Source organism: Pseudorasbora parva, chromosome 12 (assembly GCF_024679245.1).
Source record: "Pseudorasbora parva isolate DD20220531a chromosome 12, ASM2467924v1, whole genome shotgun sequence".
Lineage (NCBI taxonomy): Eukaryota > Metazoa > Chordata > Actinopteri > Cypriniformes > Gobionidae > Pseudorasbora > Pseudorasbora parva.
In genome coordinates this window covers 4831722-5100457 of record NC_090183.1, presented here as the reverse complement: position 1 = coordinate 5100457, position 268736 = coordinate 4831722, and the positions used below count along the sequence as shown (strand labels likewise).

General features: G+C 38.6%; 7 protein-coding genes and 1 long non-coding RNA gene across 14 annotated transcripts; 7 read left to right on the top strand and 1 right to left on the bottom strand.

The window, feature by feature from the left end:
- The first annotated feature begins 26156 nt into the window (after positions 1-26156).
- dlgap4b (discs, large (Drosophila) homolog-associated protein 4b) lies at positions 26157-169844 on the top strand. 5 transcript variants are annotated; one of them, XM_067458844.1, is made up of 14 exons: positions 26157-26394; positions 119583-119632; positions 125913-126404; positions 127478-128262; positions 130616-130842; positions 132446-132544; positions 134700-134847; positions 135250-135490; positions 153292-153695; positions 153781-153872; positions 154842-155344; positions 159991-160082; positions 160831-160986; positions 165546-169844. In XM_067458844.1, the coding sequence occupies exons 3-14, from the start codon at positions 125981-125983 to the stop codon at positions 165762-165764; spliced, it is 3390 nt and encodes a 1129-aa protein (XP_067314945.1). In that variant the 5' UTR covers positions 26157-26394; positions 119583-119632; positions 125913-125980; the 3' UTR covers positions 165765-169844. The 5 variants fall into 5 exon arrangements, with proteins under 5 accessions (XP_067314945.1, XP_067314944.1, XP_067314948.1 ...); XM_067458843.1 differs by having other exon boundaries at positions 127478-128274; XM_067458847.1 differs by having other exon boundaries at positions 127478-128274; positions 160831-161017; positions 165546-165742.
- Positions 169845-174991: 5147 nt separating this feature from the next.
- LOC137093871 (homeobox protein TGIF2) lies at positions 174992-183238 on the top strand. Its single transcript, XM_067458841.1, has 3 exons — positions 174992-175262; positions 177699-177961; positions 180152-183238. The coding sequence occupies exons 1-3, from the start codon at positions 175244-175246 to the stop codon at positions 181037-181039; spliced, it is 1170 nt and encodes a 389-aa protein (XP_067314942.1). The 5' UTR covers positions 174992-175243; the 3' UTR covers positions 181040-183238.
- A 295-nt stretch (positions 183239-183533) lies between these two features.
- Positions 183534-192004, bottom strand: myl9b (myosin, light chain 9b, regulatory). The gene is made up of 4 exons (XM_067458842.1): positions 191847-192004; positions 187461-187662; positions 187219-187380; positions 183534-184794 (listed from the first exon to the last, which is right to left on the bottom strand). Exons 2-4 carry the CDS (start codon positions 187642-187644, stop codon positions 184619-184621), a joined length of 522 nt encoding a protein of 173 aa, XP_067314943.1. The 5' UTR covers positions 187645-187662; positions 191847-192004; the 3' UTR covers positions 183534-184618.
- LOC137093424 (uncharacterized) lies at positions 190516-191104 on the top strand. Its single transcript, XR_010908446.1, has 3 exons — positions 190516-190603; positions 190720-190841; positions 191019-191104. It is a non-coding gene; the product is annotated as an uncharacterized lncRNA (long non-coding RNA).
- Positions 192005-193253: 1249 nt separating the features above from the next.
- zgc:123305 lies at positions 193254-215590 on the top strand. The gene is made up of 20 exons (XM_067458853.1): positions 193254-193361; positions 198956-199156; positions 200005-200100; positions 200191-200408; positions 202274-202381; positions 203222-203327; positions 203506-204214; positions 204288-204381; positions 205399-205592; positions 205822-205915; positions 206304-206373; positions 206442-206534; positions 206725-206798; positions 207236-207365; positions 209665-209813; positions 209905-209991; positions 211022-211174; positions 212971-213085; positions 213169-213272; positions 213388-215590. Exons 2-20 carry the CDS (start codon positions 198965-198967, stop codon positions 213536-213538), a joined length of 2937 nt encoding a protein of 978 aa, XP_067314954.1. The 5' UTR covers positions 193254-193361; positions 198956-198964; the 3' UTR covers positions 213539-215590.
- A 553-nt stretch (positions 215591-216143) lies between these two features.
- Positions 216144-222884, top strand: trim107 (tripartite motif containing 107). Of its 2 annotated transcripts, none has more exons than XM_067458240.1 (2): positions 216144-216360; positions 220958-222884. In XM_067458240.1, the coding sequence occupies exon 2, from the start codon at positions 220970-220972 to the stop codon at positions 222410-222412; it is 1443 nt and encodes a 480-aa protein (XP_067314341.1). In that variant the 5' UTR covers positions 216144-216360; positions 220958-220969; the 3' UTR covers positions 222413-222884. The 2 variants fall into 2 exon arrangements, with proteins under 2 accessions (XP_067314341.1, XP_067314340.1); XM_067458239.1 differs by lacking the exon at positions 216144-216360 and adding an exon at positions 216483-216656.
- Positions 222885-223365: 481 nt separating this feature from the next.
- tpra1 (transmembrane protein, adipocyte asscociated 1) lies at positions 223366-237024 on the top strand. The gene is made up of 11 exons (XM_067458840.1): positions 223366-223544; positions 224276-224453; positions 226283-226415; positions 228726-228812; positions 229422-229494; positions 229694-229773; positions 232213-232323; positions 232414-232474; positions 232571-232673; positions 234183-234263; positions 235975-237024. The coding sequence occupies exons 2-11, from the start codon at positions 224290-224292 to the stop codon at positions 236216-236218; spliced, it is 1137 nt and encodes a 378-aa protein (XP_067314941.1). The 5' UTR covers positions 223366-223544; positions 224276-224289; the 3' UTR covers positions 236219-237024.
- A 1662-nt stretch (positions 237025-238686) lies between these two features.
- On the top strand, positions 238687-265085 carry chchd6b (coiled-coil-helix-coiled-coil-helix domain containing 6b). 2 transcript variants are annotated; one of them, XM_067458838.1, is made up of 9 exons: positions 238687-238915; positions 239459-239552; positions 239636-239684; positions 241093-241219; positions 242548-242568; positions 243538-243621; positions 255418-255488; positions 257575-257710; positions 264876-265085. In XM_067458838.1, the coding sequence occupies exons 1-9, from the start codon at positions 238832-238834 to the stop codon at positions 264897-264899; spliced, it is 690 nt and encodes a 229-aa protein (XP_067314939.1). In that variant the 5' UTR covers positions 238687-238831; the 3' UTR covers positions 264900-265085. The 2 variants fall into 2 exon arrangements, with proteins under 2 accessions (XP_067314939.1, XP_067314940.1); XM_067458839.1 differs by lacking the exon at positions 242548-242568.
- The last annotated feature ends 3651 nt before the right edge of the window (positions 265086-268736 follow it).

Genomic DNA, 268736 nt, shown 5'->3' with positions numbered 1-268736 from the left:
ACAGCTCAGAAGTGTATTGAGAGCTGCTAGACGACACTCGCGGCAGATTAGATTTGGTGCCGTTAGGGTGCGTCTAGATTTCTAGGCTAGAAAAATTGTGATTTTACATATTTTTAAAGTCAGCATGAATCTTAAGTCACGCTAGTCTTTTCTTCCTTATATTGTGACATATATCTCGTCATCAGAGAAGAGAAGAGATGTCACTGCAAGAGGAGGCGACACTCTAAAAAATGTTGGGTTGTTTTTCTATCTGTCTATCTATCTATCTATCTATCTATCTATCTATCTATCTATCTATCTATCTATCTATCTATCTATCTATCTATCTATCTATCTATCTATCTATCTATCTATCTATCTATCTATCTATCTATCTATCTATCTATCTATCTATCTATCTATCTATCTATCTATCTATCTATCTATCTATCTATCTATCTGTCTGTCTGTCTGTCTGTCTATCTATCTATGTATCTATCTATCTATCTATTGTAGTACCATTGTCTTACACCGGATGGAGCCATATATCTTCACACTATGATGAGCAGCTCTCATTATGGAGCAGGACTCAAACATCCTCTCATATCCATTTGTATGAGAACTAAAGCTTAGGTCAGACAATAATTAATTAACGTGCAGTGTGTGAACACAGTGATACTTGTTGTGCATGTTGTGGGTGTTGAATTTGCAATGTGTGAAGGAAAAACATAAAAATCCAGGCAAGACCTGTTCTTTGACGAAAATATTTAATTAAATATTATAGTGTGTGGAGAGAAACAGCAATCTAGGAAAAGTAGAACACTGTGTTTTTGCCATGGATCTCCAAGTTCATACGAGTGTGTTGTGCGTATGACTCAGCCTAATTCAGACTCCCTGATGATTTCTGTGGCCCGTTTAGGCCAGCGTCAACTTATCAGAAGTTTGTGGAGGAAAAGCAGCACAGTGTCCTCCTTTGAATAAATATAGCTGCTTTAAGATCACATGTGGAACACTGCGGCGTAGTCCTGCCGAGGTGGAGTGTGGCGAATCTCCACCTGTCTGCTGGATGGAGAGGAGCTGAATTTGGGTCAGAGAGCTGTCGGAGAGCTCAAACACACACAAACACACACACAAGCCCTGGGTGATTCTTTAACACCGCACTGCAGATATATAGGCAGAAAGAGAGGTGACCTGTTTGCATCCTTCAGCGTGCAGGAGCCGTGTAGTGATGCTTATCATGATAAATGATACAGTCATCAGAGGACGAGATGGATCATTGTTATGGCAACGAGGCTGATAATGGAAATTATTAACGAAGCATTGAGCTGTTACCCTGTTTCCATTTTGGACTGCTGTATTCATCATATTCTAAGCAAGACATTGACACAATTCATGTCCAGAATGAGGAACTACATGATAATGTGTGTGTTGCTTGCCCATGCACAACAGACTGTTAAGCTGTTGGGGGTGGTTGCCAAGGTGTTGCTATGTGGTTGCTAGGGTGTTATGGGTGACTTCCATGGTTTTTAAGCAGTTGCTATGGTGATGGCTATAGTATTTGCCTACTATAGTGTTCCACATTACTATGTGTTTACTAGGGTATTGTGGGTGGTTGGCAGTGCGTTGCTGAGTGCTTGTTAGAGTGTTCTGGGGGATTTTTAGTGCGTTGCTATGTGGTTGCTAGGGGTTGATCATGGTTGGCAGAGTGTTGCTACAGTATGCTCTTAAAGGTGTTCAGGAGTCTGTAACCTCATGGGCAGTGATCCGCATCTGCACCTCCAGTGATCCAAGTTCGATTCCCAGCTCTAGGTCCTTTACCGATCCCATTTTGCTCTCTCCGCCCCTTGCTTTCCTATCCGATCTACAAACCTATCCAATAAAAGCATAAAAGGCCAAAAAATAACTTTAAAAAGGTATACTTTATGGTTTTAGCATGTTGTCATGCAGTTACAGGGATAGTTCAATTTAAAATGACAATTCTGTCATCCTTTACTCACCCTCAAGTTGTTTCAAATCTGTATGAATTTCTTTCTTCAGCTGAACACAAGAGAAAATATTTTGAAAAGGTTTTCTGAATGGTTTTAGCATGTTGATATGCAGTTAAGTGATTGTTAGTAGCTTACGGGTGGTTGGCAGGGCGTTGCTATGTGTTTGTTAAGTTGTTCTGAAGGGTTTTTTGTGTGTTGCTATGTGGTTGTAATGGGGTTGAAGGTGCGTGACAAGGTTTCTAGGGTATTCATGATAGTTGCTAGAGAATTCCTTGGTGGTTGCTACATTAATCTTAGTGTCTTAAAGAGATACTCCACCACTTTTTCATATTAAACTATGTTATTCCCTTAACTAAAACGAGTTGATACACACCTCTCTTGTCTCTGACGAGCTGATAGCATTTAGCTTAGCCCACTAAGCTCAGTTCATTCACTATGGTACCAAACAGAGATTAAGTTAGAAGCGACCAAACACCTCCACGTTTTCTCTATTTAAATACAGTTACAGGTGTGCAGAAGAGGACTGGCTTCTTTGTTTTAGATAGTTTGAGGATCGTTAGGTAGAGCTCACAGCGGGTGATCGGTCAGCTGTGCTGTGGGTCTATGCAGCTACAACTACATCAATGAGAAAGGATGAACCATTCGCAATACAATGGCTCCCTCTTCTGGTTGCGCAAAGAACTACACCAGGCCGCTCCGAGAGATGTCACGTGACGACCAGTAACCGATTAACTGCATTGCAGGCGAATATCACCGCGATAGCTTACAAAACACGCACAGATGGTGCTTAACTGGTATTATACAATGTTTAAACAAAGAATAATGCCAGAGTGGCAATCTATACATTGTTAGAAAGAAGCATCACGACACAAGGCCTAACCAGGCAGGAAAATCTGAACTTACATTTAGCAACACTAAACGGACAAAAAAACCCACCAATCTAACCTTAGCAATGGCAGTAAAAGAACAACAAAACTTATAGATTCTTACTTGTAAAGACGCACACAGCATAACGCAGTTGTATCAAGGCGGGTTGTAAGTCAGTGCGGTTAGTGTACACTACTGGCAAAATCTCGGAAAGACCGCTACCAACGTGCAGGTCCAGGTGAAGCAAGGCTTCTTCCAGTAGGAGAGAGAGAGTCCTCAGGCTCTAGGGCTTCTCTCAATTCTGTCAACAGGGAGATGTGAGGGAGGATGTTTCAGCCGGGACTTTTTACTGCGCCAAGTCGAAGTACTCTCAAAGTGCTATTCCGCCATACATTATAGTTCTCCTTTTAAATCCGCTAAAAAAAGCACCCCGTTTTATTTTGTGTCACCATACTAGGTTGTTCAACTATTGGTGTAACTGTATTAAAATAGGGGAAATGTGGAGGTGTTTGGTCGCTTCTAACTTGATCTCTGTTTGGTACCATATTGAATGAACTGGGCTTAGTGGGCTAAGCTACATGGTGTCAGATCGTCACCGCGCGTCAGAGAGATTACGTGAACGCACTGAGACGAGAGAGGTGTGTATCAACTAGTCTTAGTTAAGGGAATAACATAGTTTAATATGAAAAAGCGGTGAAGTATCCCTTTAAATCTGTGGGATTTTTTTACTATTGTCCACTATGTGAAAATTATAAATCTGATGATTTAGGAAAGTAATAGCTTTTAGTAAAATGCATGTGCAAATGTTTAAATATTCAAGGCTAGGGGTTTGTTCAAATCACTAACCTAATTATTATTAATGTTGACTATTGTAATAGCAAACACTGCTAAAATTGAACACAGTCGAGCGTTGTTAGCCTGTTTGCATTTAGCATTGCTTTATCATGTTTTCCAGCTCAGGTCCAGCATGAGGAATTACTCTGAGCCCAAACACTAAGTAGGTCATCCCGTCTGTGTGTACCAGCGCTGCTCAATGCCGAATTGGGAACTCTCTGATCTTTTGTTGTCTTGTAAAAAAACAGCTGAGGCTTAAGTTTCCTCCTCTCCTGTCTTCAGCTCGCACATTCTGTAAAGATTTCTTCTCCATATCCTGTAATTGATGTGGTGTTCTGTTCTTTCAGAGATGTTCAAACCTTTGCAAAACGTTCTGCTCCTGTTGTTATGACACTTTATGTTTTTGAAGAAAAGAGGCAGATCATTTATTTTTCTAACACAAGAATCTCTGATTATTTCTCATACTTTCAAGGAGGGAAATAAAACTAAACTCAAGTTAAAGTTCAGCACAGATGAATGCTATAGAAAGTTCTGAGGGATTCATGTTGGTTATAAATGCAAAACAAAACCAAAAAAGTAATAGTAGGAGTTCTTGAGATCACCATTACTGTTGGTTTGACCATTTCTTTTACTCCAGTAAAAAGACAGTTTGTTTTCCTCCTGTATGCTTCTTCAGTTTTGCCTGCGGTTGCCTTCTTGTTCATCAGGATGCATGTTTCGCTCTGAGTGCACGGTTGGGCATGGTGAACTTATTTGGCTTATGCAAAGCCTGTGCATATGATAATTGTCCTAATTTAAATATTTATACAACTTGATGTCTTCAGCTAAACCTGGGAAGAATAAGGAATGAAGGGAAATTTGAATTCCTTTGATTTTAGTGAAAAATGTGCAGGCAGGCTTAATTATGTCCCTCGGATTGCAGTGAACTTCATAAATAACCTGAATACATTTGCTTGTATTTACGCAGGGTGTGTTCAGACTACATTTAGTGTAGTGCATAGTGTTGTCCTAAAGACCTGCTGTCTGTGCAGGAAATACCCTCATCAGGGTGCTGGAATATGAAATAATGTTTCAAATTATCCTGGAGTGGGCAAGTTTGGTGTCAGTTTGGGACACAGCATTTGCACAGTAAAAAAACTTTTATTTAGTTAGTAAGTTACTTCATTAATTAGTGATTTGTTTAGTCATTTATTAATTCATTAGTTATTCATTTGTATTTATTTATTTGGTGTTTATCTTAAAGGGATAGTTCACCTTAAAATAAAAATGAATTAATAATTTGCTCACCCTGGTGTTGTATTAATTCTATACACAAAGGAGATTGCAGGCTAGACCTAAATTGTTATTTTTGTTTGTTTTTGCACACAAAAAGTATTCTTGTCACTTCATAAAATTAATGTTGAACTACTAGAGTCGTACACTGTCAGAAAAAGGTACATTTCTGTCACTGAGGGGATATCCTAAGGTACAAAACCGAAAAGGTAATAATATGTAAGGTACTAATACGCACTCCTAAAGTACTGCTATGTACCTTTTAAGATACTAATATGTACCATTTAGGGGTTAGTAAAATACAAAGATGTACCTTTTCACTTTTGTACCTTAGGGTACCGCCCCAGTGACAAAAATTTACCTTTTTTCTGAGTGTGTATGGACTATTTTAGCAATGTCTTTTCTACATTTCTGTACCTTAAAAGTGTTCATTAAATTGCTGTCCATGGAGGGATCAGAAGGCTCTCAGATTTCATCAAAAATATCTTCATTTGTGTTTCGATGATGAACGGAGGTCTTATGGGTTTGGAAAGACATGAGGGTGAGTAATTAATGACAGAATTTAGATTTTTGTGTGAACTATGCCTTTAAGACCATAAGCCAATGTCAGGAATACATCCAATGTCATTGTTTTTCACCAACCCCTATCTTAAACCTCCCGAACTTGGAATAGAACGTATCACAAGGGATCATTCTGTGATACATTTGCTTTTTTCAAGTTTGACTGATTTGGAAAAAAGAAAAAAAAAGAAAAGAAAAAAAAGTATATAGAAGAAACAAGGGCATACAGCATTAGAACAACACCAGGGTGTGTTAATGATGACTTAATTTTCATTTTAGGGTGAACCAACCCTTAAAAGAGACGTTTGCCAAAGGCACAGAATGAAAAGGTACCAAAGTTAACAAAGTTATTGAAAGAAAAAATGATCAAACACATATTTTTTCGCTGATTGTGGGAAATATACAACGATTGGGCATAACATTATGACCGGTGAAGTGAATAACACTGATTATCTTTTCATCATGGGTGAGATATATTATAGTGTCCTCAAAGTTGATGTGTTAGAAGCTGGAAAAATGGGCAAGTGTAAGGATTTAACCAAGTTTGACCAGGGCTAAATTGTGATGGCTAGAGGACTGGGTCAGAGCATCTCTAAAACTGCAGCTCTTGTAGGGTGTTCCCGGTCTGTAGTGGTCAGTATCTATCAAAAGTCAACAGGGTCATGGGCAGGCGCATGGGGAGTGAACACTAGCCTGTGTTGTCTGATCAAACAGACGAGCTACTGTAGCTCAAATTGCCCAAGAAGTTAATAACTTACCTGGGGAACACATAGCACCAGGATGCACTGTGGGAAGAAGGCAAGCCGGCGGAGGCAGTGTGATGCTTTGGGCAATGTTCTGCTGGGAAACCTTGGGTCCTGCCATCCATGTGGAGGCCCCACCTCACAACTTACAGAATTTAAAGGATCTGCTTTTAACATCTTGGTGTCAGATACCAAAGCACACCTTCAGGGGCTAGTGGAGTCCATGCCTCGACAGGAAGGTGGTCATAATGTTCTACCTGATCGGTGTACATTTTTAACTAAAATTTGCAAACCTTTGATGATCTCATGTAAATTAGATAATAAAATCCTTAGCTTGACCTTCTCAGTTTGACGATCCAAATTTTCTAAATGCATCTTCTTTTAGCCTACTGATCATTTGCTTAGAAAGAAAAACATGATTTCATTTTCAGAGTTTCGGACCCTGAATCCTTTATGCCTTATACTTTCACATGATTTGGGTAACAGGCTGTGCATCAGTTCGTAATGCATGTGTCAAGCGCCTCTAGGAGACTGCAAGAAGAAGAGCTGTGATTGGCTGCCTTCCCTCAGCTGAATTACTTTATGGGTGGTCACACTTGCACTGAGGGAAAGCCACCAATGACAACTCTTCTTCATGCACCCGTAGAAGACACAGTATGTGAAGTACGTGGTGCATAACAGATGACACACTTATCCCAGATGGCGTGCAGTGGACTGTCCTGCTAACTGATTGTTCGGTTAGTTAAACACATTCTTACTGTGGTTAAAAATACACTCCCATCTTTAACCCTCAAGTTCTTATAATCATAATAATATGCATGACTTGTTTGGATACGGATATGGCATAGTGAATTATGTAACATAGTTGCAATTTTCTGAAATCTGTTCTTTCAGAGTTTAACCTTGTCAAAATATGCCTTAATTCATTTTCAATGATGAATAGATGAGGAGAATATTTTTGGAGAAGGGTAAACTTGTTTTCACGCTTTGTGGATACAAATATAGCTGGTTAAACATGGAACTCAGCCAGTGGGATAATGTTTGCAGAGCCAAACGAGGAATTATCCCAAACCCGAGCCGGCATTGTTGGCCCTGTTATTAAATTGCAGTCAGATTTGCGGTTAGTGCTCATGTTATTTGGTATTTAGTAAATACTGATAAATATGGAGCTGCTTGCAATTGCATGCTGTTTTTATTTGCTAATGAATTGTATCGTCTAATATATGGACACTGTAATATAAGGTGCGGGTGGGATTGTCCTGTGATTCGGAGCAGAGTTCAAGGCGGGAAGGGAAGGGAAGGGAAGGGAAGGGAAGGGAATTGAAGGGAAGGGAAGGGAAGGGAAGGAAGGGAAGGGAAGGGAAGGGAAGGGAAGGGAAGGAAGGGAAGGGAAGGGAAAGGGAAGGGAAGGGAAGGGAAGGGAAGGGAAGGGAAGGGAAGGGAAGGGAAGGGACAGGAAGGGAAGGGAAGGGAAGGGAAGGGAAGGGAATTGAAGGGAAGGGAAGGGAAGGGAATTGAAGGGAAGGGAAGGGAAGGGAAGGGAAGGGAAGGGAAGGGAAGGGAAGGGAAGGGAAGGGAAGGGAAGGGAAGGGAAGGGAAGGGAAGGGAAGGGAAGGGAAGGGAAGGGAAGGGACAGGAAGGGAAGGGGAAGGAAGGGAAGGGAAGGGAAGGGAAGGGAAGGGAAGGGAAGGGAAGGGAAGGAAAGGGAAGGGGAAGGGAAGGAAGGAAAGGAAAGGAAAGGAAAGGAAAGGAAAGGAAAGGAAAGGAAAGGAAAGGAAAGGAAAGGAAAGGAAAGGAAAGAAGGAAAGGAAAGGGCTCTCCTGTCAACTGTGCTCTGGTGTGATGGCCTGATTTCACACGTGAAGGTTTCATTTTAAGTGGTGGGGTTAAAAACAAGCTGGGATGCCCTAGAGCCTGAGGACATTCTAGCATTCTCTCTCTCTCTCTCTCTCTCTCTCTCTCTCTCTCTCTCTCTCTCTCTCTCTCTCTCTCTCTCTCTCTCTCTCTCTCTCTCTCTCCTCTCTCTCTCTCTCTCTCTCTCTCTCTCTCTTTCTCTCTATATGTATATAACGAACAATCTATCTCCATCCATTGTCTTTGTATGTCCATCCATCCATCCTTCCATCCATCCATCCATCCATCCATCCATCCATCCATCCATCATCCATCATCCATCCATCCATCCACCATCCATCCATCCATCCATCCATCATTCTGTCTCTGTCCGTCCATCCATCCATCATTCGATCTCTGCCCGTCAATCCATCCATCCATCGTTCTGTCTCTATCTGTTCATCCATCAATAACTTTTTTTTGTCAAATTTTGTTCAAAAATCCTCCTTTGACTTGTTGAAGTCTTTCACTGATGTTCTATTTGCATAATTATGCAAATAGTTATGATTGGTCTTTTCTTTGTAACATTTATTCAAGCATCTACCTATTTGACCTTTTATACTGCAAAGACACGTTATTCTTGTGCACAGCAGAGAGCAAAGCGTCATGTGAGGTTTCTATAGTGCAGCATTTCACTTACACAGGACCAAAGCTTTCAAGCATTTACCTTGTTCTTTTGCTGCCTTAAGGCACTACACTGTAAAAAAAATATTTAAAAAATAAGTTACCTGGTTGCCATCAAATTTTGAGTTCATTGAAATTAAAAATTTGAGTTAGTACAATGAACATATTTGAGAATCGACAACCTTTAGTCATATATTTAAAAATATTTTGTAAGCATATTGGGTAATTGTGTGTTTTTTTATTTGTGATAATGCAGTACATTTTTTATGTGGTTCAGAAAAATTAATATTCTGAGTTTCTATTTATTAAACCAATTTCCTTCAATGTATCAACTAATTTTTTTTATTTCAATGAACTCAAAAGGCAACCAGGTTACTTACTTTTTTAAGTTAAACCAACAATATTTTTCACAGTGTAGTATTTTCATCTGAAAATGCAAATCTTTGTACTAAGTTCCACTGAGTGTTGTGTCAACCCGATCACACATAAATGCGTATAAATAGTACGAGTGTGCAATGTCGTGGAATGTATACGCCAAAACTCATTTTGGCGTGCATATGATACGCTGTTTTTCGCGTGCATATGATCCGCACTTTATGGCGTATATATGACACGCGCTTGGGTAGGTTTAGGGTAGCGGGGCGTATATATGACACGCGCTTGGGTAGGTTTAGGGTGGTGGGATGGGGGGTTCGTATGTATAATACGCCATAAAATGCGTATCATATGCACGCGAAAAAACAGCGTGCCATAGACACGCCAAAATGAGTTTTGGCGTATACATTCCACGACATTGCACACTCATACTATTTATACGCATTTTTGTGAGAATACCCTGGTTGTGTCTGATGCATTGCTCTCCCTCTGTCTTATCTTGTCTCATCCCATGCTTCCCATCATACACCACGTGTCGGTGTGTTCAGAGGAGCATGCGAGGTAAGACGTAACAATTAGTTAATGGAACATGAAGAGAACAAAACAGTTCTCATCTGCTCCAAAATCCTCCCATAATCTGCTTTTTAAAATGCCCCAGTTAATCCTGCAGTGGCTTGGCGGTGGACAACAACGCCATTCGACCCTCTCATTCAATTAAATGTGTAGAGTCAGAGAGGAAACAGACGGTCGTGCCATTTACAGGATTTACTGTAACCAGACAAGAGGGTCGGGAGTGACGCTTCCTCCAGCTCCTGTGCCGTTGTTCCTCGTGTGTGTGTGTGTGTGTGTGTGTGTGTGTGTGTGTGTGTGTGTGTGTGTGTGTGTGTGTGTGTGTGTGTGTGTGTGTGTGTGTGTGTGTGTGTGTGTGTGTGTGTGTGTGTGTGTGTGTGTGTGTGTGTGTGTTTGAGGGTCGGACAGACAGAGAGAGACTAAAGTCGGATGAGTGGAATGGAAAAATGACATGTGGCCATTTAGGCTAAATGCCAAAGTGTGATTTTTGAGCATTTGAAGCAGTATGTGTGTGTAAGCCATGTGTTGTGAGTGTGCCTTTCGCCTTGGGCTGAGCAAACTCTCCTTCTGTAGCTGATGTGGGTTTTAAATAGCAGCTCTGGAGGTTCAAACCAACATCACAGACTCTAGCAGAGAAACAGTCAGTGCTAGATACACACACACACACACACACACACACACACACACACACAGAGAGAGAGAGAGAGAGAGAGAGAGAGAGAGAGAGAGAGAGAGAGAGAGAGAGAGAGAGAGAGAGAGAGAGAGAGAGAGAGAGAGAGAGAGAGAGAGAGAGCGCACTGAGCACCTGACAAGGTGTCTGAGCCAGTGAGATATACAAGCTTTGTTTTTAAAACATAAGAATGTTGAACTTATGGAGTTTTGTATCTTATTTTAATGTTCAGGGTCACTATAAGTCTAAGCCCTCCCAAAAAGCTGTGCTTCATCTTTTTTCAGTAGAATTAAATATTTGCAATATATTTATACACTGACGTTAAAGTTTTTGGTGACAATTTAATATGGGAAAAACATGCTCACTAACAATTACGACTTGCCTTTAAAAAACTCCTAATTTACTTATTAATATTTAATAAGGTAGCTGTTAAGTTTATCTATTGAGTCAGATTAAGGGATGTAGAATATGATCATGCAGAATAAGGCATTAATAAGTGCTTTATAAGTACTAATAAACAGCCAATATGCATAAGCAATCAGCAAGAATTGAACCCTAAAATAAAGTGTGACCAGTGTTTTTTAAAGACAATAATACTTTTTTATTCAGCAAGAACATTCATAATGTTACAAATTATGATTTCGATTTCTGTTTTTGAACTTTTAATCCTGTGAACTTTCTGTTCATCAAAGAATCCTGCAACAAAGGTTTACACAAAGCAGCACAACTGTTTTCAACATTATCAGAAATGAGCAGCAAATCAGCATACTAGAATGATTTCTGAAGGATCACGTGACACTGAAGACTGGAGTAATTTGAGAACAGGAATAAATGTCATATATATTCAACATAAAACATCCATTTTATATTGTAATAATATTTCACAATATTGCTGTTTTTGATCAAATAAATGCAGCCTTGGTGCACAGAAGAGATGAAGAAATTTGCATAGCAGATTTCGCTAAATGCAAACTAAAATATACTACAACTCGCAGCGAAGGGGGTCAAAGGTTGCATAATGCAGATGACACTTGATATTTCATGAAGTAAAAGAAGAGAGAACTGAGCTGGCACACATTTCTGCTGACATTCCCTGTTGAAATGAGGGAAGAGAGTTGAGACGGATTCCTCCATCTTTATTTCCAACTGCATCGCTGTAATTAGATTCGGCTGCTACAAATACACACACACACACACACACACACACACACACACACACACACACACACACACACACACACACACACACACACACACACACACACACACACACACACACACACACACACACACTCACACACACACACACACACACACACACACACACACACACACACACACACACACCTTTTGCTGAGAATCAAATATACACTTCCTGTACACTGTAAGTAACAAGCAATTTCACTCATGTTTAATTCAAGTTAAAATGTAAGGTCATGTGCATCTGCTGACTTCCCTCGTGAAATCCTAGTGTCTGGACTGCATTAATCTAAAGACAGGATGTCATTTAACTATCACTCAAGCCAACTGAAACCAATAACATCTCCATTATGTTCCTAAAATCATCTCATAATGACTGCAAGCTCATTCACTGCAACCTAAATCCTTTTTTATGTTTCGTGCATGTCTCTGTAGAGCATGTGAAACGTGGCTTTGAGTATAGTTGTGGCATTGAGTTGTAAAAGTGCATGTTTGGAGGTGATAATGAATGAGAAAAGCACAGAGACCTTTGTAAGAGCGCCTCATGAAGAGGTGTGGATAGTGCAATTTATAGTCAGACCGTGAAACAAGGCGAGATCAACGATTCGGTCTGTCTCACAAGCAGCTGGTAAGAAAAGCAATGTAACTTTATGATTGTGATTTCACTGTACAAAATGAAACTGTGAAGTTGTGAGCATTCTTTTATGTGCAAAAGCAATTAGTGTGAATACTGGTATGTGCGCTTGCGCGCGTGTGCGTGTGTGTGTGTTAAACCTCACTTTTAGGACGTTCTTAAAGGTAAAAGTATGAAAACAATTTCATAAATAGAGCAATAAGCCATGAGAGAATGTGCATCAATGATTTAAAGGTAAAGCATTAACTCAACCATGTATTTTAAAATCACTGTAAAGAAGAGAATCAAATCATTTATTACGTTTATAAAACAGTGGCGGCATCAATATGAGACACTGGTGTTCAACTGAAGGGAAAGAGTAACAAAGCTAGATTTGGTTTACATGTCAAAGATGAGGCGTTTGGTTGGACCCATTGGTGGCTGGTAAAAAAAAAAGTTATACATTTGATGTTATTACACAAAAGTAAAGATTTAAAGCTTTCTAATATCCATTGCAGCATCAGCTGTTTTCTCTCAGTTTCTTAATCGGTTCATAATAATAAAGGATTCAGTCTCTCTAAACCCCGCCTTTCTGAGAGCTGCTCTGCTCTGATTGGTCAGATCATGGCCCGGTCTCTTGTAATCGGCTGGGAACCAAACGCTCATTATCATATCTGAATCTCAGCTCTTGATACACAGTTATACGAACAGTAATGACGTGTCAGTTTTACCGTATCAATCTCATCAGTGGATTTGCTTTGTCAGCAGAAAACAGCATCTTCTCCACATGAACAACACGAACCAAACTCTTCCAGTCTCAGCGACAGCTACAGTGTTTGAGGGCGGGGCAAAGTGGACGCTGTTTGCCATCAGCCAATGGACTGTCATTTTGCAAATTACTTACACAGGTTCAGCAGGAAGTGAGAGTGGATTTACTGACGACTCGTTTCAGTTCAAAATCACTTCTTTCTTTTAGGAGGCAATAACTCCATTTACCTGCACTTTGATCTATGATTGCAGAGCTTTTACATTCACAAACAGCTCTATTACACACTGCATGAAAGGTCAAATCTGAAAAAACACAATACTGACACTTTAAAACTTTTTATGCAAAAGCATTATGAATTGAGTTTACAAAACTGTGCGCATACGTTAAAGTTAAATCTTTTTAAAAATGCTCACTTAAAGGGATACTTCACCGCTTTTTCATATTAAACTATGTTATTCCTTTAACTAAGACGAGTTGATACACACCTCTCTCGTCTCAGTGCGTTCACTTAATCTCTCTGACGCGCGGTGACGATCTGACACCATGTAGCTTAGCCCACTAAGCCCAGTTCATTCAATATGGTACCAAACAGAGATCAAGTTAGAAGCGACCAAACACCTCCACATTTTCCCTATTTTAATACAGTTACACCAATAGTTGAACAACCTAGTATGGTGACATAAAATAAAACATGCCGCTTTTTTTTTTAAAGCGGATTAAAAAGGAGAACTATAATGTATGGCGGAATAGCACTTCTAAGAGTACTTCGACTCTGCGCAGTAAAAAGTCCCGGCTGAAACATCCTCCCTCTCGTCTCCCCCTCCCTCTCTATTTCTGTCAATAATACTCTCAGAAGTGTTATCCTGCCATACATTATAGTTCTCCTTTTTAATCCATTTAGAAAAGCGCCATGTTTTATTTTATGTCACCATACTAGGTTGTTCAACTATTGGTGTAACTGTATTAAAATAGGGAAAACGTGGAGGTGTTTGGTCGCTTCTAACTTGATCTCTGTTTGGTACCATAGTGAATGAACTGGGCTTAGTGGGCTAAGCTAAATGCTGTCAGATCGTCACCGCGCGTCAGAGAGATTAAGTGAACGCACTGAGACGAGAGAGGTATGTATCACCTCGTTTTAGTTAAGGGAATAATTGTTTAATATGAAAAAGCGGTTAGGATTAGGGTTAGCGTTAGCCTAACCCTAGCCCTTTAAGAAACCATCTGACTGACATTCAGTTTGTTTTGGTGCATGTGCCATTAAGAGGTGAGTTTTTCTGATATAGATCATAGCAAATTCATAAAAGACCATAATAATGGAAACACTCAGTCTGTGATTTTTCAGTTTTGTGTGCAATAATATGCATGAGATTTTAGATATGTTCCACCTGAGGAGAAGACTAGAAATCAATGCAGTTAACTTTATTTAAAAACACTCTAACTCAGTTGTACTGTGTGTCATGATTTAGACTGCCAGGTTTATGTTTTTTTGTTTAATGCACCTCAGTGGCATCATTAGATGTGAATGTTTCCCAGCCTGCATCAGTCTAGGTTTCTCAGTGATAATGTGAAATATTTAACAATGCTTGAATGCTCGAACAATGCCGGGCTGGCTCACCTTGAGTGATCTGACATGCGCGGCCCATTGAGAAACAGAAATAAACCTAAAAACAGAAATAAACCGTTTGCCTTTTGTTTTGCCGCTCATACGGTTTACAGTAGGCTATATGATATCGGGAGAGATAGGAGAATAAAACAAGCCCTGTAGCTCATCCCTGCAGACAAGAAAGGCGAGCAGAGTTGTAGCAGAATCACTATTAACTTTTCAATCTGACCGGATAAATGAAATATTCTGCATATGTTTTTTTTTCCTTCACAAAAGGATCTAGAATATTGCAGAAATGTCCCACTCAAGTCAAGTCGTATTTTGCTTTTTTAATGAATTTCCTGGATGCATGGTTGCCTTATTGAAGGGGTGCTTCATTAATACAGCATTTAAAACAGCCATGCTGCACCCTCTCTGTCTCTGTGTAATCTTCATGGGGTTATGTCTGTCTTTTCTCCTAAAAACATAAACCTAAAAGTAGTTTGTTTGAGCTCATTTTAGCTGTTGTCGCTAAACAGATTTGGGCTGAATTTAGTGAAGGGCAGCTGTTCCCATCTGAGCATGGATGTTCTCATGTGTCTCACAACCATCTGCCGATCTGACGCATGCACGTCACATAAGCTCTTCATGTGGTTTTGACATCTCCGTTCATCTCTCTCTATTTGAGGTGCTATAAATACATTTTAAAGAGTAAACAAAGACAGAATATCTGTCGTTTTGTGAGTAGCGGAGCAGTTTATTTACTTAATTAATTTTTTTGAGATTAATTACTTGATGGTTAGATCGCCACAAAACACATGAGATAGTATAAGTAACATTTTATATAGCATTTTTAACACTGCAGCAAACCTGACCAATTGCAACACAATAAAATACATGGCATTCAAATATAAAATGTAAAATAATACTATAAAACACGGAGTGACCAATTGCAACAACGAAGTACCGACGAATAGGAATCTCGCTAGCGAGAGCCAATCTACTTCGAGTGTAACTGAACGAGCCAATGCACATTGGCATGCAATGATTGCGAAATCACTACAAGTGTGTGTTAACATAACGAGTCAAGCTCTTCGAGTGGATCTCTCCTCGTTTGATGTTGGAGTGACGGCATTGCAGCGGTTTCAAATTCTCTCTTCTCTTTCTATTTTGTTTTATTGAGCAAAAACAAAAGGCTGTTCTCACAACTGGTTCGGTGCGTTGTTTAGAGCACTAAAAAGCCGTTTCATGGCTGGTAAGAGATCGCGTTCTATGAGAAAGAGTACGGCAGGCTGTACACATTCCCTGTCTGTGTCGCCGTGACTATCCCCTGTGTGCTTCAGCACCCCAGAGAGCATTTTCCCTAAAAGAGCTACACAGATAGAGCTTGGGTCTTTTTAAAGATGACAATCCACCTGTGTGTTTCTGGCTGCGGTTGTTCCCTGTCCTCACTGACGGCCACGAGCAATGTTTCACATGTCTGGGCAGCATGCTGAGACTGCGTTCGTGGCTGGTTCAACCCAGCACTCGCTCGCCGCTCTATGTGCGCTGTCCCCTGGCCTATTTCCTATTGTAGCGCCCTCCCTGGTGGCCAACAGGAGAGGTCTACTTTGGTGTAATGGCTGGGGTAACCTGAGGTGGGTGGGGCTTCTTCGGGGAACCAACACCTAGGGCTCCTCCCCCTCTAGCGCACTGCAAGCTGTGCAGCTTCTGGGTGGAATTGCTGGTCCTTCTTATGGGGGAACCTAGCATTTCATTCAGGGCTCCAGCTGAGGATCAGATGTCAATCGCTGCATTGGAAAGAGGGCTGTTGTGCTCTGGGAATGAAGATGATGCTGAGCCCACTGTAATGGTGTGTGCTTTGCTGAATCAGATTCAGAGTCAAAAGCCATGCTTTCCTGGGATCAATCCCAAAAGTGCATGTAAAACTTGTCAGTATGGAACTACTTTGGATATGGAATGGCAAAGGGGCCAGAACTGCACAAGTTTTTGCTCCCTCACTACCCTCCTCGGTGGGGTGGCTGTACGCAGACCACCTCCGCCCTGCACTCTTAATGCATGAGGGTAGTTCTGAGTCGGGGTTGAGCTGCGCATGTTGACTCGGCCAGACGATGTCCACCTCTGTGCTCTAGAAACGCCCCCTGGCTTGTCTTGCTGAGATGTGAGTGGTCGTCAAAGTATGCTTCACGATGCTCCCATCTCACAAGGTGGCCATTTCGGCGACACTGTTGAGAACTGAGCCCAGCAGTTCTTAGCAGTCGGTAGCAGGCTGGGCCGCCCCTCAGTCTGCTTGTCGCCAAGGGCATCGCCCCTGCAAAAAAAAAAAAAAAAAAAAAGCCTCAGCACAGTCTGCTCTACTGTGTTCGCAGCAGGGAGACTACGCCACCTGTCTCTACTGCTGCTTAAGCGGTCGATGAAACATCACCTCTGAGACAGGTGACCTGGAGATGGGCAGGGCAGCTTTTCCCCGGAGGAGGGCCGGGTGGAGAATGTTTGAGTCTAAATTCTTTTCTGCCGCTGGTCAAAAACAGTAGTACCCAAATTCTCAAATTAAAATAAAGAGCAGTTCCTCTATCTCTGGGTCCTTAGGGGGCTTGGAGAGTTGTGGCCAGTCAAACGCTGGACCACACTCATCCTCCTCCTCTTTCGCCAGCAGGCAGCAGCGGATGACGCAGGGACGCACCATAGCCTCCTTGCGGACCCTCTGCCCTCCGTGGAATCAGGTATGTGTTGCACAGCACATTCACAACCCACTTCGGTCGACGAATTGTGCCAGGGGTTCAGGCTGGGTGACGCCCACGTGGTACTGAGACCCCGGCCTGGCTACGTGCCCAAGGTTCCCACCACTCCCTTCAGGGATCAGGTGGTCTGCCCCCTGGAGGAGGCAGACCCAGCCCTAGCTTTTGCTCTGTTCCCCCCACTCTGTGGACCTACATGGACAGATCTCAAAGCTTCACAATCTCAGATCAGCTCTTTGTCTGTCACAGAGGCCAGCAGAAGGGAAAGGCTGTCTCTAAGCAGAAGATGGCCCACTGGATAGTGGATGCCATCACCTTGGCTTACCAAACACAAGGTGTGCCCTGTCCGCTCAGAGATGAAACTCTGTGACTCCTCCACCGCCCTCGGTGCCGGGCGTGGCGGAGTGTCCGGCATCAGGCCTCTTGCTGCTGAATCCTTGAGAACTGGTATTTGGCTTGGGCCATGTGAGCGACCCTGTGGGGATCCCACATATTTTTCCACAGTTGCTTATCCCGGATGCCCGTGTCTTTCCCCTGGGAGAGCCCTCCCTTATTAGGGATGGAGGGCTAAGGTTCAGCTCTGTCTCCACATAACTCCTCTCGGTATGATGTGGTTCCGCAGCGGCCCCCCCATTAGGGCACGCTTTCCCAGTGTTATCCAATAGTCACTGAGCGGGCCATACAGAACAGCAGTGATGGACTTCTCTGTGTGGGCCGGTCTCAGGTGAGGGAGTTCAGGAGGCTCACAAAGGGCACTGGAAGGGGGCACAAGCCATGGTGGTTTGGTAGGGCTTCCTATTCGTCGGTACTCCGACGTGGCGACGAGAGTGACCGACTGAATGTCAACGCCTCGGTTACTTATGTAACCCTCGTTCCCTGAAGGAGGGAATGGAGACGCCATGTCCCGTCGCCATGTCCTCTGTACCCTGCTGGGGTGCCAATTCACCTACTTGGCTCCTCAGCAAAAGACTAATTTGATGCAAGCACCTGTGCCCCATTTATACCCGTGCTGCGTGGCATGAGCAGGTGCAATCATTGCATGCCAATGTGCATTGGCTCGTTTAGTTACACTCGAAGTAGATTGGCTCTCGCTAGCGAGATTCCTATTCGTTGGTACTCCAATGTGGCGTCTCCGTTCCCTCCTTCAGGGAACGAGGGTTACATACGTAACCGAGACGTTCTGAGTAATTCTCAAATTATTTAATTAGATGAGCTGCGCTTTGTTGATGAATGTGAATAAATGCAGCTGTTTGGAAACTGTAAACGGTTGGGCTAATGAAGTACTTGGCAGAAAAAGCGTTTCTTACTAAAAACACTATTATTAATTGAATGCATTTATTTACTGAACATTGGTATCTTTTATCATATTTCTATTGCTGTATTTCATTAAAGCAATAAGTCACAAGAGGCTGTGCATTAGAGGAATTTTACTACAGTTAAATCTAAGACTGACCATTCTTGTTTTTCATGTAATATTGCAGAGTTTATTTTAAATAATTTGCACATCATTATTGTGCCTCGTAATATTGAATCAGATTAACTTCCCCTCACTCTGTGAAGTTGAAAAAATAATGAGAGAATGCTCATTTTTGAGTGAACTTTCCCTTTAAGAAGTGATATTTAGACATTTGTGTCTATTAATTTAGCAGATAATTTTATCCAAAGTGACTTTTGAGGCAGCTGAGAAATGAAAAACATTACAAGCAATTTGTCATAAGAGCTGACAATAATCTGCATAATAAAGATATATATATATATATCACAAAAGGTTTTTTAGCACACCACGATGACTAGGAACATGAAAGTGTGCTATCTTGTTTCACAGGAATGTAAATATGAGGAACACAAAGAGCAAATTCCCTTACTCATTAATCACAATGAGAAAAACCAAAGAATATAGTTCTGATGTTCAGCAAAAGATTGTTGAGCTTCACCAAAAAGAAAGTGGCTGTAATAAAAATAACTAAAGAATTGGAAATCCCTTTTTCCACCATCGTAGGCAACACTTTGGGGTTTCGTCGGTTGGTTTTGGGGACAAGGTACTAAATCTTATATAGTTCCAAATGGCTTCTAAATATCTGTCCACTGTAGTGGACGCCATGCATGAAAGGGTTAATCCTTGTACAATAAAAGTTCTTGCTATATAAACATCTTTCTGACCTCAGATCTTTAAACATATAATCTGAACATTTCCATCAGTCTAATAATCTCCATCATCAGTCACCAAAAAAGAGATGAATAGTTTATTGCTGTTACGTAAATTCATTAATATATGAAAAGTTTACTCTGTTTCAGGTCACTTCAGGATAATCCAGACTAGAGTAGAAGTTTGAGAGTTTGGTTCAGGACACAGCTTAAATATGTTTGATGTGGAATCAAATGGAAAGGTTTGGATTGAATCTCGCTTCATCCCATCAGCTTCTGCACAGAGAAGGCAGTCAAAAGGATAAGTATGCAAAAATGTTCCGTTTGTCAGACATTTAATCCAAAGCAACTATCTGTAGACTCTAGTGACTGATTCCTATTGGCAGCTCGAGGATAAAAGATTTTTTTAATACGAGTGTGTTCAACCTCACAAACCTCTCAGTAAACTGCAAATGTCCTAGATTGGATCATTTGTATACATTTTTTTTTAAGTATTTCATTTGAAATGGAAATCATATTAGTGACTTCTCTATATCATCAAATGACACAATATGTAAGATTTTTGGATTAAAATATCCACTTGTGCACTTACATTATCCCAAATATGTTTAAATCCAGAGAAATAAGCAATTTTATCCAGGACACTGTCCGTGTTCGTCGCCTATCAATGACATCATACCCGTGTTACCCTTGATTTGCAGTTTTATTTTGTAGAAACCATGAACACATTAGAGAAGTTTTAATATTTTTTAGACAGCTGTTTGGATACATTCATCTAAAGAAAACGAATCACTGTGATACAGCTTAACACAGTTAGTCTTATTGTTTAAATCTGGTTTTCTTGATGTACCGCGAGTACCATGTTCTACCATGTCTAATATCGATCTAGCTCACTGTGGTGTATTCAAGTGTCACATAGCATGAAGTGAACGCAAGGTGTAGCATTATAACATAACTTTCAACACACTCAAATAATGTATATTATATACAGTGATGCCAGTTACTCTAATCTGACTTCTTTTTTTTTCTTAGTAACGAGTAATCTAAGACGTTACTATTTCCAAACAATCAGATTAAAATAATTTATCCAAGTCACTTTGAGTTACTATTTTAGTCATTTTCCTCAGTAAAAAATAAAACATATATTTTTGTTTTCTTTTTGGGTCTCAGGGAGAGTATTTTTTCAGGAAATATTTTTTATTTTCAATTTAAAATGTCAGGAGATACATTGTTGACGTTACTATTAAAAATTAACTTCCAATAAAGAAAGTGTTGGCAAAAACGGTTGTCATTTCTATGTTGAGGCGGCAGGGTTGTTGTCAGCAACTGCTGAATGTAACTAATAAAGTAACTTGTAATCTAATTTAGTTACTTTTAAAAAGTAATCTGTAAAGTAACTAAGTTACTTTTTAAAGGAGTAATTAGTAATCAGATTACTTTTTCAAAGTAAATGTGGCAACACTGATTATATGACAAAAATAGCGCTGCATACCACACAAACACATGAGTGGAAGAAGCGCAAACGTCGTCTACGGAAAAATAAAAGTGCTACGAAATCACGGTGTCATCAAGCTACGCCTTTGTTTTTAATAAGAGACCTCTACCAGTGAACAATTACATATACACTCACCTAAAGGATTATTAGGAACACCATACTAATACTGTGTTTGTCCCCCTTTCGCCTTCAGAACTGCCTTAATTCTACGTGGCATTGATTCAACAAGGTGCTGAAAGCATTCTTTAGAAATGTTGGCCCATATTGATAGGATAGCATCTTACAGTTGATGGAGATTTGTGGGATGCACATCCAGGGCTCGAAGCTCCCGTTCAACCACATCCCAAAGATGCTCTATTGGGTTGAGCTCTGGTGACTGTGGGGGGCATTTTAGTACAGTGAACTCATTGGCATGTTCAAGAAACCAATTTGAAATGATTCAAGCTTTGTGACATGGTGCATTATCCTGCTGGAAGTAGCCATCAGAGGATGGGTACATGGTGGTCATAAAGGGATGGACATGGTAAGAAACAATGCTCAGGTAGGTCGTGGCATTTAAACAATGCCCAATTAGCACTATAGGGCCTAAAGTGTGCCAAGAAAACATCCCCCCACACCATTACACCAACACCACCCTCTGCCCTCTGTTCTCATCCTGTTTACGCTAAATTCTTACTCTACCATCTGTGTCACATGCCTGTCCTGTCTTGTGTGCACATGTGGGTTTTGTCAGTATCCATTGTGCTTCTGTCATTGTCTGATCCCTTCCCCCTTGTTATCTAATTAGTGTTTGATTTCTCCCACCTGTGTTCCCTTGTTCCCTGCCTCATTTGTTCCCTTTTATAAGCTCCTGGTGTTTGTCAGTCTTTGTTGGATCGTTGTACTGTTCCCCCGTGACTTCTGTTCGTATGTTTTTGAGTTTTTTACAATAAACACCCGGGAAAATTCTAACTCATTATTACAAGCAAGCCGAATCTCACAAAAATGCGTATAAATAGTACGAGTTTGCAATCTCGTGGAATGTATACGCCAAAATGAGTTTTGGCGTGCGTATGGTACGCGGTTTTTCGCGTGCATATGAGACGCACTTTATGGCGTATTATACATACGAACCCCCCACCCCACCACCCTAAACCTACCCAAGAGCGTGTCATATGCACGCCATAAAGTGCGTCTCATATGCACGCAAAAAAACGCGTACGATACGCACGCCAAAACTCATTTTGGTGTATACATTCCACGAGATTGCAAACTCGTACTTTTTATACGCATGGCCATGAGATCGTGTTGTACAAGCTTACCGTTGTGGATCGGGCTACACCCGAGATGGAGATGGTTATGTACTTACTCAAAAAAGATTTTGGATAATTTTTAGCCAAAAAAAGTTATGGACTGCAGCTTTAACAAACCACATTAACATTATTAGCACATTAAGTTACTCAAACATAATCGTTTTTCAAGTTACAGCGTAAAGTTACTGAACAATAGGAGCTAAGATAACATGAATCTTAATAATGGAAAGAAATTGTACAATCTTTTTTTTTCTTTTTTCTTTTTTTATACTTTTTTTATTGAAACAAAGAACACAGTTATCATGGATGTTACAATATCATTACATACAATATTTCCAACATCTTCATATACAATATCACCCTTTCTTCATTGGTTTACATACATAATCCATTTTTCCCAGAGCTTGTTACATTTTTCAGATTTGAGTCTTAATATAAATGTAAGTCTCTACTGTATATTTCTTTTACTATCCCTAACCACTGATCCTTTTTTGGAGGGTCAACCTGCAACCATTTACAGGTTATTGCTTTCTTAAAGCTTACTAATAATATTTTAATTAAATGATGTTTCTTAAAAAACTAAGTTCGGGAGAAGCACGTTCAAATGATCTACCTAATCATGATGTCATTCCAACCAGCTGTCAACAATCAGTAATCAACATGTCTACCAATCAGCTCAAGTGGAAGATCACATAAATACCCAGTCAACTCACCAACGTTCCTTGACAAAGTTTGCAGCATCCCTCCACCACCCCTTCTACCTCACACGCACCTGGTTAACTTTCCTAACCAGAAATACGGGGGGAGTACTCTGGGTTCGGGCCAAATACCGAGCTCGGAGCCCTCTCCTCGGACAGCACGCCAAATACGCATACCATTTATTCTATCTGAATTATTTGTAAGTGTGAACTCGTGAAGTATTTATCCTTGTCTAACACATTTTCTGGTATTTTGCCTAAATATAATGTAATGAACGAATAATCAATCTCTACTCCAATAATTTTCCCAATCTCTGACATTACTTCTTGCCAAAAGAATTTTATCTTTGGGCAGTTCCGGAAAATATGGTAATGATTAGCCATCAGGGTTTCACACTGCCTCCAGAAATTGTACATTCTGCATTATATTGGTTTATATGCCTGCTTTAACCCAGTTCTCTCTTCATCCAAATACATCAAGCTTCACTTCATCGAATCACTTCAAATGAGTCAAACACTTCACTCAGCTCCTCAGATCACGGCTGACATATTATTCCCAACATCTTCTCCCAGAAGACATCAGTGTATGTGTCACCGACCTGCGTGCTTCTACACAGGTAAATAAAGATGAGACTGAGCGTTTCTGATTCCACACCCGAGGAAGGGAATATCCAGAGCTAACAGTATTTTAACATCAGCCTGTCAGGAGTTTAATTCAGGCTTGATACAAACATTAAAATGCTTCTGTCCTTCTCCTTCTGTCATTGGTCTGTAACTGTGAGTCTCATGTAGTCTAAATTTTGAATATCAGCATAAATGTTAATACACATTACACATTATTCTGTCCCAGATCAACCCACTTAAACAGGAATACACTGTCTGATTGATGAAAACGGACTGTTTTTCTGTGCCGTTTAGTGGCAAGTTTATAAGGCAAAATAAGAGTTATTTCTCTTTCACATTAAGCTAATACTTGACCTTTCAAGTATAGGCTACTGACATTTTTATGCTAGAAAATACATTCTTACATGGAATATTTCAGAATGTTTTACCCAAATGTATTTGTGATTTTCTATCTCATGTCAAGTTGAAATGTTTTATATAAGGATTTAAATTTTATGGATTGTGATATTGACCTTGTGTTTGCCATTTAAATAGCCTTGATGCTAACATGGCTTTAAAAACTAATGATATAACAAACAATCAACTACTGTAGTTTGTTTGTTTACCTGTCATTATGGAGGAGTTGTTTATGTAAAATATATTATACCACAATAATATGTAGCTCAAAATGCTTTACAATTAAAAGCATTACAATGTACACCAAAAACTTCACATGAAAACAAATAAAAGACCGTAACAAATAAACCTACTTTAATTTTTTATAAGGATAATAAGATAAAATAGTAGTCTATACTTTAAAAAGCCATAAAAGATGGACATTAAAACTAGGTTACACTTTATTTTACAGTGTCCTTGTTCCATATGTTACTTGTACTTACCATATTAATAACTGCACTGTAAAAAAAATAGTGTTGGTTTAACTTAGAAAGGAGGTATTAAAATTTCAAGTTTATTGAAATAAAAAATTGAGTTGATACAATGAAGGAAATTGGTTTAATAAATAGAAACCACGTGTGATAAATCATGAAAATAGCACAATTTGGCATGTTTCACTGCGTCATCCCAAATAAAACACACACAATTACCCAATATGCTTACAAAATCTTTTAATAATATTTGTATAAATGATGCATAATTACATGCAACTAAACATAAACCAAACCCTAATCATACCCTAACCTTATAGTAATTATTATTACTCAATACTTAAATATATATTTACACTGTAAAAATGACACCTTAGTGTGTAACCAGATAACCAAATAAAGTGTCACACTTTATTTTAATGTGACATGTTTACATTGTACTTAGCCTACTCAAATAAGTACTGTGTAATATTAATTAACTATTACTAATGTACTTACTATAGAGTTATTTTAGGGTGTTTGGAAGCATGCATTTCTATCAAATTTAGATGTATAAAGAGACATTTTTTTCAAAATATCTTTTGCATTTCACTGAAGAATGAAAGTCATACAGTACTGGGCAAAAGTCTTAAGCATGTTAGTATTTTCACACACACAAATTGTTTTTTTTTAAAGTCAGTTATTAATATATTTTACATGTGTCAGTAGGTAATACAAGTTTACATTTTCAACAAAAAAAAAAATTCTTCCATTAATTGTAATAATCCATTCCAGTGAGACTTTTGTATGCAGAAGGAGTCTGACACCAGCGGTTTGATCCACACGGAGATCTGATCTCACCATCATCGAGTCTGTCTGTGATTACATGAAGACACTGAGACAAAATCCACAAGGACTGCGAAGTTCACGACACTTGAAAAAACCCACCTGCAAAGCTCCTAAAAAACTATGAGCAAGTGTACCGGGACAAAAGCTGTTTAAAACGCAAAGGGTGGTCACACCAGACACTCATTTGATTTAGTTATTAGGACTTCCTTGATAAACAAAATCTATTTATGACATTATTTTTTAAATCATTCTCACTTTACAGCATTTTTACACTAAAGTCACTAAAACTGTTCATAGTGGAGCTTTGCAGGAGGGTTTCTTCAAGCGTCTTTGAGATGTTTTTGCAGTTGTTGTGAATTTTGTCTCCGTTTTTTCAGTGTCTTCATGTAATCCCATACAGACTCGATGATGGTGAGATCAGATTTCCGCGTGGATCAAAGCGCTGTTGTCAGACAAAAGTCTCACTGGAACGGATTATTACAATTAATGGAAAAATAAACGTTTGAAAGTGTAAACTGATATTACGTTCTGACACAATATTGCGAAATATATAAATAACTGCCGTAAAAACATTTTTTTGGTGCCTAATACTTTTGCACAGTACTGTACATGTTAAAAAACATCATGGGTGTGACTATTCCTTTACAAGTATATGCTATTATTGGCAAGATTTTAAAGATAAGTAATTACAGTAAAGGAAAATGAACACACATGTGACACGTGTAACGTGTGTTATTTACTTGCTAAACGTTTCTGAACTGAATGAATGGGTGTCGCTGTCCGTGGTGCTGACTCTCTCTCTCTCTCTCTCTCTCTCTCTCTCTCTCTCTCTCTCTCTCTCTCTCTCTCTCTCTCTCTCTCTCTCTCTCTCTCTCTCTCTCTCTCTCTCTCTCACACACACACACACACACACACACACACTTCACTCGCTCCTCTCAGTGTTAGTGTTGCTCCCCTCGCGGATGAATCTCGCAGTGATGGAGATCCGAGCGGCTCGTTTTCGCGTTCGCCGGAGATAAAGTGATTTTAAGGAGGAATGCAGCGTGTTTCCTCTGACAATCACGCGCGCGCGCGCCAGACCTGAGCTCACATTGAGACGAAGAGCGGCGCGGGGGAAGTTTAATGTTTCTGAAAAAAGCGACGGAAGACAGTCACCCGAACATCACAGGTAAAACCCCTCGATCTGCTGAACCTTCAGATACGAGAACGCCACAACCTGTCGTGGCATTTGCTTTACACGCTCTTTGAGTTGAGCTATGTGCCAGTGTGTGTGTGTTTTGCGGTTGTTTTGTAAGTGTACCCGTGTGTGTGTTCTGTCTGATGAGCCGGAAGACAGCGCGAGGGGCTTGGGCTGTGTCTCAAAACCAAGTCAGCTGACTATCTAGACTACCTGGCCCGTTTTGAGTCGAAAAACGCTCATATATAAATGCTATGTGGTGCGTTGATTATGTTTTGAGAAACAGCCACGAAGCTGTTAGGTGATGCATTTGAGCTAATAAGAGCTGAATGAAGGGAAATTATTTCCGTATAATGACCACTGTCTGTCTAATCTCACTGGCCTATGTATGGGTTGAAACACAGCCTGGTGGTGATAACAGAATTAATGATAATTGTTGGTTTTGCTCTAGTTTTGAATCACTTTTCTAGTGTTCAGTTGAACTTTATTAAATGGCGAGATCAAGAGAGAAAGCTAGCGGCCACTTTAAGTGCTGTTGTGTATCTGATTGTGAATCACAGATGATTGTCATTTTTAATTATATATTCTGGTTTGAGGCTGAAGTGGGTTCAGATGGTCTTCTGACCTCTAGATTTACATTTGTCAGTGTTTATGTTGCTGTATGAATTGAAATATGTGCAGTTTTCCACAATGAAATGCAGTTTTTCACGAACAGGATGGCAAAATGGGGATTGATTCAGTCAGAAAAGCAGTTTGATCATCTCAGAAGATCAATAGAATAATTATTTGTGCTGTATGTCTTTTAAATAAGCCCTTTCAATTGCCTTTTTGTTCAAACTGAACTCTCCACTAAGCTGTGTGACATACTGTATCATCCGATGTGAACGAAGCTGTTTAAGATGGTTTCATTTGATCGTCTGTTTCCAAGTCACATTTTTAGTCTTGTCATGCAGGCCCCTTTAAGATAATGGATGAATAGAGCAGATTTAAGCAGTTCAGCTCTTGTTTTGTTTGTGCTTCCAGCTCCATCATTCTTGTTCTACATTGATCTGATTCTGACCTCTAAACTTTCTGCAAAATGCTGTTTTTTGTCATTCTACTCACGACTTTCACATCAGAAAGTTTGTACATGACTTTTATAACTCTATAAATGGATCACTGTTGTGCATAATGAACGTCTGTCCTTTTAACAGCTTCAAAAATGCAACGAATCTGCTCAGATTGTTGTTTAAGCTCTCATTTGTTCCGAGTTTTATCTGTGACAGCGACTGTCATCTGCGATGGCGCTCTATAACAGGCTGATGGCTTGGCAAATGCTGGATTCTTCTCTGGCCACATTTGCATGCACTGTTTTAGACACTCAAAGAAGACCTAGATATCTTGGCTTTAGCTGCATCTCTCAGTGCATTGTATACTGCACTGCATCATTTTTCAGCTTGTGCTGTTTTATAGTAACATTATGGTGTTTTTATTTCAATTATTCTGGCATAATATTTCAACTATATTACATTGGTAACACTTTACACTAAGGTTTGATTTGATAACATAAGTTAACTAAATTAATTAATATGTAGTTCTACAGCATTTATTATTTTTGATGCTAATCTCAAACATTTATATGGTCAAAAGTTGTATCTGTTAATGCACTGTGAACTAACATGATCGATTAACAAAGGTTAATAAATGCTATGTTAGTGAATGCATTAACTAAATGAGTGTTTATTGTAAAGTGTTCCCATTATATTATTTGCTAAATAGGTTTCTTTTACACAAACATTTGCAAATACATATTCACCTCAGAGTTCCCTTTTATTCAGTCCAGACATGGGGGAATGAAATTACATTTCTCAACAGGTCCTGGCAATAATTCAACACTATACTGGCATGACAATGATATATAGATTATTCATTTTGCATGCAACATCAGCAAAGCAATCTAGTGCAAAGACAATAATCCAACAGAATACACAGTAATATATGGTACACAGTATATACAACACATGCTGTAGGGCACATTAGAAGTGCATGTTTAGGGGCCATTTACACAGAGCACACTTTTCCATTCCACTGCTCTTCTTTTCCATTGTTTTTCAATGTAAACACGAACTAGACGGACATGTTTAACCATTGCGCTTGCGTCTTTTGCACTAGGTGCATCCCAATTCATGTACTTATGCACTAGTTTATGCTGTTTTTAGTATAAATAGTGTCAAAAAAAGTCAAAATATAAAAACTGCAGTTAAAATAGTGGAGTGTTGGACACTTTATGGGAATTGATCTGAAATCGCTCCCCTGTTCCCTTAAATAGGGCACTATTTGAGGGACATCCATTTGTAGTGGTTGTCCAAAACCACAATATCAAATGTATGTACTGATGTACGCTCAACAGCTAGAGAATACCCATAATGCAAATGTGAGAGGTGCGTTGAATGAATTCCAGCCTAAGATGGCTGCAGGTCATCCATTTGCCAAACCGCTGGTCCGATGTGGTTACAGCGTAATATCATTCAGGTATAAATTCCTTTTTAATTGATTATTAAATTGTTTAATTTAGGTTTATACATGCTATTTTCATGATAGAGTTAAAGATAAATCTTTTAATTTCTACCAGAGTTGCCAGTTTGCTAAATTACAAATATTTAGGGAATAGTGAATGGGTATAGGGGGCGATTTCAAACACAGCCATGCACTCAACTGTTGGAGCTTTAATTACGTATTGGAGGGGGAGGGGCATCATACTCCGATGATGAATGATAAAATAATACAAAGAATCTCTGCCCTTAGTCTACAAACTTGAAGGGTTGGTTTAGTTCACTCAATAATGGAAATTATCCCATCATTTACTCACCCTCAAGTCATCCCAGGTGTATATCATTTTCTGCTTTCAGCCAAACACAATTGGAGTTATATTAAAAAATATCCCAGCTTTTCCAAGCTTTAAATTGGGAGTGAATGGTAACTTAGATACCATTCAAAAGCGCATCCATCCATCATAAAAGTAATCCATACAGCTTTAGGTATATGGGATGTTTGTTTTGTTTTGTTTTGGGGTTTTTTCAATCTTAACAGGGGTTTACCAACCCCTCTTATGATTGTATAATCTATGTTTCTTATTCTTTTCTCTTTTTTGTGTAATTTCACTGACCGTAGCTGAGTATCCTGATGCGATCAATAAAAATAAAAAGTGTAATGCTATGACTGCATTGCTGTCTACCATCTTAACTGAAGTGGAGCCGCATAAGTGACAGATTTAGAGCGCTCTAGCAAATGTGTGTCATACAAATAGCATCTCATGTGAAGTGAAGGGGAAAGAGCTATGGGGATATGAAGATATTATATGAAGTACGAAGATGATGCAACACTCTAAACTGTGCAAAGACTGGTTAATATATGTTCAATATATGATTCGAATTTAGTTTTCATTATTAAATTAAATGCATTCTGAAGGATGCATGCAATGCTGCTAGATTGTGCTCAAAAGAAGATTTTTAGAAGGCAATATAATCATTATGGTCATATTTTACAATAAGTTTCTGTAGATTAGAATTAATTAATTCAATGGCTAAATTTAAATAATAACAAGCAATACTTTTACAACAATTAGTCATCTTGATTTTTCTTCATTTTGTTATGTTACAGCCTCAATGGATCCAAAATGGACCTCAGAATTCTAGAAACAAAACCCCATAATGTCAACTTGAAAAGAAAAAAAAAATGTTTTGAAATCTTTGCAAATGTATTCAAATTTAAAATGTACATTAAAGTATTCACAGCCTTTGCCATGACACTATAAATTGAGCTCAGGTGCATCTTGTTTCCACTGATCATCCTTGAGAGGTTTCTACAACTTGATTTGAGTCCACCTTCAGTTGATTGAAGATGATTTGGAGAGGCACACACCAAATAGTGCTTGTCAGAGGACAAACCAAGTCATGAAGTCTAAGGAGTTGTCTGTAGACCTCCGAGACACAGATCTGGGCAGGGGTACAGAAAATGTTTTGCTGCATTGAAGGTCCCAATGAGCACAGTGGCCTCTGTCATCCGTAAATGGAAGAAGGTTGGAACCCAGAGCGGACCGTCCAGCCGGCCAAAATGAGCGATCGGGGGAGAAGGGCCTTAGTCAGCGAGGTGTCCAACAAACCCAGTGGTCACACTGACAGAGCTCCAGCGTTTCTCTGTGGACAGAGGAGAACCTTCCAGAAGAGCAACCATCTCTGCAACACTCCACCAATCAAGCCCCTATGGTAGAGTGGCCAGACAGAAGCCACTCCTCAGTGAAAGGCCACCTAGAGTTCGCCAAAAGGCACCTGAAGCCCTCTCAGACAATGAGAAGCAAAATTCTCTGGTCTGATGAAACAAATATTGAACTCTGGCCTGGATGGCAAGCATCATGTCCAGAGGAAACCAGGCACCACTCATCACCTGGCCAATACCATCCCTACAGGGAAGCATGGGGGTGGCAGCATCATGCTGTGGGGATGTTTTTCAGTGGCAGGAACTGGGAGACTAGTCAGGATTGAGGGAAAGATGAATGCAGCAATGTACAGAGACATCCTTGATGAAAACCTGCTTCAGACCCTAATGACCCTAAGCACAGCCAAGATAAAAAGGAGTGGCTATGGGACAATTCAGTGAGTGGCTCAGCCAGAGTCCAGACTTGAACCCGACTGAAAATCTCTGAAGAGATTTGAAAATGGCTGTGCACCGACCCATCCAACCCGATGGTTTGAGAGGTCCTGCAAAGAAGAATGAGAGAAATTGCCCAAAAATTGGTGTGCCAAGCTTGTAGCATCATACTCAAAAAGACTTCATGATGCCTATTGCATTAAATTGAAATCAAAACATTTAACGGTATTTTAATAATAATTATGTTACCAATGTAGGTGCATCGCTAGGTTTTTGAACAGAGCCGAGGTGTAACTTGACACTAAATGCTCAGATACATCTCTTATGGACTTGTTAATAAGTTTTGCATTATATTGATGATGGGCGCACAAACTTCAACTCTGGCTTTCATTAAAAACCTCCAAACAATCTTATCAATGGGAAGCCCTCAAACAGCAGTGAAGTCTCTATCTTATCTAAGTCTGCCATTGTGAACACACAGACAGGCTTCTCTTGAATGGTCCGAAGTCAGTGCATCGCGGCGAGTCAATAAGGGAGCGAGGGCCAACAGCCACAGCAAAGGCCATGAATGGACTGCTAATCATAGCCAGATCAATAGCCTTTTCAATAGCGCTTACTCATATTTAAACAGGGCTCAGGCTGAGAGCTCATTCTGTGTGCTGAAATGTGACACAATGTTCGTGTCTCGCAGTACCAGCTGTGTCTTTATGCCGCCAAATTAACATTCAGTTTAGCAGCACTATTTCAGTAAGCATGTGTGTGTATGTGTGGTGTTTTTTTCATGGCCTGAATAAGCCCCACCTCACTGCTCTAGCGGCCTCAATATGCTCTTGTGCTAAAAAGAAAAATGAGAAGCCGAACTGGAAGCGACTGATGTCTTGTCTTGAGGCCATGAACGCTGGAGAGTCAAAGCGTGTCGCCAAAGAATGCTCTCTAATCACAGAGCAATCAGCTGTGAGCTTCACTACAAATGCACAATTACTTATTGCATTGCTAATTTTACCAAAGTAAATTTATACATATTGCCACAAGATTGTTTTTAAATAGAAACAAAATGTGTTTTTACATGTACATTGTTGGAGCAGAGAACAATGCTGTAACAGAAGTTAAAAGTCATGCACATTAAATCTCTAAATAAAATAATTTAGTTATACTTCATTTTTTAAGGTGTCCGTTTTACAGTGTAATTATACATTTAAGTACTGACTGAGTAATAATAATTAACTACATGCACTTACTATAGGGTTAGTTGCAATTAAGTTGGTTGTAATTATGCACAATTATTTATAGTTATTATTATAGCAACTACATGTAACGTGTAAAAAGGACACTGTAAAATAAAGTGTTATTAATAATTGTATTACAGGATGGCGATGATAAAGTGGGAGTCATAGAAATGTGGCATAGGTCAGATGAATGTGCGCCAGTGTTTTTCCAGTGTTTATGAGACTATTGATCTGGTTCTGTTGTAATGTTACACATAGATCCGATTTGAACTCCAGCTCCATTCCACAATATTTTATAGGCATCACAGACATAGCTGCACTCATATCATGAGGGCTGTTCACAAAATAACAGCTACATAAGTCATTATTGCATTATTTTAAAGGCGCTGAACTTTGCACATTATTATAATAATAAATAATTCGAACACATACACATCAGCAGTGGCATTCGGTGCCTATCCGCAGCGATTAAGGAAGTTGTTTAAAATCCTGCAGTGCCACGGAGCGCCATTTCAAGGTTTTATATTAAATTTATATTATATTTTCCTCAAATCGTCAATGTACTGATTTCACCCTGTGCTACAAGATACCCATCATGCAGCTCTTCTGTCAGAAGTCGATTCAAATTTAAGCTTGCGCATATATAATGTATATATGTTCCGGTGTGCTATATATATACTCGAGCTTTGTGACATGGTGCATTATCTAGCTGGAAGTAGCCATCAGAGGATGGGGACATGGTGGTCATAAAGGGATGGACATGGTCAGAAACAATGCTCAGGTAGGCCGTGGCATTTAAACGATGCCCAGTTGGGGCCTAAAGTGTGCCAAGAAAACATCCCCCACACCATTACACCACCACCACCAGCCTGCACAGTGATAACAAGGCATGATGGATCCATGTTCTCATTCTGTTTATGCCAAATTCTGACTCTACCATCTGAATGTCTCAAGAGAAATCAAGACTCCTCAGACCAGACAACATTTTTCCAGTCTTCAACTGTCCAATTTTATGCTGTAATGGTTATAACGAGTGGTTATTTCAGTCAAAGTTGCTCTTCTATCAGCTTGAATCAGTCGGCCCATTCTCCTCTGACCTCTAGCATCAACAAGGCATTTTCACCCAGGACTGCCGCATACTGGATGTTTTTCCCTTTTCACACCATTCTTTGTAAACCCTAAAAATGGTTGTGCGTGAAAATCCCAGTAACTGAGCAGATTGTGAAACACTCAGACCGACCCGTCTGACACCAACAACCATGCCACGCTCAAAATTGCTTAAATCACCTTTCTTTCCCATTCTGACATTCAGTTTGGAGTTCAGGAGATTGTCTTGATCAGGACCACACCCCTAAATGCATTGAAGCAATTGATTGGTTGATTAGATCATTGCATTAAAAAGAAATTGAACAGGTGTTCCTAATCCTTTAGGTGAGAATATATATATATATATATTCTTAAATATATATTTTTTATATATAAATATAATTCTTAAAGTGTTTTTGAGAAGTCTTATGCTCAAAAAGGCTGCATTTTATTTGCATAAAAACATAGTAAAAACAGTAATATTGTGAAATATTATTGCAATGTGGAAGAACTATTTTCTATATGAATATATGTTAAAATATAATTTATTCCGCTGATCAGCGCTGAAAACATTCTAATATGCTGATTTGTTGCTCAATAAACATTTCTGATTGTTATCAATGTTGAAAAAAGTTATTTTGGACTAAACAAATAAAATAAAATAAAAAAGTATACATTTTTTTGAACTAGCTATATCTATTTATATATTTTAAATTGATCAAACTTTTAACTAATATTTCTGCTCTTAACAAATTGTACATTTTGTAAAGAGTGTTCCAGTCTGTGTTTGAGCTGAAGGCAGTGAAGGAGCTCAGTAGGCTTTTCAGCAGCGCCGCGGTGACGTCAGTAAATCAGCTTTGTGTTTTTGTTTTCAAGCCCATGTCGTTAAATCCATCAGCAGAAAAGACTTTCACTACGTTAATTCGGAAATGTCACTGTTCTCTCTGGTGTGTCACTCAGACCCCGGAGAAAACGCTCTCCTCAAGCTATTTTAGATTTCAAATGACCTTCTAAATCCCAGCAGTGATTTTTATATAAAATAAATCACAGCTCTGATGTTTCTAACCTACATACACGAGGACAAATAGGCCTAATTGCCCATGAAAGACTGCTGTGTGTAAAAGTGAAGGACGTGTCATTGTGACTAACACTATCTGGACAGAAGTGGCCCGCTGATAAAGCAGAGCGTCGCTGCTGGCCTCTACATTATTCATGCACTTCCTTGTATTGAATATCTGCAGGAATGAAGAAGAGATGTTCTGTAGATCGACTTCCTGATTTCCCGGTGTTGCATCAAATGGGAGGAGAGAGAGATGCAAAAAACTCTCTATTCTGTTATTCTTTATGACACAAGTTTCCTTACAGACCCCTGCTACGCTGTGTGAGAGAGATTGTAGATAGAAGAACAAAGAGCACTTTTGCATGGTGAAATTTGCTTAAAGGCAACAGTAAAGTAAAAAAGACTTTTATCACAATTATAATTGTGTCAGTCCTGAAATGACTTTCATTTTCAACTTCATTTAGGCCAGAAATATGGAATTTTAATACCTCCTTGTTGTATGCTCCTATTGTATCATGCATCGCTCAGAAATTGAATTATGGAACTAATGGACCATTTCATGTCGTTTTCAGAGCTTAGGAAAACACAGCACATGTCCTGTTATAGTGTGCCGCTGTGTTTGAAGAACTCGAAGTACATACTGTATCCGACACATGGTGAAATATGGTGATTCTGACCTTTCTATACGGCCCATATTTCGAGGAGGAATTTATACTAGACAGACAGAAAGAAGGACATAAGCAGGAAAGAGAAAACTGACAAAAAAGACAGAAAAGAGAAAATAACATGCTCTATTCATTTAGCTGCGGTACCCTTTTGGGCTGTCGGCTGTATTGTCAAAAGTGTGAATAATTGAAGCTGTGAAAATGTCAAGCAGGCTGTCCTGAAAGCCCAGAGCTGTTTGTCTTTCTCAAATTAGCACTGAATGAAAAATCACACTTTTGAAGGAGGTAGAAGGAAAGGCTTGGTCTGGTAAAAACATTATTTAGTTGCAAGCTTAAAAAGTGTTTCTGAGCGCTGCTCCAGCACGCTCACATTTCTTCACTAGCTCAGTTTATTTTTATGTTCATCTTTACTGTTATTTTTATCAGCCCGATAAAAAAAGTTGGTTGATATATTAAAGCAGAGGAATAATGGACTATTTCCTTTGGCTGAGACAGATCTCACAGAGTTCAATTGCTTGAAATATGATATTTCATATGACACTTCATCAAAGGAAAATACAGCGAAGTGCAAAGTGCCACACAAGTCTGTCATATAGGCTACATACAATTATGTTTATAATATAATTGTGTGCTTGGGACATGACTTTTAATGGTGAGACTTTTGTATTTGCAATCAGGCTCTCAAAATGATATAATTTGAATTTAGATTTATCAGCCAATATATTGGTTATTGTCTTTCAAATATAAAGAATTATCGGTTATCTTATTGGCCAAAAAGTTATAAATGGAGTTATGTGGACTGTAAAGTCCACAAAATTCACTAAAATTACATTCTCTGTTGATCGTGCCGTATACAATCATTTAAAATCGTATTATTTACATTTATGTAAATTTTAATTGCTAGACGGCTGGGTCAGAGCATCTCCAAAACTGCAGCTCTTGTGGGGTGTCTCCGGTCTGCAGTGGTCAGTATCTGTCAAAAGAGCTCCAAGAGGAACAGTGGAGAACCGGCCACAGGGTCATGGCTAAGGATCATTGATGCACGTGAAGAGCGAAAGGCTGGCCATGTGGTCTGATCAAACAGACGAGCTACTGGAGCTCAGATTGATCAAGAAGTTAATGCGTCGCTTACCTGGGGAACACATGGCACCAGGATGCACTATGGGAAGATGGCAAGCTGGCGGAGGCAGTGTGATGCTTGAACAAACACGTCCTAACCATGGAGGCCCCAACTTCACAACTTACAGGACTCAATTGATCTGCTGCTAACATCTTAGTGCCAGATACTATTGCACACCTTCAGGTGGAGTGCATGCCTTGACGGGTCAGGGCTGCTTTGGCTGCAATAGAGGGAACAACACAATATTAGGTTATAATGTTATGCCTGATCTAGGTATATACAGTTAACATTTTTCTTCACTAAAATATTGATAATGTTGTTTTTGTATGTTTATTAAACACATACAATTACAAAAAAATTAAACAATTACACAACACGACAATTACAATTACAAAAAAAGCCATTATCAGATTATTTTTGCAATCACATTTAGCATAAATTACACGCTTTACTTTTAAATACTAAAATGAATATTAAGTTAAACACCAAATTGCATTAATAAAATAAAAACTTAAGCTGCAACTAAATTTGTAAACTAAAATGAAGTACTTCTCTGAGCAAATCCATATTTCTGACAGTCCGTCTGTACTGGGAAATACTTCCATGTCATAAAATTGCACCCTGTTGCATACTTTTTGTGATTGCATTTACATTACTTGTAGTTCACACTTTTTACAACTTCGGCAACTTTGGCATCACATTTCTTTCCACATTTCCTCAATATAGCTGTGGGTAATATTAGCCCAAAAAGCCTGCATGGATGTATAATTCAATAATCCACTGAAATATTGTACCATCTGGATACCTTTGGCATATTATTTTCAGTGTACTGTGATCTGAGATGCACTAATCCTGGTCTCACATACTATAATGGTATGCTAATTGGGATGCAGCCTAACTACTTCAGGCGTTTAATTAAACTCAACAGCGAATTGGCTGAATCAAATATCCTGCTCTCCTGCTGAAAATCTTCATAAGTGCTATTTATTCTGTACCTTTTCAGATGAAGTGATATTACCTCCAGTATGTCAGGAGATTTTGTTGGAAAGCTACAACTGCCAAGTGTGTGTGTGTGTGTGTGTGTGTGTGTGTGTGTGTGTGTGTGTGTGTGTGTGTGTGTGTGTGTGTGTGTGTGTGTGTGTGTGTGTGTGTGTGTGTGTGTGTGTGTGTGTGTGTGTGTGTGTGTGTGTGTGTGTGTGTGTGTGTGTGTGTGTGAAGAGAAGAGGGTGAAATATGAGGACATTACCCATGTCCCCACTTTTCAAAATGCAAAAATTAGTTTTTTTGAGAAAGTAAAAATACAGAATGTTTCCTGTGATGGGTAGGTTTAGGGGCAGGGGCAGTGTAAGGGGATAAAAAATACGGTTTGTACGGTATAAAAACCATTACACCTTTGAAATGTCCCCACATTTCACAAAAACAAACATGATGGGTAGGTTTAAAAATAATGACCAAACATATCTTTATTAAATACACAATGCTGTTGCAGATGAAATATAATGTAGATAGCATTAAATAAATATATTTTCATCTTAGCTAACGTCGGACTGGCACATCCACGTTTGTCGTTTTTGAAAACTTTCTTAGAATTTTATAGTTGTAATCAAATTCTCATTCAACGTGCAATGGGTTGTGGGTAATATTAGCCGTTAGTGTGTGCACAGATCTGCACTTCGGATTCTAAAAGGAAAAAGTAGAACATTCGGATATCTTGGGGATAATAATTTCACCATACAGCTATTTAGGACACACTCATTCTAATTTGAAATGCTATTTTGGATTGATAGTATGCAGCAAATCATTCATGTCCGGAACATGTGCAGAAGTTTTAGTCTGTTCAGAAGCACTGTATGAAAACGGCTACAAGTGATGAATGTGCCACAAGCCCCGGAGCTATGAATTAATGTTTTAGAAGCTCACCTCCCTAAAGCAAGAAAGACACAGTATGAAACTAAAGAGACTCAGGACGTGACAAGGAAAGCCGAATGAGAGAGGAAGAGATGTATTTTTAGCGGTTTGACCGTGACCACGGCTCACATCTGCCACAGAGAAGACAGTTAAAATGGGTTTGTCCTTCTGAAGAAGTCGTAAGATCTGTACGATCATGTCATTTGTATTGGGGAAAAAAACACGGCAAACATAAAATCATCCCAGCTGACTACAGAATGGACTGAGCCGCATGAATCATCTCTGGTGAACAGTGCTGATGACCATTTTACCTCCATAATGTGACATCATTGAAAATACTCATAGAACAAGACTTGATTTTATCCATCAGGAATTGATTTGACTGTTAAAAGACAAGTCAAGCCAGCTTTATTTCAGATTTGTTTCAAAGCAGCGACAAACAGGAAAATAATGCGGGTGCAAACAGTGTTCAATTCTGCTGCTCAAGTCAGTTCAGTGCCGATGCAGTTCAGATCAATGAATCATTTATGTAATGAGTTCAGTTCAGCTATACAGAAGACAATAGTGAGTCAGTTCAATGTTGATTCGAGTGTCTTTGTATGAGAGGTGATTGAAAGTCTGATGACATTAAATGAAAAGGACATTTCAGAACATGTTATTACGTTTTGATTACAGCCGTTTCCTGATTTTATTAAAGGTGCCCTAGAATGAAAAATTGAATTACCATGGCATAGTTGAATAACAAGAGTTCAGTACATGGACATCACACACAGTGAGTCTCAAAGACCATTTTTTCTTCCTTCATGTAAATCTTGTTTGTGTAAAACACCGCGGAAAAACTGACGATTCTCAACATGACACCAACTGTGACGCAATCCCTGGGATCATTAATATGTACGTCCCCAACATTTGCATATGTTCATTGTCAGGCGGAACTGCAACCGAATCATCGGGAGTTCTGCAGGTAAACAAGCGTCACGCGAGGATAGCGAAAACGTGTTTTATACCGCAACAAATTAATTCAAGATCGTTCGTTTGCTCTGCCCATTTTAAGTAAGCTTCGCTCAGCGTCTTAAATTGAAGAAAGAGGCAATTCCAACTACATTCCTGCAAGCAGTAAGTAGCGGTTTTGTCCACTTTTTGACTGTTTAAACAATTTCTGATTAAATTGAACATTTCTTAGAGAGACAGCATTGTCTAGATAACGCAAGATGCTATAGTAACAATAGGAAACTCCAAGAACCAAACAAAGCTAAATAATGTGTCTAATGACAAAGGGTAATATTATTTTGTATTACAAAATACAACCGTAGATACGTTTGTCATGTTAGTTTAGTTGCTTACAGATCGCTCACTCGATCCTTCTAGTTAACGTCACCTTCTCCACCATATAAGTTAAAATTATATTAATTTGGCAAGACTTCTGTTCATTTTGTAAAAAGAAAAATACATTTATATTTTTGAGAACGGAAGTATGATGTTTTTGCATGCTTATATTTTAGAGTTCATCACAGTCACTGCGTAATGTTAGCCTACATTGGGTCTAACGTTATATAAACATGCAATTTCGTTGACAAAAACAGACAAGTATAAAATATAAAACTTGGAACAAAAAGCACTGGTTTTGGTTTTGTAGGAGGGAAAGAAGAGTGTTTGTGTTTGCGGTTGCCAGATTTCAGTCATTTAAATCCCCCAATCAGAACTTTTCTGTGAAAAGAACACGTATACTATCCGGTGTTTGACCTTAAACGTGCAATCTGGCCACATGCACGCGAGCTCTCCCTCACGCGCGGATGATCTGAAAACACCAATAAACAAGTAAGCTGCTTTTGATCAATCTTCATTCGAGATGCTCTGCTTAAAGTGTCATTCAGTCGGTCTGTGTTCTGTCAGGACGGTCAGGACTCACGAGCCGCTTCGCTGAACAACTGAATTTGTGTGAGCTGTTAAAATAAGCCAATCAGAGCAGAGCTCAGCATTAATATTCATGACCCTTCCAAATAAGGCAAAAACAAAGCATTACATCCTAGAGACAATTTCTAGGGTTGTAAATTAAATTGATCTGGATAATCTTTGCCCTTAAAAAGCCACAATATTTAACATATTGTTTCAACTTATTCTAGAGCACCTTTAAGAAAGCAAAAATGGTCGCTTTTATTTCAACTTTAATTACACAAATTGTCCTTTTATTAAATTACTTTTAATCCGCGGTCCAAAAGAAAGTGATTGAATCACTTTGTTCAGAGATATTCCCAGACATTTTGAAACATCTTTTTTCATTTTCATGTCTTAATTGTCTGTCTTCCTAATCCTTTTCATTTCATTCTGTGCTTGTCTTTTAACTTTACACTTAACCGTTCGTCACCTGTGAACCGTCACGATCGGCTGATTGGCACATTTGCTTTGTTTATTCTTCTCTTTTAATTATGCGGCAGCTCCACTTTTGGCCAGATGTACAATGCTTAATCAAGAGCAATGCATGGCATTTGTCAATTATAATGCAAATCAACGGATTTAAATCAAATCAAAGACATGCTACAGTGTTTGAAACGGGATTCGAAATGAGCAATTTCTTCCCAAAGAGGTTTTTCTTTTCCGTGCACATATCACCATGAGCAGCTTTCTTTTCATATTCAAATTTAATTAGTTTTTGTGTGAGACCTTGTGCCATTTTAATGAGCCTTTAATCTCAAGGCGAGGTTTTTGGTGTGTTTGTTTCTCTATGTGCTCTATAGAGTGTATGTGAACTGATTTATTGATAGTCCTTCACATTGGTGACGTCCTTCTTCACAGCGTTCATATAGATCTAATAAATTTACCACTTTCTGCCCTCTACCAGGATATTGCTGTCAATATAAATAGTCCGTTTTGCATTCCTGTATAGTTGCTCACTCTTCGTCGTCATGCATGGATGGATAGAGGGAGAAATGAACAGAATGAAAGAAACAGACAACAGAAGGCAGAGTTAGAGAGGTCAGAACAGCCAGGCTTTGGTTATACAAGAGTATCAGATAGATGAACAGATGAAAAGTGAGTCGAAAAGAGGATATATATACATGTCTGCTTAAGTGTTTTTATATTTGGACTGTGAAAAGATTTGAATAATTAATCAGCTCAAAAAAAATAGTCGTTTACAAACTGAATATCGTTAATATATACCTGAGCTAGTCGTTTCAAAACGTCTCATTGTGAATCGATCCTGAATCACTGTGAATCAAATATGACTGAAAGAGACTGGGGTTGAATCCGAAGTCGCCCCCTATACTTGAGGGGACAGCCATTTGTAGTGGTGGACGTAATCGAGTGCACTCATTCAATCCCTCATTGCACTGCGACAATGCGCAACTGATGTACACACAACGGCTGTCCGAATTCACTCACTCGTTTTCACTCTCTCCTTCAAGTGAACTGTATTAGTGGACTAACATAGGTAATATTTAATGAGGGTTTGGGGGCGATTTTGGATTCAGCGGCTTGATTTGTTGAGTATCACTGTATCGATTCAGTCCGATTTGTGAACAAATCATTTTGGCTGGTTTTGTGAGCCAGTTCAACTGATTTATTAAAATGATCTGACACAAAAGAATGAGTTGTTCACAAAATAAAAATCGCTAATGTAGCTGTTCTGATTATGAATCAAACAATAAATCCTGACTCACTGTGAACAACAAAAGTTGTTGACTAGAGTACCGCTTGGAATGATTCAGTCTGATTTGTGAACAAATCATTTAGGCTGGTTTTGTGAACGAGACTAATTGATTAATTGAAAATATCAGACTCAGATGAATGAGATGTTGACAAACTGAAAATCACTAATATAGCTGTGCTGCTCATTATGAATCAGACAATTGATTCTGACTCACCGTGAGTCATGTCTGATAGACAGTGAGGTGTTGACTTGAGTAATGCTAGGACTTATTCAGTCTGATTTGTGAACAAATCATTAAGGCTGGTTTTGTGAACCAGTTCAATTAATCCTTTGAAAATATCAGACTCAAAAGAATGAGTCTTCACGATCTGAATAGTACTAATGTAGCCATGCTGCTCATTACGAATTGGACAGTCATTTCTGAAAGACATTGAGATGTTAAGAAGAGTTTGGACTAATTCAGTCTGATTTGAGAGCAAATCATTCAGGTTGGTTTTGAGAATCAGTTCAATTGATTCTTTGAGATGATCTGATTCAAAAGAATGAGTTGTTCATGAATATAGCTGTGCTGCTCATTAAAGGGGTACTTCACCGCTGAAATGATGAATGTGTACATAAATTGGGTCATTTATGTAGTAGAAATGTGATTTTTTTTTTTTTTAGGTGGTGACTTCTAGACTGAGAAATGCCAGAACATTTATTTTTAGTTCATGTGGATGAAATACATCAACTCCCAGAATGCACTTGCTTTGCTGTCCTCTGTGACAAAACCTTACCATTGTTTTGAGTTGTATAGAAATAAAATCATTTTGTTCAGTTAGAGAACAGACACTACAATTAACTGAACACGTCTGCTCAATACAGTGTGAGCTTAACGAGAGTCACAGCACAAACGCATATAAAATCATTTGAATATATTACATGTTGCTTATACAAAACTTAATGCTAATCGCTGAAGCAACCCTTTAAGAATCAGACAATTGAGTCAAATATTACTGAAAGATTTATTGACTAGAAAACTGTATGGACCAAGTCAGTCTGATTTAAATGAGTCATTCAGGCTGGGATTGTGAACTTGTTTATGAACTTAACTAATATATGTGTGCTGCATGTAATTAAGCTACTGGTTGTTAGTTATTTTTAGTTCTTGTCTAGTTTAGTACATTCAAAGTACAATGAATTCTTTTTGGGATCATGGAAGATTTGATAGCTCATGAAATGAGCCTTTTAAAATGTGCATGAACTGCCAGGGTCCATTGATTTGCGTCTGCTGGGTTTTTGTTTACTTCAGGTCGGTGTGTGTCTCCGTATTGAGAGTCGCACAGGACGTTTCACTTGTAATTGACTAACCGCATGCTGTGCTTTAAAATCATCTCGTTTCAGCCGGTCTGTGCACTGGCGAGTCTAGGACACGGTGTCTAATTCCAGAGAGACTCATCGCTCCTTTGGGAGCATATTAAAAGCAGTACATTAAAGTTTGATGACTTCCATTCACTTCTCTGGCCGTGCAACTCGACAAATCAGGCCAATTACGCTGAGATTGGGGACAGCTTCAACTGGGTGGCTTTGGCTTTTTTTTCATGTGCTGCAACATCAAGGCTATTCCTGATTCTCAAGCACAAATTAAATCTGTGTACCGTCAATTAAAACTGTGGCAGTATTTTAAGGCAAGACTCTACAGGCAAAAACCTTTTCATAACATGTTGTTTCAGATTAGTGGAAAGAATACATCCAAAATACACACTGTTTATTTAATTGCATCTGTATTTCTACCAGAAAGACTCCAGATGAAGTATGATAACTTAGCAAGTTTATTATTAGCAGACCAGCAAGTATTGTAATTAGGAAGATTCAATGTTACGTCACGTATAGACATGGAGGATGGAGGTAATGCTGGCGTCAGTGTCTGCGAACTCAGATGTGTGTAATTCCTGATCTTTAACTCTGAGAATTAGGCTTGATTGGATTGGTCTGAATGTGATAAGTGACGTAACATTGAATCTTCCTGGCAGAACTTGCGCATGAGCTTCATTTAAATTACAATACATATCCTTATCATTTGTTTTATTGCTATATCTACTGCATATTCTAGTGGTTTAATAGAGAGATTTGTTCAGATATCATTTGCTGATATATATAATTTTATATGAATGCTGAGGGTATCTTCTGATTTATGGAGTGACAAAAATAGATATCAAAAATCCCCTCCATGAAAACCCCCGGGAAATGTATGCAAATTAGTGCAAAAATCGTAATCATTAATTTAATCATTCAACTGGGGAAGAATGGTGATATTTTGTGGTGTCTTGCCTTAAATAGATCTACAAGTCCATGCAAAAATCTGCAGTAGAATCGGTTTAAAGGGTTTTGGCTTCTCTTACCCGAGTTATTCATGAGTCAAAGTCTACATTTTCCTTCTGTGCTGTCATTTATGTCACTTTGGGTGAAAAAGCATCTGCTAAAATAACCTCTTTGCCTTGCTAATTCATTTAATTAGTGAGGTTTGCTATAAGTCAAAGATTCCTGCATCCTATACTGTGATGCCGTTCTCTGTGACTCTGACCTTGATAAGAGATGAAGATGAAACACTGTTCAAGGTTTCTTATCAAGCTGTGCAGAACAGCTGGTGTCTCACTTTAAAGACCTGAGTACAAAATCTGTTCTGTTCAGTCTGATCAAAGGGACGCAGGTGATTTGCATTTTTGTGCTGTGTAACACTATCATAAAAGTTTGGGGTCGGAAGGGTTTTTGAAATGTTTTTGAGAGAAGTCTCTTCTGCTCACCAAGGCTGCATTTATTTGATCAGAAATACGGTAAACTGAGATATATATATTTTACGATTTAAAATAGCTGTTTTAGATGTTAATATACACTGAAACAAAAAGGAAAACAGACATTGTCCAATTTACGTAATCTTATTATTTGCGATCTACGCAACAAAATTGTGTTTCTCTTCTTAACGTGATTTCTTTCCTTTCGATTAATGCACTCTAAAAATGTTGGGTTAAAAACAACCCAAGTTGGGTTGAAAATGGACAAACCCAGAAATTGGGTTGTTTGAACCCAGTGAATGGATCCATTCAAACAACCCAATTTCTGGGTTTGTCCATTTTCAACCCAGCTTGGGTTGTTTTTAACCCAGCATTTTTTAGAGTGTAAGTGTTATTTTATGTTTTTTTTGGGCAAAATTAGATCAGGGGGATACTTTATATTGTTTAATAGTGTTTCATGTTTAATTATGTTGGAATAATTATAACCATTTAAATAATACTGGGTTACCATAGTGGAGAAGAGCGGAGCGATTGCTTAGGCTGAGACAGCTCATGTCATTAAAGAGCATTTCATAACACTTGACATATGTGCTATTGCTGACTAACTAATAAACTAGTGAAAGCTAGTTACAGTCTTAATAATCAGTCACCTGACCACAAAAATATACAAAAACAGAATGAGCTTGTGGTTTGAATAAAGAGGCAGGGTCTTAAGCCCCCCTGTGCACACCACTGTTGTTAGGAAGCCATTTTAAAATCATTTTGAGATTATGCAATTAATTTACTTAACATTACTTAATTTCATGATGTTAAAGTTATGTGAACAAATCATGTTTGTTTAGCTTAATTGATTCACGTGGGACCAATGCACTTGATTAAATCATGTAAATCCAACACACTTTTTTTTTCAGTGTAGTATAAAATGTACCTTATTCCTGTGATCAAAGCTGAATTTCCATCATCATTACAGTGTCATGTGATACTTCAGAAATCATTCTAATATGATGATTTGCTCAAGAAACACGTCTGATTATCAATGTTAAAAACAGTTGCGCTGCTTCATATTTTTGTGGAAATCATACATTTTTCCTGATTCTTTGATGAATAGAAAGTTCAAAAGAACAGCATTTATTTGAAATAGAATCTGTTGTAACACATTTGGTCTGTTGATGCATCCTAAATGAATAAAAGTATGAATTTTATTACAAACCCTTACTAAACTTTGTTCTGAATTTCCCCATGATGGTGAATTATCCATTTGTTTTATTTTTAGTTTGTTGTGCTTTCTTTTTCAGTGTCTGTTCCTGTTTGTGTGTGTGTATTCATTATTTCAGTCAGTGTGTTTGTGTCCTAATTTTGCAGACTTATTAAAGAAGTTCTGCGTCTCTGTCAATCTCTGAATGTTAAGAAAAGCCCATGGGAGAAACGAGCAGTTCAGAAGTTCAGGTGCCATCATGAATCGACTTTAACGTCAGCGGCGAGCAGATGCAAGCGCTGGTGTTCGTGGCCAAACGTGCGTGAGCTCTCAGACCATGGCTTTCTTTTTCTGGTTTTCTTTCCAGCAGCGGACAAAGAAATATGTTAGTGGTTTGAGGTACGAGCAATTCGAACATTTTTGCATTCATTATTTATTATCTTCAAGTATTTTATGTAGTATTTTCTTTTATTATTTCATTTAACTGTATTTTCTTTTATATTTGATATTATTTGCTTTTATTATTTGAATTTTATTTCATTTAATTATTTTATTTTTTATTTCTAGTACCATATTTTCCAGAATTTTTATTAGCAACTTATTATTAAGATTTGTTGTTTAATGCATTGCAAGTTCATGTTGAGACGGACAGGAATAACACGACTCTCCTGCTGTCCAGCTCAGATGATCCGTCTGTGAAACCATCAGGCACATTATTCCATATTCATGTGTCTGGAATCTCATGGGTCAATGTATTCATGTCTGTGTGTGCTGCTGTAATGATTATCTGACTCTTGTTGAGTATTTATGGAGAGGAATCAGCTAAACGGTCACGCATGTGTCTGAACGGTTCAAGAGCTGCTACTTTGTGTTGAACTCTTGATATTTAGAGTACCAGATATGCTCATTTGCTTGGAGTTTGTCCACAGTTGGATGAGTAAAAGTCCTAATAAACATTTAATGGTACTACATTTGGCACCATAACCAGTAATCGTCACCAATGACTTTCTTGTATTATTTCTATTATTATAACTGCAAGGACAGTTCAGCGCAGTTAAACACTAAAGACATCAGCAAACAAAGATTTTAGCTCCATTGTAAGCATAAAACGTTGACTTGCGTTTATATGCTTCGTGAAAAAGGTGTACTTTTGTTGAAATGGTTATGCTAATTCATGCTCTCTCATGATAAATTGCTTGTGGTTTCCTTATTCGTAAGTCACTTTGGATTAAAGCGTCTGTTAAATTAATAAATGCAAATGGGTTACAACATCATAATGTGACACATGCAGTTTCCAGCACACAAATTATGAGAGCTGTCAGACCTGCCGAGTGCTTTCAATGCTCACGCCACTCTACGAACAGAAAATAATGCATGCTGAGCTGGAGAAGGGTTGCGTTGAGTGAATCTTAAGGCATTCATTAGGAAATAGTTAATGAGCAAACAAAACTTTTCAAATGTATTTTAAATCTGGTGTTAAATTGCTTGTGTAATTTAAATGTGTATACGGATTGGTTGACAAACGTTGTCAACATTTTATTTTGTCTATAAGTACCATATTTTCCAAAATTCCAAAGAAACGTATATAACGTACTTAGCATTTAACATGCAAAACACGCACAAGTTTATTATTGTGGATTTCGCATACGCCGGTAATTTCAGTTTCACTTTAAATACATTTGTTTAAGGTGCACTATGCAACTTTCCGTCCACTGGAGGGCGCCTATTCTGAACAAAGGCGTAGTTTGATGACGCCAAGTGTGAGCGCAGGATCTTGGGACATGTGGTCTTCACCTCACAGCCGGTGGAAAATAGGACTCGGGCAGAAATCATGTTCATGGATGCGGTTATTAATGTTACTGTAGTGTAAAGCAGAGCAGGACCGAGTGTTGTGGAGCTGAGCACGGCCGCTGGAGCGATTGTTATACAAACACACGGCTCGCGAGTACCGGGACTTTTATTATGACAGGACGGGACACAGTCGCCGGGGGGCGCGCACTTCCGCTTTTTCCAGTCATGATTATAAGGTAAAGCAGCTCTGTTTTAGCCTGACAAGCCTGACCCACATCAAGATGTTTGGTCTGGAAACTCACCATTGACAGCTCAATCCGAGGGGCGGATAAATGGTTGTCTTTCAAAACTCCCTCTGCACGCGATAGGATAGCGCTACAACCAACCAGAGCAACGAAGGTGAAGCAGAGCTTATTGATAGATTAAACATTCGCCTTATCCGGTCAGCAAAATTCAGAACACATCTTCCCTTCTTAAGAATAGGAAGAATAGACGCCGCCGTTCGCCATATTCTGTGTTTACTAGAAGCACGCAAACGCAACTCGGCCGTCGTCATTATGGCCCCGCCCACCGACTCTATACACGATGTGATTGGCCCGGCAAGAGTTTGCCGTTTACAGCTCAGAAGTGTATTGAGAGTTGCTAGACGACACTCGCGGGCAGATTAGATTTGCTGCCGCTAGGGTGCGTCTAGATTTCTAGGCTAGCTCTGTTTATCATATTAGATACATTTAAGTGTGTTTAAAATTATGTTATGACGTTACTCTGTGTGTTCGCTCGGCGCTGCTAAGAGAAAAGCGCTTCTGCAGAATAAAACCGAGGGTAACGCAGATATGACACAATTGACAGGCGACTCCCTCAAACGCTATGCTCACACGTCCCGGTCCTTAGTTAAAATAGCAATTTTCTCACAATTTACAAATAGTTGGAAATATTTGGGATATTGTAAGAACTCAACTGAACAATATATATATATATATATATATATATATATATAAACATTTTTTAATGTTGCTTTTTGACCTAGCGTGACATCAAGTGTATTGTCTTTATTCTGGCAGGTCACATTAGTCAAGTTCGCATCAGCTGACTGTCAGCTGATCACGTCTACCTATCACATTATGCATATATAAGCTCTTTCAGCATCAGCTGCTATCGCGTTTCTCCAGAGCTAATTACTCTCCGTCATCCCCAGCTCCTCTACTCGTCAGTCAGGATTTGCCACTTCGACTATAGTGATCTAGACAGAATTATTGTTATGTGCGACTTGGAAAACACAGTAACTCAATATATTTATTATATTGCTTTTTAATGGAGACTGAGACATTGATGTCTTCTCAGACAGATAATGACACCAATAGCACAAACACACAGACGAGTAAATCCCTAGAGTGTAAATGAGTGAGTGGGTGAAGCATCGATTCATTCATGTGGAGTGAATCAGAGTGAACTGTGTTTCACAGAGGAACAGGGCCAGCACACCAAACTCCAGTTTGATCTTGTTTGCCTGCAGGGGGACACGCTCGTGTGTAAAACCCTTAATGACTGTCGAAGAGCATCTGGTGTGGGATATTTCTGAATCACTCTGTATGTGTGTGTGAGAGAGGGCAAAAGAGAGCCGTGATGAGGAGGAGGTGAGTTGATTTGTGCAGTTGAGAGATTTCATGAAAACCAAATTGACTATTTGCTGTCCTCTTTAGGGGTCTGAGCGCGGTTTGCGTGATTTTTGGCCCATATGTGAACACTCCAAACAATCCCTTTAAAACGCATCGTATAGCGTTTAATGTGTCAAAACATAGAAGGTTTTAATAAACAGTTGCTTTTGTCTTAAGTGAATATAAATATCTGGAAGAAATCGTGTTTGTGTATAATTATATTGGATCCGTGGCTGTGCATTACTGTAGTTCTTAAAGTGACAGCAGCCTAATATAAGAATCAGTATACTGAATGTTTTTATTCATACAGTGAAGAATATTCTGTTTTATTTACACATACAATGTACATGAATGAGATCAACCATCAAACACTGAACTGTACTAGATCCAAAAATCAACAGTATGAACACAAAGAAGTCTGAGACCACATTTCTACTTAAGTGGACCAAAAAGAATCTGAGACCTCTTTTAGGGACGGGGAAATGTTTAATGTAAAGAGAACTGGGTTCTTTTTCACACGGTTCACCTCTTGGTCCACCCTAAAGGAGTCTGAATTCTTTTAAATATAACTCAAGTGTGAAAACACCCTGAAGAGTTCAAGTGTGAAAATACCCTTAGAGGGTTAGTTCACCCAAAAATAAAAATTAGCCCATGATTCCCCCCCACACATGATAGGTGTGCATGACATTCATCTTTCAGAAAAATAAATCTGGAGTTATATTAAAAATGTCCTGACTCTTCCAAGCATTATAATGGCAGTGACTTGTTGGTTCGTTTTTCGAAGTCAATAAAAATGTGCATCTATCCATCAAATAACTGCTACACACGGATCCAGGAAGTTTAAAAAAAAGGCCTTCTGACCGTTGACGCATGCATATTGATGAACGCAGAAGCACTAGAGGATCATTCACCGGTCATGAATTAGAAGTCTAAAACGAGAATTTTTAAAGAGAAATGGCAGAGGATTCCTATATAAGAGAAGAGGGGCTTGAGTTTGTTGCCTAGCCCAATCCGTAAGAGGCTTCAAAGCTTGCGATGCTCCTATACATCACGTCTGGGGTTACTCTTTTAGTCGATTTGTGTACTCTTGACTGCCGTAATTTTAGTCTATAAAATTTTAAATATGGATATTTTTCTTACACAAACCCATCAATTCGCTTCAAAAGGTCTTTATTAACCCCCCGGAGCCATGAGGAGCAGTTATATGATGGAAGAAGATCTTGGTTGAACATTTAAGAATCACATCAGAATCAATGAGTTATTAATCAAACTGAATCTGATTTTTTAAAGAAATACTTTTGCTCAGCAAAAACACATTAAAATGATCCAACGTGACAGAAAAGACTTGTTATAAAATATATATTAATTTTAAAATAAATGCTTTTATTGTTATTTACATTGATCTTGAGCACTAAATCCTCATTTTAGAAGAATGATTTCTGAATGATTTCTAATGATGCTGAAAATACAGCTTTGATCACAGGAATAAATTACATTTTAACATATATTCACATAAAAAACAGTTATTTTACATTGTAATAATATTTCACAAAATTACTCTTTTATCGTATTTTTGAGACAATGATGAATTTTTCACTATAAGACCAGGAACATGTATTAAAGACATGTTCAGACTTGCACTTTGATTTGAGTGCAGACGCTGATATTGGACCATTTGTAGTCTTTTCCGAGCAAGGAAGCTTAAAATAGGCCCAAGTGTAGAGCTTGACCTAATTGTTGTTGCTGCAGCTGTGACTTGAAAGCGAGAGAGAGACAGACAAGAGGACAAGAGCAGTCAGGCTGAAAGGGGGAGAAAGACTGCCGCGAGACCAAGAGGGAAATATAAAGGGCACGAAAGAAAGACGGGTGTTCAATAGGACCCTGATGGCCATTGAATGAACTGTAAGTCAATGATTAAACTGCCCTGGTACCTGCCGCAGAAAAACACCTGACTTGATGTGAACTTGCTCTCTGGGGACAGAGCGGCATATTTGGAAGGTTAATTCTTTAATGTGTCTGAGGTGCAATACAGAAACTAGTGACACTACTGTTTTCCCCTGTTTCGCAGTTTAAACATGATCTCAGCTTCTTCATGAGAATGTTCATGCTGCTTATTTTCAAATCAAAATAAATGGTGTCCAATGTGGGGGCTGCTGGGCTCCAAAAGGCACTTCAAATTATTATAAGTAGCTCATATGATGTGTGCAATATTCCAAGTCACACGATGCCCAAATTAAGTTGCTTTCTGTTGAAGTTTTTCAATTGTGAAAACATTTTCACATCTCATTCTTCATATTCAGACTCTGCACTTAGAAATCATTTAGAAGACATGCAAAAAACCAATGCCGCATTGAAGTTCTTTGAATGAACGCATACTTAAATTTGACTCAAAATGACTTTCTGTGTGTGAAAAGTATTTGCATATTTGCAAATATATGACAAAAAATATCACTTGTGAGTCTTGATTTGATGTTTTGCCTCAATCACCCAAAAAGTTAGCCTGGATGCCAGCCGAACTCAGCCCCGTCCACAACATTTGAGCTCGGGCAGTTCGGTCTGGCCTCGCTCCATAGAGGAGTGATTATCTCTGAACAGAAACTGTTCGGACCAATGAAATCATCAGGGCGGGCTTTAGACGATGATGGACAGATGATCAACAGTAACGTAATCATCCACGTCATCAAAGGGGCTTGGATTGAATATGTTCAAATCCTAAACAGAGAGCTTGTTTGTATATGCATTCACCATCACAATTTCTCTCAGAAATGATGATCATGTTGGGTGAGTACTCTGTGTATCATTAAATTATTTTATTTTTTTACAACACCGGCAAAGATCGTGTATTCCAGCCTGATAACAGTGCAGACAGGGTTGCCAAGTTTTTACAACAAAACCCGCCAATTACACTGTAAAAAATGATTTTATGGCACAGTAAATACAACAGGAAAAAATATGCATATTTTGCTTAGAATAATCTTGTAAAAGTGAGAAGTATACCCTGACCACGAATTAAGGATTTGTTCTCTCGGTTTACTCAGTCGTGTCCACATTGTAACTACTAAGTTAATTTGTTCAACTTAACAAAAGCTAACGTTATACTGCTAACGTTCTAGGAAGTTAAACACTCAAGTCATTATAACACTCAAACTGTTGAAATATACAGAATTAGGTGATGACAGCACAACCATTGCATAACTGCACATTTACTGAATAAAATAAATCTAAAAATCGACTACATAATGCTGTTTATTGCTTACCTGTCGAGACCATGGTCGAGACTTGCGTGCAGTGCAGATCGGAGAAGCCCTCAGCGGTCGCGGTTCTTTCCACGCATGCGCAGCTTCCTTGCTTCAAGACGACGTAAATTTTACTTGATTTTTTTTAAATAGCTTCATGTACTTTATTAATTTGTGTAAATATGCCAGAAAGTCACAAGTGAAATGTGCTTGTCTGTTGGATGTCTCATATTTGCAAGTAAAAATTGAGTACATGTTTAGATTTTACTTAAAACTCTAGAGTTTTCACTTTTACAAGATTATTCTTAGCAAAATATGCATAATTTTTCCTGTTTTATTTACTTTGCCATAAAATCATTTTTTACAGTGTAGAAAACAACCGTGTTCACAGTGCAGTTGAACTATGTTGACATTTGACAATGCGTTGCTTCATTGCTCTGATTGGTTGTAGGTCTATCCAATTGATGTCTTTCCTGGTTGGGTTGAAACACGCCCCATAATCACAGCCCAATGGAGCAGTATCAGACTCATATTCTGACTAGAATTGAGTATGACCACGTCAGGCTAGCCCAAAACAGCTCCAGGAAAAAATGGCGCTTGGGGGGTAAAATGTGTGTTATTTTTGGCAAGGTTGTCTTCTAAAATTTGCATTCCTGGGTCTATATATCACATAATTGAGGTCGCTTCAATTCGTGGACATGGAAAACAACCTGCGGGGAAAACTGCAGACTTGGCAACACAGTGCAGTTTAGTTCTGTTGACATTTGACAACTAACGTTATGCGTTGCTTCGTTGCTCTGATTGGTTGTAGCTCTATCCAATTGATGTCTTTCCTGGTTGGGTTGAAACACGCCCCATAATCACAGCCCAATGGAGCAGTTTCAGACTCATATTCTGACTAGAATTGAGTATGACCACGTCAGGCTACCAAGAAGTATAATTTTAGTATTATTTAATATTTTAAGTTAGCTTTTAGTTTTAGTTTTTAGTCATTTTGTTGTGAGCTTTTGTCATTTTATTAGTTATATAGTTTTGTATATTATGTAAATTTTATTTTAATTTGAGTATTTTTGTTAATTTAACTTAGTCATTTCAGTTAGCTGTCAATGCAACATTTCACATTTTTAAGTCTTTCATCTAAAATTGTATTTTCTTCTTCTTCTTCTTCTTCTTCTTCTTCTTCTTCTTCTTCTTCTTCTTCTTATTGTTATTATTATTATTTTATATTATTTTATATATATAATTTTATTTTTATTATTTTTTTATTTTTTTTTATTTTTTTCAGTTATCTGAAAATGGGTTTCATTTTAGTTGACAATAAGAACACTGTACTCAAGTCAAACTTAAACCATGCATAATATTACATTAAATTACAGCCGGTGTTTACTGTCATTTTACAAATTTTATTATATATAAAATCCAGAACAGGATTCTTTCCATCACAGTAAACAAAAACCATATAAAGATAAGCCATATAAGCTATATAAGACATGTTGAGACTGAAATGCATCACTTTTGGTGATGAACAGAAGAAACTCTGTTGATAAACTGCTGTAAAGTGTCACATTTCTGAGTTGAACCAGCAGCTGCTGTGATGATGACTGCAGCAGCGTGTCACTGTCGTTAAAAACTCCCTTCCCTTCCGGATCTTGCCGTCATCTCCTGAATCAGTTCAGACACGTTTAAGGGGATGTTTCCTACGGGTCTTAAAGGGGCAGGTTTAACAGCTTTTCCTTTTAATCCTGATTTAATCCTGACTTTAGGCTCAATAAATCTCCTCAGACATAAATCGTTTTATAGACTTACAGAACAACTTAGTTATGCTTTACTTTACTGTACTCACAGATGTTATTGCAGGTCAACTAGATTAAACTATCATTCCAGATTATACATAGCAGATGATGTACCTGCAGTGATACACTTGTTTTTCTGCCAGATAATTTCATTGTATAGTCATATATGATAAAAAGGATATTGTCCCCTTAAGTATCTTCACTGTATTTTGTTAATAGTTTGTAGTGGAGCAGACTATGCTGTTTTAAATGTATATGCTTTTAATTTGTGAACATGTGGTTGCAGTGTAGACTGGGTAAACCCTTGCTGATCTCCCGGCGATTTGATTTCACCCGGCAACTCAGTCTGGAACCTGTACATTCATTTCTTCTGCTTTTTACACTTTTGCGGGAACCAATCACAGACTGGCTTATGCAGCTGGCGCGCTATTGGCAGGTTTAACATGATGACAGATAGAGAAGCGATGGGTCGTTGCCCGTTAATCACGCCTCTTGTGGTCTGATTGGTTGAAGGACTATCCAATTGCGTACAGAGTCATTTGAATTATTCTCGTTGATCACGCCTCTTGTGCAGTAGAAAATACAGAGCAGACTCCCCAGTCTGCTATGTATTTCCAATTTTCAATCTTAAATTGAGCTTGGTCTGGTGATAGCCAGACAAGTTACAATGTTCAACCAGTGCAAATACGATGTTACAAATATTAATTTTAGACCTTAATGGAATGATGTAACTAGGATTTTGCAATCCTGCACAGTGATTATTATGAGCTCTGTCATGTCTTGCAGTGTCTTTTGTAACTGTCCTTTTATGTCTGTTTATCATTAAAAAGCCTCCCAGAGGAGGATTTTGTTGCTCTTTACATAGCTCGTGAGACTCGTCTCAGATGTTTTGCCTGAGGAGAAATAAAAAATAGACCCAAATGAGTCAGTAGTTGTCATACAGTAAAATCAATGTGAATAGCAGCTCCAATCATTTGTTGAGAAATGGTCAAGTTCATTTTGACATCTCTGACTCGATGGCTTGGAAGTTCTGAGCGCAGTTTGAGACATTGTTGAGCTCTCTTCTGAAATTATGAGACAGGTGTGAGATAATTGGGGTTATGTTTGAAACAAGGCATTCTGAGCTTTATTGCTCGGAAGTTCGATCCGGTTTAGCTCCACGTAGGCCTATGTTATTTATCATTACATGCGCGAGTCGGTGGGCGAGGCTACAGAATTAGGCATTCGTCTTGAGGCGGCGCTGACGTCACAGAGACGCACATTCCCATATCGATCATTTCTTAGCCAGCTTTCTTTGACTAATAAAGTAGTTTTCAGCTCTGAAACTTACAGGATATTCTTATAAGACCATTACCTTTATACCAAAAGCTAAAGGGAAAGTTGATTTCTTGATTCATGACCCCTTTAAGTAGCTTTTGTTAGTAGTTTGTAGTGGAGCAAACTGCTGTTTTAGCTTGACAAACTAGATTCACAGTTGCTTCCCTGATACAGACACACACACACACACACACACACACACACACACACACACACACACACACACACACACGCGCGCGTGATGATAACCCAGATCTCTTCCCTTCACTGATCCAGACCTGAAGGGGGGGCCGGGGTGGGGTCATGTCGCCAGACTTGTTAATTATCCTTGTGCTCTGAGAGATCAGAGAATGTCAAAGGTCCTGCTTAGACTGATGAAAGCTGCAGACGGTTATATGAGGTATTTTGTGCAAAACAAATGTACACGGCCCTCCACTAATATTGGCACCCTAAGTAGATATGAGCAAAGGATCTTTCATTAAAAAAATTAATTGAAGTAAAACTATTGAAAGTGGGGGGCACCCCTAGACATTCCTATGAGTAAAATATCTCTAAATGATATTCCTTTACATATTTCAAACTGTATTAGCTCACCAGGGTGACTAGGAATGTGAAATTGTCCAGCCATGACATCTAAATTTAAATATAACATGAATACTAAATATGATGAACACAAAGGGCAAATTCCCATACTCATTCATCAGAATGAGTAAAACCAAACCATATAGTTCTGATGTGCAGCAAAAGATTGTTGAGCTTCACCAAATAGAAAGTGGCTGTAATATGGGGGCATTTCCACCATCAGGGCAAAAATTATAAAGTTCCAATCCACTAATGATGTTACGAATCTGCCTACAAGAGGACGTGTGTCTATATCGTCATAATGAAGAGTGGACAAAGACTCTCCAAATATCACAGGTTGAGAATTGCAGAGATTAGTTAAGTCTTGGGTTCAGAAAGTTTTTTTAAAAAATTATTGAACAACCCGTACATCACCACAAGTTGTTTGGGAGGGTTTCAAGAAACATCCTCCTTGCTCATCCAAAAACAAACTCCACTCCAACATATTCAGTTCAGACACGACTGGAGCTTCAACCGGGATCAGCTTCTATGGTCAGATTAAACTAAAAAAGGAGCTTTTTGGCAGCAAACACACCAGATGGCTTTGGTGCAAACAGGGATAATAAGTACCCCATGCCCACGGTTAAAAATACTGCTGGACCTTAAATGTTGTGGGCCTATTTTTTTTTTTTTTTTTTGCTTTTTTGCTTTTTTTTTTTTTTTTTGCTGGAGGTCCGGGACATCTTGTTTAGATCCATGACATCATGGATTCTAGCAAATACCATCAGATAAAAAATCAAAACCTGAAGGCCTGTGCTAGAAATTTTATAATGGGGCCCATTATTATGAGCACAAAATGAAGCTTCTGCCATGGCCGTCCCAGTCCTCTGACCTGAACCCTATGGAAAATGAGTGTCTGAACTGAAGAGAAGAAGCACCAATATGGAGCTGGGAATCTGAAGGATCTGGAGAGCTTCAGTATGGAGGAATGGTCTCTGATCTCATCTCAGGTGTTCTCCAAACTCATCAGACATTAAAGAAGAAGACTCAGAGCTGTCATCGGGAAGAGGACGTTGCAATAATTGGGTGCCTATAATTTTGGCCAACGTGAACTAGAGAAGAACATTTATTTCAAATGTGAGTTTTCACCTGCTTTTAGTAGTTTTATTTAAAAAAAACTTTATTTACAAAAAAAATTAATTTTTTTGAATGAAAGATCAAAAGGATAAACAATGCAGATTTATTTTCACACCCACCTTGGCTCATATTTTACCAAGGGTGCCAATATTAGTATTTATGCTTTTGCATGCAATTCTGTATACCACAATGTGCTTGATTTGAGCTTCCATTTCCAGTCACAATTTAACTTTTGATTTCCTTCTTGATTAATAATTTGACCTGACTGCAAAAGTTAAGACATTTAAAAATAATAATTGGATTTAATTTTCTTTCCAAAATGATAAGTGGACGCCACTTGCTGAATAAAAGATTATGATGTCATGCTTTATGGTTCAGATACATTGTTAAAGCAAAATGTATTTCAGCAAAGACACTAGCACAGCCTTATATTGCATAAAACACATATTGCATATATAATATACACTCAACCAAAGGATTATTAGGAACACCATACTAATACTGTGTTTGACCCCCTTTCGCCTTCAGAACTACTTTAATTCTACGTGGCATTGATTCAACAAGGTGCTGAAAGCATTCTTTAGAAATGTTGGCCCATATTGATAGGATAGCATCTTGCAGTTGATGGAGATTTGTGGGATGCACATCCAGGGCACGAAGCTCCCGTTCCACCACATCCCAAAGATGCTCTATTGGGTTGAGATCTGGTGACATTTTAGTACAGTCAACTCATTGTCATGTTAAAGAAACCAATTAGAAATGATTTGAGCTTTGTGACATGGTGCATTATCCTGCTGGAAGTAGCCATCAGAGGATGGGGACATGGTGGTCATAAAGGGATGGACATGGTCAGAAACAATGCTCAGGTAGGCCGTGGCATTTAAACGATGCCCAACTGGCACTAAAGGGCCTAAAGTGTGCCAAGAAAACATCCCCCCACACCATTACACCACCACCACCAGCCTGCACAGTGATAACAAGGAATGAAGGATCCATGTTCTCATTCTATTTACGCCAAACTCTGACTCTACCATCTGAATGTCTCAACAGAAATCTAGACTCATCAGACCAGGCAACATTTTTCCAGTCTTCAACTGTCCAATTTTGGTGAGCTTGTGCAAATTGTAGCCTCTTTTTCCTATTTGTAGTGTATATGAGTGGTACCCGGTGGGGTCTTCTGCTGCTGTAGCCCATCCGCTTCAAGGTTGTGCGTGTTGTGGCTTCACAAATGCTTTGCTGCACACCTCAGTTGTAACGAGTGGTTATTTCAGTCAAAGTTGCTCTTCTATCAGCTTGAATCAGTCGGCCCATTCTCCTCTGACCTCTAGCATCAACAAGGCATTTTCGCCCACAGGACTGCCGCATACTGGATGTTTTTCCCTTTTCACACCATTTTTTGTAAACCCTAGAAATTTTTGTAAACCCTAGAAATGGTTGTGCATGAAAATCCCAGTAACTGAGCAGATTGTGAAATACTCAGACTGGCTCGTCTGGCACCAACAACCATGCCACGCTCAAAATTGCTTAAATCACCTTTCTTTCCCATTCTGACATGCAGTCTGGAGTTCAGGAGATTGTCTTGACCAGGACCACACCCCTAAATGCATTGAAGCAACTGTCATGTGATTGGTTGATTAGATAATTGTATTAATGAGAAATTCAACAGGTGTTTCTAATAATCCTTTAGGTGAGTGTAATTGACTAGCTATGATGCATATACTAGTTATTTTACAAAACATTTAATCTCCATTATGTCCAGATGGAAATGAAAATAATCAGGATGTCATTTTGTTAATAACATGAGATTTACAGAAATGATTTATGGATTTGTGGAGTCATGACCACTGTTTATTTACAGTCTGGCTTCACAATGTTTGTGACGCTTGTTAAATGAATGACTGTGCTGAAGGGTTAATTGCACACCACAGCACATGACTCATGAGTTGAAAGCACTCGCGAGCTGGAGAAAGGAGTGTTTATGAATGACACGGGCCACAGCTGTAATACAGGGGAGCTTTTCACCCTAATGCTTTTCACTTGGTCACTTGAATGTTTTTCAGTCTTATCCTCTTTTTGTGTTTTTCTTGTCTTTCTCACAAGCTCTTTTTTGTTGTCTTATTACTTCCCCAAACCTAAAAATACAGGTCTGGTTGGTGAAATCCATATCTTTCCCCACTGCTTTCCACTTCAGGCCCTGCCATCAAACTCTGCACTCCGCCTCCTCGTCCCAAACTTTCTTCGATTATGCCTCACCCCTTACAATGTCAGACCCTACCTATCCCATTGATGACCAGCCCACAGGCTCCGCCCTCATCAGACTACAAACAATCCTTTACATGTCAGGCCACACCCCTTATGAGCACAGTCTCCACCCTTTTTCAATCAGCCTAACTCCTGCATCTTATATCTGACATCTGTTCATTATTTTTTTAAATAACAAATACTGAGAATATGTAAATGGAAATATGTTCAGTCAGTTCTAATGATATTAATAAAAGGTCTTTTATGTGGTTTAATTGGAGGGAGACTGCTCAAACTGATAAAGCTAATGGAGGGCTTGGATTAATGCAAATGTTGTTGGAAATTACTTGGGCAATAAAATGGAACAGAAGTTTCATGTCTTGTCTAAATGTGATGGCAGCTTGGCAGGAGGAGATTATAACAGGACGGCTTTGTTCTGCCAATAATAAAGAGACAGACAGACGAGAAGAGCAGGAGAGAGAGAACGGTTGAGGGAGTATGTGTGAGAGGAAGACAGCTGTATTACAGTAATCTAAAAAAGATTATGGAGCAGAGACAGAAGGGAAGTAAGCCAACCCATCTCAGTACCATCACTTCCTGTGTGTGTGTGTGTGTGTGTGTGTGTGTGTGTGTGTGTGTGTGTGTGTGTGTGTGTGTGTGTGTGTGTGTGTGTGTGCGTGCGCGTGTGTGTGTGTGTGTGTGTGTGTGTGTGTGTGTGTGTGTGTGTGTGTGTGTGTATGTGTGTGCGTGTGTGTGCGTGTGTGTGCACGTGTGTGCGCGTGTGTGCGCGTGTGTGCGCGTGTGTGCGTGCGTGTGTGTGTGTGTGTGAGCCTGTTTATGTGGTTTATGAGGACACAAATTTGTATAACTACATGGGTATTACACTGGTATTACACTATAAATGTGGTTTATGAGGACATATCAAATATCCTCATAATTCAAATGGCCTTAAAAACATACTAAATTATGTTTTTTTGAGAAAGTAACAACCCAACGTACAATAACGTTTGGGTTGGACATTTAAATAATTGTATCTATGTAATTATGATATATTTATTCATTAATATATTATAGTATATTTCTTGTTTTTGTTTTTTTACATGATAGTAATGAGTATTTAGTTGGTTTTAAAATAAGCTTCTTATATTGTTAAACAAAATATAATTTCCCATTTCTGTCTTTTGATTTTAGGGTGTAAAATGTCTGGCATATGTTCTCGCCAGGTTTCTGGAGGTTCACCCATACTGTCTCTCTCCTTCACTTGCATCACAGGCTCATGGTCTTCATCCCTTTCACTCTGTCACCATCTCTGATCTTTAGTCACACTTACCCCCCCCCCCCCACCACCACCCACCCCCACCACCCTCCGCCCAACAAACACACACACACACACTCACTCTCTCTCCCTGTCTCTCTCTCTCTCCCACAGCTTGAGCTTCATTCTGTCTCCATGACGATGGCCAGAGGCTTCTCTGCTCATTTCAAGGTCACCCCTGTGAGAGACAGACACATGCGTTTCCATGTTGGTTTGCTGTACAATTGGGACTGAACGTAGAGTGTAAACAGTTTTGTCATGACAACTCTGAGAGTGTTTGGCATGGTAATAGATATGACAATGCTGATATGTTTAGCCTTGGCGGAATAGATCTGCTATGCTCTTGCTGTTGGTTGTTGTTGCTGCTGCTGCAAAGCAAGTAAAGGACTTGTTGCTGCCAATCAATACATGACACACTGCTGTGAGCAAGTAAGGCATGCTGCTGCTGTACAGTAGAGCATATATGAATTATCTGTAGCAGATCCATACAGGTGGAGCTGGGGATGGGGGAGGGTTTCTGAGAGTCTGTTAAAGGCTACTGAGTGAGTCATTATGGATTGTTTGGATTATTCAAATTAATTTGACATTTGACAATTAAGTTTAAAGGGGTACTTCAGCGCTGGGGAGATTAATCTTTATTAAACCTGTAGTCTAAAGGCTGTAGTCTTTAGCCTTTGGTCAAAAATTCCTTCGATGATGCAAATATCGTCAATTTGCGTCATCCGTGGGATTTTTCCAGAAATAAAATGCATAAATCTCTTGTCTCAGGGGGATATGAGATTGATACACAATCATTTGAATATAACCCAGGGTATCTACTGATAAAAAGCCATATGCTAATCGCTGAAGTAACCTTTTAAAGGAAGATGCTTAAATCATTTATCAGGTTTTCTGAGTTTATTCAAAAGTATCTTGAACTTCATATAAACACGCCAGCGTATTTTATTTAATTTTTAAATGCTAGCATGTTTCATCATATTGGCCCCCATAATATGTTGTTGTATGAATATCTGAACATGCAATATATCAAAAGAAAGATCAGACCCTCTGCTTTTGATATAGCTTAAAGGGTTCACCCAAACATTTTAATTCTGTCATTCACCCTCATGTTCGACACCCATAAGACCTCCGTTCATCTTCAGAACACAAATGAAGATATTTTTGTTGAAATCCGATGGCTCAGAAAGGCCTTCATTGACACCAATGTCATTTCCTCTCTCAAGACCAATAAAGGCACTAAAGACGTCGTTACAAAGCCCATCTCACTACAGCGGCTCTACAATCATTTTATGAAGTAACAAGAATAGTTTTTGTGAGAAAAAAAAAATGAAATAACAAATGATGGTGATGGGCCGATTTCAAAACAAAGTTTCGACCCTTTATGAATCAGTGTATCGAGACATGATTCAGATCACCAAAGTCACGTGATTTCAGCAGTTTGGTAGCCTGGAAATCTAGACGCACCTTAGCGGCACCAAATCTAATCTGCCCGCGAGGGTCGTCTAGCAACTCTCAATACACTTCTGAGCTGTAAACGCCAAACTCTGGTTGGGCCAATCACATCGTGTATAGAGTCGGTGGGCGGGGCTTAACATATGAGGGCCAAGTTGTGCTTGCGTGCTTCTAGTAAACACAGAAACTGGCGAACGGCGTTCTTTCGAATCAGCTTTGACCGCAACTCTGGAAGACTTGGAGTTAAGCTTTTCTCTGAGAAAAGAACAAAGAACGGCACTGAAGTCATTCTTAAGAAGGGAAGATGTGTTCTGAGTTTTGCCGACCAGATACGGCGAAAGTTTAATCTGTCAACGAGCTCTGCTTCACCTTCGTTGCTCTGGTTGGTTGTAGCGCTATCCTATCGCGTGCAGAGGGAGTTTAAAAGACGACCGTTTATCCCGGTCAAGGCCTTTCTGAGCCATCGGATTTCAACAAAAATATCTTCATTTGTGTTCTGAAGACGAACGGAGGTCTGACGGGTGTCGAACGACATGAGGGTGAGTTCCTGTGAGTTCCTCATTTTTGGGAGAACTAACCCTTTAATGTACTCCTTTTTTCAACATTTGACTGTTTTTATTTTAAAAAGCAAAATTTTGAGGAAAAAGCTAAGAAAATAAAAAATCTGTAAAGTCAAGTCAACTTTATTTATATGCCACTTTTACATTGACGATTGTTTCAAAGCAGCTTTGCCTCACAGTTGTTGTCAAAGAATACATCCACATCTGCTTCAGAACGATGATGAAAAACACAGATGGAGTAGATCAAACCCAGTTTTGATTTATGTGCTGTTTAACATGTGCATCTGTTTACTTATGATATCTCATGTTTCTGCTTCTTTTTTTCTGTGTTTTGATCAGGAGATTCTGTACACTTTCAAAAGATGTGTAATAGTGTCCCCTACTGTATTACTGTGAAATCCCTGAAAGCCTAATATTCCTGCCAAAAAAAATGACTTTTTCATCTTTTACTCACCCCTATGTCATTCAGACCCTGCAGTGATTTATAACTTTCTTCTGTAGCACAAAAAAAAAGATATTAGGTAGAATTTCCAGGCTGCTATTTCCCATACAATGGACATAGATGGTGATTTATACTATATAAAAGTTTAATAGCTGTTTCTGAGTGCAAATAGTTTCAGAGTTATCCTGAGTCATATGTTGATTTGTGTAAGAAACAGTCTGAAATTGAAGCTGTTATTCTCTGAAAATCTTCCAATGTAGTTGTAACATCATTAGATTCATCATCATATGCCACATGACAGATCATGATGTGACGATTTTAAAGACAAAACCACAAATAAGATTTGAGAGCTGCAGATTTCCAAAGCTCTCATATGATTTCAGAGGATTTAACTCTGAGTCATATGAATTTCCTTTATGATGCTTTTTGTCCTTTTGGAGTTTGTCAGTTTGAATCAACATCCACATAAATTCTGTCAGAAGCTCAAACTTTCTGCATCATCTCATGTGTGTCAGATAAAGAAGTACAAGATCTGAACGACAATGACGTAAGTGTAAGTGTAAATGATGACACAATTTACTTATTTGGGCGAATTATTCCTTTATGGATGGATTAAAAACAAAAACACTAGATTCAAAAAGCTTTACATTTTTAAAGTGTAGTTGATGCATAATTTGTCCATTTTATTATTCAATAGCATCCAAAACCTTAGATTAAAATCTATATGAAATGTAGTTATTTTAAATTCAACATTTGTATGCCCTTTTGCCTGGTGCATTTTAAATTATTGTGAAGTGCGAAAAATTACTTTATAAGAGTACAAATATTCCATGTCGTCTCTCTATTTAATATAGGCTTATAAAATCTGCATGCAGAATAATTAAAGAAGAAAGAAAGAAATGCTGCTTTAGATGAACATGCCACACCGCAGGACACGTTGACACCCGCATGCTTTTCATTTTAACTACCCACATACACATTTACACATACTTTTTTTTTAAAAGCTAGAATAAAAGAAAGTAAATCAATATGATGGATAATAACATAACATATATAAAGTAAGGTTGGCAGCACGAACAAACGTTCAAGCTGTTATCATGACTACAGCATCTCTTTTACTGAAATGACCTTAGTTTGCTAAATGACCGTGTGACTGCAGTTACCTGCCATTTAGCAAACACTTTTCATCCAGTGTGACTTTCAAAGTATTAATTACATGCCCGACTCTCCTTTCTCTCGCATAGCCAGACTTTTGACTTTCCAGGTTCATACTGCAGATTATTCAGGTCGAGAACTGCCCACATGGTGCTGTTTTGTTAGGGTCATGAACTGAATTTGCTTCTCTGGGCAACTATATTTAACAACTATTACAAAGACAGATAGATAGATAATGTTGTAAGATATTCCAATAATTAGTCAGTTAAATGTTCATTTTAACCAAAAAGTTCAACCAATAACAGGTGAAGTTTTTAAACATATGTTACTGTAATCTTCATACTGGTAAAATTGGGTAGTTGTTTCTCCATTTCATGACATTAAACAGTGACTAAATTTGCATGTGCACCAATAATGTAATTTTCTCCAATAATCAGAGTACGGATTTAATCGCAGTGAGATTTTTAAAGTGCCACATTATGTTTTTTCGCTGTAATATCGCTGTTTGTGAATGTAATCGTTCTACAAAGTTGAAGAAAGTCGAAAGTGCATGAAAAATAAAGTTATAGTTAAAGTTATTAAATAGAAAGGATTGACTCTAAAATGCCTAAATGAGTCGTTTGTATTTCAGATCCCACTGTATGATGGTTCTACATCACTAGAAAATACATTTGCATAATGCTCACCATGTTGTACGTTGTCCACCCGCGAACAACTTGACCCGCCCTCAAACATTACTTTACTGACGACTGCTTCTCAAATCAAAGAGTTTACTGAAAGATTCGCCAAACATTTGCTTTTGAAAGATGGGTCAGTGGGTCAGAATCTGCACATGAATACATCATCAGTGTCCGTCACAAACATGCACACTTCAGTCAGGGTGAACTAGATGTAAAAATATGTAAATCCTTGTCATTAATTACTCACCCTCATATTGTTCCAAACCCTGTTCATCTTCAGAACAGAAATTAAGATATTTTTATTGATGAGCTCTCTGACCTCTCCATAGACAGCTTAGAAAGGTAGTAAAGACATCGCTAAAATAGTCCATGTGACTCCAGTGGTTCAACCTTAATTTTATGATGTGACGAGAATAATTTTTTGCGCAAAAAACAAAGAAAAATAAAAACTTTTTTCAACAATCTCTTCTTGTCTGTGTCAGTCTTTTACGTAGTTTACATTGGCCAGCTCCTGCGTCAGCATCACACGCATGTGAACAGCTTCAGCCAATGGTAAGCCACTGTATTTATTACGTCAAAAGCGTAGAAGACACAGATGAGAAGAGATTGTAGAATAAAGTCTTGGGGGAATGCACACAAAATGTATTCTTGTCGCTTCGTAACATTAAGGTTGAGCCACTGGAGTTACAGACCATTTTAACTATGTTTTTTATGGAGGGGTTAAAAAGCTCTCAGATTTCATCAAAATATCTTAATTAGTGTTCCGAAGATGAACGAAGGTCTTATGGGTTTGGAAAGACATAAAGGTGAGTAATTATTGACAGAATTCTCATTGTTGGGTGAACTATCCCTTTAATTGCATCAATTTGATATAAATGTTTATATGAGGTAAAGCTTAATCGCAATATTGTCTAAATCACATTATGAGGGTGCACGTAACTGTAGTCGTTGATTAGAAAAGCTTTTGTAAACATGAAACTCTTTTCAGTGAACTCTTTTCAAACGAAACATCTTATGATGTTGGACACGTACCTGAGGACACATCAGCGAGCTAAAAGAAGCTCAAACAGGACAAATGGGACCTGAATGAGATCATAAAACTAGAGCAGAAAGTAGAGCAAAAAGTAGAGCTATGCCACGACAAAGCCGAGCGCAGAATTCCCCTGGCTGAGCGCTTTTCCACTGCAGTGACTTCACGAGAACGCTGACCATCAGCCTCGGCTGGAAACATGCAGTGTGTTGTGTGAGGTATTGCACGGGAGTCTTTGTTTCCATCAGCTCGTTGAGCCATATTTGCTGTCGAGCTTTGCTTGTTATAGAGAAATGATGCAAATATAAAAGATGAAAATAACAAATGCAAACAAATAAAAATAATTGCTTGAATGTCTGGATTGATGCACCTGTCTGGAAAAAAAGTTAAATTATTTTGTACAAAATCAAAGCAAAATAGTTGGATTAAAATAAGAAAAAGAAAACATGATTTTTAACAGTGATATGTAACTGTTTGTGACAGTATGAGTTGCTTTATTGGTCAATAGAAACAACGGACGGACGGACGGACGGACGGACGGACGGACGGACGGACGGACGGACGGACGGACGGACGGACGGACGGATAGATAGATAGATAGATAGATAGATAGATAGATAGATAGATAGATAGATAGATAGATAGATAGATAGATAGATAGATAGATAGATAGATAGATAGATGGATAGATAGATAGATAAAGAGATGATAGATAGATAGATAGATAGATAGATAGATAGATAGATAGATAGATAGATAGATAGATAGATAGATAAAGAGATAAAGAGATAGATAGATGGATAGATAGATAGATAGATAGATAGATAGATAGATAGATAGATAGATAGATAGATAGATAGATAGATAGATAGATAGATAGATAGATAGATAGATAGATAGATAGATAAATGTTGTTAAAATGTGTGTTTTGTGTCAGAATGTATGTTTGGTCTGTGTGTTTCCACCCACTGCCAGTTCAACCAATAACCACCTAAAAAGCTCTACGAGGGTTCTTTCTTGTCATCATGTAACCTTTTTAGCATAAATGTTATTTGGAGTATACTCAATTCCAAAGAAGTTTTTTATGCTAAAAAAAGGTTCTATAATGACAAGAAAGAACCCTTTTGACATTTGAAAAGGGTTCTATACAGAAACTTTTAGGGGTTCCAAATACGTAGCGCCGATAGAACCTTTTCTTCTAAGAGCGTAGTTCTCACTCTCGGGTTAGCAGACCATAGATGTAGTCTGTCAAATGGTCTGCTGGGATGTTTTGCAGTGTTATTGCTCTGTTCTTTAGTGAACCTCACTAATTACTGCATGCTGTCATTTATGCCAAATGCTCATCAAAGCACAGGCGGTTTTAGTAATCCTTCTGTAAGTTTGTTTGAATGATATGACATGCAATTACAGCATCATTTCAAAACATCCTAGTGATCATTAATGTTTTAATTATGCAAATGCATTAACTGATAATGTTCTCTATCAACCTATAAGCATAAAGCACATAAACATTCTCCGGCCTAATGGAGCAGCTGTCTGCGTTTGCCGTCAGTCTTTAAACAGGTTGGTATTTGCAGTCTTTCAGTTGTCAGACGATACCAATCTGAAGTCTGCGGTCCTAATTAAATTGTTTCATCTCAGTGGCGTTTCTGATCAAATGCCTGTCAAACGATGATTCATGTTTTGGTCAATTAAACAACCACATGATCCGTGAATTCACTCAGTCGAGTAATACATGCGAGGAGATATAAGCTGATTGGGGAGCACGATTTCTAAAATTGCATTTCTTGATTCATGCAGTCCAGAAGGGATATTATGCTCAAAAATATTTGTTATCGGACATAATTTAATAAAATATTGAAGACTATATGGGTCAGTTATGTGACAGTTTTTTTCTGCATCTGTTTATTTATTCAAAAATAAATGCAATCGATACAAACAATTAATTATATACTCTATAATTTATGTACTATTATTATTGTTTATATACTATTTTCATTTTATTTTAGCTAATTAAGTGATAGTGGTAGTAGAATATTAAAATATTAAAACTAGGGTAAGTAAAACATTTTAATGCTTAAATATTAAACTGAATACCTTTTTTCAGCAATGAAGCATTACATTTCTCATCATCTATTTCAAATAAATGCTGTTATGGCTTTAAACTTCTTACTCATCAAAGAATCCCTTTTTTATGGGGGGGGGGGGGGTTCCACAAAAATAAGAAGAAGCATAATCAAAAAACAAAACAAAAAAAAACATAAAACTACTCATTTAAGAATGTTGATTATATATAAAAACAATATATTACAAGTTATTTGTGAAATAAATAAATTATATATATATATATATATATATATATATATATATATATATATATATATATATATATATATATATATATATATATATACATATATATATATATATATATACATATATATATATATATATATATATATATATATATATATATATATATATATATATTTATTCAAATATTTAAAGGGATAGTTCACCAAAAATGAAAATGTAATGTTTATCTGCTTACCCCCAGGGCATCCAAGATCTAGTTGTGTTTGTTTCTTCAGTAGAACACAAATGAAGATTTTTAGCTCAAACCGTTGTCGTATAATGCATGTCAATGGGGTGTATTTCTGTGAGAGCCACTATGAGAGTAAAAACACATAGACATATGAATCCATATTAAATCCTGTGGCTCGTGACGACACATTGATGTCTTAAGACATGAAACGATCGTTTTCTGTGAGAAACCGAATAGTATTTGTTCATTTTTAACTCATATCAGACGAATCTCATCTAGTATTCTCAACGACATTACTTCCGTCAAGTGAGGTCAAAAACCCGGCATGATTATACGTATATTTTCATAGATGCCTCATTTGACCGATCCGTGCCTTCCATGCAGTCACTAATGAGAAATATATATATATATATATATATATATATATATATATATATATATATATATATATATATATATATATATATATATGAATATGATCGCGCCAGGTTTTTGACCTTCTTCAACTGAAGTAATGGTACCTCATTGACATGCATTATATGAGCAACGGTTGGAGTTAAAAATCTTCATTTGTGTTATACTGCAGAAACAAAGCACCTACATCTTGGATGCCCTGGGGGTAAGCAGATAAACATTAAATTTACATTTGTGGATGAACTTTCCCTTTAAGTATTTTGAGAGCAGGAGGACTTTCCTGAGGTGCTTCAAGAGAGTGGGCGGAGCTAAGAAAACATCAACACTGATAGGTGGAATTTTCAGTACAGTATCGTGGCTAATGTTAGCCTGACGTGGTCATACTCAATTCTAGTCAGAATATGAGTCTGAAACTGCTCCATTGGGCTGTGATTATGGGGCGTGTTTCAACCCAACCAGGAAAGACATCAGTTGGATAGACCTACAACCAATCAGAGCAAGGGAGCGATGCATAACGTCAAATGTCAAACTCGACTCGACTCAACTGCACTGTGTTGCCAATTCTGCGTTTATTTTCCACGGGTTGTTTTCCACGTCTGCGGCTTGAAGCAAGCTATTATGTGATATATAGACCCATGAGTGTGAATTTTAGCAGACGACCTTGTCAAAATAACACACATTTTACCCCCCAAACGCCTTTTTTTCCGGAGAACCCCCCCTGAGAAGCTATTGTTTAGGGCTAGTAGTTGACAGGTTTTGTTGTAAAAACTTGCCAACCCTGTCTGCATGTGTGCTGGAATGAACGATCTTTGCTGGGGTTGTAAAAAAAAAAGATTTTAAGGATACACAGTTACTTACCAACACAATCATAATTTCTGACAGAAAAAGTGAATGCATATATACAAACAAGCTCTCCATTTAGGATTTGAACATATTTAACCCAAGCCCCTTTGATGACGTGGATAAATACGTTACTGTTGATCATCTGTCCGTCATCGTCTAAAGCCTGCCCTGATGATTTCATTGGTCCGAACAGTTTCTGTTCAGGCATAATCACTCCTCTATGGATCGAGGCCAGACCGAACCGCCCAAGCTCAAATGTTGTGGACGGGGCTGAGTTCGGCTGCTATCCAGGCTAGGTTGAAATAATGCAGGCTAACAGTTTCAACAGAAACAAATACCATTGATTAACAACCTCATATAGCTCACAGTAGGGCTGTCTTTTAGTTATCATTAAAAATCAATTTCTTCTATGGAGAAACTGAATGGAGTTTTTACTTCTGGACTGTTGCACTCTATATTCCTGACCTCAGTGTCACCTGTCTCTCAGGATTACAAAAATTGTAACTAAGGTCAAAACTTAACTTAATAAGTGCTTCACCGGCACAAGTGGGAATTATGTCGACCGGATCAGCGTCGAGGCTGATTGAACCCGAATGGCCTCGGGAATGAGACACAGAGACTCTGAGGTCGGAGGTTGTTATCGTTTGTCCTTGCACAGGTTCGTTTCCCAGGCGGGAGCTGGATTTGAGATGAAGCGAGTTAGGCGGCGTGTGAAATAAATTGAATTCAGTGGAGCACAACTAGCTGCAAGATCTTTGTGTTCCTGTGCTAACGTGTGAGATTCCACCAAAATGAATCGTGTTCAGCAGGACTTGATTCCTCATTGATCTTGTATCGATCTAGTGCGGCAAGCTTCTCAGAAAAATGTCTTTAAAGAGTTTGCTCAAAACAGTCTGTCTCGACTTGGCTAAATAATTTGTGGATGGACAGACGGTGCTGTTGATATTGACAGGCGTGAGTATTTCAGACCGAGCGTTTGTCCTTCAGTCAGAGGCGTATTGATCGACTCGGCCTTCAACATCTCAAACGAACAAGCTAATGAAACGTTGACCTTTTCAGGGGAAAGGTCAGGCAAACAATGTGTGATGCTCAGACAGTCCTTTAAACAGCTCAGAGATATATTTAAACATTCAAAAACTGTTTATGTTTTCATTTTTGAATATTTCTGTCAGTGTTTGTGGTATTTGTTCGAAAAACAGATAAAGACTTTTAACTAAAAACCAGTTTTAACAAATACAATCACAGCTAGAATAAGGAATTCTTTAAATCTTAATTTAGGATCTTTTATTAGCAAATATTGAAATGCTATTGTTTAGCAAGCATATCACTTAATTCAATTAAAATTTTACATTTTTTTAGTTCATGTAAATATCTTATTTTAGTTTAGTTGTAGCTAATTAAGTGATTAAATATTACAACCTTTAAGTAATTTTAAGTAATTTTTTTAGTAATTATTTAGAAATTATACGTTTTTTTCATCAGGAATACGTTGAATTGGTCATACAGTAAGTGCCATTTAAGACATATATGATGTTACAAAATATTTCTATTTTAAATAAATGCAGACACAGTTTCAACAAAAATCTTAGTTTTTGAATTGAATTAACAAGAATTGACAATAATGTAAAATGTGTACCTTGAATGCAATGTAAGTCGCTTTGGATAAAAGCGTCTGCCAAATGCATAAATGTAAATGTAAATGTATTAAGCAGCAAAACTGTTTTCAACACTGATAATAATCATAAATGTTTCTCGGGCATCAAATCATAATGTTAGAATGATTTGTAAAGGATCATGTGACACTGAAGACTGGAGTAATGATGCTGAAAATTCTGCTTTGATCACAGGAATAAATTACATTTTAACATTCACATAGAAAATAGTTATTTAAAATTAGAATAACATTTCACAATATTACTGTATGTTATTCTTACCCACCCCAATCTTTAAAAACAGTTTTAAAGATGTAATAAAATGTAAATGTCACGTTTGGTCTGTGGTTGAGTTGGTTTTTCACTGTTTTCTGGTTTCTCATTGTTTGATTACGACCTGCACCTGTTTTTCGTTTCCTCGGTTATGTATACCTTTGTATTTATATCCCTCAGTTTGTCCGCTCTCGTCTGTTTTATTGAGGTTGTTCTGTTCATGTTCATGAGTATTTTGATTTTGGTATTAAAAAACAACTGCTGCACTTAAATCTTGCTTTTTCATTCCCGCGCCAACCCCGGACTGACAGTACAATAGTGATGTATTATTTCTCATAAACATTATTCGCCTGAAGCCACTTAGTAAATCTGCAGCACATGACCGACATGACCGACACTGGCATCGACTCCATTCAAACACACAACAGTGTGTCCAGTGTGTTTACGCAGCATTACATTAACATGCTTTAATCTGCTGGGGGCTTATTGTGAGACAAATCCATCCAAAGCTTAAAATCAGCCTTTTATTTCACTCTCTCGCTCTCCCATGTATATGTCTTCAAGGAAGACTCAAATGCATAATATGACAGATTTATTACAGAGCGTGTTTGCATGCATATATGTGCATTTATTCTTGTTTAAACCAGCAATTATTCAATAGGCCACATTGATGTACAAGTCCACTTACTGCCTGCCAGTCAGGATTTCAAATATCATCCACACTGTCACGCAGGACGACGGTAGCGTTGGAGAAACCCGCAGGCAGGGTACATGGCGGAGCGATCTCTCTGACAGAGAAGGAAAAACACCAAGTGTACTTGAGCAAGTAGGACGCTTCAATCAGGCCAGTTTGTACTATTTCTTTACAAACATGTATGACTGAATGACTTCATTTTAAGACAAAAGCACAACCAGGTGGAACTTATGGTTCAGCTCAATTAATTTATTGCTGTCTTATCAGCATATGGTTTCTCTGAAGTTTACTGTATTAATACACATATTGTGTCCAGAAAATGTAAAAATCTAGTTTTCCTATAGCAGTTTACAACAAGGTTTAATTTGTTACACTGTAAACCCTAATAAAAGATGGCATAACTCATTGAAATGGCATCCATTACAGCCCGAAATGGAAAGGTTAAGCAACGTGAACAGTTAGGCCCATTGGTGGAAATGCAGCTTTTGGTTGCAACACAATTCAATGGAACTTGTGACCATAATTTTGGGGAACGCACACCAGACTGAGCAGAACAACACATTTGTAGCCAATCAGCAGTAGGGGGTGTGTCCACTCATAATGAGGGAGGAGAGAGAATGAGCCAATCAGCAGTAGAGGGTGTGCCCACTTATAATACACTCTAGAAAATATTCTATCGGAGCTAGGTATTTGGAACCCCTAAAATGTTCTATTAGGACCATTTTTAAGTGACAAAAGGGTTCTTTCTTGTCATTATAGAACCTTTTTAGCATGAAAGGTTCTATAATGATAAGAAAGAACCTTTTGTCACTTAAAAATGGTTCTATATAGAAGAACGCTGCAAAAAATGTAAAGTAAATTGTCTATTGTTTTTTTATTGTCTTGTTTAGGGGGAAAATAACTCAAATTAAAGAGAGTATTTTCTTAAAATAAGCAAAATAATCTGCCAATGGGGTAAGTAAAATAAAGTTGTTTTAACATTATTTTACTTACCCCACTGGCAGATTATTTTGCTTTTTTTAAAAGCAAAAACTCTCTTTATTTTGAGAATTTTTTCCCCAAAACAAGACAATTACTTTTGCTTGTCTAGTAAATACTTCTTGTCTTAAGAATGTTTAGCTGTTTGGACTAGAAACAAGACAAAAATTCTAGTAAGAAAAGCATTTTTGCAGTGAACCTTTTATGGGTTCCAAATACATAGCGCTGATGGAACCTTTTCTTCTATATAAGAAGAAAATGAGCCTATCAGCAGCAGAGGATGTGTCTGCTTATGATGGGAGAGGAGAGAGACAGGCTTGTTCGACTTAATGCAGTTATGTGCAGACCGATCGCTGGCTGACTTGAAGCAGTGCATGCTGGTTAGAAATTTTGTTCGACTTGAGGCAGCGATGATGCCACGTGACTGTGCTGTATGTCAACAAAGTGCCGCAAGAATGATTTGAGAGCAGTTCACTCTGCGCAGCTTCTCCAGAGCAGCTATTAGTACAGCATGCTTTATCACAGCTAAAGTCAAATAAATGCAATATTTCTCAAATACACAGATGGTTCAGAAGACATTTTCATTCAATACTTTATTTACTGCTTAACACAGCATCTGTTTGTATAAGAATTAAGTTCAACACATAAACCTATGTAAACCTATGCATGCAATGCATGTAGGTGATTTTGAATTGATATTTCATGTCGATATACAATGGTTACACACTTAAAACTGATCGTAGTGTTTATATCTTTGTAAGACTGGCCAATCTAGAAAGCAATGGCCAGGGAAACTAACTTTACTGCACTCTGAGAGCCCCATCGCGGTCGGGAGCATTTTAGTTTTGTTATGGCTTGTTTCCGTTGTGTTATGGCTTGTTTCTGTTGTGTTATGGCTTGTTTCCGTTGTGTTATGGCTTGTTTCTGTTGTGTTATGGCTTGTTTCTGTTGTGTTATGGCTTGTTTCTGTTGTGTTATGGCTTGTTTCCGTTGTGTTATGGCTTGTTTCTGTTGTGTTGTGTTATGGCTAGTTTCTGTTGTGTTATGGCTTGTTTCTGTTGTGTTGTGTTATGGCTTGTTTCTGTTGTGTTATGGCTTGTTTCCGTTGTGTTATGGCTTGTTTCCGTTGTGTTGTGGCTTGTTTCTGTTGTGTTGTGGCTTGTTTCTGTTGTGTTGTGGCTTGTTTCCATTGTGTTGTGGCTTGTTTCTGTTGTGTTGTGGCTTGTTTCCGTTGTGTTGTGGCTTGTTTCTGTTGTGTTGTGGCTTGTTTTAGTTGTGTTGTGGCTTGTTTCTGTTGTGTTGTGGTGATTTCGTTGTGTTGTGGCTGTTTTCCGTTGTGTTGTGGCTTGTTTCTGTTGTGTTGTGGCTTGTTTCCGTTGTGTTGTGGCTTGTTTCTGTTGTGTTGTGGCTTGTTTTAGTTGTGTTGTGGCTTGTTTCTGTTGTGTTGTGGTGATTTCGTTGTGTTGTGGCTGTTTTCTGTTGTGTTGTGGCTTGTTTCTGTTGTGTTGTGGCTTGTTTCCATTGTGTTGTGGTGATTCTGTTGTGTTGTGGCTTGTTTCTGTTGTGTTGTGGCTTGTTTCCATTGTGTTGTGGTGATTCTGTTGTGTTGTGGCTTGTTTCTGTTGTGTTTTGGCTTGTTTCTGTTGTGTTGTGGCTTGTTTCCATTGTGTTGTGCCGATTTTGTTGTGTTGTGGCTTGTTTCCGTTGTGTTGTGGCTTGTTTCCGTTGTGTTATGGCTTGTTTCCGTTGTGTTGTGCCGATTTTGTTGTGTTGTGGCTTGTTTCCGTTGTGTTGTGGCTTGTTGTGTTGTGGCTTGTTTCTGTTGTGTTGTGGCTTGTTTCCATTGTGTTGTGCCGATTTTGTTGTGTTGTGGCTTGTTTCCGTTGTGTTGTGGCTTGTTTCTGTTGTGTTCTGGCTTGTTTCCGTTGTGTTGTGGCTTGTTTCTGTTGTGTTGTGGCTTGTGTCTGTTGTGTTATGGCTTGTTTCCATTGTGTTGTGGCTTGTGTCTGTTGTGTTATGGCTTGTTTCCGTTGTGTTGTGGCTTGTTTCCATTGTGTCGTGGCGGTTATTTTAAAAAAAAAACTTATTTGTGAGCATTAGTGGAATAGAGGGTTTTAGAATAAACACGAAACACACGTGATTCGCTGTCATGCGGTGAATCAGGCAAATCGGGGATCAGCTGTGTCGTCGTCAGAACATGTGCAGCCTGGCACAGCCACTCTTGAGAATCTGCACCGGCTTATCGAATCGCTCGAATCGCTCTTGCGGCACCTTGTTGACATACGTCACAGTCACATGCCGTCGGCGCTGCCTCAAGTTGGACAAAATTTCTAACCGGCAGGCACTGCTTCAAGTCAGCCACTGATCGGTCTGCACATTGCTTTATGAAGTCAAACAAGCCTATTGAATCAATCAGCAGTAAGGGATGTGTCCACTCATAACGCGGGAGGAGAGATGTTTCTTTGTTTCTGCTCAATAATGAGTAATATTGGTATTTTTCTGTTTTACCGAACCAATATATGCTGCTGTTGTTGTCGAATCACAGCTGATTCTTTCATACTTGCAGTAGTGCCAGCTGTTGCCTGTGTTACATAGTGTGTTCATTATGTTGGGGGCGGGGCAGGGAGGGGAGGGGTGTGTTTGTTGGGGTGTCGATTTCAAATCAACAGTGTTTCTCAGAAACCGCTTACTAATGCTAACAAAGTGCTACTAATTTCCCTTACGTTCTCACTCCTTTTATGTAATCATAATTGAAATACAAGCTTAACCACACAAAACAGATATCTGAGATCTTGAAGACCCTGGACTCTTCCTGTGTTCAGGGTCTGTGCTGTTGGATCATGATAAAACATCAGCCTTCAGTCTCAGTCCAGCTGTTGAGGAGAGATAAGACGTGGCATCGGCTCTATCCGTTGAGCTGCAGTTTGTATCAGAGAGAGAGAGATGAATGTCCTGAAAGAGATCCACTACGGTTAACTTTACAGATGACATGAAAACAGCATTTGTAACACATTTAACTTCTGTTATGTGACACATTTCTGATTGGAAAAGAATAGGAAGATAGCATATTTCATCCATAGGAATTGATAAGAATCCTGGTTTGGGGATTTATTTATTTATTTATTTATTTATTTATTTATTTATTTATTTATTTATTTATTTATTTATTTATTTATTTATTTATTTATTTGTTTGTTTGTTTGTTTGTTTGTTTGTTTGTTTGTTTTTTATTTCTTTTTTATTTTATTTTTTATTTATAAGCTTTTTAACTTTTTATAATTTTTTTATAATTTTATAATTTTATAATTTATTTATTTATTTATTTGTTTGTTTGTTTGTTTGTTTGTTATTTCTTTTTTTATTTTATTTTTTTTATTTATAAGCTTTTTAACTTTTTATAATTTTTTGTTTCACACACACGCACACACACACACACACACACACACACACACACACACACACACACACATACACACACACACACACACCACACACACACATATATATATATATATATATATATATATATATATATATATATATATATATATATATATATATATATATATATATATATTTATATATATATATATATTATATTATATTATATTATATTATATTATATTATATTATATTATATTATATTATATTATATTATTAGTTATAGTAACTTTATATATATCAATATTTTTTTTAATAAGTTTTGTTTAATTTCAGCTTCATTTCAATTGCAGGAATAAAATTGTTTTAGTTGTAGTTAACCCTGTTGTTCTGAAAACAGAATATTTGAATAATTCAGAATGAATCAGGTTAATATCAACAAATGTTTTTCTGTTTTAAAAAGTTTCTGAAACTTTTTTTTGCTGAGTACATCTATCTGATATTTGAAAACATTCTTGCAGTCTTGTAATCAATTATATATTCTTTAAACACGTTTATTCTGCTATTTTGTTATATATTTGTAGTTTATATATAGCTGTAGTTCGCAGTCTGTTTAATACTGGCAACTTGTAATGAGGTTGATTTATAATCACTGGAATATGATTCTGCAGATGCAAACACAATTCTTCCATTATAGCCATTAGCATAGAAGCCTTGAAGTGTTTTGCCCTGCAAACAGACCTTTAGCTGGTAAACATCTCATTGATAAATATGCATGCTCTGCTCAGAGGTGTGTGGATGAGAGGGAATCATACGCAGATTTCCTATGTCCAGCTGTTTACAGGCTTAAATTAGTTCACTTTTTGCTGTCTAGGTTGTCAGTTTGCTAAATATTGAGTTCAGCCTTTTCTGCCATCAATACAGTGCCTCTTATAAACCCGAAAGGTTGATTTATTGGAAAACGTGTGTAGAATTTGTGATCCAAATTTCCATGTACAAAAGTACTGAATACAAAATATTTATACCTCTGAAAACAAGATGAATATATACGGTTAGTGGATATCTAGCTTCCTAAACTTTTTAAACACACTGTAGCCATCTGGAAACTTGGAAAAAAGCAAAAAAGACTTTGTCAATATCTGACACCTGCCAGAAATAACGTATGCATGACATAGTTGTCATATTATAGTCAAATTAAACTCAACCTGCAGTTAGATCCGTGCCTGCCGGAGGGAGTGAATTCATTTGACTTAAGCTTCCGCTGCTGTGATGTTTACGTGTCAACACTGCGCCAGTCATTTAGAGGACGCGGATGTCACAAATACAGCACGCTAAGCCTTATTAAATCATTCCCTGCCAACACACACACACACACACACACTGAAGAAAATAAACCAGTCAATACACTGGCAGGCCAAACTCTCAATTACAGACAAATAATATAAATGCTCCTCTTATGTTTGTCTCGTCCTCTCTCGGCTGACGTAAATATACACATTCAAATGATCTCTTTATCATATATAGAATTGTCAAAAAACAAAAAATATTTTTTTTTCTTGTTTAGAGCAGAAAACACAGGCAAAAGGGTAATCCAAAAAACGTGCAGAAAATAAAAATACAAGACAAAACACAGAAAACCGGACGTGGTCTCAATTCTAGTCAGAATATGAGTCTGATACTGCTCCATTGGCTGTGATTATGGGGCGTGTTTCAACCCAACCAGGAAAGACATCAATTGGATAGAGCTACAACCAATTAGAGCAACGAAGCAACGCATAACATTAAATCCACTTGTCCCTGCAACACTTCTGTCACGCAGCGCTCCACTTTATTCCTATGGGTGACGTCAAGCAACTTTAACGCGTCCGCATAGCAATCCGGGAAGGCATCGCTGCATCTGAACCAATTTGAACGCACAAATGACGGGAAGTGTCACAACATCACGCTTCAGTCGTGACGCAAAAGTGGATCTCCACGGTCAGTTGTCAAATGTCAACAGAACTCAACTGCACTGTGTTGCCAAGTCTGCGATTTTCCCGCGGGTTGTTTTCCATGTCCACGAGTTGAAGCGACCTCAATTATGTGATATATAGACCCAGGAATGCAAATTTTAGCAGGCAATAATAACACACGTTTTACACCCCAAATGCCATTTTTTTCCAGAGAGCAAATGGCATGTGTAATACAGTTCGTAGATGGGAAGGAAGGAGGCGGGAACCGGCGAACGTTCAACAAACATTTATTCAAAATAAATAAACAAAATGAAAGTAAAGTAAAACCGCGGGCAGCCCCTCACGGACGACTGCCCACAAACACATAAACAAAACTAAACATAAATTCCAGGCCTGGTCCTCTCTCGTCTTCCGCTGTCCTTGCTCCTCCTTTTATGCTCCCGTCACATGGCCGCGAGACGAGACCGGTGTGCCACGCAGCTGGCCCTCATGAACATTAATCACCGGCCCGCTCTCGCGGTCCCTCGCCCCGCTGCTTGCCACACCACATACCCCCATCGCCCCTCGCAGGTCGGGGGGCACTCCCGAGACGGCGCTCTACCCCCCCCCCCCCTCTCCCGGGGGGGGGGGGGGGTGATCACGGCGGCCGCGGCACCTGGGGGTACGGACAGAGAGGCGAGAGAAATGTAGACGGGAGCACGAGGAGCCCGCGGACGAGAGAGGGGAGAGAGGGAAAAAAGAAAGAAAGAGGAAAAAAAAAATCTGGTCCGGTTCCCAGACACACTGCCGTTCGGCCCTCCACCCGCCGAGAGGCTCTTCCTCGCGGTGCTGTGCGATGGCACTGGACGCCTGGTGGGCAGCTCGATCCTCCTCCGCCCCCTGGCGGCCGGCGGTGACTCCTCCTTCTGAGGGACCCGGCAGCGAGCCCCGCGCTCCCTGCTCCTCCCCTCTCAGGCGGATGGCAGCAGGCTCCGGCTCACGGCAAGCGCGGCGACTCCTCCGCTCCCTCTCGGACGGCAGCCACCCCACCTCGACCCAGGGGCACGGCAGCGAGGTCTCTGTCCCACCTTCCTCGCTCCAGCACCATCGCCTCGGGCAGCCCTCGCGGTCTTTCATCATCCGCGCTGCCCGAACTCCTCAGCACCGCGATCCCTCTCAGCAGCGAGGGCTCTCCGACAGCGCGTCCCTCCTTCCTCCCGGGCCTCGGCACCAACGTAATACAGTTCGTAGATGGGAAGGAAGGAGGCGGGATCCGGCGAACGTTCAACAAACATTTATTCAAAATAAATAAACAAAATGAAAGTAAAACCGCGGGCAGCCCCTCACGGACGACTGCCCGCAAACACACAAAATAAAACGTGGGCAGCCCCTCACGGACGACTGCCCACAAACACATAAACAAAACTAAACATAAATTCCAGGCCTGGTCCTCTCTCGTCTTCCGCTGTCCTTGCTCCTCCTTATATGCTCCCGTCACATAGCCGCGAGACGAGACCGGTGTGCCACGCAGCTGGCCCTCGTGAACATTAATCACCGGCCCGCTCTCGCGGTCCCTCGCCCCGCTGCTTGCCACACCACAGTATGATATATAAGATGACCTATGTAAGTCTGGAACGGGGGCGTTAAATGTATTAAATCATTTTAATTTCATTATTCTTCCATAATGAATTAATTAAATTGACAGCCCCAGTTAATTTACTAAATAACCATAACGTAATGCTTGAATATTACAGTCAATTTCATCACCTTTCTAGTTTTATTTGTATCATCATAACCTCACACACAAAAAAATGTATTCCTTCATATTATACCGCATAAGTTAAAACTGCAAAACAACAACACTGTGACACTAATGTTACTTATTTTCCTAATACTCATTCCTCTCACATATTACTAATGTAAAGCAGTCCAGCCCATTGAAAACTGCATGGAAATATCTACTACAGTATAAACTGAGCAACCCTTATATTGCTTATTAGACAAACGTCCATGTGTCGACATTTCTGCAAAGCAATATTATTTAGCAACTTGCAAGTTTCGCTGCACTTTCAAAGTCGAATGTCCAGAGCTAAAAGCATGTTCAGCTTTATGAGAAACAGATGAATGAATGATGTTTTATTACATTGCTTGTTGTACCAGGTGAGCTACTGAGCAAGTTTACTCTGTCAGAAAAGCCATACATATGGAGTTGGTTATGTAAAGCAAATGTCAAAATGTGATCATAATTGTGTGTGTAAAGGAATAAAATGTAGATAGAGGCATGTTTTTTCAACCATCATACAGCGCAAACAGCTCTAGTACAGAGAGATTTATAATGGAGGGTGTTTTGCTGAGTGCATGTGAGTCTCAAAAGCTTCAGCTGAATCTCCTTTCACATCTGTCATAATGGTGCAGCTGGGACAAACTCCTGCGGGGAAACACACAGTCTTCTTTTATCCACCTTTAAGCAGGAGTATGTGCATCCGGATCGAGTATAAAGCTGCTGTGTGTGTTTTAACCTCAGAGGGATGTGGTTTTGTCTGTCCCATTTGACCTGGCAGTAATTCTACAGTACAAAGCCCCCAAAACACTCTTTTAGCCCTCTGGATGGTACATAAATGTGCTCAGCTGAATGTGCACTAGCTCTTCTCATTCTTTGTAAGAGAGCAAAAATACAGTGCAGATGATGTTTGGTGAATTTAACAAATGAAAAGAAAAAAAACTGATTACTGAAAGATGAATCTCACAAGATCATGTCAAATTCACCCCAATTTCAAATGGAATATAAGGACCTTAAGTTTTGCATTGTAGGTTTATAAAATGGAGCAATTCTATGAGTTGTTTTGGCCTTAATTATGTAACTAAATCAAAAACGTAATTGTTTTGTAATCTGTAATGTCTGTGATGTTTAGATCTGCATGCACACTTAATCAACATGATGATGAGCAACATGATGTTTTTGAGTAAATGATGCAGCTCTACAGAGTGTTAACAAGTAGAAGAGCTCTTCCTGTTTTGTACTGCTTCCCAAACATCCTGTCATTCCCGTTAAAACAGGAAGTGTTACTGTCTGTTATATGTCATAGAGAGAGAAAATACCAGCCTACACAAACACTGCTCAGATGGTGAGTTGAGATTCTTACTGAAATCTGTTTCCATTTTGATTTATAGCTTTGTTCTGGCTCGTCTCATTTTTGGACATGTATTTCTTTGAATAAGGTCAGATGACTTGATGCTTTAGATTCCTGAAAGCCAGATACTGCATATTTAATTTATTTATATATCAGTTATCACATGAAGCTTTATTTGTTTCAGAATGGATGCTCATTTGTAGCATGCTAGTCAAGGTGTTTAAATTCAATTTATAACAAATATAAGACGAAAAACTTGCCTTGTGTTGCCTTGTCAACTAACTGAAATAAGTTTAAACAAATAAATAATATAGATAATAACTCAAATAAAACTAAATTTTAAATAAACCTAAATAGAAATATGACAAAATTACTAAAAATGAAGCTCAAACTAAAATGAAAACTGAAAATTGGAAATAAAGGAACATTTTAAAAATAATAATAAAAACATATAATAGTATATAATTAATACCAAAATAACACTGGTTGTAGTGTGATGAAGACAGTAGATGTTTTGTGTGAACTGGAGAGGGAATTTTGAGTGAATGTTGCAGGAGGGTTATATATAAAAATGCTGCCGTATATTCTAGGAATCCTGCAATCAAGGCTTTCAGTGGAACCGCTCCCTTAATGACTGTCTTTCCATTTCCTTATCTAAATTTTAAAATCAGTATTGAAGAATTAAACAATCAGTGAGAGCGATAAAGGCCTTTAACCTGAATGATCAACAGGACTGTCGATACTTGACTTTGATTTCTTGTTTGTGGCTCGTGCTTCTTTTTGTCATCAGGGTTTTTGTATTGATGAGCTCTAATTGCTGGAAAACCTCGTCTCGTTTAATTAACTTAGCACATCAAACAGGAAACGGCTTGTTGAATCAAAGACAGACAGAGATGATTGTGACTAGGGTGTTCGTGATTGTTCAATTGTCATTGATTGTAATAATGCAAAAGATTTACTGGTCCTAAAAATAGAACGCATTTTCTACGTATATGCAAAATATAATTCATTATTTCTTTTTAGTTTGGGAGGGTATATATATTCTGATATATTTTTGTGAGACATATAACATTTAAATAGTCTGGTTCGGTATTTGCTGTAAACTAATTCTGTAGCCCACTATCAGAGGCCACCTGCCTGGATCTGCTACGGGATTTATGTATATGTCTATTTATGCAGCAGCTGCAGCATATCTTACATGCTCACAGCAGCATGTCTGTGCATCTATTAGCAGGAGCAATAATCCGCAGCAGCAGCAATAATGGACAGTAGTAGTATCAACAATCGTCAGCAGCAGCAATAATCGACAGTAGTAGTATCAATAATCATCATCAGCAGCAATAATCGACAGTAGTAGTATCAATAATCAGCAGCAGCAGCAATCATCGACAGTAGTAGTATCAATAATCATCATCAGCAGCAATAATCGACAGTAGTAGTATCAATAATCATCATCCACAGCAATAATCGACAGTAGTAGTATCAATAATCATCATCCACAGCAATAATCGACAGTAGTAGTATCAATAATCATCATCCACAGCAATAATCGACAGCAGTAGTATCAATAATCATCATCCACAGCAATAATCGACAGTAGTAGTATCAATAATCATCATCCACAGCAATAATCGACAGTAGTAGTATCAATAATCATCATCAGCAGCAATAATCGACAGTAGTAGTATCAATAATCAGCAGCAATAATCGACAGTAGTAGTATCAATAATCAGCAGCAGCAGCAATAATCAACAGTAGTAGTATCAATAATCAGCAGCAGCAACAATAATCGACAGTAGTAGTATCAATAATCAGCAGCAGCAGCAGCAGCAATAATCGACAGTAGTAGTATCAATAATCAGCAGCAGCAGCAATAATCGACAGTAGTAGTATCAATAATCATCATCAGCAGCAATAATCGACAGTAGTAGTATCAATAATTAGCAGCAGCAGCAGCAGCAATAATCGACAGTAGTAGTATCAATAATCAGCAGCAGCAGCAGCAGCAATAATCGACAGTAGTAGTATCAATAATCAGCAGCAGCAACAATAATCAACAGTAGTAGTATCAATAATCAGCAGCAGCAGCAGCAATAATCGACAGTAGTAGTATCAATAATCATCATCAGCAGCAATAATCGACAGTAGTAGTATCAATAATCATCATCAGCAGCAATAATCGACAGTAGTAGTATCAATAATTAGCAGCAGCAGCAATAATCGACAGTAGTAGTATCAATAATTAGCAGGAGCAGCAATAATCGACAGTAGTAGTATCAATAAACATCAGCAGCAGCAATAATTGACAGTAGTAGTATCAATAATCATAATCAGCAGCAATAATCGACAGTAGTAGTATCAATAATCAGCAGCAATAATCGACAGTAGTAGTATCAATAATCAGCAGCAGCAGCAGCAGCAATAATCAACAGTAGTAGTATCAATAATCAGCAGCAGCAACAATAATCGACAGTAGTAGTATCAATAATCAGCAGCAATAATCGACAGTAGTAGTATCAATAATCATCATCAGCAGCAATAATCGACAGTAGTAGTATCAATAATCAGCAGCAATAATCGACAGTAGTAGTATCAATAATCAGCAGCAGCAGCAGCAGCAATAATCAACAGTAGTAGTATCAATAATCAGCAGCAGCAACAATAATCGACAGTAGTAGTATCAATAATCAGCAGCAGCAGCAGCAATAATCGACAGTAGTAGTATCAATAATCAGCAGCAGCAGCAATAATCGACAGTAGTAGTATCAATAATCATCATCAGCAGCAATAATCGACAGTAGTAGTATCAATAATTAGCAGCAGCAGCAGCAGCAGCAATAATCGACAGTAGTAGTATCAATAATCAGCAGCAGCAGCAGCAGCAGCAATAATCGACAGTAGTAGTATCAATAATCAGCAGCAGCAACAATAATCGACAGTAGTAGTATCAATAATCAGCAGCAGCACCAGCAATAATCGACAGTAGTAGTATCAATAATCATCATCAGCAGCAATAATCGACAGTAGTAGTATCAATAATCATCATCAGCAGCAATAATCGACAGTAGTAGTATCAATAATTAGCAGCAGCAGCAATAATCGACAGTAGTAGTATCAATAATTAGCAGCAGCAGCAATAATCGACAGTAGTAGTATCAATAAACATCAGCAGCAGCAATAATTGACAGTAGTAGTATCAATAATCATAATCAGCAACAATAATCAACAGTAGTAGTATCAATAATTAGCAGCAGCAGCAATCATCGACAGTAGTAGTATCAATAATCATCATCAGCAGCAATAATCGACAGTAGTAGTATCAATAAACATCAGCAGCAGCAATAATCGACAGTAGTAGTATCAATAATCATCATCAGCAGCAATTATCGCCTGTAGTAGTATCAATAATCATCAGCAGCAGCAATAATCGACAGTAGTAGTATCAATAATCATCAGCAGCAGCAATAATCGACAGTAGTAGTATCAATAATCATCAGCAGCAGCAATAATCGACAGTAGTAGTATCAATAATTAGCAGCAGCAGCAATAATCGACAGTAGTAGTATCAATAATCAGCAGCAGCAGCAGTGTAGCAGATGTAGTCCTCAGAGACCAATTATATTAGCATGGCCATATATAATTATAGTATGCTAAAGCTAATCAGTTAACATTGAATTAACATTTTTACCATATTTAAATAACCAGTATTAGACTTATGTTCAATTTTGATATTCAATTCTTAAACATTGAGTCCAATCAAGATTCCCATGTATTCTGATGTTTGGAGCTTTATGGTGTCTGCTTTACCGGCAGGAACATTAGGGGTGTCGAAATTGATCATTTCTTCGATGCATCTCAATGCAGACGAGGACAATTTGGTATCATTTCAGTAATAGACCATAACCGGTTATAATGTGCCAATTCTTTTCTGACATCATTTGTCACGTATGTGCTTTGTCGCGGTAGCATACAATGGCAGAGGGAGGCGAGACGCGTGTGAGAATCATTAAAATGCTCCAACTATTTTAAAAGCTGACATCTTGGGCACATTTAGGCTTTACTGAACAACCTGGAGAACACACTTGCTGTGTGTCAATCAAAGCTATGATTTATCAAAACGATTGCATTTAGCCTACACTTGGGCACATAAATGTATCTCGGCAAAACGGATATTAATATGATCTTCACATTCTGCACTATATGCAGATTTAATCAGGGCACGTCACCAAAACAACAGGTATGAGCTGCATTTTATTGATCATCAGCTCATTTCACAGATACATTTAGACTTTAGTTTTGACTGTAAAGAGACCCAGACCACCTCCTGAAGTGGCTTTTAGTATTTACTTTTGTGTTTATGTTCTAAATGCTCCTGTTGTCTTCTGTGCCCAGACTTGATTTTTGTTTGATGTTTGATACATTTAGGAAGCTTGTTTTCTTTGAGCAGGTAAAATTAAAGGTTCAGTTCATATAACTGATTGCTTGTGTTTATTGACAAAATTGTATACATGAGGATGCAGTGCACCATCAATGCATCGTTGAATCAAATTCAACCGAATTGATGGCATGATAATCTTAATCGAACCAAACCGTTAGACCAGTGTAGGTTCACACCCTTAAAGGCCCGCTGAAGTGCCTTGAAACGCGCCACATTATTCAATGTGTTGACGTGATTTCCCCTGAAACGGCTCCAGCTGTTAGCAGCTCCTCCCCTTTTTTGAAAAAGCCAATAGCGTTTTGTTAAAAATATCACAGTTTGACTAGAGCGGACCTTTCTGTTTGGTAAAGCCGGTTCCCTCTAACCGTTTATTATCCTAATCTCCTCCATATCGCTTTAAAATGCAGCATTCTGTTCAAAATTCAAGGGGGTCCGATATATTTGTTGTCTGCGCTAACTCGCGCATATGATCCGTGCTGCGCTCTCGTGTCTCTAGTCAACGGCTCTGGTCTAGACTGTGTGTGCGCTGCTGCGGTGCGTGAAACTAACGTGAAAACAGACTTCATTCGCCTCAACTGAAAGCATATTTACACTGAATGGTTTCCTATCACATATATAGTGTGCTATGTGCCTTTCACCATGTAGAAATTAGTAAATGTGTTAACAACTGACCGATTTCAGCCACAGCGTCTTCAACAGCGTAGGGGGCGGGCTTTAGATTCTAGAGAGCATTTGATTGGACAGAAGGTGACAAAAAGGTGAAGTCTGTGATGATGTCATCAAAATCTGTAATTTGTTTTAAAGGAAGTGAGAGACTGTAAGTTTTGAATGCTTATATCTCCTGAATGTGAATTTTGTCATAGGTTTGGAACACACCAGCTTATTCATAACTGTAAGTCTGATATTGTCATACTAAAAACAAAAAAACTTCACTTTTGATTTCAGTGGGCCTTAAAGGGACATGTTTTGGGGTCTTTAGAGACCCAGGCAGGTGTCAAATGAAAGTAGAATTGGTACAATTAACTGTTGACCTTTTAACTCTGACTGAACAGATGAACATGACTGAACATGAAACATCTGAGCAGTGCAGCTGTCCAATTATTTCTGATTTCATATGACAGATTTCACCAAGTATGACATATTGCTGGATCAATATTCCTATCAACCAATCATATTTTAGGGACAAGTTTATGTGAAGTTTAGGCCAGGGTTACAACCAGGGATAGGTGCTTCTACATCAGTGTTATTCATCTAATGTCATCATGGGATTTCAGGGATATGTTGACCCAGGAACATATCTTACTTGGCATTACAATATGCATTGTACAATACAGAACCATAAAACATAGAATGCACCACTTTTTTAAATAAGTTTATTCAAAAGTGACAGTACAGATTTTTATAAAATATTTTATATTTTATAAAATATTATAAGTTATTATAAGCAGCTTATTAATATTTTATTTATTTATTTATTAAATATATTTATTTATTAATATTATAAGCAGCTTATTAATTAATTTATTAAATAATATGTTTCAAATTAATGCTTTAATTTGATTCAATAGGATTCATATGTTGCCACAGAAATATGAAGCGACTCAACTGTTTTCATCATTAATAACAATCTGAGCAGCAAATCATCATATTAGAATGATTTCTGAAGGATCATGTGACACTGAAGACTGGAGGAATGATGCTGAAAATACAGCTTTGATCACAGGAATAAATTACATATTAAAATATATATTTAAAACAGCTATTTTAAACTGTAATACTATTTCACAGTATTACTGTTTTTACTGTATTTCCATCAAATAAATGCAGCCTTCTTTAACAACATTAAACAAACAATCGTACAAATTTTGCAATACACAGTCCGGTACACAATCAGTGACAGAGCATAAAACATGTACAGATTATATACAGCGAGTCAAGAGCGATTGACAATGCAGTCAGTTGAAGCCAAACCAGTATAGGTGAGATTCCCTGACCCAAACTGACCCTCCACCAAACCCAAAATCTTCCTCCAGGCGTGTAGACTTTCTGACATGCTGGATGAGTAAAGTGTTCAGATATTCACAATGTGTTTGCAAAAACTCAACACCATGAATTTCGCAATGATGCACTAATCACACTGTCACAGTCTTTGACATTCAGTATCACTAACAAAACGTCAGATAGTCTCTCTCAGATAACTTTCATGTATTCAAATGTTTTTGCTTAAAGGTCCCATGGCATGAAATTTTTATTTTATGAGGTTTTTCAACATTAATATGAGTTACCCTAGCCTGAATATTGTCCCCAAGTGGCTAGAAATGTTGATCTGTGTAAAGCGAGTTCTGGCTGTCTTTCTCTGCCTTTGAGAAAACGAGAGCCCAGACGAGCTGATCTTGAATTCTTCTGTTATGACTTCACACCAGGAAAGGTTTCCTCCCCTTCCTCTGCTCTGCCCACTCAGAGAATTAGTAGAGAATGGATTCAGTTTATCAGTCGAGGCTTTACCATATGGATTCGACAGCACCGCCACAAACAGTGAGTAACAGTGTTCATTAATGCCTGATCTGGGATCGGGGATTTCTGATGTCTAGCTAATCATTCAAGTTCACACAGACTTTCTTTCTAAATCGTTTAATACTGTCAGTCTGGCCATCTTGATTCATCCGTGAATCAATCCAGTGACCAGAGATCAACTTCACGTCTGTTATTTAAATGATTAAACTACTGAGAGCGATCAAAGAACACTCTTTATAATGTTCGGATCTGTCCATCAGATGTGTATCTGCAGTGCACACTTGCCCAAACTGAATGAATGACGCTGCTCATTATGCTCAACAGAAGCTCTTACTGTATTCATGTCGATGTTGTGTTTACTGTTAGCTGTGGTGAAAGCATTTTATGAGAAAAATAACTTTGCAAAGTTCACTCGTGTTTATTCAGAGCTCTCAGATACAAAAATAAATAAACTTGCGCTCTCAACAACTCGATACAATAACACTTCCTCAGCAATCGTCCCCAGCTCCGTCTCGCTCTCTCTCGACTGCAGTGAGTGCTGCTGCTGCTGCTCACCCCTGACTTAACCACGCCCCCTCCGCACGTAATCTCATTAAAAAATGACAAATGTCAGCCAATCACAGCAGTGGGCGTTTTCACTGAAGTCTCACAGCAGACACGCCCCTTGAAACAGAGTATTTAAGCCAGAGGAGACACCCCTCGCTGCAGCCTGTGGCACGATGACGTTGCTGGATCAGATCCAATACGTACTGGATGGTGGATCGTTATGGCAATGTCATTCATACAGATCTCTGAGGTAATTTATAATGCGTATGCGCTAGTCATAATGTATGATCATTATTGTATATAGATGATGTTCTAAACTGTGTAGTTGTAGTACTGATAAATAGTATTAAGTAATTATTGATTAATAAATCATCTTTTCATAAATGTGATGCTTAAATTATCCTAGTTTCGCTGTACATGCATGCAAAACAGTTAATTTTTATATATTCTGATCGTACTTGCTGTTGAGTGGAAGGAAAAATGAGTCAAGTAATTGTCTCTGTTATTTTAATCCTCAATGCAACACGATCTGTAAAGAACTTTAAAATACCAGCCTACACATTCAAGGAAAAATGCAAAACGCGTGTCCTGATGGCGTGAGCATGTTCGTTATTTTTGCGCGAGCGGTTTGAGTATTTATCTATCCAGCAAAACTCTCTTGTGCATTCAATGTCCCCAAAACTCTTCTGCGTATGCGTATATGACGTCATCGAATTGTGAATGAAACCACCGCGCATGCGCGTCCAGTACGCGTTGGATCTGATCCAGTACGTCATCGTGATACAGGCTGCAGCGAGGACTTCTTGAGCCAAAGGGCTAATATCAGTATAGAAAAAATGCCTTTTATTTCTAAATTTTGACATTTTTTGATGTAAAAACCATACTAACAATACAATTACACCTCATGAAACATTATAAAATAATACAAAATTCATGCCATGGGACCTTTAAAATAGTCACAAATGAAAGACATAACATATCATTCTTCCTTGAGTTGATTTAGTGAAATCATGCTTTAATTATTTTAATTAGATTGCTTTACTATATTTTACATTAAACATCTGGAAACAGCATATTGTTTCTCTGATAAAAATACATTTTCATCCAGGTTGGCTTGGAGCTGAAGTCACGCTAGTCTTTTCTATCCTATTGTGATATCCGAGTGAAACACTTGTAGGGCGGGGCTTGATTTAGTCTGTGGGGAATTGATTGGATGGTTGTGGTTTGCTATTGGTGGATCTCATGTGAGTGACAGGTTGCCCCGCCCTCGTCATCAGAGAAAAGAAGAGATGTCACTGCAAGAGGAGGGGAAGATATTCTGATTCAAGATAAGGAGGCACAGAAATGTGCATGGATAAACCATTTGGAATAAACTGCAATATTCCATTAAAAAATAGATTTCATGGTGACTTTAACTAGGTTTTTCTGGAAACGTCTAAACATGGCTACTGTAAACATGATTTGCGTGTGTGTGAGTACAGTCATGACAGAATGGGTTTGCTGGTGTCTCTCTGCTCTCCTCCCCTCCGCTCCGATGACCTTTAGCTCTCAGTGTCAGAGTGAGTCAGTCGGAGCGCATCACATCACATCAGCCGGGCCCACAGAGACACCAACTGCACATCCGAACACCATTAAACTCTGACTGCCTCTCAACCTGCCCTAAGTGACCTGTCAATCAGTCAGCGCTGCCAAAGCACTCGCTTGACCTTTATCACGGCCCAGTCCAACGGCAGCCAGGAAACCACAGTTAATTAGATGACACACAGGTTCTTCAGTCATCGTGAACTTCAGAGATTCGTTCTAATGAAAGCGCTCAGCCATAAGTTACGTGGCATTTAAGATTAACAATGGGTGGTTTATTTTTATGGCTTAAAGTTATTTGTGTTACATGTTCATCTCTCTCTGAGTCTTCAATTTACAAGATTTCAAATGTCATTTATAGCAAAGACTGAATTGGACACATGCTAAAAGTCCCATTGAGAATTTCACAGAGATTTGACCCAGTTGACCAGTTGGAAAAGATGAAAATTGAAGTGCAGAGAGAATTACTGTAATTTATTTATTTTTAAATAATAAAAATCATTATGATGGTGATAATAACTAAAAAAAATAAATGCATAGTAGAAATAATATTACATTTAAATTAAATTAATTAAAAACAATTTATTTATTAATTAATTTAAAAGTATTTAAAAAGTATCTTTAAGTATATAAATTTTTTAAATAAACATATAACAGTGAAGTACTATAGTGAATAGAACAAATATTAATTGAGTCTTTATATGAATATATAGCATCTGTAGCATCTTAAAGATTAAAACAAACCTTTTCATAGTCTCATAGCTCAGTTTTGAGCTTTGTTTCATATGTGAAGCTGTTTGTGAAGCTGTTTTTTGTACTGATGTCGGACTTATTCATTTAAATAATCTGATATCTTAATTTGTCTGTCAATCAAAAGACAAAAATGATCAAATAAGTCAAAGCACCTTTTATTTGTAAACTATTAAATTCGGTGTAAAAAATAGACATTACTGCATGGTTATTTTTTCATTGAATTACCGTAATATAGACCTCACGTAGTATGAAGGAAAACTGTTGAACGTTGTAAAAGTCAGTCTAGAGTTAAACAGCAGAACTGAAGTGAATGAGACAAATGATGTGCTGCTCACATCTGTCACGGGCTGGTTCAGCTTAAAGCGAGCGGTTTGTAGAAATAACAGCATTATCCTCACCACACGCCCCTGAACATCTTATTTGTTGTCTGTTTATTGCTGTAATATGACTAATGGAGAGGTTTTATTGCTCAGATTTTCCCCCGACATTCGCGGCCCATCAAACTTTGGGCGTGTATAATAACAGTTAACTGTGAGAAAAGCGTAGCTCTATATTTTAATGGTTGTGACAGTGGCTTTAGGGTCTAACGTGTTGAATTCGCTGCTGTCGCTTTCTTGGTATGTTTGATGGACTGAGAAGCACCAGCGAGACGCTCTCTCTCCATCCGTCACTGCGGTTATCTGCGTGGCAGACGGACTGGTACTTTGTCATGTTAATGTACCAGTCCTGTCTACAGACGCTCCTGTGCAGCAGAGACCCACAATATTCATAGCTCCCTCTCATCATTCACAAGAAGACTCAGGAATTCATGTTAATTCACACACAGTTCATGATGTTGATATGAATGCCTTGCACCCTTTTATAAAGTTTTTGGGTACTAGAATGTTCAAAACACATCTTTTTTTTCCCTCATATTCTCATTGTTGCAGCTCCTCTCTTCCCATTCTGTCAGTAACGCTCTGTTTAGTTCCTGTCTCTATGAAGCCACTCCTTCTGCGAAGCACAATGTGCTCTGATTGGTTGGCTGGAGCAGTGTGTTGTGATTGGTCAAGGGCTTCGAGAGTGTTTGGGAAATGTCCCGCCCCTAATTATAACTGAAAATTTCAACACACTACTAACTAACTCAACCAGGCCCCGCCCCTTTATTCTGCGTATTCATTTTTGAAATGAGGAATATTGAGATGTGTTCGTTCCCAGAAGAAAACTCAAGACTATAATGGAGGCGTTTCAGGGAGTTCAGAAACAGCGACTCTGATGAAGAGAATAACTCCCGCTGGAGATATTTTTCATGCTCAAACAGCAACATTACACACTAGAGAGAGATGAACATGGAAAAAAGGATAATTGGTCCTCTTTTAAAAAAAAAAAGGTTTCAAAAATGGGGAACCAAAAATTCTGCATTCGATTTTACTCTTTTGGTCTAGAAGTTAATAAATGCTCAGTAAACACAGCAGGTGTCATGATGATCACAGACTTTCATTTAACTGAGCTGTAAAAACCACCGCACTCACAGATCATTTCATTTCAGATGTGGCTGAAGGTGATGAGTGAACTGTCCATCCATTTCCATTAGTTTAACACATCCAGGCTGATTTGTGGCACTGCGCTCTCACTTGACTTTTCACCATTATCTTGCCGTTCCCTCACACTTGCCACATTCTACAGGATCTCAATAAAAAAACAATGGTCTGAAGTGGAGCAAAAGAGACCCAGTCTCCGTCTGAAATGTTATATTTGTTTAGCTTTTTGTGTTTTTGTGTTAGAATTATTCCTATTCTGGGGCGGCAGTGGCTCAGTGGTTCATGTATGTTGTCTACAAACCGGAAGGTTGGTGGTTTGATCCCCGATTCCACCTGACCAAGTGTCGAGGTGTCCATGAGCAAGACAGCTGACCCCAGCTGCTCCCGACGAGCTGGATGGCGCCTTACATGGCAGAGACCGCTGTCGGTGTATGAATGGGTGAATGTAAGGCAAGATGTAAAGTGCTTTGGATGGCCATAGGGTCTGTTGAAAGCGCTATATAAATGCAGTCCATTTACCATTTTTTATGCATTTGTTTATAACTGGAAACAGATGTTGATTTGACCACCCTCTGAAAAACTGCCTCCCTGTTGGTGAATACATCCCTGGTGTATGCATGGACTCACTTTAGTCCAATCAATTTTTACAAGCACTACAGATTCAAATGAGAAGAACAAACAACAATCAACTGCTGTGGCTTTTATTTGCATAAAATGTATTTAATAACAGCCTGCACCAGCGTAAACCCTGTTTTGGTGTTAAAAAACTACTGTCAAGATTTACCAAAGGTTGGACAGGGTTATTTCTGCAGCTGACCTTAACGCATGTGCATTTGTAGGAGTTTCCCTTTTAGACACAAAAATCTAGTATTTAAATGAATCACGCAAGGTGATTTACTAAGGTTTGCACTAGTCAATTTACTGGTGTTTGCGACATTATTTACCACCCAACAAAGCATGTCTCAATTTAAACTAGACGCTAATGTGTGCTTCTCGTGGTAGACGTTGGTCATTATGGAATAGTGATGTCCGGTTCGCGAACGAATCGTTCTTTTTAACCGGATCTTTATAGTGAACCGGTCGAACCAGTTCACCAAATCGAACTGAATCGTTCTAAACGGTTCGCGTCTCAAATCAGGGCTGATCCCACAAGTTACTGTAGTTATTAACTTTCTGACATGAGTGACAGCCTCTCAATCTAGAAATAAAACTAATATCTTGAAGCAGATGTTGTAACACCAATCGTTAGCTGAAGTGAGACATGTTTTGCTGAGAGATCTGATGATGAACTCACGAGCAGCTGATACTGAGCATGCGCCTGTAACCGAACGTAGTGGTTGTCGGATCCTCGGATCAGCAGTACAGAATCGAAAACCGTTTCTGTCGGACACGTTCGATACTGAGAACCGATGAGCTGCGCATGCGTGTTATTTGTTCAGAGGAACGAAATACAGGTTAAGTGTATAAAACTAATCACGTTTGGAAACATCATAACAAAGTTGTCTCATCACTGTATTATTTTAAAGTTTAGAAACTTGGGTTGTAAAACGGTCAAATTAAACATTTATTTGTTTTATCAATGATGCATGATATTTTCAGGAACAGCTTTTATCTTATTTAATTTCTAAGTCGATACACATTTTAAAATATAATCAAAACAGTAGGTTTTATATAGACTATTCAGCTTGCACCCTATTCACCACTATTCAGCACCCTATTCTCTTCACACACACACACACACACACACACACACACACACTGATACAGCGATTCTCGAGTCAGATCGACCGGGTTGCAACGGATCATCAGTACAGAATCGAGAACCGTTTCTATCAGACACGTTCGATCTTTCGGACATGTTCGATTCTGAGAACCGGTGAGCTGAGATACTGAGCATGCGTGATAGCGTCGTAACCGAACTGTTTCTCTCGGACTGGGACAGCTGATGCTGATAATTCATGAGCACGGGTGAACTGAGGATTTGTGTAGGCTAAGTATTATGTCAATGTAATGTTTAAAACATCAGTGTTTGCACGACAATGACAGTGACAGTCTCTCAAACTAGAAATAAAACTAATATCTTGAAGTAGATGTTGTAACAATCGATTCAGTTCGATTTGGTGAACTGTATTGAATGCTGTTGCAAAACATAAATGAAATAATGTTTCCAAGATGATGATGATGTCAATAATAATTGTTACTATACTAAGTTTTGATTACAAATACTTTATGTGGATGTGTTTGAATGTATTTTCATCCGCCCGGATGATAGAAATTACGTCATTGCATAAAGACGTAAAAAAAACGGTGATCCGTTTTTTTTTAACCGGATCATTGAAACGAACTTTCCGAAAGAACCGGTTCGCGGAAAAGAACCGAACTTCCCATCACTATTATGGAAGGGATGTGCACGGTGTCAGTAGCTCACGTGCATAACTTTCCACTCCCTTCAGTGCTTTTATGGGATTGTGCTCTCATGCTAATTTGCCCTGTTTAGTAAATCTGGTCCCAAATTTGATCAAATGCAATTGAATATTAGAAACACTAGGGTCGAAAGAACTTCAACCAGCTTTGGTCCAGTCCAGATATGGAGCACTGTCTGATGATTGACGACAGCTTAATATATCCCTGTGTCGTATCAGTCAGCATGTCACATGGTGTTCCTGCTTAACAGGTAGATTGCCGTGCTAGCAAACCAAAGCTGAAGTCATGGTTTGATTCCCAGAGAATGTACGTATATTAATACAATGCTTTGGATTAAAGCGCCTGCCAAGTGCACAAATGTAAATGTCCCACTGGCACAGCTTCTATCCTCATTAAGCGTGTGAGTCAGCTGTCAGCATGTGTAGGTTAAACTCCAGCAGCAGTTGGTTGGACATGTGGTCTGCTCTCTCCAGAGCTCAGTATTTAAACCCACTGTGAAGTCCACAAGCTGAAGCCCGTCATGCCTCTCATGATTCCACAACATGCTCAAGCATGCATCGCTTATTAATCTCACTAAAGATGCTGGCATTGTTGTCTCTGGAGTGTTTATACTCGAACCCGTAGATGAATAACGACCCCTCTTGAGCTTACAAACAACAAAATTCAATTTTGAAGTTATCAGATACATATCAGGTTTTAGAACCACATTTGAAAGTTGCTAGAATTGGATAAAAATCAGTCATGTGTGTTTGTGTTATTCATGCAACAAAAATTAAATGGGAGCTATTATGCCATTTTACAGTCTTGATGTTGTTTTTGGGCTCTATTGAGTCAGCTTTTCATGCTTGATGTTCATTATTTTTCTCGTATTCTCCATTGTTGCAGCTCCTCTCTTCCCAGTCTGTCAGTAACGCTCTGTTTAGTAGTGATGTGTCGTTCATGAACGATTCGTTCATTTTGAACGAATCTTTAATATGACTCGGGACTACCGAGTTGTCTCAGAGAGTGTTTCGTTCATTTTGAAAAAAAAATTCCTGTTAGTCCCATAGAGTATGCTGTCAGTAATGGAAGCAGAAAAGATTAGTTCTTTTGAGTCTCGAGTTTGAGTCTTTCGTTCTTGCTGTCAGTCCCATGCTGTGTGTGTGTGTGTATATATATATATATATATATATATATATATATACACACACACAGTTGATTCAAAATTAGTCTAATTGAATTTGTGATGTTAGACTTGAATAGTCAATATATTTCCCATATTTGTATATGTCTGATATTAACTGAGAATAATATAAAAAATAAAATAAATAACTACTTTTTTTTTTACTAAAAAGGTTGTGAACTAGTGTTCAAACACGAGACTCGATCAAAAGAACCAATCTTTTCTGTTTCCGTTATTGACAGCATAGACTCTATGGGACCAACAGGAAGAACGAAAGACTCAAACCCGAAAGACTCGTAAGAACTAATCATTTTTGTTTCCGGACCTGTGTCACGCACGGTCCGGGCGGCCCAGCCCCCAGATCTGATCAGAGTCAGACACAGACGAGTCGACAGCTAACGTCTCGAGGAGCTCGAAGACACGAGAGAACAAACGTGATAAATATGAAGTTGCAAGAGAAAGAATGTCACGGATCAGGAGGTGAGCTGAACTAACAGAGTTAGACTACAATAGCCTGACCCAACAACTAATCAATTAATTAAACATTTCAGTTTCTTATAATTTGGCTTTGGTTGCAGTACCCTATAGTTTGTTTTTTTGTAGTTCTAAAATGTAATCAACATTTTCATAAGTACTAGATGTGTTGGGCTATTTAACATTTTGGTGAAATGAATGAAATGACTCGAAATGACTCGAAAAAAGATTCGTTCATTTTGCTGAACGAGACTCAAAGATCTGAGTCAGTAAAATGATCCGAACTTCCCACTACTACTATGAAGCCCCTCCTTCTGAAAAGTACATTTTTCTCTGATTGGTCGGCTGAAGCAGTGTGTTGTGATTGGTCAAGTGCTTCGAGAGTGTTTGGGAAATGTCCAGGCCCTTACTATAAGCGCAAGTTTCAACAAACTACTAACTGACTCAACCAGGCCCTGCCTCTTTATTCTGCATATTAATTATTTAAATTAGGAATATTGTGACGTGTATGAGAAGAAGCATCATAGGACCTCTTTAATTTGTGCCAAAAACTGATTGCTTAGCAGAGTAAATGCACTGATGTTTAAGCTAAAATGTAAAAAAATATGAAAAATTGGATTTGGAGTAGTTAAAATAGGGGAAATGCTTTTTGCTTAATTCTCCTCTATTTTGTTACATTTTTTCGTATGCCAAAGCATCCTATTATTGTCTGATGTTCTCTAGAAAAGATGTTGCATCGATTGACAGTGCAGAAATAGTGATATTTTTAACTGGCACAGGTTGAATTTCGGCACACTAGATTGCAGTATTATACCGTATATCTGATACGGACTCAATCACACTGACTCCATTTTGGTTCGTGCCTCACGGGACGCCACAGAACGCAGCTGTGACTCCAGAGATGTGGGACAGAGGCAGCTTTTGATGATACATCTCTCACTATTATAGAAACACCCTGAGACTCGATGCACAATAAAGACTAGAGGAGTGCAGAATGATGCATCGCCTGCGCTCACCTTACCGTTCCCCGGAGAGAATATATTAAGAAAGAGGAAGTGGAAAGGGGAAAGAGAAGCTCATTTTGATTTTTACTGAGATAATGTAATGGAAATCTGAAACAATTCCTGCTAGACTTTACTGATAGTAAAGGCACATGAAAGTCAAAGCTAAACATACTGTATATACAGTATGTATGCGTGTGTGTGTGTGTGTGTGTGTGTGTGTGTGTGTGTGTGTGTGTGTGTGTGTGTGTGTGTGTGTGTGTGTGTGTGTGTGTGTGTGTGTGTGTGTGTGTGTGTGTGTGTGTGTGTGTGTGTGTGTGTGTGTGTGTGTGTGTCTTTGTGTGTGTGTGTGTGTCTTTGTGTGTGTGTGTGTGTGTGCGTGTGTGTCTTTGTGTGTGTGTGTGTGTGTGCGTGTGCGTGCTTGTTTTTGTGGCATATGAGGACACAAATGTGTATAATGACATGCGTATGACACAGGTATTACAGAAGAGGGTGAAATATGAGGACATTACCCATGTACCCACTTTTCAAAATGCCTATAAATCACACAGAAGGAGTTTTTTTGAGAAAGTAAAAATGCAGAATGTTTCCTGTGATGGGTAGGTTTAGGGGCAGGGGCAGTGTAGGGGATAGAAAATATGGTTTGTACGGTATAAAAACCATTATGCCTATGGAATGTCACCACATTTCACAAAAAACAAATGTGTGTGTGTTTGTGTACATGTTTATGCATAGATTACATTTTAAAGAGCTTTGTTTGTAATAAAGCCTTATTGCCTTACCTGGCAATAAGCATGCAATAAGGAATATTGCATTCCCTGAATTCTCACAGCCATTTTTTGCCACAATTCCTAATAGGTCCAGGAACAAGTGCACTGAATGGACGGGCTCTGCTCTCTTTGGGAAAGTAGGGCATGCGAGAGCCTGGGGACGCGCTGGATTAATGCACTAATTCCATTCATGCACTATTCAAAACGGCAAAGGTGCTTTCATCAGTAATCTGCTGAGCAGAGCACTGGCCCAAAACTCACTCACATTACGCCGTATCATCACAATCCATCTGCAGCACACTTCATGCTCACGGCCTCTAATATGAGCCACTTCTCACGACTCTTCAGGGTTGAAGATGGTGAAGGTCTTTATGTGGGCTTACTGCAGATCTCAGACACTCAAGGTTCAGTGGTGTTATGCCTGCTAGAGACTGTGTGATTTCAGCAATCTTATAAGATGATTACAAATCACACTCTATACGACATGGATCTAATAAACTTGTGGACGACATGTATGTAGACTGTATGATGATGACACCTATTGAGTCATAGGCTACGGCGTAAGTTCATATAGAAGAATAAAACATCATCAGCATGCGCTAGTGGTAAACAAATGGAGCAAAATGAACCGCACTTGTGGTGGAAAAAAAGAGGAGAATATGGACGAAGTCGTGGCTAGGGAAAAGAGGCCATCTTGGCATGTCTATTTTGGAAATGGAGCTTGAGGTGAGTAGTTTAAGTTTTAGGGCCATTAGTCGCGTTGATCAATATGCAATTTAATGTTGTATTTTTATTGGCTAGTCAGTAGATGTATGTTGTAGCAGCAAGCACACTGTAGCTGCGTTTCCATTACAGATTTGTGCAAAACTTAATCTTAACAGTTTCCATTAAAGGGTTAGTTCCCCCAAAAAGGAAATGCATGTCATTAATGGCTCACCCTAATGTAATTCGATGTTCCCTTTCTGGACATGGACAGTATAGTGTGGATACACTTGCATTCGCTCTCAGACTCAGACTAAATCTAAAATATCTTAAACTGTGTCTGAAGATGAACAGAGGTCTTACGGGTGTGGAACGACATTAGGGTGAGGAGTTAATGACATACATTTCATTTTTGGGTGAACTAACCCTAAAAACAAGTGAAGCATTTTATATTATTACATTTACATTTATGCATTTGGCAGATGCTTTTATCCAAAGCGACTTACCTTGCATTCAAGTTACTCAAGTTATTAACAATAGAAGAGATTCGGTCTATGAAAAAAGGCATAATATCTTATGCATTGTTGGTTCTCAAGTAAATACATATTATTTATTTTAGTGGGGGGGGTACATATATACGTGTATGTATGTATGTATGTAACTTTATAATTATAAATGCTATTGTCACACACCTTCACTGGACCACAGTGTGTGGAACAAGAAATTTCCTGTGCCATGTATAGAATCTGTTATTATGAAAGCCTTATCGGCTCTTCACATACAGTCGTCCTGTGAACAGACCTCAACAGAGCTGAGTCACACAGCGAGAAGGAGCCGCTGATCTTGGGCTTTATTCTGCTTAGTCATTGCTGCTGTTAAACATGACAGACTAACTTCCTTCCTCCTGATGACATGTAACAAGAGATGTTTTTTCCTATCTTTCTCTGCCCACAATCCTTTCCAACATTACTGATTTATGACACCGTTTATAAGCTAAAGGGAACCCAGCGACTAACAACTACAGGCAATTTGGCTGATTAAGAGCTGGCAGAGATGGATGGAAGAGAGCCAAAAACAATAGTTTAATGAAATATTGACACTGCTACTGAGAAGCATTGATCTTTGTTTGATACATTACTTTGTTCAAAACGCTTAACTGGTATTTACTGGTAATTAAAATAATTACTTTGAATTCATTCTAGATTGTTTTCATTCAGGATAATGGAAATATTTGGACATTTGTGCAAATCAAAGTACAATCAAGTACAAAAATAAAATAAATTTACGTGAATTTTCTCATTCATGAACTCCAATGGGTCTATTTAGAAAAATGCCATTGACGTGTTCTGAGGAGTATGAGTGAGACCCATAAATGAGGAGCAGCAGAGGGTTTAAAGCGAGCAGACAGACACTCAGGCGCTGTATTTCATTTTTCATTCTGATTCTGTGGGGTATTGCATGTTCAGACGTGCTCCTGAACAATGATGTCCTCTGGGTTATGCTGTAATATCTTTGGACATGAGGACAATATCACAAAACAAAATGCTTCATGAAGCCGCCTCTACAGTTCTGCTCTGGATAATAGACTGATAAATAAGCCTCCAAAATGAAATGGTGTTTGTGAAATCATGAGCACATTAGCATATGTCATGTATCCATATAAACACATACTTAACACATACGCTGTGTGAAGTCTTAAAGGTGCAGTAGCATAACAGCAAGTTGAATTGTTAAAGGGATAGTTCACCCAAAAATGAAAAGTCATCATTTACTCACACTCAAGTTGTTCCAAACCTGTGTGTGATCTTTCTTCTTTTTAACGCAAAAGAAATAGCCTAGATGCCAGCTGAACGTAGCCCCGTCCACACTATTTGATGGCGGGAAGTTCGGTCTTGTTCATATATGCATTCACCTTTACTATTTCTCTCAAAAATGATGATTGTTTTGGTAAATACACTCTAAAAAATACTGGGTTAAAAACAACCCAAGTTGGGTTGAAAATGCACCGACCCAACAATTGGGTTGTTTTAACCCAATGGTTGAGTTGTTCTTACCCAGCAATTGGGTTGTCTTAAGCAACATTTAACCCAACCACTGGGTTAAAACAACTCAACCACTGGGTTAAAACAACTCAACCATTGGGTTAAAACAACCCAATTGTTGGGTTGGTGCATTTTCAACCCAACTTGGGTTGTTTTTAACCCAGCATTTTTTAGAGTGTACTTTACGGTAAATACTTGCATCCTTAAATTCTTTTTGCAACACCGGCGAAGATCGTTTAGACTCATCTTCTTCTACTTCTTCTGTTGACAACTATGCGTTGCTCAACACGTCAGTTACTCCGTTGCTCTGATTGGTTGTAGGTCTATCTAAGTGAGTGCAGAGGCATTTTCAGCCCATAATCACAGCTAAATGGAGCAATATCTGCTAGAACCTGAGGAGGACAACGTCAGACTACAAAAGATGTGTAGTGTTATGTTGGTAACCAAACAGTTCACGGTAGCCATTGACTTCTATAGTATTTTTTTCCTACTATGGAAGTCAATGGCTGCTTTTGAATGTCAAAACAGCTCCGTTTCGGTGGTTGACTGTAATCTGAGGAGACGAAGAGCGCTTTTGTTTGGGTTCATTTATCTTCCTTCCCCTTCCATTCAGTTTTCACATTTGCTCACATGCAACTATCCATCTTCTCAGAAGCATGAATCCAGGGTGTCTGGCTCACAGTCCACGTTATGTGTGGCAAAATAATTTCTTCTATTGTGGCTTGATTCATGGGGTGTTGTAGTGTAGGTTTGAAAAGCAGTGACAATATTACCTTTACATCTTCAGTTGCGTGGCAGGTGATATTTCCACTTACAAGCAATTGCATGGCAAATCTCTTCATCACTGTTTTGTGTGTTGGTTTGACCAGTTTATATTGTGTACACAGCTTTACTATAGGCCAAGACAATTATTACACAAAAGAAATCTGTGTTACTGATGTATAGCACTGGGAGTTCAGACAGGAACCAGTTCAAAATAACAATTCACAGACATTTGAATATTTGTAAGGCAATTTTATAGAGAAAATGTGTTGAGTTGAATGCTCCAGGGCCCTCATTTAGCAACAGTGTGTAGAAAAGGATCCATATTTCATCGTAAGACTGAAATTTTGAATGTGTGTAAGTACAAGAAAATCAATATTTATCAAATGTACCTACACAGTTATTACACACATGAGTAAGCAATCGTTGTTGATAAATCCCACATGTGCGACCATGCTCGTTCACGTTCACGGCATTCGGAAACGCCTCCAATTAACCATATTTGGTGACTACACATCCCTTTAAAAATCACGTGATTGTTTTGTTTTTTCTCACCGCAATTATGGCAAAAAAAAAGAGGAACTTCACAAACACAAAATGAGACACGCAATGATGTTTAACAACAACAAATTTGCATCACAAATGATTTGCATGTTAACAGAATGAAACACTATTTACATCAATTTGCTGGTTAATGGTACTTTATGGCGATGCAGTCTATGGCTCCAATTCTATTTGGAAATCTGGCGATAGCATGCAAGCCCCATTTTATTTTGGCTTGTTGAGGATTTCAGTAAAGGAACTGTAGGTTGGGTCCAAAGAAATAACTGCATCTAATTTTGTCACAGCTTTCTTTTTTAGGGTTTGAAACCAATTATGCATTGGGTTTACAATGACTATATATATATATAAAATACTCTTAAATGTGTACCATGGTAAAACATGGTTCTCGTGGTATATCAAGAAAATGACTATATAAAACCCACTGCTTTAATTATACACTTTAATATATGATGTGTTTTATTGCACAGATGAGCAACTGTTTGGACACATTTATCGACAGAAAACACATCACTGTTATACAGCTCACCACAGTGAGTCTTATTGTTTAAATCTGGTTTTCCGCGATATTCTTCCATGTCTAATATCGATCTAGATCACTGTGGTGTGAACAAGAGTCTCATAGCTGCAGAGTGAACACATTATAAGTAGCATTATAAAATAACTTTCAACATGCTCAAATAATGTGTCTAATATGATAAAACAGTGCTGCGTTACCCCATACGCGCATGAGCGAGAGAAGCGGAAGCGCTCTTCTACGGCATAATAAGACCTCTGAAAGAATCCAAAATAATCAATGATATTTTGATATTTTTCTTTGAACAAAGACATTTGTTTTATTGTGTTTCACCCCCCTCTCTCTTATCAGTGGGGCTGTTTGGGATTCCTAAAGACAAAGAGATGTTGAGGGCCTGTAGGCCAAATGGTGCCACACCTGTAGTACAGTGGGGGAAGTCTGGTCTGACTGGTCAGTTTGAATGTCTCAGGGTTTCAGTCACATGGTCAAGGGATGTATAAAAGAAGATTAAAACTGTTGCTCGAGGGTCTTCTTCCTCTGACGGTCTCTCTTTTTCTCTGGGGGTCTCTTTCCTCTGACGCTGTCTTTTTCTCTGGCTGTCTCTTCTAGGGCCTTCTTTGGCTCTTCTCTTTTTCTCTCTTTTTCTATCTCTCTCTATCTCTCCCTATCTCTCCCTATTTCTCAGGTAACATTCTATACACGCTGGGTACGATTAATGGTATAAGTTTTATCATCTCATTCATCTATTTTGTAACTATTTTAAGTGTAACCATAACCGGATTTTGTCATTAAATTCTTTCAATTATAAATGATTTGCTAACTAGTTTTGGTTTGGTATTGACTTTGAAGTGCTCCCTATTGCAATACAATATAGTCACATTAAAGCAACGCTCTCCCACATATTTTGCTATTGTAACTGCGCTTATTTCCGTCGTTGGTATAAGTTGCAGTGGGTGGTTATAGACAAGAAATGTACAGTTTTCTACCATCACGATGATAACGTTTCTTTAGTCGTTCGGCAACCCTGCAGTCAGAACCACTGTAGGCGATCCACCCTTACACCTCCACAAAATCACAGCGTCATCAAGCTACACCTTTGGTTTGAGTAAGCGACCTCTAGTGGTGAAAAAGATATATTGTGCCTTTAACAACTGTTTACACATCAGTTTTAAATAAATGCTGTTCTTTTGAAATCATATTCATCAAAGAATACTGAAAAATAATAATTTATCAGTTTTCTCAAATATCTGATGCAGCACAACTGATAAGTAAATCATCATATTAGAATGATTTCTGAAGGATCATGTGACACTGAAGACTGGATTAATGATGCTGAAAATTCAGCTTTGATCACAGGAATAAATTACATTTTAACATACATTCTCGTAGAAAACAGTTATTTTAAATTGTAGTAATATTTCACAATATTACTGATTTTACTGTACTTTTGAAAGAACCTTAAACAATCATTTGAATGCGAGTGAAGCTTCCCAACACTACCCTCATGCAAACTAAATTAAAAATAACCTTGCATATTAAAAAGGGGTGATGAATTGAGGAATCAACTTTCCCTTGAGCTTTTGATATATTAAAGGTCATGGTAATATAAAAATATCCTGTAAGTTTCAAAGCTGAAAACTTCCTTGTTAGTCAAAGAAAAGATTTTATAGACGTCAGGCTCAGCAAACGGTCCTGTGCTTCTACTGACGTCAGTGCGTGACGAAACACCGCCTCTACCGCGCGTCTAATCCAGTCGCCCCGCCCACCGACTCATGGAGGGCTCGTGCAGCTGGTCAATAACAATAAACACGCCGAAGAAGATTAAGATATTACACTATTCCTGGTTGTGGAAGAACACAGTCGCTGCATAAGCTTCCTTCTGATCCTAATATTAGGAATGAGTGGTTGAACTTTATTTTTAATGAAGTTCCAGCTCATGTGGGGAAGACATGTTCACTTCAGTTCACTGCGGGATCATTTCTAAACAAATCTCCGGTCGATGCTGGATCCGACAGGAATGGTGGAACACACCGATGTGATTAAAACGCGTTTTTATATGCAATAGTATTGCATTGTTATAGATAGGGTTGGGCATCGAGAACCGGTTCCAACTTGGAACCGTTTAAAAAATAACGATTCCATTGGAATCGTTTAGAAAATTTGTTTTCGGTTCCGATCATCGGCTCCAAATGCGCAAGTTTTGGTTACCATGGCCACCTGATTTCCGGTGCTTGTGCGCCCGCTTGTTCTTTTAGCCATGGAAGCCCGGTAAACGGCGCTCTGAAGTATGGATTTATTTCACTTTTAAAAAGCCTGGGTCGGCACAGTGCAACTAGTGTTGTCAAAAATATCGATACTGAAATATCTGAAAAGACGATAGCCTGCTCAGTTTCTACAGTATCGATCCCCTGCGCCCTCCTCTCCTCTCTGACCGACAGCGAGTTGACGCACAGCCGCATATTCTCACTCAGCCCGGTTAACCCTCTGAACACGACGGACGCGCGTTCTGCTGGACTTTTCCTTACGACAGCGCGTAAGTGTTAGTGTGTGTGATCGGTCTGAATTTCGCGCGGGATTGCACATAATTCTACGAATCCCTCAGATTTCAAGCTCACATCTGAAGCGCACACACACACATACCGTAATAAAGCCACCTCTAACATACAAGTGCAAATATTTGCTTCTTTTTCCATCTTATTATTGGTCAAATACAATCAACCAAATTCTCAGTGCACATTTTGAAGAGTATTAATGTAAACAGTCGTAAACAATTCAGGAAGAAATGAAGAATGAGTAACAGGAACAGTGTTCAGGATCCATGAGTGAGGCAGTTCTTAAAGGGACAGCAGTCATTTGTTATTCAAAGCCAAACTACAAAAAGACAAACGATCACACTGCTCTTGACTGATCAACGTGTGTAACTTTAATGGTTTTATATGAAACTATTTAATTTTTTGCAAAAAACATTATCCAATGTTATATGGAGCCAGAATGGTGACTTTAAAATTTGGCATCACAAATTAAAATTGTCATTGAAAACAAAAGCAGAACCGAAAAAGGAAACATTGGCATTGAAACATTTGCATTGAAAACAGTTGTATTGGCATTGAAACAAGTATTGGCACTGAAAAAATAAAATTATTAAAATATTACAATCGTATTCTTTTATTGAATTGGGATTTATTTGTATTTTTCAATGACAATCTTCAGATTTTTTCTTCATGTCACTCTTTTTCAGTGACAGTTTTTTTTTACAATGTCAGTTTTTTTTCAATGCCACTGATTTTCAGTTTCAACTTTCTGTCACTGTTTTGGCGTGGAGAGGGGCGGGGTCTGAGGGGAGGGGTAAGTAGAGCGTAGTTTGCATATCATTGCATATAGGTATACTGAACCCGTCACCAGCTCTGAAGCTGCATGACTAATGTCCAGTTTACCGGGAACTTCCAAGCCGCAAGTCTGTTTTTTTTTTATCTGCCATTTACATGTTTATTCACGTGCAACCTGGCCGGTTTGCTTAACTTTTAACGGCCGTTATGCTGTCCCCCCAAACTGACTTGAAAAAAAACTGACATTGTAAAAAAAAACTGTCACTGAAAAAGAGTGACATGAAGAAAAAATCTGAAGATTGTCATTGAAAAATACAAATAAATCCCAATTCAATAAAAGAATACGATTGTAATATTTTAATAATTTTATTTTTTCAGTGCCAATACTTGTTTCAATGCCAATACAACTGTTTTCAATGCAAATGTTTCAATGCCAATGTTTCCTTTTTCGGTTCTGCTTTTGTTTTCAATGACAATTTTAATTTGTGATGCCAAATTTTAAAGTCACCATTCTGGCTCCATAATGTTATTTTAAATTTAATTAGCCACTTTGCATTTTTTAATTCAGTTTCTTACCTGAATGTTAGACCTACCTGAAAAAATAAAGCAGTCTCTTTCATTTATATATTTTATTCTATTTTATTTATTTGTGCTATTTTTTGTAATATATTTATATGTTCTTATTTAATTACTGTTTAGTCGTCTTTTTTAATTCAATTTACCATTCGAAATCAAGCTTTCTTGTGCTGTGTGTAAGCTATTGCAACAAAATTACCCCGTTGTAAAAAATACATTGAGTTAGCAAATATTTGTGAGAGAATTTTAATAGTAATTGATCAATGTTTATATAGGAGAAAAAGCTTAAATACTTTATCATATAAAGTGATCTCTTCAGAAGAACTTTTTGATTGCCTAGACTTTCAAAAGACAGACAAAAAAATAATTATATAAAAAAATGTCTAATTGACGGTATATGCAGCGTTTTTCCCCCCTGTGGTATTGAAAATAGCATTGAATATCGATGTGACGTTTTGACTCCACCCCTCAAAGAATCGGAATCGAGAATCGAAAAGAAACAGAATCGAAAGTAAGAATCGGAATCGGAATCAGAATCGTTCAAATCAAAACGATGCCCAACCCTAGTTATAGATCGTTTTGTTTATGTCTATAAGGAACATAACTTTAGCACGCTGGACTCAGGCACGTATGGGCCAGGGCTCGCAAAGAATCTCATTATATTCCTTTCTTGATCTGCTATTCTCTCTCTTGCTGACATCTGAAGGGCGGCCAGCGGACGTCGAACGTTTATGTGTGTGCGCGGTTCGCGCTTATATCGTCCGATCTCGAGGGCTATGTGTTATAAACAAATAATAGTCCAATCATTTGAGGGTGGATGAGAAATAAAACATTGTATTTGTTTGATAAAGACGTTTATGAGCCCTGTGGTCGAGATAATCTTTCTGGTTGCCGCTTCTCCCTCAATCTCTCCTCTCCCTCATTTGAACTAAACTGACAGCGGAGCTGAAGCTCATTAAATATGCAAATCTTATCCAATCCTAGCCGTGGGCGTTTACTTCCAAGTCCTCCAGTGCGTCACGCCCATCAAAACCCAGAGTTCAGGAGAGAGCCTCAAAACCAGTGTAGAAAATAGCCTATAACTTATTAGTTATGATGTTTTTGAATGTAAAAACCACATGAACGTCATTAGTTGACCTCAGACAACAGTATAAAAAAATAAAAAAAGCAAGTTCATGACACCTTTAAGATTGATTGTTTATACAGTCACGTTGTTGGTTAAGTGACTGCCAATATCCGCAGTGTGGAGATTGATATTTAATTATGAGTATTTACGATTCAGGCTGATATATGAGCCGCTGTAGCTTGTGGTGAGTCCCACTGTGACAGACACCACTATAAATGTCATAACTGTGTCCCTGTGCACTTTATGGCATCTACCTTACTATGATAATTGAACCTAGTTGAGGGTTTAATTATAATTTTGAAGCAATAATTGTGTTTACCCTAATAGCAGAAGCTAGAAGGCGACGGTGCTAGTTTATGCCATGAGAAGGTGATGAGAAGAACAACGGCTCTTGGGATCTGGAGTCCCTTAGGATACTGGGAGAAATTAGATTGACCGCAAGGATGACAGATATCTCTTTTGCCAGCCACATATAAAATAAAGGCCTTTAAACTGCATTAAATCAGTTCAGATCCAGTGGGACGATAGCAGGGCTGCCCAGCATCACTGAACACACACACACACACACACACACACACAGATCTCTGTAGGGCCTGAAAACGCAGCACTCTGTTTATATGGCATGCTAATGTTTCAGGACATTAATCTCTGCGGTCTGAGCTCAGAGCTGGTTACAGTGCAGCCTATATGACATATGCTGTAGGACGCTGTCAGTTCATGCAGTTATTAGTTTGAGTGATGTCCTTTGTTCAGGTCTTCATCATTGCTATAGTTGTGTTTCATTGTGTTGTTAGCATGACTGCCAGCAACTTGTACATGGGAAATGAAGAGATTCTGAGTGTCATTTGACTCATGCCCCCTTTGAGACTCAAATAACTTTAAGAAAACACATCTTTTTTAGTTTTCTCATTCTGTTGTGTTAAATATTGAAAAGTTACACTATTTTAAAGGGAAAAAAACAGATGCACAAAAATAAATTTACAGTGAATGGTATGAAAGATATTATCTAACAATCAACTTTTTCCTTTGCAATAGTGCATACTGTACTGAGTATAGCACACATTTCTCCATGGGATATGAATGAAATGAAATGGCATGCCATATTGCATTCTTTAACACATAAAGTCCCCCTTTAATTATTAACCTCTACAAATTATTTTTGTCTTTTAGCATGAATATTTTAGTCTTACTGTTATCTATAAGCTAATGTGGAAACTGTGGCTTTACCAAACTCAGAGCTGTGATATAAACTATATATCATTGGCTGTTTTAAAAAAAGGGAAAGAGCTGTTCGATACATTTACATGTCTTCCTGTTTCAGGGGAAATTACTTCAACACATTGAATAATGCTGTGTGTTTTAAGGCACTTCAGTGGGCCTTTGAAGGGGTCATGAATTGAGAAATCAACTTTCCCTTGAGCTTTTGATATATAAAAGGTCATGATAATATAAGAATATCCTGTAAGTTTCAGAGCTGAAAATTTCTTTGTTAGTAAAAGAAAAGCTTGTATTGGCACCAGGCCCAGAAAACAATCGATCTCAGAATATGCCACACCTTCACATAATCGTGTGGTGAAACACCACCTCTACAGAAAAATAACTACATCTAATTCAGTAGCCCTGCCCACTAACTTGTCTAATTCAGTATCCCCACCCATTGACTCGTGTAATTCAGTAGCCCCGCCCACCGACTCATGTAATTCAGTAGCCCCGCCCACCGACTAGTGTAATTCAGTAGCCCCGCCCACCAACTAGTGTAATTCAGTAGCCCCGCCCACCGACTAGTGTAATTCAGTAGCCCCGCCCACCAACTAGTGTAATTCAGTAGCCCCGCCCACCGACTAGTGTAATTCAGTAGCTCCACCCACCAACTTGTATAATTCAGTAGCCCCACCCACCGACTAGTGTAATTCAGTAGCCCCACCCACCGACTAGTGTAATTCAGTAGCTCCACCCACCAACTTGTATAATTCAGTAGCCCCACCCACCGAATCAGTCTGAATCAGTCTCAATCTGGATTTGACAAAAACACATTATATATTGCATATGTAATATATCATTGAAGCTTGTTTACGCCACAGAATAACAAATAAAAAAGGTAATTGTGACTTTTTATCTCACAATTCTGACTTTTTTCTCAGAATTGTGTGAAATAACCTGCAAGTGTGAGAAAAATAATCTGAATTGTGAGATAAAAAGTCGGAATTATCATTTTAAAAAAAAAATTCCTTGATGGAAATACCATCAAAGTTTTGTGAAAATTATTATTATTTTTTTTAATTAACCAAGTGCAAATAGCACGCTTTGTTGGCCCGGTTAGCCCGCCCAACAATGCCTGGTTGTACCAAACAAAATAATAAAAAAAACTCTTGTAAATCAACATCTTCACCAACATTTTTGTTAAATCACATTTTCAATTAGCCTGACAAGCCAGACATCAAGATGGTTGGTCTGGAAACTCACCATTGACGGCTCAATCCGAGGGATGGGATAAACGGTTGTCTTTCAAACTCCCTCTGCACGCGATAGGATAGTCGCAGTCAAAGCTGATTCGAAAAACTGCCGTTCGCTAGTTTATGTGTTTCCTAGAAGCACGCAAGCGCATCTCGGCCGTCATTAAGCCCCGCCCACCGACTCTATACACGATGTGATTGGCCTGACCAGAGTTTGGCGTTTACAGCTCAGAAGTATATTGAGAGTTGCTAGACGATATTCACGGCAGATTGGATTTGCTGCCGCTAGGGTGCGTTTAGATTTCTAGGCTAATTTTAAATCACATTTGCAATTTTTATCAAAAAAAAAATCCCTCTCAAATATCTGTGAGTAATCCATACATCGTTTGACATCCTGAAATACCGTGACACTTCTGACTCAACCGAGAGTGTGAGTCTGGGGTGAGACTGCCTGTTTGAAGCCACTGTTTTTTGTTCGTTTTTTAGTGCATTATTTGTGTGTTTCAGACACAGTGACCGCTGTGGTGCTCATGAGGATGATGCAGCTTTGAGTCCAGGTTGTGTTTTCCAATCAAAAAGGCCAAAAATACATTTGAAAATAAAACAAAAGGCTTTAATGTGGATGAACGCAAAGCTTACTGAAGGATTTGAAATCATTTTTATGCTCCTTTTTTAATAAAGAGCCATCTGGCTTGGAATTAGACATAATGTTGTTATAAAACAGTTTTACTCCAATACTAGTTTTACATTAATAGTCTCTGTCAGTAGGCTCATTTTTCTCTTCTGACTTTTGTCTTCCAGCTTAACCCAGAGTCAGTCTTATCTGAGCTTGTACTGATCATATTTAATCCCTTTAGATAAAGCATGAGAGGCAACAAACATTTCAGCTCTTTTTTCATCTCTCTTTCATTCGTTTTTTCTTATATGCCAGAACTAATATTAATCTAAACCCTCCTGTCGACGGTATATTCAGTCTTCTGCGACAGATTGACATGGATTCGAAACGAGATTACGGCAGAATCTTTTCAGAGTAAATAGATCTTTTCCTCTTTTTGTTCATAATGCCGTTTATTATCCTTCCGAGGGGAATTTGAGAATAAACTCTTGAACCGCTGATGTAATTTTGCAACTATTTCCGTTTCGAGAGACCTTTGACATCCGGCATAAAATCTAGTGTGCACTATAGTTGATTCCAGCCAAGAAACAACCACTTAGACAGAAACAGACCATCTGACTGACATGTAGTCACATATACTGCCATTCAAAAGTTTGGGGTCGGTAAGGGGTGTCTATTTACGCCAAGTGCAAATAGCGTGCCTGGTTGGCAAGTGCTTTTACACTTGCTCCGCCCAACAATGCCTGGTTGGTCCACACAAGATTAAAAAATGCACGTATGTTTTAATGTCTTCAGTGGCACAATTAGTAGCGCGTAAGGCTCATGGATTGGTTTTGACGCGGTCAACGCGGGTTCAAATCCATCCTTTACCGAGCTCGCTCTTCTCTCCTTTCCCATCACATATCAGATCGGAAAGGCATTTACTCTTAATAAAAAAACGAATCAAATCAATCAAATTAATGCAGCCTTTGTGAACAGAAGAGTCTTCTTTCAACAAAAAAAAATCTTACGGACCCCAAACATACAGATTATTCAAAAATATTTGATAACAAAATAATAGGCCTGCATGCAAACTGATAAATCTGTGTAGAAGTCAATGTTTCTTTCTTAAGCTTTGGGGGTGAGGGAGATGAAATAAGACTGGATGGGCAGAGCTGGGCAGGGTTGTGTTATTTGATCTTGTTTTGTAGGCATCGAGGGCAGGATTTTTAATGCAGTGTAGACCAGGAGCGACTCGACTGATATCTCTGCGGGCACAGGAGGCCAAATTACAGAGCAGAACAAACACTTTCTGGCTGGAGGGGGAATGCGAGTCGGGCTGCAGCTTTTTGATTTAGTCCTGATATAACTAAAGTCCTCACCAGGAGATAAGAGCCGAAGAGGTTCGGATTCTCAATATTATGCAGGTCATGAAGTGACTGCAAGGGACAGTTGTGGATAAAGGAGGTTGGAGGATCATTAAGGATCATCTAGGCTTTTTTGTCTGGGAATTGAGAGATGGCATGATACCTAAAAGAGTTTTGAGTTTGCATGTTTGATTGAATGTGATGTGAAGAAAGGAACATTCTGTCATCATTTACTCATGTCGGTTCATATTACATATTTACAGAAGAATCACTGCAAAATTTAATTTATTCCCCAGTCTTGGTTTCCAGTACAAACATCTAAACATTCTTATATCAAGAAATGTTCACTGGAGAAACAAAAATTGCATAACATTAGAAGTCATGTTTTCTAATTAAAAAATGTTAGCAAAATTAAGTGTTTAATCTTAAAGCAAGAAAAATATCTGACTTTGTGGTTAGAAAAATAAATGTGTTTTGCTTTCAATTAGGTTTATTTTTCTGACCCCATTGGCAGATATTTTCTCCTTGATTTAGATATTTTTAATAAAACAAAACTTAATGTGACTCAACCTTAATGTAATGAAGGGATGAAAATACTTTTCTTTTTTTTTGTTGAAGACTGACTTTATTGTATAAGTCTTCTACGCAGTTTACGTTAGCCAGTCATCATCACACGCATGTGTGGTGCTCACGTGAACAGATTCGGCCAATGGTGAGCCGGCATTCTGGCGTAACTAGGAACCGCTGGACTGTATTTATTACATCATCAGCAATGCAGCTTAGACTGACACAGACGTGAAGAAATGATTGAATAAAGTCATTATTTTAGTTTGTTTTTGGCTTACAAAATTATTCTCGTCGCTTCATAAAATTAAGGTTGAACCACTGGAGTCGCATGGACTATTGTAACAATGTCTTTTACTGCCTTTCTAGGCCTTGAAAGTGTTCTAGAGTTTAAAGGGTTAGTTCACCCAAAAATGAAATTGATGTCATTAACATCTCACCCTAATGTCGTTCCACACCCGTAAGACCTCCGTTCATCTTCAGAACACAGTTTTAAGTTATTTTATATTTAGTCCGAGAGCTTTCTGTCATGAATCATGAATCAACACCGTTTGAATCTTTATTTGAGGATTGAACACAAACGCGGAAGAGAAGACAATGCTGAATAAAGTCGTAGTTATTTTTTATTTTGGACCAAAATGTATTTTCGATGCTTCAAGAGATTCTAATTAACTAACTGATGTCACATATGGACTACTTTGATGATGTTTTTATTCCCTTTCTGGTCCTTCTGGAAAGGGACATTATACTGTGCATAGGTTTTCAATAAAGAGACAGAAACTCTCGTAATAAATATAAGATATCTTAAAGCTACACTGTGTGATATTTTCCCCCATCTAGCGGTGTAAAGGTATATAACAATCCAGTGAATATTAGTTTCTGTTCCTCTCAATTCCGATTTCGTTTTAACTCCTACGGTGGCCGATTTAGTCCAAGATTAACATGGCTTCCAGTTCGACCTCGTTCATGACTGCCATCGAGTGTTAAAACGTGAAAAGCGAAGCTTGAATTTACGGGTATGTCCCTCTTTGGCTAATGTACTTTCAAGATGGAGGAGCAACATGGTGACCAGCATTCGAACCCCTCACCCGTATGTGTTTTCATTGGCATATTATAAACTTATGAGAATACTTTATTACTTGAAAGAAGTAAATATACATTAATGAGCACATATATTTTTGAAAGAAATAAGTGTTTTTAGCTAAGAATAAATTAAAAAAGTTACACAGTGTAGCTTTAAACTGTGTTCTGAAGATGAACGGAGGTCTTACGGGTGTGGAACAACATTAGGATGAGTCATTAATGACAAAAATTAGGGGTTAACTAACCCTTTAAACCGAGAGAAGCTTGGTTCTGCCGATATAAGCAGGTTTAGAGATGGTGATTTGCTGATAGTTCATATTAATTCAAACAAAAAGGTGGTTTTATTCCCTGCAGAGCAGTTGAATTGGGCCGTATCTGGCATTGGAAAATTTCAGTGGGGGTCAGAGTTCAAAACTCAAATCTTTTAAGTCCAGGACAGGTGTGGGAGGAGGTCAGGAAGGGAAGCAGCAGAAAGCTGAAGTGTTTTCATGTCAGCGAGTCTCAGAGATGTTGTGTGGGTCACAGCAGGGATTTTTAAACTTGATTTTGAAAAGAAATCCACTTATAATTGATCAAAGTTGAAGATGATCGCAAAATGCTCAAGATTAGTTAGAGACGTGCTGTATATACTACATTTATTCTGCTCAAAGAAAGAAATTAAAGTGTTATCTCGAAAAACTCACACCAATTAGAGCCGCTCCAAACCGCTGAAGGGTCAGTGAGTCTGGCATCTCATTAAACATCTGAAGTCACTTCCCTGAAAGGGTGGACTGTTTGCAGTTTATTTTGAGTTCAGTAAAGCGCTGACAAATTGGAGCTTGCTCTCTTTGTAAAACACTCAATTGAAGCCCAACTGGTTTTCAAGTGGCTCAGTATCTGTTCTCGCATTTCTCTTGCCGCTCTCAGACGAACAGGGCATCGCGGTTGTGCTTTAATAAATCAAGACTTAGACATTTTAACGCAACGTGACAACGTTTGTGAAATATTCAAATGCAGTACTACAGTACATGCAAATAAAGTGTGATGCTTTCTTTTTTTTTTTTTTTTTTTTTTTTTTTATGCTAAAGTGTGATGCTTTCAAAGATTCATTCTGTGGCTGAAAGCTCAGCGACACCAGAGCACTTGATGGTTACATAGAATTTTAATGCAAAAGTAAATATTAAAGAGAGCCTATTATGCTTTTTGCCAAGATCCGTTAATCTTTCTTTAGTTTGTAATGTTGCTGTTTGAGCCTGAAAGAGCTCTTCAAAAGTTCAAAAGTCCCTCCAGTGGAAGTTATTTTCTGTATTAGAGTCACTATTTCTGAACTCCCTGAAACGCCTCCACTGTAGTCTTGAGTTCTCTTCTGGGAACGAACACATCTCAATATTCCTCATTTAAATAATTAATTTGCATAATAAATTGACAGGGCCTGTTTGAGTTGGTTAGTAGCGTGTTGAAACTCACAGTTATGGTTAGGGTTGAGGTTATGGTAATTTCCCAAACATCCTCGAAACGCTTGACCAATCACAACACACTGCTCCAGCCGACCAATCAGAGCACATTGTGCTTTTCAGGAGGGGCTTCATAAAGACAGGAACTAAACAGAGCGTTATGCTGCGTCCCAATTCGCCTATTTATACTACATCCTAAAAGTATGTACTCTTTTTGTGAAGAAAAGGTATACTTTTGAGTGTGTAGCAGAAAAGTATGAAAGCTTCGGGACATACTACTTCGCCTTCTTTAACAGACTTAGTTACGTGCATCCCATCACCAATTAACTGGCCTGTAAGGCATCATCAGATTCGTCACAGTTCAAATCCTCCACATTCAGTTTAATCTCCTGCCGTATCGGAGAGAAATGTAGCCGCACGTTGATCTGCCATTTGTGTGTCTTTAATGCAGAGACTCTTCTCATGTGTTTGCAGTTTAAATATAATGATGCATTTAAAAGTTAATGGCCAAACGTCTCATTACAAAAGTTCACAATGCTGCTGCAGGTGAAATATAATGTGGACAACACTGAATAAATATATTTTTGTCAGGTTAAATATTGATAGTTGGACACTCAAACCCCTTTATCTAAACTTCTCTACTTAACCGTCGGACTTGCACATCCGCCATGTTTGTAGTTTTTTAACACTTTATCCGCGTTTGTAGTTCTAATCGAATCCTCGTACAACTCGCAGTGGGTTGTGGGCAATATCAGCCGTTAGAGTGTGCATCGATCCATACTTTGAATTCGGACCGGAAATAGTAAACCATCCGGGAATCTTTGGAATACTCTTTTCAGCATACTACGATTTGGGACATACTAATTCTATTTTCGAATACTATTTAGGATGGATAGTATGCGAATTGGGACGGAGGGTTAGAGACTAGTCTCAGCTTCAGACGTCACACCCACATACCGTTGGCTGGTTGACTGAAGCATATGGCACACATATTTGGGAATACTTCAGGAGTTTCAAAGTCATCCTCTGATTGGTTGAATTCTACAGGATGTCCACGAGACATGTGTTGCGTTCTTTAATGGGCAAGCATGAAAACCTGTTCTAGTAAAACCCCAAAACAAAAAAGGGCATAATATGGCGACTTTAAAAGGGATGCAATATTAAAATAGAAATGGTATATTTTTCTTGCTGCCAGCGTACAGCATGGCCTTGAAACATCAGAGCAAAGAGAGATCGCTCAGAGACTGTGATGTTCTCCATGGGGCTTCATTTTTTAGACGTGTCCTTCTGTAATGTGAACATGAGATCATCCATCATGCCACAGATAGACGCAGGACACTTCAAGGGTTTAGTGAGCGATGTTTTCAGCCCAACTGTAAACTAGAATCTTAAAACATTACTTCCTTTAGGGGGCATCCTCAACTGGAAAAGTGGCTCATTAAAATGTAAATGTTTTATTTTAAAAATGCAAAGGTTTTTCCTTTAGTACCAGGAAATTTCCTCTGAGAAGTGTTAGTCTTTAGGATGAGGCTCACAAGAAAGTTTAACAGGAACTAGAAAGATGAAATCATTGAGCTTTTTAACCCTGCTCATCTCAATGAAGTTAATAATCAAACAAAGCACATGAGAGAATAAAAATAGAAAAAAAAACCCAGCAATTATCAAAAGCTAGAACTGTGTGTATGATATCTTGCCTGAGATTATCTTATCGTCACATTGACCCTGGAATCATTTTTGCATCTGTGGCATAATTAAGTCTGTGAGATGATTGATTGGATTAATTAGGGATGTTGTAAGACCGGCTGCGATCACACAGACACTCACACACTGGTTTTCATGTTTTATGAGGACTTTCCATAGACAAAAAGATTTTTATACTGTACAAATGCTATTATCCTTCCTTACATTAATCCTACCCCTAAACCTACCCATCACACAAAACATTTTTAAGATAACATAACTTAGTATGATTTATGCAACATAAGCTGTTTTCCTCATGAGGACCAAAAAAAAATCCCCACAAAGACAAGAACAAAAATAAGTAACACACTCACACATACACACTCACACACACGTTTGCTTCGCTATGGGGACTCGCCATAGATTTGAATGGTTTGTATACTGTACAAACTTACTCATCAAATAAAACTTAATTCTGTAGGATTGATAAGATTGTTTTCTCATGGGGACCAGAGAGAGAGAGAGAGAGAGAGAGAGAGAGAGAGAGAGAGAGAGAGAGAGAGAGAGAGAGAGAGAGAGAGAGAGAGAGAGAGAGAGAGAGAGAGAGAGAGAGAGAGAGAGAGAGAGAGAGAGAGAGAGAGAGAGAGAGAGAGAGAGAGAGAGAGAGAGAGATGTTTCCCTTATAATTGCATACTTTTGTGCTTTGCTCTCTATAAACATACTGGACGATATTTTGAAAAAATATCACAATTGCATGATACAAAGTCTAAAATCCAAGTTGCAAGATATAAACTCGCATTTACCTTTTTTTCGCAAACACTTTTATTCAGTGGTGGTTGAAAGTTTATATACTGTTATGTAAATATACATTAAAAGATATCATTTATTCCTGTGATCAAAGCTGTATTTTCAGCATCAATACTCAGTCTTCAGTGTCACATGATCCTTCAGAAATCATTCTTTGATGATTTGCTACTCAGGAAACATTTTATTATTATTAATGTTAAAAAATGTATCTTGATATTTTGTGAAAACAAGCATTTATAACATTATAAATGTCTTTACTGTCAAAACAACTCAATTGTACGCATCCTTGCTAAATAAAAAATAATACAAAAATCGTACTGACACCAAAATTTTGAACAGTATTGTACATATTTATGTAAAACACACCAAATGTGAAGGTATAGCATTCGTTTCCATTTCATTCGACATGTTTTCCCTCACTTTTCACTGGTGTAGTAGATTTCTCATCTGTTGTTGTGTAGCACAGTGGTTCGCTGCAGTGAGAGTGTGTGATTTTCATGTATATTAATAGTGTTTTGTACTAATCCCATGAATATGGATGGTGTCGGTGTTCTGCAGGGAGAGAGTAATCTTCAGCACGCAGGCATCTACATATTACTCAGACGCAACATTTTAGGTCATGAAACTTCATCCTGTGAAACTTTAAAGGCATTGTAATGTCGTATTAAATATGCATGAAGGTGAGCTCATAGATGAACAGGTAAAGACTGATGACAGCGATTCTGTTCTTGTTACACAACCATAAAACATCCAACGTCCCATGACAGCACCACTGTTGTTTTTAGAACAGTTCATTCCTTTCTAAACGAGAGATCAGTCTCATGAATATAATACTGATCTGTATTTATTTTGCATATGCTAATGACTTGTGTATTTTTTTTTCCAACAGAAAATTTCACCTGCTGGATTTAGCGCACAGAATTAGGATGACCTACAAATGTAAGTACGTTTTTAATAACTCATTAACTTTTAGTAAATCATTTCATAACAAAATACCGTAGTATTACCATCTGATACATCGCCATTGGTAAAAGTGAACTGTAAGGTGCTTCGGATAAAAGGTTTGGCTTGTCCTTTGCGTTGTGTCCTTAGCTGGTGTCATACACTCCATTGCACACCGTTTGCATTAAAATTGTAAATTTTGACTTTAAAATTCAGATTCTGCTTATTAATCTCTACAGCGAGCACATTATGCAAACATGGCCTCTTTGAAAGAGCTCATTATTATCTCAATGAAATAATTGCTTTGACCTTGTATCATATTACATCGTTAAGCACTTGAGAAATAAATGATCTTTTTGCTCAGTAAGATTTGTTATTTTTTTGTGATTCTGGTTTGTAAAAGGTAACCTTTTTTATGTGTTGGGCAGTAGGGCATATGAATAAATACTGTGTTTTTTAATACTGTAAAAACTGTTGCTTAATTGCTTAGGATCTTGTAGTGTACTAGAAGTATATTAAGCTGAACTACTTTAAAATATGATTATTTTGTAGGAAACATACACTAACACACACACATGCAGCGATATGCCTCATGCTCACATGCTGTAATTAAAGGATTCCATGCTGGTTTTGACATTTTGTTCCAACATTAAAAGAGGAAAAAAGTGGGGACCGAAGAATTTACGGAAGCCTGGTCACAACTGATTAATAAAAAGGAAAAGGAGCCTGTCTTATGAGGAGACCAGCACACATTTTCTTGTCCAAATGCGGGAAATGCTTCACTTGAAGTAGATAATGAGCTAATAACACATCTGACCGTCTCTGACACCATCTTCTTAGCAGGCGCGATGCGATTAGTGATAAAATCTCTCTGTGTTAATGAGTTTTTGTCTTAACCGGCCGCGATCGAGACAAGAACCAGAACAGGTTATTGGTCACTCCGTTTCTAATTTCAGTGATGGTGCTCTGGCCACCTAATTACTTCAGCTTGAAATATAAATGTATATATGAAACATCAGCATAACAAAGCATTATCTATCTATCTATCTATCTATCTATCTATCTATCTATCTATCTATCTATCTATCTATCTATCTATCTATCTATCTATCTATCGATCTATCTATCTATCTATCTATCTATCTATCTATCTATCTATCTATCTATCTATCTATCTATCTATCTATCTATCTATCTATCTATCTATCTATCTGTCTGTCTGTCTGTCTGTCTGTCTGTCTGTCTGTCTGTCTACACTGATCCTAATATGATAGTCCCCATCTTGCTGCCAAAACAGTCCTGACCCGTCGAGGCATGGACTCCACTAGACCCCTGAAGGTGTGCTGTGGTATCTGGCACCAAGATGTTAGCAACAGGTCCTTTTAAGTCCTGTAAGTTGTGAGGTGGGCCCTCCAAGGATCGGACTTGTTTGTTCAGCATGTCCCACAGATACTCGATTGGATTGAGATCCGGGGAATTCGGAGGCCAAGTCAACACCTCAAACTCGTTGTTGTGCTCCTCAAACCATTCCTGAACCATTTCTGCTTTGTGTCAGGAGCATTATCCTGCTGGAAGAGCCACAGCCACCAGAGAATACCGTTTCCATGAAAGGCTGAACATGTTCTGCAGCAATGCTTAGGTAGGTGGTACGTGTCAAAGGAACATCCACATGGATGGAGGACCCAAGGTTTCCCAGCAGAACATTGCCCAAAGCATCAAACTTTACCCTCCATAGTGCATCCTGGTGCCATGTGTATTCCCCAGATAAATGACGCACACGTGATTCATGTCATTCACGTGATGTAAAAGAAAATGCGATTCATCAGACCACCTTCTTCCATTGCTCCGTGGTCCAGTTCTGATGCTCTGTGTCAGAATGCACTTTCGGCGGTGACCGGTCACCATGGGCTCCCTGACTGGTCAGCGGCTATGCCGCCCCATAACACAACAAACTGCGATGCACTGTGTATTCTGACACTTTCTATCAGAACCAGCATTAACTTCTTGATCAATCTGAGCTCCAGTAGCTCGTCTGTTTGATCCGACCACATGGACCAGCCTTCACTCCCCACGTGCATCAGTGAGCCTTGGCCGCCCATGACCCTGTCACCGGTTCTCCACTGTTCCTTCCTTGGAGCTCTTTTGATAGATACTGACCACTGCAGACCGGGAACAGCCCACAAGAGCTGCAGTTTTTGGAGATGCTCTGACCCAGTCCTCTAGCCATCACAATTTATCCCTTGTCAAATTCGCTCAAATCCTTATGCTTGGCCATTTTTCCTGCTTGTAACACATCAACTTTGAGGAAAAAATGTTAACTTGCTGCCTAATATCTCCAACCCACTAACAGGTGCTGTGATGAAGAGATAACCTGTGTTATTCACTTCACCTGGCCATAATGTTATGCCTGATCGTTGTACCTGTCTGTCTGTCTTTGTGTCAGATGATTTTTCTGTATGATGATCCAGTTTTTATTTTCTGGGTAGATGGAGTCTTGGGGAAAGAGAGTGATAGAAAGTGAGAAAGAGGTGTGAGAGAAATTGTGTGTGTGGGGTGGTGAGGGGAACAGATGGTTTCCTCAGTCTGACTGAGATGTTTTTCTGGCAAATTGATGCTTTGAGATGGTGTGTGTGTGTGTGTGTGTGTGTGTGTGTGTGTGTGTGTGTGTGTGTGTGTGTGTGTGTGTGTGTGTGTGTGTGTGTGTGTGTGTGTGTGTGTGTGTGTGTGTGTGTGTGTGTGTGTGCGTGTGCGTGTGCTGATTAAACATGTTGTGACTTCAAACATGGTGAAGAAAAGTGAAAAGTGTCCTGCATCAGTGCAGTAGACTCAGTCATATAGCCATTTGATTTATTATTTTGTTATATAATTAAATTAACATTGGAATATGACTTAAGTGTCCAAAAATGTTTAGAATGGGTAGACTGGATCAATGTATTTGTCTTTAGATGTGGAACCATTTGACTTCATCTCCAGAGTCTTCCTTGAGGAGAGTTTTGGTTTGATTTCAGGTGGTCCAGCACCATGATTTGTCTCTTGGCACCCCCTGCTGTCAGAATGAGTGAGCAGACTGTTTTTCAGACCCCTTGAAGGATAGAGACCTGCTGTTGCATATTTAATAAAACTGTGTGTGTGTGTGTGTGTGTGTGTGTGTGTGTGTGTGTGTGTGTGTGTGTGTGTGTGTGTGTGTGTGTGTGTGTGTGTGTGTGTGTGTGTGTGTGTGTGTGTGTGTGTGTGTGTGTGTGTGTGTGTGTCAGAGCCCACCTGTGCTTAACACACCTCACACTCCACAGCAGATGGTGATGCTTGACCAACAAGTCTGAAAAATATGGCCTGTACACTAGAGTTAAACATTCACACTAACAATCTGTGCAGACTGTGTTTTAATTCTCCAAAGAACAGAGGTGTGTGTTTGATGGCAGCATCAGAGTAATTCATGTTTATTAGAGTCTGAGCAGATCCTCAGGCTAAAGAAAATACATTACAACAAAACAGAACAACACACACGGCATGTGCAACACAACACCAGAAACGCATACAGACAAATTAATCTTGTGAGATAAACCCTGGAGAATTGGACTGAGATGGTTATGACAAAAATATAAGCAGATATATTTTTAAAGAAGGCTCATAACTGTAAAATAAATATTATGTGTGTGGGAAATAACATTTTGAGGACATGCAGTCCTGATTTTAGGTGGCGCTGTAAGACATCTAAATTGTTGAACTGTGTTGGTATTGTCATCTCAATCAGCGGCAATTTTTGTCATTTTCTAAACTTTTCAAAAGTACTTGGAGCCTGATAATTGATGCATATGGCTATATTAGAAGAATAACTAATATCTGCATTAAAGTCACCATGAAATCAAAATGGACTATTCTTATTTTTTTATGGAATATTGCAGAATTTGTCATAAAGGCTTTATCCGTGCAGATCATTATTGTTTTAAATTCATGCGCCTCATAATCTTGTATCAGAATATCTTCACCTCCTCTTGCAGCGACATCTCTTCTCTGATGACGAGGGCGGGGCAACCTGTCACTCACATGAGATCCACCAATAGCAAACCACAACCATCCAATCAATTCCTCACAGACTAAATCAAGCCCCGCCCTACATTTGTTCTTGTTCCATAAGCATTTCACTCAGATATCACAATAGGATAGAAAAGACTAGCACAATTTTAGTTTCATGGTGACTTTAAGTAGCCTACATTTATATATTTTTGCATGTTTAACAAGATTAAGAACATGTTTTTGCTGTGTAAGTGTGTGTGTTTGGCAGAAAACGGCATGTTAAGCTCTTTTATTATTGTCGTCTTCTGAGATTCAATGACCTTTTCTCTGCTGTTCCTTCACTTGCCTTCATCTGTGGCTCCTGTGGTTGTTTTGCTCACAGGAAACATGTTGCTTTGTGTGTGTGTCCCGCTGATGGGCGGCTCTGCTTCAACTGTCACGTCTGTCCACTTAACTCTTTGTTTTTCTGTCTCTCACTCGTGTCTCCTGCCGTCTGTGCCGTTTGCCGTCTCTGGCTGCTCTTTCACATCTAGATACTGAGGCAGGATTTTGATCCCTGTAAAGCTTAAAGCTGGTCTCCTGAAGGCAGGTTTTGCAGGAGTGATGCTGCGGCGCAGACGGTCTGGGCAATCAAGCGCTTCAATCCGATTTACCTCCATGAAGCCCGTCTGTGAGCACAATCCTGGCATGTGATGAGAGAGATGGGTTTTTGGAAAGATTTTGTCACGTTATACCACAATCATTGTCAAAAGGAAGAATAAAACTGTACAGGAAGGAGCGACTAAATGAAGTGTGTGTGTGTGTGTGTGTGTGTGTGTGTGTGTGTGTGTGTGTGTGTGTGTGTGTGTGTGTGTGTGTGTGTGTGTGTGTGTGTGTGTGTGTGTGTGTGTGTGTGTGTGTGTGTGTGTGTGTGTGTGTGTGTGTGTGTGTGTGAGCCTGTTTATGTGGTTTATGAGGACACAAATTTGTATAACTACATGGGTATTACACTATAAATGTGGTTTATGAGGACATATCAAATGTCCTCATAATACAAATGGCCTTAAAAACATAAGTAAAGTAAAATATGCAAAATGTTTCCTGTGATGGGTAGGTTTAATGGGCAGGGTTAGTGTAAGGGGATAGAAAATACGGTTTGTACAGTATAAAAACCATTACGCCTATGGAGAGTCCCTGTAAACCACATAGACCAACGTGTGTGTGTGTGTGTGTGTGTGTGTGTGTGTGTGTGTGTGTGTGTGTGTGTGTGTGTGTGTGTGTGTGTGTGTGTGTGTGTGTGTGTGTGTGTGTGTGTGTGTGTGTGTGTGTGTGTGTGCATGTTTTTGTGAAATATCAGGACACAAATGTGTATATTGACATGGCTATGACACAGGTATTACAAGGAGAGGGTGAAATATAAGGACATTACCCATAAATCATACAGAATACGTTTTCTGAGAAAGTACAAAGGCAGAATGTTTCCTGTGATGGGTAGGTTTAGGGGCAGGGGTAGTGTAGGGGGATAGAAAATACGGTTTGTACGGTATAAAAACCATTACGCCTATGGTGTGTCCCTACATTTCAGTGTGTGTGTGAAACTATTTAAGGACCAGGTTGAGTTTTAGACCCTCAATCGGAGTGAGGACAAAGATAATTAAGTGAGGACATTTTGGCTTGTCCTCACTTTCTGAGACCCCTTTAAAAGTCTATTTGAGGGATAAGACTTGATTTTAGGAATAAGGTTATAAGTATGGGTGGGTTCGGGTTAGGCTTAGATGTGATGGGTATGGTTAGGGTAAGAAGCAAGAGATAGGACAGTCGTAGTCTTGTGTAGCCAGCCCTTTAGTCTGACGGCAGAAGGTGTGGACTCCATAGCACCTGTCATTGGCCAAGGACCGCCCAGAGGCCGTCTTACTGACATGTATAGCAACCAATCACAGTTCGTTTTTTTCTGCGTCATGTTTAGGGCCGTGAAAATGTACGTAGATGGTCTCTGTGAAACAAGAGGGGGCGTTTCTAAAGCATCGAGAAACTGCTGGCGAATACGTAGCACCGCCCCTCGATATAACTTATGCGCGTACAAGTGATGCAACAGCCAATGGCAAGGTTTCCGAATTTTGGCATGAATTTAACTAAAATTATAGTTAAAAAAACACTTGGTGTAGGATTTACTTTGAAATCATTTTCACTCAGAATATACTAGTACATTTTACAAATATTTAAATTTTTAAAAAAAATGTTTACAGTGTATATTGTAATACTTTTCTTGTCTGCTTTTCTCCAGGGTTTCTGTTTCTTCCCGGTGGGCTCATGCTCCTCATCTAGGGTGGGGGGGCGTCGCCCCATTCTGCCATGAAAGGCTACACCCCCCAGCGCACCCGTCACCTGTCCAACTGCGAGCCGCCCCGTTCTCCCAGTCACCTGGACCCTCTGTACCCCCCATCTGCATCCTCCACCCTGTCTCACAGCCCGTTCTTCGTACCAGCAGCCATGGACCACTACGGCACCTTGGATCCGCACCACTTCTCCCCGTCGCCCGGTCCAGGAGGTCTTCCACCCGACTGCCTGATGCCCCTCAACAACCAGCTGTCCTCCAGCAGCACCTTCCCCCGGATCCATTACAACTCGCACTTTGATCAGGGAGAGTTCGGCCACTCGGCAGCCGACAGTATAGGGGGAATCAGCACAGGGACGCTGGGGACATCTATGTCCATGGGAATGGGTCTCGGAGTGGGACGGACCGCCATGATCACCAGCGGATCCGCAACTATATCAGGTAAGAAAATTGATTGTCTTCTGCCTTTAGGACTTTCAGAATTGTCTTCTACTAGACTTCTTTCAAAAGCTTTTCATTAAAGGGGTGATGAATTGAGAAATCGACTTTCCCTTGAGTTTTTGATATATTAAAAGTCATGGTAATATAAGAATATTCTGTAAGTTTCAGAGCTGAAAACGTCCTTGTTAGTCAAAGAAAATCTTTTATAGACACCAGGCTCAGAAAACGATCGTGTCCGCATCTATACATCATCGCGAGACGAAACACCTCCTCTACAGAATAATAAGCACATGTAATTCAGTAGCCCCGCCCACCGACTCATGGAGCTGTTCAGATCCTGCTAGCCAGCAGCAATAAACATGCCGAAGAATATAGCAAGATATTGCGCTATTCCTGGTTGTGGAAGAACACAGTCACTGCATAAACAGAACATACCTTTAGCACGCTGGACTCAGACATGTATGGGCCAGGGCTCGCAAAGCTTCCAAAATGAAAGCCCATCAGCATGCCGATGAATCTCATAATATTCCTTTCTTGTTCTGCACTTCTCTCTCTTGACTTGACGGTTTCGCGCTTATATCAAACAATTGTGCGGGTTATGTAATACAAAATTAATAGTAGGTGGATAAGAAATAAATAATAGTGTTTGCTTGATAAAGACGTACTTGAATCCTCCCGGTTTGCCGCTTTCAAAACAACCCCTCCCTCATGTGAACTGAACTGACAGAGAAGCAGAAGCTCATTAAATATGCAAATCGTATCCAATCCTAGCCGTGGGCGTTTACTTCCAAGTCTCCAGTGCGTCACGCCCATCAAAATCCAGCGTTCAGGAGAGACCCTCAAAACCAGTGTAGAAAATAGCCTATTACTTATTAGTTATGATGTTTTTGAATGTAAAAACCACACGAACGTCATTAGTTGACCTCAGACAACAGTATAAAAAATGTTTCAAAGCCAATTCATGACACCTTTAAGACTTTTCACAACATACATGGTTACATTGATTACAATTAGAGTGAATGAGATTCAGAGTTCTTTCTGATTATCGACTCTCTTGCTCTTTTGGCATTTAGGGGCAGGAAAAATGAACCGGTTGCCACCGAACCTCCTGGACCAGTTCGAGAAACAGCTGCCAGGGCAACCGGACGGCTTTAGCACGTTACAGTTTCAGCGCAGCACCGCCGTGACAACGACGAAACAGCAACAACAGCAGCGCACGGACAGTCCGGGGAAAATACGTTATTTAGTTCACTCCGTCCAGAAACTTTTTGCTAAATCTCAGTCGCTGGAAAACTCCGCCATCAAGGGTAACATGAACGGACGCAACAGCAGATCGTCAGGCAGCGATGACAAACATCATCGGAGTAAAAGTAAAGACCGGGCGAAGAGTGAAGGAACGGCCAAACGGAGGCCACGATCTAATATGTCCGGATACTGGAGTTCCGACGACTTGGACAGTGATGTAAGCAACTATAGAAACCCCATGGCCATGATGACTTTAGGCCGGCAAGGGGTGGGATCCGGACCGGGGCCGGATGGCCAAGTGGCATCCAGGTACTTCATGCAGGGCTATAGCACCATCAGTGAGCACACGCTGAAATCTTCAAAGAGTAACAGTGACCTGAAGCACCAGGGGCTCCCGGCACTCCCGGGACCTGGTGGTGGTGGTGGCGGTGGAGTCGGAGGAGGGAGAGGGCCGATTTTTGATGGGAACTTTAGTAAAGGGGGACCCTGGTCCACGCTTACATTAGGACCCACCAGGCAAATGTGCTCAGCACAGAAGGGCTCGGCCACGCTGGATCGCACACTGCTGAAGTCAAAGTCCGTCCAGCAGGATCTGGGCTGCCACTTCCTTCAGGTGCGAGGGAGGGTGAGTGCATGAATTATACACAGTTATTGTGTTGCTGTGGTGGTAGTAAACCTCAGTGGACAAGGGGCTAATAGAGTGTCCTTAGATAAGGTGTGTCAAACTCCAAGTATTCTGCAGTTTTAATGCAAATGCGTAAAGGGTTAGTTCACCCAAAATTAAGATATTTTTGTTGAAATCCGATGGCTCAGACAGGCTTTTATTGACACTAATGTCATTTCCTCTCTCAAGACTCATAAAGGCACTAAAGACGTCGGTACAAAGCCCATCGCACTACAGCGGCTCAATCATTGCACAATCATTTTATGAAGCGACGAGAATAGTTTTTGTGGGCAAAAAAACACACGAAATAACAACTTATATAGTGATGGGTCGATTTCAAAACAACGTTTCAAACTGTTATGAATCAGCGTATCGATTCATGATTCGGATCCTGAATCAATACACCATATAAGCCGTTATTTAGTTGTTGTTTTTTTGCGCAAAAAAAACTATTCTCGTGGCTTTATAAAATGATTGTAGAGCCGCTGTAGTGAGATGGGCTTTGTAACGACATCTTTAGTGCCTTTATGGGTCTTGAGAGAGGAAATGACATTGGTGTCAATGAAGGCCTTTCTGAGCCATCGGATTTTAACATAAATATCTCATTTGTGTACCGAAGATGAACGGAGGTCTTACAGGTGTCGAATGACATGATGAGGGTAAGTATGTACTGACAGAATTTTCATTTTTGGGTGAACTAACCCTTTAAATGCCCTGATATGCTCATGGCAAAGTTTGTTTGCTTAGGAGTAACCGTCTCAAAGAAGAGAACATCTCGATGCTGGAAGCAGCATTAAGATGAATGTGTAAATATATGCTGTGTGCTTTCCTCTCAACTAAACAGTCACCTCACACAATAAAAACTACAGCGGTGAGAAAACAGCAGGGAAGAAAGCATCTGATCTTAGCAATGTGGATATGTTTGCACCAGCTCTGCAGTTCAGCACTCCAGCCACGTCATGTTTATTTATATACCACTTCATACAATAGATTGCTTTGAAGTATTCAGCTTTACTGTATTAAACATGAAAAAAACAGTGTCAGTGTTGCTCAGAATTGGAAGCACAACTTCAATTTCTACTATAAAGCAGCTCTCCAGTGCGTTCATGTTTTTATTCGTGCTTGTCCAACCTCAACGGACTGAACAGAAGAAATGAACCGAAGAAGATTTGCACATCAAAGAAGTTGTTGAAGCCTGAGAGCCACACCTACCTGTAATGTCATCACTTGGGACGAATTGTAGTTCAAACATGTTAACCAGGCAGAGCGAACTGGGCTGCATTTCTCAAAAGTACCGTGAACTGAGGCTCTGTTTACAACTGGTATTAAGATGTGTTTTGGATGATCGGATGCACATAAATACAGGAGTATACAGGTTCTAAAACGTTTTGAGCTTGTCCATTTCGACCACTTTCAGAGTTAGTCAAAAACTTTCATGGTGTAAACGTCACGTTACGTAGTCATGTGGTAAAATGTGTTCGAACAGCCACAAAAGACACCTACTCTCCACCTGATAACCTAATACATTAACATTATAGGAAGCGCGCTAGCCAGACAGGATTTAAACTTTGTTGGCTGGAGACCTAAGTTTGGTTTGAAGACAAAAAACTTACTAAGCACAATGTACTCTCACCATTCCTGATGTCTAACACACCCAGCGTTCGGCTGGTCTTGCGGATGTTAGAGTAGAAATGAAAGCTAATGCTCTCTGTATGTTTTCCTTGTCATCTAGGTGCACGTTCATATGTAAATTGTGCAAGCTTACTTTGCCCATTATATCAAAAGTTCTGAAAAAACACATTTACCCATCCATATCCCTCCCCTCGAAGAAATCAGGACAGAAATGGTTGAAAGTGGACAAGAGGGACAGATTAAAACACCAGGTGTAAACAGGGATATGTCTCCCTGGTCTACTGTGTACTAAGCCGATCGGCCAAAACTCATCTTAATATCAGGTGTAAACAGGTAATGGTTTGGCAATGGTTCTATGAATACTTTGGCTTATGAAATACTTTGTTGTAGCCTGATTTTGTTCGAAATGGCATCACATTAGTTTGTTCTTCAGTTTTGCTCATGTTTCTGCTTTTAATGCTACTGACAGATAATGACCAACAGCTATGAACACATTTGTTGGGTTTTGTCGTCTCAGTGTATTACCCGTTTGTGCTTTTTGCTGTTGGTCGGCATTTGCCATGGACATCTAGAAGACAAATAGATGCCTTGTCCATAAATCAAATGGACCCTGAAGTATCTGTATGAGTGTGCAGTGTTTGTCTGATGTCTTTTTCTGGTGTTTGTTCAGATGCCCTCGACCGGTGAGTGGACGGGGACTCTGGGCAGAAGTGGGCCCATGGGTGAGATCCCCTGTAGACGGATGCGTAGCGGCAGTTACGTGAAAGCTATGGCTGACCTTGAGGATAGCGACGACTCCGATGTGAGTCCCAAACCCTCACCAAAAAGCACAGCACGGAGGCAGAGCTACTTACGCGCAACACAGCAATCACTAAGTGACCAGTTCCCCTCAAGAAAGTAAGTGAACATGTTTAACACAGATATAATTTTTCAGTTTTTACACTGTATGCAAAACCCCTGTGACCCGTTTCTGTGCTGAAGGCAGGAGATATAATTGGGTACACAAACACAGAAACACACACCGGTTTTCTGTCAAGACACCATAGACCGTGTCTGAGGTGTGAGCTGCATTATTTCATGCCTTCTGTATCCGGATGAGTTTAACTGTGTTTATTTCTCTCTCGAACACACTCAGAATCCAGCTGTGCTTGTTCATGTGCTAGATTAAGCACAGCTAGTCTCTCTCCCTCTCCATATGCTGTACTTCTCCACAACCTTTCTGCTGTTCACATGTGAAAAAAAGAAAGAAAGAATAAGAAAAAACAGCAATGTTGCTATTTTGTAGAGTTTGTGGACATTAAGTCTGCATTGCAACATAAATCAAATGTGTTTTTCCCCCAATGTCCACAGGTATCTGGTTCAGATCAGATCATGTTGTATACCGGTACATGTTTATTGCAAAAACGCATGTAGTCTCAAATTGGATGTTTTGTAAGAATTGTAAAGTATTTAGTATATTGGTTGCACTGCCTTTCATTTATGCTGATTTAAATGAATAAGTGCATTTGTGCAGAATGAATATTATTGCTTTAGTACAATGAACTCAGTGTTATTTTAGCAAAATATGTAACTAAATATATATGTAGTATTTACTGATATTTAAATTAACTTTTTACACACACACACACACACACACATACATAAATATATATATATAGTTGTCCTTTTAATTTTTGTTCTAAAAATTTTTATTATTTTTATGAGCTTTTATAATTGTTTATATTTCTATTTAGCTTTAATTTAAGAACACTTTTATACTTTTAGTGAGCAATAATAAACCACTGAAACATTCCACAAATAGGCTTAATTTTCATTATAAATTTTACACTATTTCTTTAGGATTTGTGAGGTTTTTAAGTATGACTGGGACATGTTTTTCATGAGATTAAATATGACGAAATACCTTTACCAATACCTTATATAGGTATAGGACCCCTTTTACCTTCCTCTCCTAACCCTGATTTAGGCTGTGTTTGCAATGATATACTAGCTTATTTCTTACTGACTAGTAAGCAGTACACACTGTATTCTGATTGATATGTTTAATAACAGTAAATAAATCATTAAATAAAACAATGCTAATAATGTTTCAAACATGCTGCATGTTGTCACATAACCTCACCGAGATGCATGAGAGAATTATCATGTTAATTAAATCTGGTTTAAAAAATATCTTTTCAATCAAATAATGATTCAAAAATCACTGCTGGTCTGGTTCATTAGTCATTGCATTTTGAGCAATTAACATTCAATGCATACAGAAAATGTGCATATAGCTCACAGAATTTCTTGTGCTGAAATAGTTTGATGCTAGTATGCTGTTCTGAACATAGCCTTTGTCTCTCTGTGTGTTTTCACCATTTATAAGATGCTTTAGTCAAAATGACATGGTTTGAAGCCCCGCCTCTTCTATTTTAAGCACCTCCCACTTTCTGTACTATATAAAGCTCCTCCCCGTTCCCCACTCCCATCTTACCCTGCAACCCTGCCTTCTCTCCAGCCGTCTGCTGGACTACTCCATGCTGCAGGGGGATCTGGAGGCTATCTGGTCCCCCCTCCACAGCATTACCACCCTGCAGCAGATCGGACGCTCTGTCAGGTCAGTGCAGTGACTGACCAACTGCTGACCGCACAAAGGAGTCGTCGCACCAGCGCTGCTTTCCTGAACTCCTCTCAAATTAGGAGTGCTGACTGAAAATTGGTTTACTATTGGCCAACTCATTCTTGAAACAGTTCTCCTACTCTGAGATGTTTAGTCTCTGAGGTTGCTTTCTCCGTATAGCCCATTTGTGGACAAGTGAGATTTAATGTTGGGGTTTTGGTGATTTGGATAGAGAGAAAGCATCCTCTGTGTTTGTAAGCTCTGCTAATGCTCATCCTAACTGCTATAAAAGTTCTGATTGGACGTTGAATGGAAACGCTACTTTGCTGATTGGTCATTAGCATTTGTGCAGCAATTTTAAGGTCTCCTGTGGTCACCAGACTAATGACACCAATCAGCCTAGATGGATTGGATGGATGGATGGATGGATGGATGGATGGATGGATGGATGGTTGATTGGCTGGTGTAAGGATGGATGAATAGATGGATGAACAGATGAATAGATAAATTTTTTAACAGAAAACTGGTACGATATTACATTTCCTAATAAATAATTGTTTCTTCAGAAGTGTTGTTACAGCTTCATCATTTCCATTTGCTTTTCGTGTAGTAGATCAGGGGTTTTCAAACTTTTGGATGCCATGGGCCCCGCAAATACGATGGTCCTCATGCAAGGGACCCCAATTCTTACATTTAAAAGTTTCTTGTATAAAAATGCAATATTAATATTTTTTTTTCACAGTATACTGTGGAGAAAACAATATTGCAAATATATTTTGGAAGATATTTAGTGGTCTATTTAGTGTTTTTTCTACTCATTGTAGTTTTGTACTATCAGATACATTTATTTAATTTATTTGTTTGCTTATTTTAATGACTTTGTTTTCTATCAGGTTTTTATTTATTTTTTAAAGGTGCCCTAGAATGATTTGAAACAATATTTTAAATTGTTCTCTTATATCTAAATAGAGGTTAAGTGGATTATTTAAGGTCAAAAATTGTCCAGATCCAGATAAATTGACTAAGCCTTGTCAAATGACTATCGTTTTTACTTAGATGGTGGAGAAGGTGACATTAACTACAAGGATCGACAGATCGATCTGTAAGCAACTAAACAGTAGTAGTAAACATAGTTAGCTTCTGAGTTATGTGTTGATGATGAAATATAGGCTAATTTAGATTTCAGTCCGTCAAAAGGGATCGACATACATATCCTGTTGTATTTTATGACAACACTGACAGGAAATAATATTAACCTTTGTCATTTGACAAACTGTTATGTGTGCTACTTGTAGTTTCTCATACTAGCATCATTCGTTAGATCTAGACAACACAGGGGATATTATCGTAATGTTGTCTTACTAAGAAACTTTAAATTTAATCAGAAAGGGGTTTGACAGTCAAGAAGTGGATAAAATCACTACATACTGTTTGCAGGAATATGGTTGGAATTGCTTATTTCTTTAGTTTTAGATGGTGAGCAAATCCTGCTATATTGCCCCGGGTTAGAAAAACTGTCCGTGGTGAAATGGGCCGAGCAAACAAACCACTTTGAATTAAATTGTTGCGGCATCCGATTGTAAATAAACATCAAACATGACTGTTGCCTTTTTTTATATGTGAGAAGGCTATGAAAAGTCCTCACGTCCCCTGCACAGCCTGGAACATGACATTTGTGTCCGTGATCTGCCGTTTTCTCTATCCTCGCGTGACGCTTGTTTATCTGCTGAACTCCCGACGGCTGCGCAGTGCCGCCTGACAATGAACATGACATGCAAATGTTAGGGGCGTACATAAGGATCCCAGCGATTGCGTCACATGTGGTGTTATGTTTTTCCTGTTTTCCCGTGGTGTTTTTCACAAACAAGATTTGCATATGAAGGAGGAGGCAATGGTGTTTGAGACTCACTGTATGTGATGATCTCTCATGTACTGAACTCTTATTATTTCACTATGGCAAGGTTAATTCAGTTTTTCATTCTAGGGCATCTTTAAATTTCTTTTCTTTTTTTTCAAGGCTCCCATTAGCACCCCCTTGTGGCCCGAGTTTGAAAACCACTGCAGTAGACTATAGAGTGCTCTCATCTGACCGTTCTCTCATCTCCTGCCTGTTCTCTTCTCTCCGTGACCCCTCTCCCCTTCCTGTCCTCAGCTGTCTTCCTTCTCTGCGGGAGTTCTCTGGGAATCGCAGTCTGGATAACTTGGACTGCATCGGAGGCAGTTCTCCCTTCCCAAACTGGGATGACGATGACTTCAGTCAGGGCTGCAGCACGCTCGGACGCGGCAGCTGCATCAGTCAGGTCAGACGCCCACATGACCTTTGAGTTAATTACGAGGGCAACAGAGGTGACTGAAGATGAGAATCTGACTGAGCAGAAAATCATATGAAGCATCATAATTACATAGCCTATATTATAGAGATTAATACTCAATAAAAAGCAATTTGCACTGAAAATAATGAGTCGTTCTGTTAAATAACTTCATTAATTGGCTGATTTATCTGTGTGTCACTTGTGACCTTTGAGATTATCACCGCAAATGATAAGATGCCTTGCATACATGAATCAGCTAAATGACTAATTAGTAATTGAACAGATAAAAAAGGCTCTATCTCATGAGATTTTCCATTGCATGCACACACCAATCACACCGTGCACCCATCACTGTTCTTTTTCGATCATCACCTGCCACTCTCTCACCAGATGCGAGACATGGAGTTGAGCCGGCATTACGGAGATGACTTGGAAGACATGCATCCTCACACACGGTGCAACGAGCCTCCCGATATGCCCATGCCCACATGCTTCCGGTCACGCAGCCATAGTTATCTTCGTGCCATTCAGGCGGGCTGTTCTCAAGACGACGACGACACGGCATCAATGGATTCTGATTCACCGCCGCCCACCACCACGACAACCGTGCGCACCTACAGCAACAGCACCGGTGAGTTGGCACCGCAGACATCAGATCAGCATCAGCTACAGTCTGAAATAAATAAAGATACTAAAACACCTCTGGATTGTTTCTGTTACAAAAAGAAGAAACTGGATTTCAAGAATTCATGCGTTTGTAATTAAAGGGCACTTCAGCGCTGGGAAGATGAATCTGTATTTAAACTGGGTCATTAATGTAGTAGAAATGTGAAAAATTTTTAGAATTTGGTGCTATACTTTCTATACTGAGAAAAGACAGAAAATGTATTTTTGTCTCATGGGGATGAAAGACAACAATTCCCAGAATGCTTCACTGCCCTATGAGGCCACTCCCAAAGCCACCGCTACTGAATCACTGACTACTTTCCCACCACTGCGTTCATCTTCATAAAATCAGTTCAGTTAGAGAACAGACACTACAATTAAAAACTGAACGTGTCTGTTCAATATAATGTGATTTAGCCGCTGAGGGAGTGTCACAGCACAAACACTGCAGGAGTCAGATTACATAAATGAGCTGACTGAGCTGAATGAGCTCTTGTGAATGGAGCTGAGGTAAACGTGACTGCGCTCGCCGCAGTAGTGTGTTCAGTCTGGCGCGGTTTCAGTTCATGCCTTTGGAAGCTTAACTTTTAATAGGATTTCATTTGAGTAGTTAAAACACTTACATTGCTCAGCATAGCTCCGTTTACATGAATGCCTGCAGCTGCGAGCTGAGCTGTGAGTGCGATCCCACTCCCCATGCGCGGGTTAAAAACATGCGGAAATGGCTCCCTCTGCTGGCTGTAGTGTTTAGCCTTTGACCAAAATTTTTAAAGATGAAGCAAATTGACGATATTTGCGTCGTCTGAGTCATTTTTACAGAAATAAAATGCATAAGTCTCTCATCTCAGGGGGATATAAGGGGTGGGACCACGATCATTTGAATATACTCCAGGGTTTCTACTGATAGAAAGCCATATGCTAATCACTAAAGTAAGCCTTTAAAGAGATACCCATGTGAAAAAGACATACTATTAAATGTATTAAAAATGCATTATAGTACATTATTGTATTGTACTAAAAATATACTCAAGTATATTTTTAAAGGAAGTGTATGTAAGATTGTGGCCAAAACTGGTACTGCAGGTGTCTCCCCTCTCCCCCTTACTCGAGGTTGACAGATAAGCTGCAGGATCCTGTAGGAACGTTTGTAGCTGCAGCTGTGTTAACTAGAGCAGATCTGGCAAGCCGGATGCCCAAACACTACTGACTTCATGATTGGTCAATAGGTGGAGGGCGGAGCTTCAGGCCAAAACACAACATGTCAACATCAACATCAGTTGAGGGTTGCAACAACAACTTTTAAATGACAGTATCCTGGCCGGACTAGTGTTGTCAGTGATATAAGTATTTGAAATTAACATGATTTCTTAATGTCTAGTGACATATCAGGGCCATTTTATGATTAATTGAAATACATTTCTTACATACAGTTCACCCAAAAATGAAAATTCTTCCTTCATCTGAAGGAAGCTTATGCAGCGACTGTGTTCTTCCACAACCAGGAATAGCGCAGTGTCTTGCTATAATCTTCAACTTGTTTATTGCTGCTGCTTGCTTGATCCCATGAGTCGGTGGACGGGGCTACTGAACTACTGTACACCATAGACCGTAAAAAAATATGGACGACTCGACATCATCCGTTTCCGCTTGCCATATTTGAAGCTTTCAGGAGGCCTTGCACGGCGCGGACATCTTGGGACCGAGTCTGCGCAGTAGCGATTTCGGGACCGGAGTTGCGCAGTAGAGCGCAGGAAGTAGAGCAGGAAGTACAGCAGCGATATCAAAAGCCCGCCCACACTCTCGCAGATGCAGAACAATTAATTATGTTGGTGTGAAATAAACAGTTATGGAAATGTAGAAATTAAAGCTAAAGCTCTAATCTGCTCCCAAAAATTTCGAAAAAAGTCCGTTAGTGCCTCAGTGACACCTTCACTCAGAGAAGCCGTCAGTCTCAGCTGTCAATCATGAAGTCACACCCCCCGTTTTTATAGCATCAAATAACTAACTCAAAGTAAACTTATTTTTAAAACGAACACCTGAAATGAAATCATCGTGATGATAACTGCCTTCAGTGACATAAACTAACTTTGGGGAAACATTTTTGAAGTGTAATTTTATTATTTAGTTTGCCTCGCGTCCATTAGAAAACACAGAGGGGCGGCTATACTGGGACCGGTCACCGGGGGGCGATCGAGGCGCGAAAGCTTCAGTAAATGAGAGGGAGACTGCAGGCTTGCTGTACACGCGCTTATTAATCTGTAGAGGCGGTGTTTCGTCGTGCACTGACGTCAGTAGAAGCACAGGACCGTTTTCTGGGCCTGGTGTCTATAAAAGCTTTTATTTGACTAACATGGACGTTTTTAGCTCTGAAACTTAGAAGATAATCTTATATTACCATGACCTTTTATATATCAAAAGCTCAAGGGAAAGTTGATTTCTCAATTCATCACCCCTTTAATATTGAACATGCAACATTTGTTTTCCCCATATTTTAAATAAAAATAAAGGATGAGTCATATTGTTGATCAAATAACAAAAAAATGTAATCTTAAAATTAACCTTAACTTCTATTTACACTCAAACCATAATACACTAAACATTTGCTGGGATAAAGGAAGCATTGAACACACACACACACACACATACATTTTGTGTTAACCTGCACCAACAGAGGCTCATGCCTGTCCCATTAGACGTATATTTGATAGTTTGTCATTATGGAACCTGCCAATAAATAGCCTATTTTATGCTTTTCAAACAAATGAATCATTAAAACAATTATGAAACGCCAAAAGTTATATGACAACTAGCCCCTGCCTTCCCTGTGTCACTGTCATGGACTTGGGCATCACAATATCCCTTTAGATTTTCTTTAAATAAATGCATGTATGAAGGTGATGGTACTATTTATTTATTTATATAGGCTTTTTTATATAGGTTTTTGTTTTTATATAGGTTTTATTTTTATATATGTTTTATATAGGCCTATATTTTTTATATAGGTTTTTTTTATATAGGCTACTATATTCTTTGTAAGTAGCTGCATAACAGAGAGAGAGAGAGAGAGAGAGAGAGAGAGAGAGAGAGAGAGAGAGAGAGAGAGAGAGAGAGAGAGAGAGAGAGAGAGAGAGAGAGAGAGAGAGAGAGAGAGACCCGCCCGCTCTTCATTTCATTCACTACTATCATCGGAAGGAGGCGGGATCTAGTATTTCCGTCACACAATTAAGAGGCGAGCTCTATCAGTCTGTTGTCCAATCACGTACACGCAAAACATTGATTGACTGCTTGTTTGCCCAATGGTGATTCCCGACGCGGTGTTTCCTTCAACAATACTCCGCTGCATGTCACGAAGGCGTTTCCACACGGCTCTTTCTTTCCGCGACGTGGACGCTTTTATGATGATGATGATGATGGTGCGTTAATGTAAATCTCTTTATATGCGCGAAACAGCGACGAGTTGAGCATTGTTTCCAGCGCGAGAGCAGGTGAGAACCAGACGCTTCTGTTCATATGATGCGGAACGACATTCACACGTGTGTATTTGCATTAGAATTGTGTTATTCTTTAAAATGGCAAATTATTTTACGTATTTTCCAATTATATTCCACATCCAGTAGTTATATTGCTCCGTGGGATTGATACTAATGATGATGATGATAATAATAATGTTATTGTTAATTAAATTGATAATATTTTATTGTGTGAATTTATAATTATGTATGTGTTATTATACAGACTGCTTTTATTATAGTGCTTGTTTGTTTTTACCTTTATTTGGAAGTACAGTTTATCAATGACACACTCATTCTCTCTCATACACACCCTTATAAATGCTGTGCACTGCTCCCATAGCAGTTGTCATGAGTTTCCAAGGAGAAGTATCATCTGTAATGGGACTTAAGAGAGCTGATGATGACTCCTGTAGAGCTGTTGAACTTGACTGCCCTGTCAGACAGGAGCATTTACTGTGTTTATCATCACAGCAATGAAGAGGTTTTACATTACACACATTGCTCTAGTTAAAGGTGTCTCTTTGTATTTAATTGATGTGCATCGCTCTGAAACGGGTTCATTCATCTGCAGCTCTGATTACAGGCTTTGGAGAAAATATGCATTGTAGAGATCAGTCAGATGGAGGGGCTAATGTTATTTTACACAAACGGTATGCCCTTATATTCCTCTCAGATGTTTTCTGTGAAGAGTTACGGGCATCTATAAGAGCCTCATTCTTATAAGCGCTCTTGATGTCTGGCTATTGTATAAAGTGCACTTCCGGAAATACAACAAAAGACATTCAGAGTGAGTTTTATTAGTCCAGTGGGTTGGATAAATAGTTGGCCAACTCCCAGGATGTTTATGCTGAAACAATGAAACAATGCACCTAGTTTATTCACATTGACCGACTTAAGTAAAGCATGTTTCTCCTGCATCTTTCATGGCATGGAGCTTAACAGCATTAATCGTAGTTTAATCGTGATCAAGATTTCTGCTTCTCCATTTTCTTCCATTATCTTGCTTTAATTGGTATATTGGAATTCCACTATTTTAACTTTTGAGAGAAACTTCTACCAGCTTTTACCAGTTCTCAATGTATAAAAAGTTATATATATAAACCCTGTGTATGAATCGACATTCTTGATTTGTGCTTAAATGAAAGTGCAATAATTCTGTTGAAATTCTTGAATTCCCCTATGAGAAAAAAAAAATATTAATACATTTTGAGTAAAAAAATCATGATTATCAGTAGTGCAGCCATAATAGTTGATAAACAATAGATAGAAAAAGTGACTCCCATGGGCCTCCTTACATTTAGCTTCCAAGGTTTTTTCCTGCACTTACAGGAACGTTTTTCATGGATCTGCTCAATTATTTAAACTTTTCTCCATCTAAGCTCTTGAGCTGGAGAGCCTTATGCAGCATCAATGCCATATTTTCTTTATGGTTTCTATGATTTCTGTAGAGGCAGTTCTGGTGGCAATCTTTGTGTTAAAGTCAACATGAAATCAGAAGTAGCCTTTTTGTTGACTTTAAGCACACAAAACTGCTTGATCTGATTGTTTTCAACTTCTAAACGATGGATAGTACAGGATGGATATTACAAAGAAAGATCTCTGTTGGTTTCACTCCTCTCATGGCAATCTCCAGTCTTTGTTTATGTGACTGCTGTTGCTATAGTTCTTCACTTTGGGGTTTTACAGCATTGAAACATCAACAGTGTTTAGAAGTAGCTGACGCAGCCTCCAGTGACTGATGCGGCTTCCTCGGAAAGTGTTTTAAGAAACGTTGGGAGGACAATAAGCACATTTTAAGGAGTAGTTCAGCACAAGGTTAAAATTTATTATTTACTCATCATCCTCATGTCAATGTCAACCGATATACTGCTATTTTTTAAGGCTCACAAAAGGGGGAAGTATCTTCACACAGCTTTAGTCCATGCAATGGCTGTCAAATGCCAAATCGTTTAAAAAAACAACTTTAATGTCGCTGTTTTAGTATGAAAAAGGTCTGCAAGTTAATAGCCCCTTTCTCACAGCAATACCAGTAAATTACTGTAAAATTGCTATAATGACTTTACCGGTAAATACACAAATATGATGTTCACACAAGCAACAGCCTTCTGGCTTTTCCCGGTAAGAGACTGCACACACATCAGCAAGAAAATACCGGTAAAGTATGTGATGTCAGTCATTGGAAATTATCTATAAACACTGTGTCGTTGTCTTCATCCGCCCACATGACGTCTGAAAAAAAAAATTTGTTTTATAAATTGTTTTTCTTATTTAAATAGAAAAACGATTTAAAACCTTACTTTAAACAGTGCGAAGTAATCACGTCAACTTCATAAGTCTTTATGATTGGCAGATGTCACTGTGTTTTTTATTTTTATTTAAAGGGGGGTGAAACACTCAGTTTCAGTCAATCTCATGTCAATCTTGAGTACCTATAGAGTAGTATTGCATCCTTCATATCTCTGAAAAGTCTTTACTTTTATCATATTTATAAAAGAAATATGGGCTGTCTGTTCCGAGTCTTTCTGGAAAAAAGCGAGCGCCTGGAGGCGTATCGTGTGGGCGGTAGTGTTGTCAAAAATATCGATATTTCGATATATATCGATACTGGAATATCTGAAACGATACGATTCTCAGTTTTTACAGTATCGATACCAGCTGCGCTCTCCTCTCCGACCGAAAGCGAGCTGACACACACCGGCATATTCTCACTCAGCCCGGTTAACCTCTGAGCACGGCGAACGCGCGTTCTGCTGGACTTTTTCCTCATGACAGTGTGTTAGTGTTAGTGTGTGATCGGTCTGAATTTTGCGCGGGATTGTACATAAATTAATTCTACTAATCCCCACAGATTTCACGCTCACATCTGAAGCGCACACACACACACAGCCTACCGTAATAAAGCCGCCTCTGACATGATACAAGTGCAAACATTTACACTCAAAGAACTATCAGTGCACAAATGGAAGAGTATTAACGTAAACACTGTCGCAAACAGTTCAGGAAGAAATGAAGAATGAGTAACAGGAACAGTGTTTATGATCCATGAGTCTTAAAGGGACCGCAGTCATTTGTTATTCAAACTACAAAAAGACAAACGATCAACTGCTCTTGACTGATCAACTTGTGTAACTTTAATAGTTTCATCTGTACACTATTGAATTTTTTACAAAGAACATTATCCAATGTTGTTTTAAATGTAATTAATATGCATTTTTTTATTCAGTTTCTTATCTAAATGTTAGACCTACCTGAAAAAATAAAGCAGTCTATTTAATTTGTATCTTCTATTCTATTGCATTTATTTGTGCTATTGTTTGTAATCTGTTTATTTGTTCTTATTTTATTACTGTATACTCATCTTTTTAAATTCAATTTACCATTCGAAATCAAGCTTTCTTGTGCTGTGTGTAAGCTATTGCAACACAATTATGTTACCCCATTGTAAAAAATACATTGAGATAATTTTAATAGTAATTGATCAATTGATTAATAATTGTTCAAATCAAAATGATGCCCAACCCTAAGGAACATGCTGGCCACATGAATTTTTAGTAAAAAATAACAATGAATAATAACAAGTTCTGTTGTCATATTAAGCATCTTATCTTTTTTTTTTTACTGTATCGATTTAGTATCGATATATCGATATTTTAGGCTGGTATCGTATCGAAGTCATAATTTTGGTATCGTGAGAACACTAGTGGGTGGAGCTAAAGAATGACAACCGCGCAAAGCGGTGACGTCCTCAAGCGTGGAGAAACCCTTGCTATCGATCTCAGCTAATACAGATAATGATCCAGAATCATTCGGAGGCTGAAATAAATTGAACAGGAGAAACAGCAACAGCAGGACGTCCGTCTCTGTGGTATGGACTGTATTTAGTGGCCTGTCAACATTTGTGTGTGTTTACTCGCAGTTTATGAGGACATGATTCGGTTTATGGACCATTATATGCGACTAAACCTTAGCAGTAGCAAGCAAAACGGTTTTGCACGTCAGACTAGTGTAACGTTATACATAGAACAACAATGGAGTCCGTTAGCGCATTTGAATGACGAAACACGTGATCGTGTCGTTTACTGATGTTTACTCACGCGACGATAAGCAACAGCACAGACATTTGAAGCAGTTTTACTCACCGGCTGCTTCCAAAGCAGGACCGAACCTTTATCGCTGGGACTGCTCCGTCAAAAACACACTTCTTTGGTATGATTTGAAGTCCTGACAGCAGTGACCGTGGAAATCCACTTTTAGATGCGACTGAAGCGATGTTGTGAAGCTTCCCGTCATTTCTGCGTTCAAATCGTTTCAAATGCAGCGCTGCCTTCCCGGAATGCTGTGCTGAAGCGTTGAAGCCGCTTGATGTCTTGATGGCTTGATGTAAAGTGGAGCGCGGCGCGACCATAGGGCGCGTCAGAAGTGTTCACGGATGACTGGATCTGCACCTTGAAAGAGTGTTTATTGGGCGTGCATTTCCTCTCTCGCTCGAAGAGCCCGTACGGCCCATACAAGGACCTTCCGCTCTGTTCACGTCAACCCGAGCCATACTCGAAAAAAACTCTCAGAAACTTGTGAGAGACCAGAAGGAGTATTTTTAACACAGAAATACTCCATCAAACGTCCAACTTTAGTTTTTGAAACTTTGTCTATGTTTAGGATGGGAATCCAAGTCTCACAAAGTTCACAAAGTGCGTCATACAGTAATGTACTGTAATGCTCCATTCTCCTACTGGTAAATTGCTGGAACCAGTTTAGGCCTAGTGAGTGTTCTAGTAGTATTTCTTAGGTTTTTGGAGTTGTTTCTTAGCTGAAGAACAGACACATAGATGAACTGTCAGCATAACATGCTCTCAGCCAAAGAAAAGCCTGTAATTAGGGCTTTTATTAGTTATACAACCTTCATCACACCTAGAATTACTGAACCAACAAACACACCCATGTCCTAGAACATACAACGGAAAATGAAGTGTGGTTTGTGATTTCTCTTTGCAGAAGGTTTGGGATCACCATCTGATCCTTCTTGCTTAAATTTTTGGTAACCCAAAGGAGTTTATCACTGTCAAAACGCTTTCTGAAAGATCAGACTGTGTGCCACTGCACTGGAGGAGAGAACCCAAGAGTTTTAGAGCACAGAAAGCTGGGCAGATCCTGATGATATTAACCCAGTCCAAAATCTTGGGCCTGGATTATTGGAATAAATGTTTTTCAAGCCATGCTTCAATTTATTTATTGAAATGTTCAGCAAAAAGTACCACATTCTGATTCTACACCGATGGCGAACAGATCAGTGTAGACATTGAAGACATATAATGCTTTTCATTTGCATTTATATATTTATGCTTCTCATTTGCATGTCTATCTTTCACTGATTTGTTTCCTCATGTTATCAGATGGATGTGTGTGTAGCTCCTGCTTTTCCCCTGAGCCTGAGGCTTATCATATATATGATGATAGCAAAGGTGTGTGTGACGCTCTGTATTCCTCATTCCTGTTACAGAAAGATACAGTGTGTGTTATTTGTGCAGATGTGAGACTGCTGATGTTTTGTGACAGCAGGATGGTGCTGCTCACTTTTCAACATTTAATCTGTCTGATCTTCACAAACACTTGAGGTGTGTGTTTGTGTAGATGAAAAAAGGATCTTGAAAACAGGTTCAAGAAAGCATTATAGCAAGTAAAACTTGTTATGAAATAAATAGTGTTTAATCCAGTCTGAGACACTTGTGATCAGTTGAGCTTAATAATACATTTAATCCATGCACATCTACTATAGATCTACAGTTTGGCACGTGAACTATGTATCTTGCTAAAAAATTACAATGGACCGAATTCCCGCTCCAATATGTCCTGATTGTCTGTTATTGTGTCATACAGCATTATACTGTAAAACATTATAGCCTCATTAAGCTGTTTAATCTTATTTATTCTCTTTAACTCCAATGGTCGTGACAAATTTTGGATTTTGATTCTAGTATTTCTAGTATAGTATTTAGAATAATATTAAACTTAAAATTGGCTATTTGAGTTGAAACAAAGTTCAAACGTTTTTAAGGATGAACTTTCGTTTAAGTTTAACCACCTACATTTATATGCACCCTCATCATCAGGCAATATTGTGATTACACTTTACCTTAAGTTATTTATATATATATATACAATACTTAAATTGATGTGATTAAGCTCATAATCGTTAGCCTGGATGCCAGCCGAACTTAGCCCCACCCACAAATTTTTTAGGTCGAGCAGTTCATATTCTGACTAGAACTGAGTATGACTACGTCAGGCTACATAATCGTAGTAACCACAATTATAGTCAAATATGTGGCGTGTGCCAATATTAACTGCAATAAACAGGCATGTAAACTCTTTATTGCCTCTTTTTCACTATGACCAAAGTGCACATGTGTTTGGGATGAACATGGATGATGTTTTCATGCACAGCTGTACAGAAGGCATCACATTTGGCTGCTACAGAACTGAGATTGTTGCGTAACAAAAATATAATGCAGTGTATTGATCAAAATCATCGAAAAGAAAACCATTTAGGCATGTCAGAAAAAGTCCATTGCGTCAATAGAAATGTGTTTTGCTTTCAATGCAAGTAGATTAAAACAGTGGCCAGTACCACAACGAATCTATGCGAGTTGATCATTTGTGCAGTGCATGTGATGTGAAAAGGCGGTAAAATAACTACAAATCTTAGCAAATAATGAAAATTGCATGTAAATGGGAGTTAAGAGGTTTGCTCGTGTCATGTTAAAAATCTTTCTGCAATTTAAGTCTCAACCTCATTAAAAATAATCACATTATTGGTGCACATGTAAACAGACAGTCAAATAGCGTCTGAGTTTCATCATGCATTTTGCCTAATAACAAATCCAGTTTTGTTCTGGGTTTGCAGCCACCTATCAATAATTTCTGTCCGTCATGGGAAGGTTTACATATTTTGCACATTTCCCACACTGAAGGCCAAATCCACATAATGAGCTAATCCTTGCAGATTCCAGCGGCGTTGGTCACAGCGTCGCTCTGATTCAGGGCTTATATTCCACCTTGAGTTTCATTCCACATGAGTAAGCAACTATACAACAATGACCCTGTTTGTCATTTGTGCATTTTTACTTCTCTTGCTCTGTTCTACATAAAGCTTCTTATTGCTGTCTTACAGGATTTGTGTTTTTGTTTGCTGTGTGATTGTTCAGGATGTTCCAAATTAAGAAAAGGAAAATGTTTTTCTGCAAATAATGACCGAAATTGGAGAGCTTTTTTTGTGGAACAGATGCCATAATGCATTACAGATGAAAATGTTTTGCACAGTATATTCAAAAGAAAATAAGTGACAGAGATTCAGAAGTGCTACTGACTGACAACAACGTTAAATATTTCTCTGTGGCATTGAACATTATTATTAATGCCTAAGATGCTTCATTTAGAAGTGGTTGCTCATATTGGAAAGGTCAAGAGCCGATCCCTACCAACGTATTTTCATAAGTTTTGGTTTGTCCTCTTGTAAATAGCATGAAAACCTTGACATAACATAACCAAACCACATGACTGTCCCAAACGTGACCTTTCCAACAATAGGCTTAGTCTAGACCTGACACCTGACTGATAGGAATTCTGTTTTACATGTATGTCACAGACATAACAAGAGTGTGTGTGTGTGTGTGTGTGTGTGTGTGTGTGTGTGTGTGTGTGTGTGTGTGTGTGTGTGTGTGTGTGTGTGTGTGTGTGTGTGTGAGTGAGTGAGATGATGTCACCGTCATGTTTTGTCTTCTGGTACTATGCAACCGTAAGAAGCACCTTATGAATCACATACTGATACTAGTGTTGTCAGATTCAGACTGCGTTCAGAATTTGCGTATTTACAAGATTACAAATATGAGACGTTCACGTCTTCAGACACATTTCATAACTCTCAAATGGGTAATGTGTAGCTTTGGTGATGACAGCATAACGCTTCATCTCTCTGTATATGCCTGTATGCGCTCGCCAAATATTAAAGATGTGCATCAGGTTATTGCTATGATAGAAGTATATTGTAGAGGCTGCTCCTAATTCAAAACGTTAATTGAACCTGTTAACTGGCATTTTTGAACATTGATCTTAACCTAAATAGTTGTAATTTATAAATGCTTTAAATTAGACACCTAAAGGTTTCTTTTTAAAGACACTCATCAGATTTTTTGCAGAAGTGAAAACACTTCAAAAAGTCAAAGTGAGAAAAAAAGAAACAGTTATAGAAGTTTACATTTACTGTAAAGCAAATGTACAGAACTAAAATACATTTTTATTTTATACAAAACATATATCTCTTGAAAATCAAAGCCATGTGGAAAATTAGTTACGAATTGTAAAGTTGATATCAAAAATTGAGCCGCTAAAAATGTTTAAAGGACTTTTTTATTATTATTATTATTAATTTTCATGGTAAAGCAATGTCCAGTTTTAGAGGATGCATTTTGAGTGTGATAATTACTAAAATATGTGATAGGAAAAAGGGCAAAAATGCTATACTGACAATTAACAGGTTAACAATCTCACAAAGAAATGTCATGTTTCACCCCCAAAACCAAAAAGAGAGTGAAAATGAAAAAAACAAGAAAATGAGGGGGAAATAATATGATTATGAAATATTGAATTGAACAAATAAAATAAAAAATCATAAATTTCCCCCTATAATTCTTTATTAATGCACTCCGATGTTATACTTTTGAACTCTTTTGTATTTGTCATTATTGTCAATTTTCATTGTGCCATATTCTAATTATTGGAATATAGTATTTTAACTTCATGCAAATCATAATTTCTATACTTTCAAAATGCAATTTATTTCTTGTAAAAAAATGTTTGTACCTGTGAAATATGATCTGAGAAAGCTTAAGTATCATATAGAGTAGACCATTGGTGCCAAATGAAGGGAAATTCAGTTTTCATGAGATTCACCAAGATATTTTGACCCGTTGAAGCTCCTGCCATATTGACTGCTTTTTTGTGATGTTAATGGTCAACTTTTAAAACTTTAATTTCAACTTCCATAAGAGGAATTAGTAATGGCTAATGGGATCATTCTTTACCATGGTAATTAGTGCATATCCGGATTTAAAACTGACATCATCCATCCAAAGTTTAAAAGTATTTCTACTTAGTGCACTTAAGAAAAGTGGTGCTTTGCTTTTAGAACTAGGTCTTGAGTTGAGTTTCACACAATGTAACAGTCATTAAGTTGAGTTGTTTAGTGAGTTATTAACATTCCCTCGTGACTCAGTTAATGTCTAGTTTCATTCTCAACGCACTTCATTTGTGCAAGCCTCTGCTCTTCAGAAAACTGAGTTTTCTTGCCTAATGAATGATTCATGCAGAAGCTTAGAGACTCTTTCCACAGGCGATCTGATGCTGACAGACATTACTGCAGCTGCTCCAAACAGTCCTGCAAAATTAAACCAGCTACATGTGATGCTGATTTCATAATGGCAGCTTAACTGTTGAATGCATTTCTGAACTTAATTTAGTCAATCTGTGAAGGCATTGAAGAGAAATTATAAGAGATTATTGAAATCATGGACACGCTAGCCTAGAAATCTAGACGCACCCTAGCGGCAGCAAATCTAATCTGCCCGCGAGTGTCATCTAACAACTCTCAATACACTTCTGAGCTGTAAACGCCAAACTCTGGTCGGGCCAATCACATCGTGTATAGAGTCGGTGGGCGGGGCTTAATATAATGACGGCTGAGTTGCGTTTGCGTGCTTCTAGTAAACACAGAAACTGGCGAACGGCGGTCTTTCGAATCAGCTTTGACCACGACTTGGAGGAAGAGTTTGGTTCGTGTTGTTCATGTGGAGAAGACGCTGTTTTCTGCTGACAAAGCAAATCCACTGATGAGATTGATACGGTAAAACTGACGTCATTATTACTGTTCGTATCACTGTGCATCAAGAGCTGAGATTCAGATATGATAATGAGCATTTGGTTTCTGACACGTGCTGTAAGCAGGCAACCAATCACAGCAGACTGGCCTATATGACCAATCAAAGCAGAACAGCTCTAGAAAAGGAGTGTTTTATCTTACATTTTATTTTTATATTTTTACATTAAAAAAATGTATCCTTTATTGAACCGAACCAGACATTTTTGCTCAATTTTGGAAGCGCAATTATTTAACACGATTATTGGTGGGCGATATGAATACATTTTGAATATCAGTGAAATTTCACAATTATCCATACTTCAAATTATAAAACAGGATGAAAGTAAAAAATTAAATAAACTGTATTTTAAGTTTTTCAGGATGATGTACTAGCAGTGGTATTCAGGTAAGTAATAGCCTACAACAGAAAGGTAATAATCATATAAAAAATAGCACTGCATACTTCTTACTGTACAGTACACATTAAATATAGATTAATCTTTATTAAAGATTAACTACTTAAGTTATTCAGTCAAGATCAGTGAGTAATTTTGTCAATTGTTGTTTATTAAAGGTGTCATCAATTGAGAAATCAACTTTCCTTTGAGCTGTTGATATATTATAGGTCATGGTAATATAAGATTATTCTCTAAATTTTAGAGCTGAAAACTTAATTGTTAGTCAAAGAAATGCTTTTATAGACACCAGGCCCAGAAAACGATCGTGTGCTTGATCCGGTCGTCATCCTGTGGCAAAACACCACCTCTACAGAATAATCAGCACATCTATTTCAGTAGCCCCGCCCACCGACTCATCTATTTCAGTAGCCCCGCCCACCGACTCATCTATTTCAGTAGCCCCGCCCACCGACTCATCTATTTCAGTAGCTCCGCCCACCGACTCATCTATTTCAGTAGCCCCGCCCACCGACTTCCTTCGGATCATAATATTAGGAATGTGTGATGCTTCATTTATTTTTAATAAAGTTCCAGCTCATGTGGGGAAGACATTCGTGTGTTCACTTCATTTCACTGCGGAATCGTTTGTGAACAAGTCTCAGGTGCTGGATTTGCTGACATATTGAAATTAAAACACAATGCTGTGCCTTCTATATTGGATCCGACAGGAATGGTGCAACACACTTATGTGAGTAAAACATTTGTATATGTAATAGTAGTCCCAGGGCTGTGTTATCCAGACAGGCTATCAGAACGGTGAAACTCAAATAGTGAAATAATATTCCTTTATTTATGTGTGTGTTTGTGTGTGTGTGTGTGTGGTTCACGCTTATATCCTCCGATCGGCCGGGCCAAGTAATGCAAAAATAATATTCAAATCAGTCACAGGTGGATGACAAATAAATCATTGGATTTGTTTGATAAAGACATTTACGAGCCATGTGATTGAGAGAATCATTCTGGTTGCTGCTTTCAAAACAATCTCTCATGTGAACTCACAGGGGAGCGGAAGCTCATTAAATATGCAAATCGTATGCAATCCTTGATGTGGGCGTTTACGTCTCCAGTGCAGCACGCACATCAACACCCAGCGTTCAGGAGAGATCCTAAAAAACAGTGTAGAAAAAGCCTATTACTTATTAGTTGTGATGGTTTTTTTTTCATTTAAAAAACACACAAACTTCATTAGTTGACCTCAGACAACAGTTTAAAAAAATAAAAAACAGTTCATGATACCTTTAATGACAGACTGCATAAGATTTATTAGGCTGCTGTCACTTCAAGACCTGCATGGATCCAATATAACGTTACACATGCATATTCTTTCTCAGCTATGTATGTTTATTTAAGCCATAAGTTAACCCACAGTATTTATGTGAATACTCTCCAAAAAGGCTTTTTGATATTCTTTTGTGTACACGTTTATGTGTGTATTCCATGTTTTTGTTTTGTATTTTCGCATTTGTTTATCCACGTTTGGAACGCGAGCACAGAAAGCATTTTTTCTTTTCTTTTTTTTCAGCTTAATTCGCTTTTAATAACACTGTTTAATATCAAATACGTTACGCAGCAGGTCAATAATCGTTTTACCTTGATTATATTGTTTTCATAATCATTAGTGATTATTCGCACAGTGATTATTTTTCTTTATCGCATTAAAGCACTAAATTAACAAGATGACTAGTCAACCCAACTTCCCTTCATACATTCACAAACTGATACATGAATGCACACGTGTAGATCAGCCTTTGTCCGTATGTTTGCGCTGGGCTTACGACCCGTCATGAGTGCTCATTTGACATGTATAGCTGCACTAAATGTGTTTGGTTTTTGTTCTATAGTTGTATGTATAATGTAGGAATGTTTTTTGTGAATATTATACTGGATCCGTCTCTTTGTCTAGCAACGTGTTTGGTTGTGATTAAGGCATAACTTGGGAGTCTTGGGAACCTTTACAGATTTTTCCCAGCATGTAGGTTTTGCCTAATGTTGGAGTATGAAACACACATACAGCTCTGACACCCAGATTTACAACACACACACAGGATTCCTGTGGGCTTGTTATGTTTGCCATCGTTTCCATCTGCCAACTCCACCCCAGTGAACTCATACTGAGACATACACACACACACACACACACACACACACACACACACACAGGGTTTATATTGGGCATCCAGCCACTTTATTTCTCTCTAAGCCCCTAAAACGTGACCAAACAATAAATTAAGTGAACATATAAAGTCCAACACTCATACAGTGACCCCAAAAAGTATTTGTACATTTAAATGTCTGACTATCATTGCATTAGATTGAGTGTTTGCACTAGAATGCTGCAGGATATTTCCTCTTAACTAACATTGACTACTTCTCTTCATGTTAGTCTCAATGTCTTTAAATCAGCTGGTGTGTTGGTGATTTTTAGTGTATGTAAACTACAAACAAACCCAACTACTGACTGTCCAGCACTATCTATTATATATTTTGATTTGTGTTGTGTATCTTTTACAATTCATTTAAAAAAAAAAATCTAATGCAGTGACATTTTTGTGCGTCTATGGAGTCCAAAAGCATTTTGGGGGCCACTGCAGGGCTGGAAAAACAACTGTGTTGTTGGAAAAAATGTCTCAGGCTGTGTTTGACGTCAGAGCAGACTGCCATCATAAACACACGGACACATTTACACACTGAGGATGAGACCAAAATACTTTTTAGTGCTGTTATTAACAGTATAGAATTATTATTGTTAGAAAAAAGCCAGAAGTTATGTTCACCAAGGTTGCATTTCAAAAATACTGTAAAAACTATTATTATAATATTATTAACTTTTTAAAAGCTGTGTTCTATGTGAATATAAACTCACCTAAAGGATTATTAGGAACACCATACTAATACTGTGTTTGACCCCCTTTCGCCTTCAGAACTGCTTTAATTCTACGTGGCATTGATTCAACAAGGTGCTGAAAGCATTCTTTAGAAATGTTGGCCCATATTGATAGGATAGCATCTTACAGTTGATGGAGATTTGTGGGATGCACATCCAGGGCACGAAGCTCCCGTTCAACCACATCCCAAAGATGCTCTATTGGGTTGAGATCTGGTGACTGTGGCGGCTATTTTAGTACAGTGAACTCATTCTCATGTTCAAGAAACCAAAATGATTCAAGCTTTGTGACATGGTGCATTTTCCTGGAAGTAGCCATCAGAGGATGTGTCTCAACGGAAATCTAGACTCTCTTCAGACAAGGCAACATTTCTCCAGTCTTCAACGGTCCAATTTTGCTGAGCTTGTGCAAATTGTCGCCTCTTTTTCCTATTTGTAGTGGAGATGAGTGGTACCCGGTGGGGTCTTCTGCTGTTGTAGCCCATCCGCCTCAAGGTTGTGCGTGTTGAGGCTTCACAAATGCTTTGCTGCACACCTCGGTTGTAACGAGTGGTTATTTCAGTCAAAGTTGCTCTTCTATCAGCTTGAATCAGTCGGCCCATTCTCCTCTGACCTCTAGCATCAACAAGGCATTTACGCCCACAGGACTGCCGCATACTGGATGTTTTTCCCTTTTCACACCATTCTTTGTAAACCCTAGAAATGATTGTGCGTGAAAATCCCAGTAACTGAGCAGATTGTGAAACACTCAGACATATATATATAAAAAATTGCATATCTGAAGGATCTGAAGTTTTGTTTTTAAGATGCAGCATTGCTTGTAGTTAAAAAAAAATCTAGGTGTGTTGTAAAATTTTATATAAAGAAATTCAGAGCATGCTAAACTTGAATGGTGACATGTCAAGTGGCATACCATTAAACGCATCACTCTAAATGGTCTCTCTCTCTCTCTCTCTCTCTCTCTCTCTCTCTCTCTCTCTCTGTGTCTCTGTGTGTCTGAAGTCTCCACATGTATGACCAGCTGTAAGAAGGTGGCTCCGCCTCCCGTTCCTCCTCGAACCACCTCTAAACCGTTCATCTCCGTCACCGTGCAGAGCAGCACTGAATCCGCACAGGACTCTTACCCTGACCACCACGACCGCAAGAGCGAGGTCAACAGCCAATCAGGACGCAGCAACTCCTCCGACAGTCTCGACAGCACACGGGCCAACAGTCTGGCCAAAGGGTCGCGACCCCAGTTTCCTGTAGCGGCGCCCCGGGAGCCCCAGATCCCAGCGGCTGTGGTGATCTCTCCCAACCATCTCCGCGAGTCCCATAATGAGCAGGTGAAGGGGGAAGCACTCACTGCAGACGAACCCCCCATAGACCCCGTGCCCCGACGGAAGCTTTCCTCCATCGGAATTCAAGTGAGTTTATTGAACTGAATATGTCATATGCTTACATTTGAGCAAATTTGAGCTTGATCAATTTATATGCCACCTCTGTTTGCAGGTCGACTGTATTCAGGAAATCCAGGCTAAAGTAGAGACGCCACCATTGGCCAGATTCCAGTCTATCGGAGTTCAAGTGGAGGACGGCTGGACGTAAGTTTGTTTCGCTTCCTGTTCCTCTTACTGTATGATAAAACCTTTGAAACTCTTGCTCACTCTTTCAGCGGCCTTAGTTCTGGAAGTATTTTTTAAAATCATTTTCTATGTCCTTTTGACAAGGTTCTTTAAAAAAAATGTTTTTGAAAGTCAGAAAAAGACTATATTTATGAGGGAGTCAATGCAAACACACATATACATATCAGATTTCTTTTGAATTTTTAAAAAAACATTGTTCTTATAGCAAGGATGCATTAAATTGATCAAACGTGACTGTAAAGACATTTATGTGAAACAATATTTCTATTTCAAATGAATGCTGTTCTATTAATCAAAGGATCCTGAAAAAAGGATTCCACAAATCATCATATTAGAATGATTTCTGAAGGATCATGTGACACTGAAGACTAGAGGAATGATGCTGAAAATTCAGCTTTGATCATAGGAATAAATTTGATTTTAACATATATTCACGTAGAAAACAGCTATTTTAATCAGTAATAATATTTTACATAATCACAATATTTAAATCTTACCTACCCCAAACTTTTGAACTTTTTTTAACTATATATATATATATATATAAAATTGCATTTCAAATAATTAAAATATATATATATATAATATATATATATTAAGTAATTGTAAATATTTATGTTGGTCAAATTTGAAAGCAGTTTATTTACATTTTTAATTTTATATTCATTTATTAATGATTCCATTTTTTAAGTGGCACTCTAAAATGCATAAATCTACTTAAAATGTGTCTTTAAGCATTGTCTCATTGTTTCTGATGTCAAGCACAGATCTGCGTACAGCTCTTGTCAACATCATTGGCCTAGTTTCTACTGTCCACTTCAGCGTTAAACAGAATCTAATGGGAGTCTGTGTAGTTCAATATGTCTGTGTAATTGATAAGGTTTTTTGAGTGACCTCGTTTAGCTCATAATTGTGTTTGTTTGTTAGTTTCAGCCGCTCCAGTAGTATGGCCTCTCGGCAAGAGACTGACTCCGACACGCAAGATCTCTCGCTCACATCTCTGACGTTCCCATCCAACTCCAAACACACCGAGAAGAAAGTCATGGTCAACAGCGCCAGCCAATCGGTGGACTCGCCCCCCCAGCTGTCCCTCGACAACGGTAACCATGAGAATGATGTCGTGGTCACGACCAGCGGCCCCTCCCGACAGATTCTGACTAATCGCTCGACCACGCAGAGCAGCTCCTCGTCCTTTTCAGAGAGTTTGGACCCGGCGCTCGACCCGTCCTCGCTGCCTCCACCCGACCCCTGGCTGGAGAGCGGGAACGGAACGGGGAATGGAGGCTCCGCCCCACCACTGACATCCACGACGACATGCCGACGGGACGGTCATTGGTTCCTGAAGCTCCTGCAGGCTGAGACGGGCCGGATGGAGGGCTGGTGTGGTCAGATGGAGAAAGAAACCAAAGAGCACCAGCTCTCCGAGGAAGGTGAGATTTATTTGGCGTGTTCTTGTTGACTGGAGATAGTAGGGCGTCTCATTTGTTGCCACTAAGTGCCCTCGTGTGCTCAAATCTAAAGGTATCAAGCTGATGTCTCACATATGTGTGTGTTACGTTTACAAGACGTTTCATCTGAGGATTTTATTCTTAAATGAGGAAGTGCACTTATCGAGATGATTCGGGGCTGTGCGATATTGAAAAAAAAATGTGATTTACAATACCTTGTTAAAGCTACACTGTGTAACTTTTTTATTTTATTCTTAGCTAAAAACACTTAGTTCTTTCAAAAATATATGTGCTCATTAATGTATATTTACTTCTTTCAAGTAATAAAGTATTCTCTTAAGTTTATAATATGCCATTGGAAATACATACGGGTGAGGGGTTCGAATGCCGGTCGCCATCTTGCCCCTCCATCTTGAAAGTACATTAGCCAAAGAGGGACATACCTGTAAATTCAACCTTCGCCTTTCACGTTTTATCACTCGATGGCACAGTGTCGAATGTGAAAAGGAGGATTGCCATCTTAATCTTGGACAAAATCGGCCACCGTAGGAGTTAAAACGAAATCAGAATTGAGAGGAACAGAAACTATTATTCACTTAGCCTAGAAATCTAGACGCACCCTAGCGGCAGCAAATCTAATCTGCCCGCGAGTGTCGTCTAGCAACTCTCAATACACTTTTGAGCTGTAAACGCCAAACTCTGGTCGGGCCAATCACATCGTGTATAGAGTCAGTGGGCGGGGCTTAACATAATGACGACGGCCGAGTTGCGTTTGCGTGCTTCTAGTAAACACAGAAACTGGCGAACGGCGGCGGCCTTTCGTATCAGCTTTGACCGCGACTCTGGAAGACTTGGAGTTAAGCTTTTCTCTGAGAAAAGAACAAAGAACGGCACTGAAGTCATTCTTAAGAAGGGAAGATGTGTTCGAGTTTTGCCGACTGGATACGGCAAATGTTTAATCTATCAATCGTCTATGCTATCAACTAGCTCTGCTTCACCTTCGTTGCTCTGGTTGGTTGTAGCGTTATCCTATCGCGTGCAGAGGGAGTTTGAAAGACAACCGTTTATCCCGCCCCTCGGATTGAGCTGTCAATGGTGAGTTTCCAGACCAAACATCTTGATGTGGGTCTGGCTTGTCAGGCTATTATTCACTGGATGGTCAAATACCTTTTCACCGCTAAATGGGGGAAAATATCACACAGTGTAGCTTTAAAGGTGCACTATGCAGCTTTCCGTCCACTGGAGGGCGCCTATTCAAAACAAATCGTAGTTTGATGACGCAAAGTGTGAGCGCAGCATCTTGGGAGATTTTGTCTTCTCATCACAGCCAGTGAAAAATAGGACTCGGGCAGAAATCACGTTCATGCATGCGGTTATTAACGTTACTGTAGTCTAAAGCAGAGCAGCACCGAGTGTTATGGACCTGAGCACAGCTGCTGGAGCGATTGTTAAACAAATACCCGCCTCGCGAATACCGGGACTTTTATTATGACGGGACGGGACACAGTCGCCGTTCGCCTGCACAGATCCGCTCTTCCGGTTATGATTTTGAGGTAATGTAGCTCTGTTTATCATATTAGATACATTTAAGTGTGTTCAAAACGATGTTATGACTTTACTCCGTGCGTTCAGTTGTTCACACTGCTAAGAGTAAAGCGCTCCTGCCAAATAAAAGCTGAAACCGAGGGTAGCGCAGATATGACGCAATTGACAGGCGACTCCCTCAAATGCAATGCTGAAACGTCCCTGTCCTTAGTTAAAATAGCAATTTTCTCACAGTTTACAAATAGTTGGAAACTTCTGGGATATTGTAGGTACTCAACTGAACAAAATATATAACACCGGCCTAGTGGTTTTTGGATATTTTACTGCAAAAATACTACATAGTGCACCTTTAAATAATGCGATAAAATCTATTTAAAAAATGTTTTATTGAAAACTGAAAATGACACCATTAGTGTTTCCCATTCTCTCGGGGAAAAGAAAGCATCGCTTCAACTTCTGAAAGTGACCAGCAGTGTTTTAGCAAAAAATGATGCTAAAAAAATGTGTGTGTGTATTTGGTAGTTTGAGTGTGTGACAAGACACGAAACAGAACTGAAGGGATCATATGATTTCAGAGAGGCGCCTTGTGCACACGTTCTGGTGTGTGTTTCAGACAGCACAAGACTGCAAGAAGTTGTTTTTTTCACGTTATTGTGTTTAATAACTCTTTTTAACATCAAGCCAGTCACATAAGTAACAGTCGTGTGCCCTGTCGATTCTCTGCTATATGCCGTCCTAAAACATACACTTTTCACAATGTTAAAGTAGCCTATTAAAATCATTCAGATATTGCGTGTCGTTGCTATATGCATATCGCGATATATACATTTGCGAAATTTCGATATATTATGCAGCCCTATGATTAACACAGATTAGTGTCAATACACACATAACACACACTAGCCCAGACGTCTCCATGTATTCCCATCCATTGACTTTTAGGTTTTATACTGAGGTAATTCTTTTTTGTATTTAGAAAATTTTTAGATGTTAATTAAGACCCTATATAGTCTGTTGTAAAGTCTTGTTATTGTTAAATAATAATTATAATAATATTATAATATTAAATAGTTTTTAGTCATTTAAAAGAACACTGCAACGTTTTGGGAATTTAGCTTATTCACCGTATCCCCTAGAGTTAGATAAGACCATACACACCATTCTCATCCTTGTGCGTGCCATAACTCTGTCTGACACACACACACACCGCTAGCCTAGCTTAGCACAAAGACTGGAGGTAAACGGCTCCATCTAGCCTACTGCTTAATAAGTGACAAAATAACGCCAACATTTACCTATTTACATCTTGTGATGTGTAGAGTTACATTGTGTACTTAGATCAATGGAAAAGGAAATGTTGACGAAGTAGTTTGTCCCAAAGCTTGCCTACTCTTATACTACACACTCGAAAGTATGTACTTTTCCTTCACAAAAAGAGTACATGCATTTAGGGCGTAGTATAGGGGAGCGCGGGGCACAAACCAACACAGGGTTAGTTGTAACGCACATGGTTTAAAATATTCCACACATGCCAGGATGAAGAAATTAGTGCATTTACTAGTTGCCATATCAACATTATTTATAGAAAAATTTCCACCAAAATTAAAATAAAATTGGAAGATCTGAATGAACATTTATTTAACCATAGCAAAAGTTTATTTTTCATCTCTGTTATTTGTTTTTATTTAAAATAAGACAAATCTGATATTATATGACAATAATATACAAATGTGTACCTTAAATGCAATGTAAGTCGCTTTGGATAAAAGCGTCTGCCAAATGTGTAAATGTTAAATGTCACAATGCGTTACAATGAAGCCCAATTAGAAATATGGTATTATATTATATTATTTTAAGAGACCAAAAGAAAAGGGTGAATATAAACTGAGAGTCAATGTTCAGAAATTAGTGATTATTATAGTTTTTTTAAGTATGCTGTATAGCTGTATGTAGCGATAGGTTTATCAAACTCAAAAATGTTATATTTTTAATGATTTAAAAAATGCCATTATTTTCTTTTAAAAAGTTTATAACTGTATTTTATTACAAAATATTTTAGTTTGTCTTGGATATATGTTTTTATTATATTAGGTAACATTTTATGTTACACATTTCACACAACATGGCATGTTGTCACATTTCACTTTCATTCTTTTGGGGTAAATCAAGAAAAAAAAGTATACACTGTATTAATGAAATAAAACCTTATAATTGTACTAAACATGTAAAATTAATGTGGGAAAAAATAAATACTCTGAATCCCAACCCCAAGATTTACACAAACTGAGAAGTCAAAAAGCGTTAGGTTGTGCCCCGCTCTCCCCCAAGGAAGCAAATTGGGAATTTGGGACGCAGCAATATTTTTACCAGTCACTTGTCGCCACCTACTGGTGTAATGCTGTAATTAATATTTGAAGCATCAAGGTTTCAAAAGGTGATACTTTTTGATTGATTCGGTAGACATCAGTGTTTTTGTCAAAAAAACAAAACAAAACAAAAACATTATCAAAGGTTTAATAGTCACAGGCAAATCATTGTCATTTAAGAATAAGATCGTGTGGGTGTTTGAAATCGAGATAAATACTAATGTCAGTATTATTTATATACTATTAACCACTGCTCCGTTAATTATTTAGACCTTTTAAGGTGGCACACAAGCTTTGCTTATGAAGAGCCTCGTTAATTAGGTTAATTAAATGTGTTTTGGGTGGCTCTAGTGTTTCTACCGTTCGTTTTTCACAGTCTTTTATTGATACGCCTGTTTAAGTTCAATAGATTTCCTCAGGTCTTTCTCTCAATACTTACAGATCTCTCTCTCTCTCTCTCTCTCTCTCTCTCGCTCTCTCTCTCGCTCTCTCGCTCTCTCTCGCTCTCTCGCTCTCTCGCTCTCGCTCTCTCGCTCTCTCTCTCGCTCTCTCGCTCTCTCGCTCTCTCGCTCTCTCGCTCTCTCGCTCTCTCGCTCTCTCGCTCTCTCGCTCTCTCGCTCTCTCTCTCTCTCTCTCTCTCTCTCTCTCTCTCTCTCTCTCTCTCTCTCTCTCTCTCTCTCTCTCTCTCTCTCTCTCTCTCTCTGTGTGTGTGTGTAGTGTTGGGGAAGGTCCGTAGCGCAGTGGGCAGCGCTCAGCTCCTCATGTCCCAGAAGTTCCAGCAGTTCAGAGGCCTGTGTGAACAAAACCTGGTAGGCCAATCACAGTAGTTCAAACACAAATGACTTTAGTCAAGATAGATGGCATGTTTAATTGCTGTGGAACATGCAGTGTAAAGGCCCGTTTACACAAGGACAATAATTATAACCATAAAGATATATTTCTAATAATCATTCTAAATATAAAACATTAGCAGTGTCCGTGTCCACACCACGGCTATAACCATAACGGCACAGGGAAATTATATTGTTGAAATCACTTTTTTATAGATATCATTACAATTTTTGGTGTGAACAGGCCTTTATTTTACCATCATTTTAGTTTTTACCAGTTTCATTTTAATTTTAGTTCAAGTTGTATGTTTTTGACTTTTTGTTTTATTTCAAGAAATGAAAGTCTTTGAAAAATGAAAAATGAATTTTTTTTATGGTTATAGTTAACAATAATATCCCTGAATATTGAGCAGAATAAGTCTGTGTGCGTATTATTAATAAAACTGCTCTTTTTGTATCTTGGCAATTAATATATATATATATTTTTTAGATTGATCTGTTTTTGTTCATTAACTTAAATACAACCTCTGTTCTAGCTAAAGTTTAGCATTAGTGATCAAACACAATCAATGGTAAGAGAGCCACACACACACAGTAAATCACATGATCAACATGACCTCATATCTTGAGATGTTTCGCCCTCTTGTGGACATCTGAAAAAATGCTTGAATTATTTCATATTCAATATAAAACTTTTTTTGTTGATCTTGTTTTGCTCTCTGTTCAGAATGTGAACGCAAACCCGAGACCCACGGCTCAAGATCTGGCCGGGTTTTGGGATCTTCTGCAGCTCTCGATAGAAGACATCAGCCTCAAGTTTGACGAACTTTATCATCTCAAATCAAACGACTGGAAGCTAAACGGAGACTCACCTGAGAAGCAGGTACAATCACAACTAATGAAACCATCAGCAGGTATAGAAATAAGTGTGGGTGTTTGATTGTCATTTGAAAACTGTCAATGTCGGTATTCTCACTATTCTAGTATGTGTAATTTTGTTTGCATTAGCTTTTTGTATTTTCCTTTTTATTTTCATTTTAGTTAAAGCTTTAGTGATTGTGTTATGCTTCTGTCATATATATAGACAGGTCCTTCTAAAAAAAATGCATATGTGATAAAAGTTTTCCATACTTTCATATATTTTTTGATTCATTGCACACCAACTGAAATATTTCAGGTCTTTTATTGTTTTAATACTGATGATTTTGGCATACAGCTCATGAAAACCCAAAATTCCTGTCTCAAAAAAATAGCATATTTCATCCGACCAATAAAAGAAAAGTGTTTTAATAAAAAAAAAAAGTCAACCTTCAAATAATTATGTCCAGTTATGCACTCAATACTTGGTCGGGAATCCTTTTGCAGAAATGACTGCTTCAGTGCGGCGTGGCATGGAGGCGATCAGCCTGTGGCACTGCTGAGGTGTTATGGAGGCCCAGGATGCGTCGATAGCGGTCTTAAGCTCATCCAGAGTGTTGGGTCTTGCGTCTCTCAACTTTCTCTTCACAATATCCCACAGATTCTCTATGGGGTTCAGGTCAGGAGAGTTGGCAGGCCAATTGAGCACAGTAATACCATGGTCAGTAAACCATTTACCAGTGGTTTTGGCACTGTGAGCAGGTGCCAGGTCATGCTGAAAAACCAAATCTTCATCTCCATAAAGCTTTTCAGCAGATGGAAGCATGAAGTGCTCCAAAATCTCCTGATAGCGAGCTGCATTGACCCTGCCCTTAATAAAACACAGTGGACCAACACCAGCAGCTGACATGGCACCCCAGACCATCACTGACTGTGGGTACTTGACACTGGACTTCAGGCATTTTGGCATTTCCTTCTCCCCAGTCTTCCTCCAGACTCTGGCACCTTGATTTCCGAATGAAATGCAAAATTTGCTTTCATCCGAAAAAAGTACTTTGGACCACTGAGCAACAGTCCAGTGCTGCTTCTCTATAGCCCAAAAGTGTCGTGACCTGGGGAATGTGCACCTGTAGCCCATTTGCACCTGTAACACGGCGGCTCTGGATGTTTCTACTCCAGACTCAGTCCACTGCTTCCGCAGGTCCCCCAAGGTCTGGAATCGGTCCTTCTCCACAATCTTCCTCAGGGTCCAGTCACCTCTTCTCGTTGTGCAGCGTTTTTGCCACACTTTTTCCTTCCCACAGACTTCCCACTGAGGTGCCTTGATACAGCACTCTGGGAACAGCCTATATGTTCAGAAATTTCTTTCTGTGTCTTACCCTCTCGCTTGAGGGTGTCAATGATGGACAGCAGTCAGGTCGGCAGTCTTACCCTTGATTGCGGTTTTGAGTAATGAACCAGGCTGGGAGTTTTTAAAAGCCTCAGGAATCTTTTGCAGGTGTTTAGAGTTAATTAGTTGATTCAGATGATTAGGTTAATAGCTCCTTTAGAGAACCTTTTCATGATATGCTAATTTTTTGAGATTTTGAATTTTGGGTTTTCATGAGCTGTATGCCAAAATCATCAGTATTAAAACAATAAAAGACCTGAAATATTTCAGTTGGTGTGCAATGAATCTAAAATATATGAAAGTTTAATTTTTATCATTACATTATGGAAAAGAATGAACTTTATCACATATGCTTATTTTTTGAGAAGGACCTGTATATATATACACACACACACCTAAAGGACTATTAGGAACACCTGTTCAATTTCTCATTAATGCAATTATCTAATCAGCCAATCACATGGCAGTTGCTTCAATGCATTTAGGGGTGTGGTCCTGGTCAAGACAATCTCCTGAACTCCAAACTGAATGTCAGAATGGGAAAGGAAGGTGATTTAAGCAATTTTGAGCGTGGCAAAACCATTTCTAGGGTTTACAAAGAATGGTGTGAAAAGGGAAAAACATCCAGTATGTGGCAGTCCTGTGGACGAAAATGCCTTGTTGATGCTAGAGGTCAGAGGAGAATGGGCCGACTGATTCAAGCTGATAGAAGAGCAACTTTGACTGAAATAACCACTCGTTACAAACGAGGTGTGCAGCAAAGCATTTGTGAAGCCTCAACACTCACAACCTTGAGGCGGATGGGCTACAACAGCAGAAGACCCCACCGGGTACCACTCATCTACACTACAAATAGGAAAAAGAGGCGACAATTTGCAAGAGCTCACCAAAATTACAGTTAAAGACTGGAAAAATGTTGCCTGGTCTGATGAGTCTAGATTTCTGTTGAGACATTCAGATGGTAGAGTCAGAATTTGGCATAAACCGAATGAGAACATGGACCCATCATGCCTTGTTACCACTGTGCAGGCTGGTGGTGGTGGTGTAATGGTGTGGGGGATGTTTTCTTGGCACACTTTAGGCCTCTTAGTGCTAATTGGGCATCGTTTAAATGCCACGGCCTACCTGAGCATTGTTTCTGACCATGTCCATCCCTTTATGACCACCATGTACCCATCCTCTGATGGCTAGTTCCAGCTAGATAATGCACCATGGCACAAAGCTTGAATCATTTCAAATTGGTTTCCTGAACATGACAATGAGTTCACTGTACTAAAATGTACTACTATGCTGTACAGTCACCAGATCTCAACCCAATAGAGCATCTTTGGGATGTGGTCGAACGGGAGCTTCGTGCCCTGGATGTGCATCCCACAAATCTCCATCAACTGTAAGATGCTATCCTATCAATATGGGCCAACATTTCTAAAGAATGCTTTCAGCAGCTTGTTGAATCAATGCCACGTAGAATTAAGGCAGTTCTGAAGGCGAAAGGGGGTCAAACACAGTATTAGTATGGTGTTCCTAATAATCCTTTATGTGTGTGTGTGTGTGTGTGTGTGTGTGTGTGTGTGTGTGTGTGTGTGTGTGTGTGTGTGTGTGTGTGTGTGTGTGTGTGTGTGTATATATAATATTAGCTTTAATTTACGCTACTGGTTATAAGCTACCAATGATTAAGATATTTTTAATGTTTGCAGAAAGTATCTTCTGCTCGACAAGACTGCAATTATTTGATCAAAAAATATAGTAAAACAATTTAAAATAGCTGTTTTCTATGTGAATATGTTAATTTTATTCATGTGATCAAAGCTGAATTTACTCCAGTCTTCAGTATCACATGATCCTTCAGAAATCATTCTAATATGAGGATTTGCTGCTCAAGAAACATTTCTAATTATTATCAGTGATGAAAACAGCTTATATTGCTGCTAAATATAAACAATGAAACTTTTTTTTTTTCAAGATTCTTTGATGGATAGAAAGTTCAAAAATATTTTGTAATGTTATAAATGTCCTGACTGCGTCATTTCTGAATTTAAGTCTTTCGTAGTGTACTGTTTATTTGTTTTAGTTTTAGTAATTTAGTACTTTAGCTTAGTTTTTTTTAATCTGATATGTATATTTTATTGCAGCTGTTATTTTCAATTAACGGAAGAAGAAAAATACAGTACAGGGCAAAAGTTTGGACACATTACTATTGGTAATGTTTTTAAAAAGAAGTTTCTTCTGCTCATCAACCCTGCATTTATATGATCTATTTATTTGAATTATTTTTAATATTGTGATATATTATTACAATCTAAATATTTGGTTTGCAATTTATTATACTTTAAATCGTCATTTATTTCTGTAATGCAAAGCTGAATTTTCCGGATCGTTCCTCCAGTCTTCAGTGATCATGATCCTTCAGAAATCATTCTCATATGAGGATTCATTATGAGTGTTGGAAACAGTTCTGCTGCCTAATATATTAGATGAATAAAAGGTTCAAAAGAACTGAATTTATTCAAAATAAAAAAATATTTTCAAATAATATAAATCTCCATTACTATCAATTTTATCAATTTAACACATCCTTGCTGAATAAAATTATTGATTTATTTATTTAAAAAAAGAAAGAAAAAAAAGACTGACCCCAATTACTGACCAGTAGTGTGTTGTTACAAAATATTTCGATTTTCAAAACATTTGCTTCTCTTTTTTTTCTTTTTTTTTTTTTGACTTTTTATTCATCAAAGTATTATATAAAAAAAGTATCACAGTTTATGAAAAAATATTAAGCAGCAGAACTGTTTCTAACTTTGATAATAAATCCTCATATGAGAATGATTTCTGAAGGATCATGATCACTGAAGACTGGAGAAATGATCCTGAAAACACAGCTTTGCATCACAGAAATAAATGAAAATGTAAAGTATAATAAATTGAAAACCAATTATTTTAAACTGTAATAATATATCACGATATTAAAAATGTTCTGTATTTTTGATCATATAAATGCAGGGTTGATGAGCAGAAGAAACTTCTTTCAAAAACATTACAAATAGTAATGTGTCCAAAACCTTTGGCCTGTACTGTATATTACTTGTAGTTTTAGTAAATATGTGTAGTTTCAAAACTTACAAAACGTGTGCATTAAGAATCTGCTGCTCATGTCTCTTCATCTCTGATCTTTCCGGCTGCGCGGCGATCAGGAGAACCAGAAACAGGCTCCTCCGGTGCCCAAGAAACCTGGGAAAAGTAAACCGGCTCTGGGCCGCGAGAAGAGCAACGACGCAGTGGACAAACAAAGACAGGAGGCTCGCAAGAGGCTCATGGCGGCCAAGAGAGCTCAGTCCGTCAAACAGAACTCGGCCACCGAGAGCGCCGACAGCATCGAGATCTACGTTCCAGAGGCCCAGACGCGACTCTGAGGAAACGGGAAAGATGCGCACCGGACCGAGATCAAGGGCTCTGGCATCACACAATACGAAAAGCTGCTTTTGTCTGTTGACGTGACATTTAATAATGCAGAGGTGAGAGAGGGAAATGAAAATGAAAAAGTGAGAACAGAACACTTTTTTTGGGACTGCCAAGGAAATCCTCACAAAGAATCCTATTAGTTGCAATCATTAATATAATTATGGATACGATAATTAACATTGAGAACTGGTATTGATAATGATTATTGTCCTTAATTCTTTATGAAATTGTTTTAAATGTGCTAATATTTTGGATAAGTAGAAACACACGTCTGTCACCCAGCGCTTGCGTCTTTCCTCGCTGAAATCGACGTCTTCCTGTTATACGCTCCGGTTCTGTTCTTCTTCATCTCGTCCTTCAGCCGGTGACGCTCCTCGTCCCTTATGGAACAGAGTGAAAGGCTTTTCTCCAGTCGGGTGTGAACGCTGATAAAGCCACTCCAGATCTAATGTCAGTGTGTTTCAGGTCAAGCAGAGGGCGCTCTTCCATTTCCCGTTTCATTTGTTTTGATGTTTACAAGTCATGCATTGTGGTATATCAAAAGAAAGCTGTTGTACCTCAGTCATGTCTCCATCTCAGGTTGTGGAGTGTCCATGAGTTTGTACAGGTTTTCAGTCCTGATATTCTTTGTTATTCCTGCTTTGCTTTAAAGGGGCTATATGTAAGAATTTCATCTAATGACTTTTTATTGCTCATGTGTCAACGGCTTATAACGAAACTTTAAAAAATGAGACTCCTCTAGGTTGTCTATGAAAGCCTTTAGACTGATTTTTATGAAGAACTCTGGTTTGACTCTAAAGGGTTTGACCGATTACGCGCGTTCTCTCTTCCCTTCACGCATGAAATGAATGCTTACAATCTTCAGGATAATGCCGATAAGATAAGATCCATTCAGTACTTTAATGTTAATATGTTTCACATCATATAATCTCACATCATCAGATCAATATAGTCTCAAATATACTTTATAATCAAACTATCATAACAGTGTACTTTTAATTACCTCGTGTGGACATGATCTGGTGGATCTCATATGTGGTCCAAACATATCCACATCCCTATGATCAGATGCTTTCTTAAATGCCATTTTCTCACCGCTGTCATTTTTGTTGTGTTTGTTTTGTTACTAGAGGAAAGCACACTGCACATATTTAATACATCTTCATAACCATCGCTCTCAGCAGTGAGCCGTGGTGTAATGTTCGTTAACAGCATATCAATTAGCTGCAAAGACAAGTTATTTCCAGGCTTTAATACTCAAAAATGAAACGAAAAATACTCTGGGACTTGAATCACATTGAGTTTCTTGTGCGTGTGAGTCACTGGCTGCAGTTCACTTAACGGCCACCGGTGTCGCTGATAACAAGGGTTTCTGAATTCTACATATAGCCCCTTTAGAAAAAACGATGCAACCTTATCTTTTACTGAATGAAGTGCCTGTGAATCATTATTGTGGGTAACTATATGACCCTTGTAGCAATAGCAGATGGTATTAATATCACAATTACTCATTTTAGTCCGCACTCCCTTAGACACGATGCTCCATGGTCAGTTCGGACAGTGCTATAACTTGTTTATCGCTCTGTTTTTAAGTAATGAGTTCAATATGATCATTCAGAATCTCCTTCAAACACCACAAATCTTTGCGTGTACCTCCTGTCATATCATTGCACCCTTTTCACATTTAGTTCAAAATGTCCAGTGAATAATTTGTTAAAGTAACAATTTATTCTAATACAAATTTGAGGTCAGGACTAAAATGTGACTCAATTTGGACTATGAATTGTTAGAAAACATCAAAGATGATCATTAGGTTTTTTATATATATATGAACAGCCATTTTTGATCACATTGAATATGAAGGTATCATAATATATTCTAATATTACTGCCATTTTATTCATTATCCTGAGCTTATGTTCTGCCATCTGTTACTAATTTTCTGCACTTTTCATAATTCTTTACCCTACCAAAAGTTTGGGGTCTGTAAGATTTTTTTTTTAAATATATTTTTGAAAGAAGTATATTCTGCTTGTCAAGGCTGCATGTATTTGATACAGTAAAAACAGTAATATTGTGGACTTTTCTATGTGAATATATAATGTAAAATGTAATTTATTCCTGTGATCAAAGCTGAATTTTCAGCATTATTACTCCAGTCTACAGTGTCACATGATCCTTCCGAAATCATTCTCATATGATGATTTGTTGCACACCAAACATTTATGATTATCAATGTTGAAAATATTTTATCAGGATTCTTTGATGAACAGAAAGTTCAAAAGAATAGAATAAATCAAATCATGCTGACCCCAAACTATTGATTATCTTTCATCGAGTACACGCTCATGAACTCTTGGATGATCTTCCATTTGCAGCTCTGAATTCAGTGACCAAGAGGCCACACATATCCCCCGAATCAGCCCAAACTGCCCGTCCACTGACACTAACAGCTCAGTGATTGGCGAGCCGCTGATGGTGTGAATTGCATCTCTTCAGTTTTCAATCTCTCCCAGTCGTTCCCCCTTTATTTGGTGTGGGTCGAGTCGTTGACGCCTGCTGAACAGTCCACTTATATTCAGCTGTTTAACGTCTGGCAGCCCCAAAAACCGGTTCGTCCAGAATAATGGCCCTGGAACATGTGCATGAATAATTGAATCGTCGCATCCTTTGTTTGCTAAACTCAAGTTTGATATCAGATGTGCAGGAACACAAATATTGTTGGAAATTCACTTTATTAATATTTTACCAGCTTTTGACACTATTTCTCCAATTAGATCAGCATAAATACTACCATGAAGCATAAGTAAGATTTAAATAAGTACTATATATTCTTTATTTAACGCCATTATATGCCATAGGTAATTTGTATTTATTTTATTACAGTAATTTTGCAGGGGGGAAAACAGTAGTAAAAAACTGCATTAGAGTTATGAGAATCAATGTTGAAAGTAATGGGAAGTATAAGAAACTTAAAAATAAACATTAAACAATTTATTTAAAGAATTTCCCCCTCAAAAAATGGTGGGTAGCTGTTATTTTACTTTATTTGTTCATGAGCAATTGTTCACCGAATGCTTAAGTCTAACTTTGAGTTTTGAATCTGTCAGCACTATCTGTCTCTACACAACAGCAAATTCTGTTCAGGGATTCAGTGAGCGGATGTTTCCGATGGTAGTTTGACATGCTGGAGTGTTTCAGGCAGAGACCCGAATGTTTCAAGCACACAGACACTGAGAAATTCAGACAAATCAACCAACGTCAACAGGCAAAAATACACTACAAACTCATTTGTCTGATTTTTATTCTGCTATTCACTCTATAGATACCATCTTATGATCATTTTTTTTTTTCTTGGATCAATCTTTTTCTATGAAAACCATCATATCAGTTGAATGTCTTGAAATTGTCCACCTGACAACCTGTGTTTTTCACTGTCTAGTGTTTCAGTGCTGTGAGACTGATGTTCACAGATGTTTTATTTTCTCCTGTTGTCTCGCTGTATGTTCACATGTTTGTGGGCTTCCCTAAAGGACGACGACAAAACTCTTGTGGATTACTTTTTAAAAGACCAACGTTGTCCACACCTGGACTTGAACAGCAGATGCATTTTAGAGAAACTCGTGTGCGACACAGGGGTGTGTGTGTTTCGCCCCTCTCGGTTCCTGCTGCTTGATAAACTGTTTTCTACACCTGTGAAGTGACTGAGCAGCGGTGAAACACAGCAGAGGTCAGGTTCTGATCTCTCATCCAGGGCGAGACGTCAATCAGCCCACTCTTTCTTCAGCTGTGTTTTACTAGCTTAGCTTTTTGGGGTCTCGTCAAAGAATAAATCATCTAAATGCAAGAGTTTGTAGCAACAAGATTTAAGATTATTATTATTATTATAAAGATTGATAATCAATATTTTATGAAACAAGCACATATTTTACTGACTAGGATTTGTTGAATATGTCTAATGCTGTATGAAGTTTAGGCTGTGTATGTCAGGGTCTTTTGTTTAGTAAGAAATACAGTAAATCAAGAGTTTAGTTCAAATGTGTTTATGACTCTTTTTTTCTTTCTCAGTGTATATATATATATATATATATATATATATATATATATATATATATATATATATATATATACATACATTATACATACATACACACTGAACAAAATTATAAATGCAACACTTGTTTTTGCCCCCATTTTTGGAGACTGCTTATGGTAGAGAAATTAACATTCAATTCATGGGCAACAGTGCTGGTGGACATTCATTCAGTCAGCCAACTGCACACTCCCTCATAACTTCAAATAAAAAACCTCAAAATCTGTGGCATTGTGCTGTGTGATAAAACCACATTTTAGAGTGGCCTTTTATTGTGGCCAGCCTAAGGCGCATCTGTGCAATAATCATGCTGTCTAATCGGCATCTTGATATGCCACTCCTGTGAGGTGGATGGTTTAACTCTGCAAAAGAGAAGTGCTCACTAACACAGATTTAAACAGATTTGTGCACAATATTTGAGAGAAATTGGCCTTTTGTGCACATAGAAAAAGTCTTAGATCTTTTAATTCATGAAAACTGAATAAAGAAAATATAAAGAATAGTATGAGGGCATATCCATTTCGGGTGTTCACTCAATGTCAGTTTATAATCCATATACAGTGGGTACGGAAATTATTCAGACCCTCTTAAAAACTTATATTGCAGCCATTTGCTAAAATTATTTAAGTTCTTTTTTTCACATTAATGTATACACACAGCACCCCATATTGACAGAAAAACACAGAATTGTTGGCATATTTGCTTTGATTATGTTTACAGTGTGCAATATAACATGAGTTCATGTTTTGCGTGTAAAAAAACAGTATTTTTCACACAATTTACTTATCTGTACAGCGCTTCCCGTGTGGTGATTGGACAGCAGCCTAGTGCACAAAGGTCCCGCCTCTTACCATAACGGGGAGATGTAAGCTGAATGCGCGCTCTTCTCCACGTGGGAGAGCAACAACACCACGCCCCCTATTTTGCGTGTTCTTGTGGGCGGAGGGTTAGTCAACAAACGGTTCTAGTGACGTCATTACATCCCTGCACTTCCTACTGTAGTCCAAACCGGCCGTTCGCTGTAGTCTTTGAAAGGGAACTTCTGTTGAATAAAATATCTCGCTTGGCATTGAACTTTGAGCTTTATAATTTTACAGGTATTATTTATGCTCTAACAGCAACATTTCACACTAACTAAAGTTTGAAAGATGGAATCGCGAAGAACGGGACCTTTAACTCAGGTGCTGTCCATTTCTTCTGATCATCCTTGAAGTGGCTCTACACAGTAATTTGAGTCCAGCTGTGTTTGATTATACTGATTGGACTTGATTACACTGTAAAAAAAAAAAAAAAAATCTAGTGACTGATCACATCTAAATTTTTCAGTTGGCGAACTGAAATTCTGTGAATTGATGCAATTTAATTAACAGAACTTCAATTTGAAAACTGAAAAATGTAAATGTGATCAACCATTTGAAAATTTTCAATTGGGACCTGGATTTTTTTTACAGTGTAGGAAAGCCACACACCTGTCTATATAAGACCTTACAGCTCACAGTGCATGTCAGAGCAAATGAGAATCATGAGGACAAAAGAACTGTCTGAAGAGCTCAGAGACAGAACTGTGGCAAGGCACTGATCTGGCCAAGGTTGCAAAAAAAATCTGCTGCACTCAAGGTTCCTAAGACCGCAGTGGCCTCCATAATCCTTAAATGGAAGACGTTTGAGATGCCCAGAACCCTTCCTAGAGCTGGCCGTATGGCGAAACTGAGCTATCGGTGGAGAAGGGCCTTGGTGAGAGAGGTAAAAAAGAAGCCGCTGAGCTCCAGAGATGCAGAGATGGGAGAAAGTTGTAGAAAGTCAACCATCACTGCATCCCTCCACCAGTCGGGGCTTGATGGCAGAGTGGCCCAACGGAAGCATCTCCTCTGTGGAAGACACATGAAAGTTTGCTTAAAAAAAAAAAAAAAAAAAAACAGCTGAAAGACTCCAAGATGGTGAGAAATAAGATTATCTGGTCTGATGAGACCAAGATATAACTTTTTGGCCTTAATTCTAAGCAATATGTGTGGGGAAAAATACGGTCGTTTTTCAAGCACCTTATTACAACCTATATTTACGTTTTAAAGTCATGCGCCCTCTAGCTGGTGTAAAAATAACGACAGTGTCACATTTGACGTCATGAAATGACGTATGACTGTCGTTACCAATCAAAATGCGTGTTCATTTTAATGCAATGTGTGGAATTTTTTACCACAATTTGTCATATTTCCATTTAGTAAAAAAAAATTTAATATACAACTACACCCCATCCCTAAACCTACCCAGTGATTTATAGTGCATACACACTTTATGAGCACACGTGTTCCCTGGGATCGAACTCATGATCACATGGTGTTGTTGTATACTGCAATGCTTTACCAACTGAGCTATGCAAAACCTGAAATATTAAGCAGATAAAAGGGAAAAATACTTTAAAATGAAAGTGTCCTGCTGTCAATAGGAGCACAACTTTAGCTGTGGGGGTGTTTTTCAGCTGCAGGGACAGGACAAGTGGTAGCAATCGAAGAAAAAGGTGAAAGCAGCCAAGTACAGGGATATCGCGGATGAAAACAGAGTGCCTCTGAATGGGCCGAAGGTTCACCTTCCAACAAGACAATGACCTTAAGCACACAGCTAAAATAACGAAGGAGTGTCTTCACAACAACTCCGTGAATGTTCTTGAATGGCCCCGCCAGAGCCCTGACTTATTGAGCATCTCTGGAGAGGCCTGAAAATGGCTGTCCAACAATGTTTACCATCCAACCTGACAGAACTGGAGAGGATGTGCAAGGAGGAATGGCAGAGGATCCCCAAATCAATGTGTAAAAACTTGTAGCATCTTTCCCAAAAAGACTTATGGCTGTATTAGATCAAAAGAGTGCTTCTACTCAATACTGAGCAAAGGCTCTGAATACATAGGACTATGTTATATTTTAGTTTTTCCAATGTCAACAAGTCTCCGTTTTTCTGTCAATATGGGGTGCTGTGTGTACATTAATGAGGAAAAAAAAAATACTTAAATGATTTTAAATGGCTGCAATATAACAAAGAGTGAAAAATGTAAGGGGGTCTGAATACTTTGTACTGAATACATGATAATAAAAAAATATTATTATTCAATGTTTTTATATTTCCTAGTTGAAGATATCCAAGAGGTGAAATATGCGCACTTCTTTTTAAAGTTTAAGGGAATGTCATTCTGTTTTCTGTGACTGTGAACTGCACATTCCTGCATATGAAAGAGCGAGATTTGCCACAGGCGTCGAGAAAGTACATTACAAATCTGATCTGTATGCAAACAAACACTGAACCATTTCCTGTAAAAACTGCATTTATGAAAAGACCTTTCACATCCAACAGCACTTTATTATTCAAAAACATAATGGTCTGTGTGAAATGAATGTATTTGAACTTAAGAACGTTTAGGTTCAGCAGGTGAACCTATAAGATAAACAACGTCCCTTTATAATACACTACAGCTTCTATTCTATATATAGGATACACCAATTATTAGGCTAATATTAGATAGAAATGTTAAATATTAGGCTAATATTACAACAAAAAGTGCTAATTTACATTACATTTAAATATCATATTACATTTAATTTTCTCTTACAGCTGACATAATACTAACCAAAAATGGGGAGATGAGCAATTACTCAAAATTATAAAATAAATTATATAATTTTTTATTTAAAATAATTGTAAAATACATTATAGATTCATTTAGATTTACACTTATCTACAGTTATATTGCTGAAAAAAACACATAAGTATATTTTATTTATATATACAAAAATGAATGCAAAATTTAAACTAAGACAGTAATGAATATTATAAATGTGCACATAAAAAGTGTATAATGCACATGCTGCATAATATTTTGCAGTGTTAGAAGATAATGCAACGACTCGTATGCATGGAGCTAATATCAAGACTAAATGTATGGTATTCTGCTTTTGATACTCTGTCAACATTTTTGTTTGTTTTTTGATACTGTGTCAACATTCAAACAAGTCTTTGTAAAAATAATTATTTTATTGAATTATTATTATTTTAGATATTATTTTTTTATTTTTCGTCTCTTCCTGCGTTCTATGTTTGTATTTATTTTTTATTATTGAAATCTAGGTTGGACGGGGTGGGTTGGGTTCAGGATTTGTATGCTTTTTGCTTTGTATTTCTTGGCAAAAAAATAAAGAAAAAGAACTCAATAAACATTTGTTAGCAAAAAATAGGATAATGCAACGAAACACAAACACACTCTAAAACAAAACAAAAATTCTACACTGTAAAAAATTATATGTTCAATAAGTTATGACAACATATGTTTTTACATTGTTTTAACTCATCAAAATAAGTTAAGAAACGTTAAACTTGTTTTTATTAGTAATACAAGATGTAACTCATTTTTTAAAGTCAGTTTAACATAATTTAAGTTGAAATAACTTAAACATCCAAGTCGATTGTACTGCAAAAGTTACAAATTTGCCTTTTTTTACAGTGTACCTTCATTTTTAAAGTTTAATCAACTTGGATGTTTTAGTCATTTTAACTTAAATCACATTAAACTGATTTAAATTAATTGAATCTTGTATAACTTTAAAAGTAATGTAAAATACATATTGTCATAACTTACTGATCATATTTTTTATAGTGCAGCATTTATTTGATAGAATACACATATACACACACAACAACATCCATAAAAAACTTAATGACTTAAAAAATACTTTAAATGAAAAAGTTCTTAAAGATTTGGAGGGAAATCATGTGTAAAATTAAATTGGAAGATTTAAAGACGTTTTCAAACTACAAAGCCATTTGTAGTCGACACTTGATTTATTAATTCTAACATCATATATCTATTTAAAAATGTATAATAGTAGTTTTTAAAAACGTTGATTGCTTCTATTGCTCTCCTCATTTGGCTTTGGATAAAAGCGTCTGCTAAATGATAACATGTAAAATGATTTTTGAATTGTGAGTTTTGAATGAAAGAGTGATGACACACAGATGTGGGGCCCTCATTGGCCCCTAGCAGTGTGGAGGAGGGATCTAGATCCTGTCATTAAGGGACGGGAGAGAGAGAGAGAGAGAGAGAGAGAGAGAGAGAGAGAGAGAGAGAGAGAGAGAGAGATTGCTGCAGGTAAACGGATATTTGTCAACAGGATAATTTCCCTCATGACACACTAATAACTAATGAGCAGATTCATTGATTTCTGGAGCTTCAACTCAACACAGCTGTGTGTGTGTGTGAGAAGAACACACTCTCCGTTTGACGAGGACCCGTGTGTTTCCACACCAGCAACTTTTTTTTTTCAAACATCTTCTGTTTTATTTTCCACCATCCAGGATGAAGCCCAACAAAAGAGGTGAGGAGCGTTAACAGGCGCGTGTGTTTTGTGTCGAGTGTGTGTTTGAATGGTGCTTTGGCGTCTGATCACGCTGACCATCTGCACGTCTGTGATCGTGGCGTGATTTTCAGTCTGAGCGCGTGAAACGCAGATGTGCTTTTGATTCTCGCCTTCCATAATGCAGCTGGTCCACGCGTTTTGATGGCTTTTATGCATTTGGACTCGTTTCTGAAGGGCCATTCCCATATTTCCAGCTTTATTGACTTCCACGCGTTTGTTACATTGTATCATTGTGGTCTGATGACGTCAGCGCGCGTTTGTTTGTTTGGTGACTCGTTTTTTGTTTCGCGCGTCTGCAGCCCCGTTTGTTTATTCGCGTCTGCAAACAGACTTTTGTTTGGTCGTATTTGTATTTTGTCTCAAATAAAGCGTTTTATTAAAGTGAGAAAGTTGCAGTAAATGGCGTTGGAGATGCAGAGGTTATTCGTCAATTGTTTATTAGTTTGTGACCCTAGTGTTTGTTTGGGTCTGCAAATGTAGGCTACGAATACCTTTCAATATCAATATTCAATACGAAAATCAGGAAAACGGAAATGACGTCGTAGACCGAGTTCAATGATCCACTTGTTTCATTTATTTTAGATGAAGTCCATTAACTAGTAGTTTGGTTGTAATTTCTTTAGTTTACACGTGTAATTCTGAGGTCCAGTTTGTCCACATTTGAATCTACTTAAAGTAGTTTAGCATCTGTATTTTTTTTCTTTCAGTTTATAGTTCTCTCTGATGCAGCTCTATGACTGACTATCCCTCTACCTCCTTCACAAGAAACACATTTTCATTTCGTCAAAAACAGTGAGAACTGCAGACTGCTGCTAACGATACGCAACACAGTGACATGGATACAGTGGCAGACGGAAACATGAATGTCCAACACACACACACACAATCTGCTTTGTTAAAGGACTCAGGAACTCCCACATTTTTAGCTGCTCTTTAGGGCTTCAGGTTTCAGCAGGAGAAAGAAACTCTGAGCTGCTGAAGTGTGTCTGATTCATGTGTCTCCGAGTTCAGCTGCACACACACAAATGAAAGCTTGTGCTTTCCCCATAACCACACTGGCTGATGTTTCTGCCAAAAATACAGTATTTAGGCAAACACTGTGATTGTTACTTCAATAAGACAGTGGAAACTTGGTATAATCGTCGCTGTCAAGAATTCAGAAGGTTCTTTCATTGTTTGAAGGAGATCCGGTAATGATGTTAACAGTAACCATGATTGTAGGGACTTAAAGTGTTGCGCAATTAATTAAAAGGGCTTTTTTTTGAGGATTTAATCTGTCTAATGATGAGAGAACTTGACTAGTTTTGGGTCCCATCAGATTTTAAGGGCCATGTGATCAATGCACATAATAATGTGAGTCTCGAATATGATCCATCAGCCTTTAAGGAATGTTTGTTTGTTCATCTCTCAATCATCATTGTATTGCATTGCATTATACTTTTTTTTTTAAACTTTGAAGCATTTAAATATCATTACTGGAAGATCGGGATTTTTATGCATTTATGTAGCTATACTTTTATTAAGATCTCATTGATTTACATGCATCAGAATGTCATCCTTTTCGGCCATGTAAATATTTGCATCTATATCAAATTGCATATTTTTGTTCCTCTGAATAGTTTAATCTCCATATTCTCACTGTATCTGATTATATGAGCTATGAAAGCCTGAAGTATCAAATATGATACTCAAACTAAGTCATTCATTTTAAGAAAAATTTATTTTATTGGTCAGGGCCATGCTTTACAGGGATATGTTTGATATCAAATATTCAAACGTGATGTTTTAGCATCGTCATATTACATATTGTGTATATGGTTGGTTGTATTATTGGTAATGGCTGAGTTGAGAATTTTCTGCTTTATCTGGTCATAATGATTATCATAATCCGCAGATAATGCTCTCGGGATAATGTTCATTGTACATTTTAAAACACTTGATTGGCCCACCTGTAGAGCACCAGATAAGCTGCATTTCCCTCAGTTTGTGAGGGTGAAGGTGTGAATGGAGGAGCTGTTCAGAGTCAATAGTCTTTTGAAGTGTAAATTGAGTGCAGTCAAACGAATTTATCTGCAGGATGCTTTTAAATGACTGACTGGGATGATTTCAAGGGAAGATAAGAACTGGTTCTTTGTTCCTTTGAAATAAAGTTGTTCGTTTTAATGCAAGTTCAGAAAAAGAAAATTTTAAATTGTAGTTCAAGTGAAACGTATACATTGTGCTCATTTAGCAAACTCCAGAAGATCTTCTGTATATAGGAAATGTGCATACTTTTGCATAATATACCTGGATTTCTGGTATTTAAGGGCATTGTAAACTGTGATCTAAACTAAATCACTTTAATTCCTGCTGTTTCTCTTTGAGACCAATAATGTTCCGTTGTCTTCTTGTCAGCTTTTGACGAGGATCAGAACGGAGACACAGAGTTTTCTGCCATGTCGGACAGTGACCCGTGTGACGATGATGGTTACCCTCTCAACCTGTCCACCAGCGGCAGGAGAAGCGGGTCTTCCGCCAAACGCCGCCGACGTGGAAACCTCCCCAAAGAGTCTGTTCAGGTTCTCAGAGACTGGCTGTACGAGCATCGCTTCAACGCATATCCATCAGAGCAGGAGAAGCTGAGCCTGTCTGGACAGACGCATCTGTCTGTGTCACAGGTGAGCACAAACACTGTTTGCATGCATGAAGCACACAACTGAAGCTCATAAAAGTATCAAGTATTTAAAGTAAAGAACTTGAAATTGGTGTTTTACTTGCCTTCGTTTCATACCAGTATATTTTCCATGCTATTACAATGAAACTGAATTTTTAAGCGCAAGTGGCAAAATTAAAGTATAACATTTTAGAGATAAATATGAAAACTGGCCTTCCTTGTTGTTTTTAAACCCATGTGACCGTTTTCGTGCATTTACAATGCAACTGATGATTTTAAGCTCAAAAGAAAAAGCTCAATTACCATAATATCATACATTTAAACTTATTTAAATTTAGATTTCTTCACAGCTATCATATGGTTTCAGAAGACCTGGAATATAGTGCACACGGCAGTTCAGTTGGTTATGAATGTCAGTCTCTTTCTGTCTAATTGAGCATGTTTTGCCAGAATAAGCTAAAAAGTGGACCAGACTAAGACATTAGTGTAAGCATCAAGTTAAGTATGAGAAATATTCTCTTTCCAATATTGTATTTTTGTGCATCTTATCCACTTTTTGCTTTTACATTTGGCTGTAATCTTCAAAGACTAAGACTTTCTCACACAGTCTGCACTGTTTTTTGTCCTTGAGCGAGAGCTGCGGTGTTGTCAGTGCACAGGAATGCGGGCGGCGAGGCCTGTGCTGCATATTTCCTCTGGTCTCCATTAGAGCCAGCTGTCTGTCTGACACAGCATGCGTTTGACTGCCTCACCCACAGGGGGCGCCATACTAGGATCCTTTTTTTTTGTGTCTTTTTGACCCTATACCAAGAAATATTTAAAGGATATTTCACCCAAAAATGCTGTAATTATTTACCCTCATGTCGTTCTAAACCCTTCGGAACAAATGAAGATCTTTAATTTCATTTTTTATGAAATCTGGGTGCTTTCTGTCCCAACATTGGCCCTGTCCCAAATGGCACCCTAAACCCTCACGGCCTTCCCCTGAGTCCGCGTTTTCGCGACGTAATTCCGCTTTGACTGCCGGGTAGAAGTCCTCTGCGTAGCTCGCAAACTTGTGGGCTCAGCTGAAGTGTGCATCAAGGGTGCATAGCAGCCGCAAAGCCGCAAATGCTCTTGGATTTCAAAGATTTTCATTTGTGTTCCGAAGTGAATGACGTGCGGGTGAGTAATTAATGACAGAATTTTCATTTTGAATCAATAATCAGATTGACACTATAGAGCTGTTATCAATCAAAGGTATTAATTACCAACAAAATTCATCTTTTCACTGCAGAGCTGCTACAGATGATGCATCTGAATTTGTAAATTACAAATGTACAAATTATGTTAAATTATATCTTTTTGTATAAAAGCAATATCATGTTTGAAGTTATTCTCAAATTTGTGAAACGTCTCTCGCTCTTGTGATATTGCTTAATTATGTTAGTTATAATATAAAATCTAGACCTCATACAAGTGCTTTTTTGCAACAATGATTTGAATTTTATGAGCATTTGTATTAATTTTGGTGACATTTGACACAATCCCTCACAATAAATAAATCATTAGAAATAAGTTATGGATTGCATCTGAAGCTGTAAGTTTTACATCCAGTCAAATTTATGATGTTTAAAAAAATGTACTGGCAGTTTAGGCACTGAGGAAAAGACAGGAGGCAGAGCTGAAGATGATGAGGTTCTCTTTGGGAGTGACGAGGATGGATAGGATCAGGAATGAGTTCATCAGAGGGACAGCACATGTGAGATGTCTTGAAGACAAAGTTAGAGAGGCCAGGTTGAGATGGTTTGGACATGTTCAGAGGAGGGAGAGTGAATATATCGGTAAAAGGATGCTGAGGTTAGAGCTACCAGGCGGGAGGTGAAGAGGAAGACAGAGGAGGTTTATGGATGAAAGGAAAGGAGGACATGAAGGTAGTCGGTCTGAGAGAAGAGGATACATAGGATAGGACTAGATGGAGGAAAATGATTCGCTGTTGCGACCCCTGAAGGGAACAGCCGAAAGAAAAAGCAGCAGCAGCAGCGGCAGTTTAGTGATATCCCTGCAGTTGGGGTCTTGAAAAGTCCTCTAAGTTGGCCAAAACAAGGCAGAGTGTATAGATACAAATATGCTGTATGTATGCCGTTAAACATTATAAAATGTAAAGAATTGCATGGCATTTCAAGTTTCTGAAACTCTAATCTTGTTTTTTTAGATCTGTAACTGGTTCATAAACGCCCGTCGGAGGCTCCTACCGGATCTGCTCAGGAAAGACGGCAAAGATCCCACTCAGTTTACAATGTCACGGCGCACCAGCAAAACAGACAGATCCGCCTCCCCGGAATGCCCCGCTTCTTCGACACGCCCCTCTGTCATTTGCCCTGCCCCAACATTGGACTTGAGGCTGTTGGGTAGCACCGCGACTGCAATTTTGGCTGGAGCCGGTTGCTTGTCATCATCCGGCAGTCGAGATGGAGGCGTTCAGGCTCTGATGCAGCTGGACACACGAGGTCTGCTGAGACGAGAAGGTCTAACTGGGTTTCTGAGCGACGATCAACATCTGACGACCATCCCGTTTGCTTCGACCTCTGTCCCGACCCTGGGAGCGGTGAGCCCGAGTGGGGTCCTGTTCAACACGCCGCCTCCTACCCCACCAGAGCTGTGCGGGCAAGACTTCAGCGATCTGAAGCTTCTAGTGGATGCAGCTCTGCAACGAGCAGCTGAGCAAGAAAACTGCAGACAGATCATGCAACAGCAAACAAACAGACATTCTAATGAAAGTGAGCTGGTCCAGAATGGCCAGAATTTGGAGACCATCTCGACTTCCACGACAGAAACGCCTTCAAGGGACAAATCCGTGGCTACACCAGGCTTGTTGGAGAGTGCCGTATTACCAGTGTCAGTTCCTGTCATGAGCCACTCTTTTCCTGGCCTTCCAGTCGATCTAAGCTCTGCCGGTGTCTCCGATGTCCACTGCACGAATGTCACAGAATCTGCTAGTTATACTTCTTCTGGGATGTGGAGCGTCAGACAACCCGGTCCGCCTACGAGCACGTGGGTTTCGCAGTACGTGCACAATACGGTCACGGAAGCGGTCAACTGATCGGTGCGAAAAACTCAAGCAGACCAACTGACTTGGAACTCTTTGATTGCTCATTTTTGTCCGATCCTCTGGAGGAGATGGGGGGGAAAACTGGGCGCTTTCGAGATCATTGTTACGGATATTGCTAGATACCCAGAGAGCCTCTTCACCAACTTTCACCTCAGTGGATTACAGAGTGAAGCTTCTCTCTGAAGGCCAGGATGCATTAAGACATTTTTAAAACCATTTTAAAACCAAAACCTCTTGCCTTTAACTACATGAAGTTTAGGGGCATCCATAAAATCCTTTTTCGAGAATAATCCAGCATTTCAGACTCCGGGGTCTTTGAGACCAGGTGGACGTCCTTTCAGGCAGAAACACCAGCAATCTCCATTCTCAAGAAAACCTGTACATCTCAGGTTTACCAACATTTGAACGTGGCCTTACATAGGTTTGGATAAAGAAGCTCCACGTGTAGTTGCTCTTGCCTGTTTGCATCAATATATCTTCTAGGGCTAGACGTCTATCCATCATGTAGCATGCTTTACTTTTTTTCTTACTTTTTTTGAGATCTGTGAATGCAAAGACCAGCATGCAGCGTTTAATAAGTCTGTTTAGGAACCAAATGTCCTTTACTTAGATTTAATACTTTCCTCTGAAAGCCACTTTTTCCCAGTAGCGTGTGTTTTGTCATATTTCCTGCACTTTATAGTCTTAATTTGACCTCTTAGTCATTATGTCAGAACCATTTATCCAGTCCCAGTCAGAATAGTATCCAAGAGCTCTCTGGTCTGGTGTGACGTGCATCTCTGCTGTGGCCGGTCATTGGGAAATTGATCGTACTGCAGAGATCATTGCTCACTCCTCGTGTCTGTCTGAGATGTGGAGAGGAGGTCATCTCAAAGGCAGAGCTGACATTGATTTTCTTCAGTTCTCATGTAACGTGAGCGTAGGGCTGTAGCTTTATTTTTCCTGAGATGATTATTGTTCTGATGGTATTGTTGGCTCAAGTAGATGATCGCATTAACAGTGTTTTACATTTTCATAAATTCTCCATCACAGTGTAGAGGGGAGGTTTAAAAATGTTAGTGAGTGAATTTAGACTGAAAGTGTTTTAACACTAAAGGAGTTTTGTGCATTTCCGAGATAAACTTGTTTATACCTCTCAGATGAACTGAAGTGTTCCTTTCCTGCTCATAATCTTTGAATGTATCTAGAGAACTAACAAATATGATTTAGAAGCAGAAAATGATTTCCAGTCTCTTCATGAGCAATTCCCTCAGTCTCTCTTTTTGGACACTAGAGTATCTAGATGGATTATGATTTTTTATACTTGTAGTTTCCATGAAACTGAGAACATGTACAGATAGTCAGATTAGTCTTTATAGTAATGATTTTAACCTTTTTAGTCTTTGATGCGGTTCACATTATTTCAGTTTACTTCCTCACGAATGTGCCATAATTCTGATTTAGTTTTTCTCAATGAGGTCAGTGCAAAGGTCAGAGGTCATGTTCTGTAGTAATGTACTCGTTACTTCTCATTGGTTTTCAGTGTGTCTCAGGATTTTTACTGTAGTTTTCACTTGACCTTTCTTTCTTGTGGGTTCGAGTCATTGTTACCTCTCTAACAACACAAAGGGCGTTTTTAATTATTTCTGAGTTAAGGAATCTATAAGATGCATCTGTTTTTAAGCCATGTCTGAGCTGAATATGAGAAACCGACTGTCATATTGTAGCTGTATTACAGATCTAATTAACTGACTCCTCAAACCACTGTGATCATTTGGTTCGTTACTGGAACAGTACTATCTATATTTTTTTGTAAACTCTATTTTTTCACCTGTTCAGAAGGACCAATATTAATATTCCTGGAACTGTATTATTATTATTGCAAAATGGGTCTTCTAGATGAGAATGTGAAACATGTAAATATCATTCAGGTTTTTGTCTGGCATAGACTTGCTTTTAGTGTGTGTGTGTGTGCACGTATACATCAAATGTGTATCTCTCTCCTGTATGACCAAATACATGGATGTTTTTTTTTTAAATCATGTGTGTATGTATAACTGAGGACAGAGAACTGGCATCTGTGCCTTACCTGCTTCCTTAGAAAACCTTTGGACTAGTCTGTGCAATATCTGCCTTAAACATTTGTCACAGAGATTTTATTTGGTGTCCTGTTGTACAAACATTACAGAGAAATAAAAGCCTCATTTTTCATGTTTATAGTCATGTTATGGAGAAATTAAATTAGGATAAAAGCCTAATTGCTCAAATGTTTTTAGTAATTTTTTTTGAGAAATGAAATGTCCAGAAATTATTTTTTGCATGTGCACAAATGATTTGGGGAATTTCGTTGTAGTGTGAGACTCTTTATTTCAGTATAAAATGTCATTTTCATATAACGGATGACTTCTTGTCTGAGAGCTGCCACATGTAATCACACATTTTATAAGATATTAACATGTTTGATGGAAAATGTTGCAATACCTCTGAAAATCTACATATCCCAAAGTCGGACGCAATTATACATTTATTTTCAAGAGAATGCACAGTTTAAAAGGAGGATATGACTGTCATTCTGTAAATCCATCTAACTTCAACATGTTCACAAGGCAAGACACTACATGTGAATATAGCGTTTATATATATATATATATATATCACACTATCCATCTATTGCCATATGTTCTCCAGTTGAGTAGGCCTAATTGTAGTGTAGATTATTGTTTTTTTTTTTTTAATTTATTAAAATGTTTAAATATGCATTATCTCATTAAATAAGTGCTAATTTCCAGAACAGAAATATTCCAATTTTGTTGACAGAGTTAGAGGGGATTTTGTTGTTTTTATTACTTCATAAATCAGAAAATAGTGCAACAGGCAAAAAAAAGATTCACCATGTTTTTAGGAATACAATATTTAAATCAGTGAATCTCTCAGTAAAAATATAATAATATAGTTAGTTATGCGATTCTTTCCAATAGTCTGAAAGAGTGTTATGGAAGGAAAACAAATCATCAAAATCATGGGTGCGTCTCAATCAGCTCCCCGGGCCGTGATCTATATCCTGTACACTAATTTGGGCACTGGTAGTGAAAGTAAGGACCCCCTCCGTTTACATAGTGAGCATTAATTCTCCCTGGTTTTCACTGTGCATTGTGGGACTTTCTAGGGAGTGAATGTTTCAGTGCCCTGGACAGCCCTAAAACGTCCAACTCCCTGATTAGTGCCCTGATTTTTTTGAACCAGGGAGCTGATTGAGACGCACCCAATGGTTTTACCTGTAATGTCTTGCCTTATGTCTCTGATATCAATCAATGAGAAGGTGATACTAAAAATCCTTATAAATGCACCCAGAATTTTTTTTCCACTACATCTAAACAAGTTTATGGCATCCCCAATGTAATAGTTTAATTTCTTGCACAGATCGAGCCACAGCTGCAGCCTACTCAAACGTCACATAAAAACACAAAATACACACTGTAGATGGTTTGCAATGTAATAGGATCGTACTGAATGAATTAACTTATTTTATATATTGCTAAATAATTGTTACATGAAACGCTGTTTTGTTCATGTACGTGTTTGTAGTGTCGTCTACATGTCGTCTTTGTCCTTGGCTCCGTGTTTGAGAATCCGGGTGAACTCGCCGTAGTTAAAGTTTCCCTTTTTGTCAATGGGAGCCTCTCTGAAAAGCTCGTCCACATCTTCATCTGTGAAACGATCTCCCATGGTGGTCAGCAGCTCTCGCAGGTGGTCTTCATGAATAAAACCTGTGCAGACGGGAATCAAACATACATATTAATATTGCATTTTAAAATGATTTTGCTGGTATTTGTGTATTGTTTGCATCTGCATTTTGAGAAATCATTTCCATATCTTATACTTGCTGAATGATACTACAGGATCATGTGACACTGAAGACTGGAGTAATGATGCTGAAAATCTAGCTTTGCATCACTGGAATACATTTTATAAAAAGAAATTGTAATAATATTTCACAGTGTTGATGTATTTTTCAAATAGAAATAAAAGCAGCCTTGGTGAGCAGAGAAAACTTCAGTAACACTTTACAATAAGGTCTCATTTGTTAACAATTCACAAACTAACACTGAGCAATACATTTGTTACAGTATTTATTAATCTTTGATAATGTTAGAGAATAAAAAAGACAGTCATTCATTGTTTGTTTGTTTGTGTTAGTTCACAGTGAAATAATGTTATGAAATACAACTTTTGATTTAAATAAAATTTATTACCATTTTGTATAATTGAGGTATTATTAAATGTTGAAATGAACATTAACTAAGATTAATAAATGCTGTAGAAGTATTGCTCATTCTTTGTTCATAATATGAACTTATGAAACCTTATTTTATAATAATACTTATTTTAAAAACATGAAAGAAAAAAAAATGATTCTAAACTTTTGTCCGGTAGTGTATCGAGCAGCCTACAGATGTAGCCTTATTAGGTCATGCACATAGAAAATGTAATTAAATGGTGTTTTTTTAATTAGTATGTTTCTATAAGTGACCCTCAATTATCGAGTCCCAAAAATGAATAAATAAGTGTGGGAATAAATAAATGTAAAGATGCAAAATAAAATAAAGTTAAAAGAATAAAAAAAAGTTTAACAAATGTAATATGTAAAATTAATTGTATTTGTTTTATTAATTAAATCATATGTCCCCTTTATTTTTATATTATTACATTTAATTATTTTTTTAGGGCGGCGTTAAAAATATATATTTCTCGATTTTAATCGATTCTGATTTTTATGAATTGTTATCAATTCTTAAATCCCAGGAATCGTTCATTCAGTTTATGCTGTTTTCAGTTGATGAATGAACAAAAATTTGTATCACGCCCATCCAATCCAACAATCTTAGTACTTTGTTACTTTTGATATGAAACAAAGTCTCTGCTTTCAAATATTGTCAATTTTAACGATACAACTTACAGAAATCCTTATCATGTCTCATGTAATCATTCAATGAGTGTTTGAAACGGGGAAATACATGAATAAAACAGCTTATAAACAATGTCAAGTAGGCCTAATGTTACAGTTACCTCAAAAAAAAAAAGATTTCAATGTCCAATAACTCTTCAATTAGCTAGAAAAATTAACTCTAGAGAGGAGCATTTTACTAATGAACTATATTTAGTTATTGTGTTTTTACTTAACCTGTTCTTCAGTAGGCTATTTAATATGTTTGAATAAATCCGTCATGTTTTTATGACAGCCACAATTTAAAAGGGGGAAACATAACTGTCATTAAAAAATGCATTATAAAAACGTCCTTATGTTAACCTATACAAATTAGATCATTTTAAGAGATAATAATTTTGAGAATTTTTTGTTTTTTTGCCATGTAATAATACATACATACACCAATTAATTGCTATTGAATAGTATTGAATCAAAATCAGAATATCTGTCAGGAGTTAAGCAAAGAACCGCGAGACTTAATCCATCTTGTTTACTCATTCACTTCTGTTCCCACACATTACACAACACTTCAAAATAGGAATAAATTACAATTCTACTTATATGTATGAACACAACTTAATTGTCAGCTTTTGAATCAAACCGTAAAATTTTGGTCAATGTCCAGCCCTATTTGAGATTTTGCAGGTTTGGGCCTCCATAATGTGTGACCCTCCATGGACTCTTTACATTAAAGGGGTGGTTGCATGCGATTTGACTTTTTTAACTTTAGTTAGTGTGTAATGTTGCTGCTTGAGCATAAACAGTATCTGCAAAGTTACAGCGCTGAATGTTCAATGCAAACGGAGATAATGTCTTTTAAAGTTATGGCAGTTTATTGCCTACAAAAACGGCCAGTTTGGACTACAGCGAGCTTCTTCCTGGTTTGGTGACATCATAACCACTTGCTAGTGACTTCTGCCCGTAATGGTAAGGGGCGTGGCGTTTCCGGACAACCTGTGCTTGGCACTTCAGCCAATAAAAATACAGGAAACTACATTTGGCCATCTAACCAATCTAAGACCATTGCGTTTTACAGAGGGATGGGCTTCATAGAAGCAGGAAGCAAACGAGCCGTTCAAAGGAATAAGAAAAATACGGCGTTTAAAAAAAAAAGGTATTAAGACATGTTTTACTGTGCCCCATAAACACAACCACGCCTAGAAAAAAACACAGAACAGCCCCTCTAAAGTAGTGTTTGTTTTACCAGATCCTTCCTCATCAAAGCAGGCGAAAGCGTTCCTTATCACGTCCTCCGGGTCCGTTCCATTGAGCCGTTCGCCAAACATTGTGAGGAACATGGTGAAGTTGATGGGACCTGGAGCTTCACTCATCATTCCCTCCAGGTAATCATCAGATGGGTTCTTACCTGAGCACAAACACACCATAGAAAATGTCATTAGATGTAGAGAACATGATGTTATGTCCATTCCTCTCCGTCAGACTTACCCAAGGAGGCCAGCATGTCATGCAGATCCTCTTTATCGATGAATCCGTCTCGGTTCTGGTCAATCATGTTGAAGGCCTCTTTGAATTCTTGGATCTGGGACTGGTCAAACATGGCGAACACATTTGAAGTGGCTCTCTGTGGCCTCTTCTTAGTGGTCTTCCCCTTCGCTCGCTTGCTGGACATGTTGATGGTGTTTCAGGTCTAAGGAAAGAGCAGAAGATATTCTTTAATATGTCTGCAAGCAGCAATTACAGGATCCAGAGTCAGTAGCGGCCTTTGCCATGTTTCACCCGTTTCACTTGAACAGAAGGAGCCTCTGCTTGCGCTCGAAAAAGAGCCCCACACCTTGCCACACTCCAGGGTCGGAAATTTATATAATGCCACCAAAATAAAAATTCTTCTAGAAACCAAGATACGGTGCAAAACATTTCTGCATATTGGTTCTTGTATTAATTTCTTGTTTTAATGTTTACAAGCAATAGCTCATGAGCAAAAGTGCTGTTTTCCTGTGCAGAGAGAAGTGGAAGACAACCCTTTATCCTGCCCCTTGGATTGAGCCCTGCCAACAGTATGTTCCCAGACCCAACATCTCGATGTCTTGTCAGGCTAATGTTTACGCATTAGGTCAATAGGTGGAGAGTGATTCTTTTGCAGCTGTTCGACTACAATCGACCACATGAGTGTTTACACCATGAAAGCAATCCAGTTGTAGTCCAATGCGTTTTCTTGGAGTGGTCTGTTTCTTTGAAACGGGCCTCCAAATTGCAAAGGCCGTAGATGTGTAGATGTAAAGAAGACAACTTGGATGATGTTTTTTTAAGGCCAAAACCAGGAAACGAGTTGCATTTTAACACTTCGGATCCATCGTCCTGAAATCAGTGTTTTTTTATTTATTTATTATTATAAATTTGATTATAATGCCTGAACTAAAGTCTGTTGTGAACACAAGCTCAATATATTTTCACATTTCAGAGAACATTCAAAAGTAACATTCACATAATGTTTGCAAAATGTAATGATCCCTTAACGTTTGCATAAATAAAATAAAAACAATGTTTTGAACGTTCACAAAACATTCAGAAATAAAGTTGTCATAACTTAATAGGAATGTTAGCAAAGTGTTCTTAGAGCATATTTATCTCCCAGAAACCCTTACAGCACAACACACACAACACGGCTGAGAGCAGGATTGTAATGAGGATTTATAGACAGACCAAAAGTCACTTTAAGATGTGTCTTTTAATACTGATTTAGTTTGCTGTCTCCTTTTACAATTAACTCTAAAGTGGTTGTGATTTAATTAGTCAACTTTCATCTTGGCATTTTTTTTTTATTTGTAAACAGAGCAGATTCACTAAAGGCCCAAGTCATTCGCATCAAATCAGATGTTACAGATGGTTTCTGTCAAGTCTCATGTAAACACAGCAGCACATTTCATGACCAACCTATTTTTTTTACAGTCTGACCAACACATCATTCACTGTGGATGTGTAATTCATGTTACAGATGACCACAGTCAGCTAACACTCATTTTCATATCTGTGTTTTTATTACTCTTGTATTCATAGTTTCTCAATGTCTGCTCAATAAAGCAACCAAATGCCGTGGGATGATCCATGCATTCTTTCCATATCAGGCCTGGTCCATATGCAAACGACCTGCTCAGTGTCTTTATAACGAATTAATCTTATACTAAACAGCAGCACTAACCCGGCTAACAAAAATATGTTATACGAATGTTTTGCAACATTCCCATTGAGTTATGAAATTATTATTTATGAAAGTTGTTAAAAAGGTTTTACTTATGTTCTGTGAAGTGTGTACTGTAAGGGAACATTCCGTATTATAATTCTGCAAACATTATGGGAACATTACTTTTGAATGTTCTCTGAAACTTCTGAAACACGTTTACCATTTTCACTAAAAATGTTCCACAAACAATGTATAAATAATGTTTTTTGCTAAGGTTTTGATTAACATAAATAAAGACCAGATAACTGAACAAACATTACGTTACCGGAAGAACGTTTGCTCATATCCTTAAAGGGTTACTTCAGCGATTAGCATATGGCTTTGTATCAGTAGAAACCCTGGAGAATATTCAAATTATTGTGCTTTCCCCCCTCATATCTCCCTGAGACAAGAGATTTATGCATTTTATTTCTGGAAAAATTCCTCCTATGATGCAAAATGACGATTTTTGCATCATAGGAGGAATGTTTGCCCAGAGGCTAAAGACTACAGCCAGCAGAGGGAGCTATTTCCGCATGTTTTGAATCTGCGCATGGGGGATGGGAGATTACACTCAGCTGGCAGGGAGAGCTCAGCTTGCAGACAGGATTATTTAAACGGAGCTATGGTGAGCAATGTAAGTCTTTTAACTTCTCAAATTCATTTCTATGAAAGTTAAGCTTGCAAAGGCATGAACTGAAACGCGTGCCAGACTGAACTCGCGTTGTGAATGTATGCCGCGAGTGTAGTCGCGATTACCTCAGCTCTCATCACTCGTGCAGTTAGTGCTCAGGGCTGTGACACTCGCGCGGTGACTCACTCATTATATTGAACAGACACGTTCAGTTTTTAATTGCAGTGTCTTCTCTAACTCAGTTACTGTAATCAAGTTGGTGGTGTTGGGAATGGCCTCACAAGGCAGCGAAGCATTCTGGGAATTGTAGTCTTTCATCCCCATGAGACAAAAATACATTTTCTGTCTTTTCTCAGTCTAGAAGACACCAAATTCAAAAATAATTTCACATTTCTACTGCATTGATGACCCAGTTTAAATACAGATTCATCTTCCCAGCGCTGAAGTACCCCTTTAAGAGAACCTAGATCACAGTATAACAGACAGGAGAGAAAGATTCGTTTTTTTTCTGAGGTAAGAGACTTTTTAGTTCAAGTCACAAAGATAACATTAAAATATTGACACTGACATATACACGTAGCCGGACATTACATCTAATCTGACAGCAGATTTAAATGCGCTTGACAGAAAATTCAGCAGCTTCACTCACGATTGTCTCAGTAAAACAAAACGGTTTTGCTGTTGTTGATGATGTTTCTTTGACATCACACTATTCGACCACTCACTGCTCTATTTTAAACTTTCTGACTGCATTATCCTGGATGTCCTGTGTGTTTTGTGAGTATGAGGTAGGACTAGAATTGCTGTAAACTGATTAACTAACGGCTAATTTCTAGGCAGTGTGTGTGTGTGTGTGTGTGTGTGTGTGTGTGTGTGTGTGACCGCATCATCAGAACACAATGTCCAGTTTGATCACAGGATTAAATGCAGGAATTTAGAAACAGACCTGACTCGATCAACTGCCTGAAGGACATCAAACACTCATCCCTCAGGACATTTTCATGCCCTCATTTGGGTATGTCTTAATATAGGCCTCAATACAATAGACAATATTCGTGGTTTTTAATTAGAATTAGATAAATTGGGTTAAACTTTGGTTTAAATAGGCTATTGTTTTAATTATTGATCAGTTTTTGTTTTTCTGTCCTCAAATTCATTCATTGTCAATTTCCATCTTGTTACTTTTTCGTAGAACCACTTTAACAAAACTGACTTAGGATGACTTGGGAACATCTTTCCTAAAGGATGTTGGGAAATCAGCAGCACAAAATTCATCAGTAAGTATTATGAATGGATTGGATGAATTGAACCTGTTTTAGAGATTACACAAATCAACATAAATTAACTTCAAGTTAATGTCCTAATGTACTATAACGGTCAATCCCTCACTTTAGCTAGAACATCCTGCCACATTCTCCCCTCTTTTGTTGGCAAGCATCTGCAGAATTCAGAGACACACTAACAAGCTGTTTAACAACAGTAACTTTTCGTTGCCCTCTGAATAAAGACACCACTAAAATCTAAAACACCATGATATAGTTGCTGATTTCTGTTAATGAGTTTCTTCTGCAATCATTTCAGGATGTGTCCTCCAGCCAATGGTTACGTCATAGGTCTCACCTCTGACTTTTGACCTCAACGGCACACTAACAAAAAAGTTAAATGCTGTATTCCAGAAAAAGTTATTGCAGCCAAGTCACAGCTACATGCAAAGAAAAACATTATTGTCTGAATAATAAAAGTTTATATGAGTTGTGACCATCACTGAGGAAGACAAAACACCTGGATCTGTAATTGAATTGCACTGAACTGCATTAGAAAGCACAGTATTGTCCTAAATAAAGTCCTACAACGTCCAGGACCATTTGCTCAGCAGTATGAGAGATGATCCTGGATCAGTTTTAGCTCCATAACTCTAACATACGTCACCAGCTCCATCCAGAACTTTCCTCAGTGTCCACAACTTCTGTGGAAAGTCTTTCCTAGCACGCAAAACTAAACCAAAGCACAATAAACTCACCTTTGCTACAGCTGATTGATTGTGCTGTCCACTGGACGGTGTCTTTGTGCTGGAGAGTGAGACAGTTACACTTACGGGACACAAAAGTTTCTTCAGAGCATCAGCTTGAGTAATGCGCCCCTCCCACTTTACTCTCGGCCAATCAGAGGTCTCCGTTCTCCCAAACGGAGCCGGCCCACAGCAGGGATTTAGCCATATAAGGGCAAAGAATGTCCAGCCTGTCTTTTGTGTAAGCCACACGGAGAATGAGATACCCAGAGGAATCAACATGAAATGACAGGAAAAGAGATAAGCTGCCTTATTTAGAGAGAACTGGCTTCACATCATGAGGGAGGGATGCGTTTGTGTACATTCCACAAAACCCCTGGTTTAACACGCCTTGGATGGACAGCGATCTGGCAAAATCTACTACTGAAACTCCATTAATCTTCATAACAGAGATCTGTTCCCTAGATAACACTGTTTAGATTAAACAACTCTCACTTTTATGTGTGACAGTAGTTTGATTATTGTCTCCATGGATTATGAGCCATGAAGCAAATGAGAAAGAGTTTATTATGGAAGTTATAATCTTACTGTTCTTGAAATAGGTCTTTCGTTAAAGCTGGAATTGATTACCATTTGTGTAATTAAAAAAAAAAGTGTTTTAACAGAGTGTCTAAACACTAAAAACTATGATGATAATCGAGCATATAAGCACAGCAATTAATGATTGTTGCGAGGACATATGCTTTATTGTCAGTTTGACTGACAAGAGCAGTAATTACTAGCATGTTTCAATATGTTAGTTCAAATCTCTGAACAATATGACAAAATATATTTTGTTTTAGCAGGAATAGTTCTGATCATAATTCTGTCATCATTTACTCACATTTACCCTCAAGTTGTTATAAACTTACATGAAGTTCTTTCATGTGGTGAACATAAATGAAGATATTTTGAAGAATGCTGGTAACCAAACAGTTGCTGGTCCCATATTGACTTCCATAGTATAGAAAAATAAAATACTATGGAAGTCAATGAGGACCAGAAACTGTTTGGTTACAGACATTCTTCTAAATATCTTCCTTTTGTGTTCAACAGAACAAAGAAACTCATACTTGTTTGGAACAAAATAAATGATGACAGCGTTTTTATTTTTGTGTGAACTATCCCTTTAAGAATGAGAGTGAATCTTTCGTAACTTTAAAAACAACAACAACGACAACTCATTGTTTTGTGAATATTTATTTAGAGAATTATTATTATAAATAGCATACATCATATACATATTAAACAAAACGCTAAAAGAGGAAATAATAAATAAACATTACACACGCTCCCTCTAGCGGTTCTTTACTGACACTTGAGGAACTGAAGACACAAACGCACACGTCAACCACGTCAACAGAGCCACTCCGAGAGAGGGCGTGTCCAGAGACGAGTCTCAGCCTGTCATTGGATGCCATTTGATTGACGTACTGACGTGGCGTTAGAGTGCAGGAAGTTTTTTAATGAATCGCTGTTGTGTTGGAGGTAAGGGCATTCAAAATAACTTCATTATGTCACACGATAGTATGGTGAAATGTATTTGTTTAACAGTTTGTGTGTGCTTAAATAAGTGTGTGGTGTTTATAAATAGCTACGGTGTGTTTTTGTTCATTGAGGAGTGTATAACTGCATCATTCTGATATGTTTTAGAGTCCCTGAATTGTTAACGTTACATTAAGCTTTAGTGTTTATTTATTGAAACACACAGTCAGGAAATATGTTCTAAAGACGACTTTATATGCGAATTAAGAAAGAACAATTGGTTCTTTAATTCTCAACAGTGGACACGGAGTCTTACAAAACGGATTTATTGATCTGAATTTTCTGAAATATTGATCTCTTTATTCTGGAAGCCGTGTGAGTGTTACAGAGTCCGTCTCATCATGTTAATCCTCTAAAATGGGGGGAAACATGGTTTCTTTCTCATGTTTCAAACGTGACGTAGTGTAGTTTACTGTTCAAGTGCAACTGGATTAAATTATTAATTCACACAAAGTGCTGAAATGTTTAGTGCGTTTCCCCGTTCATTACTTTTAGAAATGGATCTTAAAAGATTTTCTTTGAGATTAGTCTTTCTCAGTCCTGATCAAACATGATGCTGTGCTGCTCCTAGTTTTGCTTTAGCTGGTCTTGACTTGTGTTAAACTTACCATAAGTACTGAGCTGACCAATGAATAAAAATAAAATAAAAAAACAACATTCATACTTTTATTCAGCAATGATGCATTACATTAATCAAAAATGGTATACAAGTGTGTGTGTGTGTGTGTGTGTGTGTGTGTGTGTGTTTATATATATATATATATATATATATATATATATATATATATATATATATATATATATATATATATATATATATATTAGATTAGATTCAACTTTATTGTCATTACACAAGTACAGGTACAAGGCAACGAAATGCAGTTTGGGTCTAACCAGAAGTGCAATAGTAGAAAGTGCAGTATTTACAGTGGTTGAATAAGTGCAGGACATGGTTATGTACTGATATAAATAGAGATGATTATTGCTATAAACAGAATATACAGGTTAATATGTGCTATATAAATATAATATACAGATAACTATTACTATAAACAGACTATACAGGTGAATATGTACTATGAATATGATCATAGAATCAATGTGTACAATAAGTTAGAAATAAGATGAGCAGTGTAGCAATGTATGATATAGTGCAAATGAGCATATTCAAGTTAAGGTGGAGTAGTGCAAGATGCTTAAGTAAACAGCTGTCGCTGTATATATATATATATATATATATATATATATATATATACATTTGTGTATATATATATATATATATATATATATATATATATATATATATATATATATACATTTCTAATAAATGCTATTCTTTTCAACGGCATGTTCTTTAAAGACTCCTGAACTAAAAATATAAGTTATATAAAAAATATAAAATAGCTCAATTAACATAAGAACAATATGAAATCAGCATATTATGAGTAATTTTGAAGGATCTTTTGACAGTGAAGCATAGACTGTAAAAACACTGAAGACTGGAGTAATGATGCTGGAAATGTTAATCACTTAACACATATCTTAACATATATTCACAAAGAAAACAGCTATTTTAAATTGTAAAAATATTTCATAATATTTCTGTTTTTACTGTACTTTTTATCAAATAAATGTAGAAAACTTCTCTCAAAAACATTACAAATCTTTTGAACAGTACTGTAAATTCAGTCATCTAACATTTTGGACTGAACTTATGCATCTCATTTTGACCTAAAGATATGCTTAATTACTTAAAGTTTTAGACACAAATATAAATTATGCCATGTATACATTTATGTTCAAAACTAAAGTTGTATAGACATTTCTATTTTTCTACATGGATGAGCTTGTTTTAGGCATGTATTAAAGGCAGCTGAGATGTACACAGACAGATTTTGAGGTGTGTTAATGAATTCTGCTCCATTTAGAGGTCATTAAGGTCATAAAGAAGATTGACGAACAGTTACGGTGTGCTGTCTCGCTCACTTACCCCTGCTCGAGGTTTAACGTTGACATCATTTCACCAGGTTTGAGTTGAGTCATCGTCAAGATTAATGAGATGTTGAGTAGATGAATGTTCACATCAGTCTGTAAATTTAGAGCGTCGTCGGACAGAACTAGACAGCCGGTTTGTTCTCTCTCTCTCTTCTCTCTCTCTCTCTCTCTCTCAATTTTTCAATTTCAAATTAGCTTTATTAGCATGACAATGTTGCCAGAGCGTTAACATATTATATAGAAATAATAAAAACAAACAAACATATATATATATGTATAGATCATGTCACATGTAGCACAGTAAATAAGTCAATCAAGTCCATAACTGTTGGACTTGCGTTAACTGTTTCTAACATTGTGAATGGCTAACATATATTGTGCAGCGAGTGCAGCTGTGCTCACATCTTCTCCAAGCATGAAGGGCATCTTCTTAGTATCACTCAGTTCAGTGTTTCAAATCTGGCCAGAAATGTTTCTCTCACATGCTGATATTTGGTACAGATTAGCAGAAAGTGTTTCTCATCCTCTATTTACTGTAGATCACAGTGTCTACAGTTCTCTCTCTCTCTCTCTCTTTATCTCTCTTTCTCTCTCTAACACACACAGTTTCACACAATAGCAGATGAAAAGAATGGCTGAGCCCATTACAAACTGCTGGCATGGCTTTCGTGATGTGTGTGTGTGCGCGTGCTGTTTTCATGTTTAATGTTGGAGTAATAGTTTTTATGCTGTATTTGCAGCCGGTTCACTGTGTTTGTGTGTGTGATATTTCAGACGTGAGTGACAGATGTTGTGTAAGTGTGTGTGTTTGTTTTCGTGGGATGTGTGTTGTGTGAGTGCTTGAATGTACTGGGTCTCTCTCAGAACCACTAGTATTACTTTTGTTCGTTTCACACACTGTTCACAGAGAGAGAGACAGAATAAAGGGCTTGAATTTAAGTAAAATAAGCTCTGCACACAATCCTCTGTGGTGTGGATGAACTATCCAGATAGTTAGTGTTGACCTCAGCTGTAGGATGAAGGAGGTTTTTACGCCTCTATGGCAGCTGAAGGGTGGAGGGTTCCAGGCTTTACAGGTCTTCGTCGTCATCATCATCATCATCCGTCAATCTGGGTATGTGCTCATCATGGATCATCAGAGCAGAAGCATTTCCTCTGTATGTTTGAATCAAAGAAGGTTGTTGCGCTCTTCAGTAGGAAAGATTCTTTTTCTTTCAGGTGCGTAGAGCCAGAGAAGGGTACACTTAAGCAAAACAAAAAAGATGGCTGACCACACACTGAATCCAAAAGAGACTAAAAGTCTAGGAAACTATAATTTTTTATTTTTTCAGTTGCATGGTGCAATACATTTTTGAACTCGAATCTTTATTTCCTGATGGCATGAATGAATCTTGAACTTTCTTGTGATCTTCTACAGTTAATGTTGTTTTCATTTCTTTGAATGTATATTTCATGTAGTTTGTGGTGGACATTGCTTTTCAGACTATTTCGCTGTGCCTGTGACACTTGTGATAATCGATTGTGACTGGTGTTAATTGATGATTGTGATAACTGGATTAACCTGATGGCTTCTAATTGCTTGTCCTTCTAGAAAAGGACAGTGACTGTCTGTTGGATTTTAAGCACTGAGGATAGCAACCTGCTGAAACGTTTGCTCATGCTCCTCTGTTTTTAACTCACTTGCACTTTGCACTTTATTGCACCATGCAACTGAAAAAATAAAAAATGATGTAGTTTCCTAGACTTTTAGTCTCTTTTGGATTCAGTGTGCGGTCAGCCATCTCTTTTGTTTTGCTTAAGTGTACCCTCTGTATGTTTGAGAAATGTTAGTGCAAAGCAGGTAAATGTCGATTCATAATTCTTTCCTCATTAAAAAAGTTACATTTAGCAATGTTTTAACTCAGTAAAGTCTATTCAATCATATTTGAGGTTTCTAAGGCCTCTAAATAAACCTGTCGCACACAATGCCTTCTGTCATCTGATTGATAAGTCATACTTTTTATCAAGTAAAAGCCTTTTAAATTTTACAAACGTCCACCTTCGGCTCGTGCTTCACGTGTCTTTATGCTGTGAAATCTGCACTGATTTTTATCAAGTTAACATAAGAGTCATTTTTAAATCTTTAGTAATATTCTGTACTGAAGCAACTACGGTTTACTTGATTATCCATCTTTTTTTTTTAAATCATGAGTCTCGAATATGATCGTCAGGCTTTCGAGGAAGGTTTATTCGTTCATCTCTCAATCATTATTGTATTACATTGCACTATATGTTTTAGAACTACAGCGCTTTGATCATATAACTAAGCATTTAAATATCATCTACATTTTATGAGCAGCCTACTATATTACGTTTTTACATTACAAGCTATCTGAATTTCATCTTATAAATATCAGCATCTGCACCAAATTGCATATTTTCTGCTCCACTGAATAAAGTTAATCTGTTTTCCTCCTTCCTCCTGACCTGAGTTTATATCTCAGTAAATCACACTATATGAGCCATAAAAGCCTGGTGTATCAAATATGATACTCAACAACAAAAAAACACATATGCTGACTATTATTTTCATGTCAGACTTTAGGGTTCAGGGTTAAAAATGTGTTTGATGCATGTTCAGACTCTGCATAAATCATACATTTACTGAAAATGTATGTTATGAATGATGATTTGTGGCACACGATGTTAGTTGTCATATCAGTCAGTGAAACAACTATAGTTACCAACAATAATCCAGGCAGTTTAGTAAAAGTTATAGCTCTCCTATTGTCTGTTTGGCATTGTCAGTTCAGCGCCCAGTGAGTGATTTTTTTGTAATTATTGTGGTCATTTAATTTCAGGAATTTAATATATTTGCTGTGATAAAACTGTATTTTTATGTCTTTATATCAGCCATCAGACAACCTGCTTTTGTGTTTTTTGTTTGCTCACGTGATTGCCATCCAGCTGAAGTTGCATTATTACTCATTAATTTACTTCTTATTATTAATAAAAATGGAAAAGTCCGTTCTGATCATATATGGGGCATATAACATTTCTGTCCTCACACATCTCAAGCTCAGCCTCTGGAGTTTTGCCACTTTAGCATGTTGCTTGATTTATATAAAGTAAAAATGGATCAGAAAGATGTTTAACCAGCTGTTAAAGCTGTAATAGAGCCGAAGAGATTTCAACACATTTGGGTGTTTCGTAACATCAAATCAAAATTCATCCTATTATCTTATTTTGAATTATTCACCAGCACAGGTTATGACGCATTTATGCAGGTGAAAACTTGCTCCACTGATAAATAGTCCTAACACCTATTTACAAGCACTCATTTACTGTTAAAGGGCAACACTGAGTTTATATTACGTCAGATTCTGTTTTACAAATGTAGGCAGTGGTTTCAGTTTTGGCATGACTTCAAATCTGCCAGCATGTCATGATGATAAAGTTGAGATGTTACACACTGTCTTTTACTCTGTGTGCAAAGGTCACAGTCGTACATGAAGTGTCAGGAACAAAACGTGACCTAATGCGCTTTGTCTCTTACTCTTCAGTCCCAGACCATGAACTACGTGGGTCAGCTGGCTGAGACGGTGTTTGTGACGGTGAAGGAGCTTTATCGCGGTCTGAACCCGGCCACACTCACCGGAGGCATCGATGTCATCGTGGTTCGCCAGCCTGATGGCAGCTACCAGTGTTCGCCGTTCCACGTACGCTTCGGGAAACTCGGAGTCCTGCGGTCCAAAGAGAAAGTGGTGAGGTGGACATTTGTTAGCTTCAGTGATCTACCATCACTACTGTTTATTAGCGCAGATTTAGAGGAAACTGTGTTTATGTTCTCAACGACTCTGCTCTGGTTAAAGCTCTCATACTTGTTAGACTTTTTGTTCCCCTATTTCTCAGAACTAACCAACCTTTAACACCAGAGAACATCTTGTTAGCAGATGTACAAGCGCTTTCATAATTGTAATTATTTTTTTTAATAAAATAATATTAAGCGTATTATCTAGTAGTTAGACAGTGATGACATTCTTATTTTAATGTAAAAGCAATGGCTTTTCATTTTAAATGTAACTATTTATTTAATTATTTTTAAAGCATATTAAATTATAGTTATATTTCCATTCAACAGTGGAATTTAATTTTAATTAATTTAACCTAATTAAACTCAATTTAAATTAATCTTTTAATTTTTTTATTATTTAATTGCAGTCATATTTAACCCAAATTTACAGCAAATTTAATGACACATGATATCATTCAGCAATATTATTCTCGTAGGATGTTACACCTTGTAGCATTTATAGCACTTATAATGTGTCAAAACTTCTTGCACAAAGTTTTTCATGACCATTTCCACATTTCTCTGACCATTAGAATTAAACTTGTTTTTTTTCTTGCTTCTGTACCTTTAAAACATCATTATTTAAATGACCTCTGCATACATGGGTAATGATTGAGTATGTCTACATTGCACATTATTTTATTTTAGTCGAGAGTGAAAAAATGAATTCCCCTCGCTAATTGGTTGGTTTTCAGAATCCATGTTTGTAAGTATTCACCCCGTTCAGGTCACGTAACCGCTGTATTTGTCCATCCACAGGTGGATATTGAGATCAACGGCGAGCCTGTGAGCCTGCATATGAAGCTGGGAGATAACGGAGAGGCATTCTTCGTGGAGGAGAATGAGGATTTTGAGGTCTGTCTGTCCAGATGACTGCGAGTTCACCAATCTCTCGTCTAATGCTATGCTTTGGTTTTCACGATTCTCGCTCTGTGTCCATCTCAGACGAGGGTTCCCGCTCATCTCTGCACCTCTCCGATCCCCACTGATGTTCCAGAAGTGTCCGAAATGACTGAGTCTTCCTCCAGTCGTCGCAAAAAACGCCGCAAGAAACGGGCGCGTTCAGACACGCATCTGCGTGAAGGTGACAGTTCCTCCTCGGACGAGATAGGAGAATATCTAGACCAGGATGTCCTCAAGGAGGAGTCACTTTTGGCGGCCAGGTTAGATGTTTTACTAAGGTTATTGTACATTAACTTTTCCAGACATTGTCAAGAAGAAGTAAGTTTGATGGCTGCTTTTTTCATGAAGCTCTAGTTGCACCAGCTGTGCATAAGTTACAGCCTAGTTTTAAATTAAAAGGGCCCTCATTTTTTACTTGCACGCTAATTAAACTTAAATTTCGGAAGCACTCTATTTTACAATCATAATGAATTAATCTTAATGAATAAAAGTAATTTCTTGTGTTTTGTTTGTATCAGTATTTATTTATTGAGCCTTATTAATTTGGAATATGAAAATACCTATTCTGTTACTGATGATAGAGTAGCACTGTATTTCAACGTAAACTAATTTTTACTGCAATTGGATCATTGAGGTTTAACGTCATATTATGCATTATTTTTCTGAGAACTATGTTCTGGCTTAGAGAATTGTCAGTTTTGATTTCATGGTGATTTTAAAGGGGTCATGAATTGAGAAATTAACTTTCCCTTGAGCCTTTGATATATAAAAGGTCATGGTAATTTAAGAATACCCTGTAAGTTTCAGACCTGAAAACTTCCCTCTTAGTAAAATAAAAGCTTTTATTGACACCAGCACGGAAAACGATCAATCTCAGAATATGCCGATGTTTGACGTCATCGAATTCTGAAAGCCCGCCTCGACATAATAAGAACAACGCCTGATTCTGTAGCCACGCCCACCGACTCGTGCCACTGTCATGACAGGCCTACATAGAGCGAAACCGGATCTAACTTAAGCAATAAACATACCGCATAAGCTTCATTCATATTCCAATATTATGAATGCATAGATGAACTTTATTTTTAATGAATATCCAGCTCACGTTGGGAAGACATTGACATTGTTTGTAAACGAGACTTTGCAGACAGGATGAGATTACATAAATTAATGAAGCAACACACTAATGTGAGTAAAAATGTTTTATATGTGATAGTTTTGCATTGTTATCGTTTGATATAGATCTATTGATTATGTGTACGTGTCTAACAGAACATACCGTAGCACGCTGTCAAAGGCTGAAGAATACTTTATTTGTGGTGTTGTTGGTTCATTGCGATTCAGGCTCAGACTCTGGTATGAATTGGCCAGGGCTCGCAAAGCCCAACGTCCCTGGGCTCCATGTTTTCCAGACGGGCTACCAAAAGCCCGGCCTGACGATGGGCAATCTTAAATAGTGAAATAACATTCCTTTGTTGATGTGCGTTGTTCACTCTCTTGACTTGATATTTGAAGGCAAAATTCAATCGTGGAAGTTTTGATCATGCTCTCTGCAACGTACTTGGTGCGTGTATGTATGGTTTGCACTTATATCCACCAATCAGGCGGGCCAAGTAATAAAAAAAAAACATTCCAATCAATCGCGAGTGAATGAGAAATCGTTTTGTTGAATAGTTTGTTTAATAAATAATAGCTTGTTTGATAAAGACATTTTGCAAGCACTGTGTGGGCAATTTATTCCGGTTGCAGTTTTCCCATGAGCTGAAGCTCATTAAATATGCAAATCTTATCCAATCCTAGCCTTGGGCGTTTACTTCTAAGTCTCCAGTCCGGCACACCCATCAAAACCCAGCGTTCAGGAGAGAACCTCAAAACCAGGCTAGAAAAAAGCCTATTACTTTTTCATTATTATGTTTTTGAATGTAAAAACCATGCGAACATCATAAGTTGACCTCAGACAACAGTTTAACATTTTTTTTAAAAGCCAGTTCATGACACCTTTAAGAGCAAATGGTGCAACCAACTAAAGTACAGAGTTACTTTGAACTTCAGTAAGAAGTTATGAACAGCCTGTGCAATCCTACCCAGTTTACTGATGGTTTGTGTTTTTACTCTCTCTCTACAGTAAGTCTATATACTTCTCGCTGTCAGAGGAACCCTACGAGGAACCACCTGTAGCTTTTAGCAGAGACGTTCATCCTCACTCTGATGGAGAGTATTCTGTTAATGAGAGGTACTGATATATCCTGAACAGGGCTTTACATTAACTTTTGTGCTCACCAGTCACTGTATTTAGTGGTTTTCCAAAGTTACGAGCCACTCAGACACTGATACCATGGGTAAAAACTGCCATATAAATATTTGGTAGCAGGTTTATTAGGCTGCTGTCACTTTAAGACCTTGTGCACAGATTCATTATAATGTTACATATGCATTTTTTCTCAACTGTTTATGTTCACTTCAACATAACTGTGTTTACGGGATTATTTGCAAAACAGCGTTTTGACATTATTTTGTGTGTTTTTTTTTCTTTTTAAGTGCAGTAAGCAGTGAAGAGTACTGAGCTTTATGTGACGCTTTCTGAGTGTGAGAACAAAATCTGCGGGAATGAGTAAAATTATGCAAAATTACTTGAGAGAGATCTCTATTGAAGAGATGAGAGGGCGAGAAAGAGCAGCTGGTATCATGTGTCTATTCTGCAGAAAATGTGTTTTAGATATTTCAGTATCAAAAAATCAATATATTTGACAACACTAAAACTTAAACTACATGCAATGTAGACACCCTTTTAACTCTTTCCCCACCAGCATTTTTTTTTTTACAAAGCTTCCAGCCACTGCCAGCAGAGAAACGTTTTCTCACGAATTACAGAAATTTCCAGCAATGGTGCGGAAAGAATTAAAAGACAATTAAAAAATGTAAATATATAATATATTGGTGGGTGTTAATGTCAAGCCCTAATCCTTAAAAATCTTTGAATAATGTAGGTTGGTACTTGGTACTATATGTTAATTTCCTCTGTTCACATCATGGGTATCTAAACGCACAGCTCTGCCTACTCTTGTTTCTTCAGTGTGTTCTTCAGTCGGCCCTCCTCTCCTAAAAGTGATTCAGAGCTATGCAAGCCACAGGAGTCTTTAGGACCTCAGATGCAGTGGAATTGGGGCGCTTTTCCCAAGGTACTGCACTTCATTGATATTTATCGTAGATAGTCGCTCCATGAAGTCAGAAATTAGGGGTCCAAAATGTCAAAGACCAGGTGAGCTTCCTACCTAGGTTTGATCCTGGACAAGGCTATTATAGAACTAGATTTTGACATTTTCTGAGATGATTGTGTGTGCATTTTTGTTTATGTAGGTGTGTCAGGCAGAAAGGGATGAATCTGATTCGCTGCCCTCCTCCATTACGCCCTCTGACCACTCCCACTTCCGTACGATCCATCGACAAACATCCTTTGACGTGGACGGCACAGACACTGTGGTGACTCTGGTGAGACCAGAACCCCAGATTGGTATGACCAGCCCTGTTTTTTCAGATGAACATGTGGTTTCTTCCTCAATTAACACTCAACTGGACACCAAGGTCAGCGAAACGCATGTAGTGACCTTTCAGTCCGCAGACGACTCCTTGACCACACTGGAAAACAAAGAGATTAGAGACTTAACAGCTAAAACTGTTAGCAGCACAGACAACGATACTAAGACGTATGATATAACTACAGTCCAGAGGACCAATGCTGTCAGGAATATTGGTAGTTTAGAAGCTAACATAGAAAACGATGAGAATGACATCTTGGTTGTCTCCAAAATCCAAACCATTACCCATGTCACGTTCAGTGAGACTGAATCAAAGGTTTTAAAAGCAGAAACAGAAATAAATTCAGCAGAACCAATCACGGTTTTACCAAAATACCAAAGCTCTGTGGGAGACTCAGAAGAGGGGGCGGGATTAGATGCTTTACAGACCAATCAAAACGCTGACAACATTGGAGTGACGCCAGCTCTGGAGGATCAGACGGCTCTCGAGTCCTCCTCTAAAGCCACAGACTCTCAGGACAAGAGGAAAGGTAGTGTATTACATTATCTGTACTTATTCAGTATTTGAAAATGAAACATTTTACCCATATGTGTTCTTCCTAGTCAAGCGGAGTCAACATTTGGGACCGTCTGATATCTATCTAGACGACCTCTCCAGTCTTAACCCTGAAGTCGCTGCCCTCTATTTTCCCAAGAGGTTAGAAGGTTCAAGAACCAATTTTCATAACCGATTTGTTATAAATCCAAAATAAACCAAAATAAAATGTATTGCTTTATTTGATTTGCTTTATTTCTGCTTTTTGACAAAATAACTAAATTACCACTGCATTACAACAATAAAATATAATATTCATTGAGTATATTATTATTATTATTATTAATAACAATTTTTTTTATAAATAAACGATTTAGTTGTTTTATTGTTTTATTTATGCTTTATGACTCAATAATTAAATGATAGACTACAACAACAAAATCTAATATTCGATAAGTATATTATTATTATTATTAATAGCAAAAATATTAATACAAATTAAAGGAAACTGATTTATTAGTTTATAATTATTAGTTTATAATTAATATTTGATTTGATTTGTTTTATCTGCTTTTTGACACAATAACTAAATGATCGCTGTATTATAATAAAATAGTTGAATATATTATTATTATTATTATTATTATTATTATTATTATTATTAATAACATAGCAAAAAATGTTTTATTTTATAATTATTATTTAATTTCATTTGTTTTATGTTATATTTATTTTGTTTTGACACAATAACTAATATAAATATAATATTCATTAAAAAAAATCTAAAATAATAAATCCAAAATAAAACAAATTTGTGTATTTTGTTTTATTTCTGCTTTTTGAAAGAGCTAATTGATAGGTTACAACAATAACAAATAATATAATAGTCATTGTATATATTATTATTATCATCATCATAATAATAAGAATAATAATAATAGCAAAAATATTAATAAAAATAAAACCTTTTTTAGTTTTATTTGATTTGGTTTATTTCTGCTTTTTGACACAATAACTAAATAATGATTGTACTGCAGCAATAAAAATATTATATTTATTGAGTATATTAATAATACAATAAAATACAATATTGAATATATTATTTTTATTTGTAAAATGAATAATTTTTATATATTTATAAAATAGTCGGGTTTTAAAGTCCTCCCTCTGCCTTTTTAGCGAGGCAGAGTCGTCGGATCTGCGCTCGACCCATCCGCCTGACCCCTCTCCTCCCTCGGGTCAGCTGTCCCCTCAGTCACTGGGCAGCACCAACGCAGACAGCGGCACGGAGTATCTGTCCGACTCGACGACAGACGCGCTGGACGTGACCATGTCTCTGTGTGGGAGAGGAGACATCAGTCAGATCAGTAAAGGTAAAGAGCGAGACAGGCATGCACAGAGACATTTTTGTCACATTGAGCTGTGTAGTTCTGCCCATAGTGAAGTCTCCTGCTTCGAATAACTGTATGTTAAACATCAAATGTGTTCTGATTGGCTGTGATTTTGTTGTTTTATGCAGCATCTTTTTTTCTTTCTTCAGTGAAGACAGAAAAAAACGCTCAACTGCTTTAAGCTGATGCACTTTTTTTTTGCATGTTGCAGAGAAGTTCACGGAGCATCTCGTCAAGTATCAAGACTTTGTCAACAACCCTGGAATAATTGAAGACCCAAACCTGGTCATCTGCATCAACTCAAAGTAAGTTACCATTTCAATTCAATTCAAAGTTTTTGTATAGCACTTTTCACAATACGTAATGTTTCAAAGCAGCTTTGCAGAAAATGCTTGTATTCTTGTTTCAGTATAGTTAGTATGTATAATGCTTATTTAATTAGCAGTAAGATGCTACACTAATCTGTGTTATAGTGATAAAATGTTAATATTAATATACTAACAATTCTTCTTGCTGTATGTTGGTGCATTAACATTGAATTAAACTGAGGAGACGTCACCTATATCTGCTGTTTCAGGGATTTAGACATGGCTCATCCAATACAATTTTAGAGACAGAGTCTGTTTTATATTGGCCTGCAGTTTGATAATGTTAGATGGCTTTTGTTTTAGCTTTGTGGTTGATTTGTTTCAGGTATTATAACTGGGCCGTTGCTGCTCCAATGATTCTGTCAGTTCAAGCTTTCCAGAAGACTTTACCAAAGGTAGGTTGGTCCTTGATCAGTGCGTAATGACTAATCATTCAGGGATAATGACTGTTTCGTTGTTGTAGAGCACCATTGAGAAACTTGTCAAAGATAAGATGCCAAAGAAGTCTGGCCGCTGGTGGTTCTCATGGAGGAGGAAAGATTTGAACAATATTGGGGTAAAAACTGAGTCCATTTCATTAAACTTACATAATCTAACCATAAATAAATGATGCCTACAAACCAAGAACCCTTAGGGGATTGTGCAATTTCCCTTTAAGAGACTGATAAGTACAATATCTGTTTACTGCGCCTGAATATCTCTAATGCTACATTGCACATTCATTTTGAACATTTTTCCCATGTTAGGGAAACACAAAGCCTGACTCAGAAGGGAATGAGCTTGAAGCATCTGCCGCTATCGCTGGGCCCTCTTCACTAAAGTAAGACGTGTTTGCATGCATGCAGGATATTTTCTCATTACAAAATTTGACAAATTGACAAGGGAATTTGACAAATACTTCTATAGCCATGCACCAGCTTAAACCACCCACAATGCATGAAAATGTGTTAGGATTAAATCCATAAACATCTTGTGTGTCATACGAGACAAAAACAAGCATGTAAAACTTGAAAAATTGAATGCATCTGTGCACCACATCACAGCAAGTTGTTCTGTTCGCACTAAATCTCATGCAACCATTTTTATAACATTAAAAGTAAGTTTGGTATAGGGCTTCCTCTCCTGTTTAGAGAGCTCTTAACCTTTGACATGATGAAATCAGTATTATCAACACTATTGGCTTACTTATGCAAATCTGCATTACTTATTATATCTTTGACAGTAAAGTCAAGAATTGCTGTTTTTTTATGTGCACAGGAGTTCTGTTGAACTCTCGAGCGATGAGGATGGTTCTCTCTCCATGAGGATGAACAGTGAGATGATGAACACAGCACAGTGCATCAATCAGATGTATCGCAAATCCCTCCGGCTGACCTCTGAACAGATCGTAAGATCACATCTAACAATATCATGCTCGTTATCAGTATCCCTTGTGTGCTTGAGTTTCGCAAGGAGCAACTGGACTTTCTACAATTTGGAAATAGATGTAAACATTGTACCTTAAAACCAAAAGAAAGAAAGACAAACTATTTTGCATGTAGATGCCATTGTTATTAAAGGGGTACTTCAGCACTGGGAGGAGGAATCTGTATTTAAACTGGGTCATTAATGTAGTAGAAATGTGAAATTATTTTTGAATTTGGTGCTTTCTAGACTGAGAAAAGACAGAAAATTTATTTTTGTCTCATGGGGATGAAAGACTACAATTCCCAGAATGCTTCGCTGTGAGGCCATTCCCAAAGCCACCAACTGGATTACTGTGACTGAGTTGGAGAAGACACTACAATTAAAAACTGAACGTGTCTGTTCAATATAATGAGTGAGTCACCGCGCGAGTATCACAGCACTGAGCACTAACTGCAGGAGTGAGATAAATGAGCTGAATGAGCTCTCGTGATGAGAGCTGAGGTAATCGCGACTACACTCGCGGCATACATTCACAACGCGAGTTCAGTCTGGCGCATTTCAGTTCATGCCTTTGCAAGCTTAACTTTCATAGAAATTAATTTGAGAAGTTAAAAGACTTACATTGCTCACCATAGCTCCGTTTAAATGAGTGCCTGTAGCTGCGAGCTGACCTCTGAGTGTGATCTCCATCCCCCATGCGGGGGTTCAAAACATGAGTAAATGGTTCCCTCTGCTGGCTGTAGTCTTTAGCCTTTGGCCAAACATTCCTCCGATGAGGCAAATATCAATTGTCAAATGTCAATTTGCATCATAGGAGGAATTTTTCTAGAAACAAAATGCATAAATCTCTTGTCTCAGGGGGATATGAGCGGGGAAGGCACAATCATTTGAATATACTCCAGGGTTTCTACTGATACAAAGCCATATGCTAATCGCTGAATTAACCCTTTAATTTTCATGACTGTATTACAGTAATCAGAGAGTTTGTTACATTACAATAACGATAATTTAGGGTTGAAAATTGAGTTAATGTGAATGTCATGAAAATGTCTTGTAACACCTAAAGATATGCTTCTTTATTGAAATATTAGCTGGGCATTTTATATTGAACAGTTATTTATTAAAGAGGACCTATGATGCTTTTGTACATGTTCATCTTTCTTTAGTGTGTATTGTTGCTTTTTGAGCTTGAACAAGATCTTCAAAGTCAAAGTACCTTTCAAGGAGAGTCTGTTCTCTCTGCGGCCATATTTACATTGCACTGGGCAGGTCCTGTTTATTTGAATGGGGAGTCCTGGAATCTCCAAAACTGCTTGCCGAACTCACGATTAAATAACATATTTCAAATGAGCAACATAACACAAATTGTCCCATAAATTATGTTTCCTATTATCAGATAGCATTAAAAAAGCGTATTTTTCTGGCTAGACGAACCGGAGCTTCTAATAATCATAAGTAATGAGTGAACCGTCTTTCTATCAGTGGTGATTTCTTTAAGACTGCAAAGGAAGCTCGGCTTCCCTTATAATGTCACAAAGTTAATGGTCAAATATGTACTATTGTATTAACATTTTATTGACTAAAAATGCGTTAGAAAAGGTTCATCTCAAAGACGAGTTCGTTCAGAATCAGTTACAATATACATAATGGTCGGCTGACTCGATTTCCTTCTCATACATTCCCGCAGCGTCAGTGCATTTCCCTATTGAAGCCCAGCGTCCATTGACTTCAATGGGGCTGCTTTGAACAGTTTTTTTCAGCCCTTCGAAACTAGACGGTCATTGGATAAACGCTGCGATTATGTCCCGCCCACGGACGCTCAGCGTCTCTGGGGGTGAATGGGGAGTGGGCTGGCCCGGACTCCGAGCTTCTGCGTGATGATTGGAGGGTCTGCATCTCCTTTTGACTGACAGCGATTCTTGATTTTCATTATACATTTCACACAATTATACACCACATTCCTTGTTTCAGTTTTACAGAGTTTATTTTTTTTTGAGATCATTCATTCATTCACAGGGTCACACACCATTTTCTTGAAAAGGAACGTAGGGCAGAATTTACTTTTAAATAAATAGACAATTTTATGATGTAGGCCGAAAATGAGCTTCCCCTCTCTGACAGACCAGTAGCTGCCACTGCTTTCTATATATATAGTCTTTGATGTTACTGTGACAAAAATAAAATCAAAACTTGTGCATAATATGGCCTCTTTAATAAACTAGACATTTGTAATGACTTGTCTAAATTTGAGATTTTATTGATTTTATTGTGTGTGGCAGGAGAGTCTAAATCTGCGTGAAGGAGCCAATAATGTTGTGTTCAGTGTGACCACGCAGTATCAGGGCACCTGCCGCTGTGAAGCTGCCATTTACCTGTGGAACTATGATGACAAAATCATCATCTCGGACATCGATGGAACCATCACTAAGTGAGTCTGTGTGTTTGTGTGTCTCTGGCAGGATTTCAGGTTGCTAGTGGGACAATATCTAAACAGTTGTTCACCTTTCTCATGGTGTCAGGTCCGATGCACTGGGTCACATTTTACCGCAGCTGGGGAAAGACTGGACTCATCATGGCATCGCAAAACTATATCACAAAATACATCAGTAAGAAACACACAACATGGTTCAATTCAAAAGTTTCTGATTTTGATAAAGCATTTGTGGTTCACTATAATCACGTACGATTTTTAGAATACTTTTGATGGATAAAGAAACAAATATACAAATATTTTAACAGTTTCATATCATACATTAAAGCTACACTGTGTAACTTTTTTAATTTATTCTTAGCTAAAAACACGTAGTTCTTTCAAAAATATATGTGCTCATTAATGTATGTTTACTTCTTTCAAGTAATAAAGTATTCTCGTAAGTTTATAATATGCCATTGGAAATACATACGGGTGAGGGGTTCGAATACTGGTCGCCATCTTGCCCCTCCATCTTGAAAGTACATTTGCCAAAGAGGGACATACCCATAAATTCAAGCTTCGTCTTTCGTGTTTTAACACTCGATGGCACCATAGACATCATATATAATGTCTATGTATGGCACGGTGTCGAATGTGAAGAGGGCAATTGCCATGTTAATCTTGGACTAAATCAGCCACCGTAGGAGTTAAAACGAAATCAGAATTGAGAGGAACAGAAACTAATATTCACTGGATGGTCATATACCTTTACACCGCTAGATGGGGGAAAATATCACACAGTGTAGCTTTAATAATTTGTTAATAATTAATAATTGCAATTCATTCCATATATACAAAATTCTGTCATAAAACTAGATGGTGCCAGCTGATAGGTCCTTAACTCTGCTTACAATCACATCATACTCTATAGGGAACAGCTGATTGGTTATTTGAGTTCTGATTGGTTACTTGCTCACAGCAGCGTGTCATGTATGGATTGGCAGCAACAAGTCCTTTACTTGCTTCTGCTACAGAATTCTGACTTTATATAACAGAATATAGAACTATCTCAGAAGTCAGAATTCTGAGATAAAAAGTCTCAGTTAAATTTATTTAGTGGCAGAAACGGGCTTCCATAAAGAGACGCCTTTCAAAAGCATTTAAAAATCTTTCGAACGCTGGTGTATTTACCAATAGTTTCTGATTTCATTCTTCTCTTGCAGGAATGGTTATAAGTTCCTGTACTGTTCAGCTCGAGCTATAGGCATGGCAGACATCACTAAGGGTTACTTACAGTGGGTCAATGACAGAGGAACTGTCCTACCCAAAGGACCAGTGCTACTGGCTCCCAGCAGCCTGTTTTCAGCTTTACACAGGTGAGCACATACAAACCAGGGCTGTGTACCTGTTAAAGTCGCCATGAAACTGAAATTGCGCTAATCTTTTCTTCCCTATTGTGACGTATATCTGAGTGAAATGCTTATGGAACAAGAACAAATGTAGGGCGGGGCTTGATTTAGTCTGTGGGGAATTAATTGGATGGTTATGGTTTGCTATTGGTGGATCTCATGTGAGTGACAGGTTGCCCCGCCCTCGTCATCAGAGAAGAGAAGAGATGCAGCAAGAGGATAAGGGACATGAATTTAAAACTGTGATGTGCATGGATAATGCAATATTCCATAAACTAGTTCACTAAAAATGAAAATTATTTCATTAATTACTCACCCTCATGTCGTTGGACTCCCGTAAGACCTTCATTCATCTTCAGAACACAAATGAAGATATTTTTGTTGAAAGCTGATGGCTGAGAAAGGCTCAGAAAGGCCTCCATTGGCATTCAGTACATTCCCACTGACCCACTCACAAGACCCATAAAGGCACTAAAGACGGCGTTACAAAGTCCATCTCACTACAGTGGCTGTACAATAATTTTACAATGCGATGAAAATAGTTATTGTGCGCACAAAAATCTAAATAACGACTTTATCCACCAAGTCACTGACGTGAACTCGACGCATGCGCAAGAATATGAAGCAGCTTCGCCGTTCAGATACATGACCCGGAAGAGGAGGAGCGCCGTTATCGCGTGAGTTCACGTCCGAGACCTACACGGAAGACAGTAACTTGGCGGATAAAGTCATTATTTTTATTTATTTTTGCGCACAAAAACTATTCTCGTCGCTTCTTGCTGAAATCTTGACGGATTTACAAATGGGTTGGTTTCTTACAAACGTTATTAACATGGCTACACATCTGGATGCTTTAACACGTTGAAATTGCAGCTTTTCGTTTCCATAAACGACTAAATCGTGCAGCTTGTGTATCATGGCTATAACTTACATGCACGTTATCAAGGGGGCTGAGACCACAATCGAGCTGTTCAATTATATAGGTTTTATTGGCACCAATAACGATTTTATGACAACCAATCTTATGTCTAGTTAAAATAAACTTAGTTTGCATGTTTATATATGTATATATATATATATATATATATAGCTATAGCTGGCTCTGAAAAAAAAAATTCAGAGCTGTATATGTGTATAAATATATAGAATTTCTCATGTTGCTGTTCGGTACACATTTTTAGTAGCCTATATGTTGATTTAACATAAATACCTTGTGTGTATGTATATTCATTGCACCTATCTGTTCTGTTCAATGTTACTTTCATATTGAAGTCCATGGTTATAATTATTCATAAGCATATTCATAGTGTCATAACTACATCTCTGACATTTATAACAAACAAAACAGTTTGAAAATCCGTTGAAAATTGAGCAAGTTATGGTTATTTAAAAGTACATGCACCATTAAAACACACTGTTACGAGTGAGCGAGCTGCCTGTGACAAGATGGCTGCCAGTTGCGGACGGCGACCTCCATTGGCCAACAGCGCGCACGAGACATCTATTTACCATTTTATGCCTTTATTATGGATATCTATGGTGAAGACCACATGTCCCAAGATACTGCGCTCAAACTTTGCGTCATCAAACTACACCTTTGTTTAGAATAGGCGTCCTCCAGTGGACGGAAAGTTGCATAGTGCACCTTTAATGTAGTCTAATGTAGCCAGAACCTTAAAATCCACTTTACAGATCACTGCACAGATGGTACCGAGGCTGAGACGACTGAACTGTTAATGTAATTCTTTGTGTGCGTTTCTCAGGGAGGTGATTGAGAAGAAGCCAGAGGTGTTCAAGATCGCCTGTCTCACTGATATCAGAGATCTGTTCAGTCCCAGCAGACAACCTTTCTACGCTGCCTTCGGCAACAGAACTAACGTGAGGGTTTCTGCAATATTAGAAACATGTGAATTTGCTGTCAATTATGGGAGAGCCTGAACATATTGTGCATCTGTGTCTAGGATGCATATGCATATAAGGAGGTCGGTGTGCCTGAGACTCACATATTCACTGTCAACCCCAAAGGAGAACTCATACAAGAAAAGACCAAAGGAAACAAGTCCTCGTAAGTTACATCTCTCCCACACACACACAAACACTTAACTCACTTCTAGCTTTATTGATGATAATAAAAAAAAATCAAGCATTTTGTGTGACTGGCATTTTGTGTGTGTGTTTAGCTACTCCCATCTCAGCGAGCTGGTGGATCACTTCTTCCCTTTCATCTGTAAAGATCCGACCACATCCAACCATATGAACTGTCCTGAGTTCAGCCATTTCTCATTCTGGAGGGAGCCGTTGCCTCCGCTGGACCTCGCTGATCTGGTCTAGACACATCATCCGTCTGGTTTAACTCCACACCATTCATCTTTCGGTGCCGATCAGTTATACCTCTTTCTCAACATTTCTTCTTTATATAGAGCTGAATGTGTCTGTGCATTTTCACAAATTCACAGAAACCTGCTGTAGCATTTAAACTGGAGATGTACACACACGCACAATCCTGCGAATCTACACAAACACAGCCTGATACGTGCAATTGTAATGCTATAACACTACACTGAGCATCTCTTCTTCATCAGAAATGTTCTTTTGACCCCACAGTTGGGGGAAAAAATCCTAAACCTGTGTTAAAGCCGCTTTGTGCCTTCACTATTACTATAATACTGAGCTGGGATCCTCACGAATGCCTGCTCATTTCAACTTATCTGCCAAATAATGGCCTATCACCGTTTCGTAATGTTTTTATTTTATTTGTATTTTTAAATATATATATATTTTACGGTTTACTTTATTTGAGTGATTTCTGTGTATGAGTGTGGAATTGTTTTATTGGAAAATACGTATACAACTAAATTGTATTTCTATTTATTTTTAGCATCCAAACTGAGCAGAGACAATCTATATGGCTTTCATTTATTGTATCTAAAAACATTATTGTATTTGAAACAATAAAAACACTGGGTCACACTTGAAACTGAACTTGACTGGACTTTCAGGGATATAGTCAGTGGTGTTTCTCAAAGCAAGCCTCCCTTGCTCATTCATTAGTTCAAATCCTAATGTTGTGGTTAAACACACCTTGCAAATAATACATAAATCCATGCTGGAAATGGTTTAGCATGACATGGCACCTTTGACATGCCGATTTCAAGAACTATGATCTGACTGTGACACAAAAACTGTATGGGAAGGATAAGGGATGGTTCCAGACTTTGAACTCTGGTTATAAAGAGGGAAACATCAACGGAAAACATATTCAAATAATATGTTGTATACTCATATTAGGGTTAGTGTCTTCATACAGTGACTGCCAAGACAAGCAAGGCAAGGCAAGTTTATTTGTATAGCACATTTCCTACCCAATGGTGATTCAAAGTGATTCACATAGAAATTAATTAAAATAGTGCCAGTAAAATTAATAAAACTTTGAGAGCAAAAGTATTCAGACACTTTGACCTGAACATGTTTTACTAAAGTGTTTTTTTCTTTAATTGCTAATGTGACCTTTGACCACAGACTGAACAAAAGGAAGCATTGCTTGGTCATTGGTTGACCTGAATTGGTATTATCTGATTGTGTAGTTAAATTGAACAGGGGAGTATTCCAGAAAGCAGGTTATGTGACATACCCGGGTATGTTTAAGGGTAAGTTAGCGAATAACGTCAACTTTTGGCTCCAAAAACATAGGTAACTTTCAGGGAATGTAAGTAACAATGGCAACTGAACTCACTCTCTGAACATAACCTGCTCCGGAGGTTCCAGGGTTAGTTTGCTTAAGAGGTATTCAGATGTTTTTTAAATATATTAAAATAACCAATTTTGTTTCAGTTATATAATATACAATATCATATATTAATTCTAAAGAATTATAATAAAAAATAAATAAGTTTAAATGTTAATGCAATTCAAATATATTTATTATTTATTTTATTGTCATCTCACACATGGATCTGCATTCAATTAATTAGCATCAAACAAACTGTATAATCCTTATTCTCAGTGAATAAAGATTACTTATTAAAACACACATAGAAAAAAAAGTATTGCATCACCACCAAATAGGTGGCGATGTGCACTAAGTAGGTTTTGTAACTCACCATTAAATAAAAGAAGAAGAAAGTAGACCAGCATGCTTCTTCTTGGCGTCTGTTTCCATGGTGAAGCATCGATTCGTCGCTCTGTTGAGAATGTCTTGTTTTGGGAACCAGCGTCCTCGAGTGAGCAAGGTTTGGGTTAATCAACCGAGAGTTCAGGGTGTATGTGACGGGAAGTTAACCTAGCTTTCTGGAATACACACACAAAATATGTTTATATTTTTTATTATTGTCCAAAACATATTTAACAATCTATTATAATGTATAACAAATAAATATAAGTAATATATTTTTCCGAACTTTTTTTCTGAAATATTTTTCTGTGTTTATCCATATCTTTTTTTGGTCAAACTTTTATTTGTTAATGGAGGTTGTTGTAGTTTTATTTGTTTCTGCTGTGGTTCAAAATATACAAATAAATAAAATCAGTAAAAGGTGAAGGAGTGTTTTGACTATGTGCGTCTTAAAGCAGGTAAAAGACATCTTCTGTAAACAACATAACATCATATTACTGCTTTGTTTTTATCTTGTATGTGTGCATTGAATACAAGGAGCGATACAGCAGTTTGAGTAAATAAAGGTGTGTGTGTGCGTGTGCATGTGTCCAATTTTTTTTATATTACATTGTGTTATTGCATAAGGATAGTAAAACCTCAGATCACCTACATTGTGGGTACCAGCCAGCGATCCCCACTTTTCAAAAGGCTTATAAATCCTACAGGATGAATTTATTTTTTTATTTTGTTTATGGGTACATTAGGGGCATGGGCTGTGTGTGCGTGTGCGTGTGTGTGTGTGTGTGTTAGGTTTAGGGGCACTGTAGGGGGATAGAATGTACAGTTTGTACGGTATAAAAACCATTACGCCTATGGAGAGTCCCCACAAAGATAGTGAACCAAACGTGTGTGTGTGTGGCTGTAAATGCAGATCACAGGCGCTCCTTTAACTAATGATACACTCACTGTCTGTCATATGAACAATAACTGGTTTATGCGTAGCAAACAGCACACCTTCGATATCAGGACAAGTGAATCTTAATGTAAGAGGAAAGTGCAGGTATGTGCTGTATATTAACCTAAATATAAGTAACAATCTGAAATACTGTGTCAACAGAATCTATAAATGACCCGAGTCTATCTAAATAATCTATGGGTTACACAGTAACACACGCGCGATGATTGTAGGCGGTACGACGGCAGGAAAACGAAACTGCACCGATACTTACTGCAGGAGTTAACGGGCATGCGTCGCGTTCAGCTTGATTTAGACGAAAACATGATATTGCGTTGCTGATGGTGGCTGTATACACACAGTTCAACATGCATCTGCATTGAGTTCTGTGCGCGTTCTAGGTAAGACATGCACGCTTCGAATTAATGTTGTAAGATGGCTGCACAAACAGCTAAAAGCGCCCACGTCGTTGTTGAGGGATTTCTACCTAAATACTGCACGCGATAAACAGCATCGCGAGATGTAAGGCATGGGTGAAGTGGTGTGGCTTAGTAGTGGACAGCCACACGTTTGTTAGAGGAAGGAATTATTCAAGACTCTTTTCTGTCTGCCAGCGGGTCCATGCCTGCAGGTCGCTCCACTCGCCGCTAGTTGGCGTCCTGTCGCTTTATTTTATTTAAAATGTTTTTAGAACTTTGGCTAACGTTCTGGAAAGGTTCTCTCAAAGTTATGAAAGGGTCTTCCCGTATGGAACGTTCTTTCAAATTTAGTAATGTTCTTAAAACGTGAATATAAAAACGTTTCACAACGTTCAAAAGTAACGTTTCCATAATGTTTGTAAAATGATAAAATGCAATTTTCTCTTAACGTTTACATAACCTATGTTATGTAACAACTTGTTTCATTATTCAAAGAGCATTCCGAAATTACGGTTTATTAACTTAATGTGGATGTTGGTAAAATGTTGGATCTTTGCTTTATTTGATTTCAAAAAAATAGTTATTTGAGATTCTTATCTAGATAGTTCACCTAAAATTTAAATTGTAATTAATTGCTCACCCTCGTGTCGTTTCAACCCCATGAGATTTTTCTTCATCTTCAGAACACAAATGAAGATCTTTTTATGGAAATTTGAGAGCTTTCTGTCCCTCCATTGACAGCTATGCAACTACCCAGGGCCGGCGCTCCGCACACGCACATCACGCACTGCGCGTAGGGCACCAAGTGCTTGGGGGGGCACCAAAAAATCTGGGTCGTGAAAAAATCATGACAATAGGCTACTAGTATAAATGACAAATAAAATATTTCTAAAAGCATGTTAATATACAAAAGCAATACAAAAGTAATATAGGCCTAGACCAAATTAGTCGAGAAAAAGGTGAATCTCTGTGCCAGTCTCCCTCTGGTGCCCCCCCCTTCCCCACCTCCCAGTGGTCTGTTCGATTATGCCTCAATCAATGTCAAATTTGGCAGACACCGACCTCAGACATGGCCTCGAAAAGGCACCAAGAGTCGGGGGCGGAAAAAAGAAGAGACAGCGGGATGATGCTCGCGGGTCGCTTGCAGGTAAGACAATAGTCACGTTTACATGCACGTTTTTGAAGTAAAAAGTGCTGGGACAAACGCTGTTAATATGAGAGGGTGTTGCCAAGCTGTCTGTGGCATTATGCCAACATTATCGTAATAACTTCTAACGAAATAAAAAGTTTACCCCTCAGAAAAATTAACTTTCCTCTCAACATTATAACCTGGTGTGAGCGCGCCGCGGCGCGCACTCTTCAGTGGTGAAGGCGCGCGCTGTGTATCGCGTCATATAAGGACGCACACTCAAAAGTAATCGGGTCAGGTCGTTTACATGGTGAAACTTTTCGTTTGATCAGTTCATGAAAAGGTTTATCCCACCCCTCTCAAACCGATTACAATTTCATTCGGTTTGGGCATTTTTATTCCGATTGAGGTGTTTATATGGAGCATTTAAGTGGTCTGGCTGTCATCAGCATCAATGGGGACGTGGCTCAGAAACTGTCATATGATGACCTGATAGCTGATTTTGCAGCTAGGAAATGTAGGCGTGTGTCTCTGTAGGGCCTCTGACAACTGATGGTAGTGAAAATGTTTAATATAGTTCTATAGAATAGCAGAATGGTCTCTTTATAGAGATGTAGTCCCTCTGTTGAGTAATTTCTACTGTGCAGTTATGCATGGTTATTTGCAGTTCAAAATGTGCACTTTAAAATTCATACTTCATAAAATTCATACACTTATACTGTTATTTGCACTTAACTTTTTTTGCACTTTTAACTTTGTGTTTACATTCATTTGCAGCAGTTATTTTGGAAGTAAAGAGAACCTAACTAAGAAATTCTGAATGGTAGTTATTTCTTTGGTTGGTTGGTTGGTTGGTTGGGTGGGGGGGGGGGGGGGGGGGCACCGCCAAGCATTTGTGCTTAGGGCACCCAAATGGCTAGCGCCGGCCCTGCAACTACCACTCTCAAAAAGTTAATACAGAGATCGTAAAATGGCAGGAGGCATTGTGCACAGCAAAAACAGGCAAAGCAACAAATTAATATTATTCAACATATCCTAGTTTTTTAAAGAAAATATTCAGATGTAACCCCATTTTGTAAACATTTTCATAAGTAACTGTAATTTAATTACATATTTTAACATTTATTTTGTAATTAAATTACGTAATCTAGTTACATGCAACTAGTTACTCCCTAACACTGTTTATATGATATGATTGCTTTATACCAGGGGTGTCCCTGCTCCAGGAGAGCTACCATCCTACAGATTTCAGTTCCAGCACTTCTCCAACACACCTGTCTGTAATTATCTAGCACCCTGATTACCATGATTAGCTGGTTCAGGTGTGTTTAATTTAGTTTGGAACTAAAATCTGCAGGAAGGTAGCTCTCCAGTACCAGGGTTGGACACCCCTGCTTTATACTCTCACCTAAAGGATTATTAGGAACACCTGTTCAATTTCTCATTAATGCAATTATCTAATCAACCAATTACACGGCAGTTGCTTCAATGCATTCAGGGGTGTGGTCCTGGTCAAGACAATCTCCTGAACTCCAAACTGAATGTCAGAATGGGATAGAAAGGTGATTTAAGCAATTTTGAGCGTGGCATGGTTGTTGGTGCCAGACGAGCCAGTCTGAGCATTTTACAATCTGCTCAGTTACTGGGATTTTCACGCACAACAATTTCTAGGGTTTACAAGAATGGTGTGAAAAGGGAAAAACATCCAGTATGTGGCAGTCCTGTGGGTGAAAATGCCTCGTTGATGCTAGAGGTCAGAGGAGAATGGGCCGACTGATTCAAGCTGATAGAAGAGCAACTTTGACTGAAATAACCACTCGTTACAACCGTGGTATGCAGCAAAGCATTTGTGAAGCCACAACAAGCACAACCTTGAGGCAGATGGGCTACAACAGCAGAAGACCCCACCGGGTACCACTCATCTACACTACAAATAGGAAAGAGAGGCTAAAATTTGCACAAGCTCACCAAAATTGGACAGTTGAAGACTGGAAAAATGTTGCCTGGTCTGATGAGTCTCAAATTCTGTTGAGACATTCAGATGGTATGGTTCTGCGTAAACCAAATGAGAACATGGGTCCATCATGCCTTGTTATCACTGTGTAGGCTGGTGGTGGTGGTGTAATGGTGTGGGGGGATGTTTTCTTGGCACCTATAGTGCTAATTGTGCGTCGTTTAAATGCCACTGCCTACCTGAGCATTGTTTCTGACCATGTCCATCCCTTTATGACCACCATGTACCCATCCTCTGATGGCTACTTCCAGCAGGATAATGACAAATAACAAATTGATTTCTTGAACATGAGAATGAGTTCACTGTCCTAAAATGGCCGCCACAGGCACCAGATCTCAACCCAATAGAGCATCTTTGGGATGTGGTGGAACAGGAGCTTCGAGCCCTGGATGTACATCCCACAAATCTCCATCAACTGTAAGATGCTATCCTATGAATATGGGCCAACATTTCTAAAGAATGCTTTCAGCACCTTGTTGAATCAATGCCACGTAGAATTAAGGCAGTTCTGAAGGTGAAAGGGGGTCAAAGTATTAGTATGGTGTTCCTAATAATCCTTTAGGTGAGTGTATGAACGGATTGAATTTAGGCTTTTATTCACATATTAACATTCATCAACAACACACACATCAATTGTGGTAAACAGAAGCTCAAGCATGGTAGCTTGGCATGCGAAAAACAATGAAATTCATTCTCATGTTATGAAGCAAGTTTGAGCTTCAGCAAGAACCAATGAGGTTCATTCTTGTTTTACGCAGCACGTTTGAGCTTTTGAAAAAGGTTTTTAGGTTAACGCACATCAAGCAGTTTGGTTGAGCTCTTTGATGTTAGATGATCAATATGTGAATGAAAGCCTTAACAGGTTTGGAATGACATGAGGGTGAGTAATTAATGACATAATTTTCATTTTTGGGTGAACTATTCCTTGAAAAACTTGTAGGGAAGCCTATTTTTTCCTCAAAATCCCATGATGAAATTTAAATACACGGAGAAAGTTCATAATTGATTTTTAGATGTACTTCTATTTGGAATTATTATTATTATTTCCATGAAGGGAGACAATTTGCCACTATCTATCTATTTGCTTAAAGCCAAATCAAGATATATGTAACTATACATTTTCTTGTCTGTATTAAACAGTTACCAGAGACGATGATAATGGCAGACTTATATTCAGAAGGCAGTTTGGATCCAGAGCTCACCTGTCCCATCTGTCTCCATCTCTTCCTCGACCCTGTCACTCTTCCTTGCGCTCACAGTTTCTGCCTGGTTTGCCTGGAAACACCTAATAGGGATAAAACTTCTGGATCTGCTCAAGAACTTTGTTGCCCAGTATGTGGACAGGAACATCTCAGCCCAGAGTCCCTGCCGAGAAATGTCAAACTGAAACAAATAGTTGAGAACTACAAGGCCAACAGTTCTTTAGGTGAACTTCAGTCCAGCGCAGAACACAAGATAACCAATGATGGACCATTTTCTGAAGACAGAACCAACTCTGATGAGTTCACGTCAACAGATTGTGGGGAGAACTCATCTGAGGAGACAGAAACCAATGGACAGAGGTCTAGATTAAATCCCATTATAACTAGTCTTCAAAAAAAGCTTGCTCTAGTAGATGATCTGGTCAATAAAGAGACGGCCAGAGAGGCTGTGGTCAAAGCCACACATGCTGATCTGAGAAAAGATGTGAGCAATGTTCTGGAGGAGATGGCAGAGCTGCTGGAGACCTACAGAAAGACGGGAATGAAACTTTTGGAGGTTGAACTGAAGCCCAGAGAAGACGCTGTTGGGAGAAGAGTGCAAATGCTGTCAGACCTCCAGAAGCAGCTGAGAACGGCAGAACTTCGGGTCAACGCGTTAATGGGCGAGACGGAAGACGCGTGTTTCAGTGACGTCGAGAGCCAAGTTTCCAGCTTGACAGTGGAGCCTCTGCGGGACTTTCCGAGCGATCTGGAATTATCCAGCAATTTGAAAAAAGTCTGTGAGAAAATGGAGCACCAAAACAACCAACTCCGTCTTGGACTTGGATCCGCTCAGCGAGCTTTACGTGTCATTCTCAACCCATCCGAGGTGACATTCGACCCCGAAACCATCCATCCAAATCTGGTTCTGTCGGAAGACCTTAAAACCATATCTTTTAGCGTTGCCAAACGGCCGTATCCTCTCAGTTCACAAAGGTTTACCAGTTTTTTCCAAGCTTTGAGCTCCCAGAGCTTCGTCCAAGGAGAACATCTTTGGACCTTTCAGGCTGATGGTTGTCCTTGGGTTCTGGCTGTGTGCTACGGTGAACTTCCCCGATCCGGTTCTGGTAGTGGTCTGGAGAGCAGCACTGGATCCTGGTGCCTCATGTACTGTGATAACCTTCTGAGGGCGTACGAAAAAGGAAAGGACATGCCACTTAGACGCACGCCATCTCTGAAGAGAATGGAGATACATCTCAGCTTCAGCACTGGCACTTTAGCATTTTACAGTGTTAGTGATGTGAGTGGGGATAAAACTCATCTGCATACTTTTTCAGTGAGCTTTACGCACCCGGTGTATCTGGCTGTAAGGATGATGTCTGGTCAGCCCAAAGCATACATAACAGTCAAATAGATATTTCATACAAATGCATTACTACACCTTACAATGGGTGTACAATTCATTCAAAAGTTTAGTGCACTGCATTACAGTTGTGCATTGGGAGATTATTTAAATTACCATTAGAGTAAACCACTTGTTTCTGCACTGCTTTCACCTTTGAGATCACATTTCTGCAACTTATTGATCCATAATTGTCCTTTTCTGAAAAAGTTATGATGCACTACATCATTAATGTTCATCTTTTATGCACTGTATGCATCTTGCTGCACATAAATTGTCACATGCATTCTGCTTGCAATATTTAATTTAATCAAAATATGGTGTTTCTTGACTCGTTTCTCATTCGAGGATGTGATATTAATACAAGTCTGTATTACATTTGCTTGTCATTTAAAACAATTCTTCTAATTCTGTTTCTGTTTAATGTTTAACATGTTCTGTTTAACATGTTTATTAATACTTTTTCTGTCTACATTTAAATAAACAGTAGCATCTACATTCTTCTAATTATTTACGTATCCAAAGATTATTTTATTGTAATTGTTGACTTTTATTTTAAAGTGGTGCCCGCATGGCGACCATTAACTTCGAAAGGGCGGTTGGTCTTTTATTTTGAAGTGTCGCTTAGATAGGATCTGTGTCGGTTTGTTTTAATATATAGATATTTCAATTTGAGTGTGCTTTATTATTGTCACAAAAACTATATATTGGTATTAATAACGAAGTGTACGATGAACATTATTTTTAATTTAATTAATACGATTTCAATAATAACAAACAACAAGTCTCAATCAAAGTAATATCAATACATTAATTAAAATATTAGTAGTAAAATAACAAATAATGTCAAAATTATTAATGATAAAATACACAAGATATATTAATTTTAAACACGTGTATTTATTGAGATCCGTCAGTCTTTTATTGTGAAATGTGGTAATGATGGCAGCCATCTTTGAAACAACGCATTCACGCTGACTTTTATCTGACAAACGAATCGCGGCTGACGCATCAGTTTCGTTCCGCCTGTAAACAACAAACAACCGACACACCGACTAAAGTTATTATGCCTCAACTAATAACCTATGATCACGTTAATGCTGAAGTACACCAGCCTCTGATCTGAGATCATCGCCACATAAAGGTGAGCTATGTTTATGAGGTTTATCAGCTGATATATATATTTAACGTTATATACCCGTGCAGTCTGTGTGAATTGTGTCAATATGCTACATTAGCTTACAATGTAAACATCACGTTCGTCCTATAGACATATAGAAATATCCCAGTTCATTGACGCTTTGAATCTGTTAGACTGTGAGCTGTTATGTAACGTCATATATCTTTAAATACACAAACACGTTCCTGAGAAGGAACTTTGTTACGGTTAAATCGAAATGTCCCCCAAATGGTGACGTTGTTACAGTCGAAATTTTCTGATCTCTTATAAATATAACATTTAAAAAATGGCAATGAAATGTCTATTTAAAGGACGATGAACAGTCATTCAATGATCCAAAGTGGGGGAGTCTTATTTTCTTTTTTATTAATTATATACTTTTATAATATTTATTAATATATTAATAAGTGTTTATTCCTATTTTTACGTTTTTTATGTGCTTTTAAAAACATTTCTATTCAGCTTTATGTTTTTATTTCAGTTGTAGTGATTTTAGTACTCACACAGACAACATTTAGCATTTCTGACTGTACAATGTTAAGTTCTTTTATTTGAAAATCTTCTGTTTTCAACGTAGTTGTGAATCTGATCTTGTGCATTGTATTATTGGTAACTCCTAGAAATATGTGCTTCACATGCAAATGAATGGTTGGTTGGTGTATGATTATGTATTATAAGTTTAAACTGTCTTGCAGAGGTTTAATCCAGAATGCTGGAGACCGTGACTGATGTGGAAAGGTTGGTCCATTATGGCAACACCAGTGTGTTTCCCACTCCGGAGAACAGCTCTGAATTCAACCCTGGCCATGAGATCAACATCACCAAACCACACAAGTGTCTGCAGATCCTGTACGACGACATCGGAGAGTCCAGGTGTGCCCGATCATTTTAATAACTGTCTGTAAGACACACATACAGTGCTTTTATACATTTACAAGCGTGTCTTACGGTGTTATGGTACATTTGCTCATATTTTCTTCATGTAGCAGTTATAATCTATTTCTGTGAAGTAAAATTAAGTTGCAGCTGTGTGTGTGTTCAACGCTGTTTCATCTGGGCACTTTGCCATGTTTGAATGCCTGAAGAATGTAGTTTCTAAGCTCAGTTTTCTCTTAGATACAGATGATCTTGTGTTAGGATCTGACAGTAGACGCTTGTGAGGCGCGTGAAATGTGATTTTAGTTATGGAGGCTGTTGAGGACACGGGCTTTCAATTCTGCTTTCGTTTCTGTGCCAGTAATGCCACTCTCAGATGGGACTGTCCTCTGTATTTTTATTAAAACCCCGTAGGGATTCTCAAGGGACCGTTAGTTAGTTTTGTCTTCCTTTGAGGATATTTGTGTTCGTGAATGTTTCTCTGAACTCAGAATCGTTTTAAAGAGACTCCAGATGTTTGGTGCTTCGGTCAAGACAACTTCCTCTCCTTGTTTGTTAAAAGCATGTATCAGCAAATTAAATAGAAAGAAAAACAGTAGGTCTATTGTTTGAGATTTCCTATTGTATCGAAGTGATTTCTCGTAAGTAAACTTCAGAGGAAAACATGAGTGAATTTTTAAAGCAGAATTGTGCTGGGTTTTGTTTTAAGCAAAGTGAGGGAATTTCTGTAAGGGATATCAGGACTAAGTTTGCACCTTTTTACATGACAAAAATCTACAATATTTCTATGAAATTTTGACATGGTCATATTTTGGTAATACTGTTTTTATTACACACTACTGTTCACAAGATTGGGTTCGGTAAGATTTTATTAAATTAAATATTAATATTTGTGCAATATTATTACAATCTCAAATAACTGTAAAATGTAATTTATTCCTGTGATGCAAAGCTGAATTTTATAATATGCTGATTTGCTGCTCATGAAACGTTTCTTATTATTATCAATGTTGAAAACTGTTTTTGCTGCGTCAAATTTGTGTGATATATTTTTCAGGATTCTTTAGTGAATAGAAAGTTCATTAGAACAGCATTTATGTGAAATAGAAATCTTTTGTAACATTATAAATGTTTTTACTGTCACTCTTGATCAATTTAATGTGTGCTTGCTGAATAGTATTATTATTAATATTTTTATCTATAGTTGTCTCAAAGCAGGTTAATACACAGAATTATACATTATACAATATTACAGGACATACATATTATATAAACAAATAATACCTTTCATTACAAAGTTGAGTTTCATACAGGTTTGGTTTGTATGTTTATTGGAGGTTGAGGTTTCTTCATCCAATTAAAGCTTAAAATATGAAACATTTTATACAGATCTTTTTAATTTACGAATGAAAAAACAAGTTAAAGAGGAAAATTATTCTGAAACCTTAAATGTACTGTGAATCAAAGACGTGTCCTTTACAGAGAAACGCATGATCAAATATTCAAAGTGTATAATAAAGAAAAAGAAAAAAGCACAGCTACATGCTTAAACCTTTCCTTCTGGTTCCCAGGAGGTCGATGTCTGGGTAAATAGGTATTTTCCATCATGGCATCAAAGTTGAAATTCCTGTTTTTTGTATGGGCTTGTGTGTGTGGGTGGTCTAGTATTGTAGTAACAAATGTATGTTTTCTGTGCTGATTCATCCAAACATGTTTAATGAACATTGTCTTCACACTCTCTCACAGCAGTAAAGCTTCTGTTTAGAGAGATTCGTAATGGTTTCTCTCTCTCTGTCTCTGTCTCTCTGTCTCTGTTTGCCCTTCAGGGTTCGTTACTGGGATCTGATGCTGCTCATCCCTAACGTGGCTTTCCTCGTGTTCCTGGTGTGGAAGCTTCCTTCTGCTCGTGCTAAGATCCGTCTGACCTCCAGCCCCATTTTCGTAGCTTTTTACATACTGGTAAGCACGGTTCTGGATGAACTGAGATTCGAGAATTGAGATTACAATTCTGAACAGACAACTTAACATAAAGAGGTTCTGACAAAATGTTATTTGCTGCACTGTTTCATTTGAATGAATTCATTTAAAAAATCAGAATCAGTGTTTTTGAACAAATCTCGTTTGATTTGCATATATTTTTCAAAAGTAACTTGTCGACAACTTCTGGTGTAACAATGTTGGTGCTCATGTTTGTGCTCACCCTGCGGTCTGTGTGGGTCCTAACACCCCAGTATAGCGATGGGGACACTATACTGACAAAGAGCACCGTCTTTCGGATGAGACGTTAAACCGAGGTCCCGACTCTCTGTGGTCATTAAAAATCCCAGGATGTCTTTCGGAAAAAGAGCCTGGCCAAATTTGCCCATTGGCCCCTGTCCATCATGGCCTCCTAATGATCCCCATATCCTGATTGACTTCATCACTCGGTCTCCTCTCCACCAATCAGCTGGTGTGTGGTGAGCTTTCTGGCGCAATATGGCTGCCGTCGCATCATCCAGGTGGGTGCTGCACATTGGTGGTGGTTGAGGAGATTCCCCCCTTCTATGTAAAGCGCTTTGAGTGCCTTGAAAAGCGCTATATAAATCGAACGCATTATTATTATTATTAACAATCTAATGGATAACATTTTTATTTGAAACGCCAAGTTACTTTCAAAAGGTGACGCATCTGTAGACATCAGTGTTTATATCAAAACGATGAGCTTTTATCCCAGTACCTCTGTGATCATTTAAGGAAGTGTAACAGAAATAATGATAATGTCTGATGATTTTTAATGATTAATTAAAGGCACGATATTTAATTGTCATGGTGCTAGAGGCGCTTATTAAAAACAAAGGTAAAGCTTGATGAGCCTTGATTTCGTGGAATCATTGGAGTTGTTGTCTTCACCTCTGAAGCCGGCAGAAAAGAATGACAGGAATTATATTCAGGAATGAGTTAATGTATTACATTTACATTTAATCATTTAGCAGACGCTTTTATCCAAAGCGACTTACAAAAAGGGGAGAGCAACAACCTGCAAGTGCTGTAAGAAGTCTCAGTTAATCGAGCACAGTAGACAAATATATTTCTCCCCCCAAATAAACAAACAAACAAACTGAAAATGTAATTGGATAGTTAAGTGCTAGTCTTTATTGGTCAGATGCAGTTGGAAAAGATGTGTCTTAAGATGCTTTATGATTTATTACCATTACTGTAGAATAAAGCAGGGTGGAGCTGAACGAGGCCACTGGAGAGATTGCTAATGAAAGACGAGATCAAGAGCAGCGGACATTTATTTATGCCGTAGATGAAGCTTCCGCTTCTTCCGCTCATGCGTATGTGGGGTAACTCAGAGCTGTTTTATCATATTAAATACATTTGAGTGTTGAAAGTTATTATGCTGCCCTGTGCGTTCACTCTGCAGCTACTATGAGACACTTTTTCACACAGTTCATCAGTGAGCTAGATCGATATTCAACATGGTAAAACTTGGTACTCGCGGTAAATCAAGAAAACCAGATTTAACAATAAGACTAACTGTGTTGAGCGGTATAACAGTGATTAGTTTTCTGTCGATGAATGTGTCCTAACAGTTGGTCACCTGTCTATTAAAAGACATAATATATATAAAAGCGTCTATGGTTTTTCCATGGTTTCTACGAAATGAAAGCAGAAATCGAGGGTAAAACAAAATATATAACTTTGGTGTAGTGGTTTTTGGATATTCGAATTCAAATATCTTGCATATTGTACCTATTAAGTTTTGCTCTACCGATAAGTAGCAAAGCGTCCCACATGACCTGAAACTGCAAAGTGGAAGTTTTAATTTTGTGGTACTTCCTCTGTGGGTAAAACCTGCACTTTAAATAGTGCTGTTTACTGACTCAAGCCTCACTATTAATAATGCTAGGGATCAAACCTCTATGTGCTTAAATGTCTTCTGAAGAGACATGCTCGCTTTGACCAATGAGGTTCATTCAAGAAGCAAGTTCAGCTGATCTTCGGTTTACTGTATTTGAATGTTTTTTATTATGGGTTTGGAATGGCATAAGGGTGAGTAAATGATGACAGAATAACATTTTTGGGTGAACTATCCCTTTAAATTTGAGTTTGTGCATTGTCCTGCAGCGTTTGAATGATCCTTTAAATCATGTGTGTTGTTGTTGAGAAGTGTTCACCTGCTCCACCATAAAACTTGTGGAAATGAAAGTTCACGAAAGTCTAGTTTCTGTTTCCCACACCTGTGTTGTACTTGTGGTAACGGGCTCTTTCTCTCGTGCTGTTCAGGTGTTTGTGGTGGCGGCTGTAGGCATCACACGCGCCGTAGTCTCCATGACCGTCAGCACATCCAGCGCCGCCACGCTCATAGATAAGGTAAAAACACAAACAAACACGCAGAGCTATCTTAATGTGGATATCTTAACTTCATATTGATTTCGGTCTGTCTTTATGGTACTGCATACAACCTAAGAAGCAATTTGTTCTCTAAGCTATGCTATTCTAATTTCATTATATTCTGTTCCAGACCTATCAAGTTTGCTTTTGCTATAGGTTTAGTGTATCTGACACACATTAACGTTCAAAAGTTTGCGGTCAGAAAGATTCTTTATACAGTGAGAAATTAATACTTTTGTTCAGCAGCAAGAAACATTAAATTGATCAAAAGTGACACAAAAGACATTTATAAAGTTACAAAAGAATTTCAAATAAATGCTGTTCTTTTGAATTTTTCTATTCAGAGAACTGATTTTATCCATCTTAAACTGATTAGACTGTGATATTGGATGGTGTTTATATGACCTGTGATTGAAGAGACATCAGATGAAACAGAAAGTTGATTACATTATAATGATGGATTATAAAAACAAAGCTTTCTTTAAAATAATCTGACCAGGAACATGAATAAATGAAGTATTTGTAGTCTGTTTGGATTTGATGTTGTCACATGTATTGTGATGTGAATCTGTGTTTGTGTGTTTACAGGTGCTTTGGGAAATCACAAGGTTCTTTTTATTGGGTATTGAGCTTAGTGTCATTATACTCGGATTGGCTTTTGGTACGTTTCTATTTTAAACGTGTATTTTGCAATCTCATGTCTGTTTCTCATAAAAATAGACAGTGATTTTTAAGACATCTCCATGTTTTGTAAATGTAAATGTTTCATTGTAACTTATTGAGCCTATTAAGATGAAGGGTGTTTTGTATGTGCTGAACTTCCTGTTAAAGTGACGTGTTTTATGATTGTGTTTGTTCAGGCCATCTGGAGAGCAAGTCCAGCATCAAGCGTGTGCTGGCCATTACTGCGGTCCTGTCTCTGGCGTACTCTATTACACAGGTGTGTTATAGAGCCAGTTATTGCACCAAAAACTCTTTAGCAAAGGTGTATCCTTAAAGTGCCCCTTTAATGCTTTTTCAGATATGACCTTTCATGTAGTGTGTAATAGAGCCGTTGGTGAATGTAAACGATCTGCAAAGTATCAAAGATTAAAGTGCAGATAAATGGAGTTATTGTCTCCCAAAAGAAAGAAGCAATTCTGAACCGAAATGAGTCATCGGTAATTAAGCTTGGACATACTCTGCAAGAACAAAGAAATTTGTTCATTTTCTTGAGGTGGCAAGAACAAGAACCAAGTTTGTTCTGGCCAGTACCTTCCTTACTACACGAGAAAAGCAGGTGCCGAACATCTGCATTTCTCAGCATTAAAGGGTTAGTTGAAGTTCACCCAAAAATTGATGTCATTAATGACTCTCCCTTATGTTGTTCCACTCCTGTAAGACCTCCGTTCATCTTCAGAACACAGTTTAGATATTTTATATTTGGTCTGAGAGCGTATCCAAGTGAATAGGCTACACACTTTACTGTCACACTTTAATGTCACACTTTAATGTCACACTTTACTGTCACACTTTAATGTCACACTTTAATGTCCAGAAAGGGAATAAAAACATCATCACAGTAGTCCATATGAGACATCAGTGGGTTAATTAGAATCTCTTGAAGCATCGAAAATACATTTTGGTCCAAAAATATCAAAATCTATGAATTTATTCTGCATTGTCCTCTCTTCCGTGTTTCTCCAAAAAGATTCAAACGGTTAATGAATCAGTGAATTGATCAATGCTTCGGGTCGCAAGTGTCCAGTGATTTCAGCAGTTAGGCGGTTTGACGCGATACGAACTGCTGAAATCACTGGACACTTGCGACCCGAATCATTGATCGATTCACACCGTTTGCATCTTTTTGGAGGAACGCGGAAGAGAAGACAATGCTGAATAAAATCATAGTTTTTGATATTTTTGGACCAAAATGTATTTTCGATGCTTCAAGTGATTCTAATCAACGGATGTCACATATGGACTACTCTGATGATGTTTTTATTCCCTTTCTGGACATGGACAGTAAAGTGGGCATAGACTGCATATGCTCTGGGACTAAATATAAAATATCTTAAACCGTGTTCTGATGATGAACGAAGGTCTTATGGGTGTGGAACTTAGGGTGAGTCAGTAATGACATAAATTTCATTTTTGGGTGATCTAACCCTTTAACCACGCCCACATTAAATATCTGACCAATCACACTATAGTCCTCGGACACCTGCAAGAAAAAAGTTCTGCTCAGACGATGTGTAGAGAACAAGCTGCGAGGACTCAGAAACCAGGGCTGCGAGAACAAAATTACGTCATTTTGTTCTCGCAGCCCTGGGAGCGAGAACTTTTTTCTCTGTTCTTGCGGAGTATGTTGTAGCCTTTACAGTCTCACTTCCTAATTTGCATAATGCCCGCCTATACTCTTTATTGGCTGTCAGCAAATAGCGTCCACTTTGTCCCGCCTTCAAACACTGTAGTTGTCGCTGAGACTGGAAGAGTTTGGTTCGTGTTGTTCATGTGGAGAAGACGCTGTTTTCTGCTGACAAAGCAAATCCACTTTGATGAGATCGATACGGTAAAACCAGCGCCATAATTACTGTTCAGTTCACTGGCAACGTCTGAAATGTAATACTTCTCTACTATTTAGTATGCGAAACAGGTGGCAAACAGAGTAGTATGTCCGAATTCATAGTATTCGAAAAACAGTAGGCGAAAAGTACCCGGATGACCTGGTACTTTCGACTTTACCATCCCATAGCCACGGGAGAGGATTTATGAATGGAGGTGTGAGGAATGGGGATGCAACTGACGCTGCTAGGTCACATGATAATGATAACATGGCAGATGTAGTATGTCCAGATTACATTCGTGCTACATTCTACAAACTATATAGAATGCATTTTTTTAACAGTCGCAAAGTTTGTTCAAATTCAAATGTAGTGCCTACTCACATAGTACGCGATCTCGGAAGCAGCCACTGTTTATCAGGAGCCCAGGAAGAGCTCAGATTCAGATATGATAATGAGCGTTTGGTTTCTGACCAATAACAGCAGACTGGGCCATCTGACCAATCAGAGCAGAGCAGCTCTCAGAAAGGCAGGGTTTAGAGAGAACTAATTTTAATTTTTACTAATAACCTTTATCGAACCGTTTCAGACACTGGGAGAAAAGAGCTGATGCTGCAATGTGTAATAATAATACATTTTAAAAATTTGACTGTAGAGACTCTAAAACAAAATTAGGAACCATGTAGTAGCATAACAGGGGCACTTAAATTATCCATTGTCATCGACAAAACATCTGTTCAACATGAGTACTTCAGTAATGACTCTGTTTAACTGTGGTAAATTCACTGTAAATCATGTGGGTTATTGGTTTAATACAACATCTCTTGCTTTCTCAGGGGACTCTGGAGATTCGTTTCCCAGACAAACACCTCTCCGCCAAAGACTTCAACATCTACGGCCACGGTGGGCGGCACTTCTGGTTGGCCAGCTCCTGTTTCTTTTTCCTGGTACCTAATTAAATACTTATTCTTTCTTTTGAATCCATCTCGATAATATATCCAGTGACGGATTTTATTCTGCATTAAAATCTGTTGTAGGTGTATTCCTTAATAGTCATTCTACCTAAAACTCCAATCAGAGAGAGAATCTCATTACCATGTGAGTACACGCCTCTGGTCACGTGTGTTCAGTGTTCGTCGTGTAGGAATGGCAGATCGTTCAGATGATGATGTGAATGTGTTTCTCGCTCCGCAGCCAAGAGGGGTTTTTACGTGTACGCTGCGATCCTGTCCGTGTTGAATCTGGTCCAGGGTTTGGGAAGCGCGCTGCTCTGCGCTGACATCATCGAAGGCCTGTGGTGAGTATTCATGTCTTTCTGTCGAACATATTCTCTTTTTACTTTTTAGAAGTCTATGTTTCCATCCAAAGTTGAGAAGTTAACTTGGAATATCACATAAAACATTTGCGAATGAAGCAGCATTTTCCATCCCATGTTTTCAAAAGAACAAAACCCTCACTTCATGGGAAATTGGTTGCAAAATGTCTTTAATAAAAATGGAAGTTGCTGCAGTCTGTGGCTCTTTTCTTCCTCCATCATAAATGAGCTGTGTCTCAGCATCAGATGAAGCTCATCAAATGCTGTCGTGTTCGGACGCTGGTGTTTGGGAACACAATCGTGTGAGAGATGCTTCTGGAGGGAATTAAACCAAATCATTCTGACGACAGACTTTGACTCAGGCGTTTCAGAACCACCAAACCAACATCTGAGATGTGTGATGCAATTGGTTCACTGGTTTGTCCAGTTATCCAATCACAGCCCCTGCTGAGACAATGTCACAAAGAGTTTTTTATTGCACATTGAGGGATTTATTCAGTAAATATATTTCCATCGTAGTTTATCAGATAAAAAAAAAAAAAAGATTCCCCCCTAATTGAACTTATGAGTGCATTTTAATGGGCATCTAGACATTTCCATCCATCTATTTTATGTGATATCCCAAAAGTCACATAATAATTGTATTTTAAAATAAGGTATTCTGTATACATCTCATTTCCTATGTTTATATCTGTTTTATATCATATATTTGGCACTATGTCCTGCTATCTAGATACAACTTATTTGAGTGAAGTCAAAAGTGAATTTTCAAAAGTGAAAATGCTTTTCTTTTTTTAATTCTTTTTTATTTAAAACAAAATCATTATTTTGTTAACATTATATATGAGAGAAAAGCTTGAGGAATGAACATGAATTTGAGAATTCCTTTGGTTTGTCTGATCAACAAAATATAAATATTTAAATATTTACTAAAACATTTAAATGCCCCAATTATACTATTTATATTCTCCTATAATAGGTTTACATGCACCTCAGGTCAAAAACACTTTAATTATACATATTGCAGCAGCATCTCTTTTCTATCAGTGTCTCAAACGGTTCGATAAAGAATTCAGTCTCTCTAAACCCCGCCTTTCTGAGAGCTGCTCTGATCTGATTGGTGAGAGATGGCCCAGTCTGTTGTGATTGTTGGGAACCAAATGCTATATCATGTCATTATGTAATATCTATATCATTATCATATCTGATTCTCAGCACCTGATACAAACAGTAATGGTGTGTCGGGAATTACTGACTTATTTCTTTTGGGTGACAATAACCTAATTTATCTGCACTTTGATCTATGCATTTTTTCAGAGCTTTCACATTCACAAACAGCTCTATTACACACAACATGAAAGGTCATATCTGAAAAAGCATAATAGGGGCACTTGATTTTATATGTATTTATGTCTAGGCTTAAATGGAGGGCAGATGAATTCAGCCTCTGTAGTTTGGAAGGTGACTCTGTTTCTGTTCCTCTGTTTGCAGCTGCGTGGACGTGACCACATTCCTGTACTTTTCCGTCTTTGCTCCTCTGATCTATGTGACATTCCTCAAAGGATTCTTCGGGTATGTGGATCCACCTGCTTCAGTTAATTCTGTCACAGGATATTACAGACATGTCAGTCCATTCACCCCCTAGACAGACTCATCCTCCTGTCATATCGCGACGCTTTAGCTCTGCATGCGAAACTGAGTAACTGTCTGTATTCACAGACGAGATGAATCGCCCACTGTGGTTTTCAACTTCCTTAAAATATCATAGGTTTTATTTTTTAATACATTGATTTCCTTATTATGGTTGAACTGGGGAAGTTATGATTTTCTTATATTTCTCTGAATCAAATATTTTATTTTAAAAGAGCAAGCTGCCTGGGGGGTATATTATATGACTGTGCTTTGCACACATTTACCCTCATTATCAACTCTTGCCAACCGTCGTATCATACAAGCGTTTGCTCTTCCAGTTGTACGCCTATGAATTATCCTTTGTGTACAGATCATTTCTCTAAAAACTACAGTAAAATCAGGGCACCAGGTGAGGATATAACTTTCTTTATTTGGATGTCACTAAATATTATTATCTATATTTGTATAGCAGTACTTTATAGTTAATATACATAATACTATTAAAAAAAGATTAATGAAGATACTTTTTTCTTTACACCTTTTTACACACTTGTGGAGATCCAGGTCAAAAATGACAGGCTCGTTAAATAGTAATAAATCGCTCTGATTCAATCTTTTTGTCAACTTGTTTTCTGTCAGTCAGCACAGGTTTTGTATTTATTTTTGGAACTGACTGATTGTAGGCCTTATTGATCTGAGCTTCTATTGGTCAAAAATGACAATCCATTGGAAATGAATGAGGGAAATAATTAGAGAAACATTTAGTGTTCATCATCTTCATGTTCACATATTTACATGATTTGTGCATGCAAAGATAAAGGCCTCAGACCTGTGCATGAGTGGATTCATGACTCAAACACGCACTCACACGCACTCACACACACACACGCATGCATGCACTAACTCCGTCTCACAGACCCCCCCAACACACACACACACTCACACACAGACAAGCAACCACTCTCCCACTTATTTACTTAATCACACACACGCACACACACAAACTCTCACACACACCGACACATTCTCAAACTCAATCTCTTGCTCACCCACCCACCCACCCACACACTCACGCACACACATATATGCACATACACACTCTCACACAGACAAGCAACCACTCTCCCACCCATTTACTTAATCAATCTCTCTCTCACACACACACACACACACTAACTTGCTCTCTTATATACACACACACAAACACACACACTCAATCTCTCGCTCACTCACACATACACATTAATTTCTTTTTCACAGAGATGAATTTTATTCTCATCAATGAGGCCAAAATAAAAACATTTCAAAACAAACTTACTGGTTAAACATTAAAGCAATTTCTTCAGTATTTTATTGAATATTGGCAAAGTTATCCACAAATACAGATTTTTGTCACTTAAAAACTGAGTTGCATCAACCCAGATCAATGAGGCCTGCGATCAATCCATTCCAAAAATAAACACACAACCTCTGCTAATTGAAAGAAAACAAGCTGACAAAAACATTAAATGCTATTTTTTATAATAATAATAATAATATATCAGAACGAACAATTTAGAATACATTTTTAAAAGGCTGAACCGAAGGTGTTCCAGGGTTTTCAATACAGCTATTTTCCTGTTTTGTAACGAGCTTCCTCCTTTCTCTCCAGTTCCGAGCCCAAAATCCTCTTCTCCTACAAGTCACAAATCGACGAGCCCGAAGACTCTGACGTGCACCTGCCCAACACGTCCTCCTCCGGACTGGGCAGGAAAGAGCTGGACCACGGCTCGTACTCCAGCACGCAGATCGACGGGTCCGGCTCGTACCTGGACGACGTGGTGTCGGGACCGTACGGAGCAGCGCACAGCATCAACAGCATCGACAGCGACCGCTGGAGAGCCCTGAACGCCTGAGACACACTTGAACAATGAGCGAACATTTGACACGCTGCGATACGAGTTCAGTTTGTCATGTACTGCCTTTCCACAGTCAGTGCTGTTATTTAAAAATTTGTATTCCATGAATCCAACATTCCTTGTGTAACAACAGTGCTCTTAATTTTACATTTGTGTACTCAAAGCAAGTTTATTGGACTTTGTGAAGTGCTTAACCTAATATATTTCTTCTGAAATGATATATTATATCTCTAGGTGATTTCAGACTGGATTAGCTATAGTTATGCTACAGATGCCAGCGAAACATCCAAAACTCAGCAGATGTTTCTTTCCACCATTAGGGTTGTTTTGCACTGAAAAGCAGTCATTTTGGTGCATGTTGTAATTTGAAGGCTTGAGAACCTTAAAATCTACCTTGACTTTATCTAGAAACCCTTTGTTTCTCTGTGCTATGTCATAGTGTTTTCTTTTGATTTTTTTAATTTATTTTAGTGATCTGTTGAATTTCGTTTTAGCCTGATATCAGATTTGGGCTCAGTTTTAAAAAGCTTAAAATGTGAACTTGACCCGTGGCTTTCTAATTGAAAGTGAAAATGGAACTGGCTCAAGCCTGATTTATTATAATGCATTCCATGTGGAGGAAAACTTAATGCAAGAAAAGAGGACCATACTCTGAGAAAAAAAGCATTGACCCATTTTATTTGATTAAAAATACTGCAAGCTAATAACAACCTAACATTTTCTTGGTGCACACAAAACAAACGCCAGCATTTTTGTTTGAAAACACTATAATTCATCTTTAATTAAATTTGGTCTGAGTAAAATGCTTGTTTTTATTGCTCATTTCTTTTTGCTCATTTAATATGATTTGAGCATGGAGAGAAAATGTTTTATGATTAAAAATGTATTATTTAGAGATAGATTTTTTTGCCATATTAGTGGATTTTAAGTAAATCAAGACATTTTAGAGATTTAAATGTTCCTGCAATGCCACTGCAAGGTAACTAATATCATCTGAAAATCGGTGAAAATTGCCGTATTACTGATACTCGGTGCTTTGCTCTGCCTGCTCTTTTCCTCTAATGATTTTGTAGCCTAGTTAGTATAAGCATATCTCAAACGATATTTTAGCATTTTCTTCCCTAAAATGCTTTGTTAAAGATCAGTCTGTATTATTCCTCCATCGGTATATAGATGTACATTAGAATTTAGAAGTGTTTTAATGAGGTGAACACTGAAGTCCAGCCAAAATACGTGAACATCAGTGTTGTAACGTCTTGAATAGACGTTCAAGAATAAGCTTGTTACTGAGCTTCACAGAGGACCAAGGACTTTTATTTTGGAACATACATTGGCAGGAACAATCAGACGTCATCAGATGTGAATAACGTTCTATTTTCAGATTATATTATCAATAATAAAACGTTAAGGAGTTTATTTTACATTTTAACATTCCAGATGAATAAAGAACTTTACATTCTATGACCTCTGCCTTTATTTATGTGTGTGTATTTTTTTTTTTAAACAGTCAATGGCTATTTTATCGAAAATGCTTCACACTGTCATCGTTTAATGTCTATCGACTTCCGACTCTTATTTAGCAACAAGCGCATGAAAGGGAAAAATATTCATATATATGTATGTATGTATGTAATTTATTTATTTATTTGTGGACCATTACGTTACATTATAATAAATAAATGGCGAAAAAAGTACATTTTTCACATGTTCTTATTTCTGTAAGTTTCTGTTTATTAATATAATATTTCCCTAGTACGATAACTTAAAGGGTTACCCAAAAATGTTGTTGTATTTTTTTACAATCTATGTTCTCCAAACCCAAAAGACTTTTGTTCATCTTCGGAACACAAATGAAGATCTGTTTAATGAAATCCGAGAGATAAAAACACAATTTACCACTTTATTTACTAAATATTATATTTATAAGAGATTATATCTCCAACGCATGTTCACGAGAGGACCAGGGCGCATTCATGTTGTGATGACATGAGAGCAGACCTTGTTAATATTTAGTAAATAAAGGGGTAAATTTAGGGGTGTTTTTAGTTGTTGTTGTCTTTTTTTTTCTTTTTGCGCAAACAAAGCACTTGTGTGATGTCTTTACTAGCTTTCTGGGGTTTGAACATGTTAGTTGCGTAGCTGTCAATGGAGGGACAGAAAGTGTTAATGTTTTGTTTAAAATATTTTCTTTTGTGTTCCGAAAATTAATGAAACTCTTGAGAGTTTTTTTTTTTTTTGGAATGGCATGGTGGGTAATTGTCTGGTAATAATTTTATTTTGGTGAATTAACTTATCCTTTTGGAGAACATTTAACATTAACAAGAAGTACGTGGATTATATGATTAAAGTAAAAGGCAATATATACAAACAAAACTATTTATTTATACTTATAAATATCCCGAGCTTTTTCTCTCTCACGACCTCCGTGTGACGTCACTGAATTGAACTACATTTCCCATGGTTCCTTTCGCGTCCACATGATGACGCCTGATATACTGTAATAGGATGTTAGATTATTTTATCCGCATGTAGAGGGACACAGTGACCCTGGACTGAATCGGGGTGAATTTATTTCTCCTATTTTATTATTTGTGGTGATTTCTGCGGCCGATGGGGGCCGGTGACAGCAGGAGCAGGTCTGTGTCATACGGACTGGACGAACAGGACAATGTCACGGTCCTGCAAGGAGTTAAGGTGACACCACAACATCATTGCAAACATAATCAATTAGAGTTTAATAATGTCCTGAATATACTGTTATTATAGCGTTTTATGACTTTAATGGGATATGTGCTTTGCTTTTATAAACAGAAGACTATTGTAACTGTTCTTATTGTCCTCTTCTGAACTGTCATCGAGATAGTGAAAGTGTTAACTTTAGTTGATTTGTTAGCGTTTTATTTGGTGCTTTGATTAATATCAAATATTGTGTTCATGTTAATCCCCAGAGCTAAATATCACAGTTGTGCTGTGAAATTGCAACAGAAACATGTACAGTCATTTTATCTGCTCTCACTCAAGGTCAAAGACACAAAACAGTAAGATAAGACTGGTCTGTGAACAGTGAGGTGTGTGTGTGTGTGTGTGTGTGTGTGTGTGTGTGTGTGTGTGTGTGTGTGTGTGTGTGTGTGTGTGTGTATCTAGCTAAACGCATACTTGAGTGAACGTTTTAAATACACACAATTGTATTTAAAGAGACATTTAGATCATTATGATATTTTGTGTGTGTGCTCTCAGCTGTCCGGTGACGTTCTTCAGCGGATGCGGGAGTCTGGATCTTCTTCAGAGAAACCTGCTTCACCCAAACCTGAGAGTGCCAAACCTGAGCCAGGTACGGGCCGCTTCTGCTCCTCTCTGCACCACCCGCTCCGCTCCGTTCTCATCTCATATCTCACTGTTATATTGATGTTTCAGGGCCTTCCAGACCTTCTGCAGCAGAGACAGCCGAAGAGCTCAGGAGACGGTTAGTGTGTTTCACAGCGGACATTTATATTCATCATTATTTCTGAAGATGACTTCTGCTGTAATATATACTGCATCTCTGCCAAAAATCAGTAAATCATGTGTTTTATCTCCTAAACTGTCGAAGAGCACATCTTTTATTAATAGTTTTTCTTTTTCTTGTAAAATATAAATTGTTTCTAGTTTGTGCAGGACACTATAGTTCGTTTATGTATGTAAGGAGAACAAAATAAGATAAACTGTGACAAATTAAACCAAAAAATTCTTCATACAGTGGACTGCCAGAAAATGAAAATTTGGGACCAAAATTATTCAGACACTTTGACCTGACCCAATGCGACCTTTGACACCACAGACTGGACACAATGAAGCATTGCCTGGTCATTGGTTGACCTGAATTGGTATAATCTAATTGTGTAGTTAAATCTAACAGCTGATTGGTTGATTGTAATCCATTATATCCATTTCTATAAAAGTTATTTGACATTATTAAGATGAATTTGTTCTGACAGTTTAACTCTGAGTTCTTGTCATATTTTATTACCATTTTATAAACTATAGTGAATAAACAGTGATAATGTGAGAATTTTGAAGGTGTCAATACATTTTGGTCTGACTGTATATATATATATATATATATATATATATATATATATATATATATATATATATATATATATATATATATATATATACATACATACAAAAGTATGAAGCCATTAAGATAAAATACAAATATTTATTAAATACATTTTTTTTGTTTTCTTGTTAATTATGCACATTTCTACCCGATTTGTTTGTAATTCTTATTTTTAGTCATGATTTATATTAAATTCTCATTACTGTTATTTAAGTACAAAAATGGTAATTTAAATTATATATATATATATATAAAACTATTATAATTTATATTAATATTATGAATTACATTTTAGCATTATATTTTGCATGTGTTTTAATTTTAGTTAATTTTTTATGTGCTTTTGTCATTGTTATTAGTTTTATTTTTAAACATTATGATTTAGGTTTTGTTTATATTTCAGTTTTTCTTATTTCAGTCAGTTGACAAGGCAACATTACTTATTTTCATAGTTTTTTCATTGTATATTTGTATTTAATTTTATTTCATCTTTATTTCAATTAACAAAATGTCTATAATAGTTTTAGTTAATAATGAAACCCTAAAATATCCATCACATCTGATACTACCATGACACATAAAAACTTGGCAGGTTAGTAATATATCATTAATTGTTTTGTTCACATTACAGCAGTGAGAATGAGATTATTATGCGTGGCAACAGGTTCTCGGCTGAAATGTGAGCCGTGACTCGAGGCTAGCCGGCTCACTGAATCTTGAGCTGTACACACAGTAGTTTGTCCCTGATGTCTCGTGTGTTCGGCTTTAGGTTCGAGCGGGAACAGGCTTTGGTCCAGGAGGAGTTGGCCCGGATCGTCCGTCGAGAGCGAGAGGCGGCGGGACACGACATGAAGCCAGCAAACACACGGCAGGACCTGGATAAAACACACAGCCTGGTGAGACTCTTCCTGCCCTGTCTCTGCTCCAGACACTAGCTGTGCTTCCACACAACTCAACTTGTTTTAGAAAAGCATAACTCAACTTTTTTCAACTACAGCTAGATGCTGTTATGAATTGATCAGTGTGGCACTAGAGGGCAGCAGTGGCGTTTGATTGAGCTCATGCTTGCCGTTTCTCATCTCATAATGTGTCATTTATAATAACCAAATGTCATTGTTAATAATTACGCAGTTTTGCATAGAAAGCCTTTTGGCTCACAATCTTTTATTTTTGCACTCTGTCTTTCTTTCATAACTAACATAAAAAGAAATTGAAATTATGAGATAAAAAGCTGAAATTATTAAATACTTTCTTTTAATATCATCTATTGACTTAGTATGTCATAATTGCTTTTGTCACAATTATGAGTTTTTAATATCATAATTATGACTTAGTATGTGATCATTTCAACTCTACTATTCAAATAATAGTTATGATTTTACAAAAGCAATATTTTCTTCTTTTGTGGCAGAATTAGCTTATTGCTCACGATTGCAGTCACTTTCTTTCTGTCTTGAGTTGATCTTTCTGTCAGCTGATGTGGTTCTGATGATATGATGATTATGCGTGTATATTCAGGCTCATCTCGACTCACTGATGAGTGTCAATCGCCAGCTCGTTAATTATTATCAATTCTGTCCAAGTGCTGGTGTTAAATTCAAATGTGCAGAAATTATATCCAGTTCTTTCTTTCTTTCTTTCTTTCTTTCTTTCTTTCTTTCTTTCTTTCTTTCTTTCTTTCTTTCTTTCTTTCTTTCTTTCTTTCTTTCTTTCTTTCTTTCTTTCTTTCTTTCTTTTCTGTTACATGTTCTGGTAAACTTTCTTTTTGGTCAGGCAAAATTGGCAATATGGCTTTCATGAAAACATTGCATGATTAATGTTGGGTCAACTGATGTTGTGTTTGTCTTAAAGGGATTATTAAAATCTCGTATTAAAATTGAATTTACAAATTACAAATTGGTTAATGATTTGGAGATGTTTAAAGTTAAATGGGCTGCAAATCACCGATTTTGTGATGTTGATGACTGTTTACTGTTTAATTTTTAATTAAAAAAACAACAAACAAAAAAAACATAATGCATGTATAAATGTACTGTAAGTAGGCACAAATGTTTTTGATTGACGGGATGTTTGTTGTCATTATTTAATAAGGCTCTTATATATTTATTGATTGATTAAAGAATCTCTCTCTCTCTCTCTCTCTCTCTCTCTCTCTCTCTCTCTCTCTCTCTCTTTCTCTCTCTCTCTCTCTCTCTCTTTCTCTCTCTCTCTCTCTCTCTCTCAGCCGGATGATTTGAATGTTCGGGTAAGCTGTAAATCTGTTTTATTTGAGTTATGTTTCATTGTAACTGCATGTCAATAAGATGACACACGCTGTCAGTTTCTTCACCAGAGCCATAGTGTTCATTTTTGTCAATTATGCACATTATACCCAAATTCTCATTACTGTAATATGGTCAGAAGTTTTATTTTTATAATATTTTTATTATATTTAAATGATTTTTATTTGAGCAAGTTATTGTGATGAAATGTTTGATGTTTTTTCTTGTTGATTTGAAAGCTGTTATCCGGATATCAATCAGGCATCATACATGAATGAAATCTTCCTGTTAGTTAAACGACTCAATGTGGATTAGATTTACTTCATTTGTGTGTGTGTGTGTCTGTCTATGTCTATGTGTGTCTGTGTCTATGTGTGTGTATGTGCGTGTGTGTGTGCGTTGAGTGTGTGTGTGTGTGCGTTGGGTGTGTGTGTGTTATTGCTACTGTAAGTCTTCCAAATGTCATCAAATGTATTTGCCTTAGAGGCATCAGATAATATTAGTGTAGTTGATGGGAATACACACACACACACACACACACACACAAACAAAAACTGAATGTATCATCTTATGCTGGGTACAAACGATGTAAAAAAAATATATTTTTTACATCTTATAAGATTTTCAAAATGTGATTGAAGCGTTTTGCTCCTATAGTGTGTGGTGTGCCTTACACATGCTGCTGAAGTGTCATTTCACTCTGTCCCATCATAATGTCTTTTTTTGTGTTCTTTGACTAATGTTAGTATTTCAGGTTGTAGAGCTATTTCTCTGTGGCTAATATCATCTTTATCCAGAGAGTTTGTGGTGATGTGCATGTGTTTCTGTCCTCTTGCATGCTCAGATCTTCATCCTCACTGCTTTAGCGTCAGTGGAAGATCTACCATGCGAGTTGTGTTGAATTGCAAATGAGCCCGTGATATTGAGAGGTTTTAATTCTGTGTCTCTATCAGGCCCGACAGCTGAAGAAGAAAGAGCATGAACTGAAACATCTCGAGCAGTTTTACAAGGAACAACTACAACTGATGGAGAAGAAGGTGTGTAGTTCACAAACACGCTTCCTCACAAACTCCCAGTGCTATTTTTAGATCTTAAGACTCGATTTGGTCCATGTATGAACCTTTGTTTCATCACATATTTCGTTTTGTGTTTTTATATTTACAAAATGTGGCCTTCAGAAGTACAAACACAGACGGTGAAGAATCCACTAAACACAGTGTGAATCATTTCTACACATTTCTCTGGTGTCTTTGATCTTACTGTACGTGCTTCAGGCTGAAGATGGTTTGTTCTCTCTGATGTCTTCATGGTCATATTAAATGTAACATTTATAAATACAACTGTTTGCATAAACTCGATAACAGAGGTGCTGATTATGCGGCTTCAGCTGCTTCTTCTGATTAGCGATACGCCACTTCAATGCGTGTGTGTGACCGTGATGTGGAGAGATGAACTGTGGGAGGAATCCAAATGTGTCATTTTATGCTTTTGAAAGTTACATTTGATCATTTATTAATATTAACTGCCTGAAGAAGGAAAAAGAGAGAGTTTGAGCTTGTTTATTTGATGTGTCCAGCAGAAATCACAGTAACAGAAGATAAATGAATTTTACAATAAATAAAATATAACATGTAAACGAAATAGCTTTATTCTAATTGATCATATTTATTTAAATGTGAAGAACTAAGGTTTTAAAGTGCTGAAAGAGATTGTAAGTTCAAACATTTAGGAGAAATTCAACCTTCAACTTCTTTAACTCCTAAAAAACCTGATAAAGTTGCATACGATTTAGAAATCAAACAAACTTTGAAATGATCAAATCTCCTGTGTTATAAGAGCAGATCTGATGGTTGGCAGATATGGATTTGAATATGAACTTAACAACATGTTAATGAGCTGTTTTTTGTTTGTTTTTATTAACATGAAGATTTGAAGTTAAATATGACTGTATAATGGAAAGTAGTTTAGTTTGTAAGCCCTGGAAGCTGAGGAGTTTTACACTATTTTGAATCTCTTTTTTTGTCTTCACTAGTTCATTTTAAATGGTCTGCGGTTTGACAAAGTATAAATCTTGTGTGATCGTTCAGCTAGTATGGTTAACTGAGATTAGCAGAATGTTGTAAATGGGTCATGAATGAAAAACATTTCCCAGATCTTTTGACATTGTTCTATATAAACAGCCTGTACGTTTCAGAACTTAAAACTTCCTTGTTAGTCTTTTATTGAAACCAAGCTCAGAACATTTATTCATGCTTTTATCCAAAGCGACTTACAACTGAGGAATACAGGAAGCGATCCGTCATGAAGAGGAGAAAAATCACATAAAGTGGCTGAAATACTAAGTTCTGGACATTACCTAGAGTGGCACAATCTAGAATAGGGAGGGAACAGAGGAGAATATATATATTTTGTTGTTGTTGTTGTTGTTAAATTAAGATTAAGTGCTCACGGAAGAGATGAGTTTTCACTGAATGTTGTCATTCCAGGATATAGGTGGGAAGATCATTCCACCAGCAAGGAACAGTGAACAGAAATGTTCTGGAGAGTGATTTCATGCCTGTCTGTGATGATACCACGAGCTTTTGCTCCTTAGCTGAGCGAAGGCTTCTGGTGGGAGTGTAGATTTTTAGGAGTGAGTGGAAGTATGTGGGTGCTGAGCCTGTGGTGGATCTGTTAGCAAGCGTCAACACCTTGAACTTGATGCGAGCAGCGAGTGGTAGCCAGTGCAGATGAAGAGAGGTGTGACGTGGGCTCTTTTGGGCTCGTTGAAGACAAGATGGCACGCTGCATTCTGAATCATTTGAAACGTTTAGATCGCACACAATGAAAGTCCAGCCAGAAGCGCATTGCAGTAGTCAAGCCTAGAAATGACCAGGGCCTGGACGAGAAGCTGTGTGGCATGCTCCGTCAGGAATGGTCAGGAAATGACTTGTTTCATTTTCTCTGTTTATCAGGAGCTTCTTTCACACAGCAGTCCCGGTGAATTACCATGAAATGACCAGAATGACTTTACCGGTAAATACACAAATATGCTGTTATATTTGCTGTATACCATTAAAGGTGCACTATGTAGTATTTTTGCAGTAAAATATACAAAAACCACTAGGCCAGTGTTATATAGTTTGTTCAGTTGAGTACTTACAATATCCCAAATGTTTCCAACTATTTGTAAATTGTGAGAAAATTGCTATTTTAACTAAGGACAGAGACGTTTCAGCATAGCGTTTGAGCGAGTCGCCTGTCAATCGCATCATATCTGCGCTACCCTCAGTTTTATTCTGCAGAAGCGCTTTTCTCTTAGCAGTGTGAACAAGTCACAGCGCCGAGCGAACGCTTAGAGTAACGTCATAACATCATTTTAAACGCACTTAAACAGCCCTTACGAAAGGAAAATATATTTACCAATATATTTTCTTGAAATATATTTTAATATATGGAATAATATATTGATGGTATTATAAAATATATTATATATTCATGCAATATATTGCAAAATATACAAATGATTGCCGCTTTCAATATATTGCAATATATTGGAAAATATAAATATTAAATCCCATATATGTGAATATATTGCATGATATTTTTAAATATATTGCAATATATTGGAAAATATAAATATTAAATCCCATATATGTGAATATATTGCATGATATTTTCAAATATATTGCAATATATTTTTGTTTCGTAAGGGAGAGCTGCTTTACCTTCAGAAGAGTTTCAATCATGACCGGAAAAAGTGAAACTGAAATTACCGGTGTATGCGAAATCCACCATCATAAACGTGTGGGTGTTTTGCATGTTAAATGCTAAGTACGTTATATACGTTTCTTTGGAATTTTGGAAAATATGGTACTATGCATAGTGCACCTTTAAGTTGTTTTGGTTTTTTTTACTGGTAAGAGACCGCTCACACATCAGCACCAAAAAAAATACCGGTAAATTCTGCAATTTCAGTCATCGTAAGTGTATATAATAGAACTTTATTAACATTGATTTATCTTTAACAAGTATCCTTTTAGGAAGGAGTCCTCAGAAATTTGCACTCGCGTAATATCTAATATCTAGAGCCCCGCAGCGCTGATGAATGGAAAAGAAGGCTGAGTATCGAGCGTGAGATGTGGCTAGTGACTGTTCTGGACTCTCGCCAAAACTTCTGTTATGATCAATGATGCTGTCCACACTCTTATTCACATTGTGTTTGCACTGTTAGTTACGATGAAATCATTGGTGCGAGTGCAAGTCGACAAGATCACTGCATTCATGTCTGCTCAATGCTCATCGCTGCAACATTTCATGCCACGGGCGTAGATCTAAATATAATGCTATAATCAACACTTTTCACAATTAGATCATCTCGACAGCTTTAATAAAACATAGTAAAACATTTCAAGAAAGTTCCACATGTAATACTTAATTCATATGCAAGATGTCAGCCAATCACAGCAGTGGGCGTTTAAAGTCACGCCCCTTTAAACAAGCATTCAATCAGAGGCTACAATCAAGGTAGAAAATGGCCTTTCATTTCTAAATTCTGACTGTTTTTATGTGCACCTCAGGAGACATTATAAAATAATAAAAAAATGCATGACCCCTTTCGTGCAGTATATTACTGTCACGTTACACACAATGGAAAAGGTGCGAGGACTCAAGTGCAGAAAATAATATATTTATTTATAACAAATAAAACAAACTCAAAACAAAACCCACGAGGGGGAAAAACACATAATAGAATAATAACATATAAACTTAAACAAACCAACAGAATCACGGGGAGGACGGAGGACGGAAGACGCAGACATTACACAAGGATCCAACCCAGACTGACAAACACAAGGAGCTTATAAAGGGAACCAACAAGGCAGATAATGAGGGAGAACAGGTGGGGCAAATTAACCAATAACACTAATCAGATGACAAGGGGGAGGGATCTGACAATGACACATGCTCAACATAACAAACCCACATGTGCACACAAGACAGGACAGGCATGTGACATTACCCCCTCCTTAAGGAGCGGCTACCAGACGCTCCACTAGGGACGGGAGGGACAGACCCGGGCGGGACGGGAGGGACAGACCCGGGAGGGACGGGAGGGACAGACCCGGGAGGGACGGGAGGGACAGACCCGGGAGGGACGGGAGGGACAGACCAGGGAGGGACGGGAGGGACAGACCAGGGGGGCACGGGAGGGACAGACCAGGGGGGCACGGGAGGGACAGACCAGGGGGGCACGGGAGGGACAGACCAGGGGGGCACGGGAGGGACAGACAAAGAAGGTACAGACAAGGGAGGGGTAAACAAGGGAGGAACGAGGAAAACAAAAAAGTTCAGGAGGCCATGGTGGCCCACAAAGTTCGAATGGCCAGGGAGGCCCACCAAGTTCAAGCGGCCGGGGCGGCCCATAGAGTTCAGGCAGCCAGGGAGGCGCGGTGAGAGCAGGGTGCCAGAGAGGCGCGGTGAGAGCAGGGTGCCAGAGAGGCGCGGTGAGTGCAGGGGGCGCCAGGGAGGCGCGGTGAGAGCAGCACGCTTTAGCGGCGCGGTGAGAGCAGGACGCCTCAGCGGCGCACGGAGAGCAGGACGCCTCAGCGGCGCACGGAGAGCAGGACGCCTCAGCGGCGCGGTGAGAGCAGGACGCCTCAGCGGCGCGGTGAGAGCAGGACGCCTCAGCGGCGCGGTGAGAGCAGGACGCCTCAGCGGCGCACGGAGAGCAGGACGCCTCAGCGGCGCACGGAGAGCAGGACGCCTCAGCGGCGCACGGAGAGCAGGACGCCTCAGCGGCGCACGGAGAGCAGGACGCCTCAGCGGCGCACGGAGAGCAGGACGCCTCAGCGGCGCACGGAGAGCAGGACGCCTCAGCGGCGCACGGAGAGCAGGACGCCTCAGCGGCGCACGGAGAGCAGGACGCCTCAGCGGCGCACGGAGAGCAGGACGCCTCAGCGGCGCACGGAGAGCAGGACGCCTCAGCGGCGCACGGAGAGCAGGACGCCTCAGCGGCGCACGGAGAGCAGGACGCCTCAGCGGCGCACGGAGAGCAGGACGCCTCAGCGGCGCACGGAGAGCAGGACGCCTCAGCGGCGCACGGAGAGCAGGACGCCTCAGCGGCGCACGGAGAGCAGGACGCCTCAGCGGCGCACGGAGAGCAGGACGCCTCAGCGGCGCACGGAGAGCAGGACGCCTCAGCGGCGCACGGAGAGCAGGACGCCTCAGCGGCGCACGGAGAGCAGGACGCCTCAGCGGCGCACGGAGAGCAGGACGCCTCAGCGGCGCACGGAGAGCAGGACGCCTCAGCGGCGCACGGAGAGCAGGACGCCTCAGCGGCGCACGGAGAGCAGGACGCCTCAGCGGCGCACGGAGAGCAGGACGCCTCAGCGGCGCACGGAGAGCAGGACGCCTCAGCGGCGCACGGAGAGCAGGACGCCTCAGCGGCGCACGGAGAGCAGGACGCCTCAGCGGCGCACGGAGAGCAGGACGCCTCAGCGGCGCACGGAGAGCAGGACGCCTCAGCGGCGCACGGAGAGCAGGACGCCTCAGCGGCGCAGGGAGAGCAGGACGCCTCAGCGGCGCAGGGAGAGCAGGGCGCCTCAGCGGCGCAGGCAGGGCGTTGGGGAAACTTCTCCAGTCCAGCAGTATCCACCGGCACTGGGACCACCGGAATACGATCTGCTGGCATTGGGACCACCGGAACATGATCTGCCGGAACTGGGACCACCGGAACACGATCCACCGGCACAGGGACCACCGGAACACGATCCACCGGCACAGGGACCACCGGAACACGATCCACCGGAACTGAGACCACCGGCACACGATCCACCGGAACTGGGACCACCGGAACTGCCTCCGGGGCTTCGGATAAAGCCCTGTGCTCCTTCCACGCATGCAGGACTGCCACCACAAAGCATCCCATCACAGCCCTCCAGGCCGTTTCCGGACTCGGGACCACCGGAACGGAGTCCACCGGCACAGGGACCACCGGAGCACGATCCACCGGAACTGGGACCACCGGAGTGGTGGATGACACCCTGTGCTTTTCCCAAGCATGCAGGACTGCCACCACAAACCCTCCCATTACGGCCCTCCAGGCCATGTCTGGACTCGGGATTCCCGGACTCGGGACCCCCGGAACTGGCACCGAGGGAGAACTTCTCTGCTGAGTCCTCATAGTATGGTTGGATCCTTCTGTCACGTTACACACAATGGAAAAGGTGCGAGGACTCAAGTGCAGAAAATAATATATTTATTTATAACAAATAAAACAAACTCAAAACAAAACCCACGAGGGGGAAAAACACATAATAGAATAATAACATATAAACTTAAACAAACCAACAGAATCACGGGGAGGACGGAGGACGGAAGACGCAGACATTACACAAGGATCCAACCCAGACTGACAAACACAAGGAGATTATAAAGGGAACAAACAAGGCAGATAATGAGGGAGAACAGGTGGGGCAAATTAACCAATAACACTAATCAGATGACAAGGGGGAGGGATCTGACAATGACACATGCTCAACATAACAAACCCACATGTGCACACAAGACAGGACAGGCATGTGACAATTACACATTACTGTCAGGACATCAGTGTGTTTAATCTCAGCTGTGAAGTTGAGCTGAGGTTGTAGATGGATCATCATTCCTGCGGCGTTTACAGCACAATGTCTGTTCAGCTGCTCTCACTCGGAGACTTAACAGACTTAGTTACGCTTTAGCTGCGTGTGTGTGTGTCTAAACAGTTACACACAAATATAATATACACACTATCTGCAGTGCTCAAATCATCTGAGCAGAAAGACATAAAAGATTTCCTAAAAAAGGAAAGAAATAATGTATTCTTCCATTCAGATGTTTGGGGTCTGTAATATGTTTTTGAAAGAAGTCTCTTCTGCTCATATATACTGGAACATTTTGAAATATTATTAATTACTGTGATGATAAAGCTGAATTTTAGATCCTCATAAATATTACACACTGCACCTTTAAGTCTATTATAGAATATTAAGACTATTAAGATTAAGATGTTTTGTAACATTATTTTCATGATAATTAAACTCACCTAAATTTTCATTAATGTAGTTAAAAAATCCCATTCTCATTTTGGTTTGGTGTAGTTTTTATTTATTTATTTGGTGTAGTTTGTAGTTTTTGTATTTGTAGGATTCGTATTTGTAGTTTTTGTGTTTGTTTTTGTGTGTGTAGTTTGTAGTTTTTTTGTTTGTAGTTTTTGGTGTAGTTTGGTGTAGTTTGTAGTTAAAAAATCCCATTCTCATTTTGGTTTGGTGTAGTTTTTATTTATTTATTTGGTGTAGTTTGTAGTTTTTGTATTTGTAGGATTCGTATTTGTAGTTTTTGTGTTTGTTTTTGTGTGTGTAGTTTGTAGTTTTTTTGTTTGTAGTTTTTGGTGTAGTTTGGTGTAGTTTGTAGTTAAAAAATCCCATTCTCATTTTGGTTTGGTGTAGTTTTTATTTTTTTAAAACTACACCAAAATTGTAATTGTAATCTTGGCTTAATTGTCAAGAAAATAATTATACTTTGCATCAAGAAAAGGTTTGTTTTTAGGTTTATTACAATTTTTTTAAAGAAAAATCAATTTGAGCAGGTCTGGCCATTTATCGAACCCATGGCAGATGAGAAAGTGTACAAGGAAACCTGTCTGAAAACAAACAGTCATTCTTTGTGTAACTTCATTTGGTGATACACACACACACACACACACACACACACACACACACACACACACACACACACACACAGTGGATGAGATGTTTTGCTCACACAGACTCCATCCCTGAAATCAGTTTTCTTTGTATCTCTCTCTCTCTCTCCTGCGTTATTGAGGTGAGACCTTTAATCGGCTCTCGTCTGTCATGTGTGCGTTTCACTGCTGCAGTCTCTGTGTGTGATGCTCTAAAACGACAGCTCACATTTTTTAAGATTCAGCCTACACACGCTAATCTGAAACGCTTTTGGTTAAGCTCTCAAAGAGAAATCCTGAGCGTGACACAAATGCATCACTCACACACACTCACACACACTCACACACACACACACACACACACACACACACACACACACACACACACACACACACACACACACACACACACACACACACACACACACACACACACACACACACACACACACACACACACACACACACACACACACACACACACACAGAGGAACAAAGATCCTGATCCCACTGTCTTTCTCTTCTGCATGTCTATCTGCACTCTTCACACTGTCATGTAATATTCATGTCCTTCATCTCAAAAAGACTTTGTGCTTTTCACTCTGTCAAGCATTTGCGAGAATAATACCGACACGGCTGCTCACGTTATCAGATCTATCAGCTCTAATGCGATAATCAGACTGATATCTGCTCCGGTCTGAGAAGATTTACGGTGGACAGCAGATCTAATTTCTCTCATTATTATTCATACAGTCAGAATACACAAATATACACCACTTTCAATTTGTCTCTGACTTATTTTTCTCTTCTTCCATACAGTAAAAGCATGCAGTAGTTATTTGGTTACTTTCCTCTAATGCTGCATGTAACAGGCAAAGTTATAGACTCTTGATTGACAGGTGAGTGGGCGGTCCTTCACTGCAGTCATGAAGTAAAATCCCAATCATTTACTCCGAAGGGGAATCGACTCTACATGATAACTTATCAATCTTTAATACAGGCCTGCGGTGAGCTACGAGGTTGTTAATTGGTGGTTTTTGCTTCTGTTGAAGCATTAGTCCACATTAGTTCACTTTTTTTCTTAAAGGTCCACTCAAGTGCCTTGAAATACACAGCTTTATTCAATGTATTGATGTAATTTCCACTGAAAAAGGAAGACAGAGCGGGACATATCGAAATGCTCCTTCGCTTTTTTATATAGCCAATATCGTTTTGCTTATATCACAGCTCGTCCAGAGCCGTTGAGTTCGTTGAGATAAAGCCGCAGTTTCCTCCTTATCACTAACTGTTTCTCCTCCTAATCTCCTCCATATCACTTTAAAATATCATTCCGATAAGATTTTAAATGGATCCGATACGTTTTCTGGTCTGTGCTGACTCGGTCACTATATTGTCAAAAGTTTTGGGACGCCTGCTTTTACATGCACATGAACTTTAATGACATCCCATTCTTAATCTGTAGGGTTTAATATGGAGTTGGTCCACCCTTTGCAGCTGTAAAAGCTTCATCTCTTCTGGGAAGGCTTTCCACAAGGTTTAGGAGTGTGTTTATGGGAATTTTGAACCATTCTTCTCGAAGCCAATTGTTGGGTCAGGCACTGATGTTGGACTAGAAGGCCTGGCTCGTAGTCTCCGCTCTAATTCATCTCAAAGCTGTTCTATCAGGTTGAAGTCAAGACAGGCCAGTCAAGTTCCTCCACACCAAACTCGCTCATCCATGTCTTTATGGACCGATGCTTTGTGCGCTAGACCGCAGTCAGGTTGGTGCAGGAAGAGGCCATCCTCAAACTGTTCCAACAAAGTTGGGAGCATGAAATTGTCCAAAATGTCTTGGTATGTTAAAGCATTAACTCTCTACCGGCCAAAAACGGACTTTTCCAGGTGTCCGTGTTCTCACTGTCAGGCCCAAGGGGGGCAATAATACATAAATCTATACTTGCAATAATATATGCAAGTATTAGAGGTGTTGATGGACTCGAGCTACTCCATATGTGTTTGATCATCGCTCTGAATCTGATCTGGATACTGTCTTTTACAAAAACATGATTTTCTCAGCTTTTTGTTCAAGTTGTTGTTTTTTATGAAACTTACCCATATTCAAGTGTTGATAAAAAGAAGAGTGCATGAAGCTTTTAACGTTTTTTTTGTGTGTTTTGTTTAAAAGAAGAGGGTGAGCTCTTTATTTTGATATATTGCCTGCTCAGATATTCACTAAACAAAATATTCTATAGGCTTTTAAATTTTTGTGAAAATTGTCAAAAACCCTGGCGGTGGCTGGCAACTTTTTTTTTTTTCAGAAAACGCTGGCGGAGAAAGAGTTAAGAGTTCCTTTCACTGGAACTAAGAGGCCAAGCCCAACCCCTGAAAAACTGAAGAACTTGGATGAGCAGCTCGGCCATGGAAACCCATTCCATGAAGCTCTCTACACACTGCTCTTGAGCTAATCTGAAGGCCACACAAAGTTCGGAGGTCTTGGCGATTGACTTTGCAGAAAGTTAGCGACTTCTGCGCACCTTAGCGTGCGCTGACCCCACTCTGATTTTACGTGGCACTTATTTATTATTAAGCATTTATTATAATACCACTAACAGATGACATGGGATATTTAGTAGTGAGGAAATTTCACGAATGGACTTATTGCACAAGTGGCAACCTATCACGGTACCACGCTTGAGTTCACTATTTTGCGCCCGTTTACTCCCATGAAGCACTGCAAATGCCACAATCGCAAGTCTTCTACACTGTCCAACTAGTGTATAACTGCATTGGTCAGATGCATATTTTGCTATAAACAAATGTTTATCCATTTATTTATTTTTAATAAATAAATGGATAAACATTTCACATACCCCAGTCACAATGCTTCATGGGATTGTAGTTATTTCCTTCATTAGATGTTATGTACACCATTTTGCCTGATTTTCAAATACTTTTTGCTTCACATAGATGTTTGTTTAATTAAACTAGATAATCTGAAAGCGACTGTAAGGCATGATGATATAAACATTAACATATGATTTTCTGTAAAGCTCATTTGAAACAATGTGTAATCTGAAAAGCACTACACAAATAAATTGGATTTGGAAAAACAGTTTGACTTGGAAAAGACAGAAATGAAAATAGACAAAGATGCCTTAACGGAGCTGCGAATCAGGCATTAATGAAGCGAGAAACGAGAAAACCAGCTGAGAATCAAAAGATGGAGAGATTGAGGGAGAAACGGACGTAAAACCGTGGAGGAAATGAACTAGCATTATCTGTAGAACTTGAGCTGAACTTTATTTAGTTGCTGTTTATCCCATTAGACTCTAACAACACCAAAGTAGGAATTTTGGGATGTGTGAACGTCACGTCTCTTATTAGAGGTGTTTGACAAGACTGGAACAAACTCCTTAAAAGGATAGTTCATCAAAAAATGACAGTTCTGTTGTTGATTACTCTCAGATTTCGGTCATTTTTTTGTCTCTTCTCTTTCTTCCGTTGGGTAGTTGTTAGTTTAATAAGATCCCAGTCTAATTACTCCAGCTGAGACTGTGAGATTGTAATTACATTGATAGATTGTAATCACTTACAGCGTATTGTGTTTGCATCCTAAAGGAAGGAGGAGATATTGCAACACTAAAACCCAACATGCCAGTCAAGGTTTCTTACACAAAAACAATCTGAGTTATCCGTGTGAATGTGGCCAAACGTTCAGCACTGCTGTGATTTGTAATTGTGGTAATTGCCGTGTGAATGCCCATAATACTCACTAAATAAAAGGTTACGACGTCTGGCTGAGCGATGTGCTGACAGATTCAGAAAAATAATGATATGGCTTCAGTGGAACTCACAGTTAACCTCAGTGCTTAGTTTCACCATGCACATTTAAAAGAAATGCGTGGTTTTGAGTGTTTATTGCATTGTGGGATTGGTGTAGAGAAGGTAACGGAAGCATGAGATGCAGAAAATGAATCTGTAGTTTTGAATTTGCATGATAAAGGTGGCAGAAAGTTCATGAATGCTTCTGTTTGGGACTGTAAATCAACGTTTGCTCATTGTAAATGAAGGAAAAGCAATGCATTATTTCTTGTGTATTATATGAATGACTGAACTAACTCCAGCTGTCTGTGTGTGTGTGTTTGTGTAGAATACGGACTACTATCAGCAGACTCTACACATGTACACGCAAGAGGCGGTTAAAGCAGAGGCTGCCGTGAGGTAAAAACAGACACTGCGGTTAAATATCATACTATTACAGTTTAGATTCATATTTTCATATTTTCTGCTTTCATTTTAATTTGAGTTGGGGGTTTTTTTATAATTTCGTTGTCTGTTTTTGTCATTTGTATTAGTGTGTCTTTGGAGTTTTTATTTTTATTTTAATTTATTTTGGCTCAATTTATCAAGCTCAACTGAAATAAAGTTTAATCTATTTGAGGTAACATTTATATATATATATATCTGTATTATTGAACATAAAGCTAAACCAAAAAAAACCTAAAGTACATTAAGTTTTATGTTTTAGTACATTAAGGTTAACAAAATGAAAATAGCTGTAATATAATTTTTAGCTGAAATAAAGTTTAGTAACGAAAATGTTTATTATTTTAGTTTTAGCTACTATAACACTTTTTTGAGATGTCAGAATAACCATATAATTTACCAAGAGAACAGTTTAGCCTTTATTGACTCTTTTTTTTTCTATGAAAGAGAAGAAATCTGCGGCTTTAAGTCACATTCATGTCTGCTAAAAATCAATACCCAACTTTATCTTTTAAGGACTATAATGCTCTCAATGCCCTTTATGTGAGAAAGGGACAAAAAATCATGTGCAAATTTCACCACAATATTTCAGCAGGCCTCGAGGTGGCAGCACTGCTACTGTTTGTGTCTGTCAGTCTTTGCACCTGTGCTTCTGTGTTCTTGAGCTGGTCTTTGTAGGGTTACTTCACCGCTTTTTCATATTAAACTATGTTATTCCCTTAACTTAAACGAGTTGTTACATACCTCTCTCGTCTCAGTGCGTTCACTTAATCTCTCTGACGCGCGGTGACGATCTGATAGCATTTAGCTTAGCCCACTCAGCCCAGTTTATTTACTATGGTACCAAACAGAGATCAAGTTAGAAGTACCAAACACCTCCACGTTTCCCCTATTTAAATACAGTTACACCAATAGTTGAACGATCAAGTATGGTGACAAAATAAAACGTGGTACATCTCTAATCGGATTAAAAAGGAGAACTATAATGTATGGCGGATTAGCACTTCTGAGAGTACTTCGGCTCGGCGCAGTAAAAAGTCCCGGCCGAAACATCTTTCCTCACATCTCCCCCTCACTCTCTCATTTCTGTCAATAGGGAGATGTGAGGGAAGATGTTTCGGCCGGGACTTTTTACTGCGCCGAGCCGAAGTACTCTTAGAAGTGCTAATCCGCCATGCATCATAGTTCTCCTTTTTAATCCGATTAGAAACGCACCACGTTTTATTTTGTCACCATACTTGATCGTTCAATTATTGGTGTAACTGTATTAAAATAGGGAAACGTGGAGGTGTTTGGTCGCTTCTAACTTGATCTCTGTTTGGTTCCATAGTGAATGAACTGGGCTTAGTGGGCTAAGCTAAATGCTATCAGATCGTCACCGCGCGTCAGAGAGATTAAGTGCACACCCTCCGACGAGAGAGGTATGGAACAACTCGTCTTAGTTAAGGGAATAACATAGTTTAATATGAAAAAGCGGTGAAGTAACCCTTTAACACTGTTTAAAGGGCCCCTATTATGTAATTTTCCTAATTTTGTTTTGAAGGTCTCCTTCAAGGGTTACACACGTCCAAGGTCCAAAAACACTTTAATTTTATCATAATATACATTGTTCATCACCTCATTTCTAACAAGTCTGAAAACGGTGTGTTCGAAGATCCAGTTTCTTTAAACCCCGCCTTTCTGAGAGCTGCTCTGCTCTGATTGGTCAGATGGCCCAGTCTGTTGTGACTGGTCAGAAACCGAACGCTCATTATCATATCTGAATCTCAGCTCTTGATACACAGTTATACGAACCAAACTCTTCCAGTCTCAGCGACAACTACAGTGTTTGAGGGGCGGGGCAAAGCAGATGTTGTTCAGCCAATGAAGAAGTAGTATGCAAATTAGTTACAGTAGGTCCAGCTGGAAGCGAGACTTGTTTCAGTTCAGAATCGCGTCTTTCCTTTGGTAGACAATAACTCCATTTATCTGCACTTTGATCTTTGAAGTTTATGTTGAGTTTATGTTCCATGTGTATATGTGTGTGTTTATCGGTCCTCAGGCCTCGTCACGTGAGTCCCGTCTGCCCTGAGCTACAGTCGCAGGTGTTGAGCTGCTACAGACAGAACGGACAGCAGACGCTGCACTGCTCACAGCTGGCCAGAGACTATATGAACTGCATCAACTCCTCCAAGAAGGTACATGTGGGGTTTGTGTTTCTCAGGGATGCACAGTATTGCAAAGTAGAATCGTCAACCAGTCATTAAATGGTCAAAAATAAACACGACTGACCACTCAGAATCAAGTATTCTAGATCATGGCGTAATAATGTACATTTGAAAAGATGTATAACTGTTTAGTAATATCGTAACAGGCATAGGAAAAAAATGTGGTAACACTTTACAATAAGATTTCATTTATCATCAGTTAACATGAACTATATTGTTCATAATGCATTAACCAATGTACAGTAAAAAAAAAGCTTACTGTAAAGTGTTACCAAAAAAGTAAAAAGCCTTGATATAGCCAATTTTAGTCAAATCAGACCCGTACTGATAAAAAACAATATGTTAATACTGGACGATACCAGTAGTTTTTTATTCATTTTGCCCTCCTCCATTGTGTAACGGAGAGATGGTTCATATTAAAACATGCCAGAGTCATTATCTCTACAGGAAATAAGAAGTGGAGGCCACTACTGTGTGTCTCATCTCAGATCTGTGTGTGTGTGTGTGTGTGTGTGTGTGTGTGTGTGTGTGTGTGTGTGTGGCCTGGTAATCCCTACATTATGGGGACAAAATGTCCCCAAAAAGATGGCAATATCCGAAATCCTTGTCCTTGTGGGGACATTTTTAGGTCCCCATGAGGAAAACATCTTATAAATCACACACAAGGAGTTTTTTTGATAAAGTAAAAATGCAGAATGTTTCCTGTGATGGGTAGGTTTAGGGGCAGGGGCAGTGAAGGGGATAGGATGTCCAGTTTGTACAGTATGAAATCCATTACGCCTATGGAAAGTCCCCATAAAACAAGGAAACACGACGTGTATGTGTCTGTGTGTCTGTGAGAGAGAGAGAGCGAGAGTGAGCAGCTTATTTGAATACTGGATCATTCATTCATTCATCTCACATACACATACACAGATAACAACAGCCTTTATTAGAGGTGGTGTGTGTGTGTGTGTGTGTGTGTGTGTGTGTGTGTGTGTGTGTGTGTGTGTGTGTGTGTGTGTGTGTGTGTGTGTGTACGCGTCTGTCTGTGAATGTGTGTGTGAGGACTGGATTATTAATCGAAAGTAATCGAAACCGAAATTCAATAAAACCTCTAACCGACTTAATTTTCCCATGTTGGTTATCTCGATATATTGTGACACAAACACTCATACAGACAATATCTGTTAGTCAGCCAAAGAGACGAGCGCAGAAACTCATTAACATCAACGCAGTCCTGTGATTTTTTTTTTTACTAAAGTAGCTTAGAAACGTAACCGCTGTAGCATAGATTTGTCTACCTTTGAAGTTACTACAAACCACAGCTTCATAATTAAGACGGTATGACTAATCCACACACACAATCACTCTCTCATTAATGCACTCAAATTAATGCAATGTACTGTGCTAATTTATCTGTGGTGTACAAACATCAGAAATCTGTAAAAAATGTTACGACCCATAGACAATAAACTGCTGAAAGTGAGCTTCATGTATTTTAAAATCACAAAGAAATGCACTTTTTCATTAGAAAAAATATATTTAATTTTTACAGTACAAACCTTATCATTAAACTATGAGGGCAAAAAAGAAAGCAAAAAAAGAGCCAAATAATCTGAATCTTAATCGAGGTAAAATATTCAATTAATCTAGATTTTGATTTTAGGTCAAATCGTTCCTGTGCATGCGTGTGTGCGTGCATGTGTGTGCGTGCGTGTGTGTGCGTGTGTGTGTGCTTGTGTGTTAGACACATGTCTGTCTCAGTAACTGAGGGGGTGAAGCTGGCGCAGTGGCCGTATGCCAACTAGAGCGGGCACGATGCCACACTGCTCCTGAAGTGAAACAGTGCTAATTAAAGACATTTACATTCAAAAGAATCATCTGCAACTAAAGGAAGACTCTGACGTCTGAGCAGTCAGACACACTGCTAAACACTAGATTCAGACTAACAGACGACCTCCATATAACTCTCATGATCTGCTGGAGGAGGACAGATAGTCTCTTTGGAGTTTAGTGTTAACTTTAAAGGGATAGTTCATCCAAAAATGAAAATGTGATATTTATCTTCTTACCCCCAGTGCATCCAATATGTAGGTCTGTTTGTTTCTTCATTAGAACACAAATGAAGAATTTTAACTCCAAACGTTGCAATCTGCCAATCATAATGCATCTGAATGGGTAACAACTCTATAAGAGTAATAAAAAAAAAAATGCTTAGACAACATGCACAAAAACCCTGCTGCTTGTGACGACACATCGATGTCTTAAGACACGAACCGATCGGTTTCTGTGAGAAACCGAACAGTTTTTGTTTAATTTTTTTACCTCATATCCAAACAAATCTCATCTAGTGTTCCATCTGCTATTACTTCCGTATGGTAAGGTCAAACTGACGCAATATATAAATGTATATGCCTCATTAGTGCCTGTGCGGATCGGCTGAATGAGGCATATACATAATATATATCTATGATCGCGCTGACTTCCAGAAACGAGAGTAATGCTAGTTCCAGCGCTCAGCGGTAGAGGTTAGATCGGGCTCAAAAAATCAAGCCCGACCCTACCCGAGCCCGTGCACCTTGTGTCCTAGCCCAGCCCGGCCCGACACATTAACTGTAATTATGAGCCCGAGCCCGATTTAAACCCGACCATTGTTCAATACGTGGGTGTTTTGACGAGAACGAGCCTGTAATGAGCAAAGTGCAGCGAAGCGGACTGGTGAGGCTCATGATAAAACTACATTTAGTTTTCAGTTCTCCACAGCGACTGTACAGCCGAATAACATTTTGTTGCAATATTTTCATGTTTAACACTTTGAAGCTGCTTTGAAACAATCATCATTGTAAAAGCGCTATAGGTTATAAATAAAGTTGACTTGACTCCGCTCAATAATCCGCAGGCGCGCGCTCATGATCCGCTCACCGGTAAACTGATGTTTGCTCAAATCCAGCTCAGACATTTATCTGTAGCTTACTTTGTTGTTGCCATTAAACAATGTGTTTTTTCCTTCATATTTATGTTTAAATATTATAATATTATTTTTACAAATTTCATCTGATTATGATTAGTGAAAAGATGCGAGTGGGTCAGAAATGATTTTGGTGGTTATATTTAGTTTAATATTAAGTTTTGTTTTGTAGAAAGCATTTATTTCGTTTTGTTTAAATTGTATCTTAATTTTAAAAAAGGTTTCTTAGGCCAATTGCCTGGATTTAAGAAATAAAAAGCAAACAGCAGACGTGCTGTCGCGGGAGTGATTGCTTTCATTGCTCATGAACTGGAGCGCGTCTCATAAATAAACCCAAACTCAGCAGGCTACTCGCCTCACAGACATGACAAATATGCGTATAGAAAGCTTGAAATGTCCACTTTTAAACGAAACGATTCGAAGATATTTAGATTCGAAGCAAAGTGCAGTGTTCACGCGAGCAGCTCTTGACACCGAGCGTTTCTGTTCAGACACTGCGCTCCATCACTGCATTTTTACATTAATCCTGACTTGTGCAACTTTGTAGCCTACACATTTGTTTCACAAAGTTCTTACTTTGCTAAATATGTATATATAATTTCTGATTATAGCATAGCTTTCTGCCCACCGAATTAGACTAGTAAAGTAGGCTAATGATAAAAAAAAAAAAAAAAGCTTAATCACGGGCCCGGCCCTACCCGCCCCTAGGATAGTGCTGGGAAATCTCAGCCCGACCCGGCCCACGTCTCCTGACCGTCATGTTCATAAGGCTTTCACACTGAACCCGCTGACATATGAAGATAAATATGACACATGAACGCCTCGTTCTGGGAATTCCACGATTTCATATTGGATGATTTCACAGACTGCACTGGAAGAGAAATGCCACATGAATAAAGTGTCGTTGTATTGTCATTATGTTCCACCTCTTCCTGTCTGCCAAGTTCTGTATAGTTAGGGTTACTAACCTTTTTGTCATATGTTTTGCTTGAATATATCAGTACAAGTAATATATGTTCCTTTTCAAAAGCGTCTCTCTGTGCTGATTCTAGCACTATGGGAACACCTTTGTGTGTGACCTTCTGTGAAGCGTGTGCAAACCAAGCGTGCCACACGAGTCCTGAAAGTGAAGCCACTGCATTTCGATCGCCCTCAGGTGTCTGGATGCAGTATAGGTCATACCCGCCCTCTCCGTGTAATGTAATGGGACATAGACATACTAAACAATAAAATTGGTAGTTCAAGTTTTTGTTCTTTAAATAAGTTTAAGTTAATTATTTGATTTTATAAAAACAGGGGTGTGATGTTATGATTGACAGCTGTGATTGAGCTTCTCTGAGCGAAGTCGTCACTGAGGCACCAACGAGGAGGTTGGAGCCATAACTGTTTATTTCACAAAAAGTTGTTGAGTGTGGGCAGGACCTTGATATCGCGGCTCCACTTAGCGTTCACTACTGCGCAGACTCGAGACCCAAGATGTCAGCGCCATATCTGAACACTGCCGGCTTCACTTACATGCTTGTTCGTCAGAGGCTACAAATAGATGAGCAACAGGTGCGTCTTTCAGGTTTCTTTGTCTTCAGAGACCGTACTTATGTGTGTGTGCGTGCGTGCGTGCGTGCGTGCGTGCGTGTGTGTGTGTGGTACACTTTCTGACCGTCCATTTCCAACTGTTGGTGTGCAGAAATGTCTCTCCACCTGTGAAAGAGTGAAATCGTCATGCAAGCGTGGTGTGCTTCCTTGTTCACGGCCCATGCCTGACTATGATGCACATCGCTTTTGCTTGGTGTGTTTGGGAAAGAACTGTACTCCACCAGTTAAAGGCATAGTTCACCCAAAAATTAAAATGTGATGTTTATCTGCTTAACCCCAGTGCATCCAACATGTAAGTTTTTCTTCAGTAGAACACAAATGAAGATTTTGAACTCCAACCGTTGCTGTGTGTAGGTCATATAATGCATGTCAATGGGTAACAAAAAAACATGCTTAGACAACATGCACAAAGAGCCCTTTGGCTCATGACGACACATTGATATCTTAAGACACAAAACGGTCAGTTTGTGTGAGATATCGAGCCGTATTTATATAATTTTTTACCTCAAATAAAACGTTATATCCAACAGCCTGGAACGCGCTTCACTTTCGGTAAGGTCAATATACACGCTCTGACTCGTATGCCCAGAGCGTGTATATTGACCTTACCGGAAGTGAAGCGCGTTCCACATAGTTGTCCACATAAACCGCCAGGCGGACTTTGTTCACACAATCTGAACATAGTGCAGAGGGTTCTGCTTTATGTTGAGGACAAGTTCCTGTCCCTTAGAGCGATTTACTCTCCTGGGAGCAGATTTGGGAAAGATAGCTAGGGGCAGTGCAGTGTCCCCTCTGCTTCTCTCTGAATCACCCAGCCCAATATTTCTGATTATTATTGATGTTGAAAACTGATTTCTTCAGACTTTTGTGGAAACCAGGGATGCATTTTATTTTTCAGAATTGTTTGATGAATAGAAATGTCTAAAACAGGGGTGTCCAAAGTCTGGCCCTCAGGCCATATACAGCTCAGGGATTCATTTCAAATGGCCTGCAGCTTGCCTATTAGAATATATTAAATGTGGCCCGCCATGCATAATTTACAAATAATGTTGTTTCACAATGTCAACACAAGGTGACTACTCTACATTTTAGGCCAGGGAAACGGTTGGTTTGTCCAAAAAGGATTTACTCACCCTCAATATGGAAGACAGTCCGCCGGAAGCTAGATATTTTACTTTATAGCGTGTTAAATATGGATATTTTTCTTACAAAATGGTGTCTTTATACACCACTGAAAACATTTTACATTAATCTCATTTGTAAATAACATATAGCACTGATATCTGCTCAGATATATCTGTTATAAATGTTCTTAAATGATTCTTTGGCAGGGTGTATGGTTCCATGAAGAACCTTTAATATCCAAAGAACCTTTCCATTGCACAAAACAGTTCTTTGGGAAACCAAAAATGGTTCTTCTATGGCATCACTGTGAAACCCCATTTTTGGATCTTCCTGCCACCTTTATTTTTAAGGGTGTATTATCAGTCTGACGTCACACTGTATAAAGTGTCGATTGTTTTTGAGCCCTGTCATGAGTCACATTATCTGTCCAGGTCAGTAATAATGGTCATTCAGTCAGCCGCAGGGTGCCGTGTGTCATAATAAAGTGTGGCAGCGGGTCATCAGCAGGAGTGGAGGCGTGAGCTTTGACTCGTGTGCTCGTTCAGAGAGTCAGAAGGTGAAGCCGCCGGCCGACTCATTAATCTACATCACGATCTGCATGACAGTTACAGGAGGGAAGGTGCTCGGTGGTTTGTGATGCCCGCGGCGCTCCTCCGCTCAGGCTGGCATCTTCATTTTACGCTCCTTTGGCTTGATTGGGACGCCTCGTTCCAGCTGTGGCCTGTTTGGCTCAGTGTTGTCGGGCTGAAGGCCGCGTGTCGTCCGCGCTGAGGATTGAAGATGTGTGGCTTTGTTACAACGTCACGTACTGAGGAAAAAAAGACACGTCAAACGGCAACACTGCTGCTGCTTCACTGTGAATATCATCTCTGTTCTCTCAATGCTTAGATAGATAGATAGATAGATAGATAGATAGATAGATAGATAGATAGATAGATAGATAGATAGATAGATAGATAGATAGATAGATAGATAGATAGATAGATAGTGTGTGTGAGAGAGAGAGAGAGAGAGAGAGAGAGAGAGAGAGAGAGAGAGAAGAGAGAGAGTCTATGTGAATGTTTATATAATTTACACAAATTTGTATAGTTATGTGTATTACACTGTTATTATACATTTCCTCAGTCCTTGTAAATAAAATGACTCAAAAACATACTAAACTATGTTTTATTGAAAATGTAAAAATGCAGTAAGTTTTGTGATATATAGGTTTAGGGGTAGGGTTAGTGTAAGGGGAGAGAATATACAGTTTGTACAGTATAAAAACTATTACGTTTATGGAAAGTTCCCATAAAGATAGTTAACCAGACGTGTGCGCGTGTTTGTGTAGAGTAGCGCATGTGCTGGTTACAGGATAACTCAAACTAAAGCCAGAAGAGGTGAGGGACACATGAACGCTTGAATTGATGAAGGACGTTTATTATGGAAATAAGCGCATGTTGACGTGTCGGTTTGTTCGTTTTGCAGAACCTGCTGGTGAATCACGGATGAAGAGGAGGATAATCGATGCTGAAGAAGTGGAGCAGTTTGAGAAGACATCCATCCAGATGTGTGCGTGTGTGTGTGTGTGTGTGTGTGTGTGTGTGAACGTGTGTGTGTGTCTTTGTTATCAGGATCGTGTTGGTTTGTTGAGCTGATCTTCATTTACTGTGAGCAAATAAAGTCTCTTCAGCGCTCTGTTTATCTCTTCAGTCTCCCATTACTCTGTTAGCTTTCCAAATAGTCAATGTGGAGAGTGTTCATCGGTCTGAAACTGTTTTCTAAAGGTCCTTGCACATGAATATGATGCAACTGCATTATAGAGACAAAAAGCATGTTTCTTCACCTCTGTGAATGCTGAAGAAATGCATTTTGCACAAAAAACATATAAATCACTCATATTTCAGTATAGTGGATGCTTCATCGGCGCATATGTCAAAATTGTGCTTTGCGTCACTGTCAGTAGCAATGTTTCCATTAAGTATAATTTAACTTGTGCGCAAACTTGGAATATCACATAAAACATTTGTGAATAAAGCAGCGTTTCCATCCCATGTGTTTAAGAGAACAAAATCCTCACTTCCTGGAAAATTGGTGCAAAATACCATGTGTTCCGACGCTGGTGTTTGGAAACGCAATCGTGAGAGACTCTAGCCTAGAAATATAGACGCACCCTAGCGGCAGCAAATCTAATCTGCCGCGAGTGTCGTCTAGCAACTCTCAATACACTTCTGAGCTGTAAACGCCAAACACTGGTCGGGCCAATCACATCGTGTATAGAGTCAGTGGGCGGGGCTTAACATAATGATGGTCGAATCAGCTTTGACCGCGACTCTTGAAGACTTTGAGTTAAGCTTTTCTCTGAGAAAAGAACAAAGAACGGCACTGAAGTCATTCTTAAAAAGGAAAGATGTGTTCTGAGTTTTGCCGACCGGATACGGCGAATGTTTAACTGGCTCTGCTTCACCTTCGTTGCTTTGGTTGGTTGTAGCGCTATCCTATCGCGTGCAGAGGAAGTTTGAAAGACAACCGTTTATCCGCCCCTCGGATTGAGCTGTCAATGGTGAGTTTCCAGACCAAACATCTTGATGTGGGTCAGGCTTGTCAGGCTAGTGAGACACTTCTGGAGGGAATTAAACCAAATCATTCTGAAGACAGACTTTGACTCAGGTGTTTCAGAACCACCAAACCAAGATTTGAGATGTGTGATGCGATTGGTCCACTGGTTAGTCCAGTTATCCAATCACAGCCCCTGCTGAGACAATGTCACAAAGAGTTTTTTTATTTCATCATAGTTTGCATGTCTTCTTATAAGATAAAAAGTTATCCATCTCAATTGAGCACTCAATTGAGTTTTATATGTGTAATTTTAGAATTTATGCGCATCTTGGCCTTTCGATCCAGTTTTTTAATGAGATGTTGCATAAAAATAGGTGGATGGAAACACCTTGTCAAATGGAGAAATTGTCAATGTTTTCTCTCCTTTGGTTGCTTTTTAAACTTTTCTGACCGGCACAAAAAGGTTTGATTTCTGGAGATTCTCCATCACTGAGTTGAGAGAAGCATCCTAAGATCTCTGGTGAATATGACACATCCATGCGCTTTGATAATTGAGTGTTTCATGAAGTTCAGAAATAGATTCATATCCTGCGAGAGTGAAATCAGCGAGTAAATGATCCCTCAGGAATCAATAACGTCTCTCTCTGTCGAGACGCCATGATTCAAGTGGCGTGTGACTGGATTTTCATGCATGCTTCTCTCAAACTCACACTGGTTTTTATGAGGAGCGGCTGCTCAGGAGAGGAAGGTGGCCTGTGTGGTTGTAGTCATGGTAACGCTGGTGAAGATAACAGGTCGGAAAATGAGACTTGCGTTCTCGATGTGTGCCGTATTGATCTCCCATCATCACTGAATATCCATGTGTGGACCATTGATTCAAACACGCCGGCCACAGGAATATAGTTCACACGTGCGCTGTCTGCATCTCTGACACTGAAGCGGTTTATTATGTTTGCTGAGTCCATATTAAAATAATACCAGGGTATGAAACTGGTGTATTGTTTTGGAGTAGAATATGATATGATATAAAGGGTCAAAAACAATGAGCTCAAGTAAAACATCTCTTTCTCAGGAAATGCTGCCATTTGTTTCACTCCTGATGAAACTCATTCTTCAACTTCATTTTTTCAACTCTTAGAAAAATCACATTTGATTAAATATATTGTGACATGATTTTTGTTCCATTTACTTTTTTTATTCCATGGATTCACACGTTTTTGTCATCAAACCAAAGATTTTAAGTGTTTTAAAGATCTGCTGCTAACATCTTGGTACCAGATAACAGCACACCTTCGACGGCTCAGGGATGTTTTGGCAGCAAAAGAGGGACCAACACAATATATATCACAATATTAGTCATCATAATGTTACGCCTGATCGATGTATGACTGATTCACCTCAGAGGGAACTGATATTCACTTGATCTTATAGACTGTATCTGCGTTTAAATGACATTTAGATTAAACATGTTGTTGTAATATCTGACATTTGAGACGGACAGATATTCATATAGGCTATCATAGACGGATGTCCCATTTATCTCATCCAAAATATCATTTTAGCAGAGGAGAACTTTTATTTTATTATTTCTCAGTATTATCAGTGAAATCTAGTGTTTGGTCTGGAAACTCACCATTGACAGCTCAATCCGAGGGGCGGGATAAACGGTTGTCTTTCAAACTCCCTCTGCACGCGATAGGATAGCGCTACAACCAACCAGAGCAACGAAGGTGAAGCGGAGCTCGCTGAAAAATTTTACTTTCGCCGTATCCGGTCGGCTAAACTCAGAACACATCTTCCCTTCTTAAGAATGTCTTCAGTGCCGTTCTTTGTTCTTTTCTCAGAGAAAAGCTTAACTCCAAGTCTTCCAGAGTCGCGGTCAAAGCTGATTCAAAAGGCCGGCGCTCACCAGTTTCTGTGTTTACTGGAAGCACGCAAGCAACTCGGAGGTCATTATGTTAAGCCCCGCCCACCGACTCTATACACGATGTGATTGGCCCGACCAGAGTTTGGCGTTTACAGCTCAGAAGTGTATTGAAAGTTGCTAGACGACACTCACGGCAGATTAGATTTGCTGCCGCTAGGGTGTCTAGATTTCTAGGCTAAGTGAAATCGCCATTTCAGGTGGTTTTGATTTCTTGTATTATGGGATTGTGATTGTAATTTTTCTGCACTTTGCATATGCCTCACACACATCATGTGTTACTGAAGAGAGAACAAACTTCATTCACAGCCTGAAGCTCAGAAACTGACGCAAAGTGAACAAATGCAAATGAATTGAGTGAAAGTTTCTCCACAGCAGGTGCAAAATGCCTTCAAACCATGATAAAATGCACAAATTGAGCTGTTGAAGATCTACACACACACACACAGAGAGAGAGAGAGAGAGAGAGAGAGAGAGAGAGAGAGAGCGACAGAGTGTCTGTGAATCTGTAAATCTCTCAGTAAGCTTCTGTTAGAAGTTCTGGTGTGAGTTGAGACCGGCAGTGCCAGGTGTGTGTGTGTGTGTGTGTGTGTGTGTGTGTGTGTGTGTGTGTGTGTGTGTGTGTGTGTGTGTGTGTGTGTGTGTGTGTGTGTGTGCGTGCGTGGTTGTGTGTGTGTGCATGCAAGTGAGTTCGTGTGTGTACGTGCAATAGTGTGTCCGTGTGTGTGTAAAAGAGACGTGTATGTCTGTGTGTGTGTGTGTGTGTGTGTGTGTGTGTGTGTGTGTGTGAGAGAGAGAGAGAGAGGCACATCATATGTTCATCCACACACACTTTTCATCGAGCCATTAGAAAATCTAATTCCTCT

Excerpts from the sequence above, each read along its gene's own strand:
- dlgap4b (XM_067458843.1), top strand. The coding sequence starts at position 125,981 with ATGAAAGGCTACACCCCCCAGCGCACCCGTCACCTGTCCAACTGCGAG. Across the intron at positions 130,843-132,445 it reads GACCAGTTCCCCTCAAGAAA|CCGTCTGCTGGACTACTCCA; the intron begins GTAAGTGAACAT and ends CCTTCTCTCCAG. Across the intron at positions 132,545-134,699 it reads CAGATCGGACGCTCTGTCAG|CTGTCTTCCTTCTCTGCGGG; the intron begins GTCAGTGCAGTG and ends TCCTGTCCTCAG.
- LOC137093871 (XM_067458841.1), top strand. Across the intron at positions 177,962-180,151 it reads CGCATCTGTCTGTGTCACAG|ATCTGTAACTGGTTCATAAA; the intron begins GTGAGCACAAAC and ends TTGTTTTTTTAG.
- myl9b (XM_067458842.1), bottom strand. The coding sequence starts at position 187,644 with ATGTCCAGCAAGCGAGCGAAGGGGAAGACCACTAAGAAGAGGCCACAG. Across the intron at positions 187,381-187,460 it reads TGACATGCTGGCCTCCTTGG|GTAAGAACCCATCTGATGAT; the intron begins GTAAGTCTGACG and ends GTTTGTGCTCAG. Across the intron at positions 184,795-187,218 it reads CTTTGATGAGGAAGGATCTG|GTTTTATTCATGAAGACCAC; the intron begins GTAAAACAAACA and ends CCGTCTGCACAG.
- zgc:123305 (XM_067458853.1), top strand. The coding sequence starts at position 198,965 with ATGAACTACGTGGGTCAGCTGGCTGAGACGGTGTTTGTGACGGTGAAG. Across the intron at positions 202,382-203,221 it reads GAGTATTCTGTTAATGAGAG|TGTGTTCTTCAGTCGGCCCT; the intron begins GTACTGATATAT and ends TTGTTTCTTCAG. Across the intron at positions 205,916-206,303 it reads GTCATCTGCATCAACTCAAA|GTATTATAACTGGGCCGTTG; the intron begins GTAAGTTACCAT and ends GATTTGTTTCAG.
- trim107 (XM_067458240.1), top strand. The coding sequence starts at position 220,970 with ATGATAATGGCAGACTTATATTCAGAAGGCAGTTTGGATCCAGAGCTC.
- tpra1 (XM_067458840.1), top strand. The coding sequence starts at position 224,290 with ATGCTGGAGACCGTGACTGATGTGGAAAGGTTGGTCCATTATGGCAAC. Across the intron at positions 232,324-232,413 it reads GCTCCTGTTTCTTTTTCCTG|GTGTATTCCTTAATAGTCAT; the intron begins GTACCTAATTAA and ends AATCTGTTGTAG. Across the intron at positions 232,475-232,570 it reads AGAGAGAATCTCATTACCAT|CCAAGAGGGGTTTTTACGTG; the intron begins GTGAGTACACGC and ends CTCGCTCCGCAG.
- chchd6b (XM_067458838.1), top strand. The coding sequence starts at position 238,832 with ATGGGGGCCGGTGACAGCAGGAGCAGGTCTGTGTCATACGGACTGGAC. Across the intron at positions 238,916-239,458 it reads CGGTCCTGCAAGGAGTTAAG|CTGTCCGGTGACGTTCTTCA; the intron begins GTGACACCACAA and ends GTGTGCTCTCAG. Across the intron at positions 241,220-242,547 it reads TGGATAAAACACACAGCCTG|CCGGATGATTTGAATGTTCG; the intron begins GTGAGACTCTTC and ends TCTCTCTCTCAG.